Genomic DNA, 288358 nt, shown 5'->3' with positions numbered 1-288358 from the left:
TTGTGAGGGTTTCAGCGGGAGGTTGCCTTTTAAGGTGTTCAGTGCTATTTCGGCTATCACCCCCACTAGGTCATTATTTGCATTGCACAAGATGGCTTTTCTCTGTCTTGGACCAGCCCTTACTAAGATTTTTAAGACCCCCCAATTTCTGCGCACCCTCTCCGACATCCTGTATATACTAACACCAAGACGTTTGAGCTTACATTCTTTTATTCTTCTTTTTCATAGTGTAAACGGCCGGCCAATCAGGTGGAAAGATACCAGTTCGCAGTCTGTAGTCCTCCGCGGTAGTGGCGGCCAAATTGACCAAAAGATAGCCGTAGGGCCTGCTCATGGCGTCTTGGAACACTTCTAAAAAGTAACGGATGTTAGTGGGGTACATCTGTCGGGCCAACGTGACAATTTGCACCTGGTCACGCGGGCTGCAGAATAAAACTAGGTATTTTGAATTCAGAGTTATCGTGCGCATTTTTTTACCTTGAAAAAACAGATTTTGAAGTATGAGAATAATGCTCAGGTTCCTGTGATGAACGTACTGCGTAAAAGCCTTCTGTATTTGGTCGTCGTCACCGGCCAAGGCCATAAGATCGTCCCCCACGGCTAGATTGGTTTGGTTTGGTGGGAACAAATCATCATCTTCAAAGGAAGCCGGAAGGCCCTCCTTAAATTTAATATAGGGGATTTTATTAAGCAGTTCTTTGTAGAGAGGTTGCCAGCAGCTATAAAACCATACAATATTTTGAGGCATTTGAGACATCATGGCGGGGCAGTTTTCTAACATTTGTTTGATAAAATAAGATTTGCCAGAATTGGACGGCCCGCTTATAATACAAGAGAAAGGGTGTACAAACTGCGCGCTATTTTCCATAACACTTAATAGCCATACGGCAGCGTGCAGTAATCCTCGCTCTTTAGAGCTCTTTTATTATACACCACCTTGAGGGTCTTTCTGAGGACCCTCATTTCTAGGGCCCACTGTTTCTTAAGTCTGATGATCCCGGGCTGTTCTACCCTGATTTCTTTTTTTCTCTCCACGCCGGGCAGGCAGTAATCGTCCACCAGGTCTTTCAAGCTGTCAGAATTGATCTCACAGTTTCCGCTGTTTAGCGTAACCCCCTTCACCTTCAGCACTGCTTCCCCGTTCGACAAGGCGTAAGCGTACGTTTTGGGGCCGGCCGCCACAAACTCGGTGATCATGGTGTTTGGAGGGATCTCGCTCGTCAGCTGACCTAACTAGTCGCCCAGGAGGCGTCCACGCTCCCTCTCTACTTACAAAAATGACCGAGTCGGTGTCGTTGTACAGACATCTATCACCCAGCCCGTCCAGGAGCTTGTAGAGTTCCAGCTGGGCGTAAGCCGTGGTAAAGCTGGCGATGAAAACATTGGTACACGTGGCTTTGGTGGGGTGGTTCTTGGCCGTTTTCCACGTCACGACAGCTGTCTCGTCATCCACAAACTTGCAGGAAGAAACGTCGTAATAGGGCACAAAAAGATATTTGAATAATTCCTCAGTCTTTGTCACCACAGACGTCGTCAGGTGATTGGTGCTCTGGCCAAACTTACCCCACAGAGAGTTTAGAAAGAGTTTGGCTATCTGCCTTTTAGCGGGGTTGACCTCAATGTGCTCACGCCGTAAGCGGACGCCTTCCATCTTTTCATAATCCCGGATATACCGCTCTTTATCCTGTTCTGTTTTGTACCAAGCCAGATAGCCGCTGGCCTCCTGTTTTTGCCTGAGATGTGTATTCATATAGCCTGAAAACAGCTCGTCTGATTTCTTGTCAAAATGCCAGACCTCGTAGATTTCAGCAATTCTGTACCCCTTTTCTACCGCCACTTTCAATTCAACGGTGCACCACGTCCCGGTCAGTGCTCTTTCTTCATCAGTGTGCATGCAGGGGGTGGGTTGTGGCTTTTCTGTGCAGGCCGAGCACAAGCTAAACATTAGTTTGCCCCTTGTTTTGTGGGGTAGGACCGGGAAATAGAGGTTCCTCGGGGGGTACACCTTGACTTTGGCTATCCCGAAATAACTGGCTGATGTCCCCAAAGTTTTGATAGATGATTTGAGGGTGACCAACCGGGTATTCCTTGTTCTTGTTCACAAACGGATACAAACTGGTAAAATCATAATACAGGATTTCTTCGCCGGGCTTTGGTTTGTAGTACAGACATGTGGCGTTTGTTCTACCCCCCAAAAAAGCATCTCGCGGGTTCAAAGGGGTTGGGAGCTTCTTCTCAACTAGAAACTGCTTCAACGTGGGTTCTGTCTCCAGCATGCCCCACCACTCGTGTTCCCAGATGCTGCGCACGGCATAACCCCGACCCCTGAGGTACTCTTCTTTGGCCAGAGTGCGGCTGTGCAGCCCTCCGTAGGTTGAATCAAGTAATTTGTTGAAGTCTTTTTCAGAGTAGCAGACGGGACACCCGTGAAAAAAACAGCCGTTAAATTCAAAAGCGGTGGGAACCCCGTTTATTACAGCGAAGCCGTCCAAAGAATATTTGCCTACTTGCTTTTCGCACCCCTGCAGAGCGTGTTGAATGCGGATATTCTCAGTGTGTTCTATATACATCAGCCATTGGATACCCAGGGTCGAATACCTTTTCTGTGCCCTCTGATAGGAGTCCAGGGGGGCTAAAGCGATGGCTTTACTCTTCAAATACATGAACAGGTACTGGGCCATGCAGACCAAGGCAAGGGTTATGTATTGGAAGGGGTCAATGCAGCGAAACTCTACCTCCTCAACAATATCCCCGCCGCGACCTGTGAGGCACTCGCGCTCTGTCATTTCCATCACCTGCGCCCTAAACCGAAGACAAGCCTCCCTCAGTATCTCCACATCTTGTCTGCAGTAGTAAGCCAACTCCTTCTTTAGTTTAAACACGGTGCCTGCATTAGCGGCATGCCACTTCAGGAAGGCTTCTCTCTCGCCGGGCATCATGGTCTCGGGGCCATAATACCTGGCTTCGGGGAGAGGCCCCTCATAGTCTTGATTATCCGTTGTATTAAACAAGTGGGGGAAGTACCCTTTGCACCCCTGAAACCCCATGGCTTTCGGAAGTTTGCTTAATTTAAGTGGCAAAAAGGAGAGGCTGTCGATAAACCGGATCTTATAATCCGGGAGGGTGATACTCAGCAATTTGCCGCCCTGGCTTATCAAGTCAACGTGCACTTTTTCATGGATCAGCTGTCTCAACACTAGGTACCCGTCGTATCCTTTGGCGTTGTGGGCTATAAAGGTGCATCCTTTAAATGTGAGGTCTATAAATTTCTTCACAAACTGCTCCAGACAGTCCTCTCCATAACGACTCCACCTCATGATCTTTTTGCCATCGCTGGGCTCCAGCATGTCCATCGCATACACAAAATTTGGGATGTGCAAACCCGTCTCTTGGCGACATTCAAAATCGTAAACGATGTATCTTTCTCCATTTCGTGGGCAATCCACCCCCTTCATAAAACACAGGTGCCCATCCAGGCTTTCAACCTTCTCGGAGCACTGCCCACACACCGTCTTCTTGCATTTATTGTGGGGTGTGAGAACGTAAACACCACACGTCTCACAAAACACCTTGGCCTTACAGACAACCTTTCCTTCCCCCGCCAGCCGTGTGTGTCTTTCAAGACATGCGTTAGAGCGGCAAACCAGCTTGCACCTACAGCAACTTGGCTTCTCCCCCGGCGCCTCCTGACAGTCTTGGTTCAGGCACGCCCTGCAGAGGTATTGGCAGCCGTGGCTAAATTTGTGGTGGTAGCCTGTGTGACAGAATTCACAGAAGTAACGCTCGCCCAGGAAGCCCTTGATGTTTTTGATTCCGTAGTAATGTTTGTCATGCAGCAATATAAACACCGGTTTTTCTTGGCGTTGTCTGCCGGTGACAAAAAACCTCCAACCACAGTGGGTATAAAACAAAATTTTTATCGTGACCCCTAAATGCTCTTCGAAGAGGTGTATCTGTGAAAAGCCAACCCTGTGTTCTGTGGAAATGCACAGGCGGGCGTGAATGTCCCTGGCCGCTCTAGTAACGTCTTCACGTTTCGCGCCCCCCCTGCTATCTAACAAGCTCAGCAGACACCCGGCAAAACACAGAAATTCACCTTCCACATTGAAATCAATCAGGTGCTGCCTTTTTGTCTGCAGGACCCTGGTGAAAATGACTGTGCTTAACTTTCTGTGGCCTCCCCCTTCCCTGTTCCTCATGACGGTGAACACTAATTGTAAATTGCCTGCCCACACCAGCTCTGCTTTGCTCTGCAGAAGATTTTCTACACGTGTTAGGAAATCATCGGCATTTAAATCCTCCATATGCCTCCTAACAGAAAACAAAGGTCTCTGCAGACTGTCCGCTTCTAAACGGAGCTGCGCAAAATCATTTTGACCTACATCCCTAGAAGCTTCATTCAAAAAGGTCTGTATGACATTATGGACGGCATCAACCACCTCTACAAAGGAGCATACGTTGTCAAGATTAGCAAACCTATACCGCCGATAGTGCTCTACGGCCGCATAATGACGGATGGCCTCTCCCACGACTGCACCAGCTCCATACGCACATTCCCAGAGTTTACAGAGTCAGGGGTCTGTAGCCGCAACACAGAACCCTCTAACTCCTCTTCTGGTTGAGATTCTGACATAGACATGTTTGCTGGGGGTGTGGGGTTCTTCCCTTCAGACTTCTTTTGTTTTTTTCCAGGTGGCCCTGGATTAAAAACAAAGGAGAGGTGATCGTAGTAATGTCATGACCCTCCTTACATTCTAAAAGCAGTCTGCGTCTGGATAAAACAGCAGGCCATTTCACCTTCTAGCAGTATTCGTGTTGCATGGCTTGTACACGGCTGTGGTGTAGAACTCACGCTGTCACCCCCCATGTCAGGCGATGGCATCGGGAAAGAGGCAAATCCTTGGTCGGTTCCCCATTCTGAAGCCAAAAAAAAAAAAAAAAAAGGAAAGAAACACACCATAGTTTACTCCTGCAGAAGCTAACAACCCTTGCCTGCAGAGGGTGGTTGTAAACAGGCTAAAGCCATACCTTCCTGAGACTTCTGATGCTCTCCCCTGTCCAGAGAACCCTGGGGGTCTGTGGGGAGCGTAAAAGTAGCAAACAGTTGATCCTCTTCCGATTCTAAAACCAAAAAGAAAAAAGAATTACCTTCCTGAGACTTCTGATGCTCTCCCCTGTCCAGAGAACCCTGGGGGTCTGTGGGGAGCGTAAAAGTAGCAAACAGTTGATCCTCTTCCCATTCTAAAACCAAAAAGAAAAAGAAGCATGCCATAGATTACACCTGCTGAAGCTAACACCCCTTGCTTGCTGTGTGGAGCAGTAAACAGTACCTTGCTAGGAGGCCTGGTGGTCTCCTCTGTGCAGAGACCCCTGGGGATCTGTGGGGAGCGTAAAGGCTGCAAACAGCTGATCCTCTTCCCATTCTAAAATCAAAAAGAGACGTAAGACCCCTGCTCTCAGTGCCTGGAAAAGCATGGTAAAGTGTCTAAACCACCTACCCAAAAGCGCTCTCATGCACTGTGAATCACTGGGGTCCTCCTAAGCCAAAATAAAACAATGAAATAAAAGTTATAACTGCTAGGTCTCCACTGTGCAGAGACCCCTGGGGATCTGTGGGGAGCGTAAAGGCTGCAAACAGCTGATCCTCTTCCCATTCTAAAATCAAAAAGAGACATAAGACCCTGCTCTCAGTGCCTGGAGAAGCATGGTAAAGTGTCTAGACCACCTACCCAAAATAAAACAACGAAATAAAAGTTATAACTGCTAAACAGCCCCTGCCATGCACCCCCCTCTGCCTCAAGATTTTCATGCTGTACTTACATTTGCAGGGTCCATCGCGATCTGTCCCTCTTTGCAGGCTGTCTGCTTGGTCTATGGAATCTAGATAAGGCATCGGCCGGACACTGCAGGCGCCTCGCCCACCCCTGTTTGCATCACACTTTTGACCCCCTCCCCACAACCGGTCAAGCTGATGTTAGCAAAAGAGACACAGACTTCGCTTTATTTGCAAAATATTTTATTATGCCATTCCACAGGCTTTCATTAACAGTTTCTTGTCAGCCCTTGGTTAGCAGTTTCTTGTAATTAATTCCTAACACATTCTGACATATTAGCCTCTTTAGAGCCACCGGTAAGTCAGACCCAATTTTGGCCAGGCTGCCCACTCTTTGCAGGCGGAGGGGTTGGGCTGTGGGGTCTAGATAAGGTGTTGCCTGCACACTTAAGGCGCCTTGCCCACCCCTGTTTGCATCACACTTTTGACCCCCTCCCCACAACCGGTCAAACTCATGTTAGCAAAAGAGACACAGACATTGCTTTCTTTTGAAAAACATTTTATTATTCCACTCAACAGGATCTCGGTAATACTTTATTGTCAGGCTTTGGTTAGCAGTTTCTTGTAGTCAACCCCTGTCACATTCTGACATATAAGCCTCTTTAGAGCCACCGGTAATTCAGACCCTATTTTTGTCATGACACCCATGGGGCTGGGGTTTTTCTCAATACATTGTATGAATTCCATAAGCTCATCAAGGGTGTCACATGAGACATAGAATTTGTCCAGTTTGGCGGTGATGGTCATAATGACCCAGAGAGTCTCAGGCCTTGAGATTCTGGAACATAGGGATTTCATCATTTCTTCTTCGCTGGGTGGTGACCCATCCATTTAGTCTCCATCGTCTTGCAGGCACCCCACAGAGCAATGAAGTAATATTTTGATCACACAGGCCTTTAGAATTTGAATCACTGTGGCATGGTAGGGATAGGTTATTTCTTTTAAAAAAAAAGGAAATAAGATTGGTTTAAACGATGGGTTTCAAATACTAAAAACTCTGCTTTCTAAAGATTACAAAACCACCCACCATCTGTGCTGCAGAATCTGCAGTTACAAGGAACTACGGTCTCAGCTTGCAAGTTTTCAACAGCTGATACAGCGGCCAGTTTGTCCCGGCCGCTTTCAAACGGCGCCAATCTGGCGGGTTTTTTCCTGGGGCGGGGTTTTCTTTTCGGGGGCTCTGTGGTCCCGGTGAACGAGGAATCCGGCGTACTTGCCATCTTAAAAACACAGCGTTCTGTTTTCGAGACAGACGTACCCGGCTCCAAATTCCCTCACGGCCCCGCCTTCCACCACACGTGTCCCGCCTGTGGCTCCCCATTGGCCTCGGCGCGACTCTGCCCCGGGCGTGTCTGGAACATGCCCGGACATGTCCCCCCACCCCGGCAGTCCCCTCCTGCCTTCAGAAAACCCCGGCAGAGGGGGAGGGGAAAGGCTCGGGGCCCCGGGACGGCGGGCAATAGCCTTTATTGCGCGGGAGAGTCGGCGGGGCGGCGGGCGGCGAGAGACTGGCTCTGGGGCTTGGAGCGGGCGGCTGCTGGCTGGCTTTATTGCACGGGAGAGATGGCGGGGCAGCGGAGCTTTGGGGCTCGGTGCACTTGAGGGGCTTCCCTGTTTGCAAACACGCATACTTTTGTCGTTTTCGACACTGAACCGCTCGCCTAAAATGGTTTGTCGTTTTAAACCGCCCCCGGCGCTTCCTGGAAAACACCATGGCGCATGCCGGGAGGACAGCCGCTTCCGGCGCAGACCGCACAAGGCATGGCGGGAGGACGGGGAAATGGCGGCACTTCCAGTTTCGCCCGCGTGAGGCATGCCGGGAGGACGGGGAAATGGCGGCACTTCCGGTTCCGCCCACGCGAGGCATGCCGGGAGGAGGGACAATGACGTCACTTCCGGTTACGCCCGCGCAAGGGATTCTGGGAGGGCGTGGCCATGACGTCACTTCCGGCCCACTCTTTTCCACGGGGGGGCTACCTCCCATAGAAATGTGGTATACACTTATACTACTGGGGTAGAATTTAAAAAGATGCTTGACATTGAAAAGAAATTTGATTATAAAGTCTTAGTATTCTGCCTTTATTTCTAGTTTCTGAGGTTGTTACTATCACTCAAGTGGCATAATTGTGCTTTTGTATATTCCAGTTACATATGAAGCTTTCAACATTTGAAGGCTCAAGAACCATCTAGATCACATTAAAATTCTCGTGTCTAGGTCAAATTGCTTGAGGGCCAGGAATGCTGGTGAGGCAACTGTTTTTGAGATTTACTCATCCCCTAAGTGATCTATTTTGAAAATAAGCATTGCATCATGAGACAGATCTGCATGGAAACCGTAAACACTCAGGCCCTAAGACATTTGCTCTCTAAGGCAAAGCAGCAAATAGAGCTCCACACCTACCAAAATCAAGCTTCACGGTATCTAAAACAAGTTATTTTCGTACATGAGAGAGAAAATCCTACAATGCTTAATCCCATTGATGGCAGTAAAAATACAATGGTAACCCAAATTGCTACCCAAGGGAATCGTCTCACTGCTTAATGGTAGCACCAGCCTTGCAAACACACCCAGGTACAGTAGGGTTTCAGTTAGTCTCAAATCAGCCAATCAGTGATACATGAAAGATTTGTTCTTCAAACATAAAACAAATGGCTTTATTTGACATCAGTAACCTCTGGCATTGTCAAGTCTAGTATTCTTTCATTCTGGCAAGTTTACAGTGAGAGGATATTGTGTTTAGTAAACCAAAATAAAACAGATGGTGGGCTCTAAAACCTTAAGAAAACCCTGATAGGAAATGTTTTAGTTGCTTATACACAGTATCTTTTCTTGAACATCTGAGAACAGAATCAGAGGCCCCAGAGTTCCATATGGCACCTAAGAGCATGTAACACATATAAAAAAGGACTGCCATCTTGACTGTTTGACCCATCCACATGGACACCCATGCCCAACAGCTTGGTTATAGCCCCCAAAGCACCTCTAAAATTTATAGCCAAATTGGAGCTTGTGTTTGATGGAAAGAGGAAATTATTTAACATATAAAGAGTAATATATTTTACTATGGAGTCCTTAGTGTTCTCTGAGCTTGGTTGTTTGCTTGCAGATGTTTCATTACCTGACTAGATAATACCATCAGCATGAGTGAATGTGGGGTTTGTTCCCTGATTATATACAGTCGCTTGGCCTGCCAGTGTGGGTGGGGGTGTGGTTTTCTCCTGGGTAGTTCCTTGATTAGGGCCTTGTTTTCTGCACATCCTCTTCAGTAGCCAACACTCAGATAAATAGGGATTAACACCAGACAAACAATCAAGCAGCAAACAATACCCTAATCAAGGAACTACCAAGGAGAAAACCACACCCCCACCCACACTGGCAGGGCAAGCTACTGTATATAAACAGGGAGCAAACCCCACCCTGACTAGCACTGATGATGTTACCTAGTTGGGTAATGAAACATCTGTAAGCAAACAACCAAGCTCAGAGAGCACCAAGGACTCCACAGTTCAATCCTGAGCTACACATATTCTCTTCTGTTGGAATATTGTACTATATTTATCTAGCTTAATTTAAATGTAAATAACATTTAGATCTTTTACTCCCACTTCCTACTTCTTTATCCTGAGTTCAACCTATTTGGAGGGGTGTAGCATCCATCTCAAAGCACAGTCCTTGCATTAACAAAAATTGTGCATCCCTGTCTTAGAGGTTCCTTTCCACCGGCTTCTTAACAAAACACTGATTGGACCCATTTCAGCTAAACTTATATAATGGCAGGATATTTTGTTCTTCCATTTCATTCAAGAAGTACAAATATAGCTGTGAATGTAGTATACATTTAAAATTGCCCAGGATGAAAACATTAGGAAAAAATTAAGTTTAAGAAATCAAAGTAAATACAATTTATTCAATTTCTGATATAGCTTTGAGTTTTTAAAGATATGTGTCCTTACTGTATATGTGTGTATACTTGTGTGATTTTTAAGTAATGTTGTATTAGTATAAAATGATTTCCAATTAGATAATACATATAGTGTTTTAATCAGGTTACAATTTTTTTCCTTTAGGGAGTTTACCAAGCAGCATAGGAATAATAAACCAAGTTGGCATTTTCTCCTGTTTTTCAGAATAAATTCATTCTACCTATACTATATTGCAAAATGTGGATTCCTGCTTAAAATATTTAGAGGTTGTATTTCATGGATTAAAATATATGTTGCTTAGTTTGGCCATTTCTTTCTGTAAGTAAGAAGATATTCTAAATAGACACAATTAACATAATCCAGTAGTAGAGTCATAGAAACTCAAAAGCAGGGTTTCATGGTGTTCCTTGGCTGGGAGGAGAATCTGCCCTACACATAAGAAATTATGAGAAGGGCAGAGACCAGTAATAGGTAATGTATTGTATTCCAGATGCTGCTAAACTAGTCTCCATGTGTCCGTCAGCATGAATCAGGTTTGGTGGACCTGCTAGCAGTGTAGTTCTGCAACAATATCTCAATAATACTGTTTGTCAGGTATGGAGAAGGCAACTAAATGACATAGTCAAAGCAGCCACAAGTAAGCACCAGAGCTTCCAGAACAGCTCCATTAGGATGGAAATAATGCAGAAGGGGGACAAAATGGATGAAAAGAGGGCTGATGTTAATGTCCCCCAGCTCCTTCATTCTGTCTAATGGCAAGGCAAGTCCTGCTTGAAACATGACAACTTTCAGAATTCCAAGCCACCATGAGTTGTTTTTCTAATTTTGTATTCAAAAGTTTATAAAGTTCAAGGCAATCTAGCAAGGCATTCCAAGCTTTTGGTTATTCATAATTCTTCCTCTCTACCCAGACCAGAGTCTGTTTTGTGAATTAGGAAACATAGTAATCCATAATTTGAGCATTTCACTCAGAAGTCTCAGATTTTTGCCTGAGACACAAAATAGTAACTATCATTCTGGATAAGTGGTACTGATCTAGAAAAACTGTTGATCTGACTCATTGTAGAGTATTATTTTTCAAAGGAATGAGTTAAAATATAATGTATATAATAATATGATATTCATCATAATGCTGAATAAATTGGATGTCACCAAGATATTAGTGCAGCTGAGCACTAAAGAGCAATGAAGACATTGCCTAACTAAAGAAGTTAAATAAAAACCAAAAGGGGGGGAGGGGAGAGGAGATTATAAACCATTTTTCTTCAGCAGCTTCAGCTAGAGACGAAAAGTATTGATGAGTGCTTACAGTAGCAAATCAGGTCATGTTAAAATCCAGGCATGAAATATACTGCATTATTAATGGCTATGCCTTTCTCTTTTTCTATCCCTGCTGTGATGGGATGGCTCAAAGAAAACCTTATGAAAATAACAGGAAATGTGGCAAATTGCTATTTAAAACCACAAAATTCTCTTTCATTATGGATAACAAGTCACAGACTTTCTTCTACTATGCCATGTTCTAAAGTTGATCCACCATCAACACAAATTGCAATTTTCACCACAAACTTGATGAAAACCCAGACAAAGAGAAGTACCGTTAGGTCCTATTAACTCAGTAAGAAAGATTTAAAGTAAACACAGATGCAATTTATAACTGTATAACTTTCTGTTTTAATCAAGAATGCATACCTGTGCCTCCCCAGAGCCCCTCCACAAATTTGGAAATTTACTGTGATGTGTAATATGACTTTGTTTATAAAGTCCATCAATTTTTATGGAGAAGAGGGATCAGCCAACTGATATGCAGTGGGTGAATTTCCTTCATAATTTAGTGCAGTTATAATAGAAATCTGATCATAGCCATAATGTGCCCAGGCAAGTGAGCTTTAGTAATCTTCAATGCTATCTGCAATTCTTAATTCTAGACAACTCAGTGGAAATTGTTAACTATCTCTTACATTTTTTTCTTTCCATGAATAATAAAATCAGTGAATATATGGAGAAATGATGATAATATTTTAAAAAAAAGTTTAAAAGTGATCTACTATAAGAATCAACACATGAGTAAACTTTTGGAGAATCCACATGCTAGTGGAATCTCCTAAAACACTGGCAACAATCACATGGCACATTTACTAATTATGAACTATGATTTTCTAGATTTGCATTGTCACAATGAACTATAAACTATTTATTTATTTACTTAGCCTTCAAGTCAGTTTTTTACCCCTGGTGACTGCCTGGACTAGTCCCTGTGGTTTTCTTGGCAAGATTTTTTGGAAGTGGTTTGTCATTGCCTCCTTACTAGGGCTGAGAGGGAGAGGCTGGCTAAAGGTCACCCAGCTGGCTTAGGAACTTCATTTACTTGGATTTCTAAAACATTTTTGCACAGTTACCAGAGTCACCTCCCTCCGGTGCCTTTTATCACTCTCAAAAAAACTCTAGAAAGTTGATGAGACAGAACTTACCTTTGCAAAAACCATCATGGTTTTCTTTCATTAAGACTTGTTTCACTATGTTTTCTTTGATTACCATTTCCACCAATTTGCTTAAAAGAGATGTTAAATTGATCAGCTTATAATTTTCCAGCTCCTTCCTTGCCCCTTTTAAAATATTTGTGTTACACTGGTTACCTTCCAATCCTCTGATACTGAACTCAGATTGAGGGACAAGTTACATGAATTTCCTAGGAGGACAGCAATTTAATATCTGAGTACTTTAAAAACTCTACAGATGCCCTCAGGATCCTGTGATTTGTTGCTGTGTAGTCTCTTAAATTGTCCCAAAATCTCATGTCACCTGAATTTGCTTCAGTCATTCCATTTCCTTCACTGGATAAGTCAGTACAGACTCAGGTATCTATTCCATATTTTCTACAGTAAAGACAAATGTAAGGAATTCACTGTTTCTTTCCTATCTCCACATCCGTCTTCAGCATCCCTGTCACTAATGGCTTTTCTGGCAGGTTTTCTGTTCTGGATATATACATAAGGAAGTTCTTGTTGTTTCCTTCATTTTTTCCCCTCATTCACTCCTCAAGGGTTTATTTGGGAGGGTGGGGCTAATCCCTTATTATCATATATCTTTTCAGGACGGGCTTTTCCATTTCCTAAAGGAAAGCTGCTTCACTTCTATAGACTAAATGCTACTAAACTTGGTGGGCTTTTTCTTACATTTTGGAAGTTGAGCTTCAATTATTGTGGTTTTAAGTAAGCACTATGAAGTGATCTGACCCTATTGATTTTTCCTTTTAGTGGCCAGTAATTGTGTCCCCCGTTAGTATGTATGCATGGATGTATATTTTATTTTATTTAGTAGAACTACTTTTTCTTTTCACACATCTCAATTTCTCTTTCACCATCTCAAGATCACTGTCAGCATTCTGACCATGTAGTTGATCATTTATTCCTAATTTACATTTGTGATCACATCTAATCTACCTTTGTAAAAAGATATTAGTATCCAAGCTGCTTTTATGGAGGTACATGGTCTTCCAATATTTTCTGGTATGTTAGATTTTATACCCTTCTTAATATAAAGAACAACTCTCAGCCACCATTACTGTGCTCTCCCCTGACTTTTCCATAAAAAAGTCCCAAAACGTTTCTCTGTATCTAACAAACATATCACCTATACATCAAGTAACCTGATTGTGCCTGTTTAGCTGGTGCTGCATGCAGATCAGATTGCATTTGTGAAAATACTACCATGCAGGGATGTCCACAAGGAGGTTCAAAAAAATCAAAATGGGGGCATGACATGTGTGTAACATGTGTAAAAAAAAGGAGCAGAGCTTCTTACAATCACATCTGCCATGACTTTACAACCACCACCCTCAATGGATGTCCCTGCAACATTAACAGACAGCTTTGCAGAGAAAGCAGCATTTTTGAGCATGCTACCTTGAATCTCCAGCGTTCCTCTTTATTATATGACCTGAGCTGTAATATTATGAGAAAGAGAGAAAAAACATTGTATTCATTTTCTCCATATACCACATGTAATTTTATGCCCTTCTACTTTTTCTCCTCAGAGAATTGCTGTAACATCTGGATCATTTCCTGTTGACCAAGCCACAACCTTTTAATGATATTGAAGAGACATTAATATTGAAGTGCAAGAGGTAAACAAAAGGGATCTGGCTATTAAAAGATGTGAGAGAAGGAAAACAACAGGAAAGATAGTTGTGATTCTCCAGAAAGTCTTTGTTGCAGTGTTATCCATTATTAAAAAATGTTACATTATAATTATTTTTAAAAGGATATTAGCAGAACTTTTTGAGATAGTAACAAGTGTATTTAGTATTTAGAATCCATGTGTTCTATTCTAAAAATGCTTTTTGCTAAGCACCATGAGAAAAAAATCAGAAAAATACAAAATAAGGGAAAACATAAAGTATTATTGAAAGAAGAGCAGTCATTAGTAATAGTTCAGAGAGGACACTATTTATATGCCCAGTAAGCTCCACTATTGTGCTTTTAGGAAACTTCAACTAACATCAATCCCACCAGTTCAATCTTCTGGGTTTTGTAAAAAAATTCAACACTTATTCAAGTCATAAATATGACAATAACAATGACAGCCTCATCTTCAAACAAGTTGAAACTAAGTCTAAGTACATTTTTATCCTGAAGTAGGCTTTATCCACTCTTAAAATTCACACAGTGGTCCTCGGCCAACAGCAGTCATGAGCATTCCACATTTAACACATTCAGGGGCAGTTCTATCATTGAAAGAACAAGACAAGTTCAGTAGCTTTTGAGGAAGAGTGTCCAAGTTGTTCCTCCTAAATGCCAGATGTTCCCCTACATTGGAAGGAAGAGGAGTGGTTCATCTGTAGCCTTCTAAACTAGTATATTTATGTGGCATGGTGAAGAACATCATTCCATTAACTGTACATGGAATGGATTCAGGAGCAACTACTTTACCTAAGGGAATAAAACATTGCACCAGCTTTGCATCAGATGTGAACATACATCCCCATTTGCATCAAACCATGAATATATCAAACTGAATTCATCCAGCTGGGCTTGGATGAATATTATAATGAAGGTAGAGAAGTGCATCAAGTTGCATACATACATCAGCCCTGGAATATATTTCAAAGTAAGTCATACATCTACATCTACATTGTTCCACATACTGAAGTTCACTTCCATGCCATTGTTCTTCCTTGCTATGTGGGAACATGTAAATTTTCTCATTGATCTTGGAAGTTTGTAAGGGATATGCTGAAGGCTGGTATATATGAATTGCATATTTTGTTAGGCACCATTCATTTTCTGTTAAAGGGAGAGACAGAGAGATATGACTGGCATGTGGCAGAGTGTGTGTTACACACCCAGCAATCTTATTACAACATTCTTATCCCAGGCATACAAGGAAAAAGTTAAAAGGCCTTTCTGTGCTTTACTTATACAGTGTGCTCAAATGATGCTCACTTTCTCTAAAATGTAAGCAACACTGGTATTTCATACAGCAAATTCTTGGCTGAGAGTGATTAGCAAATCGACACGCAGCAGCACACAAAAAATTAAGCACTAAAGGGTAAGTTATTTTGCAACCATCAATCCAAAGAAAGAAGGAAAGAATAAAATATAGGGGTAAGTAGAAGACAGGTGTCTACTTTATCAAAATAAATGCACATACAGGCATTATCACACCCACATCATGTTTCCATACAGTTAATAGCTTGTTCATAATTATGTAATTATGTGTAGATAATTGTTCATGATTTCACTTGAATAAAAAGAATAGACTTCATCTATACATTGTAGCATCTATTCACATTAAGTTTTCTCTTTATCACATAAGAGGGCAGAAAGGACAAAATCACTTTCAAATAAAATGAACCAAAAGACAAAAGATCTCTGATCATGTTCTCTCAGAAAGAAAGCCCACTGAAATAGTGAAACTGGCTTCCAAAACCGAACTGCAGTTTAATGCTGCCCACTTACTTTGGACTATTTTACACAATTTGCTTCCTTCGGAGTAGACATGTAGTAGACAGATCCTCACAATTTTACCCTGTTAAAATAATACTAAATATAGCTACTGAGAAGTAGGTCCCAGTAAGATCTTTTACGTAGGCATGGGAAAAATTATACTATTTATTTTACTTTATTTTACTTTTGATTTAACTGGCAGCTTTTTATTTTTTACTTGTATTTAAAGTGCTCACTTTGGTTTGAATATCTCAGAATTCATTTAAGAGATTGTCATTATTTTTCATCATTTAAACAGTGATGTATCTACAAATATTGAAAACCATTTACACAAAGGTAGAAAGGAAAAGTAGATCATATTTGTTTTGAAGAAAAGTAATATCTTATCAACCAATGTCAATAAATAAGGGGATGGACACAGATGAATGAACAGGAAATGACTAATACAAATGTGGAAGCATGAACAAAATATTTATAGTCTCATTGATTTATGTATTCCAGGCCTATGCATATTTTGCTTTTTATAAAAACTTCGGCTTCCAAAAATATTTTTCCAAAGGAACTTCTCTTCTACCAGATTAGGTGAAATTATCCCAATACCTTGGTTATTGCTATAAATTATAAATGATTAAGTTTAGGAAGACTTCCTATGAACTAAAAGAGAGTCTAAGTCAAATTCCTCACAAACCATAGTTTATGGAATTCTGCCCTAGCCTTATATCTGGCCAGCATGCCTTTGGTTTCAAGAATAGCTTTGGGCAGAATTTATTACTCAATTATTAAAGATGTTTCTGAATTATTTTTGTCAGATTTGAGATAAAATCTTTTTGGAAGGTGGGCAAATTGAATTAGACGGTAGAGCATCTTTCCCTAACCAAGATACACTCCAAAAGTGTTGGGCTTCAACTCATATAGCCATGGCTAAGAACATTAACCATGTTTAAGAATACAACTAATTCTGTCTAAAGCTCATCATAGATCGGTGTTTTGTTTCTCACAGTGGCCAGCCCCCATGATCATTTTCATTGTCCCCTTCTCCATTTTTTCCAGCTCTATTTTATCCTTTTAAAAAATGTAATGATCAGACTTCTGCATAGTATTCTGCTGGAGGGAGCCAACACAGCAGCCCAGCAACACACATTTCTCCATGCTCCTGCTCTTTCCAATTTTATATTAATTTTTAAATAGTATTTTTAGCTACTTTCATTTTCTTTTAGTTAATTTTAGTTAAAATAAGTATATTAGGTTACTGTAGATTTTAATTAGATTTTTATTGGATTTGCTAGACTATTTTAAATATGTTCATAGCTATTCACGATGTGACGATTGTGGAGGCAAAAAGGGCAAGCAAAAGAGTCTGAGTGCATTTAAACAGCGTGGGAAAAAGAAAGAAATACCATGGCATCAGTCCGGGCTCTCTCTCCTCATCAAAGTCTGCTAAACAACCAAAGATAGAATAACTTTTTACACGAAAGGAATCTGTAAGTAAAACAAATTTTCCTCCCACCTCCAACAAATTTGCAGGCTTTGAAGCACTTGAATGGGACTTTCAAACAAAATTGGAAAAACAACAGTTGTTAGATCTTTCACTATCTGTCAGGGAAGAGTTAAATGAAAATGTGGATTTCCTCCCAGTTTCTCATTGTATGTCTCCAGTACAACTAGCTAGCTCACCTGCTAACCTCAAGGGAAATAAAAAGTTTAAAAATAAGATACAAAATCAGAATTTGAAGAGGCTCCCTTGGGAAAATACAATGGAGTTTATGGCAAAGCAATGCCTTCTTACAACACAAACTGTTATCTCATTATTGGAACAGCTGTCAGCTATAAAATATAACCTAGATTTTCTGAAAAAAGACTTTGAGGCTTTTGTTCAAAAATATACAGCCGAACCTAGCACTTCATTAAAGCTTATGCAGAAGTTCTGGCAAAGCAACACATTCCTGACATGCACTCTGATACAGGGCAAGTCGTTAAACTAAAACAAACTGACAAAAGTGTGCAACGACCAAATGACTGTATTAATAAATCCCTACTCTCTGACAAGGTAAAGAGTGGTGGTCCTACATATACATACTAACACCTCTCTGGGTACAAAAGAGGAAACTCCCTGCAAGGTAAACCATTCACTTCAGGCCCAGCAGATTGCTCTCCGTATCTCCCTGAACAGTCTCAGTACTGGACGTTGGGATTCTAGAAGGGCAATTAAAACTTCTTTAGGACAACTTTTTCACTGTCAATATGGACAGATAGATTTATGTGCCATTGGATGGCCGCCAATTGTTCAAAACCAAAAGCAGATTCTGTTATCTTTTAATCAGTCTACAATCCCACTAATGCTATTTAAGATGAGACCATACCTAGCATCATTGCAAATTTTCCCCATCAGTCTTTTGTGATGTAAAAGTTAATTCTTTACCCAGTTTTGCCTCTTCTAGACTTTGTATCTGCTCCAAAACTTCAACAGATGTCAGCAAGCCTTCCTCTCCCCCTCATATAGCCTTGAAAGAGCAAGGCAGTGGGAGTCTGCCACTCTTACTAAATGAAGATGTGTCGGATCCAGCTGAAGCTGGCCCTATCAGTGCCTTTGGTTCTCTGCCCAGGAATGAAATACCTAAGCTGGAAAATCTTAAGAAAACCTTACTAGTCACTATTGCTACAGCAGAGCCACTTATCGGCCTTGTGTCTCCAAATACTGACACTAATTGCTGTTCTTCGGCAGATAATGGAATGGATGGAAATTGCCCTCCAAATAATATTTGTTCTAGCCCTTATGGGATGAACAGGGAGCCTGCTGGAGAGTATCAGACCTTGTTAACTATTGAGGAGGAAGTACTCTCCATACCACAGACAGATGCTGAACAAAGCTCTCTGGATTTTAAACCTTTTTCACATGATGGCCTTTTATTATACCCCTTGAAGCCTATCAATCTGCCCCTCCACAATTTAAATCTGTATACTGCTACTGGAGGTTCTAAAATCATCCAGCTGGAAGCTACCCCTCAAACCCAGGTGGTGTTACAATAGGCAACACTAGATGAAATTCTGATTCCGGCCCCATTCCAGATGAAAGACTCTGTATGTACAGCTAATTAATTGATGGTTCCCTTAGACTCTGAATGACTCTGTCCTACAAAAGGGGGCATCTCTATCCTTTCCTGGAATGTTGCAGGCTGGAAAGCAAAGATGTCAGATGTTTCATTTATAGAATATATTTCTTCCATTGATATTCTTTTGTTTCAAGAAACATGGGCTACAGAGGATCTATCAATACCTGGGTATATTCCCTTTACTTTGAATGCAGTACCCAATACAAAAAAGGGCAGACCATCAGGTGGCCTGTGTTCTATGGTTTCCGTTAAACTTAATGTACCAGTATTTATGCTCGAGTATTGCTCAAACTTAGTTCTAGTCCTCCTACTCAGACATAAACTCTTCTCTGTCTTAATAATTAATATATATTTCCCCTAGTTTGTGGGCATAGGAAAGTAAATAAATTATGGGATCAGTTGGATACTTATATAAATTTGCTATTATATCAATACCCAGACTCTATAATTATAATAGCTGGTGACTTTAATGCACGTATTGGCCATTCTGATGCCTTTCTGCAACCTTATTTTAAAAGGCCAGTGCCCCCCAAAATTGATGTGGGCTGCTTATTGGCCAGACAATCAAAAGACCAGCACTGTAATATTGCAGGATTTTGTTTGGCTCAATTTGTGGGCAGTTTAGATTTAGTTATACTTAATGACACTGTCAGGGGTGACTTAAATGGGGAGTTTACATTCTGGTGCCCTAATGGGACCAGTGTGGTCAATTATATTATGATTTCCTGAAACTTTGTACATCACATAGCTTATTTCTAAATTGGAACTTGCCCTGATAGTGACCACTTACCACTAATTTGTCTTTTTGATTCTAAAACAAATCGTGAATTATTAGAAGTAGCCCACTGCTCCACTGACATTACAACAAAGGGGCGAGTACAGAACAAATGGTCTCAAGGTCTGGCTAAAGTTTTGTCTGGGCTTTTGACTTCAGAGCCTCTGCTTCAAATGCACACCCAGATCTGCTCAGCTGATTCATATGAACAAGTAATGTCATTGTATCAGTCAATTGTTGTTAATCTTTAAGTCCCTCTGACAAGATTTTCAACAGCTAATAGTGTTTATATGCATAAAAGGTCTAAATCCTGGTATGATAATGACTGTATTGAAGCTTAAAAAGACTCTCTTAAATGCAATAACTTCCTTTCACCAGGAAATTTCTTTGAATGCTTCTAAATTATTTAAGATTAAAAAAAAATTATAAATATCTTTTGAAGATAAAGAAACAGCAGGCTGTAAGACATTGGAGGAATTTAATTTTAGCAGCAAAGCTCAAGAACTCCATTTAGTTCTGGCGTTTAATAAATCAGTCTCTTACAGATAGACGCTTTGGTCCTTTCACACAGATATCTGCAGATACATGGGAAGATCATTTCTATAACATCTTTCAAAGGGAATCTGCTGTAATTTCAGATGTGATTCCCTCTTGTAACAACCTCCTGGATTGGCCACCAGTGTCCATAGCTGAGGTTAAAGATCTTATTGCCCAATTAAAAACAGGTAAAGCATCTGGAGGTGATTTTATCCCCCCAGAATTAATAAGGGAAAATAAGATTGGTGAGCCCCGGTTTTGGTCACCTTATTCACACACATTAATAACACAGGAAAATTTCCATTTGATTGGAATCAGGCCATTGTTGTTCTGATATACAAAAATAAAGGAAATAGACTGGACCCTACAAATTATAGGCCTATTAGTTTATTAAACACAATAAATAAACTTTATACCAGATTTCTCTATCTAAAATTAGTGGATTGGGTACAAAATGCAAACATTATTGCTGAAGAACAGGCCAGATTTAGGGAGGAACAATCAACATTAGATCATTGTTTGGTTCTCCACCATTTGGCTGAAAAATATTCTATACCCCCTCATGGTTCCCTTTTTGCAACCTTTGTTGATTTTAAGTCAGCTTTCGATCTAATACCAAGGAAGAGACTATGGGATAGTCTGAGACATTTTGCTATTGGTAAAAGGTTCCTCATGCTTATTCAGTCACTTTATTTAAACACCTCCCTGAAAATTAGATGTACCCCTTGGGGAGGTTTATCTAAAGCAGTCCCAACTTATAGAGGTGCAAGACAAGGGTGCATATTAGCTCCATTACTTTTCAATTTATATCTAAATCCAAAAATTCAAGCACTTGCTGTTCCAGCCCATCATCCACCCATTTTGGCTGATTGTGCAATCCCAGCACTACTGTATGCCAATGATGCTGCTACAGTATTCTGTCTATCTCACAGGTGGGAATGAGAAAAGCACTTAGGGCTCCAGCTTTATTTTGCACAAAACATAAACTATCAACAAATTATCAGAAAACCAAAGTCCTCATTTTTGCCCAACTCTGTCATAAAATTCACAAATGGCAAATAAATGGGATTCAGAATGAACGGGTGCCCATCTATAAATACCTCGGAGTACAGTTCCATGCTTCCTTATCCTGGAATACTCATTTTTTCCTCCTGGGCAAGTGTCACTCAGCGTACCTCTTCAGCTATTGTAAAATTTTACCATTCAAAAGTAGCCCATTATATCCCTGCACCTTACAGTGTCTTTCAAGCCAAGGTAGTCCCTCAGCTTCTCTATGGCTCTCAAATTTGCTCCTTTGCAAAGCTTAGAATTATTGAAACCATTGAAAATAAGTTTATTAGAGCCATACTGGTGGTTCCAAAAAGTGTCCAAAATGCCATCCTACATGTAGAAATAGGTATAGTTTCTTTGAATGCTATGGCATGGTTTCTTCTTCTTACCTTCTGGTTAAAGTTAATTTTACTTCCTATAGGTTTAACCCCATTAATATTTAGAGATTGCTTTAAATCACCATGGCTTTAAAAAGCCTTAGATAAAATTCAATTGCTGGATTTCTCTATGGAAAGTCTGTCCTCATTAGGTATTGATAATGCTAGAGCCGCCATTAAACAACAAATTTTGGATATAGATCTCCACACAAATTTAAGTAAGATGCTACATCCCAATGTTTCCCATTTTCTCCCAAAAAGGTTTGCCGCAGCCTCCTATTTATCATCCATTATAATTCGGAAATTTCGTAAGGCCTTCCCCTTAGCCAGGATGGAAGCTTTGCCTTCAACAGTCCTTTCTGGACATTTTAAGGACACTCCTATGCACCTTCAGTTGTGTCCATGTGGTGATGGCTCAATAGAAACTCTAAGCCATGTGCTACTTTATTGCTCCCTATATGTATATCCAAACTTGAAGAAATTTCCAGGTAGGAAGTGTGATTTTTATTTAATGTTGCTTCTTTCAGACAAGGACTCAAAAATATTTGCCCAAGTCGCCCAGTTTTGTGCTACCATCTGTATGATATGCCACATCATCACCTAGGTTTGGAATTTTTTACAATATTTTATTGTGATCTATTTTAGTATTTTTATTCTTAACTATTTTAGACCCTATTATATTTACTGCTTTTCTGTTTTATACATGCACACACACAAATACATGTAGAAGGATGTAATACTATTATTAGATATTTTGACTTATATGGCCTAAGGGCTGTAATAAACTTGACTGACTGATTGATTAATACACAATATTCTAGATGTATGGGCATACCACATCTGGTCTACTATCTTGAACTACCATGTCTGTGGAGAATATCAAGCATGACTATGATCTACCACCAAAAATAGCACCGTATGCATATATCCCCTTCTATAACATGTCATATAACTTGCCTTGTGTTCTGAAGTCACTTTTTGCATTACCCTATGTTCCCTCATCAGTAACCAGTAATTTATAGAAAAATACAAGTACTGTAAAGCCATTTTTTTAAAGGGGGAGGCTGCAATTTTCAACACTATGCATATCCTTTCTGATCCTATCAGCATGGAGGTCTTACAGTTGAAATGAAACTATCTTGATGGAGAATAGATGGTTCTTTTACTAAGCAGATATTTTCACTGACTTCACTATCAATCATGTGAGCTATAAAACTGCATAGCAGTACAATATGTATGGGAATGATGAATCGCATTTGGGCCACCTCACTTATCAGGTGAAATTCTAAGATACATCTTCCAGATGTTCAAGTTACAGTACTTCCACCATAGCTTGACCTAGGTCAGAGATAAGTAACATGAGACCACAGAGCCACATGCAGCTTCCGCAAGTCTTGAGCACCCCAAAACTCACAAAACTGTTATTAAATTTTAAGTTTTAGATTAACAGATGGGGAAAATTGTTAACTGCCTGACTTGAAAGCAATCGCATTCACTACATTTAATTAAATTAAATTAAATATACATAAATGAAATTAAATAAAATTTAAGTTTTGTCTTAATCCCATCACAGGTTGGGAGGTAGTTTTTGGCAAACCATTCAAATGCCAAATGTTGTCCTTAGCACAGAGAATGTTGCATGCCCTGACTTAAGCAGATGCTAAGGCAAGCGTCAACTTTCATTGGAGATAAGCAACTGCCAAGGGCCTACACTCTAGCCCAGTGCCAGCTCAAGGGTCCATGGTGCCCCTGGGCTACGTTGACTGATGGTGCCACCTCCCACCAACGTGAAGACTTGCATTTTTAGAATGATGCTCAGGTTCCCAAAGCTTTGGCACCCTGGGCCAATGCCTACTTGGCCTTAGCCTAAAGTTGGCCCTGCTCCAGCGCCTTGGGACTGCTTCTTTCCCTTTGCCTCCCTTGTAACCTGATGTTTGAAAGTCAGGAATTGGCTTTGATTAACATTTTTACAAAATCAAGCTTTATGACACCAGTTATAAGTTCATTTTAGACTAATCTGGATCTATTCCATTTTAGACTAATTTGGATCTATTAATCTTTATTTCTCGATGCAAGAGGATCAGCACCAATTTTAATGATACTAAGCAGGTTTAGATCTGGTCAGTTATCTAGTGGAAAAATTCTGATGCAGACTGTCTGAATTTCATCATGGGAAAACATGGAATCTGTAGGACTGAGCCATAAAGGACCTCCATCTAGAAGCAGTTAAACTGAGAGGGCTTTTAAACTTATACTTAAGATGAATTGGAAACTCACTGGATGCCTCTAGAATTCTTTGGTAATTGCTATCCCCCGCCCCTTTTTAGGTCTACAGGAATAATGCTAGAGCACCAGAATTCTCCAATTGGTTGTTCTCCAGGCATGTGGATTTCAGCTCCCAGAATTTCAGTGGGCATGACTATGACTAAGAATTCTAGGGAATGGAGACTGCACATCTTAAAGGCTCCCAGGTTGGGAAAACCAATATCACTAGGGAGAAAAAATGGGACCATACCAACTAGCAATCATGAGAAGGAATTGAAGAGAGAGGGAGATGGTAAATTTTGCTTCCCAGAAATGTGTCTCTCCCACCAAACTTGTTGAAGTTTTCAGCAGTTAAACAATAGTACTTGTTTAATACTCACAAAAGTATTTTGTGTTTTGTTTTGTTTCTCTATTTATTTACTTAACTTCCTACAACATGCTTGCAATTGTTTCCTAGCTTGATCTGATACATTTTTGAGGATCACCTCCAATAAGAAGAAACAGGTTGCTTAATAGCATCTCGCATGTAGAAGTAAGTGTTTTCCTAAAGTCACCTTGGCTTCTCTTGAAAAAAAGGTAAGTGGGGTTGACTTGGTTAGTACCTGGATGGGAGACCCCAGGGCTGCAGACCAGCCTGGTACACCAAAATACATCCCAGACGCATAATGTTACTAAAAAAGCTACTGACGTGTCCACGCAGGCACCAGAAGTCATGTTCAATTTAACCAAATCTTTACCTTTATTTTCCTAAAATATTACATAATGTTCCAAGTCTGAAAGTTTGAAAGATCAGGCATTTAAAATATCAGTTTCATACGATCAGGTCAGATTAGTCTGTATTCCCTTCTCAAGGCTACCATACAAGATTGCATGTTAAAATAATGTAATTCCCAGTCTCTGCTTGTGAAGGGCAACTGGACAGCATTTAGTAGCTGTCTTGGTTCTATAAATCCACAGATTTCAAGGGTTGTAAAGGCAAGTTGGGGGAGGGGTTGCCTTTTTTAAAAGTGTGCATTTGAAGTGACATCACTCTGCATTTTTAACCTATGAATGTAACAGCATTACTATATTTTTATCTGTTATATTCTGGACCAGCTGGCTTCAGGTTGCTTGTCCAGAAAATATCAGCCTAGCAGCAAATCATCCCATTCTGACTGCAAGGGTTTCTATATCCAGTCCCAAGTGCCTCCTTTGCCGTGCACTGCAACTTCTTCATGCAGCAGAAGACCAAATTGAGGATCATTAAACAGTATGAACCTATTTCATGTATTCCTTTAAACTGAAAGCCACTATGCACTGTGGTGAACACAGGTAGGCTGATCCATTTTTCACATGTCACGGCACCAGGACTGAATTCTCTCCTAAGGCAAATATAGCTTGTGTGCATGTCTCTGTGTGAGAAATAGATTTTCATCATAATTATGGCATGGTAAATTAAAAAAAAAAAAACTTTCATGGGGAGCACAAGCTATAGGAGTTGATGGTTCCCATGTCCTACTTTTGGGATTCCTATAAGCATCTGGTTTGCAAAGGCAGGAACTGAATGTTGGACTAACTAGGCCTCTGGATTCATCCAGCAAATGTAATAATCTGACAAATGTTACTAGCTGTTGGGAATAGAGGACTATCTCCCCTATAGCCTTCAATTGCATTTCCCAAGCAGCCCACATCGTTATTTTCTATACCTGGAGCAGAGGACAGCACATTCCACCTCTCCTCCATTTTCCTGCACACTGTCCTGCATAGGATTCTTTGGCACCTATGATGATCAGATTAAGATTTATACAAAGCCAATTTTAAATTATGTGTAGTCTGGCTCTGGGGTAATTTAAAAACATTTCTTCCTCCATTAGCAGCAACTCTGGTTTTCTTACAGTTCTCTTCTTTGCTCCAAGTGTTCTTTCTCAATGTGAGCCAAGACACAAGCACAGCATGAGCATTCTTTGGGGGAATTGATGGTGGAGGCTCTGTTCCATTATTTATCAGTTGCGGCTTTCCTTAACCTGGAACCCTTGGTATCATGGAACACAATGTCCAACACCCACATACCAAACGTTCATTCTTTTGAACTTTTTGAGACGATGGGACCTTTATTTCAACCTATCAGGTGGGCAATACATTAAAGAAGTATAATCTGTCACATCTTTTCCCCAAGGTGATCAAGATGGTACATTATGTGTCTCTCTCAGTTCATTTAATTTTTTTCTGATAATCATTGTGCAACCTTGGAAATCGAGAGAGAATTATATTCCCAAGGCAATCAGTAAGCTCTGTAGCTGAACAAGGATCTGATCCCAGGTCTACATCTTCATGTTTTATGGATTAGACAGGAGTAGCAAAGAAAGAAAGAGTTAAGGATTTCTTTAACTATAGCCTGGTCCAAATGACTGAGATGCATGAAATGATGACATTACCAATACATTCTCCATAAATTACGTTTGGCTGATCATATGAAAGCAGGGAAATTAAAAAGTGCAGCAATGGCTTTGGTATCCCTTAAAAACATTACAAATAGTATTTGGGGAAATCTATAGTATTTACAGATGTTCTCTGAATGGTATCTGAAGATGCTAATATATGTCAATCTGCATGTGTATTCCAAGCAAATTTCCATTCAAACCCTCACCAAGAATGCATTTTTTAAAATCTTTCCTCATCCCACATACACACATACAGAGAGAGAGAGAGAGAGAGATACCCAAGCATTATAAGTAATTCTAACTAATCAACTCTCTCCTATCATCTTCATTTAACATCTGTTTTGAAATCTGAAATGATTTGTGCTTTCCATATTTATTCATGGAAAGGCCAAAAACATGTAAGCAATAGTGTTTTTCTTGTTTGCTATAACACCAAAAGTGAATTTGCTTAGTTTTTGTGGAAAGAAGAAAGGAACAAAAACTAAATCAAGTGAGAAAAAAAAAACCTTAAACTTTAAAGGAAGGTATTTGAAAAATAGGTGATTAAACACTTCACAATATGAAGTTATTAATCGCACTTAAAGCTCTAAGCACTTAAAATAGTTAATCAAATATTACCACCACTTTCCTTGTCACCATCATAGAATTTTGGACAGCTGTCTGTCTCTTACCTTAAGCTTAACCACCAATAGGGACACAAAGCCCTGAGGTTTGGAAGTTGCCCCACCCTTTACTATACATTGTATATGCACATGTCTTTTTTAATGAATTTCTGCTACAGAGAATAGCAAACTGTTGACATCATGCAAAGGTTTCACTTTCTATTTTTAGCATATTACAGTGTTAAAACTGAAGCTCCTTCAGGGATAGAAAGTATGATCGCAATTTTTTTTTAAAAAGAAGTTCACTGCTTATTGACCCAAGCACAAGATTACATTTTCCTTCCTAAAACACTGCAGTTGCTCAATTTTGAAGTTTTTTTCCCCCAGCGTAGTATTAGTTTATAAGATGAATTTCTTCCAAAGGCAGAGTTTTTCTTCATTTTTCCCAATTTTTCATTTTTCATGATAAATATTCACAATGAGCTGTTTTTACGTGTTTTCTTTTCATGTTTCTGAAAAGGACATTCTGCTGTCTTTACTGATATCTCCCCAGCATCCAGATGCCTTTCTTGTGTATAAAAACATTTTAATTTGGGGAGCAAGGATCACTGAAGGCTCATTGATTTTTCAAAACATAAAATGAGGGAACACTCATATTTGGATCCTATGCCAAAACAGAAACACTGCCTTAAAGTTGACAGTTCAGCCTCTTATTTTATGTTTCAATCAAAAGTATTCAACAGTGAGAGAAGGAACTTGCGATCCGCTGGAAAGACTCATGCCAGCTCTATTTCCTCCTTTCCCCAAATGATCTTCTAATGTGTCTGCCTCTGCTCTCACACATTCCTCCCATGCTGTTCACCTTTCCAGCTGCATTACTATCATCCTTTTGAATTCCCCCCCCTTGTAAGCATATGTAGGCTGACGGTGTCAATATTCCACCTTCAGATGCCATTCTCCAGTGTATTATCTGTGATTTCTTTTGGCAGAGCAAGCTTCGGTCATTATGGCACAGTGAAATATTCTAGGATGCTATGTAATTCAGACTGAACTAGGTCTGTATAAGGCACGTGTCTTGATACATATATCTATATATCATATACATATATAAAAGACTAACACTGGCTCATTAGAGTCAAAGAATGGTCTACATTTAATTCCTGTCTTCAAGTAATGATTTGTTTTCATGTTCCCTTTCTTTGGTTTCAGTGGGGAGCATGCCATTCTCTAGGTCCATGTGTTGTTCAATACAATTGGTAAGAATGGCAGTACTAGAATGCGCTGAGTGACACACCTTCTCCAAGTCCTCCTCCTCCTCCTCCTTCTTCTCCTCCTCATCTAAGGAGTAGTGCCGCAAGGTCTCATATATTTTTCGCACATCTTCTGGGATACTTTTTTTCAGGTCTTTGTTTTTCCTTTTGGTCAGCTTGGATGAAGAACCAAACTTGTTGATGATGTTGTCCTCAGACGCCCCCTGACCATGTTTGCTCAATTGCTCTGACCCTTTAAGGCGCAGGTTGTTAGGCTTGTTGTTGATGCTTTCCTGAGATGAAGCCTTGAAATGACTGTTGCCCAAGGCAGCAAAGACACAACGTTTCTCTGGAGAGAGCATATCCAGGGAGTGGGCTCTCTGGTCCAGACCTAAACGCCTGCGCTCCATGCTCCGAATGGTGGCTGCCCTCTGAAGTTTGTCATGAATCTCCACACTTAGCCGCCGCCGTGTTTCCCTGAACTCTGCAGTCACGTTGGCTTTCCATTCTGCTGCATGGGCTTTTATTTCACCAACCTGTTGCACAAAACCAAAGTCAAGTAAAATAACAGGAAATTTCAGAATAAATTCAAAAAACACAATTAATTAAAGAGTTATTTATGAAAAGCATACTCCTTGAGATCTGGATGGCCCCAACCCTGTTGACCTTCCATAGGGCCTTGAAAACCTGGGTCTTTCCCCAGGCATTGGCCCAGCTTCTTTTGTACTGGTTGAGGCTATCACTGTGTTGGCCTCTGTTGTATTATATTCTTTGCTCTTTTTAGTCCTGTTGATTATTTTTCATTTTTTTCTGTTTCAATCCTATATTAGCTGCTCAGAGTCACAATCTGCAAGTTGGGCAGCCATATAAACTGGTTCAGTACATAAGTAAACAATTGTTCCCCCAGTTGCAGATTAAATAAAGAAAACAATTAGCAGAATCAGGTATTCATTTGATTCCTGATGGTTGCCTATTTTTATTTGTTTGATATTCAGTTTTCTGAATAACATGTTTCTGTCCATATAAACACTCATTTCCTATATAATAAACAATTATTTCCATATTGCATTAATAGCATGTAAAATAATAGGGGGAAACCAAAAAATAAAACTAAGCTAAAAACCTCCTCATACCTCCCCACCTAAACTGTAATTAATATTAAGTGTGTGTGTGCGTGTGCACCCATTAAGAATGAGTATATCTGGACTAGGAATAGGGAGACCCAGGTTCTAAACCTCCCTTAGTGATAGAAGCTGACTTTGGGCCAGATACTCTCTCTTAGCCCTAGACTGGGATGTCAACAAACATCTAGCCACAAGCCTGTGCTGGACCAGTATGGTACATTATAGTGCATAATCTTCAATGAAGAGGGCTTCTTCTTACAGTGGGTTGATTTGGGCTGATACCATTCATTCATTCATTCATTCATTCATTCATTCATTCATTCATTCATTCTCTCTCTCTCTCACACACACACACACACCTTTATGTATTCTTCTTTTTTAAAAAAATATGATTCAATTAAACCTAGACCATACAAATCATATTGTCCATCTTGGCTCTCCTTTAATACATAGCTGATTCAAACTCTAAGAATTGACTAATTTTGTTAAGCTAATTTAGAGTCTGGGACACCAGCGTTTTTCCATGAGCACATACTCACTTTTTCACAACAGTCCATATTCAATATATGCTAAGTTCTTTAGACTGAAAAATTCCAGAATTATGGGGTATAATTTAACAAAACATTAACATTTTAATCCATAACTGCCTTAGAATTTGGCCCACCATAATAATAATGCCTAGCCAATAAAGAATTACAAGCAGACACGCCCATAACATCTGTACCAAAATCTTCAATTTTATTACAACACTAACATAGAAAGGAACAGAGCTAACTTTTTTACAAAGATTCTCTGTGGTCTCCAAGAGACCCTAAAGAGAATTTTTGCTGAGTTTTAGGTCACAACAAACATATCTAACACTTCTTAAAACCTCAAGTCACTGACTGAACAATATAGGATTATCCAATTCTCTATTCCAAATTTCTTATATATTCTCCAAATTTAGTTTTTGATTATTTTTTTTTTACATTGGTAATACAAAATCATGGGTCTCGATTCAACAAAGACCATCTCTTACACAAGCAATTCTTCTGAATTTTCAGAGTCTTGCAAGGTCATCAGGGCCAAACAATGAATATAACAAGTGTTTTGACTCCAAGCCTTGCCATTCAACCTTTCTAGGTGAATTGTAGTCCTTTTGTAAAATCTCAAAATTTTTAAATATATCATTACTTAACAGTTGATTGTGAGTTACAATACCCGTATAGGCTCATGATTGGTTGTTTTTTTTAACTATTATCAGCTTTTTAAAAGTAAGAATTACTCTAATGTGCCAATTTCTCATGAGATGAAAATCAATTTGAATTTTTCTACCCAATAAATGTCAGTTTCTGAGTGCAGCCTTTAGCATGTCATTCAAAATTAGATGTGACCTTCAGCCTATAATCTACTTCTTTATAAAGTTATAATACACATCTAATTGTTTTTAATGTTGTTTTTAAATCTCCTGGGATTGTCTCTGTTTTATTCTCTTCTTTCAGATACTGGATATTTTTTTCTTCAAATTTGTTATGGCCTATATTGAGTACTGGTTTGGCAGGGTAAAATGCAAATGGAAGGCAGCCTTAACATGACATGAAAACTCCTGCAATATAAGCTACTTGCCAATAGTTACCTCCTCTTTAGTCTTCTTTGAAAGAACCCGCAGCCAATCTCCAATCATACTGAGGACAGCAGCAAAATATGCGAGGCCCACAAGGATCCAGAACCATACCAAGGGTTTATACCACTCCCGGTAAGGGATTTCTGCATTTCCTCCTAAGGTGGTAAGATGATGATGACAATGATGATAACAGCAACAGTCACAATAAAACATCTAGAAATGCAGATGCAGAACATATCTCAAGGTGAAACTACACTTCACCATTTTCATGTTCACAATCCACATTACTTTCAATATTTGAGCAAGACTATTGACTAACGCGCCTCAGTAGGCATATTCACAATGATACATTTATACTGTCCTGTCATGCACATTGAGATATTTAACATATAAAATCTGCATAGCTCCCATCCAGTTGATATTCCAGAAGTCTTTTAAAACTTGACTGTTCTTCCAGACCTTGGAGTAGTGCTTGTGGAGCCTCTGTTGGTTGTGTTTTATAGTATATGAAGTGTGATCTGTCTGGGTGCATACGATTTTTTAATTGTTTTCTATTTTTTAAGTGTAAGCTGCCCAGGATGGCCTCCAAATCTATTATTTAAATTATTATTGCTGGTCACGTAATCAGCCAGATGTTTAGACTTGATTTGGCATTTTTATCCACCTATCAAGTCTTTCCCAAGTAACTGGGATAGGCAGATGTTGTTGTTTGATAGTGTTAATTGTGATGGTGTTATTATTGTGAGCCGCCCAGAGTCACCCATTGGGGGAGATGGGCGGCATACAAGTTTGATAATTAATTAATTAATTAATTAATTAATAATAAAGGTACTGTCGCAGGATGTAAGCTGTTCCAAGTAAAGTTGCAATTTTGCACTCGGATACTGTTACATGTATGTGGGGGAGCAATTCTATGGCAGAACAATTACCACATTCAAAACCTAGTCAAGAAAAAGATTGATGCATGAAACTTCTCCATGTTTCACAGAAACATAGCATATGCTTTAATTTTACAAACATTCAGCTGGTCTCTAATGACTTATTTCCTCTGATCAATTGTAGTATTGTTTTGTTATATTTTGCTTTGTTGTTGTTGTTATTATTGGAGCACTTAATCAGGGTCACCAAACCTTTGAATTTGCTAGCATGTTTATAATTGTAAGTACTAGTTGTGGATGTTCTTGTACATTGACTGCCTTGTAGGGGCTTGTCCATTCACAAAACGGTGATAATATAAATACCCATTTACAAAACAATGATTTACTAGAATGTAACCTGCTATCCCCACGCTACTCTCTCCAAAATGCTCCCTGCTACCCCTGCTACCTTCTGTCCTTCTTCTGTGCAGGTGGCATGCTTCCAAACTAAGCTCTGTCCCCAAATTTCAATTTTCTAAGATGCCCATTTGGACCCCAGATACACTTTTAAATGCTGGAAGCTGGCATTTTTTATTTCTGCATGTCAACTTATTTTTAAAAAATAAAATAGGTGTTTCTTTAAATGTAGAAGTCAAGCGGGATAAGTAGTCTGGCAAGCTCCAAGAGAAATATCAATGGACACACTAGTGCCATGGGTGCCACTGAGCATCCAAAACAGGGGATTGGATTGGCACAAAAACAGAAAAGGGTTTCTTTTCAAAATGAAAGAGAAAAGCAAGGCTGTGATCTATTGACTACAATGAATAAGAAACTTTCCACTCCACTCATTATCTGCTATGTACATCTCTACCCGTTTACAAGTCCCAAATCTATTCTAGAGGTTCTCTTATTTTCAAAAACTAATAGGGGTTATGATCGCATTTATGATCAAGATTATGTTCAGGGTGTTATCTAGCCAGTTCAATCCAGTTCATGTGGGCTACTTGTTAAAATTTTGCACACAACAAAAGCTGTACCATGGGTTTAGATAAGCTAAGCCTTCACATTTTTCCTGCTCTGCCTGGACAAAACAACAGCTGCCTTGCCAGGCAAAATGGGAGGAAAGCCCACAGAACAGTTTGACAGGGATTGGGCTTTTGTGTGCACAGGCAAAGCCAGAGCTCTAACAGGGCTGCATTTATTTTATTTATTTATTTATTTAGTTAGTTAGTTAGTTATTCAATTTATATGGCCACCCATCTTAACGAGTGTTCCTCTCCAAGCTGACAGCTGGATTGCTAAGGCAGAGCCAGAGAAACATGATTTTTTTGCTTAGCTATAGTGAAGCACTGAACCTCTACTGATTCCTTTTTAATAAAATGATGTGCATAATTGTCATCTATGAATCTTCTCCAGTATACTGTATATGTGTTCACATACCTATTTAGTTGTAGCATTCTGGATACCAAATAAAATTACTTGAACCCAATTCTGTGCAGAAATATAGCCACTGAGTTTATGACTGCAGCTAATGCCTTTTAAATTGTAAAGGCTTTTAGATTGTTTGTTTATTCAATTTATATAGTCACCCATCTCAGACCAGTGACTCTGGGTGGCTAACAACAATAAAAACAGCCAACATTTAAAACAGTACAAAAAAATTAAATATAAATATAAATGCAGCCAAGAGATCTTTAAAAACCATTGGTATCAGCACAACCATGAAATGGGGCCCTCCACATGCTTGGGGCCCCAGGCCTGGGCATAAAGGCAGGTCTTCAAGGCCTTCTAAAAAGCCAAAAGGGTCAGGGCCATCCTAATCGTAGGAGGGAGGATGTTCCAGAGGGCAGGTACCACAGCATGCCCACCCTGCTGGACTGGATTGGGCAAGGAGAAACAACAGGGAAAAGGTAGTCCCTAAGGTAACCCGGCCCCAATCCATGAAGGGCTTTATAGGTGACAACTAGCACCTTGAATTGCACCCAGAAACACCCTGGCAACCAGTGCAGCTCCCAAAGCAGTGGTGTTACATGTGCCGAGTAACCGACACTATTTACAACCCGGGCAGCTGCATTCTGTACCAGCTGAAGCTTCTGAATGCTCTTCAAGGGCAGCCCCATGTAGAGCACATTACAATAGTCCAAACGGGAGGTCACAAGGGTATGAATGACAGTGAGTAGAGCCTCCCGGTCCAGGAATGGATGCAACTGACGCACAACCTGAAGATGTGCAAAGGCCCTCTTAGCCACGGATGCCACCTGCTCTTCCAGCAGGAGCCGTGACTCCAAGAGGACCCCCAGATTGCACACCGGGTCCATCTGAGGCAGAGCCACCCCATCCAGGACCAAAGGTGGAAAAACCTTGGTACTAGGAGGCCCAAACACCCAAAGCCACTCAGTCTTGCTTGGGTTGACCCAAAGCCCATTGCGCCCCATCCAGGCCCCTACAGCCTCCAGGCACTGAGATAGGCAGCACTCAGACAGCCCAGGGAGGAGATATAAAGCTGGGTATCATCAGCATATTGATGATATCTCACCCTGAACTGTCACCTCACCCAGCAGCCTCATGTAGATGTTAAGAAAGAGGGGAGAGAGAACCGAGCCCTGTGGCACCCCACACAGTAGGGGCCGTGGACTGGACCTCTCCCCTCCTACTAACACCAACTGGAACCGATCCCAGAGGAGGGAGGAGAATCAGCACAACACAGTGCCGTCCACTCCCAACTCCTGAAGCCAGTCCAGAAGGATACCATGATTGATGGTATCGAAGGCCGCCAAGGGGTCAAGAGCAAGGACAGAAGCACTGCCCTCATCCCGCTCCTGCCAGAGGTCATCCAAGTGCGTGATCAATGCCGTCTCAGTCCCATATCCTGGCCTGAATCCTGACTGAAAGGGGTCCAGATAATCCGCTTCATCCAGAGTCCTTTGAAGCTGCCGTGTGACCACTTTCTCAACAACTTTCCCTAAAAAAGGGAGGTTGGAGACTGGACGAAAACTATCCAGATTAGTTGGGTCAAGCGATGGCCCCTTGAGGAGGGGGTGTACCACCACCTCCTCAAGAGCCGGCGGGACCACCCCCTCCCTCAAAGAGGAATTAACCACCACCCAGACCCAATTACGTGTCCTCTTCTGGGCAGCCTTGACCAGCCAGGAGGGGCACAGATCTAACACAGAAGTGGCTGAACTAAGAGCTACAAAAACCTTGTTTTAGTTATCTAACTACAAAGTACATCAAGCTACATACAAGAGGAGTGTCAAGCTATTTATCAGTTTGCTTGTTTTATAGAGTCCAATCACAACCAACTCTGAGTAGTGTACAATTCTTTCTCTGTGACTGAAATTAAGACAAGACAAAGACAAGAACTGTTTCTCCTTATGTCTTCAATCCTCTGGGTAAAGCAACCAACTTGTTTAAACCTTTTATCATAAAAAAATATCTTATGGAAGATGTTTTTTTCTGTCACTCTTACATTCCAAAACTACTGTATCTCTTAGGGTTTCAAGTTGTATTATTTAATGCAGACAGAAAGATTAATCCTATTTGAAATTTTAGGGGGTCATTTCCATAGCCCTGGAAAGTTTGACCAAGACACTTGTCTTGGTGTTGCAACTCCTCATAAAGTTCAGCCAAATTACACTCTACATAATTGGCAAGTGGTTTTTTTAAAAACCATTTTGAAATAATATATTGTATTTCAGTACAGCATGAAACATTTCAAATAGCTCAGCTTAACAGCCTACAGCAAGAAGACCTGTAAAGAGAAAGATTTAAAAAACAGCAATGTGAATCATGAAGAAAATAAAGTCACAAAAATTGATGAAGTATCCTGTGTTAGCGCCTGTTCAGCATTTTGTGAGATAGCACGATTGACCACAGGCACTGCGATGGTATAAGTATTTCAGTAACCAATATTCTTGCCTAGAAATATGTGATGGTTTATTATATTGCAAAACGTTTGAAAAAATAGATTCTAATCTTTGCCTGGAAAGAGAAAAACATACACAATGGTCACTAGAATGGAAAAAATACAGTTGAAACAAAGGCGGTAAAACAGGCATTGTTGTAAAAAATAAAATTAAGGAGTGCGATGATAGCCATAACCTCCATAAATCTGTGGGGTTATTAGAATTTGCTAAATTCAATGAGCTTTCTAAAGTTGTTAATATAACAAAGGTAGGTATATATCCCTTCCACTAGGCTAGATAGGGTGGGCACGCTCCAGGTCCTGTCCCTTAAGCGTTGCCGTCTAGTGGGACCAGGGAAGTGTGCCTTTTCAATAGTAGCCCCTGCCCTGTGAAGCACACTTCCCACCAGGATCCAGCAGGTCCCCATTCTTTTAGCCTCCTGGAAAGCCGTAAAGGGCTGGCTTTTCCCCGACACCGGGATAGGCTATGGTTGGAGTGCGAGGACTACATAGATTGATGGATTGGAGGGGATGGGTTGGGGCCCTGGTTTTCAGGCTTTTACTGTTTTTGGTTTTATTATTGTTGTGAGCCACCTGGAGTTGTGTTCTACAAGATGGGCATATAACTCTGTGGAAGGAAGGAAGGAAGGAAGGAAGGAAGGAAGGAAGGAAGGAAGGAAGGAAGGAAGGAAGGAAGGAAGGAAGGAAGGAAGGAAGGAAGGAAGGAAGGAAGGAAGGAAGGAAGGAAGGAAGGAAGGAAGGAAGGAAGGAAGGAAGGAAGGAAGGATCAGAATCAGTTGTTGACTATTTTATGGAACACTCCTTAGTATGATAAAGCTTTTTGCTCATCAATACATAATCAGATGCAAATTTTCAGTTAAGAACATTTTCATTTTATTTATAGCTAGATGTTAAGGCTCATTAATCTGAAATGTAAATTCCCCCTTTTCTGTGATAATTTTCATTTCTGATATAAGACAAGCTGGCTATCAGCACAATATTTTGCAGAATGTGTTCTCTCTAAAGCTACAGTATGTCCAAATAAATGCTATTTGCAGTACAGTCCTATATATGTTTAAGAACAATAAGTTTTACTGTCAGGTACAGTGTGCGTTACAGTGCTGCATTTATTCACCACGGAACAAGTCCCTTTGAACTCACCGGGCCTAACTGCTACACAGACAGACAGACAGACAGACAGACACATACACACACACACACAGTATATATATATGTACAGTTAATGTCATTTATTTAAATACAGCTGCACAGAGAACTCAATTTTTTATTTCCATAATGTTGTTCAATCTTCCCTCTTCCACTTCCCTGACCTTGTGCACTTTTATAGCCTGTTAGCAATCTGAAACACTGCAATGAATCTTTAAGGTGCATTCTAAGCAGCCTGTAGATGAGTATGCTTATAATGATTTAAGATTCATATATGAATCAAAGCATAGAAATGTTGGCAAAGACTCAAATATTGCTTCTGATTTCAATTATCTTTCAAGAGATGTATTGTGATGACTTCACAGCTGTCAAGGTATAACAAAGGGCAAGCATCTGTGTCCTTGTTTCTATGAATTGGTGATGTTCTTCTGATCATATATCACAGGTCGTGGGGGGAATCACTATAAACAGTTAGCAGTGATCTGTTGCACGGAGTAAGCAGGCACTATAAAATAAATGCTGCTATTTTCCAGCTAGATCAGTGCAATATTTTTGTATTTGACTGTCATTTTTCTTCCTTGCTCCCCACAATCAAATTAACAGGACAAATTCCTTTCCAGACTGATAAACATAAAGAAGTTGACTCTGGTATAAATTTGTAAATGTCAGTGATCTACTGCAGAAGTGCACAACCAAGGCTCAAAGACTGCATCCAATCCCTGAAAGCTTTAGATGAGATCTTCCAAAAGCTGTTATCATGCTGTACGTATGAGTAAGACAGAAGGGGAAAACCACAAAATACATGCTTGGAAAACAATCGTATTAGCTAGTTATTTTAATTTCACTTAAAGGTAAATGAAATCAAATCAAATTTAGTTTTTGTTCTGCCCTCTCCTACCGTGCCATTAAGATAGCCTATATTTCACATTTTATAAGCAGTGTTTTTAAAGGAAAGATGGAACTATTCTTCATTATGTTTCTGAATCACTAATTTAATCATTTATATAATCAGCGATTAGATTATTTTGCCATTGGCCAATACTATTCTTTATCTCAGACAGCAGAGTAACTTCCACTAATTTCAGAACACCATAAATACATGGCCATCACACCATCTCTATGTCTCCCTTAGAAACCCATAAATGAGATGTACAGAGATGTTCTGCAATTGATTTATATCTTCAGATTTGTTTCTTCACTTGGTTTGAAACCCTAATCCTGTGCATGTTTACAAGGTAGTAGCATTTGTTGAATATCTGACTTTTTTGGAAATTTGCTTGGAATAGGAGATGCAGCTTTCTTCCTGGTTTTCTAAATATAAATGTATAGCATCTTGTTCAGGAAGTGGAAAGAAGCACCTTCAAAGTCCATAGTTTTAAAGAGAAACATTACAAATGAAAAACAATTCTACTAATGAGCTTGCTTATTTTATGGTTTTCGCAGTTGATTGCCTTCACTCCTGTCACATTTAGCCCAAGCATTCACTTAAATTCAGTTCCTTGACTGGCCTTAGTAGACAAGGAGAAAGGAGATGCCTACAAATCTCTCATGTGGAATCAGTCATCTAATAAGTTGGATCTTTTAGAGCAGATCATAAAGAGATATATTTGTGAGCAGCATAAAAAATATGTGATAAATTTGAAAAATCAGTATGGATTTGTCAAGAACAAATCTTGCCAGGTCAATCTTTTCAGAGTTTTTGATTGGGTTTCTGGGACAGGACACTCCCTAAATGAGGAGGGTAGCTGTTGTCACTCAAGAGACTGCTGACATCAACAGGCACTACCCACAGAAACCAGATGGGAGATTTTGTTGATGCGGCTGGGCCCAAGAGGCCCATACCTGATGGATCCTGCTAGTTTTCAGAGTTTGGAGAGTTTCCCAAGAATCTTGTTTGCAGTTCACTCAATAAAGGGGCATCCAGAATAAAGGTGCTGGATTTGATTGTTACAGAGTGTCATTTGCTGCCTGCTGATCCACTGTAGCTCCTTGGTTTACTGAACTCAGGGATATGAAGAGGCAGAGGAGACACCTAGAGCATTGCAGATCAGCTTGAGTCTTTTGCATCTGCTGAATGATACTCAATGGCCCTTTTTAAGGCAACCTGCTCCCTTCTAGGGAAGGAAGTAGGCTAAAACCATATGAGGGCCACTGTGAAATATCTCACCATATTTGGCAGACAGACCACTCAAATTTGATAGGAGCTGGACTTAATCTGGACAGTGCCACTGGAGATGACTGCATCTTCATCTTGTGAAATGGTCTAAGATCATTCTGAATCTGTGAGTCCCAAGAAAATGGATAAGGCTTACTGCAGTCAGTTCTACCACTTCCCAATTGGATTGCTGCCCCTCATGGTTGGTTAAGGCCAGCTGTGAGGCGGCAGGAAGCTAGATTTAAGCAGTAATCAATGCTTCTTTGAGCAAGGGGGTGTTTCCTTCCCCTGTAAATGAGGCTGTGGTGTGCTCTTGCTCAAGAAGCCTTCACTCATTCTGTTTTAGACAACTTTATCCAACCTTCTTTTTTTAGGAAAGTTTGTGATGAAAGTGGTGGCCTGCAACTGGAAAGAGACCTAGAGGAAGCAGATTATTTGGAAGGCTGGCAGTCAGGTTTCAGGACAGCATACAGTACAGAAACTGCATTGGCTGTACCTGTGGATGACTTATGAAGAGACTGGGATCAGGAAAGTACAACTTTTCTGGCTCTTCTTGATCTCTCAGCAACTTTTGATACCACTGACCATGGTTTTCTTTTGGACCATCTCCAAGGAACTAGAGTGGGGGAACACTGTTTTGCAATGGTTCTATCTGCCTGGAGATCTCTACTCTGTGGAATGCCTTAGGGATCTTTCTTCTCTCTACTCCTTTCTAATTTCCAGATAAGGTCATCTGTCAGCCGGTGATTCAATTTAATCAATATGCTGATGATATCCAGTTATATATTCTGTCCCCAAGCTGGATAGGTGATGTGGCAGAAGTACAACCCAGTACTTGGAGGCTGTCAGGGTTTGGACTGAGAGGAAAAGACTCTGACTGAACTCCTCCAAAACCAAGTGGCTTTGGGTTTGTGGACCTAACAATTTCAGGGAAATTCCATCTTTGATTCTGGACAAAATTGTACTCCCCTGCTCAGAGGTGGCTCACAATTTGCAGATTCTCTAGACTCGTAGTTGCTACATGCTAGAAGGGCTTTTGCTCAGCTACAACTGCAACCATTCCTAGACTGGAAAGACTTGCTCACAGTCATTCACACTCTAGTTGCCTCTGTTTGGAGTACCCTAACATCCTCTCCTCAAGGCTGTCCTTGAAGAGCATTTAGAAGCAGCAGTTGGTACAGAATGTGGCAGGCCAGGCAACTTGTGAGCCAATCTGAATCTGTAGTTACAGGAATGGCTAAATTACCATGTCACCTTGTTACTTCCTGGAGGTCTAGGTTCTTTGCTTACTGAGGACAATTATAAATCAACATAGTAAAGAACATCCCTACAAAACCTGCAACACTATGGGTTCTGATTATGGCCTGTGATCAAGCACTTATTGCACCCAAGCAATATGCTAGAGATTTGGAAGCCCAAATATATCAATCTGCCCAACCCAGGAATGTGTTCCTGAATAGTCAAGTCATTTTTTTCAGACCAGCAAGATATTTAAACCAAATAACTGTCTCTAAACTGCAAAGAGCACTAACATTAGCATGTTTCATTGAACTTCCAGCAGCTCTTCTCAAGGGCAAATATAAAAAAACTCCCTGACAGCTAAAATCATGCCCTTGTGGAGAAGGATCTCTGGAACCCATAGCTCATATCCTGTTGTATTGTGCCTTCTATGAGGACAAAAGGACCTGTTTTAACTCCATACTAAGTAACTAGATAATTATGATTTATTTTATGTACAGTTACTTTTATCAGACTGATATGATTTTGTTTCCTTGAATATATCTACATTGGTTATACTGTCTGTAAAACTAGACACACCCTGGTCGCCTCAATGTTCCAGTTATAATTTTATGGTGATTTTATTTTATTTGAAATAGAAACTGTGTAATTATTTTAATTATTATTTTGTTAACTTGCAGAATTCTGGTCAGTGACAGTTAAAGACTCCTACTACTTCTGAAGTCTCTGATATATGGGTGGAAGGAGAGAAGAAAAAAGAATGGTGATGTCTTCCCTTCCCTTATTCTGCCATTCATTCTGCTCCTTGAATTTTTCATAGATACTTAAGCAGACCTGGATTAATGCTGATAGTCTATGGGGTGCCTTGAATGATTGACTTAGTCCAATATTTCATGTGATAGTCCCTCTTTATACTAGTCAATCAAGCCTCTTTCATTTCAGCCACATCCTGAGCTACAAGTAAGCCAGTTGCATATGCTTGCATAGAACGCTTATCCTGTCAGAGGTGATGGATTACCTAATGAACAGGATCACTAAACGTAGTCCTCAGGAGTATCACAAAATTGTATAGCTATCCAAGTCCAAATCGTTGTGCTATATTTGAAGGGGGACTGCCCATCTTGCAACTTCCTCAATTATCAGATCAATTATAACCCTCTACAAGAACAATCAATGGGAATCTTTAGGTCTTAGCTCACATTGAGCAAGGAAGGTAGTGCATCTGTCCAGATTCCTGTCTTATGTTTCAAACAGGTCAGCAGACATTTGGCATCAATCATCAATAGTTACAGAGTCTAGGATGGAGATTGGTAAGGGACCACAAGTTATGGTAGCCTACCTGTTGGGCTAGCTGATCTGTGCTAACTAATCCATTGGGATTGACACTTGGCTCTTGTACTGGAGCAAGGCATTGGTGGCTTAATCCACAGTCTGTGGCATTGCAAGAGAGCCTATATCATTGTCTCTAGGCAAAGGCTCACATCCCAGAGTTTTGGGAGGAGTGAATGGGCAAATATAGCCATCAGGCTTTACACAGGCACAGCTGTAAATCTTCAGTATTTCATCCCTTACTCAGACATTGGCTTTCCAGGCAGAACACAAAGTTAGTCTCCTTATTGCAGACAGGAGTCAAGCCATATACATAGAGATGTGTTCCTTGCAGTACAGAGAAATCAACCCCTTTATATAGGTGTATACTCCAGTGTTTACATTCTCCTGCCTTTCCTAGTCCATGGAAATTGGCCTTTAGTTTGATGGCCTTGGAAGGCCTTTACTGAGCTAACAGTGCTCTCTAGCATGACAGCTCCTGGTTCCTGCCTTACCAGCCTTATTTCTTACAGCAGATATGGGCATTTGCTTCTTGAAAAGTCCTTTTACTGTTAATAACTGGAATCTCACTCATAATGAGTAATCTAGCCAATGTTTAGTGGCATTTCACTGGCAACAATAGGGTAACTTGCATGTGTACAATGCCCCCAGTACGGCGGTCAAAGGTCCAAGGATATTTGTTAACCTTTCTTAATATTTCCCATTTCCAGTGCTGGGAGAATAACAGAAAGGCCAGTTTTCAATCTCCGTGGCACTCATGGGCAACCCAGTGAAAGAATGGAAACTAAATGGCAATAGAAATAAGATAATACACCAAAAAACAACAAGAGTATCAGAAGAACCTCTGATTCATATCACAACTGAATCATATCACCATTTTGTCCAATATGTTGTTTTCAGTACTGAAACCTGCAAGGGCACAAATGTAATTTGCCTTCCCCTATCATTTTTTTCCTCTTACTGGCTGTAAAAAATACTTTCAAAACAATTATATGCCTTCAGTTTCTAGCTTGAAAGCATATCTTTACTTAATTGACAGAAGCAGATATTTATGGCTTAATATTGTAGTGTTTTCATTCCTGTAAGTATATAATGTAACAATTCAGATACCTCCTTTTTGTAATCACATCCAATGTCAATTTGTTTTTATGACATACAGATTTGGGCCCAAAAGTTCTATTAAGAGGAGACAACATAATTTACAAGTTGGCTGTTAAAAGCTGCTGCACATATAGATATACATGCCCCTTTCGCAAATATGGTGGAATAATTGTTTGACTGAACTCATACTTGTGTTCATTCTTCCACTCCTGAATGTAATTTTTTTCTCAAATAATATTTCAGCTGTTCTTTGAAAACCTGTTACTATTAGAACATAGCATGCATCAAGCTTTCACTCACAAATGTTAAGCTGATCACAGTAGGAAATCTTTTTGAACTAGAATTTTAACAGCATGTTGTATGGAATAGCAAAACAATTTGCTATTGTAGGTAATTTGCCTATCACGAAGTTGATGCCATGTTGGATATAGCTTGTCAGAAAAGGCCTACTTACCAAAAGACATATAGATGAAACTGCCCCATATAATCTCCAGGATGCTCTCTATTGACCCAGCTTATCTTGGACCCGATCTCATGTGATTACGGTGATCTTACATGGGAATGCTGAAAGCTCATGAGAATGCTGAATCTTGCACAAGAACTTTTGTACTATTTATGACAACTGAATGAGATTGTTGAAATTTCATAAGGTTTGGTGATCGTCCATGTTTTGGGACATTTTATGTAAGTATCTGGGCATTGTGTAAAATTGTCTGATAGTGCTTGAGATCTAACCCATAGATTGCCAGTTCCTGATCTAACCATACCCTCACTCAGATATGCCAAAATTGGACTCCATTGGCAGACTCTCATAGCTCTGACATGGCTTTAACACCAATGAAAAAAGAACCTTATGTGAGCATTACTCTTTTACAGTATTTCTGTAGAAGTCACTTTTGAATACTCTGTCTTCTTAACTAACTCATATTATCAATTATACTTATCAAGCAAAACAAAATGTTTGAAGTTCATCTATTTGGAAATATCAGTTGCTCTGTAACACTCCAAGTTGGTCTGTTTTCCACTTTCTCAGAATGGATCATCTAGCATTTGCTATCAGTTTGCTCAAACAACCACTGCTATAGGGCCACTGCCACCAACAGCTTGGTGGGAAGGATCTCCAAAAGAGAGAAGATTCCTGCTGTTGCTTGAAAGAGGAGGGAGGGAGGGAGGGAGGAGGAGGGGGAGGGGAGGGGAGGGGGATTCATTAAGTTACTTAACATGCTACTTGTAAGCCAGGTTGGTAAGATTTGTCTCTTGACAAATGGGATGCACAGTTGTTCACTGCAATACACAAACAAACAAACAACTTGGTGGGATGTCTCACCTGCCACAAAATCCCCAAAGCCAACTGTGGTCAGAGTGACGACGACAAAATAAAAAGAGTCCAACGCTGACCATTCTTCAATATATTTAAAACTGACAGCTGGAATGGTGACAAAAACAATGCATCCGGCCAGGATGAAAAGAATGGTAGAGATCACCCGAATCTTTGTCTGACTCACTTGTTTCTTCTGCAAAAGAAAATGATCATCATTTGTGGTTTTCAATACACTGTTTCCAGAAATTGACACAAAATAAATTGCTGCCTGGCAATATCAAATTAAAAACCATCCATTCATTATGAATTACAGTTGGACTGTAAACATGAGCAATACACAATACAGATTTTAATCTTATATCAAATCACAGATATTGGCCCACAGTACATCCCCCACTGTCCAGCTTCCTACTGATAAGGTTCGTAATACTCTTTCCGGGAGAAGACTGAGTGGTACTAATGTTGAGTTTTACAGAAGCGTGACAATTGCTGTTCAAATAGGAATAGAAGCAGTGGTAGAAAAAGAAATAATGGAAACGGAAATATACTTCATGTGTGTGTATTTGAATCAAAGTGTGATAAAATGTTTAGCCATTCATGGTTTCACACCTAAGAACGAACCTTCATACAGTATGCGTGCATCATTTACTCTGACTGCATTGCAGAAATATGAGCTTTAGGTCCAAGAGGGCAGTACAATTCACCTGGATGGGACCTACAGGAAAGATATACTCTGCCTCATCAAAGCATGGGGGCAATTTCTTTATTGAAGTGTTTCACATCATATAAGGGCCAGTATGCTCCATAGTGCATGAACAGAAACCCAATTCCTATAGTGAGGCACAATGGTACAGCTGCTTCACTGCAGAAGGCTACGTAGTTTGCAAAGTTTTGCAAAGCTGCTTCAAAGGGGTACTTCACATCTACTTTCAGCAAAACAAACCATACCTTTGAAATTTGCACATCCCAAATGAACAGCCAACCCTCACATCAAGGAGGGGGACATGCTCAATCCTAAAGACATGATATCAGTCATCCTGTAACTCCATTATCAATTGTAGGTTGATAATTTTATTATTCAGCCTGATTCAATAGCAAGGGAGTTGGACTTCACTGGCCACCCTCCCCTTGAATGACTAAAATAATATAGTCATCCTCAACAGTATAAAAGTTGGTCATCAATATATAAGTATCAAAATTAAAGCAAATTTTCCTTGGCCAGAGTGGGATTCTCTCTTCTGTGCAAGCAACACCTCCAAATATAGCAGGATTGGTTTCAAATAAAGTTCAATTGCACTGGGACAGGACAACATTAAAATTAGCTTTCCCCAAACTGATGTATTCCAGATATACTGGAAGTCCAATTCCCACTATTCACAATCAGCTATGGTCATGCTGGCTGAGAATTCTAGTGGTATAATCCCAATATATTTGGACAAGTATTGACTTAGGGAAGGCTGTTATAGAACACTGATGAAATATCATATTGCATTGTTGTTCCCTTCCTCCCCACTTTCACATATACAAATATACAAACATGCATCCTTACATAGAGAAGATACTTCAAACATGAAATATGCAACTGAGGAGATCAGAATGAGTGAAACAAGCATCTCAGTTTTCCTTCAGGTCAAACAGGAAGTATCAAAAGAAGATTATAAACCACAAATATTGTGAAATATGGCCAATTTAGTTAGCAGCTGGCAGGGAGAGAATGATCCATTCCAAGACACCTCCAGGTCTACTCTCGTTATGAGACAAGGATGTGGTGTAGTTCATTTTGAATGCCACTTTCAGATGTGAACAGTTTCCTTAGACTGTACAGTTTTAGGGAAAGCTATGCAGAGATTATGTAGTAATGAAAGGTTTTCTGATTGGTTCCCATCTTTCCCACCTTTCACTCTCTTGAACATCCGTCTGCTCAGACAAAACAGCAGATGAAGTAAATGAATTTTTCAGGGATCATATAATTTTAGACTGCAGGTAAACATTTGCATGACTGAAGACTATTTCAGATAAAATCTTCCTGCACAAAGAAAATCAGCATTCGAAGAAAAGAATATTAAACTAGTTTTTAACCTTAGAATGCTATTGTCGTTTTGAAGAAGGTGAAAGAAAGAAAAATCCAGGAAAAGCAATCAGAGTTGGATGATTCCCATCTGCTGACTGAAGCACTTTAGACTGTGAATAGTTTTCACTTCGGCAATTTATGTGAACTGGGAGGACCCTAGATTGAATCATTAAACTCCCCCACACACAAATAACACACTGTTTAAGGATACTACCGTATTTTTCCGACAAAAAGACGCCCCCATGTACAAGACGACCCCCACTTTTCCAGCCCAAAATTAAAAAATCAATATTTTAAAGATAGTGCAGAACACATTTTTATTTAGCAATTAGTTAACATTGACCTGATACACTCGGTGGGAGGAGGTCCAAACCGTCTCTCTGCAGCTCTATTTCCAGGCTCTTTTGCATAACTGATTACATTCAAGCACGAGTGAAACTGCAGATAGCTTGTCTCTGCAATCAGCCTTCCTCTAATTGGTTTGTTCAGCATCAGCTGATGTCAGTTACATCAGGCTCGTGATTGGAGGAAGTCTGTTTGGGAGACAAGCTATTTCCCTCGTGATTGGAGGCTAGCAATAGGAAGAAGCCTCTCTGCAGAAACAAAGTTTGGCAGTTTTGCAACCGCAATTCTCGGCTGACTTCCTTGAATAAGACGCCCTTCAGTTTTTAGGGTAAGGATTTTAGAAAAAAGTATCGTCTTATAGTCGGAAAAATACAGTAAATTGCAAGGAATAAAGTCATTCCCTTCCTGATTTAAATCTGAACTTCTCCTGCAGAGCTATGAAACCATATCAAACAGAAGATATGAACTGAATTAATTGCCGAGAGAATCATCCCTTGGGATTAAAGAAATATGCCAAAGGAAGAAGTAGGAAATTTAAAAAAGTAACTTTTTAACCACATGTATATGTTATATTTAAAGTTACCTGGCAGATTGAAAATTATTGGACTAGTCAGAGATACCTAGAAGGAAGGCCCTCTGGCCAAACACAGAGCTGCTGATGTTCTGTTGCAACATACACCTTCATCATTTTTTTCCTGAAAGTCCCTAAAGACTGCTACCCTAGCTAGAGAGTTGTATAATTTTTATCAATTGTGAAGACATATCTATGAGGTAGGTGGCATCACAGCGCCCAACCAAGCCACATTTTCCAGAAGTGCATATGCTATGCCATTAAGCTTCAGAGCTAAAAAATAAAAAAAATAAAAGATTAAGCAGCTCAGTCTTACTCGAAAGACCTTTTCGACTCGTGCAATGCCCTTCCCAAAGATGGTTCCAAGCTGGTCACCTATGCCAGCCAGCAGAAAGCCAAAAAGTGGGATCCCAAAGATGGCATACAAAATACAGAAAATTTTTCCACCTTCTGTGCTCGGGGCAATATTTCCATAACCTGTTGAGAAAAAAGAGGAAGTTTGTTGTAAAAGTAAATCCTTCACTTCTGAGGATTCAAGGAGGAGACAGGAATGAAGCTAAACAGGGGTGGATGTATTCAAACAAACTCTTTTCCATTTGCCAAAGCCCTGCATCTTCTTAAAGCAGGGTGGGCACCCTATAACCTGTATATGCCCTCCATCCCCTTTTCTGAAGACACCCAGGCCCCTCCCTTTGAACTCACTGCTATAATTTGGCAGCAAATTGCCTAAAAATGATGGTGCAATGTCTTGCTGCATTCTAACAGAAAATCAAATAAATAACATGTGCTAAGTTTCTGGAAAGCCTCAGTGTACCCTATGACCTTATCATCTAATGTTTTCAAATTTGGCAACTTTAATTGTTTTTTTATAAATTTTATTAAAGATTTTACAAAGAACATAAAAACTAACACAAGCTAATAAAGAGTTAACAGAGCAAAGAAAGAAAGAAGAAAGAAAAAGGGCAAAAAGAGAGAACAAAAGAAAGAAGCTTCCAATTTCTTTTGCAGCAAATATAAATACAATTACAAAATTAACTCTTACTCTATGGTTACCCAAAAAAAAAAAACCCTCACTTTTTTCTATTATCCAGATTTTTTGTAATCATCAAAACCACAAATCATAATGTGCATTTTTTCCCGTTTCGTGCAAAAAGTCCATAAGGGGTTTCCAGTCAGCTATCAATGTAAATGTATAAGCTGGCTGGGGAATTCTGGGAGCTGAAGTCTACACATCTTAAAGATGCCAAATTTGAAAAACCCTGCCACAACCCTATAACCAGCATGTGCCACTAAAAACAGGGGAAAAAAATGTGATTTCATAAGGCCCTGCTGTCCACTTCTATGATTTTATAACACGCCGCTCAGGCTACCATTTTTTAAAAGTAAAACCTCAACTACCTCAACTAAGCTGTCTTAGGACTCCATGACATGGAAATTCAAGCATCTCCTTGCCTCGTGATACTAGAAACCATGATTAAACATGGGATGAGGATTATATACCAACTGTTTCATATTCTCCCCTTGCTAAGTATTCCCCTTATTCAGCCCTTTTAGAATTATGAGTGTGCATGCCTTATGTATTTATTTTTTGCCACTATCTTAAGTGAAATATATTATCAGCATGATTTGAATCCTTGTATCTTCTTTCATTTCATTTTCATATATTTCCAGTTTATCTTTACTCAGAAGCTTTTAGACACATTTAAGATACGCAATGTATCTATACAAACCACAAGACTAAATGAAGGAAAAAAGGGAGTCAAGACTGAGTCCCAGCTGACAAAATAAAAAAGATTGAGATTGTATGTTCCTGGAATACAGATACCTGTATCTGTGGTTAATGGCAAGATTTCTAGCACTTCATAATGATATGCTTACAATGATGTACTTATAAATGTTTAATATCACTTGGAACTTCAACAGAAGATGGAACTTAGTTTGCCATAAAGTAACAGAAATGACTGGTAGCTTTTTAAAATTCATATTCAGAAAACAAAAGCAAAGCAAAACATTCACAGCAAACTATATACTAAACAAGGGGTACAACTAAAACTCTTAACAATGAGACAGTACATATTTTTAAATTCAATATTTGGATTTAATAAGCTTGGTTGTACCCTTAAAAAAAAAGTATAAGCTTGCCCCTAAAATATGTCTTGCAATCTGTAAAGAATCCCCTAGCCAGCTATTATTAAAGGTCAGCTGCCTATGCCTGTTTGGGAATGTAAGGGAACTTTAACATGCAAATGCTGAAACAATACCCGAAAATGATTTTGCAGCTGTAACATCCAGCCCTCATTATTCTCTGGGAGAAAAGATATCGGAGCATTTTTTAAAGTAGGAGTAATGGTGATATGTACAAAAATTAGACTTTTTTGAAATCTAGATGACCAGGAGATGGCGGTAAAGAAATATAAAAAGTGACTCTTTTCTGCCACCTACGGTCATCTAGATTTTTGAAATCCAGATATAGTATGCCTAAAAAAGCTCAACATCTGTCTTCTGTGCACAAATAACATACCAGAACAATTAAGAAAGGCTCCCCTCTATATTATATGTCACCCACAAGGCAAAGTCAGACACTTAACAGTTTTTAAGGGGAAAACAATTGACATAAAGACAGTAATTAGAAGCAACTTCAATGTTTATAAATATTTTGATGCAATCACTAGACAGGTACAATGGGAGGGATTTTAGAACTATGTAGTTTCTTAATATTTTTATTGATTTTTCTCCTTTTTTAGAATCTTATTTTTATTTATCTCTAAATTTGATTCTTTTTCTCCCCCCCCCCTTTTTTTTTCCTTCTTACAGCTCTTGATTATGTGCATCTTTTTTGGAACAATGACAAACAGTGGTGATATCAATATTAATATCATTCCTAAAATTTTATAGAGATTTTTAGTTATTTCTTGAGATGATACAATGAAAGTCCTATGCATTTTGTTAATTTAAGTAATTAATTCATTATAAATCTGATGGTAAAAATAGGAGCAGGAAGGCATATTGGGTATGTTCGCCGCCTTGAGTTATTTATAAAAATAATAAAGGCGGGATAAAGAATCTTTTAAAAAATTGTAAATCCTATATTTACTGATATTTTATTCTTGATCCATGATGTCTCTATTTTCTTTTTTCTTTCTTTTATGTAACCATTTATTCCATTTCTTAAACGTTTTAACAAATACATTATTAATTTATAAGAATTTATAAAAGAAAGAAAGAAAGAAAGAAAGAAAGAAAGAAAGAAAGAAAGAAAGAAAGAAAGAAAAGAGAGAGAGAGAGAGAAGCACACCAGAACAACTGTATTAATAAAAGGAACCTCTGATTGCACCACACTGCTGTTGTTCTGCAACACACATGGCTGTAGAGCAGCAATTAGTATGTTGTTCAGGGATTATTGCTCGTACCTGAAAAATACTGACCTGTGTGGCAGCCCTGCATTTGGGGATGGCTGAGGTATCTCTTTGCTTAACTGGGGTCCAAGGAATGCTCCAGTGAATTGAAATGGGCAGATGGAGGGGCCCTACTTGCAAGCTCAGCGAATCCACTCCTTCAGCAGCTTTGTTCAGACCCCCACTCTTTTCCCTTTCAATTTGAGCCTGTTTAATGGTGATTTTTGCTTTTTATATAATGCTTATTATTGTTAACAACCCCTTATAGTTATAGTTAGTTCCCCTAAGTATTATCTAATCTTTATCCTAAATAAAAATCATGTTTAGATCTAACTTAAATAGCTCAGCCACATGATTGAGACTACTGTCCAATGCATGCCAACACACCTGCATAACCACTTTAAATTAGAATCTGCACTCATCACAGCCTAGTGAAATTTCCATTTTTTAAAAAAAGTTCAGTTTATGTTAATCTCTGAGAAAGTCTTGTACCATTTAGAACTTATTTATATACAGTGCTAATGGACTTCAGAATTTCTCCCCATCCTACCCCAACCCAACCCAACCCAACCCAACACACACAATCTGGGGCTCTCTTCTCTTACAGAAGAAAGACCCAAATCTGCAACCATGACAGACAGGACTTGGTTTTATGCTGCACAGATAATTCAGTAAGTTTAGCTTCAATAAGGGTTGAAGTCATTTATTTCTAAATTCCTCTATAACTAAAGAAGCATGTGACTAACTTTGCTGTTGCCCTGGGTGCAGCTGTTTGATCACTGTGAGGAACCAGATGTTCAACCTGATAGACCTTTGCTCCAACCCAGCTGCCTTCTTAACTTATTTCTTTAGTAAGCCTGCAGCTCCAGATCTGGGATGTGCATTCGTCATAAAATCTGCTGGTTGGGAGAATGCCTCCCCTGAATTTGAAATGCAGTCCTCATTCACTGGCAGATCTGCCTTTGCCCTTACATACTACTTACTTGAAAGAGGGATGTGCTTGCATGCACTCTTTTTTAAGAGACATAACTTTTTTCTGCCACTGAACTGTAGCTATTCTGAAATTGCAAATCTGCCAGTGAACAAGGCTCTAATTCAAGTGAGAACCAGAAGCCATCTCACTTGACAGATCTGATATTCCAGAACATCACATTCCTGATATTACAGGTCTGATATTCCGGAATATCAGATTTTATCCAGAGATGAGGCTGAATTCATATACAAGCAGTCCCTGGATTAAGAACACCCGGATTACAGATGATCCATAGTTAAGAACAGAGCCTATTGTAGCAAAATTCAAGTTAAATACACAATGATTCGAGTTCATTACACAATACTATGTTCCTGCTTACATACAAAGTCGACTTAAGGACAGACCTTGGGAACAGAACTCGTTCTTAAACTGGGGACTACCTGTGTCACACTAAGCAGGGGTTTGTTAAACAAATCATAGTGGCCGAGATCATACATAATGTTAAATTTTGAAACATGGCTTCAAAATTATCACATCAAAGCAAAACCAGCAGACCGCATTCCTGGCTTAACAGAGGGATGAATAATAGGAAGTGGGACAGCGACATGGCAACATCACTGGCAGAGGTCAATTTGTGAGGGACTTAGGGAGGGTTAACCAAAATAGTCAGGCCTACAAGAGCTACTTTAAGGCTTAGTTTTACAAATAGTGAAAAATCTTGCTACTGGCTTGTCCCATAAATGGTGTTCCAGTGTTTTCATTAATATTTTTGATTAGCAATATATGTACCTGGTTGGCCATATTACCAGTTCAAATATAAATACTTGCTGCAAGCTGGCTGGAATGGGCATCTACAGACACAAGAGCATGGCAAATATATATTTCTAACAGGTAAATAATATACAAAATGTGAATGCCTCCTAAATCGTAGTGCTAATTAAATAACAGAGGTAATAGTAGGAAATGTTGGGTGCCTAAGAAAAAATATCTGTACACTAAAAGGATATCACAGGTAACAAAAAAAAAAAAGATGTGGCAGATTTTTTATATCCTAAATGTTCAAGCCATCCATATATTCCTTCATACACATATACATTGCTTTATATATTTTTACCTTAAAACCTGATATTGATTTGAATATGAGGTGCAATGCATATAAGATATTCAAAGGTTGCCAATAATGCTAGAAATATAAAAGTATAATGATTTTAATGTTTAGTTAATTTTATTGTTAATAACTTGGTAACATATTTTGGATAAAGAGGACCTTGCTCAGTGGAAAGTAGTTGGTGTTCATCACTCCCTGGTTTTCTGTTTTTTGTTTCGCTGCACTGAGCCCCATACTTCTAGGAGAACTGCGGAGGATCCTGCCCATCCTATGACAGCAAACCAATTCTGTTCCAGCTGCAGCTCTTTGCAGGCGTGGTGACCATTTAAGCAGCCTACCTTTGGTGGTTGGCCCCCACTGGCAAACTAACACCAAGGGAGACCCCAAGGTCCTTGCAAGTTACTCCTTTGGGGAGTGAGAAGGTCAATAGTCCGCCCCTTTTGGTTCCTGGACCTAATGGGTAGATTATTTGGAAGAATGGTGGGCCATCAGCAGGTTTGATTAGTTTCTCTAGGTTGAAGCTGTCTGACCCTGGTCCTCAATGAATAACACAGGACTTTTTCAGGTAGTGGCCACTTCCTCAGTAGCCTATTGGGATAAGTTTGCAATACATTTTAAAAGCAAAGTTGTTTATATCCATTCCAAATTAAAACAACAACAACAACAACAACATTGTAGATCCTAGAGAGTTATTGGGGGTGCTGCCTGATTAAATTCTAGCAGGGTGGATCTGGAAATATGTCCACCGCCTTGAAGGAAGTGATGGTATGGCCTCTCTTGAAAACACCCTCCCCAGACTCTTTTGGACAACCACTGCAAAGTTGCAAATTGTCTTGGGCAAAGTGCTGCAGAGGGTGATGGCTATCCAACTACAACTCTTCTAGGAAACAGTTCATTCTGCCTTCAGGCCTGGATATACTGTAGCACATAAAAGTCTTAGTTGTTCTGATTAATGACATTTACTGGGTAAGATGCTTGGGGAATGCTACCAGGCTAATTTTCCTGGATCTTTGAGTAGCTTTTAACACCACTGATCATGGTGTTGGATAAACTCAGTAAGTTGTGGATTCAAGGCACAGTTATGGCAATTCCATTCCTACCTGTAAGACCATAACCAGAGAGAGACAGTTTGGCCCCATCATGCTTGGGTTTATTTATTTATTTGATTTATATGGCTGCCCATCTTGCGAATATGACTCTGGGTGGCTGTTTTAACATGTTAAAACAGTAAAAAGCAATATTAGCAAAGAATAAAAAAAAAAAACAGTTGTGGTGTAAAAGTGTTCTTTTTTCCCCTGGTGCAAGTACACTAATAACACTTAACTCTTTCTCTCCTTCATGCTTGAATCAGGAGGGGCTATGTAGATGTTTGACAGTTGCTTGGAGGCTGTGATGGATTCAAAGAGGGCCAAGAAGTGAAGCTGAATCCAGATAAAACAGAAGTACTTTGGTTATTGTTTCTCAGGCCTGAGAATTAGAAAAGTGACCTGTATAGAATGAGGTAGCGCTTCCTCCAAAGGAAAAAGCTTGGGCTTCTCCAGTTATTCCAGTCTATCACAAGAGGTACAAGAGGCCTCAGTGACAAGGAAGATTTATACTCTGCTTCAGCTGGTGCACTAGCTGTGACCCTAAACCAAGATAGCCTTCAGTGATCCATATCCTGATAACCTATCAAATGGATTATTACAGAGCACTCTACATGGGGCAACCCTTGAAAATTGGTCCAGGAGCTGCAACTGGTGAGGAACACAGAAGAAAACAGTTATCGAATGAGATGGCTAAATTGCATCACACAACATCAGCCCTGCCATATCTCAAATGAACAAGAGTTCTGCTCTATTTCCAGAACGATCACTTGTTAGTCTCAGATAGTATGGGCTGAATTATGAGAGCCATTTCATCAGAAAATGCTAGCATTTTTTCAGTTTAATAAGCAGAGCAAGTAGAAGTCAGCTTTTGCTTTCTAAGGAGATGCTGCTTTCTACTGTCTCCAAAGGTAAACTTTTGATATGGATGTCTGTGTGTGCCTAAGTGCACACTTATGCACACAACAGAATGAAGGCTTGCAGTAACCTCTGCTGACTGTTCTGATTCTATTTCAAGAAATACGGCAAAGGTGACAACTAAAGCAGCTGATGTTCAGGAAAATCTTCTACTTTAAATCTGGCTTTTTTACATCATTGGCAGAGTCACTCCCATTATTCTATCAAGCCATATGTTGTCTCATGCCATGTCCTTGGGAATCTTCTTTCTTTGCCCTCTTTGGCTACTGGCTATTATTCAATGTTGGTTGATACATCTGTTAGAATATTCTAAGCTTTACTCTCTGATTAATTCATCTTATTTGGAGTGGTGCCTTTTATTTATTTATTTATTTATTTATTTAGGCTCAAGGGCTGGGCTCCATACTTCAGAGCCCCTCTGGTAGTAGTAGTTGATAGGATACACAGAGTCCTTTTTCCCCACATCTGGTCATACCAAGACAGAACCATTCAGAAATATAAATGTATATACATGCATAAATAGATACCTATAGTAGTAATGACAGTTCCTGCGAAGAAAAAGGCACTTCCAAGGTCCCAGTGGCTGCTGCTATTAGAAGAATCTCCAACAGGGTTGACTCCTGCATTGGTTGCATTAATAACCCGCTACAAAGAAATTAAAAGCAAAATGAGAGCACAGTATATTGTAGCTGAGCAAAATATCTTGTCTTCCAAATCCAAGATTGACAGTGCTTGCTGCCAATGCCTCTCTCTAAAGTTTCAGGCAGTAAAAAGAATTACTCATTGTCTACTACCTGACCTTCCTAATACAAGATGCCTGGGAATTAATCTCTCAATTTCTACATGCAAAGCTGTGTTCTCCTAACACTGAGTTAAGATGGAGTTGGGTGGCTATAACACTTTTAAATAATAAAATAAAATAAAGTCTCCTTCAAAAACCATGGGTACTCTGAACTACATTGATTTACATGGATACATCTCAAAAAGATGCAAGATGTTGCATTTTGCAAGATACAGCAAGATACAGGCCACAGGAAAATAACTTACCTGTGTACATATTTAAGGTGTGCACTACCCTGTTTAAATAATCTTCTTAGGTCATCCTTCCTATTCAAGCCTTCTCTAATATGGCAACCTTCACCTTTGTTAGGATTATAACCCTTAGTATTCCCAGCTGGCTCTGAATTGATAGACCATGCTGAAAGGAATTTTGGAATTTGTAATTCCTGTGCTTCTGGAAGGCATCAATTTGGGGAAGATTCTTTGAGCTGTTTGCTTGTTATTTATTAATTACAATCTAATAAAAGAAAGGTTTAAAGGTAGCTCATAATCAAATGGAAAAGTAAATGAAGCATCAAAAATAAATACTTTGGTCTCCACAAACATCAAAATCAACAACCTGGCTTTTAATTAATACATGCAGAGTTCTATAACAGTTATTTCATCCATTTTTCAACATGTTGTTGAAGGCTTTCACGGCCGGAATATGATGGCTGGTGTGGGTCTTCCAGGCTGTGTGAAGAACTGCTCCTGTCTGTGCTCCTGCTCTCTGAAGATGCCGGTCACAGATGCTGGCGAAACGTTAGGAAACAAAACTTCCAGAACACGGCCACACAGCCCAGAAGACCCACACCAGCCATCATTTTTCAACAGTTTAAAAATTTTCTATGGGCTAATTTTATTAGATCATTTAAACTTTAGTAAACTATCATACAAATAATAACATAAATAATAAATATATTGCATCACAGAGAAGGCCCTCAAAGAATGAGCAAGCCATTGCGTAGCCATGGAGAAGCCTCTCTTTGGTTTTCCAACGAAGCATAAATCAAGTATTGACAGGACAGGACAGGGAGGAGACCCTGTCCGGAAGATTTCAATAAGTGTTACCACAATAAGGCTTATCTAGGAGAACTAAGCAGTCAAGTATCCTATTTTTTAGTGGTGTATCCTGGTTCTCAGAGGTAGCCAATCTTTTGGTGGCCATACTGAATGGTTTACTGGAAGGATGAGAGATGAGTAAGGTGGTAAAGATGCAAGTATGAATGGAGGCCATGCCATGCATGTAAGTGGGATTGTGGGTCTTTTCTGTCACAATGTTCCCCCAAGTTGTATGGAGTCAGGTGGCTTTATAAATCCGACAAACGAACAGTGATATTCTAGAGTTTTTTTCTAGGTTATTGTGGAACAGCTTAGATTTTTCTTTCATTTTCATGTTTACAATTCTATTTCTATGCTCATCTCTTATCACATGGCAGGAAATCAAAATTTAGCCATGAAGTCTAAGAGAGCTCTGGGCCTTCCTGCTTTGCTGGAGGAGCTATCAAGGAGCAGGCCTTTATTGGAAGACATTCTGTTTGAAGGGTATCCGTTTTAGAAATGCTTGGATGGAAAGTTTAGAAAGGGAATCATGAATCCATCCATCAAAAGCAGACTGAGCACACACATATTTTCTCCAGCTACTCTTCCCCATTATGATTTCTGTTCTGTTTCTATTTAAATTATAGTAATTATGTTTAAATTTGCATCTGTTGCTATAAACAAATACATGAGCATTTTATAAAAAAAATATTAACCACCTTTGTCTTCTTTATTTGGGCAAGAAGGAGAAGGTGTTCCTCTGATGTTGAGGTAAGGAACTTACTGCTCTGATAAAAGGGAATTACAACTGACACAATTCCTCACATTTGGTTCTGCTCATTGAGAATGCTGAGATTTTCAGTTCAGCAACATCTCAGGGCCATGGAGTGATCATCATACTTTAAATACTCTGCCTCAGTGAAAGTTATATTTGGATCATTTAATTCTTCTGAAGTCTAGAGAATGTAAGTTAAATAGGGAAGGAAAATCGGCATCCACAGAGCCTGTGTGTGTGTGTGTGTGTGATGCCACATGCATCATGACATCATGGTACAAATGAAACAAACTATGTAATTTGCATCAGTTGCATCATGTGTCATACATCATTATGAACATGATATCATGGCTTGCACCAGATACCTTTGGAGGGGAAAAGATGGGATGGAAACCAAGACAACAGCAGAACTGATTTCTAACATTTAAAGATACAATGTTTGCAGCTCCTATGTTTGTAGCTCAATCTTAAAGAAAACGTTTATTTTCCCAACAGACCATAAATCAACTGAACAGACAACTAGATGAACTAGATAAAATCAATATGTTATCAATAAACCCCTGTCTTATGCTAAGGGACATATTGTACCTTTTCCAGAAGCAACATACTGGCATGACACATAATGCTAGAAGTACATTCATAGCTAACAAATTTGCTCAGCCAAAGGTGCGCAGTGCACTTCTGGAAATGTAGTATCAGCTGGAGGTATCCCTCAGTAACAGGTTCCCTTGGGCTTTTCTCTTATGATATTATCTATGCATTTTTATGGCATTTTGTTCTGTTTATGAATTTAGATGAGTTCATTTCTATCTCTCAGGACCAATTCCCTTATAATTTAAAACTAGGTACAAAAGAACCTCAATAATCAAGGGTTAAAAAAATACAAACTCCCATTTAAAAACATTAGCATCAAAATTTGAGAAAACCTAATATTTTAACTGATTAAAAACAACTGAGATTGAATTAGTAGCACAAAAAAAAAATAAAAATTGGGGGACAGAAAACTGCTTTATTCCAAGTCAGATCTTTGGTCCATTTAGCTTAGTGTTGTCTATACTAGAATTGGAGGCCTGTATCCTGTCCAGAAACAGGCTGAATGACATCATAGATGGGATACTAAGAAAGGGAACCCCCTCTCTCATCTACCATCTGGGAGTCAGTTTCTGACTGTGGTAGTATATAAATATAATAAACAAACAATCCCTCTGTTGAGATGCAAACTAGGAGTGATTACTCCAGCCCTCATTTGTGTGAACAAGAGAGGTCATCCTTCTGCAGAGATAAAGGAAAGGGTCCATCAGTCCCCTCCTTCCTTTGCAAAGACCATTCTCCATGCTTAAGGAGAACAGGAATGAGATTCTCTTCATTCTTTAACTCACAACAGAATGGACAGAGGTACTGTAAGTGTAAAGGCAATAAGGTCCCACTAGCCTGTACATATATGCATATGTAGATACATACTCATCACACTATTACCTTTTAGGGTAAGCAATGTTAGGAAGAGCCCAGTAAAGGAGTAAGAAATATGAAGCCAAATATATATAGAAGGACAGAGGGAAGAAAAAGAAAAGGATCATAGCTAAAATCACTTTATACCAACACCATTCACCTATACATCCCCACCACAATCTTTCCTTGGAAATCATCCACCACTTTCATTCACAACTTCATACATGGCCTTTTGTTTTGGTTTTCATTTTTCATCTATTTTTGAGTATCTCACTGACTTCATCCAGTCACAACTTTCTTGAACTTGCCCTCCCTCTCAATCAATTCATTCTTCCTTCTTATATCTGTTTTCCAAGTGGATTCTCATTCCTTGTCTCTATATAATAAAACCACCTCAATACTATTCTTTGTACTGGTCATTCACTTTTGTACTCAGTTCTTTTATTCAGCGCCCATTCATATCTGACTCTGGCTCTTTTTTAAAACAGATTTTATGTTCCTTCTAACATAATTAACTCTCACTTCTATATAATAAAGTGGGCAGAAGCATCCTTTTATACATGGCTATTTTTGCTTCTTTTGACAAACATTCATTTCCTGCAACATATCACACATTACCTTTCTACCAGCATTTGCACCAAGATACACAAATTAATTCTGGCCTAACTTTTCACTATTTATATACAACACAGTTGTTTGCTCCATCTTCTCTCTCAAATGTAGCTATTTTAATACCTTATTTTTCACTCCTCAGTTCATCATGCAATCTCACATTCACTGTAAATCATTCAATCTCAGTATATAACACAGCTTCATGAAAATACATGTGGATTTATGTCTCCAATCAACACACATCTACCATTGCTACAAGCATTTCTTATACTTTTATCTATAACTACAATAAAAAATGAAGGAGACATCACACATTCTTGTCTTACTGCCTGTACAGCATTGAACCATTTACTGTGCATTCAATTTAATTCTTACACATACTTTACTTCTATCATGCAACATTCTTATTATATTCAGTCATGCAAAACATTCCATAATTCAAATCTATTTGCTTCATCATACATTTCTTCTAAATTGACAACCGTACAATAAACTTTCTTTCTGATATTCATACATTTCTCAATATCCTAAAGAACAAAAATCTGGTTTGCACACTTTCTGCACAGCAGAAAGCTGTGCTGCACTTTCCAAATTTTGCTCACTGCTGTCTCTCATATCCTTTCAATCAGAATTTTGCCAAACAACTTTCTCAGTACACTTAACAATTTAACATAGTTTTGCATTTACTCTTGCTCCCTTTCCATGTATATAGGAAGACAATCTAGATAATCTAGAGACTATCTTGCAAGTCAACATATTGTTGGCTGCTTCCCAACTACAAGTATATGCAATATTCTAATGTGTATTCAGGATACAAGCAACAGGAATGCTTGTAGCGATGGTAGATGTGTGTTGATTGGAGACATAAATGCACACGTATTTTCATGAAGCTGTGTTATATACTGAGATTGAATGATTTACAGTGAATGTGAGATTGCATGATGAACTGAGGAGTGAAAAATAAGGTATTAAAATAGCTACATTTGAGAGAGAAGATGGAGCAAACAACTGTGTTGTATATAAATAGTGAAAAGTTAGGCTAGAATTAATTTGTGTATCTTGGTGCAAATGCTGGTAGAAAGGTAATGTGTGATATGTTGCAGGAAATGAATGTTTGTCAAAAGAAGAGATTTTTTTTCCCATTTGAATGTGGAAATGCAACAGATTAAGTCTTGTACCATGTGCTTATCAGTTATATATTCTCTCTGAGTGATAACTTGAACTTTCAAATCAAATTTTCAGGCAGACCAGAGCATTTCCCCTAGTTACTGTCGCCTGCCCAAAAGGTCTGTCCACAATGTCAAAATGAAGGGTGCAACAGGACAATTGAAAACCCACCCCTTTTTAACATGCATAACATACACTGTGTGCACAAAAAAGTGATGGGGCTTCAATCACTCATTTGTGCCCCCCATTTTGACTTCGTTGACCCCTCCTCCGGATGCCCCTGCTGTCCAGGTTTTTCTCCCTTCGGGCTCTGATTTTAAAGCCATTTTCTTCTGCGTGGTCCTCATTAATCTAGAAAACTCAAATTCTCCAAAAGCTGTTTTCCAAGCAAATGAAACAAAGCATGAAAAGTACATGATCTGCTTAAGGTCTTCTTTTCTGTGTAGGATGTTCATGTTATTTCAGTGCAAAATTTCAGTCAATCCAGTTCCCCTCCTTTGGAAAATAAATATAATGCAAAAGTCCTCATTTAAATTGCCATTTTGGACTCAGCTATCATCTTTTTCATTACCCCCCCCCCAAACACACACTGAAGACACACTTTGTAAGAACATGTTTATAAAAGTGAAAATAACAAACCAGACCTGTAAAAATCCTGGACAACAGTTGTCAGACAACTTATTCAACAAAGAAAATGATCTTCCTTTGTGGCCAATTAGTTGTCCACATTACTTCTGTTGGTGTGAAAACAAGTAAACAAGTAGTGATCTATTAAAGCTGTGCACAACTTAATAGCACACTGCACTTGGTCTTCATCAAGTGACATTTCTGAGACTACAGTATTTGACTGGCTAGTATAAAAAAATTGGTTAATAAATACATAACAGAAAATGCTGCATCAGCCTTTAGGAACATAAAGATGTTCTTTGGAAGGACTCCTGTAGACGCTTTCAAGACCTGAACTGAGGCAATTGGCCACCAGAGAGAAGGCCATTTTAGCTGTAGTCTCTTGCTTAGGAAACTCCCTCCCCAAGTTTACCTGGTACATATGCTAATAGCTCTGAAGGAGCCAGGTAAAGAGGCTTTTGTTTTCCCTGGTTTTTAAGTATCTGATGTAATTTTATTTCTTCTATTATAAGGCTTAGTGTTTCAAAAATCAGTACAATTCCAGATATCAAAGTAGTCTTAAAAAGAAAGAGAGCTAGCATGCTTTTGAAGCACAGTGTAGTAGAAACCAGCAGAAGCATCACATGATCTGCCAAGTAATCCCAATCAATAACCTATCGGATCTATTTTGAAGTTCCTCCACTGTTTCAAATGTAGTTCCACATGCAACATATTTCAGCAATCTAAGCAAGAGTTTATGATTGGTACTACCTTATCTCTGCCCAGACAGAGCTGCAACATATAGTTAGGCACATAAAATATATTTTACTTTAGAAATTTATAAGGCTGCCCAACTCTACAATGACTCAGAAGAACATTTCTGTGAATTAACAAGCTGTTCATAAAAACGCACTGAAATTCATAAGAACTGAATCAAGAGTTACATTATTAATCAATCAATTCTCTTTCAAAAAGCTTGTGCGACAGATATTTCAGGTTGTGCCCTTAACATTTACTTTCCTACTACATTAGTAATACAATTTATTTTATATCTTGTTTTTCTTTTGCCCAGGAGCTGACACAAAACCCATCTTGAGTTCCTGGGCCAGCAACTCTACACTTTTAGTTTTTCTTGTTAAATGTTTTTTGTATTCATTTCACAAATGGATTTTCATGCATGAAATGAACAAGGAGTCCACCTAGCCCTGCTAGGAAGAAATAGCAACCACACACAACATGTCTTGCACAGCAAAGATAACCTAATCCTACCAGAAAAGATAGCACACTGGTGGTTTATTAAGGGCTCCTAATAAGTGTATGCTTCTGGCAGGATATTAGCAACAGACCATCAAAGCTACAAGTTGACCTTGGGAAGTAAATAAATTAGGGGAATCAAAAGATTTGTCCAGGAGAAAGTAGCCCTTTCCAAAAACAATTTAGCCACATACTCTGCTAATCTTTGGGTAGCTATTGTTCCATCTCAGGTTACTAACAAAAGCTGTTGCTGCAGCACATCAACGCTTCAAATAATACTAAAACATATGCATATGTAGGAAACATTTACATTTCTATAAACTGAAGTATTGAAGTTTTCAGATACTGGAGAAAATCACGGAATTCAAGCTTGTCCTGTGTAGAGTTTTTTCACTGTTACCTGCTATGAATGGTTAAAATATGCAAACAGCTCAACAAGTGTAGGGAAGACTTAATAATTAGTAAAACCCCAGCATTACCACAAATTAGAATGTATAATGAGCACGTATTTCTCAATACAAATGACAGAACAAATCCATGCTGGAATGTTTTCCTTCTTGGTGAGAAGTTCTTGGTTCATCTTTACTGAACCAAAGAGGACTATGCTAAAATCTGACCTGCTATATATTGGAATTGTTCAATTATGTTCATTTGTAGATTCAAAGGAATTTTATACTGCCATTCTGAGGACCATTAAACAAGCAGAACTGAACATTGCAAGCAAAATTCAGAGTGTTAGGAAAACTCTTGGTTAAATGGAACAATAAATTCATGATCTAGGATATCATTGTTTAAGTAAAATGTTCTTCTGTGTCCTGACTTAATTCTTCTAAACTTTAGTTTTTCTTAGGCAGACAGCACCTGGTACAATGGAGAATGTTGCTGTACCCGTTGCAAGGAAACCCTAATTTTAAAAATCCACATGAATATAAATAGCAAAGTGATTCATTCTTCATGTTACTATTATATTTATTCATTTCACCCAGAAGCCCAGTTTTGGTGGTAGTTTATATGTAGAATCTCTGTCTCTGGAAGATATACTTACCCTAATCCCAAACTATTTCCCTCTTTAATTATCTAAAATCCATTCCAGAACTGTACACTTTCTGGCTGCCAGCCATTTTATGAGACAAGCAGCTAAACCTATTCTACTTTTCAGAAACAATTCCCATGAGGGCCTATAAAATGCCCAAGGACAAAAGTGAATTCCCCTGAGGTGAAGCTTGTTCGAATACCTGGCTCCGATAAAGAAACTGCCTGCCTTTTCATTAGCAAAAGATTACTCTTTGACAGACTGAGGTGAAAGGACAGAACAAAATGCCCCATGTTTGCCAAAAAGCAGAATCTCAATCGCTCAGGCTACAATAACACATGGGGGGAAACCAGGTGCAATTATCCAGAAAGATGATAGGCTCCCTTAGCTGGATATGTTCAAGCTGAGCCTGGCTAGACATTTGTTGTGGCTTTAACTAGATTCCAGCACTGAGCAGGGGGCTGTACTCAGTGGCCTAAATGGCCCCTTCCAACTGTATGACTCTAAGCCAGTGTTTCTCAACCTTGGCAGCTTGAAGATGTGTGGACTTCAACTCCCAGAATTCCCCAGCCAGTTTTAGTCATGCAGTATGCAGTATGCTGGCTGGGGAATTCTGGGAGTTGAAGTCCACACATCTTCAAGTTCCCAAGGTTGAGAAACACTCCTCTAAGCTGTTATGCTCAGGAAAAATGTCTTGGATATCCAGGATACATCCTTCCCTGACTTGTCATTTTTAGTCATAGTTTCTATCTCCTGAGTGAGTATAGGCAGGCAATTCTCACAGGTGATGATTGTTATGCCTAAGACATCTGAAGCCAGAGCAGCATCAACATAAGGCAATTGTTTAGTAGCAGTAGTAGTTTCTAGCCTAGACACTCCCAATTGCTATATAGGAAATGTTTCAAGATTACCACTTCTCCAGGACCTCCTGAAAATGTCGAGTTTATAGCCTCTTTTGGTTAGGAATAGACAGTGAGTTAAAATATTTGGGGTGTCTTATTTGCTTTTAATGGGACTGAAACAGTCTCTATGCAGTCTCACCTCACCACATCTCCCAACCTCCTCCTTCTTTCTGTGCCTTTCTGTGTCTTTGTGACATCCTCCACTCTCTCAATTCTCTATTATCTCTTTCCATGTTTCAGTTATTTTCTGTAACTCTCCATCTTCTCTTTCATTCAGGGGGGTAAAATGGAGATGTGCATGTAAGTCTTTTTAAGCTCTTAGAGAAGGGCAAAATATGACCACACAAATAGTTTCCCACATAGATTACTAATGCACACACCTGCATTAGATCAAAGAACCATCTATCTATAAGGTCTTATTTTAGAAAATTCAAAACTGGTATTTTAAATTATTCTCACTTTTTATGGGGAGAGAGAGAAAGAGAGACGATAGAGATCTTGCTTTTCCTCTCATTTTCCTCTCCTCCTTCTCAATACTTGTGTCTGTCCTTTCCTGCTTTCTGGAGCAACTGACAGGGTTTCTTTCCAGAAGATGTTACAGACTTTGGGACAATGCCACTGAGATCATTTTTATTATTGTTTTCTAGAGGTCCAGAAATAACCTCAGGCTTATTAACCAGGATAAATATTTCTACCGGTTAGTAAGAATATAGCAGAAGTGCCTCTAACCCAGGCTATTTTATAGACTCTGAACAGCTTGGAGGTAGAATGTTCATGCCAGACCCCTCCTTTAATGCAAGACGTATGTTCCTCCTTTGCCTGGAAAGAAAAATTAAGCATACATATCATTTTTAAACTGAGTGTACAACAGACTTGGGTAAATTTTTTATAGATTACCGTTAACAGAAAAAGATAAAACATGTATTGGAGGCAGCTGCAATGTACATTACTCAGTATGAAGTCATTTTTTATGCTTTATTTCCTAATATAAGCATCATTAGAGGTAACTAAAGTGCTGACACATTATAACTACACTTAAGCTATTGTAAGGGTTATGTCATCTTTCTTCCCTTTTTGGCAGCAAACTCAGGTCTGAGAGTCTCAGAGTGATTTCTCTCAGAAGACCATATGCTACTCAGAGGGCCAATTAAATAAGAATCCTGACTGCAGCATTGTTTAGTACAGATTATTAGGAACAAACAAACAAACACTGAGAGAATTTCTTCTTCACAATTTAAAGTAGGATGAACTGCATATATAGTGGAGCATTATTTAAGGTGGGATGGGTGATAAATTATAGCAATGTACCCTACTGATTTACTTTAAAAGGTTCTTAGTTCCAGTCCTTTATTGTAAAATGATTCTACAGTGATTGCTACATGTGACATCAAGAAAAATCTACATAAAACTAAATCATATTTCTACTATGTTGTTAGATACAACCTATATGTCTGTCTTATATCACCTTACAACTACAATTTATGTAAGCCAACATTAAACAGCATCAGATGCTTGAAAGAAGGAGTCAAATTGTTACCCCACACAAAAAGCATTTCAGTCTTGTCTGGATTCAGCTTCCATTTATTGTCTCTCAACCAATCTATGATCTCCTGAAAGCAGAGGTGCCACAGAGTCACATATGTGAGATGGGCAGCCATATACATTAAAATAATAATAACAACAACAACAACAACAACAAGAAGGCATTTGACTCCCTGCCACATGATTGGATAATCAAGTGCCTAGAAATAACAGAAGTCAGTAGAAACATCAGAAGCTTTGTGCAAAAATCAATGGCACAGTGGAAGACACAGTTGCTGGTCAATGCTGATAGACTGGGAGAGGTTAATATCAAGAGAGGAATCTTTCAAGGACCCTCACTATCACCACTACTGTTTGTCATTCCATTGATTCCTCTGTCAACAATACTGAACAAGTCAGGCCATGGCTATCAAACATCAAAAACATCTGCCAAGTTATCCCACTTCCTCTACATGGACGATCTGAAGCTGCATGGAAAAACACCCTTTGAAATGGAATTGCTGCTCAACACTGTCCAAATATACAGCCAAGATATTGCAATGGAGTTTGGACTGGACAAATGTGCCACCGTTACCATCAACTGGGGGAAAATAGTGAAAACTGAAGGAATCAAGATGCCCTATGGAAATAACATCAAGAGTCTGGATGAAGATCATTACAAATATCTGGGCATCCTTCAAATGGACAACATCAAGCACACTGAAGTCAAGAAGAAGGTTAGTAGTGAATACATCATGAGAGTGAAGAAGACCTTAAAGTCCAAACACACTGGAGGAAATACCATCAAGGCAATTAACACCTGGGCAATTCCAGTCATTAGATACACAGCTGGAATAGTGGACTGGACTCAAGCAGAACTAGAAGCCCTGGATAGGAGACCAGAAAAATAATGACAATGAATCATGCCCTTCCTCCATGCAGCAATGTTGACAGACTCTACTTACCAAGGAGCATAGGTGGGCATGGAATGTTACAAGTATACCAGACAGTTGAAGAAGAAAAAAGGGCATTGGAAGAATATCTGAAGGACAGTGAAGAAGATGCATTGAAGCTAGTATACCATGAAGGCTTAATGAATACTGAAGAGACCAAACTGGCTTACAAGAAAGACCAACTGAAGAACAGAAAAGAGACATCATAAGGCAAAGTATTACATGGCCAGTACACAAAAAAAACTAGCAGGCAAAGCAGATACCAACAAGACCTGGCAATAGCTAAGAGCAGGAAAGTTGAAGAAAGAGACAGAGGGGCTGATTCTGGCTGCACAAGACCAAACCTTAAAAACAAATGTATACAAAGCCAGAACTGAGAAGACAGCAACATATATATTAACTGTATATTTATTTATTGTTTTAATATGTTGTAAGCTGCCCAGAGTCCCCCATTGGGGGAGATGGGCAGGGACAAGTTTAATAAGTAAATAAATAAACATACAGCAAATGCCACTTCTTCAAAGAAGCTGAAAAAACAGTGGACCACCTAGTCAGCTGCTGCAAGAAGATCACACAGAGTGACTACAAACAATAGCATGACAAAATAGCAATAATGGTGCACTGGAATATCTGCAAGAAATACCATTTCTTCCATCACAGCTGGATGGAAAATAGCGCAACGAAGCGGCCATAAAATTATATGACTAATGATCATGGATGCACACCTCAAACTTAGCAAATACCAGCATACCACAGACAACCTCAAGGAGCAAATGGAACAAACCATGACCCCAGAGCATACAAATATACCGACAACCACCATCAAGAACACATCCCGAAGACAAGCGGAGAAAAGAAAAACAAACCTTCAAACTAAACTGCTCAAACTAACCCCAGAAACAAAGAGGTACCTGAACCAGAACGGGTAATCAACATGTCCAGCTGACCACTATCCACTGCAGAACACAATATCCTCCAGAAAGGCCTCAACTATAACACAGACAATGCTAAGCAGCTAGAATTCTGTGCAGCCTTAGAAGCAGCATTTAAAACTACAGGACTTAACACAGAAACCCAAGAAAACATAAGGCAGACAATTATATCACAGATCAGAAGAACAGCACCAATTCAAAGCAGAGGACAGATCAGCCCTCAAAAGCCTAAGGAAGGACCAAACCATCATCATTCTCCCAGTAGGCAAAGGCCGAACCACAGTTATTATGGATAAATCACAATACTTGCAAAAAACTAAAAAGTTATTAGAGGACAAAGAAACCTACATCCCAGTTAACACCAACCCATACAAAAACCAGACAACCTAATCAAGAGAACCATTAATGACCTAAGCAAGAAAGGCCAGATCACAAAAGAAGAACAGTGCAGATGAAAAGCAGTGGACCCATCCTCCCACGTTTCTATGGACGACCAAAAATACACAAGCCTGACCTACCTCTTCGACCAACTGTATCTTTACCAGGGACTCCAACATACAATATAGTGAAAGAACTGACAAAAAGGCTTGGACATCTCACAGAAAGGAGTGAATATTCTATCAACTCCTCACTATAGTGCCTCCAGAAAATCAAAGATGTACACATAGATGAAGATGAAATTATGGTCTCATTTGATGTCACAGCACACTTTACATCCATAAACCCAGAACTAGTGAAAGAATCCATATCAGCAGTACTACACAATACACCCAATCTAACCAAATACACCCAGATCGAAATACCCAGAATCATGGACCTCATTAACCTCTGCCTCACTACCTATTATCAGTTTGATGGACAAATATACCAACAAATCAGAGGCACACCCATGGGATCACCACTGTCAGGACTCATAGCAGAGATTGCAATGCAATGCCTAGAAGCTACAGCATTTCCACACATACAACCTAAAGTATGGATCTGGTATGTAGACGACACCTTTGTCATAATAAAAAAGGAGCATCTGGAGAAGACACATGAAACCATCAACATCTTCAAAGGAATAAAATTCACCAGAGAGGAAGAAAACAACAACACACTACCCTTTCTGGATATCCTCATCAGCAGAGGAAACAACAGTAAATTAGAAACCCAAGTCTATCAGAAGACAACCCACACTAATCAAGTACTACATTACCAAAGTAACAACACAACCTTCCACAACAGGAGCTGTGTAAGAACATTATTCAAATGAACACAAACGCACTGTAGCAACCCAAAACAGCAGAAAAAGGAAACAGACCATTTATACATATACATTTATATCTTCCAACAAAACAGATATCCATGCAACTTTATCAAAATGTGCCTGACTACTCAACCTACTACTACACAACCAACACAAGCTATGAAAAGGATCACACTGCCATACATCAAAAACATCTCAGAAACAACCAACAGACTATTACAACCACATGGCATCTCCGTAGCACACAAGCCAACTAAAACCCTCCAAAACATCTTAAGCAAATCCAGACCCAGTAGCCCAAGAAGAAAAATCAGGAGTCATCTACAACATACCGTGTAAGGACTGCAACAAACACTATGTAGGACAGACAGGCAGAAGGCTGGCAGAGTGCATCCATGAACATCAACTAGCAGTCAGAAGACATGATGAAAACTCCTTAATCTCACAACACATGGACAGATTTAACCATAGTTTCAACTTGGAAACACTCAGCATTTTAGACCAAGCTAAATCCAAAACTGCAAGGGAAGTCCTGGAAGCTTGGTATTCAGACAAGGCAGCCATCAACAGGCACATAGAGATAAACAACATCTATACACTATTCAAAAGAGACAATAAAAAGGAAAACAAAAGACCAGAACATCTCCTCACCAGCAATCATCACCCAGATAAGCAGAGATTAACACCAAGATTATCATCAGACATACAATCAGCAGTAAACAATACCCTAATCAAGGAACTACCAGAGGGAAAAAATAAAACAAAACAAAACCCCCACCCCCACCAACACTGGCAGGGCATGGTACAGTATATATAAACAGAGAGCAAACCCCATCCCATTCTAGCGCTGAAGGTGTTACCTAGCCGAGTAATGAAACGTTTGCAAGAAAACAGCCAAGCTCAGAGAACCCCAAGGACTTCACAGAAATACCATTTGCCTGCAAGCAAGAACTGGTGGGACCACAAAACAGACAAAGTAATGGAAACTGAAGACGCTAAAGTGCTCTGGGAGTTTAGAATTCAGACAGACAAGCACCTGCCACACAACACCCCAGACTTAACAACTGTTGATAAGAAAGACAAAAAAGTCTGGATAGTGGACATTGCAATACCTGGAGACAGCAGAATAGAAGAGAAAGAACTGAAGAAGATCACAGAATACAAAGACCTGCAAACAGAAATAGAATGACAGTGGCAAAAGAAAGCAAAGATAGCGCCTATAGTAATAGGCGCCTTAAATGCAATCCTAGAACATCTGAAGCACCACTTGAAGACCACTGGCATTGACAAAATCACCATCAGTCAATTGTAAAAGGAGCTTTACTTGGAACAGCTTATATCCTGCAACGATACCTTTAACACCATCAAACAACATCTGCCCATCCCAGCTCTTTGGGAAGGACTGGATAGGTGGGTAAAAATGCCAAATCCAGTCTAAACATCTGGCTGACTGTGTGACCAACAATAATTTAGCAATCTTGTGAGATTTCAGCTATGTGTCTGTGTGCACATGCATGTGGGCGGGTGCATGTGTGTATATAGCAGTATCCTTAGGGTGGGAGTGAAAAAGTCAAGATGCAGTTGCAACTATATGATCAAAGCACATGAACTGATGTCAGATGCACATACAAAGAGGTAGGGCTGCAATCACATGGTTGCAACTACCACCCTTTTTGGAAAAAAACCCACCCTGTGTGTATACTAAAAAATGGAGTTTCTGTAGGAACCATTTAGGAGAGCTGAGACACAGCACTGCCAAAACCTGCACATGTTCTATACTGTTTGGATTACTGTTCCATGTACAAATCAGCATTTTCTAAAGCCCTATTCTTTGGCATAAACTCCCAACATCTTACAAATACTTTCTCAAACTCAGTACCCAGAGAAGATGGGAGGAGGAAATCAATGAAAAAGAGGCCCAGAATGAATAGCAAGTAAAATATCAATGATTCTTTTAGTTTCCTCTTTTAAAAAGCCTGGTGATTTTTGAATGTCCCAATATTAACCCAGAATTACAAAGTTCTTTATGAAATATATTCAAAGTTTATTATGTTTTTCATTCTTCTTTTCTCTGGATTAGTATAACACTCATTTTAATTAATATGTCTTTCTTTTCATCAACATCTATTTGAGAGGGGTGTGTGTGTGTGTGTGTGTGTGTGTATGTGTGTCAGTTGTACTGGCCTAATGAGCAGTAACTGTAATCAACTTTTGCTGATTTTAAAAGCAACGTACTTGGAATGAAAGCGTCAGGTTAAAAGCGCCAAGTCAAGTTCTTTGTTTACCAACAGCACACACAGTATGATTAGCTAGAGGACAGCATTCCTCCTCCTTACCACCCCATTAATAAGGGGAAAAGCTCACTGGAAGGTACAGAAGAAAATCAGGTAATTATACTCTGCCTGGTGTCACAAGGAAAGTTCAGAAATTAAAGTCACCATAGCAAGATGATGAAATATATTTTATACAGATCTGCATGCGGCTGTCAGATTATAACTGCCTTAGGTTACTTCTCATGTGCTGAATTCAGATCAAGAGATTAAGCTGGAAATTTTCATCAGATGAGTCTCCACAGACTTTTTGATCTATTCGCTTCAGAGCCTCAGAAGCAGAAGTATTCTTTCGTTTATTAGTAATATATAGCCATTCTGTCAACCTTTTCCTTCTTTTTTTCTTTTAGCTTCAAATTTACACCCATGAAAGTCAGCTAGCTCATAAAGCTGTATGCATATTTTATCTATCTATCTATCTATCTATCTATCTATCTATCTATCTATCTATCTATCTATCTATCTATCTTATTTATATAGCTCACAATTATATACCTTGACTCTGGATGGCTTACATTTAGATACTCCTAGTCAGATTATATGTTTCAATGAATTCCTAAGTGAAAAGAAGCTGATACAACCTGTACATGGTACAAAACTAAACACAAAGTATTTCTGCAAATTTAAATACATACTATTTAGGTGCAGTTGTTCACAGATTCAGAATTAGAAAACAGTAAACATGACAGGTGCAGAAGTTTGGACATCTTCATAGTAACACCCCCTTTGTCAGAAATAACTATTTCCTAACATTTCCTGTGGCCAGCTAAGAGTCTTTCTGTTCTTGGTTCTGGATTTTTTTTCCCATTTGCAGAACTTTTCTAACACAAAAATATTCTTAGGCCTCCCTGCATGTTTGAGATCTCCCCACAGACTTTCAGTAATATTCAAGTCTAGGGATTATGAAGGCCATTCCAAAGTGTTTACTTTTCTTTTCTGTAAGCACTTCATTGTTAATTTGAAGGTATGTTTCATATTGGTATCTTGCTGAAAAGCAATTTGGCCAGAGATGGCTAATTTTTTTTTTTTTTTTTTGGCATACAGGTGTAATGCCAAAAGCTTCTAAGATTTTAGAAACTTCCTAACAAAGCAGTTCAAGGGAGTAATCAGGTGGAGTTTCCTTCCATGTATATCTTCAAGAAAAAGCTGGAGGGCCATCTGTAAAGATCCATCAATCTGGCTTCTTTCACGAATTGGGAGTTGGACTCAGTGGTCTAAATCAGGGTTCCTCAACCTTGGCAACTTTAAGATGGATGGACTTCAACTCCCAGAATTCCCCAGCCAGCCAGGCTGGCTGAGGAATTCTGGGAGTTGAAGTCCACCCATCTTAAAGTTGCTGAGGTTGAGGAATCCTAGTCTAAATGGCCCTTTCAACTCAATGATTCTTGGACAGCAGTATAACTTCACCCTACTGTTCACACTGTAGTCAGCATGTATGCAATTTCTAGTGTTCTCCTCAACTAGATCATTCTGGCTATTTCTTTGTAACTCATCAGCCGTTTAGTTGCTCAGTCCAAAAACTTGCTCTGTCTATCACTGCAGGAGAGCACAGGATTCTGCCAGTTGTATGAACAGGAAAAGATCTACCCAGCATGCCTTTTTGCATCTCAGGACATCCTGATGGGGATAATTTTCCAAGCCATAATTGCTACTCACAAGGTACATGGTAAACAGAACAATACAATATTTGCTGCAATTAGAATATGAGCATGAGGCACTTATGAAGCAGAGAAAGGGAGACACAAAAACTGAAAAGAAAACCATGTGGATTTAGCATCCAAGATAATTTTCTGATTGCCTTTCCACACCTTCTCTCTTTGCCAGGCCCATGTGCGGCTCCTAACATGTTGCACAGGGCTCAAAAGTAACCTTCAACCTCAAATGGTTATGCATCCATATTTAAACAAAATTTACTGTAGACAACAGCACTTCTGTTAAAATCAAAAGCAGATACTTTTGAGCTCCTTCTCATAGCAACAAAACAGAAAGGGGAGAACCACATGCAGAATAGGAAACAATTTTCTGTTATACCTCATCTAGATTTCTGAGAAGCAAATTTCCCAATGTGTAGCATCTGTTCTTGGGCTCTCACCTTAATCAGTGCCTCCAACTCCTGCTGGGATACACAGTTGTTTTCCTGGAGGAATTCTGCTTTATCATTGGCTATTCTGGTTTTCTGGCTGCTTTCTTCTGGCTGTTCCAAAGCGCGAAACACAAGACCCCCTGTGACCAGGTAGGCCACCACCACAAAGAAGATGGCTACCACTGTTTTCCACTTCATGACCGTCTGCAAACCCTGTGAGGGGGTTTCCATGCTGGCAATCACAGTTGTCCGAGGAGAGGAAATAGAGAGTCGTGGTGCCGGCTGGGGTATATTAGTCTTATTGGTCTCAGGCTCACAGCCTGAGGGAACAGCTGCCGGCACAATCACTGAAACAGAAAACAAAACTGCTATGTTAAATCTGTGTATGGTATCCTGGCTTTTCCTTTTAGACATATAGGAAGCTGTTTTACACCAAATCACAGTGCTGGTTGATTGCCAACACTGGCTGGCAGCACTATCCAAATCTGGAGAAGTTTTCTAGCCTAACTAAAGATTGAACATGCTACTTCTACATATAAATAATCATCAAGTTACAGCCATTTTATATTTTCAGAGTTATTGCTAATGATAATCGTTTTTCCACAGTTCATGGGAAATACTTCATTTTAATTCCTACACAATAAGGAGCAGACTGGGTGGCCTCGGTACCTCGGTACCTCCATAATAAATCCTTGGTGATGATAATGCATATAGTCTAGCATTAGACAGCTAATTAACATTTTCTGGGGAAAGAGTAACTGGATGCAATTTTTTAAATGGGGAACTGGACCAGAGAATATACAGCCGCACACACATACTGTTTCTCTGATTGAAATTCTACCTCCTGGGAAGTAGCAATTAGTTGCGTAGGATGGGGAATGACCATGGCTCAAACTGTTTTTCCCCACAAATTAAGAGAAGATTTTCTAATTAATCATTGGCTGAAAAATGATGCAAAGTGCCAAGGAAGCCATGTGGTTTCTATCATAGACTTGGAATAAATGTCCTAGATCTGAAGCCAACATTCTTAGAGCTGCTCTTCTTCTGCCCTTAAGAGCTACCATAGTACAATAGTTGCAAGACTGAGCTATGAATAAGCAAAAATATTTGCAAGCAGCTGCCTTCTCAACTTCAGCCTGCTCCCAAGTGAAAATATAGGAGCACTGGTGTTTTAAGCACTCTGCAAAAGAATCTGTGTAAATACTAGTATTAGTACTGAAGGGCATTATTTTGATACACAATTTTATATTCTATATATACACAATTTTATTTTTTATTTATATATATATATATATATATATATATATATATATATGCTTCACATAATGTATAACCATACCTGTAACAGTGCACTCTATTTTATTTCTAAAGGGTTAACTTGCTTTTGTTTTGTAAAGAGCACTGGTTTCTTCCCCCCATCTCTTTGCTGAATGCCTGATTGTCTTCGAATAAGCAATTAGCCGAGTACAAGCTGTTTGTTGTACCAAGCTTTTTGCAACAGTTGTGAGGCCCTACATTCTAGAGAAAGATAAGAAGAATCTGGTATGCCATTCCCTTGGTAACCAGAAGAAAAAGTTACAGTTAAGTTTACCTTCCTAAGAACCACCTTTCACTTGCTCAGACCGTCCCAAAAATCCCTTGTATGGGTATGAGGGGATGTACTATCTGATTACAGATTTAAATGTCTATAAAGCCTCTGATGTTTGTTTTGTGAGGTGTGATTCCATCAACATCTTTTGTTAATGTGTTGATTGGGGTCACCCAGGTGTGTCTTGATCAAAATACATCTGCTATTCATCAGAAGTCTCATCTCAAGTCTTCTTATTGGCATTTTATTGAAACTTGGGAAATAAAAGTGCCATACAGTACTATTGTAGTAGATTCTTCAATTATAATTCAAGAAGAGGTACAACAGCAGGGGTCCACAAAATTTTGTGTTTTGAATTTGAACTATTCAGAATTCTAAACACCCCATTTAAAGGTCAAAATACTTCCAAAATCTGTGGAGTCCTTGGTGTCCTCTGAGCTTGGTTGTTTTCTTGCAGACATTTCTTTACCCAACCCGGCAACATCTTCAGCGCTAGAAGGGAGTGGGGTTTGCTCTCTGTATCCTACTACCTAGTCAGGTAACCAAACATCTGCAAGAAAATAACCAAGCTGAGAGAACCCCAAGGACTCACAGTTCAACCCTGAGCTACATATACTCTCTTGTACTTCCAAAATCATCAAAACAGCCCATTCCGCACAAGGAACAGATGTTATGGACTTTCCAATGTTAAAATCAAGTGTTTTGAATTTGAAATGGCATGAATTTGAAAGATTTATATGCCCCTACTTTAGGTTTGTGAGGCTTAGAATTTTGCCTCTGCCTATTGCCCTGTTTTTCAGAAAGACTGAAAGAGATGTAGAGGGTAATGCGATGGGAGGTTAACGAGCAACCTAGTCCCCTTACTGAACGGAGGTCCTGTTATTCTTTTCAATGGGAAAATTGATTACTTGAAAAATATCCACTTCAGTAAAAATTAAATCTTTTTTTTTTCCAGTATGTTCTTTTATTTGTAAGAGTATTAATATCTTTCCACTTAAAAAAAAGTTGCCTATGGCAGCTAACAATACAGCATTAAAGGAAAATAAACACTATTATTAGAATTAGAAACCCTTTAGAGTTTACTGCAAGAATTACTAATTATTTAAAACATTTAAATATAAAAATAAGATAGTGTTAGGAGCAATTGTTAGGGGTAAAATCAAATAATTCATTAATTATATAGCTCCAGGTAGGAGGAATGAAAATGATAATATGAAAAAGCACCTGATATGTATAATGTAGCAAACAAATCCTACTTTGGGGTTTGTTTTTAACAAAGAAAAGCAGATTCAAAATTTGCTAAATAAATAAAATATATATATATATACAAATAAAAATAAAAAGTGAACCAAAAAAAGCACACATCCACACTGCAACAGCCCAACTGATCAAGTTAAATAAATACCACTTGATTCCAGGATCAGTCATAAGAAGGCTGCAACTGCCCCAAAGCAATTTCATCCAGAAGTGGAAGGTCAACAAAGCAGGAGGTGAGATAAATTTCCTCAGAGGCTGGGAGCTTAAGTGCTTAAACAATGCCACGCGTCCTGTCACATATGACATACCAGAAATTCAGCTGAAATTCTGTTCAATTAATATGCTTTAAACTTTTGCTTGGGAAAATATTTATGTTAAACAAACATTGTCCAAAGGAAATGTGAAAAGAACCCTCCTCCAGCTAGAAATGAATAATAACTGTAGCAAGCTTGAGTGGGATGAATTGGTTCATTTTATGAGACGGCCACAACTCAATTACAATGAATCAAATTTCATCCAAAGCTTTCAAATTCTGCCCTTGACATTCAAGTTAGGCTCTAAACATACTTCTACCAGTCAGTGTAAACAATATTGAACCAGATGGCTCAGTGGTTTCACTCAGTCTAAAGCAATGTTTCTCAAACTTGGCAACTTTAAGACATGTGGACTTCAACTCCCAGAATTCCCCAGAATTGCTGGCTGGGGGAATTCTGGGAGTTGAAGTCCACATGTCTTAAAGTTGCCAAGTTTGAGAAACACTGGTCTAAAGCAACTTCCTAGGTTCCACATATCAGTATCATGAAATAGCAGAATATTCTCCAGTGGAGATTCACTATCTGGTATACTTGGATAGATTAACAAGTTACCAAGTATCCAACTTAGTTGGAGGTCTTGGGAGAGGAATAACCATCATAAATAGCAGGTTCTGCCTCCACTATGTGCTTATAATAGGATCTACATGCCCAAAGAGCTTTCTAAAGATGTTATAATGCAGATGGATTTTTTCCTCAGTATTATTCTGTTATGGTCATTTTCTTTTCTTTTTTTAGCTTAATGAAGAAAATGCAAGGGTGATGAAGCCTTCCAGAGAAAGTTTGCCTCCATGGAAAAGAGCTACCACATACAGCAGTTTTCAGTCTAGGCCCTCTAGACTGACTGGCATGATCGCAGGAAAGGACTCTTTTTAAAAATTTTTATTTATTTATTTAAATTTACATTTATTGGCCACCCAACTCCAGTGGACTCTTGTTTAAGGAGCTTCCTAGGGGTGATACCCAGACACCCACATGACTTCTTCCTCTTCTAATTCAGATTATTGCATAGCCCTAATTAGTATGCAGGACTTGTACTTTCAACCTGCCTCTGAGTCCAAAAAACAAATTTTCATCAGCCTGATGTCTGGAAAAAGTCTCCTAAGAATCTGCTTTTCCAGTACAGTTTGTTAAGACATAATGAAGTAGGTTTTAAACTCTCTCATTAAACATGGTAACAAATCTCAGTTTACACAATACACACTTTAAATTGGCAGATTGTCATGCCTCAAAGGGGACTTTGCCAGGTGTTGTGCCACAGATGATGTCACTGGGGAAAGGTAAGTTCCTGTTTGTTTGGAGAGGATATTGTACTCAGGAGCTAGTAGCCACGCTATTTTAAATGTCAGCTTCTGTAACCTTACCAGTTTAGTTCATTTTAGTTTTGGTGTTTCGGAATCACTTCTCCCCATAAAGTTAAAGTAGGCAAAATAATGTAGTCATAAAAATAATCATACTTTAAAACAATAAAAGTGCACAAACTGCTACTAAAGGCAGAGACATTAAAACTAAGATGTCAGCAGCAATTAAAAATAACTAAATACTGGTCCTAGTGAAAAGTATGAAAATATAACTGAAGCTTAAGCAGATACAGATCAGGCCAATTCTTTAGATGGGACATCTTTACGAAAGCAACGTAATATAAGAGTGAGCTACTACAACAAAGGTGCAATAGAGTGACAGAACTGTGTGGTAGGACAATTGAACCCAACCCCCTGTTCAATGCAAAAGTCTAATGATTAGGTGGCTGCCCAGATTCTGTTTGAAAATGTCAGCAGCCTCTGGGAATGGAAGGGAGTCAAAACCAGCAAGATGGTGGGTGCAGTTTTATGATGTCAGCCCGCCCCTTTTGTATGTGCATCAATGCATGCATATACAAAGGAGATGGGGCTTGTATCGCAGCACTCCTTCTGCCATCTTGCCCATTTTGACTCCATCCTGCAGATGTATCCAGAGCAGGGAGAACTTACCAGCTCTGTTAGTCACTGGTTCCACTGTTAAATTACTCTTACTGTTAAGAAGTGTTTCTTAACATACAATTGGAATTGGCTTTCCTGTAACTTGAGACCATTTTTCCATGTCTTCTAGGATGATACCAAACAGGTTTTGACTTTCTTCTAAGTGACATCCCTTCAGACACCTCAAAAGAGGTCTTACAACTTCCTCCATTGTTTCCTCTCAAAGCTAAACATCCCATTTCTTCAGTCTCTCCTCCTAAAACCAGGTTTCCAGCCCCCTGATCACTTGAACTTAAACTTAACTTAAACATGCAATGCCCCAAACCAAACATAGTAACTAGAACTACAACAGTTCTCAAGGTGAGGCTGGTCAATGCAGGCTATAGTGGAATTATTATTTTCCATATTTTGGAAACTATACATCTATTGATAGATCCTAAAACTACATTTCCCTTTTTAGCTGGAATTGATGTTACTGATACATAGTCAGCTTGAGACCAACTACAATTCCAAGTTCCTTTTCACACATATTATCAGACCTAATATTCCCCATCTTATTTCTGGATATTTTATTTTCTTTGTGTATCTATCGCTGCAAAATTTAATTCTGTTCTTTTCAGCTGATTTTTCTAACCAATCATTTTGGGTTTTATGTCTAGAGTATTTGCCATTCTATTCAATTTTGTCTCACCTGAAAATCTGATACACATTCCTTCTACTGTTCTATCTAAGTAATTAGTGAAAATATTGAAAAATATTTAAGAACTTGGGTCCTAGGACTGTACAACTGGATACTCTCAGTTAATGAGGACTAGTTATCTACTCCTAATACGCTGGACTACAGTCACAATGTCTTTAACTATGCATTTTGCATACCTGGCAGATTTCTCTCTGCTCCTGAGCTGGGAACCTGGTAGATCTCTGGGAAGTAGTGTTAATAATTGTTACTTATAGTTGTAAAATATTTAACAGGTATGTTAATCAGCCTAGCATAAGTATCCAGAAAAAAAGTACCCTTTGAAGAGACAAATGTGCAAACTGCCCATCTGCACACTTTAGTCTGAACTGGCAACTGCGAGTGGCCCTAATTATGAATATTAGTCCTTATACAGTAAGCCACAAGAGCGTTAGTCTGTCATATTTCCTTAGACTAGATTAAGTTAGACCAGTGCACTCCAGATGTGTTGTTACTAGTTCCCATAATTCATAACTAGCATAGCCATATCAACTGGAATTGATATGAGAGGCACTTCCAATGTATCTGGAGGGCACCAGGTTGTGGGAGATTATCCTAGTGAACAAACCTTCTCAAGTATTGGAATGATTCTGCTCACCCAGACTGGCCATTGTAAAGACTTTCTAAGCAGGCTATTGCTGGAATATAGCCTCTTCGGGCTGTGATTTTTTTTTATCTGCAAAGACCTGATCTAGGTTGACATAATGGTTCTCTCTAACCCGAGAACTGCTGGTTCCTGCCTCACCAGCTTTATTCCTAAAACAATCTATCCCACTGGGTTGCTGTGTGGATCAAATCAGAAGAAACTCCATGTATGTTATCTTGAACTCTCAGGGGAATGCTGGAATAGAAATGCAATAATGCATAAAATAAAAAATGAACCATACCCTGAAAACTTAAAGGGGGGCAATTTGGTTAGCTTAGCTTTTTAATTGATGCTGAAAAAGAAAGGTGCTAATGTTCAGGAAATGCCCTCTTGCCTTAACTTCATTTCCACTCTTTCGTTATATTTGCAAATTAATAGTTAATGGTCCAATTAAAGTGCCCACTACAGAATCAAATGTACTTTAAAAAAAATTACTGAATTGTGGCAATAGGAGATGTTACAAGTTATCTCATGTAGAATTTCCTGACACGAGAATAATTGCACCGCAGACCAAGGTACACCTGAAGGCAGTGGGAAGAAAACTTTCTCCTTCTGCCGTGATGAGATCATTTGCACTTTAATAGTCACATAACAGTGAAAAGATGCAGTTCATCTAGATAAACTAAAAGAACAGCTGCTCCATTTCCCTAAAGTGAATTCTAATGCAGTGTTAGCACTGCTAAGTTCAGTAATATGCCAGCACTCTGCAACAAATACTGCTATTAGTACCAATACATTTGGTTAACTTTCTCTCTGAAAATAATCAGTCCTGCACCCCAAATGAGCAAATTGTATTTTATTACTAGTCCATCTGGGCAAGGAATGGAAGTCCCCAGTGATGTAAGACTCTGGGACTTTAAATGTCAGTCCTCTACATACTTTCTGCCATAAGTTGCTTGCACAAAATGACCAGTAGTCTTTTTTTTCCCCCAGGCAACACTGAAACTGGGACTTGAGACTTCAGCTTAGTGGATCTGAGCCCTGTTCAAACACAATTTTTCTTATTTTGCATGGAAGCAAACTTAATCAGCTTATAGATCAAAACAATAGCTTTTCAGAGCCCAGAAATCATTCACAGATCATGGAAATGTATGTCAACACATAGACTGGATTTATGCATCTTTCTAAGCTATGGTTTCTTAACCATGGTTTGTCAAATAAACCACAATTGGCTGAATTTGCCCATCATACTGTATCAAACTCGAATACACCAAGCACAGGACACTGTACAAGAGAACTATCTGAATGAGATGGTAGCAACCAGTGATCTTCACGGCATCACTCTTTTCCTCTGTCACGTGTTTGTTTAGCAACCATTTTGCTTCCAATTTAAGGAAAGGATTGTGGTTGCTAAATGAGAGGGTGTAAAGTATTTATTTATAGCTGTGGGAGAGGGCAAGAGAAACTTCTCCAGGGACATTTGAATACCAACAATTCAAGATATTGTTGGTATTCAAATTACTTGCCAATTTTCTATCTTCTTGGAATTTATTTATTTTTAGGATTGTTTTTATGTTGTATTTTAATGAATTTTTATCTTGTTGTAAACCACCCAGAGTTGTTTTACAAGATGGGCAGTGACAAATTTGATGAATGAATGAATGATGAAATAACAGTTCAAGCTTTATGATAGAGCCTCCTTTCTCTATCCATGCATTTAGCTTTTTTTTTTTTCCCCAACACACTCAGTGACTCTATGGCTGTCTAAGTATTTCCTAATAATTTTATCTTTTCAATACTATCATTTTCACTCCCCAAAAGACAGTATCACGTAAGGTCTGGATAGACTCATGTAAAAATAATCTTTTTGTTATATGAATCTCCTCTTTGGGGTCAAGAGATCCATGTGGAAACAAAGCTTAAATGTCACTTCAGCCAAGAGTTATTTCGAAAGAGTACTCTAAACTGTCATATTAAAACAATCCTTCAATGACTATTTCTGTATATTATCATCTAGTGTCTGGTAACTCACTTTTGGTTAGTTTTTGGAAAACTGACATAGCTCTAATTGAAACCCCAGTAATTAATATTTCTTGGATTAAACCAGGTCCTAATTAGCTTGAAGTAACATATACAGAGTAAATAAAAACCCATATTTTGCAGATGTTTTGTTCACTGCTTTTGTGGAAAACAGTAGTCCAACAATAATAGTAAGCAAGGAAACTGCAGATCAGAGAGAAACGCAGGGTGATTCATATTTATCTAAAATATGAAGTATCATGCATAAGAAAATGAGCATTACGGACAGAATTTTCATACCACTCGCTTTGGATCAAAATCATGACCAGTCTCAGTGGAGATACTCAAATTAGAACAGCCCAAATAATATATATGCATTATTCTTTGCATATATTAATCTTTTTAATCCAGTTTAGGGTTTAAGCCTATTCTGCTTTTACTCAGCAGAACAGCTCCTGGTTATACGAGAACCTAAAAACAGCAAGAATTCCAAAAAGCCACCTCTTCCATCTGTCAATTGCCAAAAGCAGCTACTCAAATGTCTCTGTAAATGCACAAATAGGACATGAAGCTGATACCCCCTCCAGTGCACAGCAGCTGGTACTCAACAGGCCTAAAGGTGCAGAGAATGAAGTGATTATATGAAATAATCATTAAATTCTGACTCCATGTCATCCACACATAATGTATGTATGTTACAATAACCCCTTACATGCTTAATATGGACTATACTTGCCCACTAGAGGCAAGCTGTTTTATTGTCAACAGTGGTTCTATCAAAGTTCATGACTCAACAATCAGTTGGTTGGATCTGTATGCACTATATAGAATAAAAGAGGATATATACATTTTAAAAGCAATATAGCATAATACATAATACATAAAAGTATTCTGAAAACATGGTTCTGGAGATAGAATTCATAAAATGTATTTTTAAAGAGCAAGTTAGCAGACTTCTTAATATAAGAAGTCTTAATATCAACAATAAGGAGCTGCACAAATTTAGAATCACAGCAAAGATGCAGCAGCCGTACTGAAACTAAGCAGAACAGGTCAAATAAGAGTCTAGAAAGGAATCCACTTACAGTATTGAATGTCATGATGGAAGAAACCAGGATATGAATGGATTACATATATAAATGCATGTAAGTTTTCAGCAAAGTTCTTTATCATTGTTTGCTCTCCTAAGGACATTATCTAATTGCCTGCTCCTTGCTTTTTAACCAGTTTTTTTTTAGGGAAAAGAACTCTGGGTGGCTAACAGAGTTACAATTTTATAATATAAATGCAACAATAAAAAATAAATAGAGCACATTGGGAATAAACATGACATACATATACATACATACATGCAAAAACATACATACATATACACACACACACACACACACACACACACATCCCTAAGGTGGGCTCATATGTCTTCCTAGCCCAGTGCTTGGGGGAAGAACCAGGTCTTCAGGTCTTTTTTAAAGGCCAGTGGCAGGCTTGGGGCCAGCCAAATCTTGGGGGTGAGGGTACAGAGCACGCACTGTAATAGAGAAGGCATGCTTTGGAGTCCCATCAGATGACACTGTTTAATTGATGGAACCTGGGGCATGTCAGCCACCTCAGATCTTTTAGGATGGACAGAGATAACTGGAGAGAGACAGTCCCTCAAACATCCTTACTGCGAGCAATATAAAGAATATAAAGCTTGCCCAGGTGGGCATTTTACAAGAATCACTCAAGAGAGCAACAAATGGTGAGAAAGCTACAAGGCAGACTTTACAAAATAGCACAAATTGCTACCAAATGTCTCCATGCTGAAAGTCTGAGGCATGAACTGCTCCTCTTTCTCCCTTTTCTTGCACTGCACACTTTACTGAGCTGGCAGCTCCTGTCAGCCTAGAGAAAGACTACAGCACCCTGGAGAGCACTTTCCGAAAGTCTAAAATGCTGCTGGGTGAGCACAGGAACCGTACTGCATAGAACTCCAAAAAATGATAGCCATCAACAGCATGTGAAGTTGCTGTTCTCCAAATTCTCAGGCTTTTGCAATACCCTTCTAGAGTGGCTATATGTTACATTAAATGCACAGTAGCATTTAGGTTAGAGTCTCTCTCTCTCTCTCTCTGTCAGGAGGGGGAAGAAGGGACAATCCAGTTTATGGCTGCTAATCCAGATCAAGACTTACAATCTTGAGAAAAACCATCCTATGCCAGTGACTCCAATGGTCTTATTAGGCATTAATGGGAGCTTTCGTTGTTAAGCAAATTTATTTTTGAAGGGAACAAAAATAGGGAAGTTTAACTTCTTTCTTATAGTGCAATTCCAATCTGTAACCTTAACTTCATGTACTGAGACATGCTTTTGCACATGTATCAACTTTTTATGGCTTGAAATAATGTTCTTAACATAATGTGCATTTTAGCTCAACATATTCTTTGTGGACCAATTAACATTTGCATGCTACCAAGCAGAGTTTCTTCTAAAACAATTAATGGTATCTGCTTGTTGTATTTGCAGCTTCAAAATCTCATCGCTTGCCATCCCAGATATGATGCCTTTAATCCTGGTGGTAAAGTACAGCCATAAAGATTGAAATGAAAGGAATCCTTTGTACCTGTTAAAAATGTTAGCCATATATGGCTTGTTTTACTCCACTGATTGTGTTTTTAATTCTGAAGTATTATTGGTTTCTTTGCAGCTTAAATTGATCCAATTTTTTACGGTTTTTTCTTTTTTTTTTTCTTTTTGCAGATTCCTATTCAGTATGAGGTCTCAACAGGTGGCTGCACTTAGCCAATTCTGGCTGATCTTGAAAGACACTAAAGCAGGGTCAGACCTGGTTAATACTTGTATTGGAGACCACCGAGAAATCCCACAGCTAACAACTTGACCAGGAAGTTGAAGAAACAACCCCAAAGAAAGCAGTGACCCTTTCATTCTGTTGCCAAGAAAACAATATGGATAGGTCCATGTAATCATAAAGTGTTGAGCCTTATTTGGAAAAGACTTTAAGTATGAAAAATATTTGTATAAGCTCTTTAAACCAATAACAAAGAACTAGCTTTGACAAGACAGTAGGTAGTATTAGGCGGAAGCAATTGAAAACAACATTTGGTCCACTGCTCATATCATCAAATTATACTAGTTTAAAAGTGATTATTTTGTCTGTCTCCTGATATCAGCTTAATCTAGGAAACACACTGGGAATTTATAATGCTGAGGAACTCTGTGATTTGCACAGCGATTCCCTCTTCCATACATGCAATTTACATGTTACCCAATAATTCTGCAATCTTTGACCCATGGAATAACACTGAAGCTGATCCATTTTTCCCACCTGTTCAGTGAGTTGACAGATAACAAACTACAAGATTCCTGCTGCCAGTAATACTAGAATACCAGCAGTTTTCAGCAGGATCACTGGAAGACACCAAGGTCCAAGAGACTCTGCTCAAAATTGCTGACTTCTTGCAGCGGGGAAAATCAACCATCTTTAAAGAGACTCCCTGGGAAGAAGCTTCATTTGTTTCTTCTTTCCTCTCACTGAGCCTGTTCAAGAACACTGGGAGAGAGGTAGAGATGAGAAGAGGAATTAAAGGGGGTGATCTTGTAGAAAGAAAGCTGTGAAGGTCTATGGTAGCAAAAAAATCAGAAAGAGTCTGGTAGCACTTTTTCCAACTACCAGTTTTATTAAAAGGCATAAGCTTTTGCAAGCTACAGTTCAAAAAGGTGCTACCAGACTCCTTCTGGTGGGCAAACAAGTACATGTCCATGTATACACAATATCTGACCCAGCAAGCTGGGGGCTCTCAGCGCCAAGCAAGGTTGCCCACCTTTGGAAATGCTTAATGGTACAGTGCACAGATATATAAAGGCTGCACGCTGGTAACAAATATCTTATGGCTCCCCCCAAAAATACTGTTTTCTCACACAGATGGAAAAGATTACAAGTTGTGCTAGTAGGGAACTAAAAATACATTAAATTTCCTTTGAGAACATTTTCATGCGTAGCATAGAAAAGAATCAAAACAAGAAAAGAGAAAGAGAGAGCCAGGTTGATGTAGTGGTGAAGGTGACAGATTGGAATCTGGGAGCCCATGAGTTTTAGCCCTCCCTTAGGCTAAATGAAAACCAGCTAGATGACTTTGGGCCAGTCACTCTCTCTCAGCCATCACACTAGGTGGTTGTTGTAGGGAAAACAGAAGGCGAGAGCATTATGTGCACCACCTTGAGTTGTAGAAAGAAAGGCAGGATATAAATCCAATAATAATAATCTTCTTGATACCAATTTCATTTGCCTATCCAGTTTGTAATTACCTTATAGAGCTGTGTAGCACTCCAGAATAAATTCAGAAAAGGTGCATCAGATTGCATAGAAGTACAGCTATAGCAACAGACTCCAACTCTTTAAAACAGCTGCATAATCCCTGGAAAAGGCATTGCTTTTAAATTAAAGAGCTGCAATTAAGAAGTTGCAGACAGAGGATACAATCATGCTCTCGTGCATTTAGGCAGCTAAATCCAAAGGAATGTACAGCCTACTAGTTAAGCATAATGTTCGAACAGCCACATTTTAAATGAAACAATGCAATGCACTTTGTATCCTTTTTCTCTTTCTGAAATTTCAAAATGGGTATTTACATTTTGAATTGCAGAATTAAGTTACAAAGGCATATATCAAACTTTGATATTCCAACATCCAAAGGAGATATTTGGGTGTCAGGCACCATACAAGATGATGATGATGACTCATATAGCTTTATATGTTTCCAGCATCTTCAGAAACTGGCGAGAATGGAGTTATGTTCCAACACAAACCTCAGACTTGTACTCTGTCCATGAATGCTAAATATCCTCACATTGTCTCAATCTTCAAAAAATATACTGGGTCCCAAACAATGATTTTTTTTCCCTTTCTATTTGGGGAATCTTTTCAGTAGAGTGTTGTTTTTTTTTCTTTTCCTGTATTGATACTGGTGTCATAGTTTCTGCCAGTTCATGTCCACAAAACAACTTTAAATAAGCTGAGCTACAGCATCTTGAAATCTGAATAAAGTAGGGCTTGCTATAGATGCTGAGCTGCTTGCCAAATAGTTCTACCAATTTTTCTACATCAGCACAAGCCATCAGAGAACACATTTTGCAGCCATTCAGTGAATCCAGTTCCTCTGCTCTATGCAAGAGAACAAACAGTTTAGCACGTACAACAACCAACTTCCGCGGGATTTTGGTTTCAAGAACAGGACCTTTGTGCAATTGCTTGTTGATATGGGAGGCTGCAGTTGCCAGCCATTGCAGTACAAATACCTCACATTTTGTAAGCTAATTAAATGCAGCCATTACTGCATCCACCATAGCAATGACAATGAAACTTTGCTGATTCAAACAATACGTGAATGAAGTTGATAGGTTTCTCTTCCTTTCTAATTGCTTTAAAAAAATAATCTGTAACGACTTTCCCCAGGGTAGCACTTTCCAGATAGGTTGTGACTACCTTTAGCATTGGCTATCCTGATTTGGAATTTGGGATGTTTTAGACTCAGCTCTGCTGGAGGGTAGCAGTTGGGGAAAGCAAGTTTGGAAAGGTGGTGCAGTTGTTTATGAGCCCTTCTTACAAATTAATTGAAAGAGAGATCTATGAGCGCCCCTCATGGGACACATACTGTAGTTCAATTCTGTTACCTTTACTGGAATAGCACTGGGATTCTTCAAGGAATGCTAGGGGGAAATGAGCAAACACTACTTTTAAAAAGTATTTCAGATATCTCTTTATAAGAATTGCACAGTTCTCTACTTACCTTCCCAGAAGAGGTCTGAGTCAGTTCTTCTGGGATATGAGCTCTGCAGCTCCAGTAAATCACAGAGTTTTATACCCATGGCATAGAAGACTCCTATGGGATGGCATCACTATAGTAGTGCCACTTGTTGCTCCGTGACAACACTTTTTTTTCTTCCAAGATTCCATCCTCCAAACTTTGCTTTTATCCAAGTGTAGACAAGGGGTTGACAGAACATAACAATGTCCAGCCCTGCCACTATTAAATGGGCAACTTGATACAGTTATACACTGCTCTTGTATGGAGAGAAATTTCAAGGCAAGGAAATGATGAGCAATTACTCTGCAGTTCAACTTTAAAAAAAAGGGGCAACAGCCAAAACACCAGTTTGATTGATTGATTGCAAGAAACTGCTCTGTTCTATATAAACCCCAGACATCTAAACATCCTGGGATGTATCCATAACACTAAATCCTTAGCCTCACTGCTACAGAAGAGGCACAAGGGCAAAACATATCCCCCGTTGCAGAAAATAAATAATAGAAGATTTTATAGAATACCATAATACCTATGGCAATTGGACTAGTTGCTCCTTTACTCTGATTACAAAGGGGTCTTGCTTAGCATCCGTCACCCATTCTATACTTCAATTTCCATCTCTAAAATGGAACTGCCAATCAAGGATGGAGGTCAGTGTGAATTCTTTGAAATCATTAAGTTAATTGCATAGTTATTGTGACAGGATTAATCTGTACCGTCTCTCATTTCTGTGACTTGAGGCCTCATGAGTAAAAAAAAAAAAAAAATCGGCATGCTCCTTTTGGCATGGCCATAAATACTTGAGATCTGGTCGTTTGCTGTGTTATAAACTCCCTTAAGAGTAGCTTAGGCATCATGAGTCATGAAGGGAAAAAAGTAAAGAAATTTAACTTGACCATGCTGGTGTCCTGGGCATTTGTTCAGGTTGCCCTGCTTATCATGCTGGACCTGACATTATCAAGGGCAAACTGCTCATATTGAACACTCTACAATACAATCTTTAGGCCAAACGGATGTGCTCAGAGTAATGCTGAAGGCCTGCCAGGTTGCTTATCACAATATCACTAACACTATAGCCACATTCCTGCCATATGTAGGCATGATTCTACCAAGAAAGGGGGACTGGATGCTAGTGAATGTGGTGTGGCTCCCTGATTCACATAACTTCTCTTTACAGTACTTCACGGGACCAGCTGCAGTATCTCTATTATCTCCAAGTCTGATGTAATTCTGTGGCATCTCCAGGCAGATTAGAAAATCTCCTGCCTGAAATTCAGGAGTGAGGCTTCACGGACCAATGATCTGATCCAGTATAAGGCAGTTTCTTTCGTTCTAATGCATGTAGCTGATGATATCACTGATTTCAGTAGAATATAAGGAAATGTTGGGCTTACCCTCTATGTAAAATCTATCATAAACTAGTTTTCTGTGAAGTTTTCTGTCTAGATGAATATATATCCAGTCTGTCGTAAGGCTTCCCAAAACAAAAGGAAATATATAATAATGAGCTATTGTACTTGGTTCTGCTGTTGAATGGGTAGACAGGTGTTTCAATCTCAAAAACTTCTTTTTAAGGCTGAAAACTCATTCTTCCCAACAAAGACAGGCCCAAATAACTGGTGTTACTATAGCAACCATACATATCTTATATTCTCAGAGTATACAACCACAACCTTTTATAGAAATCCGAAACGTCAAACCAGGGATGAAGCATTCTAAAATTAATCTTAGAAAAATATTCTCTTCTCTGCATTTCTGTCAGTTGATATAAAGATTTTTCCTCTGTTACCTTAGCACATGTAACATCCCTATTTCTATTCATATCAACTGTATAAAAGTGTAACTGTCATCAGCTAATATTTTATATGTCATGCTTGGAGGGCCATTCCCGATATTACAATGAGACAAACTCAGATATGCTACTCAATATACGCTCATTCTGAAACTCAACAAAAGTTGCATGGTTACATTTCATGAATATCAAATTTATACTTACTGCCTCTGGGCAAAAAAATGAAACAGCTAATAATTAATTTACAAAATATTAATTATTTGATATAACATCTCTCTCAATTATTGAGTGTAGAAGCTTAAAGTATCTTAAACATTTTGTGTAATTATCAAACAAACTATGATTTGCCATATTAAAATAGATATCAGAGTCCATCCAGAAACTTTATTTTATTTTATTTTATTTTTTATTTATTTATTTATTAAATTTGTATGCCGCCCATCTCCCCCAGAGGGTGACTCTGGGTGGCTCTGGAGTTAGACCCATCTAGCTGCATCTTACAGAAATTTCACAACACACATATTCAGAAAATGAATGTAGTTGAGTCCATAAAATCATCAACATTCAAAGTTGTTCATCCTGAGTGTTTTAACATCCTATCAGAAATGCAATATGGCTTATATTGTTCCATCCATTGAGGGGCACCAAATCAGATTAACAGATGGTAATTAAATTTAACAATATATCCAATATGATTTATTATCCCATGACTGTCTAAATGTACTGAACATAGACAAATAAAATAATTTGGCACATTCTTTGAATCAGAGACTTAATATTCTTACTTTAAGAAAATTTATGTAATTGCTCACATTCAAATGATTTGTGAAGTTTGAGATTTTGAGTACACATTAATTGGAGTGCAAAATTATGACTCCAATTATGGAACCATTTTCAAAATTAAATGTATGCTATTGCCAATATATCATATTAAAATACTTAGGGTTGGACCCAAATATACTCATATGTGGAACAAACCCACTGTAGTTAATTAGGACTCAAGTCATATTGATTTTAAGTCTAAGTTGAAACCTTGGAGTAGCAACTTCTGAGCTGGCTAGTAATCCAAGCATTTTCATTTTAAAAAGTCAGCATAATTTTATATTAAATGTTTAAACTTTTTTCTCATTTTATGGGTTAAATCCAGTGTTCTTTTCAGATGGAACATTTACTTCCTTTCGACAAGAAACTGAGATCCAGCAGAAGCTGCCACTGAAAATGGGAAGTGTCTTCTTCTGATACCCTGTATCACTTCCCAGTTTTGATAAATCCCCCCGGTTGTCTAGAACAGTTTTCCAGAAGCTGCAGAGAAGAGGAGGAATTAGCAAGAATTGTTTCTGCTACCCCGCCAATGATCTGTGAACAAAATATTATCTTAATTATATAAAAGATGTTTCGTTCATGCAGTAAAAAAATAAAAGCAGATCTCTTCCTTCTGTATTAATGCAGGAGCATTAGATCATCTTAAACCGACTGTAACTCCACCAACAATGAACTCAAGCCAGAATCAGGCGTCCATGAGGTTTTGGCCCCAGCGTCTGCCAGTATAAGAAGCAAGGTCCAAAGCATTTTTTGTGAGATAGACATATTAGTCTGTACTGATCCATTCATTTGTCACAGAACATTTGGTCTCCTATGAATCCCCACCAAAGGCGGCAATGGGCATAACCCAATGGTATTTAAAAATAGCACCATGAATGGTTTCAGGACAAAGAACTACTTCTTATATTTTTTCATACTGTTACTTAAGGTACAGTCTGACAGATATGGCTGAGATCACTGGTGACAACTGGTTACAGACCTATAAAATTGGTTCTGTTCTCATGCGACAGACATTTAAATCTTACAGAAGAGCTGTCAGGTGAACTGACAGAAAACTGGTGAACATACCAACTGCTCCTATATTAAAAGGGAACCTAAAGTTGTTTGGATTTTGTGTTAGCAAAAGAGCTTCATTTATATGGCCGGCTTTTTTTGCTTTTTTTCTGGTTGTTTTTTTTTTCATAATTAAATATATGATATCAGCATAAATATGGGAATTGACTCAGCAACACATTAGGGAAATAATCACACCATAGGAATAATTACTTACTATCTGAACTTTTTAATGCAACTGGAGTCCACCACTTGTTGAGCTTGAGAAGCCCTACTAAACTGATTAATTGGGCTTTGGCTGCACAGAGGACATCACTGATGTTTAGGGATTCTTTATTTCATTTTATTTATTTTGCAACAACAAAATTTAGCAAATGAAAGCGCAAATTTCCCAGTGTCTGTTTTCCCCCAATAAAGATGTTAGAATCAGCATCAATTTCATCATCTCTTAAGGTGAAAATAAGTTATTATGAAACATAGAAACAAATACACTTCCTTTGTCTATTTCAAATTCAAGCATCTGGAATATTTTTATAATTCAGTTCTTGTGCTATTAAATCCATTGCTATGTCTGAAGACAACACAGAATTGGACATTTTGTCCATTTCAAAGCACTGACAGGTTAAACAAAGAGTGAGAAAGGAATGGTAAAAACGGGAGCCAATCCTAGTCCTTCAGAAAATATTTAAATCTGTCAGTCTTCCTGGGACTGCAAAGATATTAGCATCCACTGTTGCTGTTTATAGGTTAAAAGCCTAGATGTTCAGCCTAGTCTGAATCATGAAGTGATCCTTACACATCCACAGAGGTAATCTCTACCACTTTCCCCAGAAAAACAAGAATCAACATATGCATTTAAACTAAAAGCAAGCATCTGTGTAAGTGTGCATGCACAGGCATGCAAACTCATGGGTTTTAAACAACTCCAACTGTTTTACAGAACAGAACACAAGAGAGATGCACACATCAGTCCCCTCCTATGTATTCACCCTCTCCAGTCTTTCTACAACCTCGCTTCCTCTTAAGCCCAGAGTTAAGCCACTCACCCACCAAGCTTGGAGTGCTACTCCATTGTTAATAGGGAAGAAAAACATTTGAATGTCTAGTCTCCCCTAAGCACTGTTATTTACCAGGACACCCCAATGGGAGTCCACTGCAGTAAGATTTCATCCCACCTAGCTGTCAAGAGACATTTGACATTGAGGAAGCAGGAGTGGATCTTCTCTGGGTGTATCTACTGCTCTGTTTACTGGAGACAAAGATCACCAGAAGTGACAAAGGAAGCCAGCATCAAGATAAAAGAATCTGCCTCCCACAAGACCTATTATCCCAAGACAAGTCTGTATCAGAAAGACTAAAAATAGTGTGTATGGGGAGAAGTGATGTCACATTTTTGTTTTCTGTTTTGTTTTGCTTTTTTTCAGTTAGACAAGTTTCTCCTTCTCCACCTCCCCACCCCTCACCCTGCAGTCCCCAAGACTGTAGTAACACTGACCATCTTCCAAGACAGAAAAGTCAACAGGGAAAGAAGGGCAGAGCTGCAATTAACAACAAAGCCTCCCCCCCTCCCCAAATCTCAGCTAAATCCTCTTCTTTTTCTCAAGCATCAGATGGCTGGGAGAATAACAAGCACAAATACACTCGCGAAGGCAGATAGGGACAAACATTGCATGTATTTATTTATTTATTTACTGAAAAAGTGAAAAAGCAACACCAACCTTGAGGATCCCAGTTCACCTGTTTTCTTGGAGTCTCGATTGGAAATTTCATTGCTTTCTTTGCACAAGGAGAAGGGAAGGATTAAATGAATTCCCAATATTTTTTTTTTCCTGCCTCAGTGCTGCAGTCAACAAATAAATTAATTTCGGGTCAGAGGGAAGACGGCGCCTTTCAAGAGAGGAAGGGAAAAATAAACTAGTGGCTGCCAGGCAAAGATAAAATACACGTGAAAACAGGGAAGGGAAGAAAGGAGTGTAGTTCTGAAGAGCAAGTGGAAACGGTGGCAAATGCCAAAGTGAGCTTTGGCATAACTGAGAAAGGCAAAAATAGCCCGGGAGAGAAAGAGGGAAGTCTGATTCAAGGCGCTTCCTGGTTTTATATGGGCTCCAAGAGCAGTTGCTGAGTCCTCCTGTCCTTTTGCAGATGCTCCTCGGTTGCCCACTGCAGCATTACACATTGGGCTGGCGGCGCACACGTGAACGCGTCCTTCAGCCAGATGCAGAGCTGAGAGTGCCCGGGAATCGCGCCAGTCAGCCACTCAGGCAAGCCTCGCCTGCCAGCCAGGCTGCTGTGGGCTGCTAATACGTCTGGAGAATGCATTGAACAAGCTCATCTCCGCCCCACCACTAGGCAACCCCGCAGTTGCCGGAGAGGACCAAGAACCTCGCTCGACATCCATGCATGGCGCGCGAGAACTGGAGAGAACAGGCAGAGCTTGGAACGGGGAAAAAGAGAAGTCATCCGCTCGCTGAAGGGAGTTGCGGCCACGCGGCTTGTGGGAGGGTGCGGGAGATCATCCTATATGAATGCGGCGGCAGGAGAAGGTGCAAACTAGGCGGAGGAGGAAACACAGACTCGCCGCTTCGGCTTTAGTCCGGCTGCTCTCAGAGTTCCTCGGGAGCACCTTGCTTGGCGGAGAAAGGCGGCTGCAAAGGAGGGCCAGAGCGTCAGCGGCCTTGGTAGCAAAAGGGGAAGGGGGGTGGCGCTCCGATTGCATTATTGGGGTGGGGGCGCTGATGGTGGCTGGCTACTTACTGGCTCCCTTTCTCGCCTGGAGGAGGAGATTGCATTGCAGTGTTGTTAGGTGGAGTTTTGCAGCGGAGACGCGCTTGGCTGGGTAGGAGAAGCGGTCGTAGCGGCGGTACTGCTGCGCGGGGCGGACGGGGGCAGACCTCAGAGCTCGAAGGGAGCTCCTGCACTAGTAATAATAACAATAGGAAGAGAATGAGACATAGGACGGAGAGCTCGAGAACTTTATAATCTTTGGTCTAGCCGGATATTGGCTGTGTTCGCACGACACAATGAGCCACAGACTAGACATTCATTTTAGCCTAGTGGGCCATATCAATGCCGCCATGTTCCTCTTTCTTCGTCTCTCTAGCGGTGGTGCAAACAAGCCAAAAGGCCACGAGGCGAAAAGACTCAGATACTTTCGCAGGTTTGGAGGTGGGAATAAACAAGAGCGCGCGAGGCTGTGGGATCACGAGACTGAAGTTGGGACGCGGTTCCTTCGCGCGAAATTTCGAAAGAGCACCCAGTCATTTCATGTACAGAGAAAGTATGGACTTGCTGCAGGTAAAATCAAATATACAAGCAGGGCCTAATTGTAGCGTTGATGCCGTAGAAATTGGGTTTCCCCTGTGATGCTTGCATAGCCCAGACCTGTGCATGTACTTACTTGGAAGTAAATGTCATGACTATTCAATAGGGCCCAAGTAAATATGCATAACATTGCAAAATTAATTATCATGGTTAATTTTCTATATTGGTTCATTTCCCTCCATATTCTTTTAAACCCTTTTTAAAACAAAAACAGTGGATAGACACAACAAGGTTTTGGAATAAGTTTCATATACTTCAGTCTGATCAGTTGCAAGCTTCTGCAAAGCAGCACCTTTGTCACTTTTGTAGTGCAGATCAACAGTGAGGTAAGCGAGCAGTCACCCAGGTAGGATGGAAGCACACGTCTGAAGAGAAGCATTGATGACTGGAAGGCGTTTGTGACATTTTGACAATTAGGTGGCCTTACAAATCTAGTAGTAGTAGCAGTAGTAGTACGCAAAAACAGGAACCTGTAGAACATCTACTTTAAAAATTAAGCAGATATCTCAATTTCTACTCTTTTAAAAAAAATACTTCATTCTATCACATTTCCCACACTTTTAAGAATTTAAGAACTGTGAAAATGTTTGTCTCCTCTCCTTTGCTTTCCAAGTTACACGTATTACAAATGTTGTTCATTCTGCCTTTTTCCTCCCGCTCTGGGACTGGTTTCTGGTCAAAGACAGATTGGCACCAAGGGTTCCCCAAGGGAGGATCAGCTGGTACTAGAGTCGCAACAGTCTTCTGGGGCTCTATTTCCCACACAGAAAATGAGGCAGTCTTGTGTTCCTTTGAGACTTGAACTAGTTGTGTAGTTGTTTAGCCCTGTCAGCAATTTATGTCTCATTGGTTCATTTTCTTCCTTTGCACAGACTGAATATGCACATGTAAACTGGAAACCACAAAAGCAAGCCATGTGAGTGTTCAAAGGATACAAGTGGGAACTGCAATAAAATGTTGCTGTCCAGTACTCTTTTATGACTGGTTGGCTGCTCTCTTGATTACACCATTGTATTTTCCGTTCACTCATGTTTTCCATTTCTCCCTCCATCAGCATTTGTTGGGTGTAGTCCTCATTGGACTGCCTTTCAGGAGACAGGACAGAGATCCTATCTGCAGAGGATTTTCCCCTGTTTTTTAAAGTTTATCCTGTACCTTTGCAAACGTTCCCTGAACCATGCTGATATTTCCTTCTTGTACATGGATGGGGTTGTTTTAGCTATATAAGGAGAAGCACTCAAGAGAATTGATTTATATAAAGAGAGTAATACTTGTTCAGTGCTGTCTAGATAGCTGGTTCATGCAGAAGGGACATAATAAAGTGCATATATATCCCAAGTCAGTCCAGGAAGAGATCATAAAAATATACCTTTATATACTCACCTTATTCATAAACCATTGATGCCTACGCTGAACATTTTAATGACAGCTGGGTTCCCAAACATACATTACTATTTGGCAAGCCACTGTTTAATTCATATTAGAAATATTTGTGATATGCAAAATTTGCAGTGAAATATGTGGATCACTAACTGACCTTTGTCTAGTGCAATCTAACCAGGATAGATGCAGATGGTGCAGACCCCTGTTCTGAATACTTTGGATAACTAGTTCTCCTTTGTCTCATTTGTGCAAGTGTCCTTGGTTTCTGTTTTCTTTCAGTGTGTTTCAACTAGCTAGTGTACTAAGATGTTTTATATAATGTGTGAGCATGTTAAAATAAAAGCTCATATCCTTTAAACCATTGTATGAGCTGATGTTTTCTAGAATTAATAGCAGCTATTCCACACTTAAGTGTAATAGAGTACATAAACTGTTCTGTACATACTGATCCTTGCTAAAAGATCTCTGCATTCTTACATATATCTTAGCAAATATGACATGAATTTAGGTATGTAGAGGGGTGCATATACCAATAGAAGGACACAAGGATGGAAGGTACAAGCAAAATTCTCTTAATATTTCAGCTTATAGATGTTAATTAATTAACCAAGTTATAAGTATAAATCCTGGAGTGTATGACTGATGCCTCATTTGAATCAGATACTTGACAGTTCAGACTTAGGACTAAACACGTGGAATGACCAATTCATGAAGCCTTTGAATTTCAGCCTCTGCACTGAAGTGTTATCTCAAATCAGGGAATGTTATCTTTAAAGACAAAGGATACAAGAAGAAACAAAAAAAAAAACAACCCTCTCAGTTTATCTTACCCAGGCATTTTTGGAATCTTCCCAAATTTTGTATATTAGGATGATGATGATATACACAATGATAGCACAATATAAATTGGCATGGTGTTGATTTTGTGAGATGAAAAGATGCTCCTGGAATTACAGTTATATTGTAGAAAGACCCAAACAGGTTTATCAATGTGTTTTTCTCCCCTCTAATTCTGGTCTGCATGTTAAGCCCATTTGTGGCATACAATGGGAAAAGGAGTTGCTGGGTGCAGACACTGAATTGTTTTGCTGGCAGTAATGTAAAGAGCAATGACTTATGGAAGGAATGACTTGTGTGTTCTGTAAGACTTGAATAAAACTTCATGGTTCACAAAGTGTTTTCTTTTGAATAGAGAAAAATGCCACTGAAATCTAAAGAGGCTCTTGGCTTTGCAGTCATACATGTCCAGTAAACTGGAGTGGAAAACAGAATTATATTAGATTTTGCAGTTATAGTATAATAACTTTGACTGCAATTGGAAAAGTTAGGAGAATTCAAGCTTATCCTTTACTAAAACTAAGCCTGAGGGTATAATATTTGAAACCTAGGCCCATTTAGCAATAGGTCCTCAAAAGATTTCTTGTAAATCATCATCTTCGATACAACCATATTCATGGAAGGTATCATACTGATATTTCTAGAGAGTCATTTCTTGCTGTAGCAGCATCCTACTTGAGCAGTAGAGCAGCTTTTCATGGGAAGCAAGTCCAAAATACTTCATGCAAATTGCTCTATACATTACTACCAGCAAGACAGTTCAAGCATATAGACCTAGAAACGAGATAGAAACATGGAAACATTGTACAGCCATTGTACATGTCATATCCATGTCAGTAAGGTTTACTCCTTAAGAACACAATCTGTGGCCCTAGGGCTGAATATAGTCCCCAGAAGCTTTGGGTATGGCCTTCAGAGAGTTCCAAAACTTTTTACTAAATTGTAATTTTCAATAATAAAGAAGAACACTACCGAATACATTACTAAATCAAATCAATTTTATTTAAATATAGATATGGAATGGATAGAATCTCATGTAGAGTTCAACTCCTTTTAACATGATAGACATTAGCTTCTTCTGGACTATCTTTTTCAACTTCCCAGTCTAGTCTACAGTTCTGGCCTTTTTGGCAGTATCCCTTTCAAATAGAAGCCAGGTGTAGTCCTCCTTAACATCTTGAGATCAGCTGGGCACTTCTGTGTGCTGGAGCAAATAATTTATGTATTTTCATTTATATAATGAAATCAAACTTAGATTTTATCTATCACCTTTTGGAGTGCAGCCCCCAGCACATCTCACCTTGCCTCTTACTTATATAAGCTGGTGGCTGCTCTTCAGATTTTCAGACAAGAACGTATTTGTCTGAATGTATTTGCAAATGCCAAATACAGAATTTGGCACTATCTGTAAAAGAAAAAAACATGTTCTACCACTGAGTTATGATGCTTTCTCCAATGAGAGATATTTTTATGGCATTCTAGCCTTCAGATATTCTGAAACTGGCATACAAAACTATGTGAAGATGCATGAGAATAAGTACTTGCTCTGCACGTGAGCATCTTGAAGCCCCCTTCCCAGTGCCCTCTTCGTTTTCAGGGCAAACTCTGAAGTGGGAAGTCGTCTCTCTACAGAGTTTCTTCATACAAACTCTGAAGTGATGGCCAATTCAGAGCCTCATTTGTTTCTATTGCTGCCAACTGCTGTACAAGAAAAAAAAAAAATTGGAGAAGGAAGGAACCAAGGAACTACATGCAGCCTGCCCTTCCCTCTGGCATGTGCAGACCCATTGCCCCAAATTTTCAAGAAAAGGGGAAAGAGGGAGAGAAAACTTCAGCTCTACCTTCCATCTCAGAAACAGATTCTGGGAATTGTAATCCCAAGGCTCTAAGCTGTGGAACACTGTCTAGTTATGTGAAACAGCAAACCCAAATATTCAAAAAACAATTTGTATATGTTGTGAACTAAGCTGTAAGAGAAGTATGCAGATGCTCTTGAAGGCAAAGGTGCATTTTTCCCCTATTAAAAAAAATTGGCAGCCTGCATCTGTGTGTGTGTGTTTGTGTGTACACACACATACACACACACCTCTCTCTCAACTGGCTATAATTCCCCAAATTGGATAGGTAGATTGGAAAGATAGATAGGGATAAAAATATGTATGTATGTATATCCTGTTTTTTTTCTTGGGGTTCAAGGCAGCATAAATGGGGGCTCTCCTAATTCTAATCTTACAACTGAAATTGGTTGGGAGGAGAGAAAGTAATTGGCTGAAAGTCACCTAGTGAGCTTCGTGATCAAGTGAGGTCTTGAATCTGGGTTTCTCTGATCCATGTTCAACAATTTAACTACTTTACTACACTATAGTGTAAATTACAAGACATTAAACAAGTGCATATTTACTCCTGTCACAATTTTCTCAACAGATAGGAGGCAATTCGTTTTCACTAAATATGCAGACATGAGATTCATTCTTAAGTATAATTACTTGACTGATACATTCAACAATGAAATTGTAGAGTTGCTACAAATTTGGTTATAGAGAATTTTATGATTATTATTACTTAAATTAACCAAAAATAATTTATTCATATTATTCAAAGCTCCCAAAGAATAATGTTCATAGCTGTCCAAGGTTCTGAAACAATCCAATAGCTTGTATTTATTTATTGTGGACAGCTTTCATAATGCAAATTAACTAGGAAAAAAGCCCCAAGATTCTCTACAGAGTATTATCTGGATGGAGTACCTTTACACCTAGCATACCTAGTGAACAAATACTCAGGTAATTATGAACATACATACATACAATTTGGAACGAAAATTTACCTTCTGAAATGTATCAATAAAGATAAAGTTTAGTATTTGTGAAGTGCCCATGCATGCAAACAGCCATATAAATTTGATTAATAAATAAAATAATATTGCTGCAGTAAATAAATTGAATGTTAGTGGAATCAGAGCTTGGAGGAAGCAAAGTGTGTGCATCACTCACCCTCATAATACATTTTATTTTCATTTCATTAGTGGAAATTAAAATGCTTATGATCTGGTGCATCCCACTGCTGGGGTAAGAACATAATAAGAATTTTTCAGAATCACTTTGAAGGTCCATCTGTTCTAGATCCTGCTATGCAGCGTGTCAACCAAATACCCACAGTCAGCCCTTCCGTCATGGTTTCCCCCATCTCAGCAAGTGGTATTTAGTTGAGTGTCTGCTTCTGAACCCATTTCATTATGGATAATAACATAATAAATAATAAACTACCTTTTATGAATCTGTCTAATCTTACTTTAAGGCCATCTAAGTTTCTGGCCACAAACATACCTCATGGCAACAAATACTTTAAAACTACTTGTGCAACATATAATGAAATCCCAAGAAGAAACATTGCATCAGTTTGATTATTTCTTCCCCTAGTGGTTGGCTGATTGTGGCAAACAAATCATTTGACATTTTCACCACAAACCAGAGCAGCAACTTTGCAAGATTTTGCACATAGTTAAAGAGAAAAAAAAGCATCTGGCAATATGTCAAGATATGTGATCAGAAAGTGCATTAGAATATATTTGCATTTTAGAAACATTTTTGATGGATAAAAAGTGGAGCCCAAACCTTGGAGAGCAACATTATACCCAACTCTGTTTTAATGAATCAACTAGATTTGCATAGTTATTTTATGTTACCTGACAAAAGAGAGAAAACCTGGCACTAAATATATTAAATTTACCTCCCAAAGCCCAGCCCAGCCCAGTGTAAAACCTGGCAGCACCAATGATAGAAGTAGTGCTGGTGGTATTTACTTTCTGAGTGGAATAGTAATTGCCTCTGAGGAATGTAAAGGGGATTGTAGGACTTTGTACCTTGTTTATTACTGCAAATGAAAGCAGGTGCCATGCTTATCTAAACACTGCAAGCAGTGACCATCAGATAAGTCACCCAACAAAATGCTGATACGAATTTCTAGGGAAGATGTACCATAAGTTAGTAAACAAAAATATTTTATCAAGGGGCAATCTAGAAAATACAGAACAGCACCATCTTCCCCAATGTGATATCCGCCAAGTGAGTGGGAATACAGCTCCCACAGTTCTCAACCAAGGAAGTATAATCCCAACGTATTTAGAGATATTCTAGGACATCTTGAAAGACTGCATGTAACAAATCAGCAGGTTCTGATGGCAGGTCCTCAAAGAACTCAAATGACATTCCTGACCTAGCCAAACTACATAATTTGTCTCTTAGAGGACTGGAAGGTAGCCAGTGTGACACCATTTTTTTAAAAAAGGGTGGGGAGATAACAGGAAATGATCAGCCAGTAAGCTTAACGTTGGTTCTTGGGAAATTTGTAAACATTAATGGAAGAAAAATGACTAAGGACATAGAGGAACAGGCCTTGTTGAATAAAAATCAGCATGGATTGCTCAAAAATAAATCCTGCTTCACCAGCATTTTAGGGTTTTTTTAGTATCAATAAGCATGTAAATGGATGTACAGACATATAGAGCAGTGTTTCTCAACCATGGTCACTTGAAGATGTGTGGACTTCAACTCCCAGAATTCCCCAGCCAGCATGGGGATTTCTAGTCCACATAATAGTAGAGAAAGTCCTGAACTCTACAAAGAATTGCCTAAATTAAGGGATGGAAATTGCACTCAAACTAGCTATCAACCATGCTGGCTGGGGAATTCTGGGAGTTGAAGTCCACACATCTTCAAGTGGCCAAGGTTGAGAAACACTGCTCTAAGCTGTTACGCCTTCTGGGGGTCCACCCATCTTCCAATTGCTTAGGTTGAGAAACACTGATCTAAACAGTTAGGACTGTAACTTTCTGCAATATCTAGCTGCATAGGCAATGGACCATATGGCTGGAAATTCTGGGAGCTATAGCTGCCCAACACACGGGTGGCACCAGGTTTTGGAACTGGCATAGATAGTACGAAACATGCATCATAACTTGCTATCTATTTTTGTTTTATCATCCTATTTATTAATCAGGAGTAAGTACTAGGAATCACTGCCTCCTCTTGTTAGTTATTTATTCATGAGCAAGAGGAGGAAAATCAGCTGTTGCAAACATTAGGCTCACAACAGTCTGTCTACTGCCGTTTTACAGCTGCAAATGCTACCATGGGAACTGACTCACAGTTTTTTTCTGTTTATAATAGCCTGCTATATATTGACACTCAGGAACATCAGTTTTTTAATAGTGCAGGCAACCCTAAATTCACCAAAATACACAATACTTCCTAACAGCCGTATTTCTTTATGTTGAGGGAACTTTTAAATTGTCACTAACCCTAGAACTACACCAGTCAAATTTTTTACAGATTTAACTGGGGGCTTTGGTGATCAAATATCCATACAGATGGAAGATTTCACAGAACATGGATTTTAATCTGTGTTTCACAATTTGACCATTAATTAAAAAAAACTAAAGCAGATTTCTAGTCCACATAATAGTAGAGAAAGTCCTGAAGCTACAAAGAATTGCCTAAATTAAGGGATGGAAATTGCACTCAAACTAGCTATCAACCATTTCTCAATCCCGCCTGAATGGATATATTCCTGCCCCTGCAAAAGCTACCCTCTTCAGACAAGTAGTCCTTTAAAAAAACAACTTTGGCCCCCTGCCCTTAACAAAATACTGAAAAAACAAAACCAACCAATCTTAATGTTCAAACTTGATCAAAGGTGGTCTTGTTGTGATGGGCACCACACTTATAATTTAAATTTTCTGGTGGTCAAGGGTCATGGGGGCAAAGCAGTGACATAGTGATATCTCCAGAGGATGGAGCTGGAATTTTCAGCTTTCCACTATAGGAGGGGAAATACTACTTGTGTAGAGGCTAATCTACCTATTTCTCTATTGTACTTTGTTTCCCACAAAAAAAAAAGTTTGATGGTACCATATAAGGACTTTGGGTCTGCAGAGCCTTACACAAGCCAAGATCTTCATAGCTTCTACAGGGAAGAGGGGTATCATCTTCACTTTCATGTTTATGAGCTTCCTGAAAACACATTTTGCTACAGTGGAACACTGAAAGAGGAGAGCAGGCACTGAAATAAACAAAGGAGAGAGGGAGGAACACATTTTGGAAAATATTCTTTTTTTCAAGGCATCTTTGGAATGTTCATGAATTTGACTGGCATATACACCTGTATTTGGTCCCTGTGGAACACAGAATGCTGGATGTTCATCCTTTAGAAGTTTTCTTAACTCACTTTTGCAATTCAGTCCCATCTCGTCACAAGGTAAATAGGTAAAAAAGGACTGTAGAATGAAAAAGCCCAAGTAAACTTTTTCATTCTACAGTCCTTTGTTTATATAGACTGGCTGAAAATTTGAGACCAGCAGATCAGGGATGCAGTATCCTGGCATAATTTTCATAGAATTCTACAGTATGTAATTGTTATTAAATATTAACAAATTCATTCTATGATAAGCTTTTAGGGCCTCTGTCTACTTTTGTCAATGGGGTTCATGGCCATAAAAACTTATGTCAAAACGAATGCACTATTCTTTAATCCTCATGGATGCTTTAGTGCATTTGTTGCAATAATGAATTCCTCTGGAGCTTTCCACAGAGTAATTGCCTGTTCTTTATCTTATGTCCTTTAATAACATCTCCTAAAATCTGCTTGTGTGATACTTCAGGGTGTTAGGTCATTTTATGAGGCATCTATGTGGCATTTGCCACATAGTACCTTAAAGCATTTATTTGTCTAAGTCCTATTTGAGTTTGTAACAAAGAGTATCCTGTAAACCAGACTTTCAAGCAGAAAGAGTATAGACTGAATATCAACAATGTCCCCCAAGCTATTGGTCTTGGGTGGGTTTTTCCCTCCTTTCTCAGTATCTTTTTCCCCAGTGGGCACAATCACTACAGAAAACAATAGTACATAGTACAATTGTATAGGTTAATCAAGGCTTAAATACAGCTATTCTTTTGTTATAGGATGAGAGAGCTGTGTTAGTCTGGCAAAAAATCAGAGGGAGTCTGGTAGCACCTTTTCAGACTACCAAATTGTCATGGCCAGCTCTGACTCAGAAGAGTCTGAGAGGAGCCTGCTCCAGAAGAGCCGGCTGGATCTCAGCCTGAGGAAATTCTGAGCCCTCAATCACCAGAGGTGGTTCCACTCAGCAGTCACCAGAAGCAGCTGCCTCCACTCTCAGAGGATGAGGAATTGGAGCTGGAAAGACTGTCCAACCCCAGAGCGCACCACATGCAATGGAGAGCAGAGCAACAGTATTCACATCTTGCACACCAGGGGCATTCCTAGCTTTGATTAGATTCACCAGCATGGGCTCTATTTAGAAGCAACTGCTAACCTGGCTCCCTTCATTGGGAACAACTACTCTGTTTATCAAAACCTCTGTTGTTGTGTCCTAAACTCTTGCCCATGGAAACTGTTCTTTCAGACCCAGACTGGCTGAAGACCTACTGATGCTATGGCCCCTGAACTGTGCCCTAACAAAGCTTCTGTCCGCTGCTTGGGCTTTGTTTATTGTGAACTTGCCTGTAAGTTTTCTAAGAGATTTGGGACTGCTTGAGACTGTACATGCACCTGCATGCATGTCTTGGCTGCTACTGCTGTAATTGCTCAACCAGAATAAAGCCTTTGAACTGTTCTCCTTTGCGTGTATGTGAGTCAGGCCTGGGACAGGACACAAATTTTGTTAAGAGGCATAAACTTTCACGAGCTGCAACCCCCCTCATCTGATGCAGAGTGGCTAGACTGACATAGGATTTAAATTGTGGTGTGTTGGCGAAGGGGGAGGAAGGGGAAGATAGGTTGGTTAGGCAGATTCAGGTTATATGTGACTCAGATTACAAGTACCCTATCAATTAATAATTGTAATGGGTCAGAAACCCACTGTGTTTGTTGAGATTGCCTGAAAGTTTTTGATGTATGTATCAGCAATATATGCATCAGCAATTTCTCACTTGATGGTGCTTTTAAAGTCCCCTTTTCCAAAAGTCACTTTGAGGTCTACCATAGATTGTCCACTCAGAACACTGAGATACGTCTCAGAGGAAACCTATCTATATGATTGTTAAGACTCAATACTCACTTGATGGCATATAATAAATCAATCATTAGAATGTCCTGGGAGGTTGAAATGCTCTGATATTACCTTGTTTGCTGTGACATCAAATGAGACCATAATTCATCTTCATCTATGTGTACATCTTTGGTTTTCTGGAGGCATTGTAGTGAGGAGTTGATAGAATACTCACTCTTCTCTGTGAGATGTCCAAGCTTTTTTGTCAGTTCTTTCACTGTGTTGTATGTTGGAGTCCCTGGTAAAGCTACAGTTGGTTGGAGCGGTATGTCAGGTTTGTGTATTTTTGGTCATCCATAGAAGCATGGGAGGGTGGATCCACTGCTTTTCATCCACTACTGTTCTTCCTTTGTGATCTGGCCTTTCTTGGTTAGGTCGTTAAGGGTTCTATTGATTAGGCTGTCTAGTTTCTGTATTGGGTTGGTATTAATTGGGATGTAGGTTTCTTTGTCCTCTAATAACTATTTGGCTTTTTGCAGGTATTGTGATTTATCCATAACTGGATAAATGGTGGTTCAGCCTTTGTCTGCTGAGAGGATGATGATGGTTCGGTCCTTCCTTAGGCTATTGAGGGCTGGTCTGTCCTCTGCTTTGAGTTGGTGTTGATACCGTGTTCTTCTGATCTGTGGTATTATTGTCTGCCTTATGTTTTCTTGGGTCTCTTGGTTAAGCCCTGTAGTTTTGAATGCTGTTTCTAGGGCTGTGCAGAATTCTAGTTGATTAGCGTTTTCCACATTATAGTTAAGGCCTTTCTGGAGGATATTGTGTTCTGCGGTGGATAGTGGCCGGCTGGACATGTTGATTACCCATTCTGGTTCAGGTACCTTGTTTCCAGGGTTTGAGTAGCTTAGTTTGAAGTTTAGTTTTTCTTTTCTCCGCTTGTCTTTGGGGTGTGTTCTGGATGGTGGTTGTCAGTATATTAGTATGCTCTGGGGTCATGATCAGTTCTAGTTGTTCCTTGAGGTTGTCTATTGTATGCTGGTACTTGTTAAGTCTGTGGTGTGCATCCATGATGATTAGTCTTACCGTTTTGCAGCCATTTTGTTGAGCTATTTTCCATCCAGCTGTGCTGTTTATTGGAGGTTTGTATCTGATGCTGGTGGGCAGGGTATGCTGTCTTAGGCATTCATGTAGAAAGAATAGTTGTTCCTTGGTGGAGGTTTGCCTGCATGCAAATTTCTCCCATCTGCATGCTTTCTGGAGCATTTGACACCCATTCAGACAAGGCAGCAATCAACAGACACACAGAGATAAACAGCATCTGCATACTACTCAAAAGAGACAGTAGAAAAGAAAACAAAAGACCAGAACATCTCCTCACCAGCAATCATCACCCAGATAAGCAGAGGTTACCACCAGGCACACAATCAAGCAGTGAACAATACCCTAATCAAGGAACTACCAGAGGAACAAACCAAAACCCCCACCTCCACCACTGGCAGGGCATGCCACAGTATATAAAGAGAGAGCAAACCCCATCCCATTGTAGCACTGAAGATGTTATGTAGCTGGGTAATGAAACGTTTGCAAGAAAAGAACCAAGCTCAGAGAACCCCAAGGACTCCACTGTTGTTTTAGTCAGTCTTAGCATGCTATTGCACTTCCATGTGCCAATGCATTCAGATGGATTGTAGGTACTTCATTAGACAGAGTATTCATCATATAGTTCACATCCATATCCATATTCATATGATCACTATAAAAGGTTAATTGCTAGGCAAGCCTGCAAAGGTTACATTCCATTCAAACATGGATTCTCTCTGGTTCAGCTAGTCTTTGGTTTCTCTATGTCCAAAGTACCTAGAATACCACAAAATGTGCTGTATGTACATGTAGATTTTGACCTCCATGCTTACAGGTTTCCCCGTCTGTCTTTGGAGAAGAATGTCCAGATCTATCAAAACATACTATAATTAAGAATGTGTTCACTTACAATAAGAAATCAGAGGAATTTATTTTTAAACTCAACAATCCATGACCCATATTTCCTTACCTAAATAGAGAAACAGAATGACCAAGGGCAAAAAAGCAGTGGGAGTGTGAGCAACTTATGACTTTGCTTGTGGGAAGCTGGCAGGGAACATCAGAAACCAACCTCCCTCCCTCCCTCCCCACATATAATATAGGCTTGCATTGTTTGCCCTCCCCTCACAACTCTCAGGAGAGCCCCAGTGAAACCTCCTCCTCCTCCTTCTCCTCTTCCTCCTCGTCTGACCCATGGAACTGCCTGCCACTTTGCTGGGGAGAAGTGGAACAAAGGGAGCTGTGGACCATGAGGAAGACTGTATGCCTGCTCCCCATTCTGGTGTGTCCCCAAGGACCCCCTCCCTCCAAGGATGAAGAGGGGGTCACCCATCAACCACCGGCACCACCCCCAGCCAGCCCTACCTCACCAGTAGGCATCCAAGTTGCTCCCTCATCCTTCCCTCAACAGCCACCACCATTTTCAAATTTCTGCCTCATTTCCAAAGCAGCCAATTGATTTGGTGCAGGGGCCAGAGGGAGGCAGGAAAGAGGTTGGAGGTATGCCCATGATGATCACATGAACTGAGATGATTGTGGTGACGTGGCAGCATAGCAGTGCTGAAGCAGCCACAAATTTCCCAAATTTCAATCCCATGGGAGTCATGAGTCCCTGATTTTGGATGCATTCTGTAAATTAACCCATTTAAGGTACTTTGGTTCAAAAATTGTTCCCCTATGGTGCACCGTTTCACCCAGGTGACGGTTACAGACACAAGAGTTTTAGTAGTATATAGATTCAAGTGTATGCAGATAGATCACACCATAAATCTATTGATTTTGTAGTGCCACAAAGGTCTCTGCTATTCCTAAAAATCTAGGCTATTACTTTGTGATTTAAAACATTTAAAACATGTGACCGTTCTTTGGGGACATACATTTTCTTAATGGTTAATTAGCAAATAAGCCTTTGCATATGGGACATAAGGCTGGTATCATATTGCAGAAAATGTAAACTCAAAATTTTTGGCTTGGATGACTAAAATCAGATTCACAATTTCTTGATTTGTTCTCTTAATGCTGCTAATTAGTATTGGTGTTCTTTAATGCTTGACATTTCAAATAGAAACAATGTATAGTTGCAATTTCTCATGTCCTTAATTCCACTCTGAAAAGCTTATAGGACATAACAATAGAAAATGGAAAAATGATGTACTTCAAAGGGAAATCCAGAAGCAAATAGAGGTTTCTACATGCCAATCACTGAATTCTGTATTAAATTACTGCCATTTTAATTCAACTTACAGATTCTGGGACATCAGACTCTTCCAAATAATTTTTAAATCTGATTACTCCATATATTAGAAAAGTTAGGTCAATTTTGTGATAAATAATTGGCTTCCTTGATCATGTGTATTATTTGTAGGATTGCATATGCAACATAGAATATACAATTTAATTAATTTGTACAATAAAGATTCTAGTAGTCAAGATTATAATGAGTTCATTGACTAGCTTTTGAGCAAATGACATAGATAACACATTCAACCTTCCACTTCTTCCATAAGTAAACTAAAATTAATCTAAAAGCCATTCCATGCATGCGTGCATTGACTTTGAAAGGGGTCTAAAAGGTAAAGAACCTATTCAAGCTGCTGTCATTCTGCTGAAAAGCAGTGTGAGTGGGCCAGAATTCTAGAACTAGAACAGTTCTACTGAGTGGTGGCTATTGACAGAAGGGAAAGAAGTTAGTACATTTCTTAGGTAATAGGAATGTGTTGCCCAGTAACCAGGGAGTAATTGGAATAATCTTAAAATGCTTAGTATGCTAAGTCAGGGTCTTAAAAAAAAATGCATTGTGAATGAGACCATGGCTCTGTTCCTTTCTGCAATGTCAATCAACCATGTTGCTTTCTAACATTCCTGGAATTTGCTCTTAGTAAATTAAAGTGGCAGTAAGACAAAACCATTATCAGAATTACAGAACCAACAAAACAACTTGAGTTCTACAGAATTCTTTATTTTAGCTCTGCATTCATAATATGCAAAGTAACTGCTCCAGGCAAAATGTTGGCATAACTGCTACCTAGCAGAGGAATCCCAACCTGAAGATTCTCTGATGGGTGGAGGATGTTTAGAATATAGCAACATCCATTTACAGGCAGATAGATCAACAGAACCATGCCACTATTCCAACCAAAATCCACCATCACTTTGCCAGTGGAATTGATTAAAGTAGGGTGGGGACATGGTGGGGTCATGCATGGTACAAATACATACTATCCAGAGCTTCTTCACCCCATGATACATCTATGATGAATATGAAACTTTACACCAAGTCAAGGCTGGTATATTTGCTGCCTCATTATCATTGAGAAGTGATAATCCTTAAGAGAAAACTTGTTTCTACCACCCACCATATTTGGAATTTATCAGTTAGATTAATAACTTGCCTTTCCTTCAGAAGCATAGAGTGATATACATAGCAGTCCCTTTCCAATTTTTCTCCCCAATAACCCTGGGAGGTAGGTTGTTGTTTTCTTCTTCCCTTGTGAATTTTATTCCTTTGAAGTTGTTGTTTCATGTGTTTTCTCTGATTGTTCCTTTTTTATTATGACAAAGGTGCCATCTACATACTGGATCCATACCTTTGGTTGTATGTGTGGGAGTGCTATACAATAGTTTCTAGACGCTGCATTATGGTCTCTGCCATAATATATAGCCAGAGTCAGAGCCTTTGACCATTTCTCATTGTTGGAGTCAGAGAAGCATTGCTATATGGCTATCCTTCACCCTCTAAACTAGTTTGGCATCCCAAGATGTTGTGAAGGAAAATGTTCTGTCACCAGGATTGATGCAAAATCTAACTGCTAATGCAGTTTATTTCTGTATATCAAATGGGAGGGCATGCACTATTTTGTTCCTGGCCATAGGACCTGATAGTTAAACTCTTCCTCTTGTAACATTTTAATCCTACATTAATTCTGTATTTTTATGGAAAAATGAAATAAATTCAGCATACTTCAGCTACATTAAAATAATAGCCTTTTTAAAAATGTACATTTATGTTCAATTGATTTGAATATAATGAATCATATTCAATTATTTCTAGAATTTATCTTTACATGTGCACTCCAATGATGCTCAAATGGACAATTTGGACTTGGGTAAGGGAGCAATAGAGTTGAGAAATTATTAAATTATTACATTTTAGAATTTCAAAAGAAAATAAGGTCATCATACATATTACTCAGGAACAATCTAGTACAGAACTATTATGCTTAAGGTCACTGAATGCTCAAAACTGAATTATGGACTATTTTTAAAAATCTAGTAACATGCTCAAATATATTAATACAAAACTTTATAATAAAAATAACATTATGAATTAAAGGTGCTATTGTCTGTTAATTCTTTTTAAAACTTAATTATGGTTGATTTAAATGGTTCTACTTTCAAGTAGATAAGTCTTTCAGCTTGAATATCCACAGATTTTCAGCATATCCATTTTTTCCTACTTAATATTTTTGGTGCATAGCTCCCTAAATAAACATCAGACTGTGCTAGTTTACCATTCAGGCAGTTGAACAGAAAAGCACATTCATGCTGATTTTCAATTAAAGTTAGATTATTCAGGCATAGAACCTGTTTTGCATACATATTATTTTATCAGAATTTGTCTATGTCAGCACTTTAACATTTCTTTAGAGTTTGTTTATCCTTGGAATGAAAATATTCCATTTAATAGGCTGTTACTCGGAAATCACTTCTAATGGAGTAGCGAATGAGGTGAGCAAAAGTGGACTTCATTCATGTTTGAAACTTGATTTGTTTCTAAGTACTCCCCTTATGTACTGTTAGAAAATCATGATCTTAACAGGGCATAATGCAGTGATACTCAGTGTTTCTAAGGAAGATTCTCTGGAAGTTGTTTGAGCTCCATGATGGAAGAAAGGCCGGGAGGGGTAAGATGAAGAAAGCAAAAAAATAATGAAATCCATTAAGATTCAAGATTTCAACTTTTACAAAATCACAAGTCACAAAATATCTTTTCCATCAAGCTTTTAACTATTAAAAGACTTTAATGATATGGATTTTAATAGATTTTAAGCTATGTTTGATATTTTGCCTTTTTTGTTGTTGTAAGCTATCTTGAGCATTTATATAAGCAGAAAAGCAGAATAAACTGTTAATAAAATAAACATACCTGCTTTATCAATGTATGAATACAGCAAGGGCACCTTATGATACTTCAGGGGTATCTTTCGGGGTGAAAATGATTGTACCTGCTAAATAAAATGTTCATTTAAAGAGCCATGTCCTTTATTGAAACTGGAATTAATTGAAGCTGGAATTCATATTGTAATTTGGGAAAGCTTTTCTTACCTTCTATTTCCACATTATACGCAGTGATGGGGCTGACAGTCTCTTCTGTGGTAATTTCCCACCTACCTGGACAGTGCAAATGCACTATGAACAGACATTGCTATAGTGTCTCTCATATCACAGAAATGGGTTAGAAGATAGCAGCTGGAAACCATAAAATCAAAACTAACTCTCCTCCCACTCCGCCCCCACCACTAATACAGGGGGAATGTATTAATGGAATGGGGGGGGTGACTTCTCAGCAAGTCAAAAGAGTTTTTACTAACATCTTGTTATCTCATCTCTCACTGTCTTTTCCTAATAGTGCTCCAAGACAAATACGAATCTCTAAGATCCAGAACTGCATTAATACACTTCTGTTTTATGGCGCTGAAAGGGATTTTGGCTTTCCCATGATTTACCTGTACAAATTTGATCTGCCTCAATATCAGGCAACACTATTGTCTTGTAAAAACAATTAATTGTAAGCAAGTTTTCTTAAAAGCAATGCCAACTATAGCCAATGAATCTTACCACCAGGCAAGTGCACGTAAGGTTACCAGACATCCAACCAAAGGATGACACACCCTTTTTGTCCTCATGTCCTCCCTCTGGCAGGCATAGCCTTAAAATCAAATATTCTCCAGCTTTTTCAGTATCTACAAGTTGTCTCTTCCTAAGCAGCAAGAGCAAACCACAAGTTAACAAGCTCAGCTCTGTGACTTTAGTTGATTAGTACCATTGGCTGGCTTGCCCTGGCACTGCTGCCTGAATTGACAAGAAATCAGTTACACAGCTGAAAGCTTTTGCCTCCTCTAGCACATTCCTACTATTGAAAAACCAATCATGATGGAAAAAGTAATTTCATATACATGTAGGCCTAAGCACTTTTTATTTTTTACAGTTTTTCACTAATTTTTGTTGCCGATGCAAAGGAAGTTAAAGAGTGGGTCGTCCTTTCCCCCATTTGTTCTCCTTTCTAATTGTCCATGTCCTCCTTTGCCTGTTCAGATATTTGGTAGCTCGAAGTGCACGTGGGTTGGTAATCATGCCTTGAAATCCTTCTGCAGACTTCCTAAATATTATGCGGGATTAAACTTCCTTGTGCTCAGTGGGGTTTGTACACGGGATGCCCAAAGCAAAGCTTAAGTCAACCATTTTAGAAACGTTCCACTGGGGGCCATAAGGCTTTATTCCCGAGGAGGTACGTATAGGATAGCGCGCTAAATCGAGGCAGGAGCTTTTTATCCTCTTTCTCACCCCCTTTCTTTAACCCTCTTCCTTTTCGGCAGCTTTTTCCAGGCTGGTGCCCTCTAGAAACTGCAAGGCGTATATTCTCCATGCTGCTCACCATTACGGGACAGGAAATTCGGCCCCTCAATTGGGCGAAGCCGCCACGCTGGGCGAGAAAGACTCGAGGCTTGTCCCGGAGACCATGTGCCCAGAGGGGGACGTGCCCTTTCCGCCCATCTTCCCCGCCCCTTCTCCGCCCTTCCTGGTCCCAGGACGTAACGCTCCCGGCGGCGAAGCGAGCGGCGGTGACCATAGCAACCCCGCCGTCGACCAGGCCCGCCTCTTGCCTTGCTTTGCCTGCGCAGAGGAGGGAGACGGGAACAGCCGAGAGGTGCCAGTCCCCCGGGGCAGGCCCTGCAGGCAAGGCGCCGGCATCCAGGCCGGGAACATGGGAGTCAGGATGGAGGAAAGTGGAGACCGCAGGAGGAGGCGGAGCTGCCCAGGTAGCACGGTGGGGCCAGCGGGGTTGAGATCTGCTCCCGGAGCGCCGGGGAGGAGGCGCCCGAGGAGTCTGGTCGCGCCTTCCTTTCTAGAGCTCCCCGCTGGCTGCGGCCGGAGCGAGGGCTGCCTCGCTGATCCGACGCGCTTGTTCTGTGGGTGGCTGGCGGCTCAGGGCCAGATCCCAGTATTCCGTGGGAGTGAACGCGTCTCTGTCCCCCCCCCCCCGATGCAAACGCGGAGCTCCGCGGCTCCCCTCGCGCGGCAAGAGATTGCGCGCCTTCACCCTCTCGCGCCGGCCGAGGTTCTGTGACCCAGCATGCATTGCTTTCCCGGCTCTGCAGAAGTTCCAGAATGCGTCGTTTCAGGCTCGCGGGGGAGGACGCGGTGGTGGAAAAGCTTTCCGAACGTGCTGGGCTGCTCCAGATAACGCAAAGAAGGATAGGAGCATGAGGATTTCCCAACATGAGGATCTCCACTGCAGCAGTAACTGCTAGAACATAGAAAAAGTCCTTATCCTATACATCAGACACTTTTTCTATGTAGCTAGCGGCAGGAACTTGACACCAGCAATCGGGGGTTTCAAAGCAACCCGTGCCTCTTACCACTGTACAACAGCCCCTCCCTCTTTTGCATTGCTTGCTGCAGGACCTCGTGTAAGCTCCGTTACACTGTGGGAGGAAAGATGGGATACTGTATACAGTTGTAGGAAATAAATGATTTATAGTATCTTGTCTGTAGTGTTAACTATTTTGCCCTAGCTTGAATTTTGTGTCTTGGAATCTTGCTTGTTCAAACACAACAGATGTGAATTTTGGGGTAAGACGATTAAAAAAGTGGTGGTATTACAGTTCCAGATGCATCTGGAGGAACCTGATTTTCTGGACCCATTTTAGTTATAGTTTCGTCTGAGATATTTTACTGACTCTGCTTTGGTTTTTTTGGCAGATGGTCTGTGCCAAAAACTAGATGGGTGGAGTTTACCTTGACTTCTTGGTGGTTTTCCATAACATCAGTTATGTTATCCTTCTACGTTGCCTGGCAGGGTTGGGGACACTTCTGTAGCGATTCTGATACTTCCTATTTGGATGGACTCAAAAGGTGGTGTTGGGAGATTTCAACACCTAAGCCATTGATTTACTGTGTTCCTGTCGGGCCTAGCCCAAGGAACTCCAGGAGACCATGCAGAATCAATCCAGCAAGGTTTATTAGCTACAACCTCTTAACAAGAATTTTCCCAGAATAAAACCAGTTCGCAGGCTCAGCCAGTTCACACCGATGGAATTTCTTAGGGAGGTGCCAGTCTCCTCCACTTATCTCTTCCTCGCTCCTCTGGAGATGAGAGCACATTCTTTACTCCTCTCCCATCATTCCAGTCCATCACAGTTCCATCTTGCCATTATCTGCTATTTAACATCTAAATGACACCACTAGAGATCATTTGGAGCTGTGGAGTGGGATACTATCACTATGCTAATGTTACTCAGCTCTACTGCTCTTTTCCTTCTAACTTTAATGAAGCAGTAAGTACCCTTGAGCATTGTCTAATCTTGAGAATGCTCTGGATAAAGAAGCACAAGCTGAGATTAAATCTAGACAAATTGGAAGTACTGTTGATTAGATCTCTGGGGGTGAAGTGAAATTTGTTCTGGATGAAGTTGAAATACCCAGAAAGAGCCATTCACAGTGTTTGAGAGTGTTCCTTAACCCCCAGATGTCACTGGATTTGCAGGTGGTAGCTGTGGCAAAGAACTTATTCGCACACTAACAGTTAATATACCATCTGCACTATTTGTGTGCTACTCAGATTTAGCGACAGTTATCCATGCCTTGGTTGTTCCCTAGCTTGACTACTGCAATGTACTTTATGTGGAGTTACCCTTGAAAAAGGTATTGAATTTGAAATTGATGCTAACAGGTGCAAGATAGATGGATCATATAATACACTACTACCAGCTGCCTACAAGGCACAATTTCAAGTGTGGGGGTTGATCTTTGAAGTCCTGAAGATCTTAGGATCTGATTATCTGCCTTTCCTGCTATGAACTGTCCAGTTGCTCAGTTCAGCAGGAAATGCTGTTCTGAAGATACCCCACTGCCAAAAGATCATCTATTAGGTATACAGGAAAGGACTTCTGCTCCCAGGCTGTGAAATATTCACTGTGGAGGTGTATTTGGCTCCTCCAAGAAGATTATTTTAAAAATCTTTCTCCAAACTTTTAACTATTAATTATTTGAATGCCTTATTTTAATGTTGGTTTTAATTACAGTTCTGTTAATTTTGTTCTGTTTTATACATAGCATTTTCTTATTGTAGTAAGTCTTGAGTGTTGGAATAGTGTCCATAGGTAATTACAGCTCATATTCTGGATCCAAAGAATTGTTTCCCAGTACAGTAAGAAACAAAATCATGAAAATTTTGAAAGTGCATGTGCTTTAAAACAGAACATTAAAATGTAAATTCAAAATAAATAATAGAATCATGAAGTAGAATTAGTTCTTAGAATTTTACTGCAAATGGTTTAGATTATATTTTATACCACATGCCAGTCTGTTGCTCTGAAAGCAGTTCTAACTCTAGCTCTTGTCCCAGACTTTTGGCAAGGGTGAATGAAGCCCCCTTGTATTATATGGGTTGTTTTTTGTTTTTTGTTTTGGTTCCTGTCTGATTTTTGTCATCTTTTTTTCTTTTTGTTTTTTGTTGTATTTTTTAATGTTTTTACTTGTGATCACCCAGAGTCTTTGGGAGTTGGGCGGCATACAAGCTTAATAAATAAATAAATAAATAAAACAGCCCAAACCTTGGGTTACATTTCTTTCAATTTGAGCCAGCATGGCTGAAGATGACGTGAAAGAGTGCAACTTGTTTGGAGGGCATCTACTTTTGAGGAATTAAAAAAAACATGCAATCAGCCATGATGAAGTTATTAGCAGTCTTTAATGGAACAATTAAATAAAGAACATTGGCATAAGCTGACACCTAGCATAATTAAAAGCACTTTTAATTCCATCTTTTCCAATTAAAAATTAACTATACATGGGTAAACTGCAAATACTACAATTTTATTATTGTTGCCAGGTCTATAATACATTCAATACACAGGGATTCATAAAGTGCAGGAAATACAAAGAAGTTAGCTGTTTCATTGCTTATTCTTTTAATGTTCAGTGACTTAAATCACAGGAAGCATCCAAGCAGCACTATATGTATAGCCTACCATGAAATCAAATGTGGACAAAGCAGCACTCCACAAACTCAGTGTTGCGTAAGATTTAAACTCATGATTCATGTTGGCTAAACTAGTTCTCCTTTTTCCCCTGCCAAATCCTCCTTTTGTCAAGATCAGAACAGTACCAGTCTTGCCAGTGTTGCATATATCTTATCACCTGGAAACATTCTCAGAAAGAAGTGTTTAATTTATGTAGAAGCAGAAATTATTCTAGTTTATCATGTTGAGCTATTTCTGTTTTCTGTACCTTAAAATCATTTAGAATAGCAGCCTTAGGCATACGTAAGTACTCAAGCTGCCCCCCCCAAAAAGTCTTCAGTTTGGCAAACCAGGAGTAGATTGATTAAAAAGATGCCTTTATGCTTCATAACTGATGTAATTTAATAACACACATGAATGATTATGAATCAGAAGTAGTTTAATAGATTTAATAATTCATGATCTATTTTTGATGCAATACATGTAATATTTATAGATGTTAATATTTGGGAGGAGAAAATGTTTTCCCCAAAGCTGTAAATGTCTTTTTGTGGAAAAAAAAATGCAAATAAAAATTTTGCATGGTTTTGACAACTATTACATAATAAACTGCAGGTAGTCCTTAATCTACAACCATTTGTTCAGTGACTGAAGTTACAATGATGCTGAATGAATGGTGGTTACAACTGGTCCTCGGAATTCCAGCCGTCCCATCACCCCACGTCATGCAATTGCATTCTGGGCACTTGGTAACCCGTTCACACTTATGACGGTTGCAGCACCCTGCAATCATGTGATTGCCATTTGAAACTTTCCCTGCCAGCTTCCCCAAAAAGTCAATGGGGAAGCTGGCAGGGAAGGTTGCAAGTCACGACGGGTAAGTCTCCCCCAACCACACACCCTCCCCCAGCCCTTCTGCATTTTTGCCATGCTGGCCACACACACACACCTGTGCACTCCCTCTGACTCTCTCCATGCCCCCCCTTGCATACTCCTCAACTCTCGCACACCCTCCCCAACCCACGCTGCACCTTTCACACACCTCCTCACGCACCCCTGCACCTGTACTGGCCTCTCACGTACCCCACGCACCCTCTCCAACTCTCCCACACACCCCCTCACTCCCTCCCCCACCCAACAGCAGCCATTTACCTGCCTGCCGGCCTGGGACTTGCAACTTCCTGCCAGCTTCCCCATTGACTTTGGTGGTGGGAAGCCGGCAGGAAGTTGCCTGACCTAAGGACCGTGGGATTTGGTTAATGATGGCAACTAGGACTGCAGGGATTGCTGTCATTAAGCAATGTGGTCACGGTTTACAACTTCATCACTTAGCAACAGAAATTCCAGTCCCAATTGTCGTAAGTTGAGGACTACCTGTATACAAGAGTTTATTCTTTTAAATGGCAAAGGACATCATCTTTTCCTCTCATCCCCTTCTTCTCCTTCCCACCATTGAAGGACAGGGTCAGCGTTCCCAGGGCTAGATAAAAGGTATGCGCTGAAGAAATGTAGATGATAGCATCCTGAGTAAATCTTAATGAACTCAGAAGTTAATGTGAACCAAGGGTGCTCTTTAGATAGCCTGGCTCTGTTTTAAAATGTAGAAACAACCTCCTAAATATTTTATTTTAAAATGTAGAAACAGCCTCCTCAAATCTTTTGCCCTTAGTTGTTAAGGATACTTTACTGTTAAAGATACTGTTTTTACAGAGTCATGTAAAAGTGAGATGGGTGACTATATGAATGAATGAATGAATGAATGAATGAATGAATGAATGAATGAATGAATGAAAGAGAAAGAAAGAAAGAAAAGAAAGAAAGAGAAAGAAAGAAAGAAAGAAAGAAAGAAAGAAAGAAAGAAAGAAAAAGATTCCCAGCCAGCATTCTGATTGCTTCTCTGTAGTTTTAACAATGTGAGAAGAATACCTGCTTGGGGCTAGCCACATGCTTGATGCTGCTTTCTTTATATGGAAAACTTTGGGCAGGATAACACCTACATAATAACACCAAAGACACTCCCCTGGATACAGGGTATATAATTTGGGTGATCCAAAGTTAATTATAGATATGGATATTTGGACTAAGTACTTTTATGGCATGCAATATATGACAGTGAAATATTTTAGGATATTTTTATTCATTTTTTGTTTTCAGATTTGTTGTCATCACCATCTTGGTGTCATATTGAAAATAAATTATATTAAACTGAAAGTAGTTAAATTATGTTGTACTATAATTAATTTACACCAGGAATATGCAACTTCATCAGTTTTAAGGGCTACATCAGCATTTGGGCTATGCTCCAAAAGAGAGTGGGCCCAGGCCACACCTATTGGAGGAGGTTGGGAAGGGGTTAAGGGATTAAATTAGTGCATTTGACCTTTCTCTTCCATAATGAAAGGGGGGGCTTAAAATTTTGGCCTCACCCATTCTGGGAGAGATTGATCTTGGGATAACAAAAAGAAGATAATGGACCATAATTTTTATATCCCCAGTTTCTACGCTAGTAAAGTGAAACCTTGATTTAAGGATCATTCAAGAAGGATGTCCATTAAATCTGAGTATGTGTTAAATCCAGATGTAGGTCATTTGCATCAGTTTATGCCATTTGCTTAATTATGCAATTGATGTAAATGTCATCATTTGCCATTAAATTTTAATTCAGTAGACAAACCTTAATGTTCTGACTCTAACATTAGTCCATGAAATGGGTGAAGTTTATTGATGAAATTTGTATGAAAAAATTGTCCATTGTATCTGAAGTCTTTTAAATCAAGAACTTAGTGTACATGCATCTGTATAGACTTGTTCATCTCTAGGTAGAAATAATTTCTGATACCAGAATATTTGTAATCCACTGACTAATGGATATTGTAATTTCCTAAAGACATATTAAAAGTCTTTGTGGAATGGAAGGAATTTTTTGGTACCATCTTAACTTTCTCAATGCAAAATAGGATCTGCATACATTCTGAGAAAAGTAAAAGGATATGGAAGATCTCACATAATGGTCTCTGTTTCCTTTTAAGCATGTATAACACATATTAAGAGGAAATATTTAAAAATATTAATGAGAAAGCCATTCTGTTTGACAAAAGTTTTTAATAGTGATGATATCCAGGTGAAAATTTATAGCAGTGGCTCTTTCTGCCCAGAGAAAAAATTACAGATAGTCCTCACTTAGCAACCACAATTCGGCCCGGCAACTCTGTCGCTAAGCGCTGTGGTCGCTAAGCAGAAAATCACGTGATCATGACAGACTTACGGTGTCACTTCACATTCAGTAACTGTGACTTGTGATTTTACTTCCGCCTTCTCTATTAACCCTGCTTGTTGAAAGCTGATTGTGAAGCATGCAAATGGCAGTCATGTGACTGTGGGACGCTGTGACAATCATAAATGCATACCGGTTGCAAAGTGCCCAAATAGCAATCATGTGACCGCTGGACATTGCAATGGTCATAAATGCGAAGATTGGTCGCAAAGCTGATTTTTTTACACTGTTGTAACTTTGAATGGTCGTTAAAAGAGGCGGTAAGTGAGGACTACCTGTAGTCTGCATGGCTTTTTACATTACTCTTTCTATTACCAGAGTTAGCTGATGACTGACACCTAAAGTAGAACTCAGATGGAATTACTGAGCAACATAGGAACCCCAACTGTGCAAACATCCCAATAAGTTATTGTATAACATTCAAACAAAGGGACACTTTCCCAAACAATCCAGTCAGGACTGAGTACCCTCATATTCATGGAAATAGAAGAAAAGTAAGGAGAGATATATTGCTATTATTGCAAGCCCCATTTGTCCTTCTACTAGTAACATTTTCGAGGGCCGAAAAGATTCATTTTTATATAGCTCTTGTTCTGCTCTTCTGATTTCAGTATATTGTAGCTGCCAAAAGGGATTAGTTTAGCTATAATGCTAACAAACTAACAAACTTTATTCTGGTCTTAGGCCAGATTCACTCTCAAATTAATATTTCTCTGATTGCTGAACTATTACATTTTCTGTGAATTTCAGTGTTAAATTTTAAGGATTTTTTGCTGAAAACACTTTTTTTGCTAAGAGTGCATCAATTGCTTCTGTGTTGTTTTCCACCATAATAAAGTTGCTAAGATTACAGTAAGTAGAATAGGCAGTGTATATTTGGTTATTAACAAAAAGGAAAAATTATGCGATTTGTTTTCATCACAATTTAAACTTAAGTAGCATCCGCACAAAAAAATAAGCCTCTGAAAGCATAGCATTCTCCATTAATGAAATTCTACTTTCTTGATAGCAAAATATTAAAGTAAGTTTTTTTTTAAAAATCCTACAGCCTTATATTTTTAACAATAGGTAATTACAATAATCTAGAATTGTCTTTTTTCTTTTTTATTTCAGTAATTGAATATCTGACCATTCCTAGGTATGGACTAGCAAGCCCATTTAAAGGACATTTAAGTACAAAAAGTAATGGTAAGTAATTTATGAGATGCGGTAAATAATCATTTATTTGGAAACCATGCCTTTCCAAATAAATGATTTATTTTTTAGTTAAGCATTAGTTTGACAGAGAGTTTAATAACATCAGTTATGCTTTAACCAAGAAATTAAACCCAAACTTAATAGTGTTGTTTAAGGCAAAGATATTTAGCCATCTTGATCTTCTGTTTTTAACAATAAATAATACAACCTTCACTCTAGAGAAAACTGTTAAAAAAGCATGGCTAAATATTTTTGAAAACCATGTAACTTAAATAATTCAAAAGACGTATATCATAGTGCTTTAGTTAGCTTCTTTTTTCGAGATATTGTGAATTAAAACTACCATATTTATTCTGTGTATATTTAAGTAAATTCTCTCACCATATGGCCCATCAGTGCTTTCTATCTTCATTGGCATGAAATCTGTTGTCAGAACCTTCAAGCTTCAGTCCTGAGGCCTCTTTACCTCAGAGTGATCACATTGACTTCATAATGGGTCTATTCTTGGAGTAGCTGTTTTGAGGATCTCATCCTAGTTTCATATGCAAGGATATGTGCTGCTCCATTGGCTGTTAAGACGTAAACCTTTCCTCTCAGAAGCATTGCTGAAATGGCTCTGTGATTAGCGCACTTCATGTTCATGGCTCAGTAACAGAATAATCTCAGTCTTGTGTGAGTGTTGATTTTAATCTGCTTGTCTATTTAATATATGATGATTTAGTTGTTGGAAGTGCTGTCCTAGCATAAGTTATGAACCCTGATGGTATTAACAAACCGAGAAAGTTGAAAGGATCAGGAAAGCAAGATTGTTGAATAAGCCTGCTGACAGAAGTCCACAGACTTCTTGGAATCTGTGATCCCAGCAAGTACAGCTGAAGCTCACTTGCATCAAAAGCATTAAGGGATCTGAAAGAAATGTCATACTGTTTAAGCTAAATTGGTTCATAGTAAGAAATAGGTGTGGCTAATGAAAGATCATTATGTTTAGAGCCCTGAAGCGTTTTAATTTATTTATGTATACTGTTAATTAAAAAAGCAGGAATAGTAACTTAAACTTTGTAAAATGTAGTGCTTTAACATAGGATTTTCCGTGATCTCTCAGCTTGAAAACCTACACCTGCAAGCAACACTACGGCATCAGGTATTCCCAGACCCATTTCTCAGCTCATTTTAAATAAGACTTACAAAATAAATATTCCTGTTATAAAATAAGCACCTCTTACGTAGAACAAGCACCTCAGAGAATGCTATATAAATCTTGGGAAGGATTCTCTGCCAAGAATTGCATGAACCTGCCTGTTCTCTTAGATGTGAGAGGAAGGAGGGTCTCGTATACAAACTGCCACCTTCTGGATTTGGGTAGGGTTTTTTCTCTGGTTCTATCTAAGCAATCCTTGTTTTGTGGCTCCACCTAACTTTCTGCTTAATAACATTTTGGACCAAATGAAGGTATCTAAATTACATTGGTTTAGTTTAAGTACAGTATGTCTAGTTTCCTTTTGTGTGTCTTCATCTCTTATTTCTGTTTTAGCTACTTTAAAAGTTTTAACTTAAGTCGCCTTGGACAACTCTAGTTTGTGGCAGAAAAACCTGAGTATAAATAATCATTGAAATAATAAGGTCATGTGACTAGGTCATTACTCTGCTTTCTCACAAATGGGCATTGGACACGATCAGCATCATTCTCCCTTTTTCATACAGTTTATGCATTCCAAGGAAAGCAATATACAACATTGTCCAGCTGTACTCTCCTCTTTGTTTCATTTTAATGCCCTCTTCATTCACGTTTTCAGTTTTGCCTTGTATCTGCAACTGTAAATCAAGATTATTAGCATTTTATCCTAATGCTCAAATATGTTTTACTTTTATAGCTTTCTGCATTGACTCCTCCTCTCGCAGACTCAGTAATCAGTACCTCATCAGGGATCACATGGCTGTTCACTACAATAAAATACTTTCAGCCAAAGGTAAAAACACCCATACTTGAATTACGTTTAAACATTTATTTATTTATTTGTTATTTATTTATTATTAAATTTGTATGCCGCCCGTTTCCCCCCAACAGGTGACTCTTGTATTTATTACAATACTCATATGGTATGGTATGGTAGTAAGAATGTCTGACTAGGACCCAGGAGATCAGATTCAAATGCCCACTTGGTCATAAAGGTTGTAGATGGGCTTGAGCCACGCAATACTATTGTTAAGATAAAATGAATGGGGAGCAGGAAGCAGTGTGTACCACTTTAAACTTGTTGAAGGAAGAAAAAAGGATAAAGTATTATAAATATTCTGTGATCAGAAAATAAGATTTTTGAGGCAGATGTACTCATGAAAATTTGGTTAGAGGTGCAGATCAAGCACGTCCTTGCAATATTTTTTTGACTCAAGTGAGAAGGTCATTTTATTGTCCAAAACTACCATATTTTTCCGACAATAAAACGCCCCCATGTACAAGACATCCCCCACTTTTCTAGCCCAAAATTTAAAAATCAGTATTTTAAAGATAGTGCAGAACACATTTTTATTTAGTAATTAGTTAACATTTACCTGATACACTCGGTGGGAGGAGGTCCAAACCGTCTCTCTGCAGCTCTATTTCCAGGCTCTTTTGCATAACTGATTACATTCAAGCACGAGTGAAACTGCAGATAGCTTGTCTCTGCAAACAGCCTTCCTCTAATTGGTTTGTTCAGCATCAGCTGACGTCAGTTACATCAGGCTTGTGATTGGGGGAAGTCTGTTTGGGAGACAAGCTATTTTACTCGTGATTGGAGGCTAGCAATAGGAAGAAGCCTCTCTGCAGAAACAAAGTTTGGCAGTTTTGCAACCGCGATTCTCGGCTGACTTCCTTGAATAAGACGCCCTTCAGTTTTTAGGGTAAGGATTTTAGAAAAAAGTATAGTCGGAAAAATACGGTATATAGCTCTATCTGTGTTGTCTCCTGAGTTGTTAAAAGTTGGGCAGCATACAAGTTTTTTATTATTATTATTATTATTATTATTATTATTATTATTATTATTATTTTCACTTCTCTTTGCAGAGTGTTTCAGAATGCAGTTTTCCTTTTATTTATATATATATATTAAAAAGCATTGGCTTAATGGGTATCATTTAGAAGTGGGGAAAATGCCAATATCTTCACTTATTCATTCTAATGACCCTACTTCTGATTTAATCAGAAGTATTTATGAATCTTGAGAACATACTATTTTCTCACTAAGAATGCAACAGACATAAAAGCTATAGACAGGACATCTGTAGCCAATACTAATGAAAGTTTGAAGGTTTCAGATGATTGTTACATAAAATAATTATTTCATAATATGCTACTTCCTGGATCATTGGACAGATATCTATTCTCCAAAGTGGTGATGTATCCTAATTAATATTTAGCAGTGAGCTTCTTCAACTCTTATAAAGAGATTACACAACAAGATGAAAGTAATAATACTCCTATAGAAGTCTATTCAGAAGTAAATTCCATTGAGTTCATTGAGGCTTATTTCATGGGCTATAGGTATGTGCTCTAACCTTCTAATAGTTAAAACTGCATAAATTGGTAGCTGTCATAAGAGGGGTGCCTTGAGGTACTGGATCACTAAGAATATATAAAATGTTCCATACATAGAATTATTTCTGCATGGTCCATGGCCACACTGAAATATGTATGTTTCAGGTTTTGGGGGCTGTGCTAAGAACAAAATGGGACTGTTTGGGCAAGGGCATGGGTCAAAATGGGTCTGTTCTGGGCAGAAGTGGTTTGGGAAGGAGGAAGAGTTGGGGGAAGCCAGAACCACAGCAGCCACAGCAGTTGAGGGGAGGAAGGGAAAGGGAGAAATTACTGGGAAGATCAAGGACAGGTGGGCAAATGGGATATGACACTGCAACACTGGTGATGGCTGAAGGAGGAAGGAAAGGAAAGAGGTGGATGTCAAGTTCTGGACTGGATACAATTAAACAGGCGCACAAGAGTCAAAGAACCTCTGACAAGTGGATTGTATTGTAGAAAACTTAAAAAATATCAGCTTCAAGTTCTCTTTATAACAATCAGTGTTCAGATGTTTTGCATCTGTTTCCCCTGCCTATTCTGTGTAAAGGACTATAAACATTACTGTTTTAGGAGTTTCCATCTTTTCTTTGTTTAGGTAGCACCCAGATCCGATATCAGATTTTTTATTTTTGTCTGAATGAGAACTAACTTTCACACTGAGAATATTTGGGGGGGGGGGGTTGATGAGTTATGCCCCTCTGTGACAGCTTACTGAGGGAAGGGAGACACTGGGAAGATGATGGGGGGCTGGGCCGGGGAGTTATGCCATGCTGGCAGCTGCTGAGGAGAAAGAGGGGTTGCAGGGACCAGCCTTGCCCTACTTGTTTTAATCTAGTATTATATTTTATAAGCTACCTAGAGTCTTCTGAAGTGGACTGCTATATTAAAATATCATCATCATCATCATCATCCCATCTGCATTTTGTTTTATCTGAACTGGAACCACGCAAACATTCTGGGTTTTGTTTTGACTGAACCACGACTGGCCCAAATGGTTTGGCAGAAAGTTTACAATGCAATGGTTTGTTTTGGGTTCAAAACAAAACAAAATCTATTTAATGAACACCCTGTGGCCTGCTATTCTTCTTAAAGTAGCTTTTTAAGGTAGTTAGTTGCTAATGAGTTTTTTTACTGGCTGGAAAAGCAGCTTAAATTACAAATATGTAAATGGAATGTACTAAATTAGCATATCCCATTTGTTTTCTGTGCAGCAGGACATTTATTTTTCTAATGAGATGGAGTATCTGAGATATTTTGAGGTAATTTATCTTTACAGGGTAATAATCCAAATTGAATTAGATATATAGGATGAAAAGAAAGTGTGCTATACTGAGGAAGAAAAGGAAAATATGCAGCTTGATCATAATACTTTTCTCTGATGTTTACAGAGACATGGAATATCATTATAAGCCTGGTACTCTGCCTGTTCGTTCACTCATTTAATTCTATTGATACTCGACAGTTCCAAACTGAGATTTGCCTGGAAGCTATAGCATTTACTGACTACATTTAAATAAGCCATTTCTGTCAGCATCCAAGTTTATTTAGTTGAAGATATTAGTAAGCAAAAGAAACAGAGGAGTGAAGTTAAGAGGAAAATAAATTCTAGGCACTGTTGACCCCCAGAAAGTCAGTTGGGGGCTACAGATGATAAAGGGCAGAGTTAGAGACCACAGTGATATAGCTGTTTTTCTCTAAGCTGTGTTCATTATTTACTCGTGCACATCGTTATGGTACAGAAGATTTAAAGCATTCAGAGAGCTAAATTATGCTGATGTCTGCAGGAAATTAGGCCATTTCCCACTCCTGATACCCAATGATAATATAATGGAACTGCAAATCATGGTTCTAGGAAGAGGCAGATAAGAGTTAGGCCAAACTAGACCTGTGGAAAAGACCTCCACCTCATCTCTGTTGGAAAATATGGGGTTTCAACCAAGCCTGTCTCACAGGAGCACAAAGGGAGGGGTGGCTTAGCTGCGGCCTAGCTTTGCTGCTTTATGTGGGAGGGGCTTGGATCCCAGCTTTTTTCCTTCTTCCCTCATTTTTCCTACTCTTCTCCTCACGGCTCTCCACGAGGTAGGAATGAATGAATCCTCTTTCCTCCTCATGGGTTTTGAATTAACATTTCATAACCCCAACATAGGGTTATGGGCCCAGCGTATCAGCCCAGGAGGTTTCTTTGGTCTTACAGTCAAAAAACTGCTTGCACATTTTTAAAGGCTCGGTTCAGATTTTTTTTCTCTCTCTCCTTTTAACAATGGAGAGGGAGGAGGGGTTTCCCCCCATCCCGAAGTTGAATGAAGATAATTTTTCAGCTTGGCTATACAGACTAAGGCTACGATTGGACTTTTGGGGCAGCCTAGATTGTTTAGATTCCCCTCAACCACAACCAGAGGATTCTGAGGAAGCCAAGAGATTATGGGAACAGAAAAACAAAAGGGCCATGATTTTAATTTCTAGTTCATTACCTGATCACAGACTGGCAGAAATAAAAGATCTTCCCACTGCCAAAGAAATGATTGAGAACCTGAGGACATTATATTTAGAAAATGATGATCAGAAGATTATTTCGTTACTGAGGGAACTGATTGCATCTAGTTTTTTAGAAGATGAGGATATTAAGGAGCATTTATTGAGAATGCAGTCTATCTTTGAAAGGCTGAGCACAATTCAAAATCTCATGAATGAAAGACTAAAAATGGCTTTTCTATTAAGCTCATTACCTGACAAATATTACCCTTTTGTAGCAGCGCAGAATTTACAAGGGATGAATTTATCTCAATTGTTTGGAGCAATTAGAAGTGAAGCGAGGAGACAGAAAAATTATTTGTATTTCCATAAAAAGTCAACAAAAGACATGGGTTACCTGGCAGAAAAAGGGAAACATGAGCAGAAACCATTGATTGCTCATCAGCACAGCAATAAACCCATTGTTTGTCATTCCTGCAACAAGCCAGGGCACATAGCTAGATTTTGTAAAAGCTGAGACAAAAAGTTTTTTTCAAAAGGAAGGGATTCCAAGGAAAAATTAGCTCTGCATACAGTTTTCAGAGCAGAAAATGCTCTTGGAGCTAATTCTAATGAAGCCAGAAGTCAATGGATCTTAGATTCAGGTGCAAGCCAACATCTTTGTGGGAACAGAGATAACTTTAGTGAACTGAATGAAGAGCCGCAAGGGAACATTGTTCTTGCTGATGGGAATTCCATCTCAATGAAAGGAAAAGGCAAAATACCCTTGAGATATTTTAATAGAGAAAAATACAAAGACCTCATAGTGACAGATGCATATTATGTACCGCAGCTGACAACCAATTTGCTGAGTGTGCAATCATTAAACAGAAAAGGTTTCAATATAATGTTTAAAGCCAATAGAACATGTGAAGTAACCAGTGGTAGGCAGATTTATGTTACAGGCTTTGAGAAGAATGGAGTGTACCAGGTGAACTGTGAGCAGCCACCACCAGATGTCAGCCTCACCTGCCAACAGCAGCAGAGAAAGAAGAACATCAGCGCCACCATATGGCACAAGCAGGGGCTTTGTTGCAATTTTTAGAATGAAGAAGGAAAATATGGTAAGAGACCTTGAACTAAGCAATTGCAAAAAATACCAGTCAAAATGTGTAGTATGCATCAGAGGAAAGGCAACAAGGCCTCCCATACCCAAACAGAAGAAAAGGCGCGCAACTAAACCACTTGAACTTATCCACACTGATTTATGTGGACCTCTTCAAACGTCAGCAGATGGAAACAAATACATAATATGTTTTATAGATGATTTTCCAGGTATTGTGTAATCTACCTGATGAAGGAGAAGTCCTAAACTGGGGATATGCTAAAGACATACGTTAGGAATAAAGGTAAAGGAATAAATTCAACCAGACCCTCAAGCCCTTCAAAGCAACAGAGGCGGTGAGTTCATTTCTAACACCATGCAGACATACCTAACACAACTAGGCATAGAGCACAGTTCATCCCTTACACACCAGAGAGTAATGGAGTCGTAGAATGAAAAAACAGATAATTGATGGACATGGTAAGGAGTATGCTGTTAGAGGCAGATCTACCTGACAAATACTGGGCAGATGCTGTTATCACAGCTACATACTTGCAAAATAGATTGTGAACCAGAGCCAATAAGGCAACGCCTTTTGAGCTTTGGCATGGGGGAAAACCAAGTGTCAAAAACTTAAGAGTGTTTGGATCTAAGGCCTATGCCCACGTACCAAAAGAAAGGAGATCCAGACTAGACCCTAGAGCTGAAGATGGGTTCATGATTGGCTATGCTCCAGGAAGCAAGGAATACAGAATCCTGAACCCAAAGACAGGAAGAGTAAGCGTATGCAGCGTGGTATACTTTGATGAGAGGGAGAGAGGCTGCTGTACTCAGATGGATAATGACTGCGGAGAAACCAGCAGCAGCAGTTACCAGCCTGAGATGTTCAGCCTGGCACCAGAAGACACAACTACACCAACCCAGAGGGAGATAGAAGTCCAGGAAGAGACTCCACCGGAGACAGATGATGAGGCCAAGGATGCAGAAGAGGGTGAACCACCAGTCGTCGCTCCTGAACCTGCTCTGAGACGCTCATCACGACCCAACAAAGGAGTTCCAGCTGACAGACTTACCTACCTCGCAAGGTCGTCGCTACCAAGTGAACCTGCATCATAGAACGAGGTGCTGCAAATGACAGCAGATGAGGTAAGTAAGTGGAAAAGGGCAGCACAGGAGGAGCTAGATGCTCTGTACAAAAACAAAACATGGACTTTAACTAAACTACCAAAAGGCAAGAAGGCCATAGGTTGTAAGTGGGTGTTCAAGGCAAAACAAGAATGGCAAAGTACAAAAGTACAAGGCCAGATTGGTAGCAAAAGGCTACTCACAGAAATATGGACAGGCCTATTATGAATGTTTTACTCCTGTTGTGAAACACACCACAATTAGAACGCCTCTAAGTCTAGCAGCATCCGGGAACACGGATGTCAAACATTTAGATGTTAAAACTGCATGGGGAGTTTTACACGGGGAGATAGAAGAAGAACTTTACATGACACAGCCTCCAGGCTTCACTAATCCCAATACCAAGCATCTTGTTTGCAAGCTTCAGAAGGGAATTTATGGCCTGAAGCAGGCAGCCAGAGCGTGGAACAAGAAGCTAAACCAAATACCTCTTGACCAGGGTTTTGTTCAAGGAAAAGCTGATCCGTGCCTATACACAAGACACAGAAATGGGAGGGATGTGTATATACTTTATGTGGATGACTTAATGATTTGCCACAATAACAAGAGGGACTTTAATGATGTTGTTTCTCAACTAAATAGAGAAGTAGAAATAAAGCATCTGGGCAATGTCAGCTACTACTTAGGAATACAGTTCAAGAGAGAAGAAGTTGGGAGCTTTCTTCTAAGTCAGTACCAAAAGATTCTAGAACTGTTGGAAAGCTTAGGATTGCAGAATGCCAATCCTGCACCTACACCGATGGAGACAGCTTTCCACAAGCAACAAGAACCCAGCGATTTCCTACCAGAGAACAATGAATATAGACGTGCCATAGGAAAATTGTTGTATCTGGCCACCACCATTAGACCAGACATTGCAGCTGCCGTGGGCATTCCATGCAGAAGACAAGCACGCCCACACAGAGAGACTGGACTGGTATCAAGCGGGTGGGAAGGTACCTAAAGGAGACCATGCACCTAAAACTAAAACTGCCAGCCACTGAGAATCCTAGACTAGTGGGATTCACAGATGCAGACTGGGCAGAAAACATTGCTGACCGTAAGTCCACTAGTGGCTATGTATTTTTCTATGGGGTGGAACAGCGAGCTGGGGAAGTCACAAACAAAGCACAATAGCACAGTCCTCTGCAGAAGCAGAGTATGTGGCAGCAACAGACGCACGTAATGAGACTGTGTGGCTTAGATTATTGCTTGCAGACATGGGTATAGACGAACCAACCCCTATACAAATCTTTGAATTCAGTCAGAGTTGCATCAGACTTTCACAGTCAGAGAAAGTAGGTGGGAGAAGTAAGCACATTGATGTAAAGCATCATGTGGTGAGAGAGTTGCAACAACAAGGGTTAATCAAACTAGACTACTATCCCACAGGAAACATGACAGCGGACATCTTCATGAAGCCGTTGTTGAGAACCAGTTATCAGAAACTAAGAGAAAAACTAAATATTGTGAGACACAGAGACATGCAAGGTTGAAAAGAAGGGGTGTTGGAAAATATGGGGTTTCAACCAAGCCTGTCTCACACAAGCACAAAGGGAGGGGTGGCTTCGCTGCAGCCTAGCTTTTCTGCTTTGTGTGGGCGGGGCTTGGAGCCCGCCTTTTTTCCTTTTTCTCTCATTTTTCTTACTCTTCTCCTCATGGCTCTCCATGAGGTAGGAGTGAATCCTCTTTCCTCCTCATGGGTTTTGAATTAACGTTTCATAACCCCACCAATCTCTTCCTCTCATGGCTGCTGCCTGAAGCAGTTGAGGAAGGGAATGTGCTAAGCAAATAAAATGGGAGTTGTATACTCTTTCTCTCCCTTTGCCATGGCTGCTGATGGGGACAGTTTTGGCAGGAAAGTAATCAAATGGCAGTTGATCTCATCTGCATTAACATTAGAGGCCTGGCTGTTTTAATTTGAAGTTAGGTCAGGTGATCAGGAAGCCTTGTTGCCAGTGCTGACGGCTTGGGGTCTTACGGTAAGAAATGATAGCCTGGCCTTCCCTATATGCTCAGAGATGGTCTTGAGTCATAATTATAAAAAACTATTAAATAGTTTCCAAGACTGAGTTTCTAAGACTAATTCAGATGAAACCCAGAAGAGAGATAATTCTAACTAACATGTTGCTGATCAATCTGACAGCTCAGTATGCTGTTGTTACTTCCTTCAGTATACACATTTTCTTCCCATCTTTAAGCTCTCCTAAAGTGAGAAAAATCATTGCTAGATATAAATGAGAAGGTTTCATTTTGGAACATACAGAGAATTGGATGAAGACCAGAAGTTTTATCTGAAGGCAGATAATCCATGTTCAAGATCCATCTCAGTCTTACATTCATTGTAACTCTCCACAAAAGCTGCTGGAGATACAGAGTAAAAATAGGTTTTGTCCTATATTTTAAAAAAAGGGTGGGGGGTATTAATTTTCTGGTTTCAGCAGATTACCATTTCTGGATGTTCTCCTGCTGTCCATCTTCCTGTTTTCATGGCTAACTATAGTGCAGTATTATGTCTGTATAATGTTACCAGATTATGAGTTGAGCCAAAGTTTGCTAATCTGTTCTTATTCTGCTTGCCAATTCTGGTTAGAAGCTTTCTAGCAACTCAGCAGAGCTTAGAGTTTGCTTCCAGTTTTCTAACCATAAGGATGTGTCCCACAGATTGTGCCACCCAAGCATTCTATATATTCCTTTTCTTCTCTCCATTATCCCCTGTATCTAAAAAATTATTACTTTGCCACACATAGCAAATGGTGAGGAGCAAAAGTAACTTTGTAATGATCAGCTGCTGTCCAGCCTAGGATTAAATGCTCATTTGTTTCTAATATACTTACAATATGTGTGCATTAATTGGATGACAGAAGCCCCTTTTGCGTTCCTGAACATCATGAGTAATCAGTAGGCTGCCCCCCCAAAAAACCCATATTTTCAGAGGGGGCAGATTCATGGGATTAACTGCACAGGCATACATCTTTGAGTATTGTATTGGCTTGAATGAATATTCCATTATAATATGATAATGTAAAATGTTGTTCTACTTTTCATGCATTGTTACCTCCATTCCCAGCACCTGCCTTATGGAGGGAAAAATATAAATTCAGTTCTCAAGAAAATTTCATGAGACAACAAACTTTTTTTTTAAATCGAGTATTACTTTGTTAGGAAGAAGGGTATAAATCCAGAGTTACACTTACATAATGCTTTGTTTTATAATGAAGGCATATTTTTCATAAATTTGGAAGTATACCATGGCATAAATTTATAGGAAATATTTATTAAAGCATATGTTCCCTATAAATATATTGATGATACTCAACTATACATCTCAGTCCTGGGCTAAATAATCAATGTAGCGGAAGTGCTAACTTAGTGCCGGGAGGCTGTCAGGGTCTGAATGGGGCGGAACAGTCACACTGAATCTCTCCAAGATGGAGTGGCTCTGGGTTTGTGGGCCTAACAATTCCATGGAAATCATTAGTTGGTTTTTATCCTGGCTGCTGTATGTGTTATTTATTATTTTGTTGTGATGTTTTTATCTTGTTTTTATTTATTGTTAGCCACCCAGAGTCATGTATTTGAGATGGGTGGATGTATTAAATAAATAAATAAATAAATGCCATCTTTGTCTCTAAATGGGTTGTATTCCCCTGCTCAAAGATGGTCCACAATTTGGAAGTTCTCCTAGACTCACAGCTCCTGCTCAAAGGGTAGGTGGCAGCTGTAACTAGAAGGGCTTTTGCACAGTTCTATCTGGGGTGCCCACTGCAATGAGTCTTGGATCAGGAGGCCTGCTCATGGTACTCATGCCCTAGTCACCTTCTGTCTATATTACTGTAATACATTCCACATGGGGTTGCCCCTGAAGAATATCTGGAAGGTACAGCTGTATAGGATGTGGAAGTTCAGGCAATGATGGGTGTGCCCTGCTTTGGGAGCTCCACTGGTTGTCAGTGGGCTTCTGGGTTAAATTCAAGGTACTGGTTTTTACCTTTAAGGTCCTGTATGGCTCAATCCTGGTTATTTGAGAGACTGACTCCTCTGGAATTCATGTACCTGTCTAACCAGATTTCATGGGGTCAACTATTTTCAGGTCCTCTCTTTGTGGGACTGACATCTGACAGGGCCTTGGAAGTGGGCTTTTTCCATTGCTGTCCTCATTCTCCTTCCCAGTGGAGCTTCAGTCTGCTTCATCCTTTCTGTGCTTCAGGAAACCTAAAAACTTTTGTCTTCCAGTTGGCACAGGAAGACGAGCTTTATAATATGGAAGTGGGCTCTATGTCATGCCTGGCTTATTCATGTGGGTTTTGGGTTTTTTTTAAAAATAATTTTTTATTAGCTGTCTGGAGCCTCAAGAATGGGTGGCATACAAGTATAGTAAGAAAGTAGGTAGACAGGTAGTTAATTAAAAAACAACCTATTTAAAAGCATGAACAAGTTGTGCTTCAAAGTTTCATTTTGTAGTTTCATATTGATAGCCAATGTCAAGCAAAGGCTATTGCAAAATAAGTTACTTTTTAATTCACTTTAATTGCGTTGTTTGTTTTCAGCTGCTATAGACTGTTCATTACCAAAAAGCAGATTAAACAGCATAAAATGTAAGTATTTTCTTTGATTTGTTAATAATTTTTAAATGTTCCCAAAGTACACCACGAATATTGTATTTTATACTCCTACACCTGAAAATATAGCATCTAATTGCATTCCTGCTTGCAAGAGCACATAACAAACCCCACAACAATGTATTTTTTCTCTATTTTTCAATTTGCAATTCTTTTGTTTGCTTGATTCTCCTTCATATCTGATCCAGGATTTCACTGGAGATCAATCAACAGTTTTTTGCTTTAGCTCAGAGCCAGAAATATAGTACAGTACACTATACTGTATAGTACAGGGGGAGGCACACAGAAGTTCAGTTTGGTTTGTTTGCTTATGACATTTCAGAGGATTTAGAGAATGAAATTAAAACAAAGGAGTTTCAAAATGCTTGGGAATCTTATTTTTTAATTAAATAAGTTTTAACTTTTTAAAATTAAATACTTTCCTTATCAGTTTTGTAGACCAAAACTTCATCTTCAGGATCTGTACATGGGAATGTGCGAACTCTGTGTTCTGGTCCCAGAATGTTTCGTTTTTCTTCCAAGTCTCACTGATCCAGCTTTTCTAGGAATGGTTATCTTTTTCTCTGAAAATAAATCTTTCAAAAGAGGAAGACCCAGGACAAACGCAGTTTTGCGCATAACTATCTTTAGGTTACTATTTTGTAAACTTGGCAAATGTTAACAACAGCAGCAATTAAAACTTGATATTATAGAAACCATTCCTCAGAAAGACCAAGTGAATGAGGAATGAACCAGGAGGAATATTATTATAATAGTGAATAATAATATGTGATAATATTAATAATAATAGTGAATAATAATAATAATAGTGAATATTATTCACTATTCAGCAATAGTGAATAGATCACTGTTTCTTTACTTATATATACCTGGATTCAGCCAATGTATTACTTGGTGCAAATGGCATTGCATAGGTTAAAAGATCCAGTGAAAGTATTGCTAAAACATCCATTTGCTATAAATTACATCCACAATTATTCTTAGTTGCACTTTTCTGCTTGTGCAATAACATTTCCTCTCATTTCCTCCTATCTTCAAATTTTTAAGTTGATTTGAAATGTAGAGCAAGGCCTTTATTTCTGGTAGATGCTGTCTGTCAGTGGATAAACACAATTAGCCATGACACAAGATACACTGAACTGTGATGTTTCAACCCAGTATGGTGCAGACTGTATGTCTAGTGAGGATGGATGGATGGATGGACGGACGGACGGACGGACGGACAGACAGACAGACAGATAGATAGATAGATAGATAAAAATCTGTGTTTGTTTTGTATCACCATATTATAGAAATACATGTCAAATGTAATGATAACCTTAATAGCAAGAGCTGTTCAACATTGATAGTAATAACGATCCAATACTGTTCAGTAATACTGTTCAACAGTATTATGGCTTTTCTGTATTTTGCTTTCTAAATTGTGTTATTTATTTTGGTTTTAACTGTATGCCACCTAGAGTCACTTTGGTGAGATGGGCAGCTATAGATATTGTTTAAAACAATCAATCAATGTAAGAGATGGCCTTGGAAGGTGGACTCTTCTTCATTGGCAGTGTTTGAAAAGAGCCTGAAAAGCTCTCTGTTGGGGATGCTACAGTTGAGGATTCCTCCACTGGGAAGAGGATTGAATTAGATGATTTTGAAAGTATTTCCAATCCTTTCAGGTCTATGATTTTATATAATGAAACATTGTCTTATAAAATGGTATGACGACAAGCATAAGACTACTGAAAATTATTTAGGGCAAAAGTGCAGTCCACAAAAAGTATTATAGGTAAAAACAGAAACATCTGTACGTTAAGCAAGAATTTGGTTATGAATCAGCAACACAAATTGTAATAGGACTTAATCAGGATTGGATAGTTAATTGAAATGTACCATTATTTGTCTTGGAAATCTAGCAGGGTAGGACACAGTTCACCCACATAGGAATGCATTTTAATCCTTCTTTAGCTATTTAATTTTTTTTTTCTGGTACCTCCAATGTCTTAATGAAGATTTGAAAACAGAAAAGTATACATACAGGAAAGATGACCAAGTCACAGATAAAAGTAGACAGGTATCCTGGAATATAGATCTGGTATCAGGTAAACCAAAGCTCAACATAAGCTGAAGTTAGCAAAGGGGTCTAAGAATGACAACAAGGGCTTCTTTAGATATGTTCAAAATAAAGAAAAAAGAATTATACTGGATGCTTAATGAAGATGGCAAAATGCTCTGAGGTAACCAACAAAAGGCAGAGCAATTCAGCTGTTACTTTGGTTCAGTCTTATTCAACAAAAAAATTGGGTGTTCCACCAGGATATTGTGAACTTATGAAGGATAGGATCAAGAGATAAAACTGAAGCTTGAGATTGAGGAAACATGGTCAGGAAATACAAGTACCTCTTTGAATTAGTTTCAATCTTCACAAGCTGATAAATTTTATCCTAGTGTACTGAAATTACGCTATTACACTGAAATTACACTGGAATTAATTGTTGGTCTGGTTGAGCCTTTCTGTATTATTTTTGAGATCCTGAAGAACTGGTAAAATGCAGATGACTGGAGGAAAGAAAATGTCCCTTTCTCCAAAAAAGAAGAAAAGAATGAAAAGAAGAACATTATGGAAAGATCAATCAATATTATTTTGTCTGGTCAATGTTTAATTTGTTGTCTAGGAACTTGGCTTTTTGTTATGCACACACACACATATACACATTCATTCATATTCTAATATGTATTTTTCTTTTTTTAGTTTATTTTAGTTTGTGGTTTTTTTCCTCTTGGTTTGTCAAGGGCAATAAAAATTATTTTAAAATGTGGGACTGGAAAATCCAGGAAATGACAGACTGATCAGTCTGACATTCCTACCTGGGAAAATTCTGGAGCAGATCATGTTTATCAAATTTGTAGATGTTACAACATTGAGTGGGATATCTAACATCCTAGGAAATAGAAAGAAAATTTAAAACAATCTGGATAGGTTGGAGAAAGAAATGTGCTGCAAATAACTGAATGAAAATTAACTGAAACAGAAAATGCAACAGAACAAATTCTGCCTTCTCCCAGTTATGTACCACAAGCTGAAGTCAGGTCGTACAAAGTTGGCTGACCAAAGAGACTATCAAAGTTATCATCTTATCTTATGTTATCATACTAGCTATGGTTATTGTTATAGAAAATCAGTAGGACATTCCCATTGTGACTAATCCCTAACCCATTAATTTGAATTCAAACTTAAAGCGATACTCTTACTTTGGATTTGGGTCATTAAGTAGAATACAGTGTTACCTCGGGATACGAACTTAATCCGTTCCGTGACTCTGGGCGTATCCCGAGTTGGTCGTAACCCGATGCAAATTTCCCCATAGGGTTCAGTGTTAATCCATTCCACCCTCCGAATTTGGTCACACCCTGAAGCAAATTTTCCCATAAGGTTCAAGGTAATTACCGTTAATCCGTTCTGGCGTCCGCGGACCACACGTCAGGGGCGGGAAAAGGGCCGGGCGCAGCGCAGCGGGAAAAGGGCCAGGCACCGTGCGGCGCGGCGGGAAAGGGCCGCGGACCACGTGTCGGGCGGAAAAATGGCCGCGGACCACGTGTCAGGGGTGGAAAAATGGCCGCGGACCATGTGTCAGGGCGGAAAAATGACCGTACCCCGAGGCGGAGTTTGCACATCAAGGTAAATTTTTGCGGCTGGAGCTGGTCGTAACCCAAAAAGTTCGTTAGTAGAGGCGTTCGTATCCTGAGGTACCACTGTAAATTTATATGTTCATTTATCATAATGTAGACATTCACTATCTTTTTTATATATGCATTCAAGAACAAGATAGTATATCAGATTACAGATGGAACATCAGGTGATAAAGCCAAAGAGGTACTAATAATTTAATAAATAGATAATTGTTGTATCATTCAAAATAATGATTGATGGATCATTTCTCGTAAGTGAACTTCACAGACTTAGAACAGAATGAATGACTCAGTTCCATATAATATTTTGGTTTTTTATGTATTTTACAGAAAAAATAATTTATTTTAGAGGAACATCAACTCATTTTTCAAAAACAACTGACATTAACTTTTTTCATGTAATAAAATAACAGTTCAACCTGAGTAAATATTAAATCCTGTCCTCATGATTACATTTGGAATTTATTATCATTAAGAAAGTTGCCTTTATCTTCCAAAATAATGCATTATGTTTAAATTAGTTAATATTGAATATACTTACTGAAGTTTTAATAATATAGTGTCTATAGAGCATTGCCAACTTTCTCACCATCTCATATTTATTACTGCCAAAAAATGGCATTAGCTGAAAACGATGTTTAACTTTTGTCTACCCAAACATAGTAATCCTGTAATTTAAGTTTTTTTAAAAAAAAAAACTTTAATCCTGGTATTTTAATCCTGGCTGATATTTTCCTCTTAAGTTTCAGATCAGCAACGAAGAGAAAAACTGAAGAAAGAGGTAGAAAAATGTGAGAAGGAGATGATTTCATCTAAACAAGTGTCCCGATCTAGTTCCAGGGAGAGTAGAAGACTGCTGTCTGCCACCTATAGAAAAGTAGGTATAATTTGTTCTTTTTTTTTTTTAATCATTACTATTAGTGGAGGATTCCTTCCAAATTTTAGTATGTTACTGAATAGTGGTATTGTACTAAACAGATTACAATCACAAAGAAATGTTTTCCTAAATAAAGTACTTCCTTTTAGGCATAAGCAAAAACATTACTTATGTTTTAAACACAGTAGTGTAATTCCTATAATTTTATTATGTGCTGAATAGGAATGAACAAAATTCTCCAGTGCTGTTTCTATCAATTTCTCATTCTCCAGTTTTAAATTTGTTCTGGACTTCTGCTGTATCAACTTGTGAATTAAAAAAAAAAAGAAAATTTTCTTTACATTTTTATACATGGTTCATACCTATTTATAAGAAGTATCTTAATTCCAACTTCACTTAATTCTACCTCTGCTTTTTTTCCATCTGCTGGAGGGGGGAGTAATAATTCATAGGATTAACAAACTGCAACAGGCGTTTGTTCCCTATTATTTTGTCCTCACCATTTATCTGCTTCAGAATGAGGAAGATGAAATTCAGTCTCTCTTCCATTTTTGTCTAGCACAAATAAGGAATCTGCTCCTCCCCCCCAATTTTTAAATCATGTGTGATTTTGTCTTGCAAAATAAACCTACAATGCCTGTTTTCAGTTCACCTGCATTTAGAGATATGCTTGATGTAAATATGTATGATATAAATACCAGTAGTCCCCGAGTTACAACATTAATTGGGACTTGAATTTCTGTCGCTAAGCAATGTGGTCATAAAGCACAATGTCACGTGATCGCATCACTTAGGAATGGCAATCCCAGCATACCCCAGCACTCCCAGCTTGGCCTCTCCCAGCCCTGAGTCATGGTAAGGTAAGGGACTGCCTCCTCTTCAACTCCCCCCACCCACCTATCTCCCCCCCCCCCCATCCTTTTGGCCGGGGGCAGCAGGGCCAGCAGGATGGCAGGGCCAGCAAGCACAGGACAACAAGGTCAGTGAGTGCAGGGCAGCAAGTCTGGCAGGGCCAGCAGGGAGCCAGGGCTAGTGGAGCACAGGGCGGCAGGGGTGGCAGGGCGAGTGGAGTGCAGGGTGGCAGGGGTAGCAGAGCAAGCAGAACGCAGGGTGGCAGGGGTAGCAGAGCAAGCAGAACGCAGGGTGGTGAAGCACCTGGGGCTTTGAGCCACAGTGCAGGGCTTGAGGCAGCACTCTACAGTGGCAGTGCTGGGGCTGAAGTACAGATCTGGAGGCTGGGGTGGCTGGCTGAGACTGCTGAAGGCCCCGGGCCTCTATTTCAGCCCCAGTGCCGCCACCACTGCCAAGGAGTGCTGCTGTGCAGGGTGGCGAAAGGGCAGAGATAAGGGGGAGATAGGCAGGTGGAGGGAGTTGAAGCGCTCCTCTGGTCATAAGATACCTAAGCCAAGTGCCCAAATTTTGATCACGTCACTGTGGGGGTACTACAGTGGCCATAACTTCGAGGACCAGGCGTAAGTACCATTTGTTCAGCACTACCATAACTTTGAATGGTCAGTGAACAAATGGTCATAACTCAAGGACTACCTGTACATGATTGCTCACTTACTGGAATCTGAGATTTTGAAACATTTAGCTTTCTTTGGTTTGTGTCCTTAATTTTTTTAAAAAAAATGTTATTTACTCCAGCCTTTCCCCAATCTGATGCCTTTAAAATGTGTTGAAATTGCATCTTCCAAATTTCTCAGCCAGTATCATTAAATCTTAGAATTGTAGTCCAAGTATAACTTGGTTGGAGAAGACAGATTTAGATTATAAATGAAAATTAGCTGTTTATATTCATGTATGCACCTCTTCCCAGCTATATACTGTATATATAGAAAGAGAGAGGGATATGAATTGAGGAAATAAATTGCTCAAATAAACCATAGTTGTGACTAGGATCACTAGTTAGGAGAATGATCTCTGCTAGTCAGACAGCTAGAATATTATTTGCATAGTAGATGCAGAGAGGTAAATGGTAGAATTCATTTTCATTTTAAAATATGCATAACAGTGTATTTGGCATCCAGCAGCTATATAATGTTGGTCATTAGTTGGCTGATTCTTACATGACTGCTTGGTAGCTGACAGAGTGAGTGATAACATTCCCAGATAATCACCCTATTTTGGAAAGTTATTCATGACTGGTAGTGGTGGGAGATACAATATGCTGTTGTTTTTGCTTTGTTTTGTCTTATTTTGAAATAAAAGGAAGAAATAGCAAGTTAAACATCTGAGATTCATTTCATTACCATTATTGTCATCCATCAAAGTTTTTGTCATTTCTGATTGTTGAATAAAAAGCCTCTACGTTTACTAGTGATTTCATCATATAAATGTAGGATTTGCAATATGTATTTATCTGATGCAACTTTTGTCAAACTTTAAAACTTTAAAAGGAATATGCTGTTTATTTATGTGAGACCAAACCAAAAAGAAAATGGCATCTTAAAGCCTCTCAGATCATAACTGTCATACATTATGGTGGTTCTGATTGCCTCCAAAAGCTAATCAGCTATCCCCTGTAATATAATGGATAATTGACCCATATCATGGTATCAACATGTCGTATATGTCTTAATTGCTTTCGCATGGAAGAGCTACACATGTAGTGCTCCTTCTCTTCAAGATATTGGTAGTGGAGAATGTGATTACTAGGCTCAGTCTCAGCTTTTCCTGTTAATATGCGAGGATGTTCTTATGAATAGCCCAATTGCTCTAGAACTGCAACTGGTCCAAGTTAAACTCTGTGCAACTGCTATATTGTGAGTCAATCCTAATCTGCAGATAAACTCTATTGTCAAATTTGGTGTATGATGCTGTGACATGTATGGAGTAGATAGAAAGAAATAACTTTATTGTGGTCATTAACCAGCACAAGGGAATTGGTATTCAAATAGCCAAAACTAAATTGACAATATCAGGGTAAGTAGAAAGGTACATACAAACAAAGAATTTTGGCTAAAAGGCAATATTTAATCAAAATATGATAAGATGCTTGCTCGAGCTATACATGTGTGACAAAAGAGAAGAGATTAAAATTAGCAATCTGGATAGTATAAAATTTAAAATAGAAATATAAAATAGAAATGCAAAAAAAATTGGTAGATGAAACAATAAAATTATCCAAAAGGGATTTGAGGATTATAAACTTCTCTTACAGACCCCTGTCAAACCTGAGAAGAATATAGTACAATAGCTGACATGGCATGTACACACCAAAGCATAAAGAAAAGTTAAAAAGTAGCCAATGGTTAATGCTGAGGCCGAGCCATTTCTGGCTATCCGTACTCAGGAAGGTTCAGTTGCTCTTAATTACAGGCATACCTCATTTTATTGCATTTTGCTTTATTGCGCTTCACAGATATTGCGTTTATCAAACAGCATTGCATGCTATAGAGAAATCTTTCATGAAAGGAAGAGTCAGTTGGCAAACTTCATTGTTGTATTATTTAATTTTTTTTTAATTAAGGTATGTACATTTTTTTAGACATAATGCTATTGCACACTTAATAGACTACAATATAATGTAAACATAACTTTTATATGCACTGCGAAACCAAAAAATTCATGTTACTCGCTTTATTGTGATATTTATGACAGTGGTCTGGAACCGAACCTGTAATATCTCTGAGGTATGCCTGTATTCTTTGCCTGATTTTGCAAGCCGCCATGCAAAACCTGGCAACCTTGTGGGTTATTTCAGGGTTGATGTTGGAAAGTAGAAATTGCTTATACTGTTGATTGGTGAATCCTGTTTTGTTGGTCAGGAGTGGGGTAATTAGAGCATTTTGAGGTTGTGTATAAACCTGGCAGTACAGAAGAAGATGTTCGATAGTTTCGACCTGTCCTGAGTTGCAGGGACATACTCGTAATGGATATGGTATCTTTTTATATCTTCCAGCCAAAAGTCTGAAGGGAGAGCATTATATCAGGCTAAGCCTAAGGTGAAGGCCCTTCTCTGATTCGGGATGTTAAGCTGTGTGAGATACATAGCTGGTACTAGACCGTATCTTAGGCTATTTGCCATGGGAAGCTGAGCAGTATTATCAGCATTTGTTTGACAGTCTGTGTCAAACAAACTTGCTTAAGTGTGGCTTTTGCTTGCTCATAGCCCAGATATAAATGGGAGAAAGTCCTAGGAGAGACAGCTTGTTGTAAACTGCTTGTTTCCACCCACTTTGAAATCTGTCCTCTAATGTCAGTGGCACTAAGCTTATAGGAAAAGTGTCAGCTTCAGCCAATAGTGCAACACAGATGGCCATATTCTAGTCTCCACTCTCACCATTCCTGCCTCCATGCATAGTAAAGCATTGAACAAGTTCCAGTGCTGCAAGGTTGGGGGTATATGCTCCAAGTTGTGTACCATATAATAATTATGCTAGGGGTTTGGCCTCAAAAAACTTAGTGGTTGCCGGTATATAATGACCTCCTCTGGAGTGATGAAATCTTAAAATAGCTGTTACACTCCTGTGTGCATTTTGTGAATCATAGGTAGCATGGCCCCTTTTATTTCCATTAGCCTGGAAGATTACTCCCAGGTATTGAAAGCATTGCACTTGTTCAATGGCATAGCTGTTAGTAGTCCAGGAGCACTTTTTGGGCTGATTTGCAAATGCCATTATTTTAGTTTTAGAGTAGTTGATTTCCAGGTGTTTCTCTTTACAATGACGTGCAAAGGTGTTCAGAGCTCTCTTGAGTCCAGTGGGTGTCCTCGAGAGGATTACTGCATCGTCTGCATATAGCAGTATAGTAATACAGTCAGGACCAGAAATATTGGAACAAGGATAACTGCTTTGGCATTTGGCCTCTGTACACCACCACATTGAAGTTGAAAGGAAACACACCCAGATGGGAGCGAAGTCAGGACTTCAGCTGTAATTCAAGGTGTTTGACAAAAGTGGGGCACTAACCATTCAGGAAGTACAGCCAGTGGCATACACACATACCCATCGTTGGTGGCTCATTAATGGAACAAACCAACATCATTACAAACATAAGGATCACCTTTAATACCTGGATGAAAATCCTTTGCAGTCAATGACTGCCTGAAGTCTGGAACCCATGGATGTGACCAAATGCTGAGTTTCCTCCCTCGAGATGCTTTGCCAGGCCTTTACTGCAACTGCCTTCAGCTGCTGCTTGTTTGTGGGTCTTTCTGCCTTCAGTCTTGTCTTCAGTAAGTGAAAAGCATGCTCTGTTGGGTTGAGATGAGGTGACTGACTTGGCCATTGAAGAACATCCCACTTCTTTCCCTTGAAAAACTCTTGGGTAGCTTTTGCTGTATGTTTTGGGTCATTATCCATCTGCAATATGAAGCGGAGTCCTCTCAGTTTGGCAGCATTTGGCTGAATCTGAGCAGAAAGTATAGCCCTATACACTTCAAAATTCATCCTGCTGCTTTTATCAGCAGTCAGGTCATCAATAAACACCAGTGACCCGGTTCCATTGGCAGCCATACATGCCCATGCCATAATACTGCCTCCACCAGATGATATGGTATGCTTGGATCATGAGCTGTTCCTTTCCTTCTCCATCCTTTTCTCTTCCCATCATTCTGGTGCAAGTTAATCTTGGTTTCATCAGTCCAAAGAATCTTATTCCAGAACTGGGCAGGCTTTTTGAGGTGTTTGCTGGCAAAGTCTAATCTGGCCTTTCTGTTCTTGAGCATTACCAATGGTTTGCACCTTGTTGTGAAGCCTCTGTACTGACATTCATAAAGCCATCTCTTGACTGTAGATGTTGACAGTGACATGCCTACCTCCTCAAGAGCATTCTTGACCTGGCTAGAAGTTGTGAAAGGGTTCCTCTTCACCATGAGCAGAATTCTGTGGTCATCCACTTTAGTTGTCTTCCAGGCCTTTTGCTGTTGCTGAGCTTGCCAGTTAATTCCTTCTTTTTCAGGATGTTCCAAACTGTTCTATTGGCCATTCCCAATGTTTTTGCTATCTCTCTGATGGGTTTATTTTGTTTTCTCAGCCTAATGATGGCCTCCTTCACTCGCATGGACACCTCTTTAGACCTCATGTTGAGAGTTCCAGTGAACAGCTACCAAATGCAGATGTAACACTCAGAACCACCTCTAGGCCTTTTATCTGCTTGATTGGTCATGGGGTACCCAGGAAACAGGCCACACTTGGCCATGCAGTTGCTTGTCAGCCATTCGTTCCATTACTTATGAGCCACCAACGATGAGGGTATGTGTATGCCACTGGCTGTACTATCTGAATGGTTAGTGCCACACTTTTGTCAAACCCCTTGAATTACAGCTGAAATTCGCTCCCATCTGGGTGTGTTTCCTTTCAACTTCAATGTGGTGGTATACAGAGGCCAAATGCCAAAACAGTTATCCTTGTTCCAATATTTCTGGTCCTGATGTCTCTCTGCTAGTTTGGGTGGATGGAAGTTTGGGTTCTTCAGCCTATCAACCACATCATTTATATAAAACTTAAGTAAGAGAGGTGCCAATACACAGCCTTGTTTTATGCCCTTGGAAATTGGAATGGATGCTGTCACGTGTCCTTGAGAGGTCCATCTTACTCTAAGTGCTGTTTCTTTATGTAATGCATGAATAAGAAACAACATTCAGTGATTGATGGTGGTATTATACAGTTTGTTTTATAGCTTAATCCGAGATATAGAGTTGAATGCTGCCTTAAGATCAACAAAGGCTGCATAAAGGTAAGCGGTATTCTGAGAGATATATTTCTCAATAAGGTATTGAAGTATATGACATTGGTCAATTGTTTAACGACCTTCCCTAAAACCAGCTTGCTCCTCTGCCACTAGTCCTTCCTGTTCCATTCAATCTCTGAGCTTCCACTGAAGATGTCTTGCATAAAGTTTACTTATAATATTAAGGAGGCTTATAGGTCAATAATTGGCGGAGTCAGTCTTATTCCCTTTCTTATGTTTAGGTATACAATGATCACTAGACTCCAGTCCTTAGGTATGCAGCCAGATTTATCAATTGCTGTGAAGAGTGATGCCAGTATATGGACCCATCATGCTGCATTATTTTTAATTAGCTCAGGTGTAATAGAATCTGCACCTGGTGCCTTCCCTGATCTATCTTGGGAAATTATAACCTCCTTGTAATGTATTGGTTGCCAAATAGGAAGCTCTTCTATGGCAATATGTGGGGATCTGTTAGACACTGAGCTGTCCTTGTAGAGTTCTCTGCAGTGATTTTCCCATACATCTGGCAGTATAAAGTTATCCAGCTGACACAGGCCAAGGCCAGGGTGTCCTGCAGTAATACACCAGAAAAGGGATGAGTTATTTGTTTTAACTGACTGAATAAGACAAGTCCATAATGCTTTCATGTCCTCCATTTTCTCTTGCCTAATTCATTGCTTGTAGAGTTGCTTCTGGTTCTTGTGGTATAATTTTGCTATTATTTGCCTTATGTGAATTTTAGCTAGCTGTTAATCTTTTCCTGGCTACTATACAGTCTGTGTCAAACCATGGTTTTGATGGATGTGCAGGCTGCTTGTAGGTCTTTGTGTTGTTTTGAAGTAGGTGTTTCTGAAGCTTCTGCACAAGGTTATTGTATAATTCTAGAAGGTCATTGATTGAGTCAGTTGTAGCAAAGAGGGAGCACATGTGAGAAGTGTGTAGTAGCAAGTTCTGCAATTAAATTATTGAGTTGAATGGTCCATTTTACTCTGCAAGATGTAGTAGTTGGGAAAACATTACACTGGTGCATTGATTTGGTGGAGATCCATCAAAGTAGGGTAATAAGTGTAGAGTGAGCGGGAAATGATCACTACCAACTTGGGGCAAAACTTTAAAATAATCAAGAAACTGTAGAAGATTTCCAGATACAATTACATAGTCTATAGAGCCACTCTTGGACCCATTCCAGAAAGTAAGTTCTGCAGGGTGGTCTGACTTAAGGGACCCATTCAAGATATAAAGATTGAAACTATTAGTTGTTTGGGCCAGGCATAAGCCTGCAAAGTTTGCTTTCAGATCCTTTGATTATATGTACATGGAAGGAAATCACATTCTGAACTGGGTTGGTGGAGATGGTTTTATGCGTATAGTTTCATTATCAGGAGCAAGCCTGGAATTTAAATTTCCCCCTATTAATATATATGCCAATGATTATACATTAAGTAAATTATTTAAGTAGCATTCCAGTTCCTTCTGTAAGTTCCTGATCTCATATTCTCATAATGGTGGAAGGAATATGTTGACTATAATTAAGGTATGGGGTCCTGATTGAATCTTTACTGATATGGCATAGTATTTAAGTGACAGGAGTTAATTAGTTGTTGCATTCAGGTTGATGGTTATCAATATACCTAAGCCACCTTTAGGTCTACCTCTACCTTCCCCAGCTACAGCATTTAGGGAGTAGCTGTATATCTATTTAGTGCCAAATCAGTTGGAAGCCAGGTTTCTTGCAGCAAGATGACATTGAATGTAGTTATGAAGCTTACAAAGTTATTACCTCTATGTTTTGACAACCAACTGGCCATATTCCAACTAAGTAGGGTACCTTTGTTCTGGTAGGCCTCATGTCAGTCCTCTATATGGCTCTGAGGAGAACTCTGTATATAGGAGATGCAAGAGGAGAATTCTGTCTCTCTTAGGGAGAGAGTATGGTATGGTGTACTCTGTTTGCGATACACTAGCCTGCTTCCATCTTTGTAATGCAGCTCTTCTGGATAATCTATAAGCAGCTTCTGAGTGTTTGGTGACCCCTTTCTCATGATTTCATGATTAGTGGCTTCATCCAATTCTGAGGGTGACAATGGATGTGTAGTAGATTGATTAGGGAGAGCTAGGTTTTTGTCAGCCTTTTTTAAAATTGAAATAAAATCTGGAGTAAAATCTCAGAAGTTAGCAGCTTCCCTCTAAATAGGTGGGGTGATAGTTCATTATCTAACAAGTTAGTTTGTATAACAAAGTCCAAATCAGAATCAATATCCGAGGTGGAAAAAAAAAACTTGCCTTTGAGGAATATACTGTTATAATTCTTGGGTCCTGTTGTAGCTCTAAGCCTACAGGGGTAATTTCCCCTTCTTGGAACTGCATTGAACAGGTAAGTTGGGAAGTTGCACTGTCCTCTAAGTTGTTGTCAGTTAGGTCAGGCTGAGGGATAAGAGATGTCAACGGGGAGGCTTGTTGTTTTAAAATCTGGAGTCTATTCTGAAGATCTGTTAACTGAGCATAAAATAAGTCTGGGGGAGATAGAAGGATGGTTGCATTCTCTCTGCACTGAAGTACTGGTTTCTGTAGTAATTATCCTCTGCTCTTGGCAGTAGGCTATAGGTTTGAGCAAGTGAGGAGAATGTGGCTTTATCAGGGACTGGTCTGGGGTGTCTTTAAAAATTCTAGAAGGAAAAACACTGTATTTTTGTTGAAGAGTTTCTGCCACCCTAAAAATTTTATTTACATTATATGGCTTATAAAAAAGAAGACAGATTCTTTTAAACCCTATAAAACTAGGCAAAAAATGATATGTATCCAAATCTATATGCTTGGGATGACAGTTTAGGAGCTTGCTTAGCAGATTTATTACAGCTTTCCGATGTGTAAGATTCCGAGCAAACAGGCTATTTAAAGGGATAGACAGCAGAGCCTGGTTCTTTTGAACCCCTCTAGCTATACCCTCAGACTAATTTTTAGTAGAGGACCTTACATCATTAGATGTTGTGGTATGGCAAGTACTAGCACCAGGAGTTGTTAGAACTTGAATGAGCTCATCAAGTTTAGATGAGATGTCATTTAGGGAGACAAAGATGGCCACAGCTGTGGAACCTGTAAGTAAACAAAGCTCTCCTAGAGCCTTTTGGATGGTCTCTGAAGAGAGTTATCTTTGTGTGGCCTTTCCTTTCTATTCCCTCCAATATTTCATGGCTGATGGCAACTAGGACTAATACATCTTGTTGAGTGATATGGAGGTGGGCAAGTGTTATCTTTCCTCAACCTCCTTCGGAGAGGAGGTACAGTCTTCCTTTTTCATGGTAGCAAGCTTGTTCTTAAGTGTCAAAATCCATGAATGCAGAGTAAGAAGCTATGGAGTTTGTTTCTGCCATGACTGGTACTAGAGCCTGGCTCCTCAGAAGCAAGCCTAACCAATGCTTTCTCCAGTCCTTGTTCTTAAAAGCCTTCCAAGATATATTGCTGCCAACATTTCAGAGCTAGTCAGGGTGCAAAGCTTGGTTATTAGGCTTGTTATTATTACGTGTCTTTGTCTTCCCCCTTCAGTTAAGAACTAGAAATGGGAAAAAGACATTTGGGATTATGACCTTGAGTTCATATTCAGTAACAGAACCAAAAACAATTTCCATCCATATACCTATAGAAGGTATAAACATTATTACTTAGTGAAGCCTGCCAATACCAGACAGATACTTGTTTATATTTTCCCTTGTTTTAAACTTTGATTTAGTTAAGTTATTCTCTGTTATTTGATTTCTTATTTTGTTTTTATCATTTTTATTTTGTTTTTTATTGTCATTTATCACTGAATTTTAATTCATTTCTTTTCCTTCCAGTACGCTATCTGTTAATAGTCTGGCCTACAAGCACAGAAAATATATACATTAATGCTGCAGAGTTAAATAATACGTTTTTCCTATAAGAAAATAAAATGTGGGCTGCAGGATTATTTTTCAAAAATGTTTGTTATATTGTATTATATTTGAAAAAAGCATTTTATTTTAAGTAGGCAGCTGTTTAAATAGGTAAGACAGAAAGAGATTACATACTAGGTAGCATTCATCTTTTTAGGGCTGTTAATGATATTTTGGGTACTGGGGACTGTAAAATGAATTATAGAGAATGAAAAGTTATGAAATAATTGCTATAATGTATAAGTGCGTTTTATAGAATATTACAAACATCCAGTGGTGAATGATAGAAATGTCTGGGCTTTTAGTTTATCTCAATAATGACTTCATTTCTTAATCATACACAGAGAAATACATTTTTCTGGATCAATACTCTGTGGTTCGAACCTGGCTTTTCCACCAAGCATGTTTAAGATTAACTACCATTTGTTTGAGCTGAGATAACGTGGTAAACTGTGGTTAATCTAAAATGGAAACAAAAACTTCCATCTTTTCTTTGTGGCCACACAAGAGAAAAGGGATGAGCAAATAAACCTTGTTATGACAAGGTTTAGCATTAATGTAACAACCAGCACACTTTTGACTCAAAACACACTGATGTGCTACAGATTCTTATTTAGATTTCTGTCATGAATTCTTAGACATTCTACAAGCAAACACCTTGCACTAAAAAACCTATGTGCCCTTGGCATATTTTAATTCATCAAGTTAAACAAGTGTCACAAGATTCTTTGGTAAGACATACCCCCATTTGTGCAGTATTTTTCATGATCTTATTTGAGTGTTTCAGTAGAAAGACAAAACTAGAAAGCTTTACCATTTGTTTTGTGCTATCAGGGTTATTCAATAGCACCCTGGGAATTTGTGTGAAATATACATATGCATATATTGTTGAAGATTAGTTGTTCCATGAGTATCTTTCTCCTGGTTTATACTCTGATATAGATTATAAGTACTAGAAATAATCCCCAGGAAATAGAAAATGTGCTTTGTTCGGGTTTATTGATTTGGAGAATTTTGTATGATTTTTCTCCATTTCATAGTCTGTCAAAAGCTTCAAGAGTTCTGAGTTCCTAGTTTTATCTGCAGCCAACTTTTGTAATGCTTTTTCACTGTGGCATGCTGGGTTGCAAGTGAATACATAGAAATCAACAGTGTCAAGCGAAAATATGGAGAGATGCCTGTATAATGAATAGTGTTGGTGTATATTAGTTTTAGTTACATTTTCTTTTCTTTTGTCTTCTGCCTTTACTTTCTTTTGCTCATGACATCGCAGTCTTTGTGCTTTGCATAATGCTGTGTCAGATCTGCGATGTTCAAATCCCAATGAAGAAAAATCTCGTGCAACCCAAGTTAGGTTCAAAAAAGATTTCATTTATTGGAACGTACATGCAACTCTAAGCAAAGCATTGCTAAAACTAAAGCCCGCGCTTTTCCCACTTAACTTTTACCCTTGCTTCTCACCCCCCTCTTTCTAGGCGCCAAATGTGGTTCTCACAGAGGTGCGACTTTGCACATTCCTAACCTCTGATAACAGTCCATCTTCCTGGCCTTTGATAGTGCCCCAGTTCCTTCTCCTTTCATTTCCCCCCTCCCCCGTCCTAAAGAATGGCAGAAACAAAGCAAGCAACTACTATATTAATATTTTGATTGCTGAAGGTTCTGACACACTGCTTAGTCCAAAAAGGAATAACGTAATGGCTATATTTCTATACAGCTTTACATCTTGCTTTAGAAGCTGCCTGGGTTATTTATTAGCAAGACAGTGCTATCCTTGTAATGTCCAGTGTACACCCAATTTGTAGCCTTAATCTTTTTTTCCCCTTCCAATGGGTATTTTGAACCTCAATTTCTCTTCTTCAATATTTTCAATATTTTCTTTGCATTTTAAAAATATCTTCTGAACCTATTTTCAAGGCTGTGGCAGATCAGAGGAAAATGTTATTGTACAGGTAGTCCTCACTTAACGTCCATTTGTTCACCAATTGTTCAGAGTTACAGTGGCACTGAAAAAACAGACTTGTGACCAGTCCTCAAACTTATGACTGTTGCAGTGCCCTTGTGGTCATGTGGTAAAAATTCAAACCCGCCAGCATTTATGACCACCCACTGCTGCCACCGCTCCCCACCACTGTCCCCAGCTGACCTTTCTCCCTGTCCTCAGCACGATCATCATGTTCTTGCCACAGCACTGGGGCTTTATGCCACTACCCCTAGTGGACCTTCCTCCTCTTCTTCCTCCTTGATTCTGCCTCACCCTCCCCTCTGCTGGACTCGCCAGCAGCTCACGCCCCATGGTGCAAGGGCTCTGTCAGCACTGGACTTGCCCTCACCACTGCCTCCTGCTCCACACTGGGTCTGAAGTAGAGAGAGAAGGCTGCAAGCACATGCACGCAACATGGACAGGGTACAAGTGATGGGGTCCTCCTCTCTTGGAGCTGTTGGTAGCGAATGCCAGATTGGCAAGGAGGGCTCCATCCAGACTAACCTCGTGCAAGCTACCGAGCATGCCTTCACAAGAGCCTGAGTCTTACAGTGCAAAGCGTGAAGTCCCTGTGGCGTGAAGCCACAGCGCCACAGCACAGCAAGAACATGACGATATCACCAAGGAGGAGGACAAGGAGAAAGGTCAGCAGGCAGTGGCAGCAAGTATATGCAGAAGCAGAATACAATGGCTTCTTCATCTTGGCCATGCTGTGCACAGCAGCCAAAAGGGCAGAGTTGCAGGGAAAATAGGCTGGTGGAGGAGGTTGAAGTGGAGGCAGTTCATATAGGATTGGGAGAGACCAAGTTGGGAATGGCTTGGATCAGGGTAGGTCCTCGCCTAACAACCATGTGGGATTTGCTTAATGATGGCAACTGGGACTGCCATAACTGCTGTCGCTAATTGGCGCAGTCATATGACATTGCACTTAACTACCGCTTCACTTAGTGACAGTTGTCAGACCCAGTTAGGGTCATTAAGTGAGAACTACCTGTATTCTGACCAAGCATGTGCCCTTAGCAAATAATCAATAATGAATCACATCTAGAACTTTGGAAAGTCTTTAGAATTTAAACAGTTTAAAAGTTTTTATATAGCTATAAACTTCAGTGTCTGAATTTTATTGATACCGTACTTGTATTGTTTTAGTAAATTAAATCCACTAAGGAGTAAAGACAGAAGATAAAGCAAAGATAATAAATGAGACATGCTATAGCTTGGTGCAGAAGCCCAACTTACCATATGCTATGGAGTGTTCAGTTTTATAGGTCAGGTTTCAGATACTATTTTTCAGCCTTGGCTATCCGTCTGGGAAATTTTTTATTTTGTAGTGTGTACATGTATGTGTGCATGTATATGCCTTATACCTTATAAATAGGAGCAGGAAGATACATTAATCTACATACTGTATTCCCTGACACAGTACTAGTTTTCCCATGGCAAATCTTTACCATGATTACAATTCCATTTAGTTGTTAGCATGCTATATCCAGCCATGCATTGATACCATCAAATGAGGGTCTGCTTCATATGCCCTTATGTAGGAGAAGTGATAAGGCAGTGGCTACCAGAAGCAGGCCATTCTAGATTGTGGCATTCTCCCCCCAGCAAGATAATATTTCTTACTTTAGCCATGAGATAGAAAGTATTTTATAATACTTTCAGGCATTTATAATATTTAATCTCAGATTGTGGACAGTTATGTGCTATTATTTTGCTTGTATATTCTTATCTATTTAATTCATAAAATGTCCCATCTTACCATAGTGACTCTGGGCAGCTAACAACCTTTAAAATAAAACTATGAACAATATAAAATGTAATACATATAATAGCAACCAATGTTATTATGCTAGTTAATTTCTTAGTTTGGTTTTATTTACACTGTGCTATTTTAATATGTTTCATTTTATTTGTATTGTTGTGGTAGTTTTATAAGCCACTTTAGAGGCTGGGTGCAGAAAAGTTGAGTATAAATGTAATACATGTTATATAGCAAGCATTTGTACACTACCACTGTCAAATGACAGTAATGGAGTCAACTGGAAGATGGGAAGCTGACTGCAGGGACATGAGTTGTTGTTCCAAGGGAAGCTAAAGAATCTCAGCACACATTTAAGAAGATTGTGTGGTTTTCATGGAATTGGACTACTTGACAGAACAGATGGAGGATTGCAGAAATCCATAAAACTTTCACCTGCTGAAAGCTAGCATTTTAAGGAAAAAGGAACATGTTTATTCCTGCCTCTGATTTAATTGTCAATTATTTGTAAGAAGGTTTTAAAAAGCCTTACATTTTCAAAGTCTGCATCTCACATTTAGGCATCAGCTATTACTAGGAACAAAACACATTTTGAATTCATAGGTATAAGCTTTAATTGTTTAGGAATCTAGATGATGAAGCATATTGCATTTTTTTAGCCAACCATAGAGCTATTTTAAGACCACTAGAAAGATTAAACTACAGCACTAAAGGAAAATCAAGCTTTTATAAATGAATATGATTGAGAAGGGTATCATTACAGTGGTACCTCGGGATACGAACTTAATCCGTTCCGTGACTCTGGGCGTATCCCGAGTTGGTCGTAACCCGACGCAAATTTCCCCATAGGGTTCAATGTAAATCTGGTTAATCCGTTCTGCCCTCTGAATTTGGTCGCACCCCGAAGCAAATTTTCCCATAAGGTTCAATGTAATTACCGTTAATCCGTTCTGGCGTCCGCGGACCACGCGTCAGGGGCGGGAAAACGGCCAGGCGCCGCACAGCGCGGCGGGAAAACAGCCGGGTGCGGCGCGGCGGGAAAACAGCCGGGTGCGGCGCAGCGGGAAAACGGCCGGGCGCGGCAGGGCAGGAAAATGGCCGCGGACCACATGCCAGGGGCGGAAAAATGGCCGCGGACCACGTGTCAAGGGCGGAAAAATGGCCGCGGACCACGTGTCAGGGTGGAAAAATGACCGTACCCCGAGGCGGAGTTCGCACATCGAGGTAAATTTTTGCAGCCGGAGCTGGTCGTAACCCGAAAAGTTCGTTAGTAGAGGCGTTCGTATCCTGAGGTACCACTGTACTTGTTTTCCCTATTGTTACAGATGGCTCTCATCTGGGTCTCGTTATCCACAGTTTTATGTATCTGGAGTTGATAAATACAGATCAGAGTTTGGTATACACATAAAAATTGTCATGTATCTGTGGCTTTGGCCTTGTTTTTTGTTACTTTGCATATGCACAAAATGGCAGACAGACTTTTTCATGTATGTAAAGTACATGTTTAAGGGCTAAGTCATCTATCTATTGTATTTGCTACTCCTTCTCATTCAGTTGTGGCAGATTGCACTGGTTCAGACCAGTTATGAGGCTTCACAAGCTTCTTCCCAACAGTTAGACTTCTTTGGAATGACTCACTCTGCTGGTGATAGAAGGAATCACTTCTCTTGGGTCAAGTTGCTCCTCCACTCTGTACAGATCTCAGTGGAGCAACCTCTTGATCGTGCTGCTAGATGCTAGTGCTCCCCATAGTTTATTTGCAGCTTGCTTTGATGATTGCATACTGCTAGAGTTTGGGCTAACCCTTTTTCCTCTGAACTGACACAGCCTTGGCAATTGCAGTTGGCAGTGGTCCTGCAAGCAGGAAGAAAACAACCATAATCAGCAACCATGGTCAGAGGTTTTTGAGGAAAGGGAATTAGTGCCTTTACAAGCACCCCACATGTATTGGAGCAATGACAGAGAAAAGGCAGCAAAAATGGTGGTAAATGGAATTCAAAGAAGCAGATAATCTTTTCATGTAAATCTAATTTGGGACCAAGAATTGAAAATCAAGTTCTGCCTGTGGGTTTGACATATACCTTCTTGAGTTGAATAGAGGAGCGGAGTTTCGAACTGATTTTGAAAAAGTAATTAAGCAAATGATGCATGTTTAAAGTGTATACACAATTGAGTACGCATATACATTAGATTGGTCCACCCCCAGCGACTGATGGATCTGGAGGGGTTCCAGAGGGAGCTGGGGGCTGTTCCTGCTGGTCTGCTGCACGGCTCATCTAAAGCCTTGATTGCTGCCTGTAATAAAAGGGCAGCTGAGGCTTTGGATCGGATCGTGCCTATGCGACCTCTCCCCTCCCATGGATCCCGTCACTCCCCATGGTTTATGGAGGACCTGAGGGAGATGAAATGAGAGAAGTGGCATCTAGAGCGTCACTGGCACTCATCTAAGGACAAACTCGACCAAACATGGTCGAGGTAGGCCACTATTGGTAGGCCACTATTAAGGCCTACCAAGTGGCAGTAAGGGTGGCAAAGTGAGAGCGCTCTTCCGCCCTTATTGCATCCTCAGATTGCCACCCTGCAGCCTGTTTTGGGTGATATGGGTCCTCTTGGGTACAGGGGGCCCAGACAACCTTTTGCAGGGTCATGTAGGGGAATTTGCTCAGCATCTGTCAGATAAATCGCTCGGATTTGTTCGCAGTTAGACACTGGCTTTGCTGCAGGTCTCTGGGAGATGCCTAGGGTGGAGTCTTGTCCAGTTATCTGGGAATGGTTTGAACCTGTTGGGCCTGATGAAATGGGCGGGGTCCTTAGGACTGTGAGCTCAGCCACCTAGTCTCTAGATCCATGCCCCTCCTGGCTTGTGAAAGCAGCCCGGGGGGTGTCATGTGGGTGGGTTCTGGTGATAGTGAATGGTCACTCATACCCTGGTCACCTCCCCGTTAGATTACTGCAATGCGCTCTACATGGGGCTGCCCTTGAAGAGTATCTGGAAACTTCAGCTGGTACAAAATGCAGTGGCGCGAGCAGTTATGTGTGTTTCTAGTAGAACACACGTTACACCTCTACTTCGTAAGCTGCATTGGCTACCAGTTTGTTTCCAGGTCCAATTCAAGGTGCTGGTGTTGACCTTTAAAGCCCTTCATGGCATAAGGCCAGGCTATCTGAGGGATCACCTCTCCCTAATTTCATCTGCCCTTCCTACCCAATCCAGCAGAGAGAGCATGTTACGGGTTCCATCACCTCAGGAGATACATTTGGCAGGCCCCAGGTGGCGGGCCTTTTCTGCTGTGGCACTTGCGCTGTGGAATCTTCTCCCCCCTGAGGTGAGACTGGCCTCGTGATTGTTGAGCAGGATAATTATACCAAATCATATAAATAAAGAAGCCATTTTCTGAGTGTTTGTCTTTTTAATCCATAGGCTAGAAGAGGTTATTGGTCCTTGGCTGCCAAGTAAAAGCATACTTCAGCGCGAATCTCTTTGGCTGTGCCTTTATTGGGTCTGGAAGGAAATCCACAACAGTTACAACACTGCAGATTGTTTAGGCATGTGTCTGTGAGACATGAGGGGTTTAGACCCCAAACTGATATACAAATAAAGGCATAATCAATGAGATACTTTATGGAAACTATGAAATAAACAGAACTATATCTCTGATACTTATTCAAACACTGTTTTCAAAAGCAGTTATTTAAGTAATTGAAACAATTATGGGGGTAGGGCAGAAATCAGCTTGTCAGTTTAATATTAATATTTCCATTGGTTTATATTACCATATGTAGAATGCTCGGATGATTTTTTTTTCTTTCACTTCTGTTCCATTTCAGCAAAAATGAAATGAAGTAGCTGCTAGCAGTGGAGCCATATCCCAGAGCAAGGGAACACTAAACCTGGCAGGTCCAAAGTCTCTGGGGCAGAAAGTCTTTATCACTTTGTGGGGCCAGAGGGGATGTCTCAGCCTAAACAGAGAGTTCCTGAGTCCAATCAGTATCTCTGTATTTTGAATACGTTTCTTTTATAAGCACTTCATTATGAGACAAATTGCTGATAATAACATTCATTTGGTGTTTATTCTTCCTTTGCTTTTAATGTAAAGAACAACCCAATCAAATAGCCTGTGGTTTTTATGTCTCCCCACCCCACCCCAGGATTCATCAGAACCAGAAGACAATGAGCGACTACCCTTAAGTGCATCATGTGAACAGCGGTGTGTGTTGAGCTCCCTATCAACTCCAGAGAGGCAAAGCACAGTCCTTCAAAGTACAGAAAAAACAAACAAAAAAGCTGGTCCGAAATTTTCCAACGTATCAGTTGAAAGCTCAGGCTCCAGCGGTTCAAGCCTACAAAAATTGCACTCCAAAATTTCCTGTAGTTCTTCTGACATTACTGCAAGCAAGCATTCTTCAAAAGCTCAGAACCCTGAATCCAAAATATGTAGTGGGGATCTCCTCGACAAGCATTCCCAACATTTTACCAATGGTCAGCAACCATTCACTCCACGGACTTTAAAGTCAGATGCTAAATCCTTTCTTTCACAGTACAGATACTATACCCCAGCAAGACGGAAAGTAAGGGATATTCTAAAGCAACAGATGGAAGCAGAAACACAAATTGACATAATCAGGTGAAGAATTTTCTTAAGGAAGTCATATTTAGCCATTGCATGAACCTGGTCTATGGTGCACTGAATTGCTGCCTCACGTTCAGATTAACAGTGAAAAGCTAAACTTGGTGGGTGGGCAGCAACTAATGTGCTTTGCTTAAAAAAAAAAAATAACATTGCTAGAAGTAGATGGATGAAAAATGACCAATAATAGTATACTACAATAGTATATGAATGCAACAATTCATCCAGTGACTATTATGACAGTGTAAACAAGAACCTTTAAAATGTGAGGCAACAGACAATTACAAGGACCTGGTATTTGCTGCATTTCATTGTTCTCTTTGAAAGACACTACTTTCAAAAGACATAAGTGCACTATCCATGGAATGTTCACCATTCCAAAGAGCAGTTTGTATGGATTAGGAGCCCATGCCTCTGCTCTCTGAAAAGCAGATGGCCTGCTGTTACCTATATTTTAGTTGCTACGCCTGTAAGCCTGTGTTTACATATGCAGAGAGGTCCCATTGTCATATTATGGCTTCATACATATAATTTAAACCCTGCTTTATTCTCAATAGAATATGGTGGGGGTGATTGGGCTGGATCCAGAATTGCCTATCTATAAATAGAAAAGCTTTCCTCCATTTACAGACAAAATCAAAATGTCCGTTGAAGAAAGAGGATGATGTGTTCCCTGCCTGCATTACCTCCAGTGCTTTTCCAGAGAATTCCCCAAAACTCTGGAACAACATGGAAAATGGCATAGGGAAGGAGGAATTAGTAATTAGGAGAAAATAGTTGTCCCATGCCCTCCAACAAGTCTGGATCCAAGCATATTATACTTTCCTTATATTGGTTAATAACGTTCTATCAGGTTTATCTGTTTCCTGGCATGGAGTACAGATATAGTAAGCTCTGTTCCAGAGTAGTAAGCAGAAATTACTTTGCTCTAGAAGAAAGGTTGGAATGTTCATAATAAAAGAAATAGGATAGTAAACTCAGGTGTGTGACTTGATTAAAGTTATTTTTGAATTTATCTTTAAAGGAAATTTGAAGCCAGGTCCCTGAAGATTCAAGGCCAATATTGTAATGTTAGGACTCCCCTGATTCTTATCTTGAAAAACAGATTTACAATTACTTAAGTGCAACTGCTATATTTCAGTTTGGATTTACAAAGATATATGTCCAGCCACAGTTCAACAAAGTTCTGGATTTGATACTATGAATACAAGAAGCTCCTTCAGGAAGGCATCTATATTTTGTGTTAGTGTGTGTTTGAGTTTCTTGCACTGTATGGTGCCATATATATTAACAGAATTATATTAGTAAATGCCTATAATTTAGTTGCCAAACACAGATCTCCCATATATTTTAATTCATTCATTTCCATCTATATTAATAGAGGATAATACTGAGTAGATGTCTTCTGCCTCAACTACCTCTCCTTCAAATATAATATTGCTGATTTCTGTCATGCTAATCTAAAGGTTTGTTGAGTGCTATCAATTCACTGTCTTCTTTAGGACTGGAATTTTATAGCCAATTAAGAGTCCCTGCAACTCCATTGTATGTAATGCCATGCAAGGAAATGATTGTGGCATGATTAGAAGATTTAGGCCCTATAGGAATACTCTTAACTCCAGAGGTGCCATAGTTGTTCTATAGTAACTGCTAATATTCCCTGCCTTTCATATCTATGTTGCAGTTCCTTACTTTATTAAAAAAAAAAAAATTTATACAAGCAGATGGATTATGTGTGTTTCTTCTTCCAATGGGCCATTTGTCTTTCATCTTACAAACACCTGGGTATAGTATTTATAAGCTTTAAAATTCCAATGATTTTTTTCTGAACCCAGATGGTAATATACTCTGCCACATAGATACTCAAAATAGTATATGGGACTATTTCTGCAAAAATGTTTCTGCAAAAATGGCATAAGATAATTATATTTTGCAGTTTTCAAGCAGAGTCTGAAGGAGCCGAAAAAAAGAATTTGCCTGATTTTCAGAAGATCACAAAGGAGGTAATTCAAGTGATCTATTGTGTACCAGTCATCAGGCCATTTTTAAGGAGAAATCTGTTGCTCTGGATAGTTGGTTATATTCTGTATTGAAAGGGGTTGTACTGACCCTAAAAGGTCTCATTTATGGCTTGGATTTTTTTTTTTTAATTTGATGCTTTCTGTAGAAACACAATGATTGCTCTAACTAGGAGTGCCTTTTATTCCATGTTATTTTGGTACATTAGTTCCAACCTTACTAAGAAAAATTAATGTCATGCCTATTTCATTTGCTGGATTATTACAATGGAATTATAATGATTATAACTAGGACACTTCCACTGGTGAAGAATGAGACTACTTGAATCATTATTGTGGGACAAAAGGGTACATTATATTATACCACGATAGTTTAACTTGTTGCCCTTAAGTTTCCAGGCCCAGTTCAAAGTGTTGTTTCTAATCTTTTAAACATTTAATAATCTGCCTATATGTTGTTTATCATGCAGGGTGCTACTTGCTCACTTTCTGCTTGGATGTATAAAATTTGCTGACTGTATAAATAGGTGTTCTCAGTGGTGTTCCAGCCGGATTGCATTTTGCAATTTTATTTTAATGAAAACATTTTAGTGCACTTTTAGTTTAGTAATGTAGTTTATATTTACATTACTATTTTTATATTCTTAATTTTTTATTTCCTGTATTTTGTCCAAAACATGACAAGCTGGTAACATCTTAAAAGCAGTTAAAAACAAATAGATATGTTCTACTGAATTCCATTCATTAGTGGCTTAACCTTAGTGAAGTAGTGGGCAAAGAGTAATAGACTTCATAGCAGTAGATCAGAATAATTTGATGGTTTGGATAGCTGGAACAGCAGAAGAAATAGCCAGGACTAGCTTCCACCCTCCATAAACCCAGAGGCTTTTCCCATTCACATACACATACACACACTCAAACTCTCTCTCACATTCTGTGATTTTTATGGGGAAGGTGGGAGTAGGGCTAGTTCCTTCCATCCATGGTCCTTTATCACAAACATATCCCCTCCATATTGATAAAACTCTGTGTGTATGTATGAGAGAGAGAGAGAGAGAGAGAGAGAGAGATTTCACCAGACAGGAATTGTCATATCCCCATATTTGTGTCATACTCCAGTTCTGCCACCTGTGGAACTGCTCAGAGAGGAGCTCCTGAAGGCAAAAATTAATGATGGCATGGAAAACCTTGGTGAGCCTCACTCCAGACCACTCTGGACTGCAGGCAAGTTATGGATCGTCCATGTGTGCAAAGTAGACAGTGCTTTCACTTCAGCAACTTCGAAGATAAAACTTTTTCCATTCCTTCCCTCCAGACTGAAGCTCTATGTTGTTCCAAACCAGTCTAAAATAATTAGGGGGTGTAAGTAAATGTGGAAGATCAATGAAAATTGTTTTCCTGATTTCTGCAACTGGGTTTGTATTAAGGCAGAGCTTCGAAAATGTTGTACTATGACCCCCTAAGACAATAAATGAACTTATGTGACTTTCCCATGAATAAAGCCAGTGAATTCATTAGGGCCAAGGTGGAGCAAAAAATAAATATATCACTTTTAATAATTAAACTTGAATCTCTATGTTCCAAGGGTGGAGGGTTCTCACTACTAACTGCCTAATATAGTCTTGCACAACAAGGAGCAAAGCACAGCTTGAGTTTTAACAGTGCTCTTGTTTTACTTGTGCAAGCATGGCCAAGCTGTGTGTTTTTTTTAAGTTGTGAACCCCCCCACTTGCTTGGGACCCGCCATGGGGTCCTGACCTCTGCATTAAGTCAAGGTTTCTGTTTTGTAAAATAGATTTTAGATTTGCCCATGTGGAAATAAATCATACAATACATTTTAGTCTATGCATGTGGAATTAAAACAAGGTGTAGGGGGAGGCAATTACATATTTGAAAAAGATACATTAATATGTAAAGCATGCACAAGGAAGCCAGGAATTAATTGGGCATTGGTTCCCTGTTCTGTTATACATCTTTTAAAAAGCTTTTAGCAGCCACCACCCCAACTTCATCCTTTTCTCTCACTTTAATGATCCATCTCTTTGTGTAATAACAATACAAATGAATTTTGCACCGGTAACAGAGATGTATTCTTTATATATAGGTAGAAGACACCATGTCTTCTAATGCACAGAAGTCTGATGAAATGAAAACTATTTCTCAGTTATCCTTTCCAAGGTAAGCAGTATTCGGAAGGATACATCTAGATCTTTTTCCATCTTTTTTGACACACACTCTGACTCTTTTTCTCCTCACTGCTGATGGCACATCACCATGCTTTCCTGTGAAGTCCAGAAGGATGTACTTCATGAGGTTTACAGCTGTAAGTTGTTATCTAAGTACAAATATGCATCTTTTCCTTCAAACAAAATTTCAGTAGCAGGACAAATAAAGTAAAAAGCCAATGTGAAAGATGAAATAAGTTTGTTTTGATTAATAAATAATGAATTAGTAAATAATGAGAATGTGATAAAGTGTTTCTTGGATATAACTGGGTGATTAGTCCACCTTCATTGAGTAGTTGTTTACTTGAGGTAAAATATGGGTAAAAATAGTTTGTGTAAGGCCAAAGCTATTCAAAGTTTCCATTTTTAACAAAGAGATAATATTGGCTTGCCTTTGTTGAGGGAACATGGAATGAATTTGAAGTTTGTTGTCACCACTTTTCCATACACTCAACCACGGTATTCTTCTAGACAGCCTATCAGAGTTGTATGTTAGAGACCCACTTTATGGTGGTTCTGTTCCAACCTAAGTGGGCAGTTCCAGTTGGTGATCATGGGGGGAAGAGCTTGAGTTCATGGGAACAACAGTATGGGGTCCCATGAGGCTTGGTGCTTTCCCCTATTTTGTTCTACATCTAAATGTAACCAGTGCGAGAGGTCATCTATTCAGGGTGAGTTGTCACTAATATGCTGACACTCAACTATATAGCACCACCCCAAGCTAAGCTAAAGATGCCAGGTCGCAGCACAGGTTGCTAGGAAGGCACTGGGCCCAATTCAAAGTGTTGGTTATCACCTCTAAAACCCTATATGGTAGAGCACTGGGATTCATTAAGCACCAACTTGCCAGAATCAAATTGGCCCATCCACAACAAACTTCTAGAGGAGGGATGCTGAGTAGTACAGAGGGCATGGAACAAACAGCAAGCCTTCTTAGTAGCAGCCCCCACAGTTTGGAATGCTTTCCCCAGAGGTACATTCAGCCCTCTATCTCTTTGTGTGTGTCAGAACTATACTGGGGTGCCCTATTATTTGCAGGCTTGTTTATTATTGACTATCTTGTTTATTATGTTCTATGGTTTTATTGTTGTTTATTTGTTCACTGCCCAGAATCTAATCTGGGATAGAAGACAAAGACAAAATAGCAAGGGCAAAATGGAGCTGTTCCCCTCTCTTTTTTAAAAACTCAGAGAGAAACACCTTCCTGTTCCTCATTGGCTGCTCAGGGTTTGAGTTTCCTGGGTTTTACTAGTCCTTGCCCACTATGTAGATTGACAAGTTAATCAAACTTAAACCTTTTTGTATTTGAACATCTTGAGATGTTTTCTCCCCCTTCAACACAGAGAGTTATTGAATAATATCCATTTAATAATTCTAAAAGTGATTACATGATTTTATTTACTCTCTTTCCACCATACGTTCATTGTGGAAGGCAGGCTGAGAAAAATTCAGTAATAATCAAAGAATGATCATATTGTGCACTTTCCTCCTTTAGGCATGGAGACCAATTTGAGCATAGCCTTATATGAAATAATGTAAATTTTCATAGTATTCTGCCTTCTGGGTCTGATTTGCACTGTTTCTTCCTCCTTGTGGCTTAGAGCAATTTCTCCACATTCTGTTCAGTCCCCAACCATGAGAAAAATCCAGGCTGAGTAAGTAACTCTTTAATTTCTATGTTACAGAAATGCAAAACATTAATGAAGCTGACATTTTAAGTGAGGGTACTACCAAATTACAATCTCACTGGATCCATTTATATCAGTAGCAACATTTTTGTATAATGTAAGCTTTTGTCTACCAGATTATCTCCATATCACTGGTGCTGTTTCTTTTCTTCCCCTACTCCCCACACTACCCCTTGATGCCCTTTCGATGCACATAACAACATGAGACTATCTAACATAACCAGAGCATTCACATGTTTAAGGACACAAGAAACTGCAACCCTGTTTGGCTGATTGATTTAAATTATATTCACCATGGCATCATTTTACTTCCATTTTTTCTGCATTTCTCTTATTTTCTTTCTTGCTTCTGGGCCCAAAGCTACATTATAGAAAGTCCATGAAATGCTGTATGAGGCAGTTCACTTTCCTATGTGTATGAAAATGTTATGCAAATGCAAAGAGAAAAGAAAGGGGTATGTTGTATTAGGTTTGCTTATTTATGGGCTTTATACAGTAAGTAGGAAAAATCTACAAGCAGGACATGAGAACAATATTATACTGGTACAAAAGATGCAACATAAACCGCTCCGTTGATCTGATGGGCCACCATGGGATCATTTATGACCTGTGAGGTTGTCTCATACACGTTTTTCCCCCAAAATTTTGTATCCCAGCTAAAAGATCTGTTTGCCCACAAGATCCGTTTGCCCACTGATTCATGGGTAGTCTTTGTTTTCCCAAACCTATTCTATTCCCACATTACCTGAAGTTCATAGTGAGAAGGCATTGTATGAATCTTAATTTAGCAATACGTTAACTGAACAGAATGCCAGTAGTGGATGCTTTCCAGCTCTGACTGATGCAGTGGAGTATATGCCAGAGCTGTTTGTTGATTAATACTCTTCACTCAAGCAACTCCTTTAAAGACACCATTGTTTATATAAGAGGAAATTTAGCACCATATTAGCAGATTTGCTGATGGCTTATTTCTATTAAATGTTTGTGTATGTATTGCATTAGTTTGCATCTGCTTGCTTGTGTTCAGATAACTGAGCAGTTAAAATCATTTCCCTTGCAACATTTTCTCTTCTTTCATTACATGTGTTTTTTAAAAAATGTATAAATGCTGCTTAGATTGACAACAAAATATAATAAGAAAACTAATTCAGCACTTCATCACCTGCCATCCAGGTACATGTAGTCCATTTGCATATGTACACATAATCCGGTTTGGGAAGAAATTGCACATTCCTATTAATCCTGCAGAAGTGGATATTGTTCATGCAACTGTTAATTGTAGTGTGAATTGCACATTAGCCTTCTGCTATGAATGTATTATCTTCGAGTCAATGAGTATATTATGGACGCCATTTCTGTATGCACGTGTGCACACTCAGCTGAGGCTGCTGCAGATGCTGCAGGGAGGATCCCCTGTATATAGAGGTACACATTTGTACTAACAGCCAATGCTGATTTATAGAGGAGAAAAATATGGCAGGAAGTAGAGCAAGTTCACTCCTAGTAAGACTTAGAGATAAATTAGTCTACCAAACATATTAGTTTACCTGCCTTCATTTATTGATGTTAGTATTTATGATCCAAGATCATAAATGGGGATTGGTTGGCAGCATCTAAAAAGTTTGATCAGTGTTTTCATTTGGAGACTAAAAGTAGTTTTTATCTTGTCTGTTTAGAGAAGAACTGCTGTATTTAAATTTCATTCAGGACATAACAGATGAAATTCTGAAACTTGGATTATTTTCCAACAGGTTGGATATATTTAAAGTTCCTTAGTTTTAAATTTTTTGCAGTGATGCATTGGTAAATGGTAAATAACGGAAGAACCAGAGAAGGGTTTGGGGGGAGAAATGTCTAACATAATGGATAAATGCAATCCAGAGGAAAAATTATTCTCTAGGTGACATGAATGGTGAGAATAAGATGAGATAGTGAACATGAATGGTGGGAATAAGATGAGATAGTGAACAAAAGGTGACTAGGCCATTTAGAGACCTAAGAATGAATGAGAAGGGTAACTGACAACTATCCGCTTGGAAAAGGTCTGTTGGTTTTGAATGTGTGGTTTAAGCACCAGTCTATTCATGCACATGCCCAGATAAGGAATCTATGTAAGTCTAAAAGCATGGCTGATTTGATGGTTTATGATGAAAGATTGGGAAAATTAATGAAAGATACAAGGTGATAAGAGGTTCTGAATGTGGGGCAGACCATTATTTGGTAGTTTCAAGAGTAGATCTTGGGAAAAATGAACATGAAGGAATAGGAAAGATGTGAAAGAAACTACACAGTAAAAGAAGAACAACTATAGGAACAGAAAGTAAGACTTCTGTAGGAAAAAAGATCAGAAGGCCAAGGATAAAAGAATTTAACTCTTGAGTGGGAGAATTATTTTGTTTCTATGTTAGAAAATCTGTTAACATTTTGGAGTTGATCATTTTTAATAGTTTCCTTCTGAAAAAAATTACTTCCTGAGTAACACCTTTCCAATATTTTTGGTTTTTAAAGGGCTTTGGAAAGGTTGTTTGAACGTCACATAGAACAAAACAAGAACCATTTAGATAAGGTATGCTGCGTATATGAAAGATCATTTTTAAAGTACTAAGAAAAAAAAAATATTTCTAAAAATTGTCAAGAATATTTATTGATAAACTGATAACTGTAATATGGTTAGGTGGAATAAGCCATCATACCAGAATTATATATTTTAGTAAGTATTCTCTACTTTCATTTATCACTCATACAAAGTACTAAATGTATGAACATGTTACTCATTTAATAATGAGATTTCCTGGATTAATGTCATGTGTGTATGAAGCTTCCTGGACTTGCAGCTCCTGCTTGAAGAGCAGGTGGCAGCTGTGGCCAGAAAGGCCTTTGCACAACCATCTGGTGCGTCAGTTTCGCCCTTTCCTAGAATGGGGAGCCCTTCACACAGTCACTCATTACTAGTCACCTCACAGCTTGATTACTGCAACATGATCTACCTGGGGCTGCCCTTGAAGACTAGACAGAGCTTCAACTGGTCCAGAATGCAGCGGCATGAGAGTGATGTTCATGACGAGGCATGCCCATGTAACACCTCTGCTTCACAAGTTGCACTGGTTGCCAGTTTGCTTCCAGGTGCAATTCAAGGTGCAGGTTGTTACCTCTAAAGCCCTACATAACACAGGGACTGGTTACTTGAGGGACTGCCTGTGTTCCAGAACATCTGCCCAGCCAATTTGAACCTGCAGGATTGGTGCACTCCAAGTTCTTTCAGTTAAACAATGCCACCTATCAGGACCCCAGAAGTGCACCTTCTCTGTAGCAGTGCCTGCTCTCTGGAATGAGGGATCCGGATGGTCCCCACTCTGCTGTTGTTTAGAAGAACTGTGAAGACCTGGCTCTGCATCCAGGCCTTTGGCAAGGGGGAGTGAGATCCCTCGCTTCATTCCTGTCTGTTCTGTTGTCCTTGCTATCTTTTATCTTTCTTCCTTTGATTAGTTTTATTGTAATGTCTTTATTTTGATAGTTGTGAGCCACTCAGAGTTGTTAGGAGTCGGACTGCTTGCAAGTTAATGAATTGAATTGAATTGAGCTATATTACTAGTCTTTTATACAACCTTTCCCCTCCCCCAATCTCTCTGTATTCAATTTCATATAAATAAACAAACCATATTCCTCTTAAGAATGTTTAACAAGTTTACCGTTCTTAGCTATACTGTGCAAGGGAATAAGAATTTCTTTGATACCAGCTCCTAGTGCATGACTACCCAAGTTGATTCGTGAAAATAACCCTTTGATTAACTTCTTGATGGATTTTTAATTTTTTAAAATTCTTTATTACAGGGCATAATCTTTATAATTACTACCACCTAATCTTTTTGCTCTTTCTGTCTCAGAACAAAATGCGCCACCTGCTGGAGATTCTAAAAGTAGACTTGGGCTGCAGCAAGGAGGAAAACTCCATAGGGGTGTCCGACGTATATAGGCATCTACAGAATGAACCAGCAGAGCACCTTCAACTTCCCAGTACAGCCCAGAGCAAAGTGTCAAAAAGTGAAGAGCTTTTAAATGCAATGGATTTAATAGCAAGTGACCCCACCATACACAATGATAAATTCCAGAAAGTGGAAGACCAGGATGAAATTTCCCAAGATATCAAGGAATTACTGAACATTGAGCTGAATCCCCCCTCCTTGAAGACTGATGAAACTCCAGATACCACATGTCCATTGCCACCAACTTCTAGTTCAACCATATGTGATGCTGACTTTGAAACAAGTGAATCTTTGAGAGATGTTGATGAAGTGAAAGAAAGCATGGCGGAATGCCTTCCCATCTCTTTGGACAGTGTCCATTGGTAAACAACCAGCAGCAAAGCACCAAACAGGGCAGTTCATCTAGTCAGCAGTGCAGAGATCTGAACTTTGAAAATTAAATAAAATGCTAGCAAATCAGCCTTTTAAAATTTTCTCTTTGGATGCTATTGCAAAAGAACTTGAAATATTAGAAGTCAGACTTTTCTGAACTGGGCACTAAACCATTGTAAGAGACAGTAGACAAATTTGTCACGTGTAATATAATGCAGTGTTATTTACTGCTGAAAAACCTGGGCATATAATTTTGTGGTATAACATTTATTTTAAAGGGTAGTATATTTATCAAAAAACATTTATAATAAATGACTATAATATTTGCAGTAGTAAAAACTGTCTCTAAATTAATATGCCTGCCCTTCTGAATTCCATTGCAGTAGGTATATACCCTGATCCAGTAATTTCTTACATCTGTGCAGACATCTATTGATACATGCTGTTTAGTGAACCAGGATTGTTTTGTCTGTTTTTCATGGAGAAGAATCCTCCTCTGAAATGCAATATTCAGATGAAGGACTAATCCTTTCAGCTTTTAAAGCAGGAATCAGTTGATGTGAGGGACTGATTCCAGCCTTTGTCTTACCAACAATGGATGATCATGCAGTCATAGTGTTAAACGGTTTTCTGATGTCTTCTTTCACTTGCAGCTGGAAGGAGAAGATTAACTTACTGCTGTTTGCATGATGATAGTAGTTCTCTATCAGGGGTGGTTAATATACTGATCAGTCAAGCCTTTAGACAATAGTCCAAATACAAGTAGTGTGTTTTATTGCATAAATTGGGAACTCTCTCCAAATAGGCTCCATAATAAAGTTCCCACCACATAAAACAGGGTGTGAAGACCTTGAGGAACTCCATCTGTTAAGATTTTAATTTCCATTCACTCTGAGTATCAGGAAGAAAGAGAGGTTGCGCAACAAAACAAAAGCAGAATCACTCAAGCATGCATATGCACATGCCCGCAACACTGTGATATATGCACAGAAGGAATAGGGCTTGTGTTGCAATATCGTGATGCTTTCAACAGACTGATCAATCTGATACCTCCCTGTGGATGCTGCTGTATGACATCATGGGTGGTAATGGGTCTATTTGAAGGTGGGCAGCAAAACGTTCCATTTTGGTCCTGCTTCTTTGCTGCTTCTCTTGGTCTTGTGGCAAAGAATTGTTACAGCAACTAATTTTTTTCCCAGAAAGCATCCAGGAATAACACAGTATTGTTCCAATAGTCTTTGTTGAATGAATTATGAAAATAGTGTCCACCTACTGATAACACTGGAAAATAGGTATGTTTACGCTGCTTTTCAGTCAAAAGCTCTGTGGAAGAACAATTTTTTAAATGTAGTTGTCCACAGACATGCAAGCTAAGGGACATGATCCAAAAGCAAATAGAAATGATGAGAGAAAAGAGAAAATGTTTTTCCTTTCCTAAAGTTTATAAAATTTCTTACCCAAACTAGCTTAAATGGAAACTTTAGACAAAAGACACACTGAAGCCAATCTTAATTGGCCTGGGTCCTTTCTCTTAAATTTTCTGCAGCTGGATGGAATGGCCATAGCTAGTTGGCTTTTGGTGAAAAGAGATTCAGAGGAAGCAAACCATGGCTGAGTTAATCAAGAGTAAGCAAATAATGTGATCACACTGAATCTAGCTGGTATTTGTATCAGGCTCAGATTAAACATATGAATGAGCTGAGTTGACAAAATTTAATTCTAGAAATCTTTGTTTTATATTCAGAAACCTGTTTTCTGTTCGACTGAAAGCAGCTGTGTCCGCAAATGAACTTCGAAGTTCTAAATTTACTGAAGGAACATGGTGTCCACTTTAGAACTACTAATGATCATCTCAACTGAAGGGATCCAAAAATAATAGTCATAACAAGCTGTTTGGCATGCTTTTAAAAAAAAAACTTTCCCAGTTGCTTTGTTCATTAAATGCAGACATCTTGAAAATATGTAGCAGTATAAATAATGCCAGATTGCTATGTCAAGGATGGCAGATGTTTGGTTTAAATTTGATGTTTGCCACTCAAAGGGACAAGTCATTTTGGAGCTGCGACTTAGTCAAAGATGGAAGTGTTGGGGTGGCTTGAGTTACTAAATTGGATTGCTCAGGAGAAACCTCTTCCCCCAATAATAAAAAAAGTTTTGCAACCATGCCCCTCAGCACCATCCTACAGGCTTACATGTTTTTGATGTTTCATGCTTCAGTTGGGTGAGGGGAGGAATGCATCATCTGAGCCCCCTCCCTAATAAAAAGGGATAAAAAAACACATGGCTGCAGATCATTATCCTGCCCAATCAAGGATAATTTGAAAATCCCTTCATCTTTCTTTTTTTGGGGTGGGGGTGATAGCCACAATTTTAGAATGAGAACTTCTTAAAAACAGGAACAGTTCAGTAGCAGTAGGTGCTCTTTCAAAGTAGCAAATGTGCTCCAAACTCTATCCACCTGATTTGAACAGCTCTGCTTACTTGCGGTTTCTCAAAAAAAGTTAAATGAGTGTGCCTGTATATGGAGGATCAGGATTCTGCCTTGCAAGGAAAGCAAATTGTCTGACGACAATCCACCCCCCAACTCTCAAGCTGTTATTACTGGGAAAAGAACTTACATTAGCACCAACATTTCTCTCTCAGTTGACTGTGTGTAGTTGGATTTTGAAGAAGACTGCACTGGGACATGAAAGTATTAAAGGAAACTCAGTGTGTACTACAGTCCTGACTAAAGCAGGGCCAGCAATGTAGAGATTTCAAAAGGGTTTGGTAATATTTTCATTTTCTGCCTAGTTTGCCTTTCAGGAGCCACCACAACACGATGTTATCAAGTCTCCTGATGCTCATAATTTTTTAGTATCAGAATGTAAGGGTTGGTGGATACCTTGAAGATCATCTAGTCTTAAGTTCCTGCTCATTGCAGAAATCTTCTACCACAGCATCCAGCAGAAGGAGCATCCAAATCCTCTTGAGGTAGTCTGTTCCATTGCTGAAAAGTTCTTAACATTTGGAAATTTTTCCTGATGTCCAGCAGGAATCTATTTCCTGTAATTTAAATCCATTGTTTCTTGGCCCATCTTCTGAAACAACTCTGAAAAATTCTGCCCTGTCTTCTACATGACAGCCCCTCAGATACTGGAAGACAGCTATCATCTCTCCCTGTCCATTATTTTCCAGTCTAAACATACCCAGTACCTTCAACTATTCCTCACAAGTTTTCTTCCAGAATGCATTCCAGTCTGTCAGGTCCTTCCTAAAATGTGTCCAGCACTGCATAGAATTTTCTAATATTTATTTATTAACTGCTTGTATCACAGAAACTCAAAGCAATTTATGTGATTCCTCTTCTTCCCAAAATAATTCTTGCACAACAATCTTGTGACAAAGAGGCAGCGAAAAACTGGCCGCTGTATTGAGCTTCACAGTTCAGTGGGGCCTTGAATCCAACCTCTTTATTAATCCCACCTATAATTTAGAAGTCAACAAAGTAGCTCCTGCAACACTCATGGATGATGTTGGCAGAGCACCCAATTTGTATTTTAAAAAATTAGAAATGGTCAGAATCTTGCAAGGCGTCCACATTCTTGCATAGAATCTCATGAAATACCAGGTAAAAACATTAACCTGGTAAGATATTAACATTTTATTTTTTTAAAATGTATTTTAATGTCCAAAACAAACAGAAGAGTTACAATCCCTGTTTAAGTTTTACAGCACTGTTCCTTTCCATTGAAGGAAGCCATTTACAACTTTATTTGCCCAAACTCTTTATTTCTTATGCTCAAAGATAACACACTGGGAACACAGAATTGATCTTGAGCCCCATACCAGCACACAGCTCCCAGGAAATGGCATCGTTTTCTTCAGTCTTTGCCAATGTTAAAGGATACTATTTCTGTAGTATGAATGTCTGCAACTAATTACTTGATCTAAAATGTTATGCAACACACAGTTGGAAATAGTTATAATAAATAATTCTATGCGACATGCTTGAAAGTATCCTGTTTTGGATTATGAAATTGACTGGTTTTTATATTATATTATATATATATATATTTTTTTATTATTATTATTATTAAAAAGACCAATATTCAGGAAAGTTATGCAACAACTCATGTTTGAAGCGCTTCAAATATTTATTTTCATGGCAAAAATAGACTATGATATAATTCATTTCACATATATTACATATCAAAGAAAAACAACCCTTGCTATCAAATATAATCTGCACATTGTTTTAAGAACCCATCTCAACTGTACATGATTTAAAGCTGTAGCAATTATACATTTTTACACTATTGATTGAGACAAAACAGAGCTTATTGTTTTAAAAAAAACACTTTAGCTTGACATTAAAAAAATAATACTTGAATTTTGAGACACACTACTGCAAGGTACTGCAAAAATCCTTGTATACTGACATAAAAAGAAGAGGGGAAATTGTGTAAAAACCATCGTCTCTTTCACTTGCATAGATTTAATTCTTAAGGCTAGTGGGATGTAGAGGTATCTGTTTCAAGATACAACATACCTTGCAATATCAGCCCCTTCCCCCCGAAGTAACTTTCAGCTCCACATGTTCACATGTTAGAAGAGTGACGTGGGAGTTGCTTTCTTCGACTCCAACCCCAAGTCTCTCCAGTAATGGTAGGACATGAATGATGTTCATAATGCAGGTCCTTTCCAAACAAGGGCTGTTCAGTCCCTTGGAAGGATGCTACTGACATGGGAATGCGCACCACTGTTCATTTATCTTGCCCACGAAGTTCCTTTGCAGAAAAAGCACAGACCTGAATAATTCAAAATAAATCCTATGCCACTGTAGTAGTCTATGAATCCAACTGTGTCTCACAGTAATTCAACAAATGAGGTCAGACATGTTTTGGGTCCAAGATTAATACAAGAAAACAGCATCATGAAGAAAGTCTGTTATTTCCAATTTTATATATTTTGTCTGTAAAGAAAAAGTATGCTTAAACAAGTTTTGGTTATTTTTGAAGCTTTTATGATGATTTAATAGGAACATAGTTTAGCAAACCTAACTGCTCATTTTTATTCTGGAACCTAGAAGTTCATTTTAGATTGTTTCAAACTTCCTTCATATGCTTAAAGGTGGCTCTAATAAAGTAAAATGGCACATGACTTTCCTCCATATGTTTAGGCATAATTTCTTCTCAATCTGTGCTCAAACAAATATTAGAGGACTAAATAAAGTAGTGGAATTTCTAAAAGACATGCATTCTAATACACTAACCAAAACTGTGGTTTGCTTCATCTATATTAAAGCAAATGCTATTTTATTTAGCACCATGGGACTTCTTCAAGGAAAAAACAAACACAGTGGCATTTTCTTCATTTCATAACACAGCATCATGTCACAATTGATTTTGGCCAAACAACATACTAGTTCATTTAGTAAATGTAGTTCAATACATAAAATGCATTTTCAAGAAAATTATGCCCAAAGGATACATTCAGAATAATAGAGCAAGAATTGAGTTGGAAAGAAGTAGATTCCAGTTCCTCCCTATACACTGCAAGAGGGCTTTGCTTCAGTCAAAGATCTAGAATATCCAATATTACAGCTTGGACCTGCACATTTTTCCAAAGTGCAAAATGGCAAGAGAAAGACAAAGAAACTGGTCCCTACAGTATTGTAGTAACAAGATCCACAATTCAGAGAGCATCCTTTCCCCTTTCCATTTTTTTACATTCTTCAAAATATTTTCCTTCCTGCCCAAACTAATATTAGAGTTTACCTGCAGCAACCTGACCTACGATTGCTTTTTGCAGGATAGGAAGGAAAGGAGTATGCCTCATAAAGAAAGGAGTAATTCCATAGTTCTCTGGATTGTACCTAGATTGAACAGTGCAGTATTGTACCACTAAGATTTCTGAACTCTTCCCTTCATTGCACTGAAATAGGTAATCTAAGATGTTTGCTTATAAGTGTGATAGCTTATAAGTCTGATCTTGAGCTTAGCTTTAAGAACTGCAAACCACATACAATCACAAACAGCAAAGCAACCATATAAATCACACTGCTTGCAACAGTCTGTCATCATTCACATGGCAATCACTTAACAAGGTGCATATAATTGTAGATCAGTTTAATATGACTACACTTTGCAGTACATTTTGCTCTATAGTACATGCTAATTAAGGCTATGGGTCATTTGAGTGCAGAGCAGAGAAATCAACCTGTTCTTTCTTACATCTTAGTAAGTATCACTATTAGAAGACATCCAACCTGAGAGACAGAGAAGAGCAGAATCCTTGAGCTCTGACACCCACTGTTGTTTCAAATCAGCTCAGAAATAAGTTAATCCATAACATAAAAATTCCACTTCTCCCTTTCTACCTTGTGCTGCACAAGCCAGGCCAAAATAAACAGAGAACAGTTTCATTATACAGAAAAATTACACTGAATATTTTTCCACAGAACAGAGAAGAGCCAAAAGATAGAATTTAACCAAGCCTTAAAAATTAAAATTTGAATTTTCAAAAAGTATTCGGAATCCACCTTGATAGACCTGGACTACATGTTTGTATATCATATTGCATTTCAAAAATTAAAATGAATGCCCTAGGAATATCATTCTGCAAATTGCTGTACAATATTGTACATACAAAGGCTTCCAAATTTATCTTTAGCCCTCCTTAATGCATGGCCCCATCCCACCTTTAAGAGTTCGTGCAAGATATCTAACTTGCTAAAAAGCTCTTTTGAAGAAGATAGTGTTTTCAAAATGAAATGCTTACTCAAAGAATTTAGGCAAAAGCCCACATCTTAAATAGATCATTTTCAAAAACTGCTACTGTCTGTCACATGGTAAAAATTAGCTGGAAAACTGGTTCATACACACAGATCTCAAGTGGTAAAAAAACAAGGAAAACTGAGTTTGCTTACTGGAAATTAGCATCACTGGTACCGACCAATCTGACTTTTCTGCTTGTTCTTTTTGCCATGAAGAGTAATCAAATACTCAGAGCATCTGAGAAACATCTTTTGACATCTCACTGGAGAGGATATAACACAAGAACAGACTTGGTAAAGTTTAAAAGAAATGTTACTTAGAGTCTGCACCAAAACAGATCAATATGACTTCTGTCTTAACAATAGACAATAATCTCAAAGGCACAGATAGTGCTGCTTTGAAGAAGTAGCTCCCATGTTATTCAAGGTATCACACTATGCTTACTGTGCTGTACAACCGCTCCATCCATCCATCCATCCATCCATCCATCCATCCATCCATCCCCGTCTGTCTCTCCCTCCTTCCCTCCAATCTCTTTGACACAGTATACAGTGTTATGGAAAATACTTTTTTTTTTTTGCTTTTCATATATATATACTTTCCATCAGCTATAACTCAGTTAAAGCAGTAATCATTTCTGCTTTCAGCAACAACATTTTCTAATCTTACAAGGTTATTGGAGGGACTGCTTTGGGGATGTTATCCAGGGGAGAAGAGAAACAAATTTGGTGACTCCAAAAAGGTTCTTTCTTTTTCTTTTTTTACTTTGATAGGGAATTACAAAATTACAAAAAGCAATATTGCAGCCACTTTACTAAATTATGCAAACCAATAGCCACATTCCACATTAAACCAAGTTCTTTTGTACTCACTCCATGTTCAAAACCTTTTACTAAAATGAAAATTTAGTACAGCATGCTAAGCAGATAAACATACTGCTTCCCTAGATAAATATTTAAGAAGTGTTTAAATATTCACCTGTATTTAGCTTGATTTCAACCAGAAGTAGCAAACTGTTCTTTAAATAAATCATTCTGAAGCTACACTTCATCAATAATTACCTTCTGAAGTGTTGAAGAGCTATATAGGATTTGCAATACTTTTTCCTTTTCTTTTTGGTCTAGAATGTGACCCAACAATAAACTGTTGGAGGATAAAACAGGAGCAGCTGTAACTTTTTGTCCTGGCTTTTGCCATCCCATTTTCTTTCTGTTTCCTTCAAAGATTTGCCAACGACTTGTTTTATGACACCACAAACTTTACCAACCATTATCATCTTCCATTTAATCCTTTTTCCCTTTACAAATCTTGAGCAAAAAACTCAATTACTTTTATTGTGTGCTGTCTGTAGCCTGCAGCTTCCAGAGGAGTGCCCCACCCCCAGCAAAAGAAAACCCAACACTCTCTGCCTTAAGTGCTTCCTTTAATGGCTTTTTGCTGATGCTGGTTCCATTATAAAATCAGTATAATACACACACACAGACACACAGACACACACAGACTGAAGTATAAAACTCAAGCACAATGATGCCATTTGTGACTACTGTTTATGCAGGGCACACTTCTTTCACACACAGTATATCTACAAGTATACATAGGTATAGCTTTTAATTAATAAAAAAATAACCATCATGATTTTCAGTATGGTGCAGTAGTGTCTTCATAGGATCAGCAGTTGTGTGCCTACAGTAACGCAGTCTTATCAGTACATTAAAAATACAATACATCACTCAATACATTACAATACATATTCCCATTTCAAAATACCCACACACATTCCTTTCCTCTTCCACATGAATGAAGGAAGGAACCCATGCACTTCATGTCTTGCTCTGCAAAAGCAATGTCAAGTTGCATTCAGAATCTTCAAACTACATGAGAAGCATGTTCTCCTGGAAGGCAAACTTCTGCTTTTGTAAACTCTTGCAAAGAATGAGACTTTGAAGTTGAGTGGAGAAAACTTATATAAGCCTCGAACTCTTAAGAAACTGGATAAGAACTCCATAGACGAACGTGTATTGGCTTAGGGTTTGCACCATCATCATCCTTTGCTGCCTCAGCATTTCTAGCATCCTTGGGATATCCAGTGCCTAAAAAAACACACACACAAGTTGGAAAATGATTATTCAAGTGGTGATAGTAAGCAGCAACTGATGTAATGGGCTGTGAGAATAACTTTGGAAGACAGGAGGAGGGGCCACAGCCTAGACAATGATCAGACAAAAAATATCTCAGCCCAGAGAAGGGATGGGGATGGAGAAAGTATCTCAGAAGGAACCCTCCCTAGTTCTCTGGAAAATAAAGGCAAGGAAGGGGAGAAGTGCTTTCAGACTTTCAAGATTATGTTACTATAACCATACAGTAAGGGTAGTATTAGTACTCATGATTTTGGTTTCTTGTCTGGACTACCTTGAAGGGCTGACAACTATATAGATACTTAAGTTACAAGTCTTTAAATATCAGAGGATGGAAAGAGACAGGAGAGGAAGGAAATGACATGATATTCTATTTGTGCTCTGCTCTGACAATAGGTATTTAGGAATCTTCCTGGAGAAAACATGCTAGTTTTTGTAGACTCTGGTTTGAAGAAAGGCAACTGGTATGTTTTTGATGCCTAACTCTGTCATTTCCAATCTAACATGGAGACAAGCACATTACGATTAATCACCATTATCCAATAGTTACCCCAATCTTGAAAGAAGGTTGGCCACACTGCGAGGATTAGCACTCTATGAAATAATCTTTAGCTGGGTTCCTCAATGGGTATCCCCTTTGACTCCCATAATCCCTAGTTTAAAAATTAAGAAATAACCTCATTGTGCTCCAAACAGGCAATCATGATCTCTGATAAGATGACCACTCCAGTTCTTCCTACCCCAGCACTACAGTGCACCAGCAGAGGGGGGTTGGGAATTGCAGGGTCTGCAGTACTGTTGGTATGGCGCCGTACTGACTGTATCTCTTCCAAATATGCTGTTGGGTCCAGTGGAAAAGAAGAAAGGGAAAATTATTTAAATTGGGTATCACTGATATATTTTTTGGATTTTGTAGTAAGAAAAACGTGCTTGATATATCTGAATTCCACCTATATATTGAACTGTTCAACTCTGAGCTCAGAAATTAAACAAAATTGGGCTTAGTACTTGGATGGGAGATCTTAAGAGAACATCAGGCCTGTAAGCTGGATAAGATGATGCAAAACACCCTGGAAAAAGATACTGCAAGCCACTTCTATATTGCAGCCAAGAAAACTACAAGAATGTATCCATCAAATCACTTGGAGTTGACTCAAGAGAGAATTTAGCAGTGCTACATACATACCTGTAAATGTGTCTATTCAGCCCAATGTAACAAACAAATAAATATACATTCTGTTTAAATATTTTGCCTTCAAACTAGGAATTTATTTACATAACTTATAATTAACTTTATCCACTGAAATGTTGGTATATTTCTTTCAATAAGCTTCAGGCTTGCATGCTTCTCACAAACTACCCTTCTGAAATGAGATGAATTTGCTTCTGTGTCTCCTTAACCACAATTTCTCATTTTCTCTTAGCTGACAAATTGTGATTAAAATGTCATGACTGATTACTTGAAAGTATGACTGAAGCTCCAAACAAAACAACAGGAATGAAAACAAAAGTATCCTCAATTCTTACAGCAATGTGGGAGGAAGATTAGGGGTAATGTATAAAATGCACAATGATTCATATTATATTAAACTCTGTTTTAGCACAGAGGCTAAACAGCCATTGACAGTGTCCATGTACTACATAAATTGCTCTGTCTCTCTCTCTCTCACACACACACACACACACACACACACACACACACACACTGTAATCTTGTGAGAACACCAAACCTTACAAGATTTCAGCATTTTTACAATGTATCTCAGGGCTGAGTTGGCCTGAATCTTCTGAGATTTAGGGTAATGTTGGGATAAGGTAACCTTACTATTAGATGCAATAGCACTCAGATCACATAGTGGAAGGTGTATATTTAGATTTCATTCACAGCCTGGGATATCTTAGCTGTAAGGCAAAACTAGCTATTCAAGCCTTTCTTTAGATATCCCCCATATCTCCAGCCTTACAAACAGGCCTTTTAAACATTTAAACTAAAGGCAGCATACAGATTATATAGTTTTCCATGCAGGCAATTATCAGCCCCAGACCTACTTTGTTTCAGCAGGTTTCCTACATTATGTGCTTTCACATAAGAGAAGAAATAACAGAAGATGAACAATAAATAAAAAAACAAAAATAAAGATAAAAACATACACAGAAACCCTTTTGTGTCTTCTGGGCAGCCATGCTCTGGCCAGTCAGTGTACTGAAGATGCCAAACTGTTCTCTCTTGTCCTGTGAGGAGGTGTTTGATCTTCAAACCTGTGGTGGCATAGCAACCAGAGTCTGTCCGGAATCGAGTGGTAATCTTGAATCTCCCATAAGTCACTGTGTTATGCCTTGAACCAAGTCGTGGCCAGTATCGGAAGCTTTTCTCACGGCCACCTTCCTGCAAACGTTAAGTTTAATCAGCAAAAGTATAAACATGACCTGGGTGTAGCTGTAGAATGTTCCACAACACTTATTTTTAATATATTATTTATTATTTTGAGGCAAGGAGTTAGTAATGTTTCATCCCTTATTTAATCTCTTCAAATAACTTGTAATCCAAATTGGGCTGAGAGTTTCATGGGCCAATGAGATACATGGATCAGCAGGTATCCATGTATGTATTGCTTGTTCCTAAAACAGCTGCATCTGAACTTGAAATCCCACAAACATATTGGAACTGCAACTTCCCACATTTTCAGACAGGATGAGACTGGCTGACAATTCTAGTAGTTATAGTCCCCAAACATCTAGAAGGCACCAAACTGGGATAAACTGTGTGTTGGTTTTGATTGATTTTCCATACTGGTTCTTTACAGCATTTTCTGGACCCCAATCAAGACAAAATCAGCTTAAACAGAAGGCTAACCCATACATTCATTTCATAATTGTGTTTTTGAGGGCAAAGATATGATTCAGGAAGATAGATTTACCTCTTCTGCCGTCACCATGGTTATAATGGCAACCCCTTGCTCCCACACCATCTGCCAGAAATCTTGGCATGTATTCTGCAAAGGACCTTGGGTAGCAATATAATCCCATTCCATACCCCCAACACAGACCTGTAAAATAAGAAACAGGATATGGATACCAAGGTTATGAAAGGATACTAGTTCATAATGCAAGAAATGGAAGGAGAAAAAGCTAGCCATATTCTTTAATCTCTGTATTTAATCCCAGAAACAGAGATTTGTAATAGCTAAATGCTAAAAATGGAAGCAAAATAAATGTTCATTTTTTTCTCTTAAACATGGTTCCTTCCATACCAATCAGAAGGATCAAAAGATGTTTTGTGGGGCCATAACCTCCAGGAAAAAAAAAAAAATTAGAGAACGCCTTTTTCAGTGAATTTCACGGTAAAGATAAGGCTAAGAAATCATTTTATGCTTACATTCTTGAGCTTATATAGTGCTAAGCAGCACTCCCCAATCTGCGCTTTCTTGCTGTGTCAGACTACATTTTTTTTTGGCATTATTGAGCAGTTAAATTAGCTTACACATATTTTGAGTATGATTTCAGGTTTTTTGGGGGGGGAGGTATTTTAAGAAGTGTTTGAAAGTTAAGTGGAAGAACTGTTCATGAATATATATCTTATTTCTGACCCTACCTTAATGTGTGATGCGTTGATATAACCCGTATTATTTTCCTTAGTAGGGACTAGCTCAACTCTGGTGTCATCATAAGGAAGCACATCCTGAAATCGGTTCCTTTCTGCATTTTCTGGGAGACGGGCTATTGAACAGTCACCTTCCACAAGCCTTTTCTTCTGTATCCGTTCATATTCTGTAAACACCATCCCTTGGTCTAACCGTTGTTCCAAACCTTTAAACTAAAAAGATATAAAAATAGAGGGAATCACACTAGAGCTTTTCCCCTCCACAAATATGTGGTAGTACAAAAATATGGGTTATTTAAAAACTAATTAATATGTAATTTCCCATTTTACATTTTCTGAATTTATCTAAAACATTCTTGCCTTTCTCCTCAAGCCAGGTTTCCCAATGGCTCATAACATATTTAAAATATTTGTATGCTCCTTCCCACTGTTACAAACCATGGCAAACATACTAAAACAATTTGAATAATTTACATGCATGTAATAATAAAAACTAGCACTGAACCTCCAAACAGCCAAGCCTCTGAAATGAGATGAAGCCAAAGATCATTCGGAAAGCTCAGTGCCATCACAGAATAGGCCCTGCGCTCTATTTAGGGCCACTGACCCTACTCTGAGACACACAGATCAGGGAACCAATATCAGAAGATTGTAATATAGTGGTTGGTATCTACCATTTCATATACCAACTGTCTGCTGTATGAAGGCTGCCTAGGAAACAAGTGTCATGATAAATACAGGATAACATTTTAAACCATTTTTAATGAAGAAATAACTGACTAAACAAAAATAAATAAATAAATCCAGCTTCAAACATACATGTGCTCTAAGCAGTTAAAAGACTCTGGCACAAGTTTGACAGGCTGATGACCAATCTTATCTTTGTGTCAAAAATTAATTTAGATAGCCAAGTTTGAATAACTAAACACTGGATATGAATTTTCAACATATAATCACAGTCCTAGGAAAACATCAGACCAACCCGTTCATCATTTGTTGCTCTGGGAGGTTCCTCCTTTCCCTCATTTGGCAGAGGAAGACGAGATAATGTTAGTCCATTCAGAGCTGCTAACTTCAAAGGTCCCATTTTTTTAGCTTCAGCTCTGTTCTTTTTCATTACCTGTTAGAACAAGACAATCTTTCAAAATACATTGTGACAGAAACCAGAGACAAATTGGATTGTTGGAGGAGCAACAAGATTGGGGCACAACCAGAGAGAAAAACACTTCTAGCCTTACTTCTGCAAGCACTAAGTAAGAGCACACTATCAGGTCCTCTGGCTAGTAGAATTCTACAGATAATGACAGCAAAGCAATATTCTTCCCATGTTGCCCAGATGCATTTCATCCTCAAGTTTCTGAAATTTCATAGGATTAATAAACAGACTTACCCAAAACAGTGGACTTTCATGAACAGTGATAATCAACAACTGAGCATTAGGGTACAGCAGCTACAACCACAGGGATATCAATTTATTCAGTAAGAATTTTTAAAATCTTGCTCTTTCTTCATGGAACTCAAGGAGAAGCAGATATAAATCCTTTCCTATATATATTCAAAATAACCCTGCAAGATAGGCGAGGCTTAGAGTGCAGAAGCCCAAACTTTGCAGCTAAACAAGGATATGAACTCTTCCCCCTCCAAGTCCAGTACTCCAAGACCCCGGATAGTCTTGGACTGCAATCCTCACCATCTGTAACAACTGGCCATGCTGGCTAGGAGTGACAGGAGTTGTTCTGCCCATCCTTGTTCTAACTATAAAATACAAGACTGGGGACTTGAAAAGATTCTGTGGGGTCAGGGGGGATAAAAATTCTCTGCAGGGGACTAAGGGGAAAAAAGCCTTGGTTCCTTGTAGAGAGGATTATTTTTTCCCCTTGGTCCCTTACAGAAAGGCAAAAAAACAAAACAAAACCATCTCTCCACAAGGGACTAAAAAAAAACCTCTCCACAAAGGATCCCTAGTGGAGATTTTTTTCCCTCTCTCTTAGTCACTAAGATACAGCAGAAAGGATGGGGGTTGCCTTTTGGCATTCAGAAGCCCTACCACTCTTGATCAGTGGATCCTGGAAGGTTTTTTCCCCCCAACTATTTATTCATTTAATCAACTGTATGGACCCCATCTCAACAAATGACTCTGGGTGGCAAACAATATTAACCAACTCTTTTTACATCTTTAACCAGCATAGTCTAATGCATCTGCAGAACACTAAGTTAGGAAAAGTTGTGGATTGCACTGGATTTCTTTCCCCTACACCTGTGAGAGTCCTTCCTTTCTGTTCATTATTGTCTGGAAAGTAGCAATGGGTCTTCACTGCCTGTGGCTTGTTTCCTGGAGCAAAGCTTCAAGGATCTAGACAAAAAGGTATCTATGTTTTCCCCAAACACATCCTGCTTACCCGGTTGTGTGCTAATTACATGAGACATGGCCGGTCAGTGACAAGGGAATGCTTGTAAAGCCATTTGGGGAATAAAAGCCCAATTCACACATCCATTATACCGATTGCATGTTATAGTTCTTCTCTTGGCTATTAACCATGTGATCATATATATGGTAGCAAGAAAGTACCGTGAAGGAAATTATATGAGAACTGCCACTCTAACTTCAGAATACTAAACTGAGAAATACATCTCTCTATGCTTTTTAGTATTACACTGTAAACTCCTCACGAAAGAATCCAAATTGTAAGCAAAACAGAAAGCTTCAGGAAAAGTTATCTTCAAATTTATTTTGTATAGAAAACTCTGATTCAGTTTCTATTAAACCATGGGAGGGGGGAAAGAAATATATCCAGAGCACACTGAAGCAATTGAAAGAAATATATCCAGAGCACATTGTGATTCTAATACTCTACAGCTAGCACTGCCCTTCTATTTACTAACAATTCTGGTTTTTGAAATTTCATGAAGTATTACCAGCAGATTTCAGATATATTTGCTGAAGTGGAAGTACTAGAAAACTGCTTAAATGAGTTTGGCTCCTTAGGAAATTAAACTCATATTTTGACCATTTATCTTTCTAGAAAATCATAGAATACACATAGTACTACCTCAAATACCAATTAGTATTTAACTGCCAGAATTTGAATATCTTTGTTAGGACATATGCAAGATCCTAAAAATTCAACCTATTTACCTTTCAAAATCCTATTTACCTTTCAAAATCCAGAAAGTTGTGAGGTTAGCAAGTTGAACTTTCAGCTCGACAGGTAATTTCTAATTATTATACTCTAATAAAAACACAATTCAATGCTGCTTATCAGAAAATAAGTACAGAAGGAAAGCATGATTTCCTGTTAGCTATAAATGAATATAATAGTCCTTTTTTCAGGTGTAATTGTGTAGATTTGAACACATCTATGCTAGAAAAAAAAAGCTTCCTAAGATTGCACACCAAAAATACCCTATGATATCAATAGGATTCTTGCACTATTCTTGTGAGAGAAAGCTAAGAATAGAGGTCTGAGCATATATCATGCTTTACAGGTGTGTGTAACAAGGAAAGATTAGGGGTGTGGGTGGGGGAGAAAGAAACTTAGCTGAAGAGATAATTACAAACATACAAACAGCACTCAAGGACAAACTATATTAAAGCTGTAATGATGGCCAGTCTTTAGGTCTAAAAGCAGCTTTTTTAAAACCAAAAATGTAAAATCCAATAAACAATTCTTGTTGAAAAAGATGTAACTTCAAATTAAATAACATAAATCCAGGAGTTTGCTTACTACTTAAAACTTGCATCACAAATTTTCTACTTTTCACAATATAATTGGGAACTCTGGGGTGGGGTGGGGTGGGGGGACTCAATTCATTGCTAACACTGCTGAATACATACAAGAAAGAAGTCTTTACAAATCAACAAAAATTGTAAGCAGAAGCCAGGGAAGAATCTAGAATAATAAATGCCTGGTGAAAGACAGAACACTTGGAGATATTAGTGCAGCTAGGCAGGAAGACATGGTGTGTTTCAGTAGGACCATTAAACAATTCCATGTGGATCAATTTCTATGTGGGTATTAACATGAGATCTCGGTATAGTTAACATGTTACCCCTGTATATACTAGCTTTCTCCAGTCTGGTGCCCTCTAAATGTATTGGGATTGTAACTCCACTCGCTAGCTACAAATACTGGGAGTTTTCACTCCAGCTCATCTGGAAGATGCCAGGTTAGAAAAAAAAGGTACGTACAACGAAGGTAAACTACATAGAAAAGCTGATATTAACATAAAGCACCTAATCCAGAAAGGAATTTTGTAATTTGTTAAATAGATTTTCTGCCATTAAACTTGACAGAAGTCCATGGAATATAATGGGAAAGGGCCATAGCTTGAAAATAAACCACATTCCTTCCATGTTCGGTTGCCTACAAATCCCATGAAAAGCTGCTAACAATAGGTGGACCTGACAGAGACACGTGCTTACAATGTCCACGGGTCTCCTGATTGGTTCAGGAGAGGAGCTTTTCAAATATGACATAAAAAGGGAAAAGAAGAAAATCTTGAGAAAACTCACCCCTAGAGGAGGCAGCCCTTCTACAATATTCTTCTTCCCTGACAGTAATTCAGACACTGGTCTCTTCTTTACAGAATCCTTCCGCACTCTATACCGGGCAGAAATGGTTAGGTCAGACTCAGACACAGATGGAGTTAACAGCCCATCTCCTCTCCTTAGCACCTGAGAGTCACCCATGATGTGTGAGGGACTCACATCTTTTACCCTCTTGTCAGTCTCAGTAATATGCAATTTAGGCTCATGTATATGTAAAGGGCCAGGTGGAGAAGGAACAGAACTATAAGGATAGTTCAGTAAAGATTCCGTTGGATAACATGCCATTAGGGAAGGAAGCTGGGGTTTTTCATTGATGAATGGCAGAGCTGGATTAGCCTTGTTTTCTTCTTCACATTCTTCCTCTTCCTCACTGCTATGAATAAGCATAGTTGCATCTGAAAGAGATTTCTTATGCCCATAACTCACATTGTCCTCTTGCTCCTCAATTTCTTCTCGTTTTGCCCTTTCTAGGAAAACAGAAGTCTGTGATCCAGCAGGGATCACCTTTGGATGAGCCACATCTGCAGTTGATGCTGACATGGTTCTCTCTTTAATCCTCATAGCCTCAAAACTGTGTGCCAGGCCAGCAATTTCAATACTGTTTCTCTTCTGCAATTGAGCATGCCGGGCTGATGTTAAAGGCTCACTCACTTCCTGAAGAGAATGGGCAACTGGCAGACTGTCCTCCTGGAACGTCTGGACAGAGTGATGGACCCGTCGGGTGATGAGATCAGGATTGCTGTTACTGCTGTAGAGGTGTCTAGATAGATCTGGCGTGCTGTTAGCGGGTCGTGGATAAGGAGGTGGGGGGCGATATACTTGAGTCTTCATGATGTTTGGTGCAGGATAATCTTGGGCCTGCAACTGAACATTTGTTAGCTCAGGAACGCTCACTGCTCCAACTACCAAGCGCCTTTCAGCAGGATACGGATACGAGGACTGGCTGTGGAAGCTGTAATTCAGGTTAAATGGGTAATGACTAGAATGAGGGGAAGCAAAGTTAGCATGTTCTCGAATTTCAGGCTGACTGTACACCAGGGCATCAGGCCTACTGTAAGCATATGAATTGCCTATATTTAGATTTCTCATGGAATGACTCTGTTTGTCTGAATTCATCATTCCTCGGTTTAGTTGTTTCATCACAGTCTCATAATCTGGGGTAGGCCGATAAGAAGGTGGTATTAGGGCACTATGCCGATGTGATGGGACATAATCGGAATGGAGGACATCACTGCCAGTAATGCTTGGGTTGGAGGACATAGGTGATGGCTGCATATAGTGCTGCAGGTTATTCAAGGAATTTGTGCTGTGAGCGCTGTAGACACTGCCGTTGCGGATTCTGCCATTATAGTCATGTGGAGCTCTGTCCAGGCTGGTCTGAGAGTGACAGTAATAGCCATTCTGGTTAGTCCCATAGAGATTATCTGAAATACAAATGTTTGCACCTATTTATACCCACAAAATGGTAAAACAGAGACAAAAAACAGTTATCATAGAATCAATCCTCCACCTCACCAATGAGTTTTTACAATTAAAAATAAAGCCATGCCTTCTTGGGTAAATAAATGACAACTTCATTGTCAATACTTAAATACTTAAAGGGCAAGACAGCTAATTCGAGGCCACTGGCAAAAGCAGCTTCTACTTAATGAAATGCATGGATATATATGAAATAAAGCCATGCGTAGGCATTCATTTTGCTCATTTGAGTACATGAGCAGATCCACCTGCAATATCCTGTCTGCTCACTCCCCAGTCTTCCCATTCTGAGAAGGAAAGCCTGAAGTAGACTGGTGTGTGTGTGTGTGAGAGAGAGAGAACAAGAGCGAACAAGGTACAGGTGAAAAGAAAAGCGTCCCTCTCCAGCTGCTATTTTCTTCCCAACACCCTCCTTATACTGTAATCAGCTACAGAGTGGCTTTTTTCAGCCGAAGAACAGAGTAAAATTGCTTAAAGGCTTTTTACTGGCAATATTAGGAGACTTTTTCAAATCTAACTGTTGCAAATACAGTACACATAAGTGTGTGAAACCTTGGCCCTTGACACCGCTGGCATATAGCTTCCAGAAGGCTACCTATGAGTGAATGCTGTTCTTGTAATGAAAAATCATCCTCCTTGCCTACCAGCTGAACAAGTAAGCTTTTAGTAATTACTTCTTACTCTCCCTCTAAAATATTTTAATAGTATGACTATGAATTATGAAGTTCACTGGTTCTATTTTGCTCTTGTATTTTCCAGCTGGAAACTTATGGTAATATGCAGTAAAAAGAGACAATAGCTCAAGGGTAGAACATATATTTTGTAGAAAGAACTAGGTTCAATCTCCTGAGCCTCCAGTTTAAAGATACAGATAACGCATGATCAGAAGGAGTCTGGTAGCACCTTTTTCAACTAACACATTTTATCAAAAGGCATAGGCTTTCATGGGCTGCAGCCACAAAAGGTGCCACCAGACACCTCAGATTTTTTGTTTTGGTTTGTTTTGCCATCATAGAAAAGCATGGCTCTCCTCCTACAATGTCTACAAAATAGCACATGATGGAAAAGATTTTGATAGGAGTACTTGAAGATTGTTAAATTAGGTTGGCTGTTGAGACTGGCAACAAACAATTTGATCTGGGACAAGGCAGCATCTTCTCTTCTTACATTAGAGCAATACAATCAGTTTCTTATTCAGTACTAAGCAGTTTGCATGTTCTCCTAAGCTATGTTTTGTTTAACCATAGTTTACTGAATAAACCACAGTTGTTGCATTTACATACTATATTATGACTTCATGTGAATCCAACCACTGACTATGCCAAGAACTGCCTAGCATTAACTATTAATGGTTCCTCAATGATGCCTTCCCAATGTTTTCAGGCTACAACATTCAGAATTCCCAACCTATATAATCAAATGTTGAGAATTCTTGAAGATATGATCCCAACACATTGAGAGGAAGCCAGGTTAAGGAAGACAGCATAATGGCACTTCAGAATCTATTTTTCCCCAAATTTTTCAATGATTCATTTGCAGAGTATTCCCATTTCCTAAAAATGCTGAAACTTTACCTTGTGAGGATGTATATGGTTCTGGGTAGTGTCCATTGTAGTGTAACTGAGGTGGTGGCATCATATAAGGCTGTGGTTTGGACTGCTAGAGAGAGATTGAAGTAAGCAAACATAAACATCAGATAATAATAGAAATTTAAACTTTACTTCAATTCTAACATCCATTTGCACTTTGAGCACAAGAATAAAGATTCTGGCTAATTAATATAATTAAAAATTACAATAATGTTTTACAGAGATGAAGGATCTGGGTTCATCTCAGAGTTCCTGTCTATAAAAAAAAAATTGAATCAAGATATCTGTACAACCAAATCTTGAACAGCTAAAATGTATCTCTTGAATTTTATATAAAATATGCTACACCACCTTTCACCCCTCTGCCCTAGAATTTGCAATAAGTCTATTAAGCCAAGCATATACATTAACTAATTCAGGCTACTACTGTGGATTTGCTCAGCTGTGCAAAACCTGGATTAGTCAACAAAATCAGTACATTAGCAATGGCCTCAAACTTGCATTGCCAAGAAAACCTAAAGTTGAAAGGAGATATCAATTCACATTTCAGAAAGTTTGAAAGTTATATAGGCAAACTCTGATTCCATCAGCAATTACTTTATGTCAACAACACTTTCTTTGTTAATGGCTAGCTTTAGTATCATTGATAGGTCTTTAAAAAAAAAAGCAACCCAAGGAATAAGAAACAGCTCAGATATAGAGTGCTTACCAGAGACATCCTGGAAGACGATCGCCTTCTAACTGGATTCACTGTCACTGTCTGAGCTTGTCTACAAAGCATAATGACATAATACATATTTTACAGTCACATCAATCACAGTGCAATCCTATTCATGTATATTCATTAGTTTCAGTATGCTTAGCGGGAGCGTCTTTAAGACTGTAGTTTGTAATAATTCAAATTCATAAGATGATTCTTCTCCCAAAGAACCACTTGCCACCACATTATAAATGTAGGCTTAATCCCCCACAGCTGGAAGCATATTGCATCAAATCAAAATAATGTATGTTAGTAAACGCATCTTCTCTAGTGGCAGTCAAAAAGACTATGAATACTCATCAGATGATACAGCAATATTGCACTCACACTAGAATGCCGGGGGGAAACCATTTAGGTTTTCAGAAATGCAACCAACTATGAAAAATGATATACAGAACAGTATTGCTTAGCCATAAGCAGAGTCCATCTACTTGAGCTGTAGCTAATCCAGCTACAACCTAATCACAAGTATATGCTTAATCATAACTGGTGAATTTCTAAGCAAACTTCAAAATAATCTTTCCCCCATTAGTTGATAGACTAAATGTTAGAGAGGAGAAGTTTTATTTTTGTCAAATCACAATGCCATATGTAACTTTATCAAACAGTGAATAGGATAGACTGGCAAAGATGGACAGAGCAGTATGCATCGCTAGACATGCATACCCACTTTTCAAGTAAGCCATGCCTGCACTGATTGGATTTCTCTGGGCTGTGATATAATTATGTCAATCAAAATTATTCCAAAATGGAATTTTGCATCTCACTTATATACTACAAAATATATAGTAAGATGCATGAAAAGCATCTCATATAATGTTCCACATAGCTTGTCGTAGCAATTGAAAAATAAAACAATATTATTCTAATCCTGTGATTTAAGTTGCTTCAAACAAAAATACCAGGTATCATCTTTTTGAATTTTTACACAATTAATTTCAGTGTGTTTTTTTCTCCATAAAGAAATACAAGGAGGAAGAGATATAATAATGCTTTTTGATTAGCAGTGCTCAGATTCATCCATCTGGAAGGAAACTATATCAATGTTCAAATGTCAAACACGGTTTTTTATTAAGTGCAGGTGAGACAGTGACCTATCACCAGTCTGTTTTCTTTCCCTTCCTCCAGGGATAAGCAAGTTGCTAACTTATTGTGAAATACCTAGTACAATTTGGGAATGGGGGTCTGTAAAATATATATAGATTGTTTTAAGGTAGTAAACTATGGTTAAAATATAGTTTATCTGTTGTCTTGCTGATTGCAACTATGATTTAGCAAGGCTGATTTTTTGTGGTTTATGATTTCTTTTTATGCCATGTCCCAAACATCTAACCAGTCCAGAGAGATGGATGACAAGAGCCATTAAAAAGAATAAAAAATGCCAAGAATTGAAAATAGGAACTATGGTTGTTCACCTAAAAGTCTTGTTTATAACCTACTCCTCAAACCATGGCTAAAACCTATTATAGCTTAAAACATGTGAATGTATCCATTCTATATGAAATTCTTGGCTTTTGAACTTTCTCTGATCGAGCTCTGTTCCCACATACAAAAGGGGCAGTACATTGTTTAAGGATCCCTGAAATAAGATAATTTTCTGTGCAGAAGCTCATCCACACAGTTTCTTTTTGCTTATCTTGTATCCCATATTAATTGGCCATATGACAGAAATCATTGGCTCGTCAACATTATGTTTACCTATTCTTGCAAACAAAGTTTCATAAAAACCTGGCCTGGCACATTCTATTTGCAATGCCAACCTAATATATTCTGAAACAAAATGTCAAACCTGACATACCCACCCCCACCTCCTTCATATGTTTAAGGACACAGACAGAGATAGGGAAATGGTGTTTTTATTGGAATTCAATGTTCAAAGGGATGGCTTCTTTGAATCATATCACTGTGAGGGCACAAGTAAATATGGGAGCACTACAAATACTAGACATGCAAAATGTGCAGGAGGAAAGAAGAAAGAAAAAGAGTTTGTTTTTTGGCTCACCCTTTGGGCAGAGAAGGACGAGAAAGGATTGGAAAGCGTGGAAAGGCAAGAATGAGGAAAGATTTCTGAGAGCCTTCCTCAGGCGAAGAATCTGGGGAGTCTCTAAAGACAAGGTACATGCAGATAAAACATAGGCTATGAAATAGCACATTGAGAAAAAGGATGTTGGCTATAAACAAACATGACATCATAATAGATTTTCAAGTGGATATCTTAAGGGTGACATCTCTCATTTGGTTATGACCTCCCAACCCTTCCTAGACAGCAGAATGCAAACAGAAACTTGTTTTTACAGAAGAGTTCTGTTAGACAGCTATGAAAACCCGTGATCTCTGATTTTAACCAGGCCTGAGTTAAAAGGAAAAGAATGAGTACTACTATTTTAAAATGTGAATTCCTAATCCACATAAAAGGTTAAAAACTCCCTTGAGCTAAACTTAACCCCTGCTGACTTCATGGACATGTTTATATAGTTTTCTTGACAACAGTACAGAACTATTTTGCATCCTCATAGCTAGGGGAAAAAAAGCGAGCTGTGTAGATTAAGCAAACTAGGAGACAAAAAAATATTCAAATACATGCTTAAATCCCAAGTCCAATATTAGGCAGAAAAGAGTTTTATTTGGTTGTACATTTATTTTGAGAAGCAAACCTGTTGGTTTGGTATACATCTTAATATGGTATACATCTACCATATTAAGGTATGCATGAATCCTGTCTATGATCTGAAACTCAGCAACATCTTCCATGAACAATTCTTTTTTTAAAATCAATAACATGAACTACATACAAATAGAGTAATTACATGCAATTACAGAGCAAAAGCATCACCACCACCTCCAGTCTCATTTTGCAACCTTCAGACCTCCAAGGACCAACACTGAAATTCTGGCAATTTTGGCTAGTACGATTAACCCTCCTTCTCTTTCTTTTATACTTTATGGCTTAAAATAGATGTGTCTCCACTCTCTGCAAAGGCTTTAAAATGTTTCTAAAAGGAAAATGCAAAAATGTGTAAAAAAGGTAGCTAAAGTCTGTAAAGTTATGGCTTTCTAGTACTAAGAAGCTTAGCAAAGGTGCTTGACTATTTAAATTATGAAAAGTTTCAGAGATAAGTTTCAGGTCACAGAAGGCGGGGGGAAAGAAGCATTGTAATAAGCATCATATCCTCCAGCATGGCTGTCCCTAAAGCTCCATTTCCATTCCTTGTCTGTTCTTAGAAGCAGACATCTTTCTTCTTTTTTGCTTACATTAAAAAAATTTTTTTTTTAAATTTCAAAAATATAGATTGTGCTGGTACATTTTAACACGCCCATGTTGTTTGATACAAACTGTTTCCAGGATGCTTATCTGTTACATAAACAATGAAATTCCATCATTCCTTGTAAAACAATTATTCATTACTTTAGCCTGTCATACAATCCATTTTATCAGATACTTTATCAAGCAAAGCTACAGACCAGATGTTATCATGCCATCTATCCATTGAAATGTTACCCTGATACTTTCAGTTTAACAATAACTAATTTGACTGCCATAAACAAAAACCTAATGTGTGTGTGCGTGGTTTTTTTTGGTTTGCAATGTCTTATTCTGGCCATCTAATGTGTGTAGCAAACCTACACTTGGGTGCAAAATGAGTCTTTTGTTTACTTATGTAAGACATTTCTTGAAACACATTCTTCCAAAGACATGATATTGTAGAAGTAAGAAAGATGACCTTGATGGAGATATGCAGGAACCAATACCTAGGGAAAAGCAGCTGCAGCATTTTTTTTAAGTCCAGAACTACAAGTTAACATTCAGAAGCAGCTTAGCTAGGAGCCTCCTTTATTCACTGAACTATAAGGAGGAGGAGGAGGGATAGCTAATTCATGAAACAGATATTTTTCTTTTTAATTGTACTCCTTTGATTAATATATTCCCCTATTATTACTGGTTTAATTGCATTCCATCTTATCACTGGAGATGTTTTGTTTTGCATTATTTTCTTTAAAATACTTAGAAAGGGACAGAGTTTCTTTTGCTTCTTGGATCGTCAATAGTATTGGATTAAATCACCAGAACTGTGTTTAAAAAAGTAGTACTTTCTAGTTTTGGTTCTAAAAATACTGAACATAGTCAGATATGCAAATAGGTGTTATTGCTGCTTGTTGGATTAGGCCTACGTGATTTAGATGCCCATATATAATATAATCTGGAATCATATTAATGTCTATCCAAATATGTGAATCTATTTAATTGGGAGTTCATAATTTTCCATGTGTCAGTCAGTCCTTGAGTATGCAATAATGTTAGCATATGAGAATATCGCAGATACTTTCTTCTGCACTTCAGGGTGCCCATTTTGCCCTAGAGGTGCCTTTAAATCTCCTCCTAGTATCAAATTCTCTATCCCAAAATTGTATTAATTTCTTTAACACTTTCAGATGAAATTGTACTTGAGCTTGTTTGTAGAATAATTTGAAATGATAGCGACTGGTAATTTATCTCATTGTCTCTTAATCAATTCAAAGCTTTCATTGTTATCCTTCAATAATCTCTGAATTCTGAAGTTTAAACCAGATTTAAATAGATTTGCAACCCCGTTTAACTTATTAGTTCCTAGAGCAAAATACTGTTTATTAAAATATTTGTCTTTACACTGCCTATCCTATACGTTTTTTGTAACATAACAAAAGGGGGAAAGGATCTTACATATCTAAATATTCTATACCTTTTTGTGTACCTCATCCCCTTAATATTAAATAAAATACATTTACAGATATCACTGATAAAATATCATTGCTGGTTTAAATACCTTGCATCCTATAAAATAATTTGAATTTCAACAGAGGGGTTGCAAATGGACCCAGCTAAGGTGCAAGCAATGTTGTCATGGCACTTCCCCCGTAATGTGAAAGACGTGCAGCGCCTCCTGGGGTTTGCTAACTTTTACAGAAAGTTCATTCCTGCATGTTCCCCTACCTTTGCGGGAGGAGGTATTACAGCTTTGCCATGACAATGAGACAGCTGGCCATGGGGGAGTTTTTAAAACACTCCACAAGACTCTAAGAGAGTATTGGTAGCCAAAGATGGCTGCAGACATTAAAGACACTGTTGCAGCTTGCCACGTGTACAGATGGGCTAAACTGGTTTATGGGAAGCTGGCTGGACTCTTGCAGCCATTAGACACCCCCTCCCCAGCCTTGGGATATGGTGTCAAAGGACTTTATCACTGATCTACCCCCGGTGCAAGGATATATGTCAATACTAGTAGTAGATCTATTTACAAAAATGGCTCATTTTATACCATCCAAAGGGTTACCTACAGCACAGGCCACAGCACAGCTCTTTTTAGACCACATATTTAGGTACAGAGGAATGGTTAAGCACATAATAACAGACAGAGGAAGTCAGTTCTCTTCCAATTTCTGGAGGGGCTTTTTCCAGTTACTGAAGGTGCAGATTCACTTATCTTCCACCCACCACCCTTCCACAAATGGTGAAGCGGAGAAGACTAACCAGGTATTGCAGCAGTATTTAAAGTGCTACATACCATACAGCCAAGACAACTGGACTGCACTCCTCCCCTTAGCAGAAGTTGCATATAATAATTCGGTGCACTCGATTGGCATGTCACCATTTCAAGCATTGTACGGAGTACACCCATGAGTTTTACCCACAACCATACAGCAGGGAGCTGTACCAAGCGCAGCAGTGTTTCTCAGAGAGCAACAGGCAACTCAGGAGCTATTGAAAGAGCAGCTACTGGAGGCAAAGGCAGCATACAAGAAGCAGCAGATGCATGCAGGCAGAAGGGGCCAGTGATTTCAGAAGGAGACAAGGTATGGCTTTCTACTAGATTCTTAACTTCCACTAGGCCATCTAGGAAGTTGGACTCTAAATTTGTGGGGCCTTTCACTGTCATTCGGCAAGTGAACCCAGTTGCTTTCCATTTGCAACTACCTGCTTCAATGAAAGTCCATCCTGTCTTTCATCGCTCCTTGCTAGTTAAGAAAGTACCCTCAAGCGCCTTGAGATCCCAGGATCCACTGCCCCCACCAGTCATAGTTGAAGGGGAAGAGGCGTACAAGGTGGAAGCAATCTTGGACTCGCAAAGGAGAGGGAAGGGAATTCAATATTTAATTCATTGGAAGGGGTACCCAGAGGCAGAGCGTTCGTGGGAGAATGCAAGGGATGTACACATGCCTGTGTTGGTGTGCCACTTTCATCAGTGTTTCCCTAACAAGCCAAGGCCTCACAAGCTACCCAAATCTTCCAGTGCTCAAGAACAAGCAAAGGAGGTCGTGAGTGAACAGGTGGGAGGTCTGGTAGGGGCCATAGGGCAGGAAAGTATCGAGACAGAAATTGCTCAGCCTTTGACTTCCAGCATCCATCTCCCAAGGGGAAGGGGGGCTGATTTTCCTAACTCTGTAGCTGTTTTTCAGGAGGAGCTACCTGACGTGGAGCAGTCATCAGGGAACTCGGAGGGAAGCACCACACCTGTGCTTTCATCTCTACCACCACTGCCCAGTTTCCCTGAGAACTTGGAGGGGGAATCTGACTTTGAAGGGGGGGTGATGTGATGGAATGTATCTATGAGGAGGAGAGTGATATGGGAGATCAAGGCTATCAGGAAGGAGGGGTGCATTCCAGCAAGGGAAAGGAGGCAAAAGACAACACAGTCCGCAGGGGGAGTTGCCACTCCCTAGAATCTCCCAGGGTATATCCATTAATTGCTGTAGTATACATTTAGTTTGGGAAGATGCTGTCTATAAGGTGTAAGCAAATAAAGGAACTATACTCGACTGGACTGTTTCATTGCTGTTCTTGGGCTGGGCCTGACATTTCCACGTGGTTTCAAAATTATAAGTTTGAATGAAAATCCCCATTTATAACAAATTCCCAGTTTTATCAACAGTTCTGTTAGAGGCTTGAATGCAATTCTTTTTTGTAAGGTAGTTTGACTAATGTCTTGAAAAAACAAAGCTTTGTCTTCTCCTCAGTTTCTTTGCTTCAGCTTGTGGGCTTCCTGGATAATTTTATCTCTGGTGCATTCATTAAGAAACATAATTATAATATCCCTTGATTTTTTTTTTCAATTTTGCAAGCCTGGAGTTTTGAACCCTATATGCACATCCTATGTTATTTTCAGACAAATGTACATCTGGGAAGGGATCATTAAGTTATGTTACTATGTAATCTATCATGTTATTCTCAGCTTTGTCACTAATGCCTCTACTTCAGAGGTTATTTTGTCTGTTACAGTCTCCAGCATCTGCCAGAAATATTTCAAAATCCATAAGTTCTTTCATGTACATTTTGATCCCTTTAGTTCATTGCAAAGCACCTCTCCTAGAGACTTTGCATTTCTTAACTGTTTTAGAAGGGAATTCTATGTAGATAAGCAGTTAATCATGGTGGGTTGAGGAACCAGCAAGGCCTTCATCATGCCATTTCTTACAGAGGCTAAGCCACGCCCCGAAACAGGCATTTTTCTTCTGAAATTAGACTGTCTGAAAGAAAGCTGTTTGCTAACATGCTAAACAAGTTAAAACACAAAGCCAAAGTGTATACTGATTCAACAGCCTACCTTCTGCTTAGCCCTGGGGCAAGTATGTTTTCAGTACTGTATGCCATTTTTTTTTAGATTTTTATCCCACCTTTTTTTTCATATACAACTCAAGGTAGCAAACATACCAATATTCTTTCCTCCTCCTAATATCCAAAAGAAGGCAGGCTAATAATTTTTCCTTCAGTGTTAGTCTCTGAACTGGTAAAGAGCAAATCAGAGTAAGAATGTTCTCATCTGAAATGCACTACACTTGGCTCTTCTTTATAAAAGACAGAACATGAAGAATGGGTCATGATTAATCATTCTCTTTAAATCTATAAAAAGCCTGTTGAAGTATGACAATTCAGAATGTGGCTATTAAAATGATGCACAATCTGTCAGCAGGTAAACAGACGCTGCTGTGATGATTATATTATGCTTTCATTAATCCATGTGTTCATTTAGAAATATATGCATCTTTGGAGCTTCAGGGATTTTATTTGCAATGGCCTTATTAGATGATTGTATAAGCCAAATCCAAAAATGTCCTTTTGTTAGTTGACATCACAGAATCACAATTTTCTGGTAACAGAAGAGTACTGAGAGAAGTGACCCCAAATCCAGAGCAATATCTTTACTTGTACAAACTCTTCTACGAAACCTTGAACGAAATTGTTCTCAAGATTTTTTAATAGGCTACTAAAATACATGTTACACAGTATTCATTATTCACTCTTTGTTTTTTTAAACCCCTGACAAATTGTGCCATTGGACTGCAAGACTTCTTCCTCTAGATCAGAGCGCAGCCATTTTTCAGGTGGGTGTTACTGTTTTATTTTGAGTGATAACACAATGAAGGAGGGAAGGGGAAGGGGAAGGGGAAGGGGAAGGGAAGGGTCAAATTTTCACAAAGCATTCAAATCTCATGATATACTGGTGAGAGTGCCAGAAATCACATGTCATTTCTTTCAATTGTATTTGTTTTAAAAATTCTGAGGTTCCAGGGAAGCCATCTGACAATCTTGCAGGCATCTTGATGCTCAGAGAAGTTATATTGCAAATCTATACTCCAGTTCTTGTACAATAGTTCTAGAATGTGCTAGTATTATTTTCTCAGAGTTTGATTCAAACCATTTTTGTCAGAGCCTGCAGCAAGAAAACCTCTTGCCTTATAGAGCTGGTATATGAATGCTGAAAACAAAATTTCTAAGATAATTAAGTCCCAACATCAGGAATATGCATTCAGAAAGAAAATAAGTTAACTGTTTGTGAACATCAAATTAATACAGATAAAGAAACTAAAAGATATGGTACTTACAGGCTACATTTATTTAATCTATAAAATTTGTGCCTGGCCACACACATCCTCCACACATATTTTGCTGTTTCCATATCTTCCTGTCAAACAGAAAAGATACATGTGAAACAAAGCAGGTTCTTGGGCGGGCCCAGCAGAGATTTAAATTACTCCCCTACTCTACAGATTCATAGGGCCAAGTGACTGACCTGGACTGGACAATATGTTTGCTATATAAAGGTCATGCACAGCAGAGAGAAGCAGAATCCTACCCAGTACACATGCCTGCCTCCTTCTGGAGCCACATGGAGATGTCTTCTTTATGATTCCCACATATGAAAAATCAAATGTAACAAGTTCAAAACAAGTTCAAGTCACACATTGCATGTGGACTACTACTATAGCAATGTATGTCTATATTGGGCTTCCTCAGAATTTATTACAAAACAACTATTATATCTGTGAGAGTTACTTCTTACACAGATAGAAATAACAGTTATCAAAACAGGAAACAGATGCAGACTCTTCTTCCTTTACAAAATAGGCAAGCTTCCAGATCCATACACAGGAAAAGGAGGAAGAGATGGACAAGAGTTTTGCTATCTTAAACTCCCTATCTGTAGGTGTCTCATTTGAAAGGAGGTATTCACTGGAATTCTTGTATTCCCCTTATCCTTCCATCTAATAAAACTTGTTAATAAATCTCTGAGATTTTTGTTTCCAGTCTAGACTGCAAAGAGGGAGGCCTGATAGTATCAACAAATAGGCACCTGCAAGATCTTGTTCCTGCTATTTATGAAGCATCACTTCAGCAAATAGCCTGCCCCAGCTGAGCTCATAGATGTTCATCACAGCACATTCAAATTAAGATGAATTTTTTTCTCCAGTGAATACTCATGACTGATAAAAAGGCTCAATATTTGAAAGCCAATAAATAATCCATGAGTTATATTTATTTATAAAAAGCTGTTATCCTAACCTTTCTCCATGCACACAGGTCTTCCTGCATTTTATCCTCACAGCAAAGGATAGATGAGGCTGACTAAATAACCCAAAGTGAACTAGTGAACTTAAAAGATAAATAGGGATATCCATACAAGTCTGCCTATTCCCAACCCAAATATTCTATCTATATAATCAATATTGAGGAGCTACAAAAGTGGTATCTCAAAAAATCCATGGCACCATGCAACTCTGAAGTATGTCTCAAATGAAAGTTCTGCTGTAATCCTGTAAAATTGCTATGTTTCATGAGATATTATTCTTGTATATAATGAGATTTTGAATGTCAAATCTTACAAGATTACCACCATTAAAAAAAAATACTTCTGGCATCTACACCATTGTGTTGCTAGTCACTGATACTTGCAGTATATATAATACTCACAATGGCCAGGTTGTTTGGGAAATGAACTACAATCTGAGTGCTTCTCCATTAAATAATACACATTCATCCTTGAGACCATTTTCTTTTTACCCTATGGATTTGGAAACATGCAGTAACAGAATACTCATGAGATATGAGTGATTCCCTTTCTCATCTATTCTATTCAAAATATTTTAAGCTTTTATGGCCAAGCATCAGAAAGTACCTTCTATCATATAAATGTAGCATTATGATAAAAAAAATTAATGCAATAAAAACTGATAAGAGTTTTAAAAACATATAAAACCCAGCAGTATGTTTCAGTATTAATAATGCAGTATCAGCCAAACACTGAGGTAATCAGTAATAGCATATCATGTTTTGCCATAGACAGACTCACCTGTTCCTGGCAAGAACATTATACATGAACAGAAAAAAAAAACAGACCAAGAGGTAGAAAAAAAAGGATAAAAATATGATGCAATCTGTATCTCTGAATAAAGCAGAATGATCTCATGATAAAAACCTGGCTTGGAAGCACCCTAAGTGTTTAAAGAACATACAGGTAGTGCCCTAGAGTTCTCCTAAGAGAAATGTAAGTACATTTTTATTTCATTGAATACTATAGCTGTTATGTTTCTTGACGATAAAGCGGAGAACATATGATTGATAGATATTGATATCGATATTGAGAATATATGAAAGGAATTGTTCCTGCCCAACTATGTTGGCTGCCAATAGGTTATACAGCTTGTGCTAATAATTGCTCTAATTTTAAGAAAATATAAAAAAGTAAGAGACCATCATCTTTCAGATACAGGCTTTCTCTCCTACATACGTACAAACTCACATTATCATACACAAACATATACACACACATATAGAGAGTATCTGATTTCTTCCTCGTATCAAATACATTGAAATAAAAGCTCACTCACAGTTTGAAACTGGATTGTCTCTTCTTTATTGGCCAATTCTAATGCAAAAAAAGATTTGTTGTGGGTCATATTAGCAATGTCATGCCACCTGTGTATGAAAAGAATGAGAGAAACATAAACACTCATAGCCTTCACAAATAATTATGCTATACTTCCCTGCATAATTTATATATTAATTTGCTACTATTTCTTACACATTTGCAGAAGTGATTAGCTACCTTGCACATTTCAACTTCAAAGCTGTAATCATTTGGTTGGTTGCTTTTGCACATGCTTTAGTCGCTACGCAAGAGATTCCAAGAACTGAATTAACAACATATCTGAGGTTAAGGACAAAGATCATGGGCACCACACAGTCCTACCAATTTCATTCTTAACATTTAATTCCAGACAGGGCAGGAGGATCAGCATTTGCAACCCTTCCATTTCCTCCTGGTCAGCAACCGTGTGGGCTAGAGCTGGTAAGATCCAAAGCTAACAGCCTGAAACCAGTAACAAGGCACAGGTGCCAACTACCTCTCCTGCTGAGAAACAAGTGCCTCTTGGTCCATTATGATCTAGGGGTGGGAAAAGTGATGTACAATTTGAATCTGGGGACTGCTGCGAATACCACTTGAATCTTAGAGTTTGCAATGGCTGATTTTATTTATTACTGAAGTCTTTTGTATTATCTGCAATAAATTTATTTTATCAGAGCTGTGTCCTTGAATTTCTCTTTGTGAGCCTTCTACATTAAGTAATAATGTGGGCAAAATCCAACAGGAATGTGGGAGGAAAAAGCAGACAAGAGTTAGAAGCCTTTGGATCTCAGTCCTCCTGTCCAACTGCTTCTGGAACCTTACTCCTCTGTGTTGTTTCTGAGGCTTTCTCAGATAGGCATTCACCAATTTCAGAGCTTCTCATTGAGGGTAGCTGATTTAAAGTTAAACTTATCCCTCAAAGTTGGAGTCCTATCTACTAACTTGGAAGGGGGAAATGGAGCAATCATTTTCTCCTAGAATGCAATTCCAAAGGTCACAGATTGCATACTAAATAATCCTTACAGTGATTACTGAAAGATAAACAAGCATTTCATAGTACAGACTGGACTCTGAAGAAGCAGAACAGGAAGAATATTGATTTTTTGAACTTTAATGTTGGAGAAGACTCCTGAGAATACAGTGAACAGCCAAGAAAACAAACAAATTGATTACTGAACAAATCAACCCAGAGTTCTCACTCAAGGCACAAATGACTAGGCTCAAATGATCCTACTTTGGACACATTATGCAAAGATCTACCTCTCTGGAAAAGGCTCTAATGCTGGGAAAGGTAGAGGAAAAGAGAAGAAGAGGACAACCAGCCGCAAGGTGGATAGACTCACTTATACTGGTGATGAGTGCACTGTTGGAAGACATGAAAGACCAGCTTAGGGACAGATTATTACAGAGAAAATTTATTATGTGACTTGATGGCACATAATTTATCATAATACAGATCTCATTAGTAGTGTGACTACAGCCTTATATCCTATACACATTCGGCATGGGAAATATGTTCTTATTTAGCTGTAATATCTAGAGATTGTTATGAATATAAGCATGAAACATAATGCTTTCTATCTTACCGGGGAAATAAACTCACCTAAATATGACAGGAGGCCGACCATTTTTGTGCTTGACAAAAATTCCATCAAGACAAGCTCCGATGAATATGTCACTTCCTTGGCTATCCTAGATAATGATAATGAAAAAAAAAAGTTGATGATGTTAGTAGGACAACCATTCAGCCACAGCTAGATGAACATTTAAATTATATTGCAAAAACTATATGACAACATGTTTTTCTACATGTTAACCCGATTGTCTGTGATCCTAATCAAGAAGGGATTATGTCTCAATTTGAGGATATTACTGAGGACAATGCTTTCTAGAATAAGGAAATAGTTTTGTCCCCTTATACATCACTTCCCCTAAAATTCCCTAAATAATTTATGCTTTCAACATTCAGTTATGACAAAAATAGTACTGAAAATCTATTATTATTATCAGAACAATTTATCAATATAAATAATATTAAATAAATGATTAATCAAAAGTCCTGCCAAACAATAAATATAAAAATTAATTAAAAGTTAATTTAAAAAAAGCAATGCAGGCAATCCCTGCAAGGATTTTACGAGAGTCCTATAAGCCAATTCTTGGAAACTTTGGACTGCACACTGTGCACTGTGCCCAGAAATAGTGGCTGCCATTTCTGCATACAAAAAACATTAGTCATGCTCCTAAGCATAACACTGGAATTATGTATCTTACCTGGGGACTGCCTCTATAATATGCAATCTAAAACACAGATCCCAAGTTAGTTATTTTCCATCTGCCAGGTATATTTTTAACTGTCATCTAAATGAAGACAGCTTGTAGCCATCCATATTTCCCTTTGAAGAGACTTTCATAATTGGGATCCTGCCACTGAAAAGACCCAGTGCATTGTAAACCAAACCAATTTGTGGGACTACCGGAAGGTCTTCCGCAACATGATTATATAGCCCTGGAGAAGCTCATATTTTAATATTGGGGTTCTCAGCTATTTGGATTTTACAGACTAATGTCAACACATCAAATACAGCCCTGGAACCTTCTGGCAATGAGCACAATGTTTTCAGGCCAGTGTTGTACAATCTCATTCACCAATTCACTTAGCAATCAGATAGCTATACTTTGTACCAACTGCAGCTTCCATACTGTCTTCAAGAATAGCCCAGAAAAGGAAATTGCAGTAATCCAAACTTGAAGTTATTAGAGTATGGATCACTGAGGCTAGACTATCCTAGTCCAGAAGGGTTGTATCCTGCACACCAGCCAAAATTAGGCTTATCTTTTCATCACCACTGAGGCCAGTGATGCCTCTAGTGACAATTGGGAATCAAGGTTAGTTTCCAAGCAATGTACCTGTTCTTCAGAGGGAATGCTACCTATTCCAGAATAAGTCACCTACTTAATTCCCTGGACTGAGAACCCATTATCTAAGTTTAGCTTCAGTCTGTTTGCCCTCATCCAGTACATTACTTCTTCCAGGAAGTTCCTGCACAACTTCTTCTGACTGTCAGCTGCACACTGATGACACTGTACTCCAAATTTCTGGACAATCTTCTCCAACGTTTTAATGTTTATCAGTCTTTCCTAACCTTGACAACCTCCACATGTGTGTATTTCAACTCCCAGAATTCACAGAATGTTCATGCTGGCTGCAGAATACTCAGAGTTTAAGTTTACACATCTGGAAGTTGCCATAGTTGAAAGATAATGATGTAGTCCCAAATAGCAAGAGAGAAGGCAGAAAATGCAGTGGGATACCACTACATAAACACTTGGATCCAAACAGAAATATACTACTACCAATTGCTGACAGTTGTCTTGCAGATAGAAATGGAATCACTGTAACACCAATTTCCAACCCACCAACCCACTCCAGCAATATCCTGTGATCAGTGATGTCAAAGACCACTAAGAAATCCAGAAGATACAATAGCATTCCTCTATTTCTGTCCCAGTAAAGCTCATCCATTAGGGCAACCCTGACTATTTCTGCACTATAATCAAATCTGAAGCAGACTGAAATTAGAATGGCTTCCTTTTAAAAGAATATGAAGATGAATATTTTTAAAATAATAATTATCAAGTTAGTTCAGTGTAACATACATTCTAGTCTCTATAACCCCATGTTTTTGCTCAAAATCTGGGTTATTACTATACACATCATTCATTCATTTACATAGAGTTTATATATTTGAAATTCTGCTTTTACTAGATATAGAACATGGTTTTTATGTATTACAAGTATATGCTTGCTACATTTATTGGTTAACATAGGATCCAGAATATTTTCAGTGTAGAATTTTGCTTTCTAAATAGAAACTCCAATCCTATTTCTGGATTGACATCTGAGTGTTTCTGCTAAAAGTTTTAACAGAAACATTAGCAGTGTTCTGAGAAAAAATATACCTTTTAAAAGAAAATTAAAAATGCAGAAGGCAAATTACTTGTGTCACACTGAAGCGGTGGCACAGGTCTTCAGTAAAGCTAACTTTACCTTAGCAGGGTAGGTCTCTTCACCATAACCTTCCATTCTCTCAACTTCCTGCATATATAACATCTCTGCATCAGGTGGTGTGAGGCCCCTTCAAAAGAAAGAAGAAAAGAAAGAAATCCAATTGATTAAAAGAGAACACTTAGTTTTTGTCTGTAACTGTATCAAGAATACTTTTTTGGAGGGTATATTCCTTGAAGTTTACATAAATAAATCCAGAGTATAATATTTCATTGCTGCAAAAAATGTGATTTTTCTCTGATCAAACACACAATACATTTAAGCAGATCAGCAAAGATTTAGCAGATACGTACATAAATCTACATAAATACACACACATACATATAGTAGTTCAATATATTTTACGAACTCAGACTATTGAATTAGTTTATGATTCAATGTATTCTGCAAATCCAAAACAATGGATTTATTCAGTAACCAGCTTAAATAAATGTTGTGATTTATAAACCACAGTAGTTGGTTTCATATAACACACTAAACTACAAACAAGCAAATCACAATAGTGTCTTATTTAAATCCAGCTGTAAAATAGCACATGAAATACAAAAGTTTACAAGGAGCAAAGATCATATTTGCATTCAGAGGTTTCTTATAAATCTATAATAAGCAGAATTTAGTAGATCTGTTGCAAATTCCAAATGTGGGGCCAATGCAAATAGCATGCTGGGCCTCTAAAAACTGTAGTTAATGATTCTAAAGCCAGCCTCAGGCATATGTGCTCCAAATTTAAACAGTTTGTAAGTACAATAATGTTACTAAAGCAAAAAGGTTTCCCATTAAACCAGAGTCAGTTATCACCATTTATCATGACTTTCTGATCAATGGAAGCTAGTATTAAAGACAGTGCTTATGACTGTTTATTACAGTATCAGGGTTTTTTGGAGAAATGAAGTACTTTTTTCCTAGATTTATTTGTGGGGATCACAGCTTAAAATACAGTGTTAAATGTACTGTAAGCTTACAGTGTTCTTGATGTACCTACTTCAAATGATGAGAAACAGATCCAGCAACTTCAATCACAGAGCCAGTAGAAAGACTGTGTGTTAACAAGGGCCTGTATATTTCTCGTAATCAGTCCAAATGTAAATAATTTCCTACTTTATAGCAACAATTCAGCATGCCATCATCTGGCAAGCTTCAGGCTTGAAACAATGTCACAAATTCAGAACCAATACCTGTATTTTTGATGGAGTAATGCCACTTTCTGAGTTGCTTCTTCTAAGATCTTCTCATCTTGCAACCAACCCTTAAAAATGGAAAATAAAGAATTGTGCTTATTCCTGTATCCATTGTCAATATTCGAAACTTCATTTGTTGTAAGAAGTTAATTAAAAGTATGTATATCTACTACTCCGTCTTATTTTCAGTCATTCATATATTTGTATGTCATCAAACCAAAAGATTCATGGCAACTTAAATAAGATCAATAATTAAAACATGCACAGTAAACGACTTAACTAAAATATCCACAGTAAACACATAAAGTGATCAAACATTCATGGTAACCATATAAACAATAACATTTAATCTGGCTTGTACAAACATGTACAAAATCATCAGGTAAATTTATATGCATTGCTTCAAATCAGAGAAAGCTCATCAGTTTTGATCTGCCCATCCTGATAATTACAGTGTCTAAAGGAATTCAGATGGGATCCATATTGAGTAGTTTGATCTGTGTTAATCTATCCCTCGCAGTTCAAATGTCACAAGTCATCCAGAATGACCTAGGGGTAAATAAATTTGTAAACTTCCACAAAAGCACCCATTTCTTTCATGAGAGCACATAGAGCATATAGCCATGTAAGATTTTAACCTGAAGGTTTTTTTTCAATATATTGCAAGTGATCTGGATGTATCTGAGAGAATTTGGAAGCACTTTTGTGTTCTGCTGTTTGTAGAGTTGCTTGCAATTGTTTCTTCAAGGCAGAGTAGGTAACGTCTCAGTCAAGGAATGCAGGTAAAACTACTAATGGACCTCAAGTCTTCCAGTTTCAGGGTGATGACACTGGAAATGATGGGACTGGAAATCTTTTTGGATGGATGGATGGATGGATGGATGGATGGATGGATGGATGGGGGAGGTTTAACAATGAGAATGGAAGCATTTTAACTCATGAAGGCCTTATATTCTCATTCTTACTTTTAAAACTTCTCCAAACCAAGTTAAATTCTCACACAGCTGAAGATCAGTTTTTTGGCCACCAAATTTTAGTAGGGTGATCTTCAGAACCACAAAGGCAATGCTAAAAATGTCTGGGTAGCCGTTTGAGATATTTATATGCCTCTTTTCAGGCAAATATTCAAAAATAAAAAACTCAAAGGCAACCATGTATTGGATATCACCTGGAGGGAAGAGGAAAAAAGGCAGATCCTTCCAGACTTGGTGAAATGGCATCCCAGGATATATGTGTCAAAGTTAGCAAGATGGCTAACAGAGCATCCCCACCTCTTTTAAACATGGTCAACTTATACAGAAAAGGGAAGGGGGTGCTGTACTGTATTGTAAATCTCTGTCCACCATCTTGCTAATGATCTCTCTCACACACACACACACAAACACACACACACACATGCCTCTGGCTGGAAAACATAAATTCTGGGAGGTTGGGCTAGTCTCTCTCAGTTAGTTGTTGAGTACTCCTAAGGTAACAGCAGATTTACATCCTCAGGAATACCAGATATTCCTGGTTTCACCTGGGTTTCAACAATCAGATTCGTCCCACTGGAGGTAGGATGATGACAGAGTATTCTAACTTTCTCTTCATCTACATAGCAGGTTTTACTATCACTATAAAAATCTGATAGAACAATAAAAATCCATACAAACCTTTCTGACAGAACAGCACAAAGAAACCTTTTTCTGAATACTGATTTTAAAAACTGGTAAAACATGAAGCAATTAATAATAAAGCTATCATAATACGTGCTTGTTTCTATAGATAAAACAAGAACATTCAAAATAATAATAGCATGCAGGACTAGTTTCACTTTTTAAATTATTCTTTTAAACATCTCCAAACAGGGAAAAAAGCAAGAGAAATTGGACCATCCTTACCACGGGAAACAAGGCAAATCTCTGTAGAAACTCTTGTGATTCATACTGGTCATAATCCCCAAAATCAGCTGAGGAATTAAAAGAAAACAGGCAGCAATTAAATACTTAACATACAATTCTGTTGGAAAATAATTCTGTCAAGAACAGGCCAGTTAACAATGAAGTATTATTTGACAGATGAGCAACAGACCACAACTAAATTATTGCATGCATACAGAACATTCCTATCCAAACTCCCAGAAGTCATATAAACAATACAAATGGATATATTATACAACTTTTAGTTTTCTTATCTAAAAAACAGAAATGTAGAAAGCTATTTCATGATATACAAGAGCAATTAGGTAATTATTTACTGAATCACTATAATTTAAGAGTCAACTGGGATAAATAAAAAAGGCAGAATGTTTGTCACATAAACAAGTTATTGTGATGTATTTCTTCTATCACACTGACAAAATAACATTCTGGAAATATATTCAATATAGCACAATATTACTATTCTAAGCATATAAAGTATAACAGCAAATGAAATGAATATTCATGGTTCCCCCTTCCTCATGCCAACAATTCATCTTTTTTCCCAATCTCTTCTTTAACATAGAACATTTGCTATAACAGCTATGCAAAAGTATTATTGATTTAAAAGGAATCTTCATACATCCAACATTTTCACAGATCAAAATCAGGGTATATTTGCAACACACTATTCTCAAACTAAACCCCACTCACTTACACCCAAGATAACCAACAGATGGTAGCAAAGAGATACAGAAAGACATTCTTTATCCACCCATCTAGTGGTCATCTAGATTTCTGCAGACCAGATGGGGTATGTTCATTCAATATTCATTCATTCATTCATTCATTCATTCATTCATTCATTCATTGTTTTTTGCTGTTTCAGTCAAGTAAATCTAAGCATCTTACAAAACTATATAACAAAAAAATCAACCATATAGGGAAAAAAAATCATACATATACATACATATATTTAAACTCAACAATAGCAGCAAAAGAACAATAAGCAGTGCCCACGTGTACCCCAGGTAAATACTTTATCTATATTCCCCAAATGCTTAAGAAACCACTTTTTCACAAGTTTTCTAAATGTGAGGAAGCTGATCTTATTTCTGGGGGCAACTGGTTCCACAGGAGGGGAGCTCTGGCAGAGAATGATTGCTTCCGATTCTTCTGCTGTACTTCATGAGGAGGGAACTCTTAGCGTGCATATCTTGGGTGGGCATATTCTGCTTGGAGGAAGCAGTCTCAATAATACCCAAGTCCTGAGCTACATAGGACTATTTAATTTATAACCATCCCACTAAACTGCAATAAGAAACAAATTGGCAATTAGTAGAGGACCCATAATGCTGATGTTATCTGATGATATCGGGGCATTCCTGTTAGTACAAGGACAGCTGCATTCTGTACCACCTGAAGTTTCCAGGTGGTCTCAAGGGTAGTACCATGTACAGAGAGTTATAGTAGTCAACCATGGGCACTGATATTGGATATAATATGCTGTTCAATATCAGTGCTGGGGAATATGAACAGAAGGATGAAAGTGATTTAATCTTGTTTATGGGTTTCCCAGGGCCATCTGGTTGACCACTAACAGAAACAGAATGCTAGACTACAAAGACCTTTTTATATTCCCAGATTTAAAGAACGAGAAGTCAAGTAAACTTTTAGAACTGAGACAATGAGAGAGAGAGAGAGAGAGAGAGAGAGAGAGGAGCTCCATTCAAATTTTCCTCAGTTATATTGTAATTATATACCTATTTTTCAAGTAGCACAAAGAAAAATGAAGACTGCAAGGGGAAAAAAACTATAAATCATGAGTACTGAATTGTATTTCCCTTCAATGTGCCATAATACTAAAAGAAATCAGTGTGATATTGAAAGTCATTTAAAAAAAAATCAGTGATTTTCAACAGACTATACAATTATTTTGTCGTTATCTTCTCAAAGTATGATTAGCATGATCATAACTTTTACACACTGAAAAAAGCATGTACTGAAAGCAGTAATCCTGCAACAATCAACAGGCAATTGTTCTAATTCTCTAATTAAACAAAGTGCTGCAAACAGAAATAGTGTTTCTTGCCATGTTTCATTCAAGTCAAACTATTTGAACCCCAGTTTATATTGAAAAAAGTCTTTCATCAATGAAGCACTGAAGGTACATAGACTCCAAATTTAATTTTAGTTTAAGATAATTTTTAAAACCCTGTGGTACATATTTTGTATCCAGTCTTCTAGCTGTTGATTATGTATCAAAAATAACAATCTACCTCCACACAACAGGAAGGTATCAAAGGTTTGGGGAAATTTCAGAATCATGGAAGTACCAAAAAAAATCAAAAAAGGTTAATAAGGACAGAGTATGCTCAACAGTCAGAAAATCCAGGCTGACTCTCTTATTTTTTTTTAATGTCATGAAAATTAAAAATTATCTTAAACTAAAATTAAATAGTTTAATAAGATAAATGTCTATCTTAGTACTTTAGAAGGAAGTCCATCTTAGAAGGACTGAAACCAGCACAGCTGTTCTCAGGCTGGAAAGAACCATTATGAAAATATATTCTAGTTGTTGTTCAAGGCCACCAGTCATCAGCACACTGGCTCAGAAAGGTTGATCTATGATTTACTGCCAAGCTATGGTGTAAAGCTTGCTGTGCCTTTAAGGAGCTGTTCCAAGCATGGCAAATTAGTTTTAAAGAAAGAAAGAAAATGATCAAATGAGTAGAAAGGAGTTGTGGTGGCATTCCTGACTGAAGCTTGGCACAAGTACAAATTATGTTATCTAAAAGTGTTACTCAAAAATTACAAAAAGCATACTCTCCTTGATGTTGTAAAATATTATATAGAGTTGAAAGTTACAATGCTTTAGTGATCTGATTTGCACCATACAGATGAAGATTATCATGGGCAAAATAAAGCATGACTTTCTTTTGATGATGTAAATCCAGACTGTCCAAAATTATAGTAAACCATTAGAAGTTTAACATGCTTCTGGGAGAAAAGAACTGTGGGTGCCTTACTCAAAAACAGTATTCAACCACAATGGATTACTATGACGGTAAAATATTTCTCTGAAGAAAAGGCAGAATACAATTGTCCAAGATAACAATAAAATATAAAGACATATGCAGGAGAGGTTGAGAACCAAAAGTTTGCAATTCTCTCTAATTTGCTAAGGGATCTTCCCCTGCTGAAGAACCAGTTGTCACACAGGCTCTGTGGAACAGCTCCTCTGCTGGCAATCCCAGCAGTAATGCTGTCTGTGAACGGACATGTATCTGCACACAGAGAAAACCACACAGTGAGAGAAAACCACACACACACAAGGACAGACATCAGAGTGATTGTATCAGAGGACATGACTGCTTTAAAGCTTTGAGGAAAGGTGCTTCATTCATGCCAATATTCCTTGTAAAGCTCCTGTGCCAATTGCTTGTGCAGCCTTAATACAGGATAACACTAGACATCTTGATCTCCATATATATCAGCTGCTGTAAAGCAGCAACAGGAGACAGCTACTGCCTTCATGTCCAGCCAATAGGCTTCCTCTAAGCATCTGTTCGGTCACTATGGGGGATAATACATTGATCCAAGATGGCCCTTTTTGTGCTTTTTGTATTCTTATATCCCAATTACGCTTTAATGCTTTTTTAAGGAACACAGGTTGTAACCCATGTACAGTCAATAGGCCATACACTTCCTCCAAAATGCTCATTCAAACAGTAATACAAGTCCCTTCCTCCTAAAATAAGCTAAACACGATTGTAAGTGTGGAGATTACCTTGAACAGCTAAGCCAGCAAGATGAATTGCTTGTTCAAATGGGCAAGGTATGTTTCCTTCCAAGATGTCTTTCTTCAGTTGTAGATAATACTGGTATCTATGAGAAAAAAAATGTTTTTCCATCTGCCTCTGATTCATGGAAATGCATACACTCAGAAACATTCTATGATGTATGTCTGTATGTACCTATACCTATATACACATACATACATACATCTAATTCTCAGCTATCAACAATTTAGGTTGTAAGCAAATGTTTTGCTGATATGATTCTATGGAAGAAGTATGTACATGACTTTCAGCATCTGGAGAAAAAGCAGGGTATATAAATAAAATAAATAATATTATATAAGCTCTATCTGTAGTGTGATATATGGTAGGCCAGATACCATAACTTAGCAGATGAGCATATGCAGAAAGTTCCAAGTTCAATCCATGGCATTTCCATTAAAAAAGAATCAAGCAGGAGACAATAAGGAAAATCTGTAGGTGAGACTCCAGAGAACTGCTGACCATTCAAGTTGATAATTTAATTCCAAATTTAATTTTGGAATTAAAACAATCTAAGCTGGTGAAGGATGTCCCAGATTTGATGCTGAAGTCTCTTCAATGTACAGTGTGCTAGTGAGAAAAAGTAATCATCCCCGTAACTTGCTGTACCACATTTAGTAACAATAACTTCTTGTAACTGGGGATCATTCTCTCACATTGCTCAGTAGAAATATTGGCCCACTTCTCCATGGTAAACTGCTTCAGTTCAATCACACTTCAAAGATTTTCTAGCACGAACTGCTCATTTCTTTTTACACACTGGCACATCACATGTTGGATGACTTTACTTATGAATAAATAGAGACTCCAAATTTTGGCACTTTTTGTTAACTCAGATCGACTCCCCTTCCCCCTCTATATATCAGTAGGATCCATGAAACTGATAATATTCAGTGACAAAGATATGCAAAAATTCAGAAAATCAACAAAGGGTCAAATGCTTATTCACAGAACTGTAGTTCAATACTTGACATATCTAAAGAGGTCTGGGAAATAACTGACTCTGAATTCGTAAGTTGCCCCATGCAGTGTAAACCAGTGTTCCCCAAATGGTGCCATCCCAGTGTAGTTTCTCCTATGTTCTAGGACAAAAAGCAGCCAGGGATTTCAGCATCAAATCTGAGACTCTGCTCAACAGCTTAGTAGGATAATAGCTTTTATTATCTACCAAAGGTAATGTGCTCGTATGTAATCTGAGCTAAAATAATTGGCCATGTAGGAAATAACATGTTAATCAGAAAGATCTTTGTTCAGATCCAGGAGGACTATTCTACTGTAAAGATATATGGAAACAACAGAAATCAGATTCAATAGGGCCATGTAAAATTTCCTTACTTTATATTTAGAATTATTCTGTGCCAGCGTATAAGATTCACCTGGTAATTTCCTGCTGAAGTTGAGAGACAGAAGGCACATAAAACACCACACCAAAGAACACAGTTGGCTCCAATGCATATTTATCCAGTTGTTTTTTGAGAGGCTTATCCAAATCTATCCACCTGCGCTGGTTCTGCTTGTTGAAATACCAAAGGCTAAAATAGGTAATCTAAAGGGAAAACATGAAAAGGAAGCAGGTTACATGTTCAAAAATGAAAGAAGGTATATCACATTGAGGGGGAAAAAAAAGTCCTTTTAATCATTTATATATAGTAAGTAGACTAAGAAATAAAACAGTTTAGAACAATATATATCTTTAATTCATGTTAACATATACAGCATAATGATCATCATGAGAAAAAGTTTAAAAAAAAACCTCAACTCAAACACAAATCCTTATCACTTGAAAAAGTCCCTTTAAATGCTTTTCCCCATCCTCAAAATTCTATAGATAATTGGTTCTATTGTCCAACTCTTCCTATGATTAAGAAATTTGTCTTAGCATTCAATCAAAATCTATCCTAAAAATTATCTCTTTAGTTTATTTCATTCTGCTCTCTGGGCAACAGACAAATCTTATTAAAATGTATATATACTTTTCTTTTTTCATTTTATGGGGGACGTTATTTATAACTATTGTCCTATTGTTCAGTTCAGAATACTCCTGAAGTATGTATAGGATAAGTACAATTAAACAAAATAACAGTGATAAAGCACTAAATGAAACCATTAAAATGAATCTAATATATTCACAGATTAAAAATTCTTAAAAGTGATTAATATTTGCACAGAGCAAATATGAAAAAAAAATTAAGAAACCAGCAGCAGAATTCATTGTGGAGACTGCTGATGAATTTACCAGTTTCTTGAAGCCTTTCTCAGGTTACTGACAATTGAGGGATATTTTTCTGTATTAAAATAGAAAGCAAAGATCATTCCAGCAGTCAAATATAGTGGTACCTTGGTTCACAAACGCTTCTGTTCATGAACAATTCGGTTCACGAACAGCTCCGTTCACAAAATTTTGCCTCCGTTCGCGAACGCTGGATCAGGTGACAAACAGGATCCGCGGCCATTTTCCCTCCCGTGACACGTGGTCCCGTGACACGTGTAGGGAGGGGGACTCTCCCTCCAAGCAGTAACCGCCTCCCCACCCGCCTTCCTGTCCTCCACGCCAGAAGTCGCGTCAAGCAAGGTTAGCTTTCTCTCTCTTCGTACTGTACTTTGTGTCATATTTTTGTGGTTTAAAAAAAAAAAAACATATGGTTCAGAACGGATTAACCATAATTACATTGAACCTTATGGGGAAATTTGATTCGGTTCACGACCAATTCGGTTCGCGACCAGAGTTGCGGAATGAATTAAGTTCGTGAACCGAGGTACATTTGATCAAAAATCAGGTCGCGACCAAATTCATAGGGGTCAGAACGGATTAACCGTATTTACATTGAACCTTATGGGAAAATTTTATTTGGTTCACGACCAATTCGGTTCGTGACCAGAATCACGGAATGAATTAAGTTCGTGAACCGAGGTACCACTGTATTTATCATTTTAAAACCCCTGGAAGCCTAATAGTAAGGTACTAATTTTGCATGTGAAAACAAAAACAGATTCAACTGTTTATATCCAAAAACAGAAGAACAAAGAACTGTGTCCGAAGGACAGCTGTGTGCACGAATGCAAATCTACCACACCTTAAAGCAACTGCACCTGATCTGGAAAAAGACAAAACTATTTTAAAGTATTTCATGTAGGTATTATTTATGTATTTATTATGTATTTATCATATTTATATAGCTCCCCATCTCACACAAGGTGACTCTGGGTAGCATACCACAATTGAAAAATAAATACATAAAAACAATTACACATAAAAAACTGTAAAAACACACAAAATAGGAGGGGATAAAATTAATAAGGGAGCCATCGTAAAATCTCCCCGGTTCCCTGGGAGCCCCAGGCCTGATCACATAACCAGGTCTTGAGGGACTTACAGAATGTTAAGAGGGATGGAGCTAATCTCACTTCCAGGGGGAGGTATGACATTGGCACTCCTGCACGCTGCAAATCATCTTTTGGAGATGAAATCTGAAGGGCTATATCGCTTCTTAGGCAACAAGGGGCAACCAAATAAACAGTGAAAGGCAACTTCTATTGTTATCACCAAGAGCTTAGGAGTACACAGGGAAATACATGTAGTACTTGTCTGCAAATCTTTAAAGTACCATATTTTTCCGACTATAAGACGATACTTTTTTCTAAAATCCTTACGCTAAAAATTGAAGGGCGTCTTATTCAAGGAAGTCAGCCGAGGAGAGAACTGTGCGGTTGCAAAACTGCCCATACTTTGTCTCTGCAGACAGGCTTCCTCCTATTGCTAGCCTCCAATCACGAGTGAAATAGCTTGTCTCCCAAACAGACTTCCTCCAATCATGAGCCTTATGTAACTGATCTCAGCTGTGTAAGGTTTGCCCCGTTCGACAGAGAAACTCCCGTGACACGTGTGGTTCACAAAAGAGGTTTACTCATGTGTAATGTAGCAGTCACAAGCAAAGCCAGGACTGGCTTGGTACAATTGCATCACTCATTATATTCCCCCCTTCCCGCGCTTTTTTGCCCCGCAATCGCGTTTCCGTTGCGGATTATCGGCCCCCCAATAATCCCTCTTAATTGTCCATGATGGCAGGTTCGGTCAGGGTCCATTGTCCTTGATTGACAGTCCCCCTCCGGCTTGGATTGGTCCCCCCCCCCCCCCGTTACGTGCAAGTCCGAGGGTTCTGTGTTGCGCGGCGATCTTGTTTCGCTGCCTGCGGCCCCGTTCATTGTTGGCTCGCGCCGTTATCAGTGTAGAGTTAAAACTTCCGCTGTGGTTTTCCTGTTTGGCTGGGCGCAGGTGGCCCATTAATTAGCGGCGCTTTCAGTTCCTCTTTCCCTCGCTAGCTGCCGCCGGTGGAGTTCGCGTGGTCTGGCTGCGAGCTTCCCCGAAGCCCCGTGCTGACCGAACCTGACATACCGCCCCCCTGAAAACAAATCCCCCCCGACTTTATTTTGGTTTCCCGGGGTATTTGTTGTAAAAGTCCCGCACTAGGTCCGGCGCTCTTATGTGGGTTTTGCTTACCCATTCGCTGTGGGACTTGGGAAAATGTTTCCATTGCACTAGGAGCTGGATCTGCCCCTTGTGCCTCCTGGCGTCCAGTATCTGGTTGATCTCGAAATGCTGCTCCCCACCGACCATGATGGGTGGTGGCACCCCCTCTGCCTTGTGCCAGGCGTTCCCCGGCTGGTGCAGCTTTAGCAGGCTGCAGTGGAACACCGGGTGGATCTTCCCGAGGCTTTTCGGGAGCGTCAGCCTGACGGTTACTGGATTGATAACCTCTGCAATGGGGAACGGCCCCACAAACCTCGGGCTGAGTTTCTTCGATGTCTGGTGTGTCTTTAGGTTTTTGGTTGACAAATACACCTGGTCCCCCACCTTCCACTGCCCCTCGGGGAGTCTCTTGCGGTCCGCGTGTTTTTTGTAATCGGCTTTGGCTCTTTGCAATGCCGCGTGCGCCGCTCGCCGGGTGGCGTCGATTTGGGTGAACCAGGGGTCCAGGGAGTTGATTTGGGATTCCGGCTGAGGCAACTCCAGCATGGGGACGAAGTCTCTCCCGGTGGCTACTTTGAATGGGGAAAAGCCGGTACTTTTGTGGACGGCGTTATTGTATGCTACTTCCGCGAATGGCAGTAGCTCCGCCCAATCGTCCTGTTGGTGTCCCCCGTTCAGGCGTTCCGTGGCTCCGTCCGTCTGCGGGTGCGCCGTGGAGGAAAGGGCTTGCTTCGTCCCCACCCATTTCAGGAACTCCCTCCAGAACCGCGCGATGAAGTTGCCGCCCCGATCGCTGACGACCCGTCGGGGCGCGCCGTGCAGCCGGTAAATATGTTGCACGAACAGCCTCGCCAACCTCTCTGCCGTGGGGACTCACCGGCACGCTACAAAGTGCTTGTTTGGACAATAAGTCCGTAACCACCCAAATGGCGGTCTTCCCCTTACTCTCCAGGAGCTCTACTATGAAGTCCATGGAGATCTCTTGCCATGGGCCGTCGGGGTCCGCTACCGACTGGAGTAACCCCCTAGGCTTGCCTTTGGCCCCTTTCGCCGTCGCGCACACCGGGCAACCCCCCGAGTATGCCTCCACGTCCTTCTGGAGCGTTGGCCACCAGAACTGCCGCCGAATTAAGTGGAGCGTCTTCACGAAGCCGTAAGACTTCACGAAGTCTTCACAAAGCCCCGCATTCTGGCTGTCGTGGGCTCTTTCCATGACCCCCCGTCGGCACCCCTCGGGTACGTACAGCTTCCCTTCGTGCCACCACAAACCCTCTTGGCTGGTTAGCACTTCTTGGTTTTGCTTGAGCCAAGCGTCCCTCTCCGCCGCCTCTGCAAACCCTTCCTTTACCTCAGGCGCCGCATCCCGTCGCTCCCCCTTGGTCTGGCTCCGGGTCACCGCCTTTGCAGCCAGCCTGCTGGCAGGGATGATGGAGTCCACGATCTCCTCTCGTAGGCTGGTGTGCTGGGGCATGCGAGACAACCCGTCTGCTAGGAAGTTGCGCTTCCCGGGGATGTGTTTTAGGGTGAACCTGAACCTCCCGAAGTATTGGGACCACCGCGCCTGTTTGGGGGATAGCTTACGCGGGGCCTTCAGGGCCTCGAGGTTCTTGTGGTCCGTCCACACCTCGAATGGCTTAGCTGCCCCCTCCAATAGATGCCTCCACGTGGCTAGCACCCACTTGACGGCGTACGCCTCTTTCTCCCACACCATCCACCTCCTCTCCGTCTCGGTGAATTTGCGGGAGGCGTAGGCGCATGGGTGGATGCCCCCCCCCCGGGCTGGGCTGGAGCAGGACCGCCCCCGTTGCCACGTCTGACGCATCTACTTGTATGATGAACCGCCGATCTGGGTCGGGATGGCGCAGGACCGGCTCCGCTGTGAACCGCCGTTTTAGCTCCTCAAACGCCCCCTGGCATTCCGCAGTCCATGTGAGTGCCATGCTGGGCTTGGGGGGTTTTCCACTGCCCTTGGTTTTTAGTAAGTCTGTCAGGGGAAGGGCGATTTGGGCGAAGTTCGGGATGAACTGTCTGTAGAAGTTCACAAACCCCAAGAAGCTTTGAAGTTGCCTCCGGGTTCGCGGCGCTTCCCAGCCCAGAACATCTTTTACTTTCGCCGGGTCCATCTCAATTCCCCAACTGGATATCCGGTAGCCGAGGTAGTCCAGCTGCTCCCGATGAAACTCGCATTTTGATAGCTTCGCGTACAGCTGCGCCTTCAGCAGTCTCTGGAGCACCGTGCGCACCAGGCTCACGTGCTCCGCCAGGGTTTCGGTGTAGATGAGGATGTCGTCCAGGTAGACCAGGATGCCACGGTAGAGTAGGTCATGCAGCACCTCGTTTATTAGCTGCATAAACACCCCCGGGGCCCCTTTTAATCCGAACGGCACCACGGAAAATTGGTAGCTTCCGAGTGGCGTGTTGAACGCCGTCTTCCACTCATCTTTTGCGCGGATCCTGACCCTAAAGTAAGCTTCGCGCAAGTCCAGTTTTGTGAACACCCTCCCCTTGGATGGGTGCGACATTAGGTCCTTCATCAGGGGGAGGGGGTATTTGTATTCGGTGCTGATTGCATTCAGCCCCCGGTCGTCCACGCACATCCGGAGCGAGCCATCCTTCTTCTCCCGGAATAGTACCGGGGCCGCTAATGGTGACTTCGCGGGTTGGATGAATCCCCGCGCTAGGTTCTTGTCTATGAACTCCCGCAGAGCCCCCATCTCCCTCATTGACAGGGAGTACATTTTTGGTTTGGGCAGCTTTGTCCCTGGCTCTAGCTCGATGGCGCAGTCACTGGGTCGGTGTGGGGGGAGCTGGTCGGACTCCTTCTCCCCGAACGCCGCCGCCAGGTCTCGATATTGCCTCGGGATTCCGCCGCTCGTCGTGGGTTCCCCGGACTCTGGCCCTCGTTTTGCAGCTGTTCCGCCAGTCACCGCTGCCTTCCCACGCCTCGGGATCGTTGCGAGTCTCCGGTGCTGCTGTTGCCGCTGTCGCCGCCCGGGTCTCAGGCTTCGTCTGCTCTCATCTCGCCTCCCTGTGCCTCGGATCCTCCACTTGCCCTTCTGTGGTTGCGGTCGCGCCCGTCGCCACGGCCCGGTCCCCTCTGCTCTCGCGCTCCGCCGGCCTCTTGACCCCGAATCGCACTGCCTCCGCCATCCAGTCGACCCGTGGATTCCGTCGCCGCAGCCACGCCAAGCCGAGTACCACCGCGTAGTCGGCCACCGGGACCACCACAAATCTTAGTTCTTCCCGGTGACTCCCGATCGTCATCTGGACCGGCTCGGTGTAATACTGAGCTGGCCCCCCCCCTGCCAGCGAGCCGTCTAGCTGGCTGAATGCAATGGGTTCCCGGAGGCGCCTCAGCTGTAGTCCGAGTCCCGAGACCACAGCTGGGTGCATCAAGCAGTGGGTGCAGCCTGAATCCAGCAGCGCCTGCAGCTGTGCCTCCCCTCCGGATCTCACCCCCCGGATGTGTATCCTCACCCGGAACGGAGGGCAGTCCTCATCCCCGATTGGGTCCGCGCGCCTCGGTTCCCCTGCTCGCACTGGGACGCTGTTCAGTGCGAGCGCGCGTTTCCCGCCGGCTCCGAGTCCTCTCCGGAGGACGCCGTCTCTGGGGTCGACCACCCCATCGTCCTCTTTCGGTCACTGCTGCCACTGCACTCTTCCGCGGTCGGTCGCCGGCCCTTTTCCCGGTAGGACGCGGGGGCTTGACTTCGGGCCGTGGTGAGGCTCCTTCCTGCTCCGTCGGGCACTGCGCTGCTCAGTGGCCTCTGCCTCCGCACTGGAAGCACAGGTTCGGGGTTTTGGTTGCCTCTTGCCCCCCGATGGACTGCCACCGACTGCTCCGCCTTTCCTCTGGGGGTCTCTCCCTCGGCCAGTCCCTCGTCTGGTCCCGCCGCCTCGCGCGGTGTTGAATCTGCCGCCACGCCGATTCTGCCGTTCCGGCCAGCCAGATCCAATCTTTCACTGTGGACGGGTCATCCCACCCCAGTGCCCGCTCTAGGATATCCGGATTGAGCCCCCTCTTAAAATACTTCACCCTCAGGGACTCCGGCCAGTCCGTGAGCTTCTCTACCAACCTCCGGAACTCCAGGGCGTACTCCGATACCGACTTGTCCTGCTGTCTGAACTGCAGGATGTCGTCCTCAGCCCGCTTGGCGCTCAATGTGTCCTCAAATCTGTCCCGGAGCGCCTGCATGAATTCCGGGAAACTCCGTAGTTCCGCCGCGTTGGCGTCGTACAGTCTGACCACCCAGCTAGCCGCTTGGTCATATAACAGCTCGGCCATGTAGGATACTCTATCCTTGTCCCTAGCAAATAGGTGACCACCCCTCTGCATGAAACCCCTGATGTGTGTCAAGAAGTGCAGCAGCTGTTCAGGGTCCCCTGAGAACTTCCCGGTGATGCCTCGAAGTCTCAGGGCGTCCGCCGCCCGTCGGTCCCCCGACCGGGGCATCGTGGGCGGTGCCAGCTGGGGTGCCGGGCTGCCACCCCTGTTGCTCGTGCCATCGCTCACCGCCGATGGTCCCGCTCTCTGTAGCAAGGTCTGGAGCATCGCCTCCACGGCGTCTAGGCGCCGCTCGACCCTCTCCTCCAGTCGGGCGAGCTTCTCGTCCCGCTCGCGGTTCCGGGCCCCCGAACCCCGAATCATCGTGACGCCTGAGCTGTCTGGCCTTTGGTTCACGCACATCAACCACTGCTCCGTTGGAGGGTCCCCGGCCCTGGCCGCTGCCCTGTCGCTCCCGGGTGGCTCCGACCATCCCTCCTTGAGTCCGGGTTCCTCGTGCTCCAGCGGACCCACGGATTCCTCGTTGCTGGTCATGCCTGTATTAGAAAGGGAAACGCTCCTCGGTGGCACCGGGTAGCGCTAATGGTGAGTCCTGGCTTTATTTAAGGTTTGCTCCGTTCGACAGAGAAACTCCCGTGACACGTGTGGTTCACAAAAGAGGTTTACTCATGCATAACGTAGCAGTCACAAGCAAAGCCAGGACTGGCTTGGTACAATTGCATCACTCGTTATATTCCCCCCTTCCCGCGCTTTTTCGCCCCGCAATCACGTTTCCGTTGCGGATTATCGGCCCCCCAATAATCCCTCTTAATTGTCCATGATGGCAGGTTCGGTCAGGGTCCATTGTCCTTGATTGACAGTCCCCCTCCGGCTTGGGTTGGTCCCCCCCCCGTTACGTGCAAGCCCGAGGGTTCTGTGTTGCGCGGCGATCTTGTTTCGCTGCCTGCGGCCCCGTTCATTGTTGGCTCGCGCCGTTATCAGTCTAGAGTTAAAACTTCCGCTGTGGTTTTCCTGTTTGGCTGGGCGCAGGTGGCCCATTAATTAGCGGCGCTTTCAGTTCCTCTTTCCCTCGCTAGCTGCCGCCGGTGGAGTTCGCGTGGTCTGGCTGCGAGCTTCCCCGAAGCCCCGTGCTGACCGAACCTGACAAGCTGATGCTGAACAAACCAATTAGAGGAAGTCTCTTTGCAGAGACGAGCTATCAGCAGTTTCACTCGTGATTGAATGTAATCAGTTATTCAAAAGAGCATGGAAATAGAGCTGCAGAGAGACGGTTTGGACCTCCTCCCACCGAGTGTATCAGGTAAATGTTAACTAATTACTAAATAAAAATGTGTTCTGCACTATCTTTAAAATATGGATTTCTTAATTTTGGGTTGGAAAAGTTGGGGTCGTCTTGTACATGGGGGCGTCTTATTGACGGAAAAATACGGTAGCTATATTTTTCCTGGGATTGCACATCTGCAACCACAACCAAATCATAAGAAAACCACATCTGGTTTAAGTAGAGGCAGACAGATACTGTGTGTGTCTGTCCATTTCCTCCAAAAACACCTTTTTTCCTTTAAATCTGAAACACTACGTATCTCTGGCTCAAAGAAACTTCTGGATCTAGTTCAGAATTCAGTTCCCATGGTACCCAGTCAGGTGCTTCTGGAAAGCTTCAAATAGGACATGGCACCTTCCTGCTTCTGTTCTGTGGTATCATATGAACGGAAAGGCACACCCCTTCAGATAGTGGAAATAATATATTGTTAACATTTTTAGAGCCACTGATTGTCTTATGTTCCACAAATTTGCCTAATTCCCTTTTAAATCCATCTAACTTGCTAGCCAACATTACATGTTATAGTACTGAATTCCATATTTTAACTTCTGTATATACTGCGTGGAATGCTTTTTAATCTGTGGAGTTCTTGGTCCTTCCTGAGTTTGGTTGTTTGCTTGCAGATGTTTCATTACCCAACTGGATAACATCATCAGAGTCACTGAGAGTCACTGATGTTATCTAGCTGGGTAATGAAACATCTGTAAGCAAACAACTAAGCTCAGAGAGCACTAAGGACTCCACAGTTCAACCCTGAGCTACATATATTCTCTTCTACTGGAATTTTTTAATCTACTCTAAAATTTCCACCAGTATGTGGGTGGCTCAGATACCAGTTTTTTTCTTTTTTGGGGGAGGAGGGGAAGCTATCACTATCCATGTCATGCATAATTTTATCATGTTTCTATATACACATCTTTTTTCCAAACTAAAAAGTCACAAAAATATCTGTGATATATTCCAAACCTTTTGCTTGACCACTTTCTACATCTTTTCAACTCTACACAAATATGCCAGCAGGAAGGGAGGAAATTAATTAAAAGAAGCCATGTCATAGCAATGAATCATTGAAATCATTATGCTGTCGCTTCTTTTTCTTTTCTCAGAAATATTGGACTTGTAGGATCATTCTGATTTTTTTTTCCCAAGATATCTATGGCTACCGTAGCTTACATTTTGGAGGTTATTGTGGCAGGAACTTGCTTACCGTTACAGTAATGCTTCTTATTATTTCTTATTACACTAGGTTGTCACTGCAGGTGATTTCTGTACACCCAAGTGCAAATACAGTTAACTGGCTTGACAATTATGGTAACACATGTGGGCTACTACTAACCTTTCAGTTCCGTGCAACTATTCAGGCAGGTAATCAGACTTCTTGGTATTTAAGTTATTGTTTCTGAACTACAGTTGCTTAGTATCAAAGATCAGTCATAATTATACCTAAGAGATAAATAAAACAAGCAGCACACAGGCCCTTCTGAGGACTTTGTGTGCACATATTTGAAAAAGTGAATTAATATAATGTAGTGCTCTTAATTAAAGGAAGGATTTGTGGCCAAATAATTTTATAAAAAACCACTTTAACTGTCTAATTCAATCAGGCACTTTAGATGTATTGAAACCATAAATAGCCCTAATTGTATTATCAATGTGAAGCAGCTGTCCTCATACTCTGAAGTACAGAATTCAATTTAAAAATAGTGCCCAATTATTTTTGAGATAAACTGGCATCTCACATTACTTGGATCAACTCACCTGATGGAAAATGGTTTTAAAACTTTTGCAGAATTACTACATATAATTTGGTGTTGTCCTATTATTGTCACATGATTGACCTACATGATTGTTAATATAAGTGGATCAAATTCTATATATTAAAAATGCATATATTCTTCTTGGCTATAGAGTAACCCCAGTATTTGGAGTCTTTCAAGTTATTAACTATATTGGGGGACATGTGGGATGGCTAAAAATATTAACATACATCACTGGAGGGAGAAACATATGCCTGATTTGCAACAATGGTTGGCTTTTCTAGCAAAGAGACAATGAAGGAGATTTTTGAGCAAAATGATGAAAACTTTTGGAGTTGTTGTTTATGACATAGTTTTCCAGCCTCTTTTATTTCCTTTCTTTTCTTCTTCTTCTTCATCATCATCTATTTCATTAATAAAGTTGCGCATATTTATGCTTTCCTTTTGTTAAGTAGTTTTAAAAAAACCTCGCCTCTATAAAATGGACATAATACATTCTCATTTCTCACTTTCTTTACAGCAATCTAGAACTATAAAGGAAAAAAGTATCAAATTTGGATACTTAGATAATTCATGGCAGGGGTTCCCACATGAATTAGAATAAAATATGCTCTCTCCAATACTCATGCATGGCTGCAATGGTATGTTTTAGCTTCAGATGCTCTGATTGCATTTAAGAATCCTGTAATGCTAAATGTATTAAAAGGCAATAACATTTTAATCATGTCTAAACAAACTGCTATCATTAGCAGAAGAGATTTACCAGTCCTGCAGAAATAACATGACATAATTCTAGAAATATTTTAAGCTTCCTATGAATAATGTTGTGGTGAGGTTTCTTAATTTTAACAACTTACTCACCATTCAATCTCTGGGAAGTAAATCAACCCTAGACAGAATTTTACATAATTATGTTCTATTAATTGCACTTTTTCTTATTTGCTCAAGAAATGGCATAGATTTTGTATCAAAGAATATTGGAGGTTGGAATGCTTAGCAATGGATTGAACTAATGCAAAATATATGAACATATGAAAAGCCAATGTGGAAACGCTAATAGTACAATGCTATTTAACCCTTCTTTAAGAAAGACAAAGAATATGTCCCTCAAAAGCAAGTATAAATGCCTACAGTATTTTGAAAATCAGGCAAGATTTTTAGCATTCTGCTGATCTGTCAAGTTAATGCGTAATATTCTGCAAACAGAAATTTGCCAATCAGTATACTTAAATCCTGTTGAAATGAATTCGCAATTTAACCAAACCTAGAATGGGCAAAACATGATGCTAGAACTATGTAAACAACTACTACCTAGTGTAAGTCACACTCATTACCAGTAGCATGACTGCATCACTTCACAGTCTTCTAATTGACATGAAACCTCCTCCTCCCAAAAAGAAAGTACATGAAAAGTTCTGTTGTCTCATGACACTAATAACCCTGTTTGTTATCAAGATCTATGTGAAATCCTTCTTCCACTTCAGAACTTTCTGTACAGATCAGTTCAGTAATGACAGTGAAAGGATGGAGGGTTGTGGCTTTTCACTTAATGCTGAAACTATAACTCTGTCAGACTTCCTTCTGACAGAAAACGTTCAAAGTTACAACAGTGCTGAAAAAAGTGACATACGACCAGTCCTCATACGTATGATCGTCGCAGCATCCCTGCAGTTACATAATCAGAATTTGGGCACTTGGCAATTGGCATGTATTTACAACAGTTGGAGCATCCTGGGGTCACATGATCGCCATCTGCAACCTTCCCAGTCAGCTTCTGATACACAAAGTCAATGGGGGAAGCCAAATTCACTTAACAACTGTGGTGATTTGCTTAATGACCATGGCAAAAAGGTCATAAAATTGGGCGCAACTCACTTAACGACCACAGCGTTTAACAACAGAAGTTCCGGTCCCAATTGTGGTCGTAAATCAAGGACTACCTGTATGAAAAAGTCTGCATGTGTTTTCTGTGTTAATACCTGCTAGCCCTTTTATCAGTGTGAGAAGAAACTCTTACAAATTCTTTAGCATCCCTCATCATTGACAATGGCTGGCTGGAGATGCTGGGAGCTGTAGTTTAGCAATATCTGGAAAATCACTAATTTATCAAGTGGGTAAAAGGAATGATAATGTTTATATCCTCCTTATACAAACTATTTTTTAGTCACGGGGGGTTCATGAGCAGTTTTAAGGGGGGGTGCCAGAAAAGGTTTGGAGCTTACACATGCAGGATAAGGTCACTACCAGAATTCACTCCCATTCTGCCTAGACAGGCATTTCTCCAGGCAGAGTAGGAATATGATCTGACCAGGCTTCAACATGGATTCATAGGGATCTAGGCCTGGAAGCCCATGGTGATTGTGCTCATGGCTGGATCACTGTTTGGAAAGAGGGCCTGGCACAATGCTGCAGGGATTGAGCCTTGAGTGCCTAAGGCACACAAAACTGGGGCTGAATTATTGTCAGAGTTTGTTCCCACTCTGCTTGGACAGGTTGGCATTTCACATAACTGTTGCGGCAAAGAACAAATGTTGTTCCAAAGTAAGGGGAAGCGGGGGTGGAAGAGAGTGACTGCCTTGAAAGTGCAACATGAATTTCATGAGTTGTACAGGACTGAGCAGGCTGATCCTTTCCGTTGAGGGGAATGGTTTTGAATTTAGTTGCTTTCTTCTTTATTTCAAATGAAAAGTTTGTTTTTTGGTGCCTTCAAGTCAGTTTTTGTCTCCTGGCGACTGCCTGGACAAGTCCCTGCAGTTTTCTTTGGCAAGGTTTTTCAGAAGTGGTTTGCCATTGCTTCCTTCCTAGGGCTGAGAGAGAGTGACTGGCCCAAGGTCATCCAGCTAGCTTCAGTTTCCAGCCTGGTGCCTTAACCACTACACCAAACTGGCTGTGTTTTGTTAGGCTGCTGGTTTCTATTATTGTTTTGTTTGCTATACAGATTGAAAATTATTGAGGGTGGGTGCTTCTTGTCACATGGGTTCCTTTATCATTTGGAGGCATCATCGTGCTGCAAAGTTTGCAAATACATCGTAATCTGTATTTTTCTACACTGTTTGATTTCACTTACATCTCTTTTGAATTCACTTATATGACATGCAGGACCTTTTTTAGCATTTCTCAGCCTTATCTAGATCCTCCAGTGTTCATGTGTATTCACACTTGCTCTGCATTAGGACAGCCAATAGTTGAGGCAGGGATCCATAATCTGTTATAATAACAATCTGACTTTGCCTTTGTAAGCATGATACAGATAGCACCATGTTTCTTCATCTCACTACAGATAGTCCTCGCTTAGTGACTACAGTTGGGACCAGCAACCTGGCCGCTAAGCAATGTGGTCACTCAGCCGAAAATCCCGTGACCATGACTGGGCTTACAATGTTGCCATACTGTATTAACTCTGCTTGTCGCAAGCAAAAAATGTGCACTGGTTGCAAAGCATGCGAATTGCAATCCCATGATTGAGGGACGCTGCGATTGTCATAAATGCGAGGATTGGTCACAAAGTTATTTCTTCAGCACTGTTGTAATTTTGAATGCTCACTGCATGAGGCAGTCAGTAAGCGACGACTACCTGCATGGTCTTTTCATGCAAACTTCACATAGAAGTAAAGAATATAGACCAGGCTCTGGACAAATGTCCTTATTGTAGACAGGCAATACAGTATGAAACAAGCAACATAAAAATATATATTTCAATCTGTTTTACATATAGCATGATGTTGTGCTGACTCATTCTTTAATATTGGTATTAAGACTGTTACAATAGTTTCACTTAATCTTGATAACTAGGAACACTCAAACTAGGTGTTGTTTTTTTTAATTATCTTACTTGAAACTGGGAACACAAAGTATTTCCGAATATGGTTAAGATATTTTCACACCATCTAGACAGCTGAAACCTCATAACAAATAGCTTCACGAAAGTAATGCAAAACACCAGCTGCTGGGGACTGACTCAAGCAGCCTCAGATGAAGGAGGATTAGCAAAGACAAGCAAAGGAAGAAAACCTCAATTCCTATAACTAGCTTTTAAGTTCAAATGACCACAGGAATCTGTTTATCTCTCAGCAAAGAATCCCATGTGATGCAGTCCTAGTATTCTACAAGCAAGTATCTATAGTTGCAGAATGCAAGTTACTTTAAGCAGTAGTTCAAAAACGTTAGGACTCAGTGGCTTGCTCACTTAGAAGGATGTTAACATTTTCAACTAACTAGAAACATGAAACTTGGGACATTCTTAGTCTGAGATATTGAGATTGCTAGAAATATCTGTTCCCAGAATATTTTTAAAGCTCCTAATAAACACTTGTATAAAATAAGCCACACACAAAAAATGAATTATTCGAATTCCTATTCTCTTTTACTAACTTGAACCAAAGTTCAAAACAGAGAATACAAATCTAGAAATAGGAAACATAACCATACACTAGAATGCAAGTGTTAGATAATGTCCATAATATTTCAAATCCCATGTTTTGAGGAGAGATTTTAACTGGCACCTAGAAACACTGATGTTTGCACGACCACACTTTATTTACTAATGATGTGCCAAGGCAGGAGACTCAACATCTCCATATCAGTCTTGGTTTAGATAACATCCCATTGAAAAGTCTACTGATAAGCATGGTTTACATTTCTTATTTCATTTTTATGATTTCTAGTATGTCATTCATCGGAATGGATTCCAAGATAAGAGTACTATAATTAAAACAGAAACACAATCCTCCATCAAACTGAGATGTAACGAAATCTGTAAACTGCAGGTAAATGCTATAAAATCACATCACATGTCTGGGTAGATAAATATATCTTAATGTAGCACCAAAAATATTTTGATGCTAGTACCAGTTGAACTTCCTTTATGTATTACCATAGAAAAAGCCCTTTCCTTTGCACAAACATAATCAATAAATGATAGCCGCAGAATGTTCATATCTGGAGCTTTTCAATATTGTTATTTATTAAGATTTAACGCACGGGCATGAAAGGAAGTCTCCTCTAGGGATGCTGTAAACCAAGGATTATTTTATTGCTTATGTAAGAAATATCAAAGATTGTTGGGAATTTCATTCAAGATAGTTTTCATTTTGCATTGTCTAACAAAGTAGTTATATAATATTTAATCTATCATTGTACAGTTTTATTATGGTGTTTTATCCTTTCTTTAGGGTACTTTAGAGCCTAATGAGACATAAGGCAAAGATGCAAAATGTTAAATAAATTAAAAATAACAAATGGCTCATTCACCTCTGTTCATTATGGTCATATTCATCTATAGCTCGTAACAGATTCAATAATACCTATAGCAAATGAAATATGAATTAACTACAGACATTCACATATTTCTATTCAGAGTTACTAGTATTAAGTATATAAAGAAAGTTAAATGTTTGAGGGTGTTATCTCAAAAAAATCAGTTTCAGTGCTTTGTTAATGAAGTGATAAAAGGTAAAACATAGAATTGATTGTAATTCAAAATGCACAACCAATTTTTTTTAGTACTTCCAGTTCTGAAAATAATGGCTGAAATCCATTCTGATATGTGACACAACATTAGCCAAAACTAATTTTTGATTATTACTCTTTGCTCTATATTCTGATAAAGTATTCACTTCTTAGGTTACAATTCACAAACAGGTATGGCCACAGCAAAGGGAATGAAGCAAATTCTATTCCTAGTAGAGCAAGCTTTCTTAATTAGTTAGGGGATCAGATCACAGCCTAGACTGGGAGAAATGTTTGCTTTAACAACCATGTCAATCATAATTTTTTATCTGATCAAAATATATGCAGACATATGTTTTGATTTTATTACCTGTAATCTACCAGATAAGAAACACTTTTGTACACAGAATTTAAGGGAAGAACCTGCAGATCTCAAGATACAAGAATCTAGAAAGATTTTAAAAATAGTGTCTGGAGCCATCTGTTTGAATGCAAGTTTAGTTCTTTTTTGTGGGGGTGGTATATCTGAATTGTGTTCATCCTTCCACTAACTCTCGTTTTACAATGAAGCTGCTTGATTCCCTCCATGGTCCCATCTCTCTAATGCACAGAAGTGTTCCATTTTTCATTTATGAAAACCTGAAAGACATTCATGGTTTAACCAGAAGTGCCCCAGGGGATCCCCTCTTCCCCCAGTAATCCAGCCTCCAGCTACCAAACTATTTGTTCTTCTGTTACATTCAAATACAAAGTGATGGTATTTTGGGGCTAGAACAAGCCAGAGAGCCTCCACCACATTTCAAAATTCCCCCTCTGGATTATCTGTTTACTTTATCTGTTTACTTTTTCTGTTTATTTGTTTTTTATTGTTATGGAGTTTTTAATTGTTGTTGTATTGTATGCTGCCCAGAGTCACATGTTTGTGAGATGGACAGCTCCATAAACATGCTTAAATAAATAAATAAATAAAAATAAACTATAATAATTTAAACCAGGATTAGGCAGTCTGGTCTACTCTAGATACTTTGGACTCTAATTCTTACAATCCTTTGCCATTAGCTAAATATGGGGAAGACAGCAGGTGAAACCCAAAATATAGATAGCTATTGACACTATTCTACACTCAAAGCCATGCCAGAAGTGGAAAGGGATTATGGGAGTACAAAAAAAAAAAAGTCTGTTCCTGCTCAGATGAGAAATTTTAGTCAAAGGTTGCCTACGGAAGATGCGTTAAGGTGCTTTTTCCTTCCTTATATTCACAATCATACTTTTCCATAGCTACTTCTCATTTTTAAAAGAAAGTAAGAAACAGGGAACTCCACACCATAGCTTGTCTGTCACTAAACATGATACATGTTTGAATATTATTTATTTCAAGGAGCATTCAAATTCTAAAACATTCTATGACAACATAATGTACTCTATTCAATCATCTTTGCATTCTGCCCACATTGATTCCTGGAATTTAATGAAGGCATATTTACCACTTGGCCTCTTGGCCAGGGTGGGAGAACCAGATTGTATTTACACTCCCTGCAATTCACATTCTGCAAATACTGCAACATATGCTCCTTAAAGCATACAACACTTTATGTAACTAACATTTTCCAGCATGTTTATATCACAACATATTTTTGTTTTAAAAAAGGTGGGGGAGATGGAACACAAAATACAGTTGAAAATGTCTTACTTTCAAAAGTCCTTAATTCCAACTTACTCAGATTCAAAGGAGAACAGCAAACTCTCTTCCAACCAGATAATACAATATTCTAGCTGCAAGCTAAATTATATCAACTCACATGAATTAATGCTGATTTCAAAATGCTTGGAATTTTTCACCAACAGAATCCTACACCCAAATCATCAGCATGCACTCAAAAATGGCAGAATGCCAAGCATTTTGTCAGCAAGATAGAATGTTGTAGACCATGATCAATCCATCCCTCTATTCTCCATTACTAGTCTGCTGTAGCACAAAATAGCCACACAGAAAAAGCTGGGAAGGATGAACTTCCACTTCTTCTGTCAGCCAGGTCTCCAGTTCAGCTGTTTCATCTAGGCTTAAATCATAGATAATAATCCTTTTATCAGTAAGTGATCTGGAATTAAAGAACAGGACTTTCAGATTGCAGGGATCATCATTGTTGTCATGTTGACTTCCTTAGTTAGCCTGCAACCTGAAAGGAAGAGAGGTCACCTATCAGTTTGCCGTGTTTGTAGCCTCCCCTGGTTACTTACTATTTCAATGTTCATTCCAAGGACATTTTCCATGCCCCACTGCCTTCCATTTCCTGTGCATCTCCCTAAGGGGTTCCTAAAGCTTCAGTATAGTTTCTTCAGGTTTGTCATAGTGATGTGTTAATCCAGCTGCAGTGGTCAATCATGATTTAAGAATCAGCATTATAAGTAAAGCTATATTGTGTTTCAAACAAAACAAGACCTAGCACAATGTGTGAATCTAGTCATGAAGTCATGAAGTCAGTTTTTCTCCTTCAGCCTACCTACCTTGCATTTTTAAGGTATACTTTCCTAGGCTTCTTAGGATAAAGTGGAAATAAAATGTAATTTAAAAACACCCCTCAAACAGGCAAGATGTCTGGTTACAGTAGAAAATACTGGTCTGGAAAGTTTTCCTCACAAACATCCAAGACTTGGAAGATGATCAAAATGTCTTCCAAATTATGTAAAGCTTTTTTAAATGAACATGGGTAGATGACAGACATATTTTCAGTTTGCAATGAATATTCTGAAGAAAGTTGTTAACATGTTTGCATGTTGCCTATTTCCCTTTCCTGGCCATACTTTGTAAACAAACCCTGCAAGAATGCTTACTGAGGGGGAGGAGGGGAACCCTTTCAAATTCAGTAGTCTGGTTTTCATACCCTAAATCTGATTTTTAATGGTGTAACAATTAGAATATTGTACTAGAACTGGTGAGGTTCAAATTCAAATCCCCACTAAACCAAGAAGCTCGCTGAATGACCTAGCACCATCTCTTAGTCTGACATTCCATTTTTCTGACACAACGGAGCTACATGAGAATCATGAATGCCAAACTGAGCTGCTTGGAAAAAAAGAGAAGAAAGTAAGGAACTATTAACCTAAGTCCAACAGAAAAGATGGAGAATATGGAAGATGTTCACTCACAGATATACTGTATACAACCAAACTTCTGCAGTAGACTCAGACTGCCCTCTAATTTCACTGAGGAAGGCTGCCTAAGATTCATTTTTCCAATGTGGAAAAAAATCTCTGTGCAGAGAAAGCATACCAAGCATCCTGTCTGGAGTCCGGTATCAGTGTTTATTTTGCCACATACAGCTGGACTGGTCCATGTATTACAGTTGCAACAAAACACTCGTGCCACACCAAGGAACTCCTACTCAGCCCTTGGAAGAGACCTAAATGAACCAGGCTGCTTTTGTTTTTGACTACCTATGTCTATAATCTCCTCCCACTAGCCAATCTAAAAGAGTGAAGGAACAACGGAGACATTCTTAATCTGCAGAACTCAAAGCCATCCAGGTTTTTAAATTATTATTCAAGAAATGAACAACAAACTCAAATATGTCCTGAGTTAGCTAATTAGCTAACGAACAATAGATTACTGAGAAACAAGAGAGAGTTAACTCCAATATTTACACTTACAGAAATGGAAGAATCTTCAGGGGCAAATAAATCTAATGAGCCACACCTGTTGTACTGAACATGTTCGGTGTTATCAACACCAGGTCTGTAATCTGGTCTGAGCGGGAGTTAAATATGCTGAAAACACGTGGCCGGGTGACTGGTTGGAAAACTGAACAGGATACTACATACTGCAACATTTTGTCCAATTGCTGGATTAATAATTATGTACTTATAATAACTGTATTTTTTATTTCCACCATGAGCTTTTCCATTTCCACCATGAGTATTTTTTATTTCCACCATGAGTACCAACAACCCTGTCAGTGATTCTCATGGGAGAGAGTGAATATGAAGCTGAATCTCCCTAGATGTATATTATAATCACTACCCCAACAATGTCTCTAGGCAATGCTTACATCATTTCACCTTTATCCTCATATCATGAGAACTGTCCCCATTGTTGGAGTTGATGAATGTTAATTCAGAAGAATACCTTAATAAGTTAGGACACTTTATTTTATAATTCTGCATACAGTGAGGCTCACGTGACATTTCTATGTTGTCCTTCTGGTGCCAGGTTAAAATATTTTTATTTTCCCACACTTTCAAATATAATATTTATTGCTACTTTGTTTCCACTGTTTAATTTTATTGTTTGATTAATTTTATATTTTTATTCTCTGTAATCAATTTAAACCATTTTGAGAATATTAGCATTGAAGGATAGCTCAAAAATGTGACAATCAGTAAGAGAATTGCCATTGCTACAGATGAGAATACTCCTGCTTCTATTTCTCTGTTTCTTTTTCATACAGGTAGTCCTCAACTTACAACCACAATTGAGACCGGAATTTCTGTCATTAAGCAATGCGATCGTAAAGCAAGACGTCATGTGACCACATTGCTTAGTGAATGCAATCCCGGCAGTCCTGGTTGTCATTAACCAAGAATCATGGCTCATTAAGCGAGCACCCACCCCAATCCAAGCCAATCCGGGCTTGGTCCCTCCCAGCCCCAAGCCTCAGTAAGGTAAGGGACTGCCTTCAACTACCCCACCTGCCTATCTCCCCTCATCTCTTTCAGCCGCCCTGTACCTTGCCTTGTGGGGCAGCAAGCAGCCCCAGAACCACACAAGGTCAGTTGGGGTGGTGGAGCACAGGGTGGCAGGGCCAAAAGGGCATAGATGAGAGGGGGAGATAGGCGGGTGGGGGAGTTGAAGCACCCCTGCAGTCGTAAGTGCAGGTGGGCTGCCAAGCACCCGCATTTTGATTATATGACCGTGGGGGCACTGCAATCACCGTAACTTCAGACACGGGTTGTAAGTCCCTTCATTCAGCACTGCCGTAACTTCAAACAGTTGCTGAACGGTGGTAAATCAAGGGCTACCTGTATTGTCTTTTTCTAGACTGTAAGCTTACTACTCCAGGCAATCTAACTGTAATCTCTCAGATATTTATAGCACAATCCATTATTAGTCAAGAATCTTTACAGCTTTTGCTACATGCTAATATGGGCACATTTATAGAGATATCTTTGATCTGCACAATCCAGATCTGTTTATGTGAATGTGAATGCTGGAGAACACATTGTACAGAAAGATGATGGAAGAACCCTAGATCAGTGACTGAATACTTGCTTTGCTTTGTATACAGAAGGTCAGATTCAAATTCCTGCCACTTCCAGTCAAAAATAATTATGTGACAGGTGACAAGTCAGCTTTGTTCAAGACACTGAATAACTGCTTCCAGCCACAGTAGGCAATACTGGGGTAGATCTAAAACTAGTCTGACCTAATAAAATGTAGTTTTCAATCCTCTGAGCATACATATTCCAGGATGGAGATGCCAAACAGCCACCTTTCCTACCTCTCGAAGTTCAAGCCTCTGTGCCACAGCCTCCAGACTTTCCTGCCCAGTGCTTTCCACTGATAGTGTGAACTCCACAAACTCATTGTTAAGTAGATGGATACGGGCTACCAAACAGCTCTTGCTAGATACTGTGTAGCGTCGAGTTCGTTTCAACTTCAGCCCAAAAGGTAGAGGCATTTCTTCCTTCACTCATTCACAAGAAGTCACAGAAAACCATCCGGCAATGTTTTCTCTTCTGTTAAGTCAAGAGTTGCAGATGATCATCCAGCGGCGGCAGCAGCAGCCATTAAAAAGTGGCAGGTTTTCCTCCAAGTTCTGAATAAAGGAAGCATCCATAAAAACTCTGGAAAAAGAAGGGGAAGAGAAGGAGTTAATTAAAACTAGACTAGGAAGTATTTACACATTTTGATAATTTACAAGGATAATTTACACCAGCCAAATACTGCTATGGTATAATTTGTTTTTTATCTAATATTCCTCAACTACTTAAGTAGCATTTCCATAAACTTTTACTGAAATCCTTACAATAAATGTTATTCATTTTAAACAAATAACAAAACAAGAGAAAAAAAATTAAGGCTAAGAGCACCTCTCATAAATTCATGGTTTAGATAAAAGTTGAACTGAGATCTTCCCACCTCATGTTCTTAACAGGTCTCTTAAATTTTCCTGGGACATGATGTTAATTTGTGTAATAATTAAATGTTGCAAGGATGTAAACATTCCATAACCAAACAATTTTTGGTAATCAAATGTAAATAGAAATTACACATGTTTCTAGAAATATAAAATACTTCAATATAAAACACTTGAATATATTATTGTGGGTTATGGACTTTATGAGGCTCCCAAACCCATTATCTGACCCAAATCCCCCAGTATTTGCACTGAGAAATGGTGATGCAATTTCCTGTGTATTTTCAGTGGAAAAACAAAATAAATAGTGTGTAAACCTTATTCAGGCTTCACACACCAAGAAAACAAATACAAAAAAAATCACCCTCCCAAAAACATGAAAAAAAACATCCGGCCAGATGCCACAGCTTTGCATACTTCAGTGGTCTCACTTATTATTATCCCAGTTCCTATTGTCCTTACCTGCACATTTTTTTTTAAATGTGAACCCTAGGCTTTCGGAAGTATTGTAGGAATGATTCCATACAATATAAAGTGATGTGACAGTTTCCAAAATCATTCTGGAAAGCCCTAGACTTCAGAATTGCAGAGAACTGTCCACTCTTGTCTGTGCTGTATGTATGTGCATTTGCACATTTAGTTCAAAAAGCAAGAAATAAACCAAAATGTATTGTGTAAGATTAAGTGGGCTAAATGGAAACCTCTCACTGATCCCCAACATTTAAAGACATTTCTTATTTCCATAATCTTTCATGGTGGTTAATTTATTTATTTAGAGCATTTATGTCTGCCCAACTCAAACAATGTGACTCTGGGTGGTATACAAAATCATCAACAAACACAAAACAAAGCAACATACACATTAAAAATCAACTGAAACAATAAAATAGTGGCCACAACTACAATTTGCTATAATTCACCCAGTTAGGAACTCTGCTCATCCCGACCCAAAGGCCTGGGGAAACAGCCAGGTCTTAATGGCCTTTCTGAAAGCCTGAAGGGTTGGGGCCATCTGTATCAGAGGGAACATTGTTCCAAAAAGCAGGGGCTGCCACTGAAAAGGCATGCCTTTGAGGTTCCAAATAATGACACTGTTTGGATGGTTCTTTCTCTCAATAGAAAATGGAATAGATTTAAACATTCTGTCCCAGGCTTAGAGTTACTCAGCCTTTTTTTCCATTATAAACATATGTGCTGATTATGGTGAAAAAGAGACCGTGATACTTATCAACCTTCTCTAGTTTTCAGAACATTTTCACCAGAGCAAAGAAGTCTACAATCAATCTGAACAACCAGGATGTGTCTGTATTCCCTATATGAGGCACAGTACTGCAGTGGTTCTCTTCCCTTCTCCAGGGACAGTTCCAGTCATGTTGATGGGGGGTGCGATGGAAAGATTGAACCCAAGGCCCTGCTTTATGGGGTTCCTCAGGACTCTCCCCTCTCCCTACTTCTGTTTAACCTCTACATGAAGCCACTGAGCAAAGTCATGTTTTGACATAGGGCAAGACATCATCAGTACATTGACAATACCCATCTCTGCCTCAGACCAGCCAAGTAATGTTGCAGAACTTTTTCCTGGTGTCTGGAGGCTCTGGGGGTCTGTATGGGCAATGTGGGGGCCCTCCTGGACTCACAGCCTCCTGCTCAAAAAGTAGGTGGCAACTACACAAGTTCTTCTTGAGCACCAATTATGCTGGTTTCTAGATTAGGAGGTTCTATTCCAGTGTCTCATGCTTTACTCCCTTCTCAGTTGGACTACTGTAATACATGCTACATTGAGTTGCCCTTGAAGAGAATTTGGAAGGCACAACTAGTCCAGAATGCAAAAATGCAGGCAGTTTTGGGAGTTTCACAATGTGCTCATGTAGTAACTCTGCTCTGTGAGCTGCAGTGGCTCCCAGTAGGCTTCTGGGTGCAATTTTAGGGGCTGCCCCATAAAGCCCTACATACCACAGGACCAAGTTATTTGTGGGACTGTCTCCAATTATCTCTACACACACCACCAGAACCAGCAGGGTGGGCATGCTCCAGGTCCCGTCTATTCAGCAGTATCATGTTGTGAGGCCTAGGAATCATATCTTCTCTGCCACAGCACCTGCCCTTTGGAACAGTGTCACCCAGAGACCGAGATGGTCTTGACCCTGTTGGCCTTTCATAAGGCATTAGACCTAACTGTTCCCTCAGGATTTTGGACTGGGAGATTATGCAAGTCCAGCTGGTTGATTAATTTGTGAGTTCCAGTCTTTGGATTAGACGTGGGATGATTTTACTTCTGGCACACATTATACTGTTTGTTCTGGATGTTTCTTTTATATTGTGTTTTTGGTTTTTGCCCTCTGTTCACCACCTAGGATCACTGCAAGTGAGATGGGCAGCTATACAAATTGTTTAAACCAATCAATAAAAATACGTGGGGTGAACTGTGTCAGGAAAAAGACAGGCAGAGTGTGACTCTGTTGATCCTCCTGGACCTGTCAGCAGCTTTCAGTATCATTGACCATGGTATCCTCCTGGACAGGCTGCCTGAGTTAGGATGTGGGAGCTTTATGATGCTACTCCAACTTGGATGGCCATTTCCAGAAGATGGTGCTGGGGGATTATTCTTCTGCCTCATGGCATTTGGGCTATGGAGTCTCTCAAGGTTATCCTCTATGCTTTTTAACATCTATGTGAAACTACTGGAAGTGGCCATCTGGGAATATGAGCTGAGGTGTTGTTAATATGCAGCAGCTCTTCCTCTCCTTCTCATGTAACGGAGGTGAGGCAGTTAGCATTCTGAACCAGTACTGTGGAAGGGTAACAGACTGGATGAGGATCAATGAACTGAGACTCCAGACGAGATGGAGATACTGTTTATGGGATACTGTCCAGTTGAGCAATGCCCTCCTGGTCCTGGAATGGTCTGCACTCACCTAAAAGAATAGGTTTGCAGTTTAGGTGTAGTCGTAAATCCATCATTGTTAGTAGAAGCCCAGGTGGCCTCAGTGGCACAGAATTACTTTCATCTGATTTACAAGTTGCAGCTGATTTACCACCTGTAACCTTACCTGGAGAAAGATAGTTTTGCAACAGTTATTTGTGCTCTGGTAACTTCTCAACTGGATTATTGCAATGCATTGTAAAAGGGGCTGCCTTTGAAAATTCTCCAGATACTTCAGTTGGTTCAAAGTAGAGCAGCTAATGCGCTCACTGGGACTGGCTGGTATGCACATATTATGTCAGTACTTTGCCATCTGCACTGCAACCAGTCTGTTTCTGGGCCCAATTCAAAGTGCTGGTTTTGACCTTTAAAACCTTAAATGGCTTAAGGCCAGGTTATGTGAAAGACCATCTTCTCCCATATGTAGCTGCTTGAATCTTAAGATCTTCTAAGGAGGTCCTCCTCCAGGTGCCCCCACCAAAGGAGGTGAGATGGGCCTCTACAAGGGACGGGCTTTTCTGTGGTGTCACCCTATTTACGAATACCCTCCGCAAAGAAGTTTGACTGGTGCTCACATTATTTTGGTGCCAACTAAATACCTTTTTATTTTTTCAAGCCTTTTAATCATCTTTTAATCGTCCTTTAATTTGTATTGTTTCAGATTTTGACAACTGCCTTACTATGGCCTAGTTTTTATGGTGGCCTTATTTTGTTTTTGTTTTTGTTTTAATTTTATTGTATATGTTTTAATTTGCTTTTGCTTTCTTTTTGAGTGTGTTTTATTGTAAACTGCTCAGAGAGCTTCAGCTGTTGGGTGGTTTAAAAATGGCAATATATAAATAAATAACATACCAGGAAAATCTTTTATTAGATTTATTACAAATCTTTACTAGCACCAATCTATTTTCAAAACAAAATCATAGCAATATCAACAATAGATCATATTTTGCACAAATCATTTCAATAAACCACACAGAAAAATTCACCATTAATTCTGTATGTTCCCAGATATTATAACTTAGAGAATATTCATATAACAGCATTAAACTGGGTTCACAGATAGTGCTATGCCAAAATATAGTTTCTTGAATAAGCAACTGGCTGTATTCACAAAAATCACTAAACCATAAAATGTTGATTACAAACTATAAGGCTATTTATGTATTTATTAGATGTATATAACCGCCCATCTTAGATAGCATAGCCCATAAAAACAATAAAAACATAAAAACCAACAAAAAAAAAATCCTAGCACCCCCCCCAAAGTAACACACCCCTCACATCCAACAAACAACTTTTCTGAGCTCCAGTCACATGCTACCCAACACTTGTGGGAAAAGCCAGGTCTTCAAGGCTTTTGGGAAGGCTAGGAGTTGGGGGCCTGCCGATTCTGAGGGGGAAGGGTATTCCAAAGTGCAGGGGCCGCTACTGAGAAAGCACGTTACCTACATCCCACTAGATAGTAACATGTTTATACACATTTTTATGTAATGTGCATACACACAGATGCCAATCTTTTTGCAGGCCAGAGGTCTCACTTGATCTTTGATGCTGTGTCAGAGGCTACGCTACAAAAAGTACTGATGGACAAAATTAAATATTATTAAATTATATTTATATTTAATTACATTAAATAATAGTTATTATCCCATGTATTTGTTAATTTTCCCTATCATATGAAAAATTATAATATGATAAGAACTTCTGGAGATCTCTGTATGCCATATCCAGGTCTTTTAGGGGCCTCCAGTTGTGCACCTCTATGCTAAACCGTTTTGGTTAATGTAATATAAAAACTGTTACATTACTGTTCATAATAAGCTACATTATGCCTCAGTGTGGTATATGAACCTTAACTATTAATGTTATATTAAACCTGAAAACATAATCTAGAAATTGCATTTTCTTCATGAAGCAGTAACATGTATTACATTACTTTTGCAGTTCAAAACTCATTCAATCAAGGGCAGCTCCATTTATGACTCTTATAGAGCAAGAGTATTTTAAGACAGTGAGGTTTAGTGCTGTCAATCACAGGACATGCTTGCAACTATCACAGCTTCCCTTCTTAAAATATGCTTGAAAGAAAGCTTTTTTAAAAAAAAAAACCAAATACCAAAAGAGAAGAAGCAATAGAAATATAAAAAAATCATCTTGAATTGTATATAGGCTTTTTAAATAGAATTGTTACTAGTTATTTTAATGCGGATATTTATATTTTTATCGTTTTTATTGTTTCGGATTTTAATTGTAAGCCACCCAGAGTCACCTTCTGGGGGAGATGGGCAGCATATAAATTTAATAAATGATGATGATGATGATGATGATAAATGAGAGATTACAAGTACAAAATATACCTAGGTCTCATGGATAATTCCATGAATGGCAATTGAAAAAAGCTCATCTTGAGCTATTAATCAAGTGTGAGATTCATCCTGATGAAGTCTCTGGAATACTCATGAATAGTCCAACTTGTTTCTTGTCTGTTGAATACATTTTGACACTCCCTTGTGAACACTACAAATGCTATTACTAGGGAAAATTACATTTTTATCACATTAAAGGAAATTTCAACAATAATTTTTACAACTTTGACTTCTGCTTACTTCTTATTCAAGATGTTCTAAGTATGGATCCATATCCAGTAATAATCTGTAGCACTGCCAACTATAAGAAGCTTAAACACTGACCTTAGAAGTACTACATTTGGACATATAAACTACAGTCCTCTGGCAGCAAAACTCTGTTCCCATTAATATATTAAAAACTGAACCATCTTTTACATGTTCACCATTTAAACTTCTGTCATTCCCCATCATGTTCATTTTCAACCTCAGTACAACACAAAACCTGCATATTCTGCTCAGATGTAAGTACTGTATTACAACATTCTACACAACTTGCTCTTAACTATATATTGAATAGCTGTCTCAGAAATATGCTTGAGGTTTGACATCACCATACTTCTCTAACCACACACACAATTATTAATTAATGCATGAAATTCTAAGGCTTCTTCCTTATATTGCATATTCCAACAAGTATTTATAGTTCTAATGTCCTCATTTAGAAACATTAAGCACATGCTTAAACCTATAGCTTTATAGACATTTAATGTGATACTAAGTTTTACTTTAAATTAGTAGGACTCACTTTTGAATGAACATGGGTAAGATCAGTCTGTACCCCCCTTTCACTGAATTCAATGTATAGCAATACAGCACTTAATTTTGGCTGGATTGTGCCCTGTGTTTCAAATTCTATCAGATTCACTCTTTATTAGACTGTTGTTTTTCTATAAACATACCCAACATTTGACTTACAATGATTTTTAAAATCTTAATTTTCCTGACTATGAATCCTATTTTTACGCCACAGAAAAATCAGAAGGTCAGAACATTTTTAACCATATTTTCCAAATCATTTTTACTTTCCAGAAATGAACCACAGAGAATGCAGTCATATTACAGCAAGTCAATTAGAAAATGCCAGAGGATGGGTGGAGAAGGTATCGTGCTTCAATCCTATTCAACAAGTTTCCACGCTAGCCAAGCATAATTCTTGCTAACACAGCACAACCAGTTTTGTTTAGCAGCTGTTATTTTCTGCTACCAGCTGCTGTCATGTTAGACCTCGCCATATTCGCCTATTTCAAATACCCTCCATTCTGCATAAAGGCATTAGTAGAAACACTAGTAAATCCAATAAAATGTATGTTGAAATCATTATTCTCTATTTAGTAGTCCTACAACTCTTTATATGGATCTATTTATTTTATCCTATGTGTTTTAATATGCAAAGTATAACCAGCAATGTTTCCCATCTAACTTGTTTTTATTTTCCGCTCGGATTGCATAAGGATTTAATACAGTAATAAAAAAAATGGGAAGTATCATATATGAACAGAAAAATTATAAATCCCCCTTCTTCAGCTTAATTATATTTTTTTTCAAAAAGTAAAAAGTGGGGGGAACTTACACATTTATGTTATCACACTCATTCCCTTAAAATACATTTTATAGTAAAAGAATAAGAGAAAATGTTAATGTTCTTCTATTAAGAATGGGAGGAGCCAAGACAGAAGATAGTCTCAAACCATTTCAATCTTAATCCACAAATCAAAAGCAGCCCTCAAAACATCTTCAGCTGTAATACATGGAAAGTTAGTATTTTCCTCTTACTGGTGCTTAGCAATAGAATTAATAATAAGAGACCATCGGGAATGCAAAGCACTATAACTGCTTGGAAAAGCTCTGCATACATAACTCGGTTTAGTTTTATGCACAAAAGATGCTTCATTTCCTTTCTGTGGTTTGCGAGATTTACTGTGCAAATCAGGGGACAAACTTATTTAGGAAAACATTTTATACAGTTCAATCAGAACCAACCAGGTAGAGATTAAAAGGGATAACAGGCATCAAGGAAGGAGAACGTAGGGGGGGGGAAAGGTAATCAGATTTTATTTACTTACAGAGCATGTCGCGATCCCCTCTGCCATCCAAGACTAAGTTAAGTTTACTGTGAAATAACCCTCTTCCCCGCCCTCTCCTAATTATGTCAAGGGGAGAATCCACTTGCCGTTTATTCCTTAGTGCAACCTTTTTGGAGTCTTCAAAAGTGAGCGGTGAAGAAACTACGAATCCTACTTTGGAAATGTTAACATCTTAAAATAAAACCTCAAAAACCAATCCCGCATATCCTCTGCCCAGCACCACCGTCGCCACCGGCTGGCTCACCTTACCTGCTGCGAAAACCCAAGGCAAAAGGGTCTCCTTCAGCGGCAAAATCCCAGGAGCAGCGCCGAGAGCGCTTCAGATAAAGCCATTTCATGGGTTATTCCTTCTGGAAGGGGGAAGGGAGGACGATCCTGTCTAAGAGAGCCGCCTTTGGCTCCCCTCTCAGCCGTTCAGAGTGCGAACATGCCTCACTTCCTGCCTCTCAACAATAACAGCACCAAAAATTGAGTCTGGATATCATTCCACTCGGCGAAAAGTTAGGGAGAGGAGGAGGAGGAGAGGAGGAGGAGGAGAATCAACGCGGGCTCCCCTCCGCTAGCCACCTTTTCTGACAGAGGAAGGCTGCGGGAGCACAAGGCGAGCTTTTCTCTGAGCGCCCAAGGTTTTCCCCTCCCCCGCCTCTGCCTGCCCCCCCCCCCCTTTCCTTCCTCGTTCCCCCTTCGGAGGCGTTCCCCTTGGCTCCAGCCATGCGGAAGGATACGGTGTGGTCATTAAAGTACAGCCCTCTATGTTTGAAGCCCCATTACCTCAGAGGCCTGGAATGCTCGGCAGGGGGAATGTCAGCAATGGGACAGCTGCTGCCACTTCCCTGGCTGGAAGGAGCGGAGGCTGGGAGCTGGCATGGCTGTACGGGAGATGCCGAAGGGGCACGTCTGTCCCTAACTTGCCATTACTCTTCGTCGTCTTCGCCCATTGCAGCAAGAACAAAGCCTTTCGCCCATGAAAACTCGTGCCCGAAGAATTGTCTCAGTTTTTACCGGGCCGCTTAAGTCCCTTTATCGTCCAGAGTGGCGTTGTGCGAGAAAAAAGCACTGGACAGATGAATAACAAACTAAAGGCGTGATTGGTATCACGTGATGTGTGCTGCTTTGCTAGCCTATACTCAGGCAACTGACAAGTTTCGTTGACAGGCTTACACTTTGGTCCTCTTCCTGCATTACATCTGAAGAAAACGTCGGCCGTGGTAGAGTTATTCCTGGGTCTTCTGTTTCTCTGTTCTTCTGCGAGTGTTTATGCATTCGTGTTACTGATTTAGAAAAGCACATCGTCCAGCCATCACTGGGTGATGATATGAAAAGCCTGCCTTCATTAGTGATTCTTTGTTACAACAATGGTTGGATAATAATATAACTGAGAAGTGTATATTTATGCATTTATTGCTTGGATTAATTTTCTACCTTTCATTCAGGAACTCAAAGCAGTGCTCTGTCTTCCCATTTTCCCACAACAAGAACCCTGTGAGATAGGTTGGGTAAAGGGTGAGTGGTTAACCCAAAGTCACCCAGTGATCTTCTGTGGCTGAGGGTGGATTTGAACCTGGGTCAGTGCCAGTCCAACACCTTAACTGCTATTCCAAAATGAGAAAATTCTAGCAGATTCAAACACTTAGAATAAACAATTTTGAACAGAGGTGGCAAATATTAATGCCAGTTACATATTATTGGTTTGATATTTGTCAAGAAGAGTTCTTACCCAAGGCACAAATGACCAGGCTTGAATTATCCTAGTTTGGACACATTATGCAAAAACCTATATCTCTGGAGAAGGCTCTAATTCTGGGAAAGCTGGAAGGAAAGAAAAGGATGACCAGCAAGCAAGGTGGATGTACTCGGTTATACTGGCAACGAGTGCCCCATTGGAAGACCTGAAAGACCAAGTTAAGGGCAGATCATCATCGAGAAAATCTATGTGGTTGTTAAGAGTCAACCTCAACTTGATGGCAACCTGGTAATCAATCAATTTGTCAAGAAGAGATGAATCAAGAAGGATTATTATCTATTCCATTTATTTTAAACCTTGTAATTCAAGCAAAATATAATATCCACAGTGGATGTGTTTATGTGGACAGTGCTTGGAAAACACTGCTTTCTTGGATATATTTCGTTAAAATTAAGCAATGTAAAGTAACATTCTAAAGAGGGCTTTAGAAGTCCAGATTCAATGTTCACATCATCAAAATAATCTGTTCCAAATCAAACTGTCCTAGCTGTACTAACATTTCTGGCTGAATACTGACAATTATATTCATCATCATTATAGCTGACAGCCTCTCATAATGACTTTATGGGAAATTCCATATTGCTACTATTCCCATGCCCTGTCACGCAAAAGCAACTTGAAACCAACCCACATCTTTATTGCCATTGACCTTGAAGTACTGAGAACAACCTGAGTCAATCATCTTTTTTCCTCCAGCAGTGGAAAGGACAGGATTGATTGATTTATTTGGTTGGTTGGTTTATATGGCCACACATCTGAAATGGGCTCCGTCACATACCCAGGGCCTCAGGGTTGAGCACAGAGCCAAGTCTTCAGGGTCTTGTGAAAGGCCAGCAAGGACAGGACCACTCTGCTCTCCAAAAGGATGATATTCCAGAGGACAGGTGCTATGACAGAATAGACTTTCCTGAGCCCCGCCAGCCAACACACCTTTGCAGATAGGACTTGGATTAGCTTGGCCAGATAGGACGGATAGAAACAAAGTGCAAAGTGCCAATCAATCCCTGCTGCCCCTCATTGCTATCTTTATTTCATGTTGTGTTTTTTTTCCTGGTGCTTTGTTTTTAAAAAGGGATTGTTATCTATGAGAGAGGAGATATGCATAGGAATATAATTGTTCTGCTGATCATTTTAGTCCAACATTTGGCTAACTAGATGCCTCTGAAGTCCTTGCAAGCAGGAGCTGGAGACCTATCCCTTATCTACCATTGTTCCCCTGAAAGCTGGTATTTGGAAGTATGCTGCCCCTAATCCAGATCTATCCTCCAGTTCCCTTTTAAAGCCATCTGAATTACCAGCCATCACTACATCTTGTGGCAATGAATTCTTCAGGTTAATTATGCATTACATGAGGAAATGTTTTATTTATTCTGAATCTCCTTCCAATCAGCTTCACTGGATGGCCCTTGATCATAGCCTTTCAACAGAAGGAAACACTTTTCTTTGTGGACATCTTCTATGTCATGCTAATTGTCCCAAGCCTCCTGGCTGTGTCAGTCTACATATGGGGGGATGTAGGCAACAGTATGTTGGCTTGAAAAGCACTCTCTAGATTAAAAGATTCTAGCTTAAATAGAACAGGGTCAGCATGTTTGAGGGGAAAACTGGGCTCACTTGTGCTTGCAGCATACTCAAGATGTACCCAAACCGATTGGCATTATCCTAATGGTTATCAAGGTGGACCAGAACTATAAACAGTATTCCAGATATGACATACCAGAGATTGATACAAGGGCATAGCAAAGTTGGTAGTTTTATTTTCAGTCTGTTTCCTAATGATCCCTGGCATAGAAATTGCCCTTTTTATACAGCTGCTGTATTCCGTGTTGACATCTTCATGGAACTCTCTTGTAAGCTGTCCTGCTACAAGGGGAAAGGGGCAAAGTTACCAAGGTGACTGAAGGGGGAAAGGCTGGCTCGAACTCAGAGCCAGGAAATGGAGGAAGGCAAGTTTGCATCAATAGGAATATTTTGATTATGTGCCCTCTAAGTGTCAACTCTTAGCAATCACTTAGATAGATTTTCTCCATGATGATCTGTCCCTAACCTGGTCTTTCAGGTCTTCCAGCAGTGCACCCATCACTGCTGTGACTGAGTCTATCCCCCTAGCTGCTGGTAATTCTTTTCTTCTCTTTCCTGCCACCTTTTCCAGCATTAGAGCCTTCTTCAGAGAATTAGGTCTTTGTCTGAATCATGATAATTTCAGCCTGGTCATTTGTGCCTTGAGTGAAAACACTGGATTGATTTGTTCAATGATCCATTTGTTGGTTTTCTTGGCTATGATATTTTCAGCAGTCTTCTCCAATGCCAAATTTCAAAAGTGCCAAAACTCTTTCTAGCCTATTTCTTTAAAGTCCAACTTTCACTTCCTTAGAGTATCACAGGGAATACCATTGCCTGCACTATTCTGATCTTTGTAGGTATAGGTACATCACGGCATCTGAATAAATTTTCCAAGGTCTTCATGGCTACTCTACCTAGTGCTAGAGTAGAGTGACATATTTTTTGACTGCTTGTTCCTTTACTGTTGATGGTTGATTCTAAAAGGGAGAAATTATCTACACTTCAATGTCTTTACAGGTAGTCCCCAGTTTAAGAATGAGTTCCATTCCCAAGGTCTGTCCTTAAGTCAAATTTGTATGTGAGCTGGAACAGCATTGTTGTATAATACTGTATAAGTAGTATTGTGTAATTAATTCTAACCATTGTGTATTTAACTCAAATCATTGTGTATTTAACTTGAATTTTGCTACAGTAGGCTCTGTTCTTAACTATGGGTCATCTGTAAACTGGGCATTCTTAACCTGGGGACTACCTGTATTGTGAATTCTAAGGCTAGTTGTTCTACCTGTTGTCATTTGTTTGATCTTCTTTATATTTAATGTTAGTTCCATTTTTTTCACTGTGCTCCTTGACTTTTATTACTAGAGTTTGCAGATCCTTTGTATTTTTGGCTATCAAAGTAGTGTCATTAGCATAGCCTAGATCGTTGATGTTTCTTCCTCCAGTTTTAAAATCACACTCATCTCCTTCCAATCCAGCTTCCCTTAATATATATGCAACATATAGATTGAATAAATACGGGGAGAATATATAGCCTTGTTTCACTCCTTTGCCAAACTGGAGCCAGTCTGTTACGCCATGTTCTGTCCATACTGTGGCTTCCTGACCTGTATATAGGTTTCACGTGAAGACAATGAGATGTTCTGGGATTCCCATTTTTGTACAGTACTAATCACATTCCACAGCTTGATGTGATCAACATAATCAAAGGCCTTTCTATAATCAGTGAAACACATACTTATTTGTTTTTGGTATTCTTTGGTGCCTTTCATTCAGTCCACAAACTCCAAAATCTGATTTTGAACTCCACACATCATAACTTAACCCATCTAGCCTAATTCATCCAGCAGGATTATATCACTCTCTGACCCACTGTCTGAGAAACAGGAAACATTGCAAAAGAGCATCTTTTACATTTGTCACAATCTCCAAATTAACTGCTGTTTTAAAAGCAGCATCAGCAAAGATAAAATGCTCCAAAGGGACAATATTATTAGAGGCCAATTTAGTTCCCCTTCTGGGAGAGGGAAACAAGGAGATGAAACCACTATTTAAATTGGGATAATGTAAGCTTTTGATTAGGAAAAAATGCAATGATATTTAATGTGTGTATATGCATGTAGGTAGGGTGAATTTCTAGGAGTGTAGAAGCAGTGTTTTTCTCATTTCTTTTTGATGAAATATAGGACTGCTCTACCCAGTTTCCTCTCTACTGCAACTCAGACATAGATATCTGTCTAACACAACTGTGAGTGCCAACGTAAATACTATTGTTAGCTTAAAAAAACAGTCAATCCTTCTTTAGTAATATTTTCATTTCTGTGTTGTCTAGCAATCCAACCATTTCTCTGGCTGTTTTTCTATTTCTGTTAATCTCATAATTTTTTAAAATAAAAATGTGTAAAGTTTTAGCAATATAGTCTTTAACTCAAAATATTTGCTTCATTGACAATTTACACTTGTTTGCTAGTGTTTCTGCTACTTGTTGTTCTTCTTGCTTGGGTAAGTCTTCTACATGTTAAAATCACTTTTTTTAATCTTTTACAGTTTTTCTTGGCTAACCATGTAAATATCTCATTAGACTAGCTAATACTATTCTTAATCTGTGGTACATGCTCTAGCCAAGCCTTTATTCTTATGGTTTTAAATAACCCCCAAGCATTTTACAGTGATTTAAACCCTGGTTTAAGTGATTTCTTTCTTTCTTTCTTTCTTTCTTTCTTTCTTTCTTTCTTTCTTTCTTTCTTTCTTTCTTTCTTTCTCTTTCTCTCTTTTCTTTTCTTTTCTTTTCTTTCTTTCGCTACAATACAATATTTATATTCTGGCATGTACTATTAAGATACAGATAATTTCTCATCATATCAAATATGAAAAACATTTATTGTGATCTAATACATTTCAACCTATTTTTTCTTCCATGAGTATAAACAGAAGGTCTAGAGATTGGAGGAGCCAGCACAGGGTGCAGAGTCTGACTGAAAATGATCATGCAAACTGAACTTATGCATATTTGCTCAGGACTAAGTCCAATTAGAGACAGTTTGGTGTAGCAGTTAAATACGCTGGCTAGAAACCAGGACGCTGTGAGTTCTAGTCCTTCTTATGCACAAAGCCAGCTGGGTGACCTTAGGCCAATCACTCTTTCTCAGTCCTAGGAAGGAGGCAATGGCAAACCACTTTTGAAAATCTTGCCAAGAAAACTGCAGGGACTTGTCCAGGACTTATCAAGTCAGGAGTCAAAAAACACACACACACACACACACACACACACACAAGTCCAATTAAATTCAATAAGATGTACTCCCCAAAATGATGGGAAATGGATAAAAGGCAATGGCTAAGTAAACTACAGAATCTTATATTAGCTCTATGAAGCAGAGCAAAGAGTTGATTAAAACGCTGAAACTGCTCTAAAGCTCTGGTTTCACCTCCTTGTCCTTTTCCATCTGTGACAGGGAAGACCTCAAATTTCTTTTTCCTGGCAATGCTAAATTAATTCAGCATTGTTGGAGTCAAGCTGCTATCACAAGAGTAAATGGGGTCAATAGTTCATAAAATAAGAGAACCTTACCCTTTGTTTTTCTCTAAGTTAATATCTGGTGGAGGCACGAACCACTTGGGGCCAATTAGAAGCAAGAAACTGAGGAATGAGAAAAGGTTATGCCCTTCCTTTATCTATACTCTTCATGGATCCCATTCACCTTCTGGAAGCATTTTTGTTTCCTTCTTTGCTTAAACAGGTTGACAAAGTAAACATTTACACATAGTATCTACTCTGGTTCTCAGTCATCTGTCCACAAACACTTGTGGAATAAAAGATTTCTGTCCTACCCTCCCCAGTGTAATCCCATGTATACCAAAAACCTTTTCTGGAAATTCAAGGGCCTCTGGAAAATCTAGAATATAGTCTATAAAGTAGAAGTGGGTGGAGGCAGGAGGGGGACTTACAGTTGGGATTTGACAAAAAGTTGGGCAGTTTCCTCAATCAGGCATGGGTTTTCAGGGGACACAGGACTGTAATATGGAAGAAAATGCATAAGTAATTTTGCATTTATGCAACTCTATGTTATTGAAAATAACGGTGCCCTTTGTAGTTAGATAAATGAGATAGTGAAAGACAAATAGAACCAAAAGTAGTAGCAATAGACAAAGGAAAATATATAGTGAAATACAGTAATTAAAAATTAATTTTGAAAAGTGCTCTGGAAAAAATCCAATATAAACTGAGGTGGGAAAGCCATATCCTACAGTGGCAGACATCAGTTTCACTCATCAGAGAGAAGACTATGTACACTTGCAGCCATTACCTTAGAAAGTTGGAACGTTTAGCAGCAAGAATGTCAGCAATGGAACAGCTGCTGCTTTGGCTAAAAGGCCATTGCAGAAATGTATATGGGGTTTACAATAAATAGCAGCTGATCAGTTCTTTTTCATTATGCTAAGCTTTTCTGATTAAAGTAAGACTTTCCAAATGCATTGGTCTTATTTTTATAGTTCCCAGAAATATTTTAATCTTCCCCTTAAATTAGGTTTACTGTTAATATAAATGGGTCAGTGGACACATTTTAAAATGTCTCTAATCTGAAGCAAAAATGCTTATGATTTGTCAGCTGATAACGGCATTAAGACATCTAGCTGCCCTCTTGCAGATACTTACAGAGAAAGAAGTATGAAGGAAGAACACAAATGCAGCCACATTAGAAAAAAACAAAGGCTTTGTATATCAATAATTACATGCAGAGTATGGATAGTTCTTGAAAGCATTGTCTGTTGGACACTTCTTCAGGAACAGAAGTCAAAATTTCTCTATGATTTGAATCACTGCTACAAGATTATCGGTGCTGAGAACTGATATATTGGTTTTCTCACCTTGTTATTTCCTTAGAATAGTCCTAAGTATTTGAGTCCTTTGTAGCCTTTTAAGTCTTTGAAAATATCTTTTAATTTGAACTCCAACCCACTGTTGGCATAACTGAAAATCTGAGTAATTTCTCAGAAAACTCAGAATCATCACTCCAATGCATAAATCTTATGACTCCTCCCTTCAGCGATAATTTACCACCTGGCCTTAACCAGGATAACAGAAAACAATGTCTTTATAAATTACCATTGTTTTGATATTTCCCCCCATGAAATGTACTAGTTGGTCAGTCCTTTCATCTCCACTGCATCCTTTTTGGTGAGATAAACTAAGGAAGCAATAGAAAAGAAATACTATCTTAGATCACAATAAGCATGACCAAAAATAATTTACTTTAATTTGTAAATTAATTTGTAAATTAATTTACAAATAATTTACTTTATTTGTAACTGTTTTCCATTCTCTATATCTAGTGGAGGTACAAATACGATTAACATAGCTGCATTATAAAAAAGCTTGCTTTGTCATCAGAACTAATACATTTTTTATACTTCATAATGTTAGGATCTTTAAGTTGCCACAGGACTTTTTGCTTGTTTTAAAACTAAAGCAAAATACAGTGAATACACAGTAAAAGCATTTGTAAAGATCAGGTTAAAAAGACACACCCTCGAACTCAGTTAAAGTTTCTTTCAAGCACAGCTACAAAACATACCCTGGCTTGGGAGGAAAACATTATGGAACTACATGTACAGTAAATATAAGAACAAGGAAATATAGTCCTCAAACTGGCTAAATTGCATGTTATCGCAAATTGTATTTACAGTGCCTTTCACTGTAAAATATTCGAAGAGAGTCCCTTCTTTTCCTTTGGCAAATGGGCTTCGATCTACCTTCACTGACACACCCTTTGGTGGTGAATGTTGCCATAACAACCCATCGAAGGGGGAATAGCAGCTTGGCTGACACTTGTACTTTTAACTCAACAGGAGACCTGAACACCTTGCACAAATCAACCCGCAAGACGGTTGCCTCCCCAGAGAAAAGCATCAATCAGCTCAGAGAAGCCTCTTGCGGAGAGTGCACTAGTACCAGCCGCCGCGGCCCTCAAACGCAGCAGGCGCTCTACTCCTGCTAGCGTCTAGTAAGGGCCGCAGGAGGAGTTTTCTTTCTTCACCGCCCCCTCTTATCCTCCACCTCCAAAAGGGGGCGCTGCCGGCGGAGGCCTATTTGGGTCTCGTTCAGTCTCTCTCTCTCCCTCTCTCTCCCTCTCTCCCAGCCTGGAGTCAGATTCGTGTCGGGCCTAGCTGGTTTCGGGAAGAGTGGGGACAGGCAGCCTTTGGCCAAGTCGGTGGCCATGGAGATCGGCACCGAGATCAGCCGGAAGATTCGGGTGAGAGACGCAGACCTCGGAGGGTTGGGGGGGCTGCAGGGGACGCCCCTCAAGGGGAAGGCGAGCGAAGGAAACTTGGAGCGGGATGAAGCGATTACCCCCTCCCCCCCCGTTCCTTTTTCGCCTTAACCCCCACTCGCTTCTCTTCATTTTCCCCCGCAACCAATGGCAGGGCTGAAAGTTGCTTTGTCCGAAACTGTTGCCGCGCGTTGGCTTCTTTTCGGGTGCTACTCCGAGGTGCAAGCTTCACCTTCCCTCCTCTCCGTTTCATCTCTAGAAATTGATGGGCGCCACAAGCTGCGTGCTGCTACAAGGACCTGCGGGACTTGTAGAGTGGGAATCTGTTGAAAAATGTCTACTTGTCTGTCATTTTTCTGCAGGTATCCTAAAGATGTGGCTGTTACTGTGTCTTGATACATATTCATCAGTTTTAATTTCATAACCTCCGCTCCTTATACGGCTAGTCGGTGTCTTTCTCAATAAACGTATCTATTCTCCCTCCCCGCCCAAATCTCTGGGCGCTCCTGTGGGTGACTTTGGGCCAGTCATTCTGTCTCAACTCAACCCACCTCACAAAGTGGTTGTGAGGAGGGAGCACTATGTATGCTATTTCGTTCTCCTGAATGAAAAATGGTATATAATCTAATAAATGAATATGCATCTTCTAAGAACTTTTTGACTTGCCAATTTGCTCAAAGAGAAGGGAATAAAGTAGCATGCAGCCCAGTCTTAAAGTCTGTTGGCTCAAATGTTGTGAATGTAATATGCACAGTTCTGATCACTGTGCTCCAAACCACATGTTCTCAAATTGGGGGAAAAAACTGCAGAAGAGGTGTTCCAGGTGATGAAAGTTCTGGAACAGCTGCCCTATAAGGAAACAATATTTGGGACTTTTTAAAGAAATAATTTTGATGATGAGATATACTAGTCTTTTTTCAGCAAAGACATAAAAAGTTTTTCAAACAATAGGATCACATTTTTGGAGTTGTTCTGTTATAACATTACTTTCAGGGCACTTTTCCCTTTGTTATTGATATGCTTAGTGATTTTGTAGTTGTGTGGATCCTTTAAAACTGCTATTTTTATTTTTGTGTACAAAAATGTATTTTATCAGTTTTTCTATATTGAAGTACTAAAAGGCAGACATACAAAAAGTTATTTATGGTGCAAGGAGAGTAATCAAAGAGTTTTTCTTTTTCTCATAATAGTAGCCTATGGTATCATTCACAGCCTTGAATAGTGAACAGTTCTGAACATATGAAAGTACTGTTTCACTTATCATGTAATGAAAATAAGCTATCACAAGAAGCAGTGGCACCTGTAAACTTGGAGAGTTTTGAAAGAGAATACTGTAGTCAAATTCATGGAGGAGAGGTAAAGATAATCAGTGGCCATTAGTCATGGTTGTGGCTGTGTACCTTTAATATCAGAAGCAATATGTCTGACAGTATCTTTGGTTGGGGAGCACAAGCAGGTGGGTGTTGTCTTGCTTGCTGGCTTTTTCAAGGCATCTGATTGGCCATCCATTGTGAGAACAGAATGTTTGACTAGGTGGGTTTGTGGTCTGATTCAGCACGGTTCTTAAGTTCATTAAATTAAATCTTGTGGAGCTCAAAGAGATTGACTTCATAGGAAGGTGCTCTTTGCTCTCAGCAGTTTGACTGGTCTTAAGCAAGAGTCTTTTCCTTCCCTTCCTAAATAATTTGGAGCTTTCTTCATATATTATTCTAGTGAACTTTTATTTGGTGTACAACTGAAGCCCATCTCACAAATTCTTTCAAATCCATAGGCACAAGGGATTGGGGTGCATGTGTTCATTCCTTCTGTTGTGCCAGCTTTGCCTTTTTACTTTTAAACCTCCTTATATTGCGCAAGGAAGTCTAAAGAGAGTTGTACTCATATTTACTTGAATGTGAATCCAGTTCTTCATTCTGCTGTATGCCAAGATGGCCATGTGTTCAAGCAGATGAAAGTGCAGTTCTTCAGGTTCCTGTGCTTGACAGGAAGTTTGAAAATGAAAAAGTGGGGAGGATGTAAGGCCTTGGTGCACTGCATGGTCCCCTGTATTCATATGCTTGTGATCCTCAATACTTGGAGGAGTACGTGAGGACTTACAGCTAGTTCTCGCTTAATGATCACAATTGGGACTGGAATCTCGATTGTTGAACGAAGCGGTCATTAAGCAAGATGCCCATGTGACTGCTTCGCTGAACAGCCACAATCCAGGCATTCCTGGTTGTGGTCATTAAGCAGTCTCCTGTATCATTAAGTGGATGGAGCAAAAGAGCTGCCTGCTGAAGGATTTCAGCTCCACCTAGAGTCCTGGCAGGCAGTCCTTTCACACTCAAACATTTCTGCAGCACGCTGAAGGGTTTCCTCTCCCCTCCATGCACGGAAGGGAAATCCTTCATGGAGCTGCAGGAATGGAGCTCAAATCTGGGGAAGCCGGCAAAGAAGATTGCAAATGGTGATCACACGATTGCAGGGTACTTGGCAACAGGTTGTAAATGTGAGCTGTTTGCAAGCATCCAAAATGCAGCCACGTGAGTGCAGGGGTGGGGCGGCAATGTTTTATGGTATCTGGAAGTGCTTTACGGGCCATAAAGCATCCTCTCTGAGGCTGTCATAACTTTGAACCATTGTTAAACGAACGGTCATTAAGTGAGGACTACCTGTAAGTGTGAATAGGACTATAGCTGTTCCAGATAAAAGAGCAACTGATAACAGTTTTCTAATTTAATTTTTAAATTATGGATTGAAATACATCTTATGATTGATAGGACAGGTAAAATAATGAATTGTATTCATAAATGGCCTACTCGTTTAAAAACAAGCAGTACTTGTGCTATAATACTTTCAGAAGATTTTTTTTCTTCAAACTAACACAAGTTTTTGAAACTAAAAGCAAGTATGAGTGAAGTTTCTGTAACTACAGAATCGCAGACATATGTCATTAATAATACATATTCTACTTTTTATGGGCAGAAGAGTTTAGAAAAGATTTGAATAGATAGCAAATGTCTAAAAAAGTAAATCTACAAAATAGTCTCTTTATTTAAAAAAAAATGTAGATTAGAAATCCCCATGTATTCAGTACTGATTTGGAAAATAATTATGTTGATGCAAATGAAGCTATGTAGAAAAATAGTGAATGGATACATTTCTAGTCAAAGTAAAGCTTTTCATTTAGTCATATGCCACAATTTCTATCATAATGCTGTTGTGACAAGAAAAGCTCTATTTCATTTTCTCAAATTACCTAGCATAATTTTCTCTTCTATGCAATTCCTAAAGGTACTGAAATCCTTTCAGCATGGTTACTATAGTAACCTGAAGAGCAGGCTTCTTTGGCTTTGATTAGCTTTGTTGTTAAAGAACAAAATAGTCCATGTAGTGAAACCAGGTTTATTTGATCAGAAATGGCATACTTTTTTACATTTATTTTATACTAAGTGTACCTTAAAATATTGCTCCTATCAGCCAAATGAATTCCTACAAAGTTATCTTTTCCATTACTGTTTTTTCCCAGGTACCATGATATCTTAGTAGCTGCAGTAGGGGTATTTTATTATATCTCATTTACTCAACAAACCTGTTGAGTATGAACAATTAAAATGTTATCTAACAATAACTTTGCATGAACAGATAGTGTAGGATATGTTGCTTAATCAAGAAAGTGATTAATTAGCTCTTTATTTGTTTCTGCAGGAGTAACAATAACCTACCATTTCATCACAGTCCACAACTCCAAAAATGCATACTTCAGTCATACAGATCCCTCTGTTCTGCGTATAAAACAAATTATGAAAGCTGTTTGCTTGAAATTAACTTTATATCAAAGAGCTAACTGTTAGGATTGTGCAGGGCTTTGGACTTGATCTCCAAAAGGTGCTTCAGAGGATGTAGAAGCACAGCTGTACAACCATTTGGCAGTACCTTTAAGCAACCAAGCTGCACCTTTTCCTGAGATCGTACAATATAGCAGATAAATGCTATATTTTTGCTCCTGAATGTTCCTAAGCATAATTTGGCAATTGAATCTGAAGTGCTGAACAATCATAATAGAGAGCTAGATCTTGTGATTTTGTTTGATTTATTGATTTATTTAAAAGATTTCAGTGGGTGCCCATATTATATAAAATAACTCTAGGCAGCTAACAACAAACAGACAACAAGACAAAAAAAATTAAAACTCTGTCATAACATCAAGCACCATAACAGTCCCATCACAAAACCACATGTTCTAGGCTTACTTCCCCTCCTGACCCAGCATCTGGGGGGAAAGCCAGGTCTTAACAGCCTTCCATTGTTAATATAACCAATAGTATAACAATCAGAATAGCATCTGAAGGCATAATCTTGGGTAATTTTTCAAGCATTTAATTTAGGTAGGTGTGTTAAGTGTGTACAATAGCCTGTTTTAGGGATGGATTGTTTCTTTGTCAGGAAAAATAAGTAACAGTGCAATTCTTTGCATTATTACTTGAAAGAAACCCTACATGCAGACAGGTGAGATTTACTTTTATGTAAGGTAGGCAAGGAACACAATTAACTTCTCATTTTTAAATCATATAATCCCATGCTGGAGTTGTGTTTGCAGAACAGTTAAAGCATATATAATTAAACGGAGGTTTTATTTCTCCTAGGAATGTGATCTAAATCCTTGGATTATGTAGGCTATATGCTTTTAGTATTGCAGATTTATGTCTACATAAAACAGATTTTGGTTTGTCTTCTACATGAGCAAAGATCCTAAGCAAGACTCAGAATGGGTAATTATAATGATGTAGTTGTGTGCATACTTACTTGGTGATCAATCCCATTGGACAATGACTTCTGGGTAAGTATCCAGAATTTTCTAGAAGGGTACATAATACTACCCTTAGTATGATTTTAGTAGTTGCTTTTGGCTCTGTATTTGAAGACAAGAGGAAATAACTATAGGTTAGCACCCCTTCTCCTTATCCCCTCCCCCTAGTTGGGGCTTCAGTGATGGATGGTGCAAAGAGAATAAACCAAAAGCAAGCTATGAGTACAGTTGTCATTAAGATGCTCCATCTTAGTTTAAACAATAGTCTGAGTTTGAAAATACAATGTCAAGTTAAACTATGCTGTGTATCAGTACAGGAATAAGCAAATTTCCCTGGGTTAGAAGTCTTTAACTTCATTTTCTAACCTGCTGACATGCCACAGAAGGCTTTCTGAAGATGTGATATCACTTGAAGCGGTAGAGCTGGGAAGTTTTTTTTATATATATGTGCTCCATTTCAGGTTTAGGGGTTGGTCTGAGAATCTTAAGGACAGGAAGGCCTGGCGCGATATGATTCATGGGGTCACGAAGAGTCGGACACGACTTAACGACTGAACAACAACAACTGAGAATCTTCTGCCTTGTAGAAGCCTTGCACTTCCATTACCATTTTTTTTTCCCACAGAAATTCAGCAGTGTGATCACAATATATTTCAAGGGCTGCAAATGCAATGCTAGGCAGGGGGTGGGTGGGGTTGCCTGCAGTTCATGATGTGTTGATAAGTTGTGCACAGGTTCTGTATGTTGCACGTAGAGTTGTTAGGCACAAAGTTAAGCCACAATTCTATTTAACCTCACCCTCCTATATAATCCAAAATGGATAGTCCTTCGCCGCAGGATCATTAGGAGAGAGATTAGAACAATCCAAGGATGAGATCTACACTTTCATTTAATCAACTGAGTTTTATTTAGGATATTATTTATTAATGTTCCTTGTTGATAATTACATATAATCACTAATACAGCAAAGGAGGCTCTCCCTCAGAGTATGGTGGACCTCTTCAGAGATCAGAAGTTTTGCAGTCCTTTTTTGGCCTGTTTAACTCTGTCGGGGACTTGTCCATCTATTGCTTATATCATAAGCTTTATCTTACTTGCAAAAGCAAGTCTTTAACTTGTAGACAGCATGTGATTCTGTTATCTCCTTTGGCAGCCTAGAATCAATTCTGTTTTTAATTTTCCTTCTGTTCCTATTTCTCAATGTATTTCTTATAGTTCTTGTTTTAAAGTCTGATTTATTAAAGTCTAATTGTGGTATAATTTAAATTGACAATTTTATAATTGGTTTTAATCTTGGTATAAGGCAGATACTTCTCCTTAAATTCTTCCCAGCTTTAAGGATGCTGAGAGCACAAATATACTATATCTCCAAAATGTTCTCTTAATCTATAAAATAATCTGGTAATAGTGTGCAATATTGCAGTCTTTGATCATAGGTTTCCATAAAAGCTGTCTTGTAATTAATACCTTCCCCTGCTTTTATAATTTACTGTATGAAGTTTAGATCATTATAGGGGCTTAATTTATGCATCATGTTAAGCCAAAACCAAACAGACTGCATTATATCATAATATGTGTGAACTAGGTCAGTATGTTCATTAGATCATCTTTGAGCCAAAAAGGAAAAGATTCAGTTTAAATGCTATAGCTCCCATGTTGTATCTCAGCCCGTAAACACATCATTAAAAAAAAAAACTTACCCTCTCATGCACATGGAGCATCTCCTATGAATTCTTGCTCTGCCTTGTCATCTTCTTCTAGTTTCCCTTGTGCTGAGTTTTAGATAAGTTTTTCAAGTTAAAAACCTGTTCTCTTATAACTGGTGAACAATCAGGGCTATGCATTTGTTGGAAGAAGTTCCAACAAGTTGGAAGAGGTGCTTCATACCTCAAATGAGCACAGTATTTCCTTAGTATTCATTAAAGCAGCCTGACCTTTTCAGGCTTCAGTGCAAGTGTGGGAAAAAATGCCTGATTTAAGGAGTTTACTTGTTAAAGTTAATGCAACTCTAAAACAACTGCAACTTTTTTTCAGGCTTGCACTGAAGCCTAAAAAAAACTTGGTGTACTTTAATGAATAGCAAAAAGATGCGAGGTCCAGAGCACTTCTGAAAAAATTTCAAGGAATGTACAGCCCTATCATATATACCAATATAATTCTTTATAAATTTTAAAAAATGTCTTGCTATTAATGTGATCCTTTAAAACAACTTATTTAACACTTAGTTTTTGAGACGTTTGGAACAACTTCATAATATTTGTGGTTTAAAACTATGGATTCTTAATTTTTTCCCCTTTTTTGTCCTGTTCTTCATATAGAGTGCTATAAAGGGAAAGCTACAGGAATTGGGAGCATATGTTGGTAAGTTTGATGGTAGCTTTACCTGTAAAAATAGAAAATATGCAAAACATTGGCATGCACTGTTTAGTTATTTGCATGATTTGTATCCTTTGCCTCTTCCATAAATGTGTTTTCTAGGGCAGCTACAAATAATTATGAAAATAGGAAATAAAGCAAACCATATAAACTAGATTAGCAGCATTCTTTTCAAGCAAATGGGAACGTCAGACATAGAGCTACTAACATTAGCAGTTCTAAAAAGCATAGGAAAACAAAAAATAGAACGCATTCCAAAGTTTGAAGAGCTACCATTAAAAAGGCGTGGTGCTTGAAAAAGGCCTCAGATAATGATCTTTTTGGACAGATTGATGTGGAAAAAAGTGGTCCAACTGGTGTATGAAGATCAAGTTGTTCTTTATGCTCTCTGTACATCACATTCATACACTTATAATGAACATGGGAAAATAGTTTGATTAGCTATTAAGACTAAGACTAAGCATTGTAAATGCGATAAAACTATAGTTGTTGCCTTAACATTTAATATTTAGATTTATTCTCTATTCTTTAAATCAGATGAAGAACTGCCAGATTATATTATGGTCATGGTGGCCAATAAGAAGAGCCAGGAACAGATGACAGAGGATCTCTCTCTTTTTCTAGGAAACAACACTGTCAGATTTACTGTATGGTATGTTTATCTTCCATCTGTTTCCATGTACAGTACTGAGATATGTGCTTATTATAAGGTGTGCAAATAATACAGCATTACAGCACTGCAGAAAAATCATTCTTAAAAATGAAAAGCCTTGTGGAGAAGGGGTAGAATACATTTTTTCCTGGCTTTTTTCCCCTCTCTAGGTCTTTCTTTGCTATTGTTCTGTTGCAAAGGATTGGAAAATGGAAACATTGTTGGTTATGGAATGTTTTCTTCTAGAAACAAATAAAATCTTTAGGTTAAGAATTCTTACATTGAAATATTTTACTCTTCTCAACTTATCTTTGAAAACTGCACCAAAAATATTTTTTTCTGGACAGGGACATTATAATTTGCATGCTCAGGAGACAAATGATACTTGCAAAAACAAGATAAACTTCTCTCTTGGGGTCCCCATCATTTTCACTAGAGAAGAGACAGTTCTCTACCTTTTTGATAGTGGGCTCTCTTCATTTCTGTGAACTTGTTAAATATTTTCTAATTCCCACACTGGTCTGAAAAGGATGCAGTGGAATGGACAGCAATCTAGTTATTCTCATGGGTTAGAAACAAAAAATCTAACAAGGTAGGCAGAGCAAGTCTAATGATTTTGGAGTTTAAAGGATTTTTTCCTGCAAGTCTCTTTTAAGATGCACAGAGCAACACAAGATTATTGAAATAAAGTATCAATTATGTTTAAAAAGCCCTTTCACAGTGCCTTCAGAAACTTTATTTAAAACAATGAGTATTTATGTTTTGGGGAGCTGGGAACCATATTTCACCTTTGAGTGGTACACTTGGAGCCATACTCCAGAAAGTAGGCAGGATTAGGAGGGGGGAAAAAAGGGTCAGAACAGAGTTAGATTTGATTTCATTTAAACTTAAAATGTAATGAAATGTAATTGCAAATAATATGATTACTCCACTTATGTTGAATAGTCCCCTTTTCCCAATAAAAAACACAGTTTGGTGACAGTTCTGTGGCTGCATCCAGGGCCTTCAGTAGGTGCACGTAGCTCTGGGGTCTTGAGTTGTGTTGTTGTAATTTAAAACTTATTAAAATACTTTCTTATTTTTTCAGGCTTCATGGTGTCCTAGATAAGCTTCGATCTGTAACTACAGGTAAGTAAAGGCTACATGACATCTTTGAAATAACTCTTGAGAAAAGAATCTGTGTGCACATGTTTTCATATACATTTTGCCATTCTTTAAAAAGTATTTATCTAGATGAGGTTATAATGGTCTAGGCAAGGAGAGCTATAAAAAGTGTTATATGAAGTTGAAAAATTGTGTCTTGGACAATATCAATAAGAGGAGATATGTTTTTATTGGATCCACAGTGGAAGACAAGTTGCAGTTCTGTATAAGTACCATCCTTAATTTTGAAGTGAAACCAATTATACTTCTTTTCCCAGAGCCCGCAAACCTAAAATCTTCTGAATCCAACATTTTTGAGAGCAGTCTGTCTTCTGGCAAAAGCACATCAGCTGGGAATGAGGAAAGGACTGGAGAAGAAATCCTACAGCCTCTTACAGTCTCAAGTTCTCGACCTGAAAGGACTGACTTCCGAGTTTCTACTAGTTCTCAGGAACAGAGAGCTGCTGCTCTTCGGTAAGACTTAGTTAGTCACTAACTAACAACTCACTTAGTTGTAAGGAACTGTAATATATTGCAGTTGAACTGTACATCAGGACATTTCTGGTTGAGATCTCAGCTACATCATAAAATCATCGAGTGCTTTTAAGAACAGCTAATGTTACTTAGATTCCCTCATGTATAATGTCCCATATAACTAAAGCTTTGTGTTCATGTTCTGCCTTCTTCCCTTATGTATTTTTCCCTCTGTTCTTATTTAATGACAAACACTATTTTCTGTTGCAACCAGTCTAGGAAACAGTGATTCATGCATACAGTAACTTGTATGTGCTTCAGGATTGCAAACCTACTTTGAAATTAAAATTACAATCTTGAAAGCAGAAGGATGGCTTTCTCTGAAATTGGAGATAAGGAGGGAATAAAAAAACTTGAGGTGTGAGAGAGAAAACATTATGGGACATAGCAGCACACAAACAGTCCATAAATCATGGTTATTCAGCTTAAAATGAGGCACACATCTGCATTATGGGGATGTTGGTCTGTGATAAAGTGTTGATGGAATGATTACTCAAATAATATGAGGCACTGCAACTCAATGTACACTTGCCTTTAAAGCTGGATTAGGGACAGTTGGCACATTTGACAGTTTGAGAATTCAAAAAGCTTGAGTGACAGTTTGGACACTCATAAAGAAAGGCAGGGAGAATCATGGGAGCAGGGGGTTGCCCATTCAGATCAGTGAAATTACTCCTGAGCATCTTCTCTGCTTTCCCAGGTGGTTCATTATTATTCCACAGGTTACCTATGTCTATCTTTCTGGCTAAATGACCATGTTTATGAACAAAGCACTGGGTTGAAGCCACTCATTTTTATTTTTTAAGAAAGCCAATTAAAGCCATTAACGTTTGAATTTGAATACACACACACACACACACACACACACACACACTTACATACATGCATACACACTTCCCACCTTCGATAATTACCTGGATGAGGGTGTTAAATTCACTGAAAAGAATAGAAGATACAGGGTAAAGGGGTAAAAGTGCAGATGGATAAATAAATGACTTTGAAGATAAATCTGAAGATTACCTGTTACTTGACAGGAGTGTTAGCCTGTTAAATTTAACCCTTTCTGTAATGGCTAATGAGGGCTTCTCTCTTATTTTTATTAAGAAATCTCTTTTATTATTTTTATTTTATTTTCTTCCCTGTCCAGAGACCTGTGCCCCTCACCTTACCTTCATCAAGCTTTGTTCTTCCCTTTCTTTGTTTTCCCAGTGCAGCTATTAGTTATTAAATGATTTGCTTTATAGGGAATTAATATTAATTAGTTATTAACTTAATTAATATGATTTTTTTTGCCCTCACTCTGTTCTGTTCTTTATAGGTTTGTGCTTTCTGATAGATATATATACACAAATGTACATATTGGCATATGCATATATTAATACATCACCTAAACACCTTCATTTGGGAATTGATTTCAGCTGAAAACCTTAATGTAACAAAGAAAAGCACAGGTAGTCCTTGTTTAGTGACTGCCTCAGACAGCGATTGTTTGCAGTTATGACCATGATGAAAAAGTAACTCTGTAATCAATGCCTGCATTTACAACTTTTGCAGCATCTCTCTCTCTCAGTCATGTGTTCGCCATTTCAGTCAGTACGCGTTGTCCTGTGTAAAATCATAAGCACAGTCGCAGTCACATGATTTTTAACTTAGTGACTGCTGCACTTAATGACCAAGTTGCCAGTCCCAATTGTGGTCACTAAAAATTATTCCTTGTATTTATTTATTTCTGTCTACTCTTCCTTTTGAGTAGAGTGAAATTGCCTTAAACTCAGGATCATCTGCCTTTCACATTGGTACAGTACTTCATGTAAAGCCAGGAAATCTAATCAGTGTTATACAGACTTCTTAGGTTAAGCACAGTGGGTTATCTTGAAGGCCCTAAAAATCTGGTGGGATTTGAGCTTAATGACTATATGGAAATTTCTTTAAATTTCTTTTACCAAGTTATCAAAAATTGACTACAAAAATAATCCATAGGTAGCAGTCTATTCTGCAAAAATTATACTATGTAGTAGAATTTCTAAATTATGTTGGTGTGATTATAAGGAATTGGTATCTATTGCCTAAACTTCAGTGGCTATGCTTAATCAGACTACCCTTTCTAATAGAAAATTTTGGAAGAAATTGGGAAAATCACTCAGTAATCTTTCACAATGAATTCTGTTACTGATGTATTATCCATATGTTCTAAGGCACATAAGTTGATGCAACATAAAATATTGATTCTGCAAATATCATAAAGTACTGGAAGACTAATAAGTATCTTTCACTGGATGTGACAAATCTGTCTGAAAAATTAATGAAATGTTTTGAAAATCCTACAGTGAAGATTAAATATGCTTAACCCTGTTCAGCATTTATTAGGTATGCTAAGAATGGTTCTCCTCAAAGATTGTCTTCATCTGTACAAAAGTTGTTATGGATAAAAGTATTGAACAGGATAATTGTCTTTTTTGTATTTCTTCTTAAAGTTACATGCATATTCATGTTCATATGTATGTATCTCTCAAGTATGAACTTTGTTTTTTGTTTGCCTTGTTTTCCCCCTCACTTACCCACCCTAGCTTATTTTTCTTTTAAACTATGCTTAAAAATTAGTTTAAAGAATTAAACTAATTTTTTTAATTTAAAAAAGAATTTAGTTTAAATTTTAGTCTAACTAAATTGTTTAGGTTTTTTTAATTTTTTTTTTTCAATTAAAAGAGAAATAAGAATATATTTGGCCTGGCGGGTTCCAGGAAAGCATCAGAAAGCACTGTGTTAGTAATTATACCCTTAGAATAAATTAAGCTCAATAAGACCTGCTTCTGCATAAGAGTGTGTTGCAAATAACATAGTTGTGAAAGCAGTTGGAAATAATTAAAAAATGGAGAATTCCTCTAATGCCAAGTCAAGTAAATGCCATTAGCAGAGTAGATTGTTGCCCTTTTATTCCATTTCAATAGTTAAAGTGAAGAACAGAGTTTATAAATTATATTTGTGCATATTTTATTATTGGTTTTCTTATTTTCTTTATAGCAAAGATGTCTTTTAAAAGATGTAAGACAAAGTTAATATCTCTTCTTCTCCGCAGGCAGCCTAGTCATGATGGTTCACCATCCCTGTTAATGTCAACTGTAAAGCCTTTACGGGAGCTTTCCCCTTTGGAAGCTGTGATTGACATTAAGCCTGAGCCAGATGATCTCATTGATGAAGATCTGAATTTTATACAGGAGAATCGGTTATCCCGGAAGAAGCCTCTTGTTACAGTGACATATGGCTCTTCCCGCCCAACGGCTGAAATCTACCGTCCACCTGCTAGTCGAAGTACCGAAGGCAATGTTCACTTGCAGAGGTTGCCACAGTCAAGCAACCTCCAGGCTGGCAAGCAGCTTAATATACAGGGTGATAGGTCACAGGAAACCATCCAGCTCTGTGATCCAGATGCATTTGACAGCTTGGCCGAGAGTTACCAGCCCCCTTCAAAAGGGAACGCTGATAAAATTAGCAGTGAGGTAAGTATGTGAGTCCAAGCTATGCCAGTATTTAACATGTTCTCAACAAACAGAGATCTCCATGGATACCTGAGGTCTCCTGTTCTAAACATAGCGATGTTGGTCAAAAATATATCATGACTGGCATGTAAACTTTGTGGCATCCAGGCTCTAGTTGCTTTATGGATTAGAGGTGAAAAGTGTTTGTGGGTATGTGTTCTTAGTTTAAAAGAGGGCAAGTAGAAGTTGTAATTTAATTCTTCTGCCGATTGGCATAGTTGGGAGCAATGCTTGTAAAACTCCAGCATGACAAGCTGTGCTCATTAACTAATACTAAATCAAATGGTTTCAAACATTCTGCCATTAGGAAACACTTTCCATGGTAATACTCTTTAGCGTTGTACAAGATTATGGAGTATAACAGTCATGGGTGGGCAATTCTTAGAGAGCTAGTGTGGTATATAATGGGAGTTTTAGACTCTTGTTTGAGAGATCTAAGTTTAGTTCTTTATTCCCTTTACTAGTTTTGTGCACTGCTACATTCCACTGCTGCTCTCAGTAGTTCAGTTGTCCACATAGCCAAGAAGCCTTATGAGTCACTATTTCTCAGCCTACCTCACAGGGTTGTTGTGAGGATAAGATGGAACCATGCATATCATATTGATGCTTTAGATGGGAGGTCTAATACATGTCAAAAAAAAAAACATGGCTGCCACTGTCCTATTTGAATGGAAAATGTGCTGCTGAACACTCCCAGCTAGGTATGTGAAAAATATTCCATGGAACTCAGGAACATTCCATTCTTTCTCCTAGCCACGTTGATCTGGCAGTTCCAGAAGTATCCCAGAAGTTTTCCAAACAGATCTGATCATGAAACAGATAACTTGGGAGAGAGAGAAGAAAGGAGGATGCTAGCTTAACCTCAGATAGCAAGGGTTCCAAAGCCTGGGGATGCCCCCCAATAGGCCTTTTCTTGTGATTTTAGAAGATGTGCAGTAGTAGTGGTAAGACTGAGAAAAGAGTTCCTCCTGATGATTTTAATGTCCAAGTAGGCTAATAACAAATGTTTTATCATAGCCACAGAAACAGGTTAAAAGCCAGTGAAATTGTAACTTAACTCCTGTGACCAGCCACACCATTCTGGGCTAGCTGAAGTGTCAAAATGCTTGTATCTATAAGAGGTACAAATTGGGATATAACTAAAGCATGCATCACCATCTCCAGCAACAGGTGTAGTTGGCACTCTAGTGTTAATTTTGGAAATGGCAGTCTTACACATTTCATTGGCTATTGATCTATTCCAGGTTCAGTTCAAGGCCTTAGCCTTTAAATCCCTAAAGAGCATGGGCCTGACCTTTCTTAGATGCTATTTCTCTACATATAAACTGAATCAGTTGGCAATCTTAATTTCGTTTCTAAGGCAATTCCATCCATAGAGGTGCAATTGCCAGATTGTGAAATTAAATACAAGGAAGGTGGATCAGCTTTGGGTTTGAAGTTTCCAAGTCAGTTTGCTTCATTTCATGGGTATTTTTAGTTAGGGTCTTCAAGATGATACCTGTGTTTGCTACTGTCTACTGTGTATTTTGTGGTTCCTGATTGTTGCCATTTACAGTCTGTACTTTACCTTATTTTTCTGTCATATATTTTCATCTTTGTACATCAGTTTGAAAGACTGAGAAACAAATCTGAAAATTAATAAAAATATTCATCTCTTGTCCCCCTTGCCTCTCCCTTTCTAATGTTTCTTCCTCTGTCAAGTTTAGACTGTAAGCCTTTTGGACTTTTTATAAAAGTCATCCTGTACATAGTGTCATATTCTCAAATGGTTCCCATTCAGGTAGTCCATGATGGGACTGCAAGTGGTCCCTAGTACAAGTCCCCTCCCCACAAAATTTAAGTAACAAAATCACATAAGAGTGAAAAAAATTATTTTTCTCACTTAAAATCCTGTGGGGTTTTGCCATTCTTGAAATCTCATAAGATTTCAATCAGTTTTAAAGTAAAGTTTTAATGTGGGGGTCCTTCAGGGGCTGTATGAAGCAGAGTCATGTGTCCCATGGTATCCCCAAACACTGCATTGGTAACACCTGTCTTATGTGGAGATCGTCAAAAAGTTTGATGCCAATGTAGTCTCCACATAAAGGAAAGGAAGTTGGGAACTGCTGATTTATTCTGGACAGAACTGCTTGTGAGTTTACTATGTGATCTGCCAGATTGTTGTCAGTTTCCCTTGTTATAGATGGGGTAATATGTTTTTTAAGAATCAAATTTTATTGTTGTAGGAATGGAATTCTAGCACAAAATTCAAAGAGCAGCACTTTGTTCATTTAAGATATGGTTCCTGTATTTTTCAAAACAAATTCCCTTAACAGCTATTTACCAGAGCAAGTTAACCTCATGTTCTTTTGGTCTGTCAGGATGATAATTATTGCTGCCTTTCCTCCATTAAGTATATACTGTTACTAATGACTTCTGTACCTGCCTGATGTATGACTATATGTCATCATGTTCTCAAGTTTTTCAGGAGGCATTGACAATGGACAAATAATTATTTGGGACATCAGTAGAGCTTTTTAAGATAACTGAACATAACATATTTCACACTGAATAGAGAGGCTGATTCTGAATTTGAGGATTCTACGATTTATCTTTCTTTAGAAAAGAACACTTCTAGCCTTTTGGTTTGTTAATATATAGACGTAAATATTTGAAATATGCTGGAGGGAAGACTTTCGGTATACCATGTGGGATTCTGGCCTAAAAGCTTGTTAGGTAGGCTGCATTTTGTAATTCATTCACAAAAGCACACATATGATCTTTTGCTAGCTGTTGCCTTTCCTAATCTTTATCTTTTCTTCCCCCACGGTAACTTGTACAGACAGATAAACAATCATTCACAAATATTTCTGGGAATCTTGGAACCCTAGATAAAACTCAAATCTAGTCAATATTACCTTCTTGCCATTGCAGCTATTTTGAGTCTCTGCATTTTTTAAGATTTGATGTGAATTATTTTGATAATGGAATTTATTCTTTTTTTAAAAAAAAACTTGTGATTTGTGTCTCTATCTGCACGTACATATGTTGCATCCTCCCCAGCACTGAGTATATGTATACAGTTCTTGATTTTAAGGGATACTGAGCATGATTAGTTTGAATGAGGAAGGCGGGTTCAAATCCTGTTCTACAAAATATAGTGAGCAACTTTGGTCATTACCTCTCTCCCCAGCATACTGCACTACCCTACCATGGAGATCAAATGGAGAAATATGCTTATATTGATTCCTTAAAGGAAAGAGGAGATATAAATGTGTTGAATTTTGAAAGTCCAGCAATATAATGTTGTATGTTAGAAATGTCTTATTACAGTGAAATGTAGTTATTACCTTAAAATCTGGAAAGATAAAACAGCAGAAATGAAAGTAATGGAAGATGAGAATCTGTCTTCTTGCCAAGCATTTGGCACTGCTTTAAATATAAGCTCTGTTAAATAAAAGTATAGGGTAGAGAATTGAACTAATTGATCTACTGGGAATCATCCAGCTCTGTGATTCTAACCCTTTGAAACAAAATTGTTGCCCTCCAGGTGCATCAGACTAAAATATCCGTAATTGCTGATCATGTGCCCAGTATATAGTTGGAGAAGGCTACATTATAATAAAGTTGGCTTTAAATCAAAAATATTTTATGGAAAAATAGTACTAGAATATTGAGCAGTGTTTCCGTAAATCTCTGTACTGTTTCTTGATTGTGACATTTTGTATGGAAACAACATTTGGAGGGCATGGGGGTATAAAATAAATATACAGAATATACAGAAAAAAATACTGTCTGTATTCTAAATGTGAGCTTTGATATTCTCCTGAACAAGAAGTTTACATTTTATATGCTGCCTGGGGATGGAATGCATGACAGGTGGGGTAGAAATATTTAATTATATAAACAAAATCAATAAACAGATTTCATCTCCCCCCAAGTGTAATTAATTTATCATTATTTTCACTCTACTGTTACTCTATTGTTTATAATGCAAAACAAAGCTAGAAAACTAACTTTTTTTCCCTTCAAAAATTAAATGTAGGTTTGGTCACAGCTTTACTCGGTCCAGATTTGATTATATTGTTATTTTATAATATGATTAGGGAACTTGGTTCCTTGACGTCTGCCTGCTCCTCCTTCTCCACATGTTCATAATTTAAAGTCCTGTCCTGAATTTTGTGGTTTGATCAGGGCCAACAACAGTCTTCTTGATGATGATTACCACTGTTTCTTTCAAGAGTGCAAAAAGTAAGCTAGGGCCACATATAGCTCATTAGTATCCCTGTCCTTAGCCCCAGAAAATGCCCACAATGAAGTGGGTGGGGTGAAAAATTGGGCCCTTTTTTGCATTATGGAGTTCCCAAGGGGCAAAAAATATCTTCAGGCTTGCAGATGTTTAAGGCACCCATTTCATTCCTTAAAATTTCTGAAATCCTCTCCCAAAGTTAGCCATGGCTCCACCAACTTATGGAGAGCAGCTCCCAACATGCTGAACACAGCCTTGTGAGGGAGCCAACAAAAATTACACATCCCCTGTACTGCGATTTGACAAACTTCAATGCTATCTCATTTTTAACTTTGAGATATTTATTTTTTATTTTATTTATTAAATGTGTATGGCGCCCATCTCCCCCAACGAGGGAGAAAATGTTGCTGCTTTAAAAAGTCTCCAAAAAGCTTTAACAGTGTGAATGTAAAGCTTCTATTGCTTATACCATCATTTTTTTAAAAAAAAAATGGATTGAATTTTTGAATTTTTCTTCATTTTACAACATTGGCATCTTGGAATGGTTGCTTAAATATATTAGTTGGTTTTATTGCATTTTTTATGGTTTTTAGCCATTTTGTGCTGTGTGTATTTATAGTAAACACACACACACACAAAAACATACTTAAATAGACAATGTTCTCTACTTTGTATCTTCCCTGAAACCTGATCTAGGAAAATAGGGTGTCTGGAGCAAATGGCAAAGTATTTGATTAGCTGAGTTACATCTATTTAAGCTAGGCTAACTTTTTATCTGGCCTTCTAAATTGCTTTATACATACATACATACATACATACATACATACATACATACACTCTGTGTGTGTGTGTGTGTGTGTGTGTGTGTGTGTGTACTTTTTAAAGTCAATTCATATATAGCATCATGTAGTTTTAACAAAGTATTCAAGAGGTGAGTTTAGACTTCTTATTTTCAATGGTGCATAAGGTCACTCTCAGTATACATAATTGTATGGTGTTGTTTTATTTTGTCTTGCTGTATGATCCCTTAGTAGTTTGCAGAAAGGAGGTACAAAAACAAAGAAAAAATGTTTGGCTCTTGAAAATCAGCAGGAGTTCTTTTACATAAATCTTCAAATTAAAATAGACGTAGGAGTTACCCTGGCCTGGAAATACTTTGACTGAAAGGCGGATCAGATTTATCAAATAAAATATTATCCTATTACCTGCAGGAAGAAACTTTGAGGAAGAGAAAACTCCCAGTTGTAAGCTCAGTAGTCAAAGTGAAACGGTTCAGTAATGATGGAGAGGAGGAGGAGGAGGAAGATGACTATGGTCTGCGACTGGGAGGCATCTCCAGCAGTGTCTCTGTGCCTGCAAAACCTGAAAGAAGGTAGTAATCTTTAAAAAAAAAAAAGAAAATCAAACCTGTTTTCTAATTATGCTACTGTTTATAAAAGGCCAAAGAAAGTTCCTGGAATTGAACTGTAACTAAAACGATAGTTTGAAGATAAATTAGGAACAAAAATCAAACAATGGGGAATAAGACTAAAATAGGTTAAATTGTTCATAATGCAGAAAAAGTGAATAGGAAAGATGTTTTCTGTCTCTCATTAAACCTGGGATAGATAAATAAAGCTGATAGTCAGGATAAACAAAAGAACTAATTTTTCACATATCACAAAGCTAAATCTACTATTGGAAGATGAAACTGTAGCTGTCAGCATGGAGTATTTTAAAACAGGATTAAAGAAATAAGTGGAGGATAAGGCTGTCAGTGGATATAAACGGGTAGTTCTGTGCTAAAGTTTAACATGTCTCTGAAAACCATTTGCTGAGAAATGAGTGGCGGTGTTCTGTTCCCCTTCTGTTCGTGCTTTTCGTTAGACAGAATTCTTGTCTGGGTAGGCCTCTGGTATGATCCAGAAGGGTACATTTAGATTCATATGTTCTGGTGCTTCAGCAGAAAGCAAGTGTCTGTCCGCACTGGGTTTTGCTGATAACGGTTTTGAGGCCTAGCTTATAAAGTTGATGCGAAATGCAGCATACTTTGCAAGGCCGTGAGATATGCACAGATGAATAGAAGTATATCCATGAGGAGAAGAAAAAAGGGCCACCATTTGGCTTATTGTTGGGTGACCACTAATGTATCTCCGTGGATTTCGATCCATTTTTGACAATAAAATATGGGAATATTTGAATATGTAATACAAATGGAAGTATTCATTTAACATCCTTTTATCTGTTTTATTTCAATCCTCTAGGCCTTCACTGCCACCTTCCAAACAAGCTAATAAGAATTTAATATTGAAAGCTATATCTGAAGCTCAGGAATCGGTTACAAAGACAACTAATTATGCTACAGGTAGATTAATTTGGCATAGATACATGATCTTTGAGCCCCATTCATATCTCAAGTTAATTTTTGTTGGTGGTGTGGGAAGCAAAGCATAACTTAAGAATTTATCATAGAATTCAATGCTATTCCCTTCTGGTGTGAACCATCATGATAGTTTTCTATCCAGCACAGGTATTATTCATTTACTAGTATTTGGGTACCTGAACTGTTACAGTATCAGTTACTGCTGTTGTGAATTATCTCTGTGCGCATTCAAGTGTGAATGTAGAATGACACTTTGCACATTTCATGAAAGGATAACTTAGGGCATAATGAGTTGGTTTAGGTTTAGAGTGCCCCATGCTTTTTGCTGCAACATGTTAACATGCCCATCCCTTTTGAATTCTTTTTAGCCCAGAGCTGTAATAGCCCATTTACAAGCAAAAATTTGCCAATAACTTGGCACAAAACAAATGGGAGCAAAGCCCTGCTTGTTACATGGAAACAATGGTTCTGGTTTGCTTTTAAAATAGGTTAATAGAACATAAAAAATTCAGAAATGTAATTAAGCTAAAGCTTATGAAACATATATTGCTTATAACTACATTTCCCAAATTCTTTGGTCATAAAAATTAAATCATTATAAATTTGATTTAAGTTCCTAGTGCTGATGTATTCTCAAATCTTCAAAATATGATATAATTTATATATTGGATGTATATCCTTCCTCTTTTGGCTAAAGATTCTTAAAAGTTACTTGCAGTTTAAAGAACTACATTGCGGTAGTAAAGATAATTAAGGCTGTCCAGAGGAAAGGCCTCTGAGGGATATAAGTGGTTCATCCTTGGTTTGGAAAGAATGGAGCTTAAAGAAGTCATAGTTGTAATTGCCCATTGTGAACAACACAGCTATATCTTTCTCCAGGCAACAGGTTCACTACTGTCTGCTGGCAGCTTATGACAAGGATGACTGAGTTTCCCATGCAGTGGCCATGTTTTTAGTTCTGCAGACAGGCTGGGAGGTTTTTCCTTCTTTCCACTTCCTGTATTTTTTATTTCTTTTCTTGCCCACCTCCTTTCTACCTTTTTTCGCCACCTGTGTGCCTGCCGGGGTGGGGTGGGAGTGAATACTGAGGAGTCAGTAAGGGGCCTCTCTCAGTCTTGGAAGTGAAGAGATTTAACTGACCCTTGGTAAGAAGTTCACAAAAGCAGACTATGTCTGTTTGGAACTAATCTAACTTCTCTAGGTTAGTAAAGGAGTTTGTATAACTTGTATGGGTTATCCCCTCTAACTGTGAACTAGTAAGCATGCTGTGTGAGCAGGGCCATCTCCTAGTAATCCCTGCCTGCTTGGCCAATAATGAGGGATGCCAGGAGTTGGAACTGAGAAATATCTGAATGATTCCACAGCCCTCCCTATTATATATGAACATTGGATTGCTCAATAAGCTATTGTTCCACCAATCTTTTTTAGTGAAAATCTAAAACACATTGAAAATAAAGCTTTCCTAGTTAGGAACCTGTATTGTTTGGGTTAAATTTAGCAGAGTTTTTAAGAGACCACAATTTTGGGATAAAAAATCTGTCATTGTTTGCTCTTTATATAACACACTGGATGCTTTGTTTTGGTTTATGGAAAGTCCCACCAAAGCAGACAGTTCCTGTGGCTCCCAGAACTCGGACCTCCCATGAAGAAGCCCTCCTTGAAGTGATTCATGGCCAGAATCAGCCGACCAGAGTAAACTCTCAGATACAGGAAGAAGAACCAAGAGAACAGACATTAGGGAGAGTTCCAGGTAGTGTTGAATATGCTGCCATATTCTCAAGTAATTCCTGAAAGCTCAATTATACCTGATTAATTTAGTGAGATATTGTAGTGAAGCCTTTTCTGATGTAATCTTTGAAGGAAGACTTTTCAGCCTTTCTCTCGCACCCAGAATAGTTCATGCATACTCAGATAAGCACAGAAACACAGAGGTGGTGCCAGGCGGATTTTATATAGATTATATATTTAGAGAAGCTTCTTTGGGTCTCAAAAATACATGTGATCTAGCATGTTGCTTCTCATTGTAGGGCATCACTGTTCTGAGAAAGTTCATCAACGTGGTTTTAAGACAATGCCTTCCCCTTCTCCTGATAAAATTTCTGAGCATGGAATTGGGATGGGGAGGAATTTAGTTTGTACCATATTTTGAAGGAAACCAACCTGATTCATAGGAATTGGGACACAATTATCCATTTTTTTATTTCTCCAGTTTCTGAGATACAATTCTTGTTTTGAAAAATGAATACGAAATATGTATATTAGGGAATGATGCATGTGAAAATAAATGATTTTTTTACCAGATTTATTTAAAATTACAGCTTAATACATAAGGTGGATAGAACTATGTAAAACTAATGTGGTCCAGAAATATGTATTTGAACTTCAGAAAAACTCTGAATTTGAATGATTAGCCTCCTTCCTGAATTTGTCTAATCCCTTTTTAAAACTTAAAAATTCAGTCTAAGCTCCTCAATTTTATGAGATGCAGTTAGGAGAATAAAGAGTAAGAGGAGAGAAAGAGGTAAGGTGCAAACCCAGTGGCTATATTCAGCTTCCTACTAAATAGAATCTGGGAGAGCTTTGCATCCAAATAGATGCAGAAAATGTTGAGTTAATGGTAAGAATAAGTTAACACTGATTGCAGTAGAATGCCATACCTTACAGAAACAAGCACTTGCAAAAAATGAGGAAAGTTACTACAAAGTGGTTCCCTAATTTGAAGACAAAGGAAACATCATTTTCATTCTTAATTTATTTTAGGAACCCAACAGAGGCAACTCTTTTCCCGTCTCCAGATTGAGCCAGGCATTGAGGAGATGTTACAAAAAACTCAAGGTTAATTGTGGCTGTTTTTTTTTAAGCATTATCTTATATATATTATCTTATATCTAGTGTATTGTTATTACTGGGCTTTGTTGTGTTGTAGCACTTGTATGCTTATTATTTCTTTAGGGCTCCTGTGCTAAGAAGCTGCCAATTAAACTGTAAACCATGGCTGTTCCTCTAGTCTTTAAAATTTTGCTGGTTCAAATCCATGCATGTTCAAATGCAGTGTCACCTCAGAATCATTGTTTATATAGCTTTGTCTGTTCAGCAGAGAGAAGTTTGTCACTTTTTTGATGATCAGTAGTTATGACTTATTTTAATTGAGTAGCTTCATGCTTAATCTCCATTTACAGTATGTTGTTGATTTAAAGGGTCTATAATACATCTGCCATTTTCTCTGGTTTAGATTATTATGACTTAGAATCAGTGGTCCACACAGATACAAGATCATTTATCTTGAAGAAGCCCAAGCTATCTGAGGAGGTCACCACACCCAGAAACTTGGATGTGGGGAACAATGCTACGGATGCCTTGCAGGCACTTTCAGGACGGCTCATTCAAACACGGTAAAAAATCACTCCTTTCAGTTCAGTAAACAGTTAAACTTGGAAATTGACCATGTTCATGCAGTATGTCTAAATAGTGAACTATTTTTTTGCTGAGCAAAGGAGTGCAAATTGGGTGTCTTAGCTGTAAAGGTAATACACTTTATATAGAGACAAGGCAACTTGTGGTAGACTTGTTTCAGATATTTTCTTAAGCCCCAGATTAGTTTATCCCAGTAATTCCAAAACTATAGTGTGTTACACAAAATGAATTGAGTGAACATTAGACTCTTTTGACTCCCCAGGATCCATCTACAGAAGTACTAAGGACTGGTGGTTGTGCCGTGTGCTGTGGATGCAATCAGATATTTTCAGTCGTTCCTAACGCTGAAGGTCAAAAGGATTTTCTGCCCTCAGAGATAGGTGGTCGGATGGATGGCTAGCCAAATATTTCTACTAGTCATAACTTTTCCAGTCCAGAAGCATGCCCAGAACAGAGAATTATGAGGAGTGGATAGGCTTCCTTCTTTACATAAACTAAGGGTGTGAGACTCAAATGTCATTTCCACTGTAAGAGTGTGACAGCTGTTGTATATTTTCAGGGAAAGTGGTTTGGCCTCTGAAGTCTTTTAGGTCTTAAAAAAGTATTTTATAAATAACTATGCTGTGTTGATTGTCATGAATTATGTTTGATTGATTGATTGATTGATTGATTGATTATATGCCATCAAGTTGTTTTCAACTTGAATTGTTGGTATCAGTTACCATTCCTTTCTTCTTCTTGTTTTAGTAGCTTAAATAATTCTTGGTTTATCCTTTTGTTATAGAGAGCAGCTTATGCTGTCAGAGAAGCCTGCTAGTCCCAAGTTCATAGTCACTTTGGATGGAGTCCCCAGCCCTCCAGGGTACTTATCTGATCAAGAGGAGGAGGAATTGAGTCTTATGGAGGGAGTTAGGCCTATTCCATCCAAACCAACAGCCAGCAAGGGATTAAGAAGCCTTCGCACACAACAGATGCACATTATATCCAGACAACTGGACAGCACAGATGGTAACACTCTCATCCTCATTGATAAGGTCTTTATGTTAACTTGATTGCAAAATATCTTTGGCAATTGAAAACTAAACTAGAAGCAGGAATGCAAAGACTAACCTGTAAGCCGAATTTCCTAGGATATATTATTTTTTTAAAAAACTTTCTGAGTTGAGAAGAGCATAGATTTGACACATCTATCCTGCCTGGATGTAGTTAAGAAACAGCACTGTGGCACATGGAAACAGCATATCTAGCTTTAAGGGGAGATTTTATTAATATATATAGTATTCAGAAGGAGTTATGGCAGGAGGGGGGATGACCTGCCCTTGGGGAAGGGGATTGAAAACCTAAGGCAAGTCCCTGCTTCTGTACTCCTATTCTCATCTTAGGAATTAAGTAGCAGAGCCTTGTTACTGCCTGAGCTCTGGCTGTTTTTGAATGCCACATCTGCTTGTAATAAATCTCTCCTCATCCTCAACCTTATTGTGGATGAGAGCAAACCTGTCAAGAGGCTGGTATTCTCATCTCAGAGATTTGACCAGGTTTCAGGGGTTGCATCAGCCACAAATCCATGGTAGTGGAGGAGGAATGGATTGTCATCAGGATTACTCTGCAGATGACAGATACATTGTCCTGCAGATAACTGGATGTGAGATGCTATTAGTGAGGTTGGGCCTTAGAGACAAGCAAGGATTGTTGCTGCTTACGCTCCCTGATGTGCACCTTCTATCCTACCCAAGCTGCTTAACCTCATCATCAGGTTGATACTGGAACCGCCTAGACCTCTGGCCTTGGGGGATTTCAAGTTTACTTCACTGGGATGCAGAGATGCAGCTCATGAGTTCATGGCCACCATGACAATCATGGGCTTGTTCCTGGAACTCATGGGCCCAACATGCATTGTTTTTTGTCTCAGAGCAACTGAGACTTGATCTGATGTTGGGGGACAACTCCATCAACCCCTTTCGTCAGCTCACTTGGCGGTACAATGGAATTCGTTGGTGCCATGGATCTGTGCAGGGAAGAGGGATATCTTTGATTGGGTCATCTCAGATGCCTGATGGTCCCTATTGGTTTCCAAAGGGCACTTGCTGGCCTCTGGAATAAAGGGTTAATTGTGGCACCTGTCAGGATTCTTGCCAAGTGGCTTTCTTTGACCATTGATCCAAGGGATTTCCTTGGTTTACCAAGGAGCTCCAAGGATATGAAACAGCTTAAGAAGTGTTCTTAGAAGAACACTGGTATAAAATGAAAAGTGAATGTGACCAAACACAAGTAAGAGCTCAAGTTTGAGCTTATGGCATGGCAGTAGGAACAGCAAAACATGCTTATTCTTCTGCTTTTATTACATCCACACATAGCTGCCTAGTAGCATCATTTAAAGTGACTTGTCCCTGTTAGAAAAACTGAGCTGGAAGATCAACTGCTGAGCCTTTGCAATAAATCACTTACATCCTTTCATAGGTAGATGCCAGCTGGGCAGATCCAGCTGAGATGATAGAGACCTTATCTTGGGAGTTGATCTGGGACAGGTTTGGACCTGTGGATCCTGAGGTAGTTGATAGGATTCTCTGTGTTGCTAACTTTGCATTGGACCCTGTACTACCTAGTTAATGAAAGCTACCAAGAAGGTAATGGGAGGCTTGGTGCAGATTGCAGAAAATACGTTCTTGAGTGAGGGGTGTTGCCTCCTGCCTTGAAAGAGACAGTGATATGCCCTCTCTTCAAAAAGCCTTTTTTTGGTTCAGCTGTTCTAGATAACTATCAACCAGTTTGCAACATTAGAGAGCCAGCTTGGTGTAGTGGTTAAGGCACCAGGCTAGAAACCGGGAGACTGTGAGTTCTAGTCCTGCCTTAGATACAAAGCCAACTGGGTGACCTTGAGCCAGTCATTCTCTCTCAGCCCTAGGAAGGAGGCAATGGCAAACCACTTCTGAAATTTGCCAAGAAAACTGTAGGGAGTTTTGTCCAGGCAGTTGCCAAGAGCTGTCATTGTGTATGTGTGCCTTTGAGTCAATCTCCAACATTCCTTTTTTAGGGAAGGTGGTTGAGAAAATGGTTGGACTGCAGCTACAGGGAATCCTGGATGAAGGATTGCCTAGATCATTTCCAGTCAGGATTGAGGCCTGGGTGTGGGGCTGAAACCTTATTGGTTGTTCTGGTTGATGGTGGGGCGTGGTGGGGGAATGTGACTCTCCTGGTCCTGCTTTATCTCTCAGCAGCTTTTCATGTAATTGGTTAGGGTATCCTGGACCAGTTTCAAGAGGTTGTGAATGAGAGGCACTGCTTTGCAGTGGTTCTCTTTTTTCCTGAGCAGTCAGTTTCAGTCAACCAGTGGTTATAGGCAGGGAGAAGTCAAGCCTGCTGGAGTAGGTTATACCATCAGCATGAGGTGAAATATTATCAGTGTGCAGATGGTACCCAGTCGTATATCTCTACCCCTGATTGAGCAGGAATTGTGCCAGAAGACCTGGAGGCTGTAAGGAGCTGGACAAAAGGAATCCCAGCAAGATGCAGAGTCTGTGGATTTTTAAGCCAGCTTTTTTTTTTATTGCCTCTTGATAGAATTGTACTCCCCCAGTCCAAGCTAGTAGCAGCCATTTCTTGTCACCTCATGGCTGGACTATTGTAATTCACTGTACATGGGGCTACCCTTAACCATTCAGAAGCTTCAGCTGGTTCCGTACATATGTACCTCTATGTAACATTCATACTACAGAGCTACGTTGGCCAGTCAGCATCTGCATGTAATTCAAGGTACTGGTTATCACCTTTAAAGCCCTATGTAGCTCAGAGCCTGGATATCTCCAAGACACCCTTCTCTGAATTGAATTCCATCTAGTAAGATCTAGATAAGACTTTCAGAGGGGTCCTAAACTTGAGGGAATACCAACTACAGGGACCCTGTGTTTGAGCCTTCTCAAGGTTGGCTCCTGGTCTCTGGAGCCCACAGATATTCAGATCACCCTCTTCCTATTATATTTTTGAAGACCTCTGAAAACATAGTTGCTTGGAGAGTCATTTGGGGACTATCGGCCTCGTGGGGCAAACCAGATAGGAATCATGACCATGTGAGCTAGTACTTTATTGTAAAGCTACATTGACAGTATCTTGCAAGTCTGAAAGTACATTTCTCCCCCCATCTCCTTTAAAGCCCGAGAAACTAGGGAGGGTCTCTTCTTAGCCTCTTGCCAGGCCCACTATCTATCCAGCTGTGGGCTATGCTGTCTCTTATCTGATTGTTCCCTTGGCAGCATCTCTTTGCTCAGTCTCCCAAGGTCTTTCCCACATACCATTACAGGGAGCCTGCCCAAATGGTGACACATCAGGGCCATGTTATTTATTTTTGTTTGTTACAGGTAGTCCTTGCTTAACGACCTTAACTGGGATCAGAATTTCCATTGCTAAGCAATGCGGTCGTTAGGCAAAATATCACATGACAGCACTGCTTAATGATGGCAGTTTCTGTTGTCCCGGTTGCAGTTGTTAGGCCAGGACCTCACGCTACTCCTGCCCTGCCATGCTTGACTTTGCTTCACCCCCCCCCCCCGCATCTCTGCCCTTTGGGCCGCTGTATGCCCCACCACCCCTGCTGCTCTGCCTCCCTGCACTCCACAAACCCCAGTTGACCTTCTCCATCTCCTTCCTCCCACTGCTGACAAGGCATGTCCAGCCTGACCCTTTGTGAGGCAGCTGCTGGCTGTGTGAGGCCTTCCTCCTAGGCATCAGGGAAGAAGGCCTGATATGGCCAGCAGCTGTCTCACAAAGGGCCAGTCCAGGCGCGTCTCATCAGCAGCGGTAGGAAGAAGATGGAGAAGGTCAGCTGGGGGTGGCAGGGGGTGGCAGGGGCAGCAGAGCACTGGGCAACAGGGGCTACAGGGGCAGTGGAGTGCAGGGCGGCAGGAGCAGAGGAGTGCAGGGTTGCCAAAAGGGCAGAGATGGGGGGGAGATAGGCGGTGGGGGGAAGTTGAAGCCCACCCTGCGGTCGTAAATACAAGCTGGCTGCCAACCCCCCACATTTTTATCATGTGACTGCAGGGGCGTTGCAATAGCCACAGCTTTGAGGACCAGGTATAGTACCATTTGTTCAGTGCTATTGTAATTTTGAACAGTTGCTGAATGAATGGCTGTTTAACGAGGACTACTTTTAAGGCTTTAATGTTATATTGCTACTTCTAAACTGCTTAAAGTCTTTGGAAGTGAAAGTATAAAATAAAGATTCTGTTCCATTCGATCAGTGGCTTTCAGGCAATTCTAGAGAATGAAGTTTATGAGAGATTTGAGTAGTAACAGTAATAATGAAGGTTTAAGCAATTGCTGACATTCTTTATCCTCCATCCTACTGTTTCTACCACCAGTGCTATCAGGAACTGCAGGCGATAAAGAAACATTCTATTGTATTTTGATATTTACACCTTCATTCATGAGCTTCTGAAAAACAGACTAGCATGTAATTGGCCATTTTGATAAAGTAGTATTTATCATACCCTGAATATAAAAGAATCTACAGGAAAGAAAATTGGATGACGTGAATTTGAATTACTATATTGGCCCTGCACATAAAACGCATTTTCTTAGTCAGTTCTGTAAATTCTGTAAAAAGAATGGGAAGGACCAGTTAATTGTTAAATGTGATATAGACTTCATTTGGAATTTCTGCTTTAGTTGTTGAAATATCTTTCAGCCAGCTCTGGATTAAAATTTGATTGCTGTTAGGCAGTGAAGTAAGCATTTGTGCTGAAAATATGCCTAAAGCCTGGGTGACCCTAGAATTATACCAATAACTTTGGGGCAAACCTATTCTGTATTTGTGGTGTGAGAGGAAAATTTTAGTAGCCTTCTGTATGTTTTAATGTTAGTTTTGATTGCATTTAATAAAGCCAAGTTAGCTTCTTGTGACCTGTAGGGCAATGACAGGAAATGTCAAATGCAAGACTAAGCAACTTGCTGATGGGAAGAGACGTGACAGGGATGAATAGAACAGGAAGGTATGGTAAAATTAGCACCAAGGACGTTACGAATCAGTTGCTAAACCTAGGAGTCATGTCTGTGGTTTGTGGTTTTTGAGGATAAAAGGGATTGCATCTGAGGGGGTCGGGGCCACACGGCTAAGCTGTCTTACCTGACCACTTGCTCGTGATGGTCGGCATTGCAATGTGAATCTAAGTGGGTGGTCCACACTGAGGTGTGGATCTAAGTGAGTACAATGTATGCTATTGGTTGAATTTTACTTGCTTATTGAACTAACATTTAATAAAACTTTTAGAACTTTGAAGTAACTTGTTTTATGGTGTGTCTGCCTCCCGTGTTTAACGTGGTTTTTTCCCTGACAGTTTTGGTGCATTGGCCGGGAAGGGACAAGCTGAACATTTGCTCTCAGCTGTTCCTTCCAGGTATTACCCACACCGTTGCTTCAAAGTTCTAAGATAAGAAGGTACTCTTTTTCTGGGAAGTCCCACTGGGGATTTTTTGGTTTTCCCGGAATTTCTGCTATGTAATGAGTAGTCCGGCTATGGACTTGAAGTATTCCAGCTATGGAATTGCTGTGCTCAAGAGCGAAACAGTCCAGGTATTTCTGTGGCTGGGAACTTGTCGAGTCAGCTTTGAAGTTGAGTTGTGGTCAGGGTCGCTCCCTGTGATTTCTTTACCTATCCTTTCATTTCAGTGATTTATAACTTTACTTTGACGACTATTTTTTCATTACTTTGGTTTCTGTTTTCTACTTGATGGGGTGGTTTGGGTTTTGTTATGAGATTTCTCATCGTTGGGTTGCTCATTTATTTTGTCCATGTTGTTTGTTTTGTCTTTGTTGTGGGTATTCAAAGTTGTTGCTGTTTTATGCTTGTCTGTTATGCTGTTTGTCTTGCTGCTCTTTTGTATCTCACATTGGGGCATAGCCTTACAGCTTTCAGTTTATATTTTGCCCTTTAAGGATTCCCCCACCTTTCTCGTAGATAAGGGTCAGCTACTTTGCCGAGGTGTGGTTTCCCTTGCACAAGTGGACCAGCTCTTTTCCGTAGATAAGGATTGTCTTGTTGACAAGGGCTGGTTTCCACTAAACCCGGGGTTGCGCAACAACAAGGAGAAAAAAGAAAGGTGTGTGTGTGTTAGTTCCCTTATATATCCCCTCTGTGGACCAGGGCTGAGCAAGAAATCAATTGCAGCCACACCCAGCTTCCTGCAAGACCAGTGGTCAATGACCAGGGTGTCTGGAATGCAAGGGCATTTGATGGATCTCTCGTGCCTCCACAGATTCAGTGAAAGTGAGTGTGTTTGAAAATTTATGAATGTGGAGCCTGGCCCTCTTTTGGATGTGTTGGTTTTGTGATTACCAGTGTTGGTGTGATTGCTGGTGAGTGAGAGGGCTTTAAGAGACAAGAGAAACAAAACACTGAAGGAGTTAAACATTCCCTTTTTAAAGTTTGTGTATGTGTGGACGAAGCGATTGTTGGGAGAAATGATTGAGAGAAAAAAAGGGAAATTTTAGTAGCCGCCTATATATTTCCACTTTTCTGAATCTCATTGTAAATTCTGTATGGTTTCAGGCTATTTGAATCATTGTTTTGGTCAAAACTCTTGAACAATCCAGATGTTTAACATTGCTTCGTTGGCTTTTCTCCACAGTAGAGATGGAAGAAATAGGCATCTTACACAAGGTGGAGAAAGTTCCTGAGCGCTGCAAATACTGGCCTGCCTGCAAAAATGGAGATGAATGTGCCTTCCATCATCCCACACTGCCATGCAAGTAAGTGGCACTGAACAAGTTAGGTTAGGGGAGCCTAACCTAACTTGACTCCCTAGCTTTCAGGCACACAAATTAGTGCAAAAGAAGTTTGCCACACCACCAGCACTGATGAGGAGAAGATGTTTGTGCTGAAATTGAATTTCCTTGCCATGGAATATGGTTGTGGCTGCAGCCAGTAGCTAAAATGATAAACAGGGATTGGAGGATAGCTGGTCACTACCTGTACATAGCTTCCAAAGTGTTATCAAGGTATTACTGAATATTTCTTAATATTAGGCATAAAGAACTTGATTTGAATCAATGGATAGTCACTGCTGTGCTTGCTGCATGAGGACCTTTGGGAAAACATACTCACAAAAAAGGGGGATTTGCACTGTCCTAGTGCCCTGGAGTATTACATCACCAGAACAACTATAGCATAGGCAAGACCAAGACAAGAGTGGAAATGCTGAATCTAGAGTGTTAAATTCTTTCCCAAGAAAAGATGGATGTTGACCTATTTATGTTAGCCAAATTTTGCATATTCTGGTGATTTGTTTGGTTATTTTATTCTATAGCTCTTATTCCTCATATGTAATGGATCGTTGTGGAAAGGAGCCCAGAGCTGTACCAGGTTCTTGAAATTTAAAAGGAGAGATGACGACTTCTCACCTCTGACTCCCCTGCATTGTGGGAAGAGTTCAGATGGGTGAGAAATGAGCATTACTTTGGCAATCAAGGTTGAGTGGTTGTAGATATGTAATTGCTATTGGCCATCTGGCAAACCCACTTGATGGAATTCTGGATGTAACAATAACTGCCACACTTTATGGAGCTTAATGCTAACATAAGAAAAAAAGGAAAGACCTTGCCCCAAGAGCTTACGCTCTAACTTTCAACGAAGAATTATCAGAGAGAAGAAGAGGGGGCAGCAAGATGATAGGGTGTGTGTGTGCAAAGATAGTTACGTGTCTTTAGGCATGATTTTGATTTGGGTAAAGGATAGGAGTTCAGACAGAGGTATTTATTCTATTAAAGCACTTATCTTTAAATAATCTGAATAATCAGTGATCAATCAAGTCTTCTCCACTTCTGTGTTAGAAAGACAGAAAGGAAATGCAGTTAATGCTGTTATATTGTTTTTTTTCCCTATCAACCCAGTTCTAGGGAAGAGCTGAATATTAGTTTCTGCTAGTCCGAAAGGTACTGCAGCCCCTTTTTCACCACTCTTACATTGACACTATTGTTCATTGTCCCCAGTCTTGTTTCATTTGTCTTCATTTCACTTGAAGACCTGGCTCTGCCATCTGGCCTGGGATGAGGAGGGAGGTCATCAGATATGGGGTTGGCTAACCCCCTAGAGGCCTGGTGTTGCTTCCATCGGCCTCCTGGATTTTTCCTTTTCCTTTTATTCTTTGTAAATGTGTCCTCTTATAAATTTTAACTGTATATTTATTTATTGTTTTAATACGTTGTAAGCCACCCAGAGTCCCCCATTGGGGGGAGATGGGTGGGGACAAGTTTAATAAATAAAATAAAATAAATAAATTTGTCGGAGTAGTGATAGGTTGCCCGCCTCCCATTTCTTAATCTGGGAAATCAGATTCATTGGCCAGAAATGTGAAAATTATTTTTTCTTTTTTCTTTTTTCTTTTTTTTTGTTTTTTGCACATTGCACAATTGCACATTGGTAAAGATCCTTGTGATATAATTGGGTACTTAAATTCAAAATCCTTGGGAACCCTTTGGGCCTTTTTGGTTTTTTTGGTCCATTTGCGACTTGAAGATTTCCCACACACACACACACAAAGAACAACCAAACTATACATTTTGGCTTAGCTTCTACACATGGGTATGTTTCCTGTTACTTTGATTTTTTTTTTTTTTTAGTTTTAGGGACTTCTGCCAAATTTTAATAAAACATATTTGAAGCTTGAGGGTTTTTTTTTAAATCCCCACTGAGATCTTGGCTTTCTTTATAACTTGAGTCTGAAAACCCAATTCTCATGCTCTATGTAAAATTGTATTCTGCGTCAGTAAACATAAGCATTTTTGAAAGGGTACATCTTGGCAAGCTCATTCTGCAGGAATAATAACTGTTTTACCTCTATATTTCAGAGTCTTTCCAAGCTGCAAGTTTGCTGACAAGTGTTTATTCATCCATCCAAATTGTAAATATGATGCCAAATGCACCAAACCAGACTGCCCTTATACTCATGCCAGTCGACGGGCACCACTACCACCTCCTAAACAAGGTAAGATTTTCTTAATATTTCAAAAAAATTGAGCTTGCTAGGATATGCCAGTGACAGCACAATTGAATCCAAAGGCTCATAGATCATTATAACTACTGGTCATACTGTCAAAATAAAACTGCTGGCTAAGAACAGCCACTAAATTCCAGTTGGTTATGAGCTGTCTGGTCATATCTAGCGTGGCCAAAAGGAGTAGAGGATGCAGGTCCAGTTCCTGTGCTTTGCTTGTCAAATACTGATAATAGGGAAGGGGAGAGGGAATAATGAGAACCCCTCTTTCTTCATTTGCTCCAGCTGTGACAGGGCCAGCTTCAATCCCCAGCAAGAATCACTCTATATGCACAGAACATTATGACCCCTCCTCTCGGGCACAGCATTATTCATGCCATTCTTTCTCATGACTTATTCCTAAAACTTGCAGGAAATCTGTATTTCTTACATTTTGGAATTCATAGCAGTCCCTGTTGAATTCCATAGTTACCTCCTACTCTGCCAGTGGCTAGGTCCAGATTCATCACCTTCAGCTGTGTGATTTCCCATAATTATTACACTGGGAATTGTAGGAACCGACAGTTAAAATTACATATATATATGATAATACTTGCAATTCTTTAATTAAAGATTAGCCTTTGGACTTAGGAATAGCTGTTTCTTTTTTTATTAATTGGTTTAACAGTTTCAGCTCCAGCTCCACCAGCATCTTCTACCAGCCAGCTTTGCCGCTTTTTCCCTGCGTGTAAGAAAATGGAATGTCCTTTCTACCATCCCAAAGTAAGTGATTGAGTTATCTGCAGAGAAAATTTGGAAAAGTAGGCTGAAATTTAAGCATGTGCTGTTTACTCTTAGAAATTTCATTTTGATCCCAGTGCATTTTATATAAAATAGTATATTTAGTACTGACTTTATATACGTGTGTGTGTGTGTCTGTGTGTGTATCTGGAAGAAGTAGATGGGATGGTGAGGAAAAATGGGTGATGATACTTGAGAAGGGAAGAAAGATCCATGCAGAAGACAAATGGACAATATTTCACATAAGACATGAGATCCATAAGACAGAACAATGTGTGGGGAGAGGAAAGTTATGTATTAATTATGGGAAAGAGAAGAGCACATGAAATATTAGTTTGTTTATTAATATCTGAGTTTACAAATTGTAATATGATATGCAGGATTTTGGTAATGAAGACTGGAACCTGTAAAGTAGAAATTAGCACCAGGAAACCAAAATGGTAGTCTGTGTTTAGAAAAACTGGCAAACGTAGCAACAGCAACTTACGTTAGCTTGTAACCCCCTAGGCAAGACTTCTCTAATTTTGTATTCTGCTGTTGTATTATACAGGATATTTATTTGCTTGTTTGTTTATTTATTTAAAATTTGGTTACCACCCATTTCACTAGGAAGTGACTCAGCAGTTTACAGTAAAAACAAAAAATAAATATTTTCCAACTTTCATCTTCCTTTAAGACAATACATTCCCCATACAATAAAATTTATAATATTTTTAAAATTCAGCATTTTGGTACTTCTAGTAATACCATCTTGTGTTAAACTCTAGGATAGAGTACCCATATGCATATTAGCTCCTGCAGCTTCAGTGATGACTTGCACATGTTGAATGCACTATTAGTGTCACAAAAAATAGGAGTTTGTATCATGTGCATTTTTTAACTGGCTTAGAAGTTAACTCTAAAAAAACCACAGTCACAGAAATTTTCCAGCTCAGGTTCAGCTGGCTCAGGTTATTTATTTATTTTTCAAATTTATGCTTGAGTGATTCCATTGGGGGATTTCATAATTTTTAAAGAAAAAGCATACACTAAATAAATTAAAAGAAGCCAAACTGTAGTCTTGCCAGCACTTTTTAAAGCCTTTCATTTATCTTATTAGCACTGTAGGTTTAACACACAGTGTACCAGAGTCGACTGCACATTCTACCACCCTGCTGTTTCTGTACCACCACGTCATGCCTTGAAATGGACTCGAACTCAAACTAGGTAACTAATTCCTTTTACTCTCTCTAATTACATCTCTTAAAAGAACATGAAAATGTGCAGCCAGTTAGGTATAAAACCTATGTAAGGTTAGTACATAGTAAAACCTTGCTAATTTTCTGTATTTGTCTTCCAGTGAATAATTCAGAGACCCCCATTCAATTTTCATCATAGTACTGTGATGATGGAAGGATGCTTGCTGATGGTACAAGAGGCTGTAAAAGTTTATCACATATTCCAGGCTTTGAATATGTATTGTTTCATAAAATGAAGTTGATTACATACTTGAAATGTGTAATTTTCAACTGTTGTATATTTAATAACTGGTTTTACATATTTTTACTGTAAAATTGTCTGTAGGAAAGAGAAAATTTGCTTTAATCCTTAATTAATTAAAATACCAAGACAAGGATTTTGTCCTACTTATGTTGAGCTACTGTCTTTTTTTACTACTGAAAAGGTAGACTTTTTTCCTTGAAAAATAGGTCTTGAGCTATGTAGAATAGCTCACATATGTCTAAGGAAAATGCCTTTTTCTTGAAAGTTCTGTTTTCATGAGAAATGACAGACAGCATTTTTTCCCCACAGACCTTTCTCTTGAATTTTAGTTTCTTACCTTAGAGTGACTATATTAAGAACAGAAGTCAGCATGGAGGCTAAAAGCAATCCTCTTTCTCATGCACTAATATTTCAGGTCAGGATTTGAAATTGGAGAATTAAGACTGTGGTCCTATGGGTCCTGGGAGGGTATCCCAGGGATTATGTGATGCATAGGTTTTCTCTCACTAAAGGTATGGAAAGGGCTCCTACCTTGGTAAGAGCAATTTATGGTAACTCATTACTTGCCCTTCTGGGTTCTTCTGGGTTAACAGAAGAAAGGAGACCCCTACATTTCTCCTCCTTTTTGATCTATTGCGAGTAAGTTCTCACTACTTCTTCAATTAAAACCGGTTCTGGTTAGCTATGTATACTGATTCTTTTCAGACATATAGAGGAAATAGGTGATTTGCTCCAGAGGCTGTGCGAGTACACAGTCCTCCAGGTTATTTTATTCCCTTAAGTGTAGTTTATTAAGAGCTCTATATTGCATCTATACTCAGCTTTAGACATGGGTAAAATGAATTGTAATTCCTAGGAAAGACAGGGGCCATTATAATTGTATAAATTCTGTTAGCTTTATATTGTATTTGAAAATACACTTATCAGAAGTTTCTGAAATCTCATTGGCCAAAATTAATGTTCTGCTGGGCTCCCTGGGTTATAGCATTAAAAGATTAAGCAGTAACATTAATGCTTTTTAAATTAAATCCTTTGTAGCTTTTATTGGGCCAGGACATTGTGTGAGACTGTATAGTGTACTTTGTGTTCTATTGTTATTACCTAGGTGTGAGTTAGTTATTTTTTAATGTTTTTTTAAAATATTTTCTGCTTTTAATGATTGTAAGTTGTCCAATCAATTAGATGATAATTAGATGTGAGTTTGAGGAGTCCTGCCCTATAAAAACCACATGTTGGTTGCTACCATTGGAGTAGCATCACAGATTTGTAGATGTAAATCATATCCCAGTTAAAAGAGATATGCATAGACCTCATTAAAAAGTTCTCAATGCTTGTAAGGCTGGAAAGGGCCATAAAACCATTGTCAAATACTTTGGCTCCATCAGTCCACTATTAGGTAGATAATATACAAATGGAGAAAATACTATGCCATTGTTCCTCCTTCCAGAAGATGTCCAATACAAACCACACCAAAAGCAAGATGTACAATATTCTGGAAAGTTGCAAAGTATTCCAGATTAATGACAAAAATTTGCAGGCCACCATAAAAACAATCCCTGAAAAAAAGAGTAGTGTGTCTTGGAGGATATCAGAGAGGAAACCACTGCTTTTCACTGCTACTTGCCTTAAGTTTGCCGGAGGACACCTGGTTGATTCAGTAGGCTAGTAGAACAACAATCTATGGAAGAATTAGTCAAATGTGGATTTTTTTGGCATCAATGAGAAATTGATGTTTGGAGAAAATGAAACACTGCATTTTAACAAAAGAACCTCACCTGACCCATGAAGCATAGTGATGGGAGTATCATGATTTGGGTTTCTTTGCAGCCTCAGGACTGGAACAGCTCACAGTCACTGAGTGAATAACCATTTCTGGACCATACCAGGAAACTCTGCAGAAGCTTAAAAGAATGTGGATTGTGCAACACAACCAGAGTCCTGCACACACAACAGAACAGCTGAAGCAGAAGACATCTGGTGTATTGGAATGGTTGTCAAAGCCCTGACCTTAATCCAACTGCAATGTTATGGTATGGCCTGAAGCAAGCAGTGCAAGATAGCACAAAAATATCAATGAGTTGAAGAAGTTGTATGTACCTCCATGCCAATGTGCGAGATTTATTAAGAAATTCAGAAAATGTTGGGTAATCCACTGCTGCTGCTGAAGATGCCACCAATTACTATTAAAAAAAAATCCAGCAAAGACAATGAATGTTAGTTGAATATCTTCAATAAAGCTATGACACAATACTGTTTTGTGTGTTATTAGTTTAACTAGAATCATTGTATTAATGTGATTCTACAGCTTCATGGATAATTCTAAAGGGTTCACAAATTTTCTTTCTCCATTGGACATTACCACATTATTATCTCATTTATCTTCCCTCCTCCTCTGGGAAAAAAATCTAGTTTCAGATAAAAGAATTTCTCAACTTTTAACTGCACTTCCCACCATTTCATATCTTGATCCAAAATACATGTAAATGAATATAAGGCTGCCCACCCTATTGCCTTTAGTGCAAGTTACTTGGAAGTTTTAAAACAGAGCCACAAATACTTGGTATTAGCACCAGTTAGAGACCATCTGTTTTTCATA

The 288358-nt window shown here is 39.1% G+C and overlaps 4 protein-coding genes across 10 annotated transcripts; 2 read left to right on the top strand and 2 right to left on the bottom strand.

Moving 5' to 3' along the window:
* Window positions 1-27975: 27975 nt before the first annotated feature.
* On the bottom strand, window positions 27976-92782 carry KCNK10 (potassium two pore domain channel subfamily K member 10). The gene is made up of 7 exons (XM_025169244.1): window positions 92731-92782; window positions 73093-73430; window positions 54885-55002; window positions 47195-47355; window positions 43898-44084; window positions 30831-30973; window positions 27976-28627 (listed from the first exon to the last, which is right to left on the bottom strand). Exons 1-7 carry the CDS (start codon window positions 92780-92782, stop codon window positions 27995-27997), a joined length of 1632 nt encoding a protein of 543 aa, XP_025025012.1. The 3' UTR covers window positions 27976-27994.
* A 19618-nt stretch (window positions 92783-112400) lies between these two features.
* On the top strand, window positions 112401-171051 carry SPATA7 (spermatogenesis associated 7). Its single transcript, XM_007432301.4, has 12 exons — window positions 112401-112684; window positions 120276-120350; window positions 122231-122326; window positions 133183-133230; window positions 137676-137809; window positions 156291-156766; window positions 158706-158772; window positions 160892-160965; window positions 162614-162667; window positions 164377-164451; window positions 165209-165266; window positions 166585-171051. The coding sequence occupies exons 1-12, from the start codon at window positions 112630-112632 to the stop codon at window positions 167047-167049; spliced, it is 1677 nt and encodes a 558-aa protein (XP_007432363.2). The 5' UTR covers window positions 112401-112629; the 3' UTR covers window positions 167050-171051.
* Window positions 171052-171172: 121 nt separating this feature from the next.
* Window positions 171173-241984, bottom strand: PTPN21 (protein tyrosine phosphatase non-receptor type 21). 5 transcript variants are annotated; one of them, XM_088145254.1, is made up of 20 exons: window positions 241675-241984; window positions 232850-233195; window positions 211449-211618; window positions 210021-210118; window positions 206213-206280; window positions 204330-204400; window positions 203137-203224; window positions 200689-200777; window positions 199066-199153; window positions 196783-196862; window positions 189929-190030; window positions 187876-187936; window positions 187152-187236; window positions 184063-185522; window positions 180532-180669; window positions 179541-179762; window positions 178867-178995; window positions 178100-178334; window positions 176626-176786; window positions 171173-175903 (listed from the first exon to the last, which is right to left on the bottom strand). In XM_088145254.1, exons 2-20 carry the CDS (start codon window positions 233027-233029, stop codon window positions 175775-175777), a joined length of 3654 nt encoding a protein of 1217 aa, XP_088001380.1. In that variant the 5' UTR covers window positions 233030-233195; window positions 241675-241984; the 3' UTR covers window positions 171173-175774. The 5 variants fall into 5 exon arrangements, with proteins under 5 accessions (XP_088001380.1, XP_088001379.1, XP_088001381.1 ...); XM_088145253.1 differs by lacking the exon at window positions 241675-241984 and adding an exon at window positions 241153-241535; XM_088145255.1 differs by lacking the exon at window positions 241675-241984 and adding an exon at window positions 241153-241535 and having other exon boundaries at window positions 187152-187233.
* An 8321-nt stretch (window positions 241985-250305) lies between these two features.
* ZC3H14 (zinc finger CCCH-type containing 14) lies at window positions 250306-285909 on the top strand. Of its 3 annotated transcripts, none has more exons than XM_007431586.4 (17): window positions 250307-250464; window positions 257593-257635; window positions 258188-258302; window positions 259390-259430; window positions 259724-259919; window positions 263056-263476; window positions 268955-269115; window positions 269987-270087; window positions 271700-271855; window positions 272866-272940; window positions 273338-273497; window positions 274304-274527; window positions 281140-281257; window positions 283355-283491; window positions 284168-284262; window positions 285380-285486; window positions 285620-285909. In XM_007431586.4, exons 1-17 carry the CDS (start codon window positions 250429-250431, stop codon window positions 285624-285626), a joined length of 2193 nt encoding a protein of 730 aa, XP_007431648.1. In that variant the 5' UTR covers window positions 250307-250428; the 3' UTR covers window positions 285627-285909. The 3 variants fall into 3 exon arrangements, 2 of the variants coding, with proteins under 2 accessions (XP_007431648.1, XP_007431647.1); XM_007431585.4 differs by having other exon boundaries at window positions 281137-281257; XR_015796941.1 differs by lacking the exons at window positions 284168-284262; window positions 285380-285486; window positions 285620-285909 and having other exon boundaries at window positions 250306-250464; window positions 274304-274553.
* Window positions 285910-288358: the final 2449 nt, after the last annotated feature.

This window comes from Python bivittatus, unplaced genomic scaffold, assembly GCF_059951505.1.
Source record: "Python bivittatus isolate LINGU-HERP-01145 unplaced genomic scaffold, Pbiv_v1 ctg000480_np1212, whole genome shotgun sequence".
NCBI classification, from domain to species: domain Eukaryota; kingdom Metazoa; phylum Chordata; class Lepidosauria; order Squamata; family Pythonidae; genus Python; species Python bivittatus.
This window is presented reverse-complemented; position numbering and strand designations above follow the sequence as displayed.

Bases quoted from the DNA above. Each gene is read 5' to 3' on its own strand.
- SPATA7 (XM_007432301.4), top strand. From the start codon at position 112,630: ATGGGAGTCAGGATGGAGGAAAGTGGAGACCGCAGGAGGAGGCGGAGC. The intron at 122,327-133,182 runs GTAAAAACACCC...GTTTGTTTTCAG, and splicing joins TAAAATACTTTCAGCCAAAG to CTGCTATAGACTGTTCATTA. The intron at 160,966-162,613 runs GTAAGCAGTATT...CTTGTGGCTTAG, and splicing joins TCTCAGTTATCCTTTCCAAG to AGCAATTTCTCCACATTCTG.
- ZC3H14 (XM_007431585.4), top strand. From the start codon at position 250,429: ATGGAGATCGGCACCGAGATCAGCCGGAAGATTCGG. The intron at 258,303-259,389 runs GTATGTTTATCT...TTATTTTTTCAG, and splicing joins ACTGTCAGATTTACTGTATG to GCTTCATGGTGTCCTAGATA. The intron at 263,477-268,954 runs GTAAGTATGTGA...TATTACCTGCAG, and splicing joins CTGATAAAATTAGCAGTGAG to GAAGAAACTTTGAGGAAGAG.
- KCNK10 (XM_025169244.1), bottom strand. From the start codon at position 92,782: ATGAAATTTCCAATCGAGACTCCAAGAAAACAGGTGAACTGGGATCCT. The intron at 73,431-92,730 runs GTTGGTGTTGCT...TTTCTGTTTCAG, and splicing joins GGTGAACTGGGATCCTCAAG to TGATTGTGCCGGCAGCTGTT. The intron at 30,974-43,897 runs GTGAGACATCCC...TTACCACCTTAG, and splicing joins CTTTGGGGATTTTGTGGCAG to GAGGAAATGCAGAAATCCCT.
- PTPN21 (XM_088145254.1), bottom strand. From the start codon at position 233,029: ATGCCTCTACCTTTTGGGCTGAAGTTGAAACGAACTCGACGCTACACA. The intron at 204,401-206,212 runs GTAAGGATGGTC...TCCATTTTTAAG, and splicing joins GATTTGCCTTGTTTCCCGTG to GGTTGGTTGCAAGATGAGAA. The intron at 187,237-187,875 runs GTAAGCACTCTA...ATCTCTCTCTAG, and splicing joins CGTCTTCCAGGATGTCTCTG to CAGTCCAAACCACAGCCTTA.